General features: G+C 34.5%; 6 protein-coding genes and 1 pseudogene across 17 annotated transcripts in view; 4 read left to right on the forward strand and 3 right to left on the reverse strand.

Annotated features, from left to right (window-relative positions):
* Nucleotides 1-4,158, forward strand: part of LOC136039060 (peroxisomal multifunctional enzyme type 2-like) — a 55,772-nt gene extending 51,614 nt beyond the window's left edge. The window contains exon 13 of the mRNA XM_065722545.1: nucleotides 3,925-4,158. Coding sequence (XP_065578617.1) covers nucleotides 3,925-4,044 — 120 coding nt within the window. The 3' untranslated portion in view covers nucleotides 4,045-4,158. The remainder of the gene's footprint in view (nucleotides 1-3,924) is intronic.
* Nucleotides 4,159-8,296: 4,138 nt separating this feature from the next.
* On the reverse strand, nucleotides 8,297-9,003 carry LOC136039036 (HUWE1-associated protein modifying stress responses-like; the record flags this gene model as incomplete). Its single annotated transcript, XM_065722534.1, is given in 1 exon segment — nucleotides 8,297-9,003. A coding segment is annotated over 1 exon segment (680 nt), but the record flags the coding sequence as incomplete, so codon positions are not given.
* A 4,959-nt stretch (nucleotides 9,004-13,962) lies between these two features.
* On the reverse strand, nucleotides 13,963-32,641 carry LOC136039265 (mpv17-like protein). Of its 2 annotated transcripts, none has more exons than XM_065722841.1 (5): nucleotides 32,453-32,641; nucleotides 27,692-27,786; nucleotides 18,637-18,749; nucleotides 16,814-16,884; nucleotides 13,963-14,175 (listed from the first exon to the last, which is right to left on the reverse strand). In XM_065722841.1, the coding sequence occupies exons 1-5, from the start codon at nucleotides 32,564-32,566 to the stop codon at nucleotides 14,020-14,022; spliced, it is 549 nt and encodes a 182-aa protein (XP_065578913.1). In that variant the 5' UTR covers nucleotides 32,567-32,641; the 3' UTR covers nucleotides 13,963-14,019. The 2 variants fall into 2 exon arrangements, with proteins under 2 accessions (XP_065578913.1, XP_065578914.1); XM_065722842.1 differs by having other exon boundaries at nucleotides 32,558-32,635.
* LOC136039263 (single-minded homolog 1-like) lies at nucleotides 32,418-148,471 on the forward strand. 6 transcript variants are annotated; one of them, XM_065722836.1, is made up of 14 exons: nucleotides 32,418-32,518; nucleotides 37,753-38,006; nucleotides 57,142-57,343; nucleotides 86,039-86,235; nucleotides 110,116-110,201; nucleotides 110,676-110,765; nucleotides 116,587-116,704; nucleotides 123,247-123,332; nucleotides 127,358-127,554; nucleotides 132,194-132,300; nucleotides 137,744-137,891; nucleotides 139,845-140,055; nucleotides 142,881-143,051; nucleotides 148,045-148,471. In XM_065722836.1, the coding sequence occupies exons 4-14, from the start codon at nucleotides 86,061-86,063 to the stop codon at nucleotides 148,375-148,377; spliced, it is 1,722 nt and encodes a 573-aa protein (XP_065578908.1). In that variant the 5' UTR covers nucleotides 32,418-32,518; nucleotides 37,753-38,006; nucleotides 57,142-57,343; nucleotides 86,039-86,060; the 3' UTR covers nucleotides 148,378-148,471. The 6 variants fall into 6 exon arrangements, with proteins under 6 accessions (XP_065578908.1, XP_065578906.1, XP_065578907.1 ...); XM_065722834.1 differs by lacking the exon at nucleotides 32,418-32,518 and adding an exon at nucleotides 32,614-32,728; XM_065722835.1 differs by lacking the exons at nucleotides 32,418-32,518; nucleotides 57,142-57,343 and adding an exon at nucleotides 32,614-32,728.
* A 25,987-nt stretch (nucleotides 148,472-174,458) lies between these two features.
* Nucleotides 174,459-190,508, forward strand: LOC136039261 (diaminopimelate epimerase-like). 6 transcript variants are annotated; one of them, XM_065722829.1, is made up of 3 exons: nucleotides 174,489-174,543; nucleotides 181,453-181,594; nucleotides 187,402-190,508. In XM_065722829.1, the coding sequence occupies exon 3, from the start codon at nucleotides 188,269-188,271 to the stop codon at nucleotides 189,142-189,144; it is 876 nt and encodes a 291-aa protein (XP_065578901.1). In that variant the 5' UTR covers nucleotides 174,489-174,543; nucleotides 181,453-181,594; nucleotides 187,402-188,268; the 3' UTR covers nucleotides 189,145-190,508. The 6 variants fall into 6 exon arrangements, with proteins under 6 accessions (XP_065578899.1, XP_065578904.1, XP_065578901.1 ...); XM_065722831.1 differs by having other exon boundaries at nucleotides 174,528-174,543; nucleotides 181,511-181,594; XM_065722827.1 differs by lacking the exon at nucleotides 181,453-181,594 and having other exon boundaries at nucleotides 174,459-174,543.
* A 69,162-nt stretch (nucleotides 190,509-259,670) lies between these two features.
* On the forward strand, nucleotides 259,671-260,187 carry LOC136039037 (signal peptidase complex catalytic subunit SEC11C-like; annotated as a pseudogene).
* An 11,934-nt stretch (nucleotides 260,188-272,121) lies between these two features.
* On the reverse strand, nucleotides 272,122-273,846 carry LOC136039262 (diaminopimelate epimerase-like; the record flags this gene model as incomplete). Its single annotated transcript, XM_065722833.1, is given in 1 exon segment — nucleotides 272,122-273,846. A coding segment is annotated over 1 exon segment (371 nt), but the record flags the coding sequence as incomplete, so codon positions are not given.

Genomic DNA, 273,846 nt, shown 5'->3' on the forward strand with positions numbered 1-273,846 from the left:
TTAAGAGTTAAAGGGTTGCAGCTGTCTTTTACTCGGGGCATTTTGCCTTCCATGGGCGGTTGTTGCGTTTAATGTTTATCGTATGAGTTTTGTAAATAAAATAGTCAGTAATCAACCCTCGACAATTTAAATGAATTAATTTGGGTCTCCTAAGGTTATTACGAGGGAAATAAACCATGCTTGAGGTGTCAGTCTCATGTTCCACACGCCTTCACAATTATTAATTTAACCGTATAAACCATATATTACGAAGCCAGTTGGTGAAGTCTCGCTATAAAAATTACCAGAAATTCAAATACTAGCATTAATAATCAAATTAATTATTCATTTAACTAATTATAAATTATTAAATTAATATATTAACAATTAATAATACTAAAAGAGTTTCTGAATCACTTTTCGATGGTACTTCATTTTGGATCACTGTCATATCTTGTCTATCACCCAACCTAGCTAATTATTATGCTGCAGCTGAATTAAGTAATAACAAAAATCAATATTTTTTCAAACTAATCATAAAATGAATAAATAACCAGAATAATAATAACAAATAAAACAACGAACGTCACTTTAACAAAAAAAATTTCAAACGAAAGATTCATGTACCCCTCCTCCTCCATATACTCTACTCTCCTATACTTTCATTCTGCTTAGACTGTCCTGATATTAGCACATTTTTGGCTGCTTATCACTATGTTTTTTAAAAAATTATTCAGGATGTACTTAACTGACTTATCCACGGTAGCATTTGTAATACACGAAATGCATTAAAGAATAACACATCAACCAATTCAGTTTAGTAACCCGAACGGTTAGTAACACAAACAACCAATTTGCGAATTTGGCAGTTCTTTATGATATCCTGAGGTCTTCGAAGCCTGAAACCATGTGCAAAATGGCACGATATGTGGACAAGGCGGGAGAGGCTCAGTCGAGCCCGAGTGAATGAAAATAAGTATCGTTTTATGCTGTGTGTGTGTTCTGTGCAGTGTTGTATTGTTGTTCTGTGTAGTCTTTATATTCTTACCGGGTGCCAGGAAATCTATTTATCTATTTAGTTTTTTCTGGTATTAGTCAGTGTTTTTTGCGTTTTTTTTTGGCATTTTTCAATATTAGTCGAGGGGCTCTGCATTTCACTACTTGTATATTCTTTCTTCTTTACATATTCTAAAACTGAAAATTTAGCATTCCGTGTTTTTTGAAATTTTTTAGATTATTAAAAAGGAAAAACTAGCATGATTTGCAAAATTTGTGTAGTAATAAGTGGCTGATATTATTTTCTGAAATAAGTATAATTGCAGAATTTGAAAATATGCTAAGAAACGCTAAATACTTAATAGTGCTGGTAATTCTTTCGGAATTAATTTCATTTTCCACTTCTATAAATAACCCATACTTGTTAGAGAGAAATCCGAAACTTTTTTTTACAGCACAAGCATTTGATTGTTTAAAATACAGAAAGTTCAAAAGAATGCAGAAAAATAAATGCTAGATGGTGATGTGGATTTTTTTCGAAACTTAAGCCAGTTTCTGTTTGTTTGTGTTTTTTTTTTTTTTTTTTTTATCAGAACGCCAAGTTTTGTTTTGTGGATGGTGGTAGGTGATCATGGATGGCATCTATTTTGGAGCAACTTGATCAAAATTTTTAATTAATCATCCTAATTTTGTTGACGTAATTTTAATATTTCCTTTTTGAATACCCTTTACTTTAGCCTCTCGCTTTGGTCAGATCCGGTCAGATCGGATTGGTCTTGTCACGTTTAATGGTCTAGATTCTTCATTTATCCTCTAGACATTATAATTACTCTCTTTACTGTTTCTACTTACTCTAGGCATTATGAAACTACTTAAGACACCTTTTGTAAATAGACTAATTATACTTGGTATTTTATACTTAACTATGTTCCTTTTATAATGTCTTATGTGTCATATATATGAAAACTATACGTTCACTCTTTGGGGGGGGGGGTTAATTTATTCTCCCAAGCATCTTGAGTGTAAAACCTCTACTTCCTGTGTATCAATAGCCCAATACTAAAACATCCTTTATGAATAGACAGCAGGAGTGTAAAATTGAGTGTCTGTTTTTTAAGTGTTGATCTTACATAAGCCAAAATATATCATTTGTTGCTTTTTCTTCTTCTTTTGGTTGTCTCCGCTTAAAACTGTTTACTGACAAATTGCATATTCTCAAAGAATTGTTTCTTCAAATTCATTCAGTGAGAAACGGAACTGCAAAATTATGAGCAGTATAATCTCAGCATGTTGGATTATCAACTATTAATTCAATGAATCAAATTTATTAATTTTAAACTAATTTAATTAGTTAAAGTAACTAATTTTAATTAAATTTATTAATTTTAAACTAATTTAATTAATTAAAGCAACTAATTTTAATTAATTGCTTTAATTTATTAATTTCATAACTATTGATTTAGTAATGTATTCTTCATAATTATTTCAATCATTTTATTCAAATTATTTTATTTGTATTTTCCTCAATCTTATTTATTCAATTAATATTTTCTGTTGAAGTCAATTTTGTTTTACTAATTTAAACTAATAGACGACGTCTATCTCATCAATAGGTATAACTAAAGTTTTTCTATCGAAACTGATGTTTTCTCTTCAATTTTTTGGGAAAATTTGTTTTATGGGACGTAATATATTTTTCGCAGGCGCGTCTGACTAGAGAGATGTAAGGTAACGTTAAATTTAGTTTTTACGAGTGTACTTTACATGAATATACCTGATGTTATATTAAAGAACTTTAACTCCAATTTTTTGCAATACAATTATAGAAAATACGGTCAAAAATAGTTCAAAAATGAGCTATTTCCATTATATAAAAAAAAAAAAAAACTCTTAACAGAACTTTTAGCTGTCAAGTCAACTGTGGTAGTGAAATTATAGAAAATAAGATCAAAATACATTTTTCTGATTCAAACATATATCTTCAATCAGGGAAGCGTAGTTTTAGTAAAAAAAAAAAAAAGCTATTTCCATGAAAAAAAAAAACGCAAAAATAGCTCTTAAAAGAACTTTAGCTGTCAACTTCAATTTGTGCCACAAAATTATAGAAAATATGATGAATACACATTCCTCTGATTTAAACATAATTGTCTTCAATCACTGAATTGCAGTTTTAATTTAAAAAATAAGCCATTTCCATAAAGATATCGCAAAAATTACTCTTAAGAGAACTTTAAATTGTCAATTCCGATTTTTGCCACAAAATTATAGAAAACATGATAAAAACTCATTTCTCTAATTCCAACGTGTATCTGCAATCATAGAAGCCTAGTCCTAATTAAACCAGATGAGCTATTTCCATAAAAAAAAATCGAAAAAATAGTTCTTAATATAAATTTTTACTGTCAACTCTATTTTTGGTACAAATTTAAAGGAAATATAATAAAAACACATTTCTCTGATTCAATCTTCAATCTTCAATCTGATTCTGATCTTCATTCGTGGAAGCAGACTTTTAGTTAAAAAAATGGGTTAAAATTTTTTTAAAAATTTTAGTTAAAAAATTTAGTTTAGTTAAAAATTAGTTAAAAAAAGTAAAAAAAAAAATCGCGAAAACATATCTTAATAGAACTTTTAACTCTGAGCTAAAATTTTTTGAACAAAATTATAGAAAATGCGATAAAAACACATTTCTCTGATTCAAATGTATAATTTCAATCATTAAACAAAAAAATGAGCTTCTTCCGTTAAAAGGAAAAATCGCAAAAATAGATCTTTTAACTGTGAGAACTTCAACTGTGAACTCCGGTTTTTGGATACGAATTTGAAAATACAAGAAATACGTTCCTCTGATTCAAGTGTATACCATTCAATCAGGTAAGTGTAGTTTTGCTTCAAAGGGGTACTATTAAATTTAGGTTTAGGTCTCCCATAATGTTTTATTTTTTTCAGGCGACGGGAAAGTTGAACCCCCAGAAGGCATTTATGCAAGGAAAATTGAAAGTTCAAGGGAATATTATGTTGACGCAGAAGCTGCAAAGTCTCTTGAAAGCCGAAACTGCCAAATTATGAGCTATTTTGTTTTTTGGTTAAATTTTGGGATCTTGTTTGGGTAACTCTGTGGTTCTATTGTTATACGCCTGTTTGGTTATATACATATTATCGAAATAAATGTAAGAGGTTTCAGTGAAGGCATTAAAATTTGCGAGCAAGTAAGCAACCACTACGCAGTTAACAAGAGTGATGGAATAAGTATAGATTGTCAGAACTTAATTCCTGGTGACAGGTATTAATATGATAGATATTTGACAGTGGTCAAAAATGGCTCTGAAGCACGGGCGCTCCCAAAACGGATGAAAATCTACTAGATGTTTTCCAGAGAAATTGCCTACGGATTGTTCTGGGTACCCGGCTGACTGACCACATTTCAAACAGTAGGTTGTACGAAAAATGTGGTTCAATCCCGCTTTCTAGGGCTAAAATAAAAGAAAGGTTGAGATGGCTAGGCCACGTTCTACGGATGGAGGATGACAGATTGCCGAAGATTTTCCTTTTTGGCCAACCTAAAGAGAAAGCAGGTCGTCCTCGTCTGGAGTGGGAGGATGTCATAAATAAAGATTTAAAGGAAACGGAACTTCCTGGGAGGGTGTAAAGAAGGAGGCCTTGAATAGATTGGGTTGAAGGAGGAGCGTGCGTAGCTGTGTTGGCCTCAGGTGGCTTGGTGCTGCGGTGAGTTATTAGTAGTAGTAGTGGTAGTAATACCTGGTTTGGCCCCTATATCAAACGCTTCAAAGACATGAAAAGAAATTTTTGCCGATATCATGGAAGAAAAATTGGAAGGTGCTTGCAAAATCATAGGCTTTCTGTAGTCTATCTTACTGCATACGAATTGGAAGTTGACATAACTCCCAGCCAATATCTGGTCTGAAGACAATCACTGATTTTGTATAACTTCACCGGTGAATGTAAAAAAAACATAGTCGCTTAGTGTATGTCCGAAATATTTGTTAAATATCCTTATTTCTGACTTTCACTTAAGGATATCGACAATGACCATGCGCTAACGGTGAATGTTGAGCATTGCTTAGTCAATCCAATTTCCATACACGATGGGCTATTAGGACGGAAAATAACAAAAATCAAGGAAAGAGAGCAAAATACCAGTGGGCATTTCCTCACGGGCTCAGTTCATGGGCTCACGTTCCTCAGTCAAGAATTTTTCTACTTCTTAATTTCTTGAGCAGATGGCAGCACTCACAAATTGGGTTACGTTACTCAATGAGGAACAGTGACGTTCAAGTTTTTCTTGACGTTCCCAAACAAATCCACTAAAACCTTAGAAATAAATTATTATTTCAATTCAAGCTATTGTATATTTCAAGTTTTGCTGTAATAACATGAAAATTAATTAGTCAAGTATCCAGTGATTGGTGTAAAGAAGGGTCTTTTATATATACTTACATCAAGGCCGTATCCGGGGGGGGGGGATTAGGGGTTTGAACCCACCGACATGTTGGTCCTGACCCGTAAAAGCGTAACGAGTGTGAATATAAACAAATTTTTAATGCGTTTTTAAGGGTTTTGTCAAAGTAGATCAAAAATTTGTTTATATGCTTTTTTGTTACGTTTTTAAGACTCGGAATAAATATCGGGAGGAGGGTTCAAACCCTAACCTTCCTGGCTCTGGCCTTGGCTGCTGCTTAATTTGACTTGAACTAGCAGGAATCCCGCCAACATGAACCTTTCGTTAAGCGATTGAGAAGCATGTACCCTAACCTAGATACCAAAACTCGTTCTAAAGAAAAATAATCCCCCTATAATATGGAAATTGAAAATACAATATTAAAGTAGTGCGAAATACATCTATTTTGCTCTTCTTTCAGCATACGTGTTCTTCCTCCGTGGCCTCTTCTGATGTGAGCTTCATAAATTCTATTGAAAAATTTCTCGTTGGTAGCATAATACTGATTGTTTCTCCTAGTTTTAATGGTAAATCAACTTCTCTTCATCATTGATTTTTATAACGTCAAAACGTTTTAATCGTTCAAACGTTTAATCCAAAGGTGAGTTGCACTCAATTTTAGCAGAGACCGCTTCAGCAAGTATTTTAGAGAAAATGCTTTTCTGTAAGAAAACTCAGTTTTCTTAGTTTTCTCAAGGAAACTTTTCTTGAGAAAAAAAAAAACAATTGTCTTCTCGTTTACCCGCAATTAATGCATAACTTTTTTAAAAAGCAGATCACGACTTATTATAGTATCCATTCTGTATAAATTAGGGTATTGGAAAAAGACAACAAAATGTTGCTGTCACCATAAGACTGCAGAGCTGGCTGAATCCAAGCCGAGATAAGAATTTGGGTTTTTCCAATCTTATCTCTCAATTAGAGATAAGGATTGGGTTTTAAGGATTGGATTTTTTTTTTCTCTCTCATTTGGGCATCCGTAGAACTGTGTTTTAAGGATTAGGGTTTTTCCTCTCTTTTGGACATTCACTAGAAGATATCTACGATCGTCGATTAGACCAGTGAGGGTCCGAATGCACAAGAATGTAATGAAATATAGGACCTTTCACTGACGTATTTGGTGTTTGTTGACATTCATCGGTGAAAGTTGACATTCACCATTTATGGACATTCACGGTAACATATATGTATAGTACCGGTAGACAAGCGGGTAAGCCCCGGTTCCTGGCACGCTTTTATATATCGATTCTCATTGTCGCCTGTCTTCTAACCGGGGATGTTTTCCCTGTTACAATGTTCCGCTGAATGTTAATATTACTGACAATTGTTGCAGCACATAGCAACGTTTTCCTCAGTTCAGTACTTCTCATAACTAAAACAATAGGGCTCGTACCGGCTAACTGTAAATCAGCTTTCTGTTCAAATACCAATTTGTATGAAAGGGGGTCGGGTTTCACACAATTCTGAATCACCCCACACAAGTCCAAGAAGGAAATGTCATCAAGTACGTGACGAATTATGCTTAAATGCAAGGGGGCTTTCAGTTTTGCATCTTGAATAGAATTCGCAGGTGTGGCTGTGACTTTTTTTTGTCCTACACAACACGCCATTATGCTTGAAGGGGTTCAAATCAAGAATGTTTTTATTAAGACATATATATTTGATTTGCACAAATAAAACATATAAGATTCCAGCTTCTTTCTAGTTCTTCCTCATTTTTCCATTGAAATCACAGTATTACACACATAACAACAATAAAGTGATGCAGCATTCTACCAAACTGAATAGTTATACCTGAAGTCTCGAGTTTAACAGAAAGCAATATTGATAATTTGATATCAGACTATCCAATAGAAAACTTAAGTTTCTATATCATTTGGGTATATTTGAGTAACATTCATTAAATTTTAACTGTAAGATTGTACTTGTGACATTGATTCAAAATTGTAGCTCTTTCATTGCATTTCAGTATTTCCGTGGAGACCTTCCATCAAGTTTTTCCGGGCTTTTTGAAATTGTTCGAAATGTCAGTCCTTATGAAACTAGAAACAAGGATGATGTGCCTGTGCCATCCACCCCTGCAGTGCGCTCGGACTTTGGTCTGATAGCTGCTGTCGGACGTGCCTGGAATTCCATTCCTGTTGGGATTCGACGGTCCTGTACCATAGGCTCCTTCAAGAAACGGTTGAAGAATTTTTTAATTAAAAAAAAAATAAATTAAATTATAATATTGATCAGTTATTTATGTTGTTTAGTTATCAAGATTTAATTTATTTAATTAATTATTTAGATTGAATTTAATTATTTAGATTTGGGTGGTGTGAGTGTTGGATCCTCGATGTATATATATATATATATATATATATATATATATATATATATATATATATATATATATATATATATATATATATATATATATATATATATATATATATATATATATATATATATATATATATATTATTATTATTTTTTTTTGTAAGTAGGTGGTGCGGAGACCGGTTGTACTCGGGTGAGGATTGGTGAGTAGACTCTAAATATATTTTAAGTGTGAATGTATTTAATAGTTATTTATGTTTTGTTTTGTTGTTTTTTTTTTTCAAATAACGGGCCATTGAGCCCTTTGGGATATTTTTGTTTATTAATGGATGGATATTGATAATAAGAGGAACTTGAACTTGAAGCACATATCCGCATGGTTATACAACGTCAAATGCAAAAACCGATAAACCAAAAACTAAAATAGCTCATATTCAATAAAAACGTTGTCTTTTATGCGTAGGGCTGCAATCCATCGTATTATCACTTCTTGGAGATGTGCTACCACGACGTTTTCCATTTCGCTGAAATTCTTTTGCAATAAAAGACACCAGGTCAGAACTCATGGGCGGCTTTTTACGACGACCAGAAACGGGATACTCTGTAACAGTAGCCAAGCTTAAGGCTTCTTTAAAAGTTTGAAGATTTGTATCAGATGGAGAAGTCGACCCCGAAGCAGCGAAACTTTTAACACATAACCCTAGTGCTTCTCGGCTTTCAGTTGGACTATTTCTTGATGGATGTATCCTAGAGGATGAATAAGATGGGGGATAGGGTTTTCCTGCCAAAAAGCTGAACAGCTCATCCCGCTTGATATTGCGCCTCTTCCCTTTTGCCCATTGGGCTATTTCCTTGTTTCGTCGCTGATATCCCACTTCGATCCCTCTATCCTTTGATATTCGAATTGAGTCATTTGACACTTTATAAAGAGCTGTCACTGTTTCTGCAGCATTCTGAAAAGACATCCATAAGACTGCACCTTGGCAGCGATCTTTATATAATTGAGCTATAGCTATAGCAGATTCGTGGAATACGTTCCACAGCTCCTGAGAATTTCTTTCACTTTCAGTTTTGGACTCTTCCTCATAGTCTTCAGCTTCAATACACTCTACACACTGCCTTTCATAGGATGATAGCCCCCCTTGATCTCCTCCAATACGAAGTGAGGAAGAACATGGGAAAAAGTTATTTCGATTATTGTCATATATGTCGTCACTCATTACGAACACAAATTCTTGTTTTATTGTCTTTACAAAATTGGGGATAAATTTGAGGAATCGTCTTTATAAAGGAAAATGACGTCATGATATTTGCGCTGCTATGACGCTCATATGCCGAAAATGATGTAATGTTATCTCAGGTTCTATGGTGTTATACAACTTAAAAGGGCTATGATGTACGCAAAAGGAGGAGTTAAACTATGGATACCAAAATATACCTGACAATTATATCGTTAGTTTTCTGAACCGCGCGCGTAAGTCATTACGCGCCATATTAGTTACGCGTCATTGTAGTTGTGTCCCTGTGTACCAGTTTTTAACTACGTAAAACTTGCGAATATACAATATTCTTCGCTTACCCATTGTCTGTGCATATAAATAGAATGTCAGGTTTACCGACTCTTGAACATGCAACATATAATTGTCCATGGGAAGAACAATCCGTATTCAGATCTATACTGCATTTTTCTAATGATTGCCCTTGAGCTTTGTTGATGGTGATTGCTAATGGAACATACCCTGTGTCCCGGTCGTCATTTATATTCCCTGTGTCCGCTCGTCATTTGTGTCCCGGTGTCCCAGTCTGTAATTTCTCTTTGAGTTTCCCGGTCTTCATTTATATTCCCGGTGTCCCGGTCGTCATTTGTGTCCCGGTCTCCCGGTCTGTAATTTCTCTTTGAGTGTCCCGGTCTCATTTATATTCCCTGTGTCCTGTATATAGATATAGTTTCTTTTTTAGTTTTTTCTTTTCTTAGTTTTTTTCTTTTTTAGTTTTTCTTTTTTTTTAGTTTCTTCTTTTTATTAATTTGTTTTCTTTTTTAGTTTTTTCCTCTTTTTTTAGTTTTTTTCTTTTTTAGTTTTTTCTTTTCTTATTTTTTAGTTTTTCTTTTTTCTTTTCGATGAGTTTCAGCAATTCTTACCAACTGAGCGTTTTGCTTATGAAGAATAATATCTCGAGGTAAAAACTGATCACCGACCATAACAATTGCCACTTCGTCGATAGTTGGAGCATTGTATCTACGCACATGTTGGCCAGTAGGCGTTTTGTCAGCGGAAATAACAATTTTATGCGTATCAGTAGGCATCAAACCGATTGCTGTTTTGAACAGACACACTAAATTATTATTTTCGTGGAAAAGATGTTGCAATTGGGAAACAATAGTCCTTTCAACGCCGGGAGAAATTTCGCAACGTGCATTCAATTCAGAATTTCTTCACTGATGAAGTACAGTTGTAAAAATTTATGAATCTTGCCTGAGAATGGTAGAAGGGACCCTGCTCTATGATAAATTTGCCCTTTTACTTTGAAAGTAGGCATAAATTGATCTTGATTTTCGATTTGGGCACCAAACGACGTCATTTGGAAACATGAGTTTTTCTGATGTTTAACAAAAAACGCTTAGATTCTGACGTAGTTCCAGTAAGCAAAGTCTTCAATGGCTCTGGTGGTGCAGCCAGTTGAGGAAGTTTAACTTTTTCGGAGGCGCAGCACATTCCCATTGTCTCACTGTTAAAATTCAAGGCCTTGCAATAGGGACAAATTTTAATGAAAATTAACAATTAATTAACAAATTAATTAACAAAAATTAACAAATTAAAATTTAGTCCCGATTTGACCACATCTACTCAAGCTGTAATCATTTACTGGGCTGTACCTGAGTGCCAGGCGATAATTTTCAGGTTGCTCTTGTGATTCCTTGGCACGCTTTCTTTTGGTAATTTCTCTTTGAGACGCAATCCTGTTTTCACGCTGTTGTTGTGATTCCTCGGCACGCTTTCTTTTCTTACTTTCTCTATTAGCCGCAAGCCTTTTGGCATTAACTCTTTGAGCTGCTTCCTCGGCTGTTTCTTCTGCCATTGTAGGATTTATACTAAAATTTCTCTTTGAATTAACTCTTTGAGCAGCTTACTCGGCACGCTTTAAACTTAAATACGGCAAGTAAAGCAGAGTATGGCTGCCCTCCGATCACTTTAAAACATGCCCTGAAAGTTTTAGCTTAATGACCTCATTCGTCCCTAAGATATTGGTAAGAAGAACGACCAGCATATTCTTGGACGTTCCTCGAAGATAGTTTGAAAAGGGGTTTCTTTAAATAGGATTGACTCGAACCTCATATCCCCTGGAGTATTTCCATAAATTATGTAAATTTCCAAGAATTTACAAATAGATTTGAGATTAAGGAAATAAATTTGAAAGGCCTGTCTTTTTTTAAATTGTTTATCACTTGGAATCTAGTAAAGAAAAAATCAAGGGGTCAGACAGCAGAATCGCTCAGATATGAAACCATACCACAGAAAAGTAATTTTTCAAGGAATACGCATGCTATATCGTCTTCAGTCAAAAGATAAATGTGTTTTATCATCTTGAAAATAGATTTTTTTTTGAAAAATTACATTTTATTTTAATATCATGCGCTGCATTAATGATATGACGTCAATATAACATCATATATGTCAAAAGATCCGTTATATAATCTTGTAGGTGAAGATGCAATTTCTCGTCAAAACTATGTTTAATTTAAATATTACCTTAATTACCTAATTCGCAATTCAGAGCGATAAGGTCCAATGGATCTGTGTTTCTCTGTGAGTGATGAGGACTGACATCTGTTACTGATCTGGATCTTGCCAGCAGTATTTCCAGTTCCTGCATGACCACTCACTACCCAGTGACTTCTTGAAAGTTATAGGTGAGGCTGCTGACACTGTAGACTCGAAGAGGGAATTCCAGTCGTTGACAATTCTTTCGGAGAAGAAGTTTTGACGCATGTTCACATGGCATTTAGGAAGTTTCTTTGAATGGCCTCTTGTATGGGATTGGTAGGACATATTCAGGTTGAGGAGACTAGATGTGTCATTAGAGAGTTTATGGGTAAGCAGCATGTCACCTCGTCTGCGGCGGTACACCAGAGTGGGTAATTTGAGTTTTTTTTTAGTCTTTCATCGTAGGGAAGGTCTTTCAGCCCATTTATAACCTTGGTGGCATGCCCTCAAGTGTCGCCTTTATATTGGGGAGTGGCTATGCAGTTTCCAAATATTAGGTTGAATAACTTTCAAAAGGAACTAAATATAGTAATTTTCTTTTAAATGAGCCCTTAAACAGCTCTCTATGATAATCCAGTGCTCTGCTAGCAGTGAAGGTGAAAAGGAAACACATCAATGCTAACTATGCAAAAAAACAATTTTCCTACATAAGGTTTTCAGCAACGACGATTCCAATTGGCTATTTGTTACGACCCGACCCCAGTTTTTAGACCTTACGAAATAAAGGAAAAAAAACAACATAAAAATATAGCAATTAAAAAAGCAGGAAACTCATCAGGAAGGAAAATTGATTAAGAAATGGATTCAAGTCAGAAATAAAATCCCAAGATATTTGAAGCTCTGTTTTTTGTTTTAAAAAAGAAAACACTTTTGAAAGTACTCTATTTTGTTTATTTCTTTTCATTTTTGGTCTTGAAAAATAAAAAAACTTGTGTCGTATACATTAATAGAAGCTTTCAGAAGGCCTTAAGTTGCAAAATAAAAATTTTGCAGGGAATTAAAAAGAGATTAGTTTCGAATTTTCTGACTGATACTAATTTTCAGTTGTTTTTGCGACAATTTGATTTAGAAAAGTTCTATTTTTTTTAGAAAGAAGGAAAAAAGGAAAGAAAAGAGCTTTTAAGAAAAAAATACAAGCAATTTCCAGTTTTTTTTCATTCCATTCTAGTTACATTCTGAGTAGTAAAAGAATTTGTTTGGTCTATTTATTACAAAAATTAATATTATGCTTAAAAATGATAAAATATTACAAATATAACATGGTAGGTACACATCTTAAGTAGATATAATAGGTTGCTCACTAGCACAATTCTGGGTCTCTTGAGATTCTTTAACGCTTAGTAAGGTACTAGATTGCTCGTGATATATTTTGGTTGTATAATCTATTTTCATTTTTCTTTTTTTATAAGCGGCAATATAAAATAATTTTGAATACGAAGATGCAGTTTAAAAAAATAAAAAACAGTGTGTTTTATTTAAGTATTATATTTGGATAATTACAAAAATCACTAGATGTAGTAATTTTCTTTCAAATTAGCCCTTGAACACAGAATGTTCCAAATGTTCCAGTGCCCAGGTAGCAGGAGAGAGAGAAAAAAGGAAAAGTTCAGGGTGTAAGAATAGGTTTGTAAATCAATTTTAAGAGGACTAAGGTGCTAAGACTGGGAATACGCGAATGTAAAGAGGTGTTGAGTAAAGAGGGGACGAAGAAGATCTATCAATTGAACAGCTTCAAATACATAGGCAGCATTATTAGGAGATAATTAAGCCTGCGAATCAAGATAAGAAAATCGGAAGCTGCAGTGATGACAAAGGTCGAATATGGGTCTGAATGGTAGAATGGGTATAATGAAGCATGGTTACTATGAAATACATTTTATTAAATATTTTCCTAAAAAATCGCAAAAGTTCGTTTTGGATACCTGCCTGAACGACCACATTTCAAATTAAAAGCTAAATGAAAACTGTGGTTCAATCTGGCTTTTAATGACAGAAAAGTCAATATGGCTAGGACGGGTTCTGCCGATGAAGGGTGGCATATTTCCAAAGATTGTTCTCGTCGTCAAACACTCGGGTGGCCAAACAAAAATCCAGTTGTCCCCGAATGGGGTATGAGGGCATCGTAAGGAGAAGTTTAAGGGAAATTGGAACTTCTTGGAAGGTCGTAAAGAGAGAGGTTTTGAATAGGTTGGGACGGAGGAGTAGCGCGTGTAGCTACGTTGGACTCGAGTGGCTTCGTTTGCAGTGAGGTGTCAGTAGTAGCAATTGAGGTAAGAATCTCATTAGTTTTTGCTATTTATGCATTCCTTCCATTCTAAAAATTGGAAATATCCAGATTAAGGGCAATCTTTCTTGATTGATTTTTTTTCTTGTCTGCGGTTAAATCCATGTCATTCATCTCACTACTTACTCTAGCTCTTAATGTCAAAGATATCATTATACGATTAATACTTTTTAATCGAGGTAGATAGACTAGAGTAGATTACAAAAATTAATATTTTAATTATTCCTAAATTCTTCTATGTTTCTTCTTTTAAACCAGCACAGGACATTCGCCCAAACGAAGACGCAACAGCCAACAAACGCCACTCTATACTGCGGTGGCATTAAAAGGAAACTAACAGATTGGGCAGGCAGCCAAAACGAGCAGCTGACCTAGGAATAAAAGCAATATTTGATCAAGGACTATTACCACTCGAAGAGAAATACAGAGAAAAAGAGACAGACTATGGTAATGGTCCAATTAAGGTTCGAGTAGTTGTTCATATCCCTCATCAAAACTCAAAAGGATGAAATTAATACATACTCAACCTGTCCTATTCTGCACAAGACTTTTACTGTTACCTAAGCTTTAACACCCTTAAAAAATTTTATGGAGGAGATAAACCAGCAAAACTTTAAGGAATGAGGGCAAAAAAAACTTGTTTCCCAAAAAGTTCGCATGTTTCCTGAATTTAAATATATTTTCTATTTTTATACAGTATATTTAAGATACCATTTATGACTGAAAAGCGGCTATCACGAGCAGAAATGGGCCAAATTCGCACTTTAGAGTCAATAATCAAACAAGAACAAAAAAACAACAACAAAAACTATAAAAGGGTATTTTTTCCAAAGGAGGGGAAATATTCCTGGTTTGCAACCCCTCCTATCTTGAGATATCATATGTCGAGGCTATGCCTACCTTTATCATACCCAGCTTTAAGATTCAAAGCAAACGTTCAAGCATTGCTTTTTCCTAGACCTGAGAAATCTTCATCAGTTAATGGTAAGAAAGTTCATTTCAAGAATTAAAAGCTGTGTTTATAGTACAGTATAAATCTTCATGCCAAAAGCAGAAAAAAAAAATATCGTGGCCACTTCAGAAATACATAATTAAATTATATATATTACACATACACACGAATACATAATACAAGTCATCTATGCTTTACGAATAATTGTTTATTCTGTCTATTTAGTTTTGTACTCTTTAACCAATCTTAAGTCTATTTTATTTTTAACCTTCTTTTGACATTTTCGTTCTGTTTTTGTTTTCTTACCACGGTACTGAAGTCTGTTCTCGGCTTGCGATAGTAGCTTAAAAAAAATTGTCTTTTTCAATCTAGTCTAAGATGTCGTAAGATTTTCGTAATATTTTTGGCGAAAAGCTCAAACTTTCAATCTATTCATTTCTATTCATTTCATTCAATCTATTCATAAAATACTTTCAAATATTTTAGGAAAGAATTTATAGCGCACTTTGGAGAACAAAAAACTGCTAATCCTCTTGAGATCGAAATAAGATATGTGAACTCGGATCAATACCAATTGGTCGAAATAATTTATTTTGACAGGGTAGGTTTATACTTATTCGATAAAAATATAGCATAACGCCTTTTGAAGTGCTGCAACCAAAATTGTTTTTAGAAAAAGAAAAAATTTGGCCCACTTTTACAACGGTTGGTACTGTTCCCACAATGGAACAGTTTCTACCATGCTTGATACACTTCCGCCACGCTTAGAACTTTTCTGGAAACGCTTGGTGCGGCTTGTGCCACGCTTGGCACACTTCTGCAACGATTGGAACTGTTTCTGCCAAACTTACAACACTCCTGCCATACCTGACACAGTATCTGCCACACTCTGCAGACTTCAGCCAGAACTGTTTCCTGCTACATTTGGCACAGTTTCTGCCACACTTAGTACACTTCTACCATGCTTGGAGCTGTTTCCGTCACACTTGGCACAGTTTCTGCCACGTTTAGCATACTTCCATCCCGCTTGGCACGCGCCAACTGATTGCGTGATTTCTGAAGGTGCGTGTCCCCTCCAGCTTTTCACCATTTCAATGCAGGGTGTCGAGTTCTAGCCCGGTATCACATATAATGGGATCAATAAGTCTTATGATCATATTGGATAGACATAAACATTGGATCGGCAAAACCTGACGGACAAATAACGTTGAGGTACATTTTCAATCAGTATAAAAAGAAAAGGCATTACATAAATTAAGTTAAAATGACACTGGTAGAAAGAAAACATTGATAAATATCTATTACATATCAGGCTAATGAAACTTGATTGATTGTTTAAAATATTTCATTGCTAAATGCAAAAATTAACTTCAAATACGATTAAAGGATTAACAATTATCTTAATTTTATTTATACATAGTGTTATTTGTTACATTCAGTTTGACGTAAACTGAATCATGTTGTTTGACGTAAACTTTCAGTTTACGTCAAATACTTTATCGTTTTAAACTTTTTTAAAGTATCGTTTAAACTTTTTGACGTAAAACATTCAGTTTGACGTAAACTGAATCATTCAGTTTGACGTAAACTGTCCATTGGACGTTTTCTTGATGCAGATGCTCTGCTGTCGAGGCTATCCCTTCGGTTCAAAACACTAGAGTGGTTGTTGTGGAGAAGCACCGTTGTTGCCTAATGCACCAACCGACATTGGAAGACCCAAGTCTAAGCAAGTAAACACACTAAAAAATTCCTGAAATTTTGAGCAAATTTGATTTTTCAATATTATAATGAAAAAACTCTTTAAAATATAATATTTTCACTACAGCACGAATGATAATAAAGGTTATAGATAATGTTGGCCTATGGCTCGATTTAAGTTTGATAAACGAGCAGACATGACTTTGTCTGCTCGTTTATAGGTTTAATATCGCTCTTTACTATGTTTGAAAGCCTTCTTCTTGAAAAATATTTCAATTTTTTCAACAACATCTGCTTAAAAGAGATTAACCTTTAAATAGCTTACCATAGAAAATAAATCACCTTAGGAGATAACTTACCCTATATGTTTGGAAAAACTTCTCACGGCACTCTTCAAAAATGTCTGCCTTGCCTTCCATTATACTCATCACTAAAAAAAAAAAAAAAAAAAAAATATAAAAATCAGATTTCCCAATGAAAATAAAATTCTGCCATTAACAGAGACAGGGGGAAGGGGGGGGGGGGAGTGTATCAGCTAATACCATTTATGGACGATTTTTAACACGTTAAGCTATGTTTATTCCAAACGTCACACATTGAAATGAGAAGTATTAATTTTACTGCACCTGTCCGGGACAGGGGAACCGTTTCAGATAATCTGGGGGGAAGGGAGATAGAATTTTTCTTTTATATTGAAGAGAAATTCTTAAATTCTGGGTGGGCAATCTTGTGGTTTTCATTTTTTTTAACTAACAAGAATACCAAAAAAAGTGTCTTTTAAAATCTATGGGTGGAGGAGCGGCAAATGGTGCCCCTGTAGCCTAGGTAAATGGTGCAATCTGGTGCATCTAATGGTGCAATTCGTTGCAATCTAGGCAAATGGTGCCTCTGCTCAAGCCTAGTATATATATATATATATATATATATATATATATATATATATATATATATATATATATATATATATATATATATATATATATATATATATATATATATATATATATATATATATATACAAAAATTAGGTTTTTAGTTAAGGTTGTATCTCCCTTAACCAAAACACAGCGAGTCCAATGGCAAAGTTAAAGCTACATTTTTTTTTATCTGCTACACTTTCTGATATACAACCTCATAAAATCAGATAACCATCAGAACTTGTCATTAATCAGAAACAAGGAGGCATGAGCTAATTGTATATGTGATTGACTTTTAATATTTAAAAGTTTAAAAATTTAAAAGCTTTAAAAGTTTATTCCAATAAATTTTAATTAAAGGATGGACTACCCCTAATTTCAAAACAACTTTTCCGATGGCGAAATGGATTACTTCTGTCTGCTATACTTTCTGGGATACAAACAAGTATCTATGGTGGTAAAAACAGATTTAGCCCCTTTTCTACAGCCAAACCCTAGTTTTGATACAGTGTATTACAAAAACTAGTATCTACATTCAGCAGAAAAGGAAGTGGCTAAAGAAGGAATTAGAATTCAAGGTGCGAAATACTGGTTATCTAGGTCCAGCAGAAAACAAAACGGTAAATACGGAAGAAAATGGAGTTCGTAAAACATATTGACAAAGTTCTGTATCTTCGCTTATTTTTCCCGTTATTTTTTTTTTCTTTTAGAGAGAGAGAGAGAGACATTTATTAGAACAAATCAGGATAAACAACAAGAGACAACAAAATCCATACTAAATACTCCAAAAATTATAAACAGGGATTCTATGTTGGGGCAGGGGACATTCGATTACTGAATTGGGCAAAAATTCCGTCTTATGATTTGCAAATGGTGGTTTTTATCCCCTATTTTTTTGGATTCATCATCGAACTAGGAAAACTGCTATTTCAAGCTTCCTCACTCTGATTGGTCAATCATAAAGTCTATACTTGAAGGTTGAAAATTTTTCAACTCAACAAATTAATTACAGTATATATTACTGACATTATATATTACTGTCGTATGCTAATTTCATGTATAACGGGATTACGCTCCTTTCCAGTCGGAAGGGAGTTATGTCTCTTTGACTTATATTTCATGTCAGACGCTGCTCGGCGTTGAGACTAACGTCTGCCTAGAGTCGTTATGCTTTTATCTGCACGCTCATGAACGGTAAGTAAAGATCTATTCTTGCTAATAGTATTCAAAACTATAAAAACTTGTATTTCTACTTTTATACTAACTTGTATAGAATCCGCACAGATGAGGTGGAGCCAAAACAAACTGATCCATGAGAACCTTTCGAGCAACCGCAACTAAGCTCCTTCCAGGCCATCGAGAATCAAGGAATCTATACCTTAAAATAAAATGCGTCTAAAAAAGAATAAAACAAAAAACTTATACAGAGAAAAAAAAGAGCGGTTTAATTCCATTCGTTGATTGTTTTGGCATCAACCGTCCCATTAATAGCCAGTTGCATCATTTCTTAAGCGTATGCCAGATACCGAATCCATAAAGGCCAGTGTTTTTTGCATGTTGCTAATTTTACCACTTAATGTTAAGCAGGGGCGTGATTTGCTTTGGGACAGGAGAGTGCAACTCCCCCTACAGACCCCAGTTTGCCCTCCCTCAGCTGAAATTTAGTTTCTTCAAAAATTTTGTAAAAATTAAATGAAAAAACTAGTTTTTTTTTAAACTAAAAGTAAGGAGCGACATTAAAACTTAAACGAACAGAAATTATTCCGTATAAGAAATGGGTTGTCCCCTCCGCAATCCCTCGCTCTTTACGCTAATGTTTTTAATTGTTTTAAAAAGTAGATTTGTGGTAGAGAGTCAAACTTTAGCGTAAAGTAAATAATATAGGGGGTGTTTCCCCCTATTTTCCAAAATAAGGTAAATTTTCTCAGGCTCGTAACTCTTGATGACAAAGATTAAACTTGATGAAAATTATATATTTAAAATCAGCATGAAAATTCGATTCTTTTGATGTATCTTTTAGCATCAAAATTCCGTTTTTTAGAGTTTCGTTTACGATTAAGCCGGGTCGCTCCTTACTACAGTTCGTTACCATGAACTGTTTGACTAAGATAAGCCTGCGTGATTTAAGCATCCAGAGAAATGGGTCAGTTTTCTTTATTATGTCTTTGCCTTCATGGTACTATATGGCTCATTTTTCACTGTCATTTTAACTTAATTTCGAAAAATTTACGGCAAAATGCCGAAGGGATGATAATAATGAAACACTTGCTATTTCAATTATAGTGAAATGAGAATCCAGTGAAGTGCAATGGAGAATGAAGACAGAAAAAACAGAAAAAAATTAAAAAAAAAAACAGAAAAAAACATACAGAAAGAAACAAAAAAAAAAAAAATAAAGAGAAAAAAATAAAAAAATCATTTGTATATTGGTAAAACCCTTCGTAATCTCAAGAAGAGTGGAAACATATCTCGATACGTATTTTTTTCTGCTGCCAAATATTAGTAGACATGTTACATTCTAATCTATGGACATTTTGGAAATTTCGATGTCAATTTCCTTTTAATTGGAAAGTTTGAACTCTTGGCTAATTAAGCTTTCTTGTATTTAATAGAAAATAACTCGAGTATGAAACAAATATTGAAAATCAAGAAACAATATTTAAGTTTAAAGGCATGCATACTCACCCCGAGGAGGGAATATATGATAAACAACTCTATTGTTCAGTGTTCTTGAAAAAATGGAAAAATGACGGCCCGTTTTATGTGATTTTATCCCCTACTCAGCAAAAAGCTTCATACCCCTCCCCCCACAAAGGGTTACACGATAGGAACGCATTTTATTCTCTGTTTTCTTCTATTAGCTGAAGTACGCGTATCAAATATTATGTTTTTTATGTTAAAACAAAATTAGCATCATTTAAAAGTATGCTTACATGAGCGTTAATATTTGTCTCCTGTCAATATTCCTTTGTTTTACTTAATTTAATGCATGCCATATTTTGTAATAAATTTTAGATTACTTTCAATTGAAAAATCGCTTTTTTTTATTTAGGAACACGATTAATCAATTTTTTCACTGCTTAAAAAGTATTACTTCAGAAACCATAATTTTTGGAGACATGAATTCTTGTGAGTCTATTGCAGACTTGATGTACATTTTTATTTTTATTTTTATTTATTTTTTTTTTATCAAGCTTTACAACTTCTAATTGACATATCTCTTTCATTCATTAATATGTTTTCAACTAGTGCAAAAGATCAATTCTCGGCCAATTAAGCTTTCTTATAATTTCTACAGAAAAATAACCAGTATGAAGTAGATTCATAAATAAAATTTCAAACCACTACTAAGACTTGACAAAAGGAAAAATAACACCCAAGTTCAGAGACATGCGCACTCGCATCGAGATGTTAATATAGGCAAATCAAAAACGATTATATAAAAAGTATAGGACAAATTAAAAATCAATGCCAAAATAATTTAGATTGAAATAAACAAATAATAAATGATCTAATAATCAATCAATAAGAAACAAAACAAGTTAGTATGAAAATGAATTAGATTAAATGAATAGATTAATAGATAGAAACAAAAAAAGTCAATACGAAAATACGTTAGACTGTATTCAATAACCTAATACTAAAAATATAATATTAAACAACATATCATAAATAAATAACGGATACAATAAATTAATCTAGTAGAGCTTCAAAGAATGAAGAACTTGAAAGAACAGAGGCTCCAGTGAATTAACCTAAACTTAAAACAAACAGCAGAATTATCCTTAAATAAATGTGTAGTCGCCACCCCTTTTAAGGCTAGAGTCATGTATTTCCTTTACTGAACAGAAAATGTATTTAGAACAGCGTTTCTTTTATTACAGCATTGTGAATCAAATACACCTCAAATAACCTGAATTTATTTTTTCAGTATTAGTAAAAAGCACAGGTGGATCTAGAACAAAATCTTGGGGGAGGGGGGTCGGCAATGTGACAAGGGCACCAGCAATAGACCAAATTGATAAATTTATTTTAAAAAAGGGTAAAAAAAGAGAAAAAAACAAATAAGGGCACCAGAAAAATCTTGGGGGCAGAGTCCCCCAAGCTTCAGTAAGAGAGAAATGTTTCAGTTTTTTCAATAACAGTAGACCAATAGCTATTGCTGTCAAATTTTCTTGGAAAACTACTGGTGCTTTTGAATATTATTTTTTCCATGTGTGAAGGCATCGGACCTTTATGATCTAAGCGACGATTCAGTTTTATACGTCCGCTCATTACAATGATGATAATAATAACATCAGTATATTTTTAAGAACCAATTTACTTTTATCGGTTTAACATGCAACAAGTTTTTTCGACATTTTCATCGTTTTAAATCTATATATTCTCTTCAATTGTAGAAAAAATTAATTTGCCAAAATAGCTAACAGTTTAAGCTTATTATTCAGTTGTTACTGCAAATGGCACAACCCATTGAAGAGTTTGAAGGACAGAAATGCTACATGTATTTTCGGTAGTTAGATGACACAGACGAATGGTATATGGCACATATGAATGGGTATCAAATAGATAGATTGGACAGGTGAATGGGTTTCAAATAGATAGATGGCATAGGTGACGGAAATTGGACCAACAGAAAATTTGACCCGAATCTGAGAGTTCGGGATCGGAGTTGATCTTGGAAGCATGGAAGCGCAGATTCGAAGTTCGATTTTGGAAGCACAGAAGCCAAATGACAAAGGTGGTCCCTGTTCTTACTTTCAATTACTGTCTCATCAAATAGTGCGTCACAAGCCCGGGGGTGTACACAGGGGGGGGGGGGGGTGGTCTTGTTGCCCCCCTCCTGAAAAAAATTCCATATTTTCTTGACTTTTTTCGTTCATCAATATAATTTTGTAATAAAAATATTTTTTTTATATGCATTAGCTGGGGGGCAGAAGAAAAAGGTTAAAAAAAACACGTTCGTGGCAAACAGTGTGCAACCGATTAGTATAGATTGGCTAAATCATTATTTTCGGTACTCTATTGTTCATCCGCTTCTTTCTGCCCAAATTTTTTGCTCGCTTCGACCTTTTTTATAGAAAAACCTAATTTAAATTTTAATATCAACATAAGCTTCAGACAAACGCCGAGCGTCTTAGACGGTAACAAATCTGCCTTGCTATAGGGGTCATCTAATATCACAGTCATTTATAAAGGCCGTATCTGATATTATCACACTTAAGAGACAATTGCCAAAAAAATCTCTTGTTAAGCTATACTAATGGCGAGGATTCTTCAGACTTTGGTCTTCTTGACCTGCATTACCCTGCTGATCTTCTCTTTGACAAAAGTTTCTATTAAAATTAAAAAAAAAACTTATCATTCTAATTAAACGGCCCTTGTGATTCATGAGTCGTTCTTAAAGAATTGGGATAGAAAGTCAAACTTGAGCGTAAAGAGCGAGTTATTGAAGAGCAGCAATCCCCCTTATATACAGAATAATTTCTGTTATTTTGAGTTTTAATGTTGCTCCTTACTTTTTCTTGAAAAACTTTTTATATTTAAGGATGCATCATTTTTTAAATTTAGTTTGTTTTCAATTGCTTCACGGACAATTTGTTTCATTCCTGGGCTTTCATTTTAAAGACAAACATTTCATTTCTTGTTTTAAAGACAAACATGATGACAACGAAATCTTCTTGGTCTGGTTAAAATCTCCTCCTATAACAACAGCTGGGCTACTTTATGCTTCTTAGGTGATCAATATTCGTTTGGAGGTGGAAAGCCAAGTCACCCCGGTTTCTGGCACTTTCCGAGAAATGTACTGAAGCGACTATAATACAAAAAAATGAAGGGGAAGAGATTTTGGTTTGCAAATAGCCCAGATTACTTCATGAGCTGGATCAAATAATTCCAGTAATAATTTGCAGGGGATACCCTTCCGTATGTACAAGGCAACACCTCCACCTAGTCTATGTTCACCTCAATCAGCACGTGTGCTCAGGAAAACTTCGTAGCCTGACATATGACTTGATGACCTATCAAAATTCCACGTTTCTGTAACTGCGATAAATGGGATACTGTTTTGACGGACGATAACTTCAAATTCTCCATTTTGTTACATAATGACTGACAGTTTATAACGAGAAAATTTGGCACTCTGTTTTTCGAATTTAAAGTCATTGACCTTAATAGGTGGCGCTGATTACTACTAGACAAACATATCGGAGCTCTATTGAAAGGAATGGGAGATGGCATATTGGCATTTGTTGAGCAGTCTATCTCAAAAGGATACAATGGCGGGGTTCGATTATTGGAGCATGACTGGTTGTTATTAATGACACGGTAACTGAGATCATTCGCTGACCTCGTGTGCCGCCATGCTTGCGGCATCTTTTCCGCTTCTAACAGTTAGACAGGAGCTCCTGGGGCAGTGGTCTGTCATCTGGTGACCTTCCAAGCTATTTTAATGCTACAAGTTTTGCAAAAAATGATGGCGCCACAGCTACTCAGGTGAAAACAGTCCATTTAAGGCTCCTTTATCATATTTCAATGGCATGGCACACACATTGGACAAACTTAGGAGTGTTAATAATTTTATAATAAACAGCATCCTTTCGTTTGATTGTGAAACAGGCACAATTAAGCTAAACCTAGATGGTCTCTGGGACGCTGCAAAACGTCAACCAGTGCCATCTATCAGTGTTTGGTTACTTGTTTTTTTTTCTAGGGATGATTGTATCGACCAAGTGATCCTAGAATATCGAAGAGGGCTCATTCTAACGGAATTAGAAGTTCTAGTGCCTGTTTTTAGTGACAAAAAAAATTGAAGAGGCCCCCTTCCATACCATACCAATTTTCTCAAAATTGTCCGATCAAAATTTTGAGATAGACGTTTTCTTCAGCATAATGGAAAGGCCGAATAACTATGCCTTTGGAGACACCATGACCCCCCCCCCCATAGCCCCTGGGGAAAGGTCTCTTAAGTTACTAAGTTTGCCTATTTTTCTACCTATAGTATTTGTTATTGGCAATTATGCTTACATTTTTCGGGGGGGGGGGGAGATTTTCTAATGGTGGTATTTTCCATGGTGATAATTTTCATGGGATGGGAAGTTTCCGGGAAGGGAATTTTTCAAGGAAAATTTTACACTTGAGTTCCTATACGAAATTCGTCGTATGTCTTGCTTTCTCTTTGCCGACTCAATTTTACGCATTTTCAATTTTATGAAGATGGTAAGGGTTATTGTCCGGGGTAAATTTTCACCAGGATTGAATTGTCTAGAGCAGTGGTTCCCAACCAATTTTGGGCCATGCTCCACCCATGCATTTCTAAAACCCCGATGTCCCCCTCATGATATTTAGATTTTGTTACCCAAAATTTTACGCGTGTTCACCCGATGGAAGCTTAAAAGGCCATTAACCAGGTATTCTTTTTTGATTCGTCCTCGTTTTGAGGTGTTTTTATGCCAATGAAAATTTTTTTATACTCTCGAATTTTGAAGTTCAATAAAATAAATAAATTTATATTTTTATTAGGTTATAGCATTTTTTTAAACGTGCTCGTTATTTTGGATATGGAAATTCAGCGATCTTCGCTACAAGTGGTTTGCCCTCCCGAGTGTCCTGCTCGAAATTAGACTGTGGTGGTTTAGAATTCAGTGCAATAATCTTCAGTGGCTGATACTCGGATTCCGAAGTAGGATCATGTAATCTAGGATATCGACATAGATTCAATCTCTCATCAGCAAGTAAATCAAATATTTTGGATTAGAAATTTGGTTTTTCGCTTCCTGGTTTTATATATATTTGTGTTTTATATATATTCCTAGTTTATTTATATTTTTTAAAACCTTGATATTTAATACCTTTTTTGTTTCTCCTCCTCTCTCTTTCAGACAACCCGCAACCCCAACATTGTAAGCTCCTCTACCCGTCGAGCTCAGTGTTCTTGTTAGTTTGTATTACAACTCAAGTTTATTTATGTATAATAAAAAACTAATTTCATAGTATAAACTAGTCTCTTGAGTAGAAGAATTCTACTGCTTAAGATCAGGACAATATTAGGTTTCTGAAATAGTCTCATCGTGTCAATAGATATACGTAAAATTTTAAAATCAACAAGTTTAACAAACAATACGTATAACCTCTCAAAGCAAATGAATAAAATAACCTCGATAGCGCCGTTATCTAATGTGCGGTGGTACGGACGCCATCTTAAAAAACTGGAGAAGTATCTTCGAGGCCTAGAAACTTATTTTTTTTAAACAAAGATAAAATCCTTGTAAAGAAGATTTATAGCTAAAAATTGGGTAATTTTGAGACAACCCTAAGAAAGGTCTAAGAAAAAAAAGTTTGTAATAACAGTTTATAAAGAAAAAAGTCACAGTAAAATAAGAAAAGTAAACTTTGTGTACAAAACTAATTAGTTAAATGTACACCTCCGGTACGTAAAATTTAAAAAAAAAACAAAAAAAACAACCCATAACTGCATATGAAGGCCTTTTTCACCAAAAACTGGATTTCCATTTTTTTTTTTTTTTTTTTTTTTTTTTTTTTTTTTTTTTATCATGAATCAAATATTTTTAAACAAGTTAAACAAGAAAATAGTGGCATTTCAACTAGGGTTTTATAAAAGGAATCGGACCCACTTGGAACTGATACAATTTTCATATATGAGACATATAAAATTATTTGGACCACAAATCATTATATGAAATGGTTAGCAATTATCGAAAGCCTTTTAGGGTACAGCCGAAAGATTATAATATTAACAGATAAAATTTTATTTCTTAAAATGAAACACGGGAAGCGTCAGATGATTTGCCCCCTACCACGCATTGCCCTCCCGACCGAAGGCATTGAATCAGGAGATCGGTACCTGCACAACACAGACCGTTGGCTAGCACGTGATTTTTTTTAATGGGTAGGGTATTGTTCAGAGAGGAGGAGGGGGGGGTATCACGCGCCTGAAAGACCCATTTAAAGACCTAAATTACCTAACTCTCCATGGGCCTTCACACATATAAAGGTATGGGTATTTGTGCGGGCGGGGGAGAGATGTAGGAATTACTATCTCATCTCTTTTCATGTAGACCACTTGTTCCCAACCGATTTTGGGCCATGCCCCACCCAGGCAATTCTAAAACTCTGATTCCCTCTCCTGATATTTAAATTATTTGCCCAAAATTTTACGTGTATTCACCTGAAGGAAGATTAAAAGGAAATTAACTTGGTATCGTTTTTCGAGTTGTCCTCTATGTTTATTTTATGCAAATGAAAGTTTTTGTTATGCAACACCTTTCGTGTAATGCATGACGTCGTTGCAATAATATCATATACCTTTTTTGCTCTTTAAATGCATTTAAATGTAACGTCATCCGTATAAATTTTTTTTTTTCGAAATTAAGCATCTAAGTATAGTCACCTGAAGGGCGCACGTCCTGCCCATGACCCACAAAAATACTGCACTGCTCCACCAGTGGGGTCTGTGCCCCACGTTGGGAATTACGGCTCTAGAGTATTGCCAGTCGAAGGGTATTGGTCCTGCGTATGACTCAGCAAAATATTCCCATGCCCCACCGATGGGCGTGTGCCCCACGTTGGGAATTACGAGTCTAGAGAATATATCCGTGGGGAGGAGGGAATTTCCCGTCAAGGCGTAGCCAGATCTCCTGGTATTATTTAACAAACGATCAGAAATTAAACAAAAAACAAGTTTTTTCAACTGAAAGTAAGGAGCAACATTAAAGCTTAAAACGAAAAGATATTGTTACGTATCCCTCAACACCTCGCTCTTTACGCTGAAGTTCGAATTTATGTCCAAATTTTTTAAGAACGACTCCTGAAACAATATATTCGTTTGATTAGGGAGGAGGGGTCAACTCCTCCCGAACAGGGAGGAGTTGATAATAATTTCCGTTCATTTTAAGTTTTAATATTGCTCCCTACTTTCACTTGAAAAAAAACTAGTTTTTTTTTATTTAGTTTCTTTTCGGAGTGGGTTTATTTTGATTGGCTCCTGATTTTATTTTTTGTGTATTAAATTAATGAATATTATATCATAAAATCATCTAGCCGTGTATTAGATAGCATATAAATATCATAAGTGTATTTAATTACCATGTAGCCTAAATTTTCGAATAGATTATACAACCGTGTTATTTACTTGCTTCATAAATTCCTCATTATCTTCTCCTTTTTTGTATGATGGAAATGGCGTGTGGTCTTCGTCGTTATTTGCTATACAATATCTTGTAGAAATTATTTTATTTTACCGTAAAAGTTACGTTTTAGACCCCATATTTACCGGGCTATAAAGTTAAAAATTATGCTTACCATCTATATAGGATATGTGGGTTTACCCCCATGCCAATTACAGCAAATCTTCCTATGGCTGCAAAATCATATTTGCTCCATTCAGGGTCCTTAAACTTGAAAGAATAAAATCGGAATATTATAAAATCGGAATTATCGCAATATATAAAGAATATATTATATATATATATATATATATATATATATATATATATATATATATATATATATATATATATATATATATATATATATATATATATATATATATATATATATATATATATATATATATATATATATATATGTATATATATAAATATATATATATATATATATATATATATATATATATATATATATATATATATATATATATATATATATATATATATATATATATATATATATATATATATTTATATACTAGCTGTTGGGGTGGCGCTTTGCGCCACCCCAACACCTAGTTGGTGGGGGCACTTCGTGCCCCCCCCCGAAAATGATGTCATGTTATCTCAGGTTCTATGGTGTTATACAACTTAAAAGGGCTATGATGTACGCAAAAGGAGGAGTTAAATTATGGATACCAAAATATACCTGACAATTATATCGTTAATTTTCTGAACCGCGCGCGTAAGTCGTTACGCGCCATATTAGGTACGCGCCATTGTAGTTGTGTCCCTGTGTCCCACCTGTGAATATAGATAGATATACACATGTTTTTAACTACGTAAAACTTGCGAATATACAACATTCTTCGCTGTCCCATTGTCTGTGCATATAAATTGATTGTCAGGTTTACCGACTCTTGAACATGCAACATATAATTGTCAATGGGAAAAACAATCCGTATGCAGATCTATACTTCATGATTCTAATGATTGCCCCTGAGCTTTGTTGATGATGATTGCTAATCGAACATCCCATGTGTCCCGGTCGTCATTTATACGTTACCAACTCAGCTACTTCGGGCTTGAATACATTCGTTTTTGAATTGGTATATGATGAAACAATTTTTTTTGTTTTTAGTTTTTCTTTCTTTTTAGTTTTTTTTTGTAGTTTTTACCTTTTTTTAGTTTTTTTCTTCTTTTGTATTCAAGGTTCGATCCTGGAACCTCTCGGACCTACAACCTGAAGCATAACGCATTACCAAATCAGCTACATCGGCTTGAATACTCTGGTTTTCGAAATGGTATATGATGAAATAATTCAGACATCATATGCGGACTTATAATGGCGTCACTCGACAGACAGACAGACAGACAGCGCTTCGCGCCACCCCAACACCTAGTTGGTGGGGGCGCTTCGCACCCCCCAAGCCCCCCCGCGCGCGTAAGTCGTTATTTTTCTTTTTTAGTTTTTAGGTTTTTACCTTTTTTTTTAGCTTTTTTAGTTTTTTTTAGTTTTTTTTGTAGTTTTTACCTTTTTTTTAATTTTTTCTTCTTTTGTATTAATACTAAAGTCAAGGTTCGAACCTGGAACCTCTCGAACCTAGAACCTGGAACATAACGCGTTACCAACTCAGCTACATCGGCTTGAATACTTTCATTTTTGAATTGGTATATGATGAAATAATTCAGACGTCATATGCGGACAGACAGACAGACAGACAAACAACTTATATTTATATATATAGATATTTTCTTTTTCGAAGAGATTTCGTTTTTCTTCCATTGTGTCTCTTAAAGTTTGCTTCAACTGCTTTTCGCAATATGATTCTTCTTTTTTTGCATTTTAAATAACAGCGAGGGACTAATGGCTGAATTAAACGCAGATACTGCATAATCTATTGTATGGAATTAAATAAAAAAAAAAACAAGTTTTTTGAAATGAAAGTAAGGAGCGACATTAAAACTTAAAACGAACAGAAATTACTCCGTATAGGAAAGGGACTTTTTCTCCTCGACGCCCCGCTCTTTAAGCTAATTTTTTTTATTGTTTTAAAAAGTAGAGTTGCGAGAAAGAATCAAACTTTAGCGCAAGGAGCGGGGTGTCGAGGAGGAAAAGCCCCTTTCATATACGGAGTAATTTTTGTTCGTTTTAAGTTTTAATGTCGCTCCTTACTTTCATTTCAAAAAACTTGTTTTTTTTATTTAATTTCTGAAAGTTTTTGAATTAATGCATGTCTGATTTTGGCTCTCCGTACATAAATTATTAAAATGAAATTTGCATATTAATTGTTTTTTTGGCTAAATGGCTTTCTCTTAGTTTTGATCAGACGATTTTGAGAAATAAGGGGTGGGAAAGGAGGCCTAGTTGCCCTCCAATTTTTCGGTTACTTAAAAAGCCAACTAGAAGTTTTAATTTTTAACGAACGATTTTATTAGTAAAAAATATACGTAACTTAAGAATTAACTTACGTAACAAACTTTTATATTCTTATATTGTGGTTATATACATGAGGGGGTTGGTCCCCTCGTTAATACCTCGCTCTTCACACTAAATCTTGTTTTGTCCCAGTTCTTTAAGAATGGCCCCTGAATCAGAAAGGCCGTAGAATAAATAGTTGAAATTACTAAAAATAATTTAGCATAAAGAGCGAAGTATTCATCTCCTCCTAAATACCTCGCTCTTTATGCTAAAGTATTTTTAGAACCCCTCATATGCGTAATAATCTCTGTTCGTTTTAATTTTTAATGCTTCTCCTTACTTTCAATTGAAAAAACAATTTCATGTTTATATTTTCATTTTTTTAATAGTAATGCTAGAAAATCCTGCGCCCTTTTCATTGAATTTCTCTTCCCCCATGAAATATCCCTCCAAGGAAAGATCCCCCATAGAGCCCTCTCCCCTGAACCCCACACCCAAACCAAAAAAATCCCCCTGAAAACGTCGGTACACTTCCCAATAACCATTACTGTATGTAAACATTGGTCAAAGTTTGTAACTTGCAGCCCCTCCCCCAGGGACTGTGGGGGGAGGGGGTAAGTCATCCCCAAAGACATAGTTATTATGGTTTTCGACTATGCAGAACAAAATGGCTATCTCAAAATTTGGATTCGTTGACTTTGGGAAAAAATGAGCGTGGGAGGGGGCCTAGGTGCCCTCCAATTTTTTTGGTCACTTAAAAAGGGCACTAGAACTTTTCATTTCTGTTAGAATGAGCCCTCTTGAAACACTCTAGGACCAATTGCTCGATACGATGACCCCTGGGAAAAAAACAAAACAAACAAATAAACACGCACCCGTGATTTGTCTTCTGGCAAAAAATATGAAATTCCACATTTTTGTAGATTGGACCTTGAAATTTTTTCTATAAGGTTCTCTGATACGCTGAATGCGATGGTGTGATTTTTGTTAAGATCCTATGACTTTTAGGGGGTGTTCCCCCCTATTTTCCAAAATAAGGCAAATTTTCTCAGGGTCGTAACTTTTGATGACAATGACTAAATTTGATGAAACCTATATATTTAAAATCAACATAAGAATCCGATTCGTTTGATATATCTTTTAGCATCGACATAGTGTTTTTTAGAGTTTCGTTTACTATTGAGCCGGGTCGCTCCTTACTACAGTTCGTTACCACGAACTGTTTGATTCAGTATATATATATATATATATATATATATATATATATATATATATATATATATATATATATAAGTTGTGTCAATTTTCATACTTTTTTGCAGCTATATAAACACCAATGAGCTAAACATTGCGTTGTTACTTTATTGTTCGTGAATAACTGTTTAGGGAGGGCGGCAAAAAGAGTTTATTAGCGCAACTCAAAGTCAATGGTTAAAAACCCAGTGTGTGGAATTTGTTTAGATTTTTCTTCCACCGTCTTTAACTTAATAATTAGCAGAGTGTCGTACGGAGCTTGAGAGAGTGGGAATAAGCAGGGGCGAATCTTGTTGGGCATTTTATTGGGTAGAGGGAGGGGGGCAAAAGTAAAAGGGCATAGGATATATAATAATTTCCCCACCCCCCTAATGAAGCCCCTGGAAATAACCAGGGGTTGCCGAAGGAAAATGTCTTAAGTCAAAATAGCTTTTAGATCAGTATGAAATACGACTACACAAGGTTTCACAATTTGTACATTTCTTTATTCTTTGAGCTTCAGCCTGATTGCCAAGTTCTTTTAGATACTGAACTAACTTAAACAAAATAAGATCGATTTAATCCCCCTTTTCTTTCCAGAACCACATCTGGCTCTTGTAGATTTGGTCTCTGAACTTTCAGAACACAACACTCTAATCGTAAATCACTCAAATACACAGTCTTATCGAAAATGCTACCAAATCCCGAATTTTTGGCAGAATTTTCTACCAAAAATTGCCACGGTCTTAAAGATTATTTGAAAAGGAAAGTGGAAGCCCAGGTTAAGGCGGTACACTATTTTGATGTCAGAAAATTTGCCATTGAGACAATCTCTTAGCCATAAATCAGCCATCTCAGATTGGAAAACATTCAAAAGTGAGCGTTCAGATGAGCTAGAAGGAATTCCGATTTATTTCGTAGTATCTTCAATCTGTACAATTTGACGCAATATTCTTGCGTATTAAATACGGCCGTTTTAGCTTGAAAAACGCTATGTCCGTCTAGTCTTTGAGTTTTGGCATTTCTTTTACCGACAACGCCATTTAATAACATTTATGTCCATCATAGGGTTAAATATCAAAATAGAGCACATTTGTCTGTAAAAGTACCAGGAACGACCGGGTAACCATGTTTTGGACGCTATTTTGCGTTTCGAATTGTTTTACAAAATCTCACTTCGAAATCTAGTGTGGACGTAACATAATTAAATAAAAATTCTTAGATGTCAATAACGCTTACCACAAATATTTTTAATGTCTGCTGTGAAAATTCTGCACCAACATAAAAAGATCCATAGAACATAGCGTTAGTTATATTTCCATAGTTTCGGAAAGCGTTTCGCACCTTATTCATTGAGCACTTCTTAATTTTTTAGGAATTTCCTCCAAGAAAAATTGTTTCAATTATTAGATAGCGCTTTAGTCTGTACTCTAGTATTCGTAAATTTAAATTGCTAGGACATGGAAAATTAAACAAACAACGTGTTATAGGCTACTAGGCTACATATAGTGTTAGGTACTAAAAAAGGCTAAGTAGATACTAAAAGATTTCTTTCTTTTTATTTTCTGAGAGTATTGTTTGTCTGTACTAGGTTCAGGTTTTACACAGCTCTCAGTTGTGCCCAAAGACAGGTGGCCTAGAGACCTCAAGAAGTGAGAAATATGGGTCCTCAAACTTGGTTAAACTCAGTGCCAGATTCCTTTACTGAACTTAATATTGGTAACTTTCATTTTATTTTTTCATTGCCTCAGCTAGGTAGGCTAGAATTTGAAGAATCCAGTCACTAGCATCCTCAAAAGATGCTTCCACTGGACAGGGGCCACTTTAGGGTAAAATCTTGGGGGAGACCCAAGGTGACAAGGGCTCCAATGACCAAATTTTAGGGGGAATGTGAAAAAGGTACCCATACATGACCAAATTGACAAATATATTCTAAATAAATAGTACAAATAGAAGAAAAAAGCAAGGAATGAGGGCACCAGAAAACAGTAAAGAAGGCTACCACTGCCACCGATTTTATTTTTTATGCACTCTCCAAATATATTAGTCATTTCCTATAGAAAGTTTTGTTTTGAGCTAGTGAAGATACCCTTAAGGTAATGGCTTGTTCCTTTTTAGGAAATTGTTAAATTCTATTTTAGGAACATCTTGCTATTGTAGATGCTTGGCTAGTGGAGTCAGGTAATGCATTTTCAGGACTAAATCCAGGGTCTAAAATAGAAAAATTTTACCTTAAATTACCTTAAATCGCATTTGCCAGCGAGATAAGGTGGTAGATCCTCCTGTAGTTCTCGCTGGTGGTGAGTGATGTAATTATGTTGGCTTAGCTTCCCAGTCCAGCCTCCACTCGGCCCTCTCCCAGTCCCTGTCGACTCCAGCCTTGAAGGAGTGGGGTGTCTCAGCTTGGATGGTAGACTCGGATAGGCTATTCCAGAGGGGGACCACCCGAATGGAAAAGAAACCACGTCGTTCCCTTCTCCGACATCCAGGCAGGTGAAGCTTAAGACTGTGACCTCTTGAATTGTTAGCCAAAGAGGGGGTGAAGATCTGGTTCAGGTGACCGGATTTGAAAATTTTGCGTGCCATGATCACATCTCCTCTATATCTTCGATAGGTGAGGGTTGGAAGTCTCAAAGATCCTAGGCGATCCTGGTAAGGGACATTATTTAAGCCACGGACCAGTTTGGTTGCTCTCCTTTGGACACTTTCAAGGGCTCTTGTGTCCATTTTATTTTGGGGAAAGGCCAAAGTCAAGCCAAACTCAAGGTGGGGACGGACAAGGGATTTATAAAGTTTTATAACCACACATGACTTTTTAATTGATAACATAATTTTGCATGAATGAAAGTGAATAAGAGAAAATGAGCCCAAATTTTCTGAACATAGGAGATATAAAACCTACTCATATTTGGGACTACAAGAGTATAGAGTACTCTGAAAACCTTGAAAACTAGAAAGGGTTAGATCTTGCACTCTCACTTGAGTACCTTATAGAAAGCAAGTTCTACTGACCATATTGACATATTTACTGATATATTAATGGGTGGGGGGCTGTATTTATTGTTCCATCCAAATCTGTAGTCCAAAAATTCTAGCCTAATGGATACTTGACTGTATTTGATGTGGAAGTCATTGTGTTAACCAAGGCTGCAAACTTCATATTTCCATCCTTTAGCTCCTTTAACTAATATAATGCTCCTCTGACTCTATGAACACTATTATACCCCCTTAGAAGCTTTCACTTGTCTAAGTAATAGTAGGCTAATTGCTATTTTCATTAGTCTTAATAGTAAAATGTTACTTTGAAAAGAAATGTGCAGAGTTTCTTTTTTAAAAAAGCCAGAAATTGCTACAAATGGCAACAGTTTTATGCTCTGAGATCATTTTCAAGGGTTTTCTGGCTCTTCTGAAAATTGCTGCAAGTCTGTTTTGAAATAATGTTTTACTATTAAGACCAAGAAAAACAATAATTACCATGCCTGGATTAGCTACAATTGGTAGTTCTTTTTAGAAGAACTACCAACAATTTAGAATTGTTGATTACTAATTTCAGGTAAAATTTTAGTGACTAAGGATATTGCAAAAGCTGTCACTTAAAGTCCTCAAAATAAACTTGTAAAAGAAGCAATTTGTATTCTTCAAAAGAGCTTTAGATGATTCATTTTGTACAAACAAACACAAATTAGGAACAATTGGGAAATTTTTCCAAGACAGTGGAATTCAACTCAGTGGCTATTTTGGCCCTATGTCCAAGGGCTTTTTTCAGCACAACACCAGGATATATATATATATATATATATATATATATATATATATATATATATATATATATATATATATATATATATATATATATAAACTTACATTAAAATGTGAAAATTAAAACTTAAAGTATTTTTAAAAACTTTTTAAAAGAGTCCTAGCATCCATTGAAGGTAAAACCCCAGTTACTCACCTAACAGGGGCTTATCAAATACCTTGCAACTGTGGCAATTACCTCAAAATAAACTTGCAAAGGAGGCAACTTGTATATTTCAAAAAAAGCTTTAGATGATTCATTTGGTTGTGTGTTTATATTCTAAGCAATAAAAAAATTACTTCTTTTCCACTTTTATGTATCTAGTTTTGCCATTTTACTTCTTTCCCACTTTTTTGTATCTAGTTTTGCCATTTGTCCCTAATGTTTTGCTGTCAGGACTTCTACAAGGTCCATCATCCTACCTTAACATAAATCAAATGTAAGACATCAAAGGCAAATTAAGAAGAAAATCCATATATATATATATATATATATATATATATATATATATATATATATATATATATATATATGTATATATAAATTGCTTCTTTCCCACTTTTATGTATCTAGTTTTGCCATTTTACTTCTTTCCCACTTTATGTATCTAGTTTTTATTTTATGTAGTTTTGCCAATTTTGCCATTTGTATCTTAACAAACATAATAAACTATTGTGAAACATAACTTATTTATAAACATGTTTTGGGTCTATCATTTTTTGTTCTTTTTACTGACCTTGAATTTCAAATAAAGGACCAATCACATTTTAGTCTCTTTTTATTGGCTCAGAATTTGACATAACAGCAAAGAGTAAGTAATAGAAAAAACTCAAAACTTAGGCCACCTAGTTACAGTAACAACTATATACCATTTGATTCTCCATTCAACACTTTTCAAATATACCTAGTAGTTACTAGTCACTACCATGAATAGTAAATCCTATCCCCCTCATTTCTTGTAGAGGGCCAGCTGATCATTCTGAGTGTCTAATTTAGTTTGCTAGCTAGAAGATGAACATACCACTCAATACACCTTTTAACACTTTCTAAAAATACAAACAAATCCCAACAATTTCCATTATGAAAGGGAAGTTTTAACAAAATAGTAGGCACTCTGTATATATGATTATACTGAGTAGAGTTACAAACTCTTCTACAATCAAAGAAATATACCACGGTATTCATTTTGAGGCCTCATGCCTCAAAAAGTAAGGCCCCATACCTCATGTCTCAAAATTTCTATCTTGATCAATTTGCTAATTAAGAAATGAACACACAACCTAATGTGCCTTTTGATGTTCACTAATCACTACCCTTGCAAATTCCATTCAAAGACTCTTAAAATGAAACCTTTTTTCTCATTTTGAATCTAGTAGGAATAAGATAGAAACATACCACTTGGTTAAAAATCTAGCTCTGATTTTTAGCTTTTTTTTTTCAATATTAGTCACTCTGTATATATAATAGCCTAATCTTATATATCTTAGGTATACGAGAGCTTTTTTTCAAATGTAAGAAATTATTCTACAGACTTTAAAAATTACAAATCATGGTTAAGCAAAGGTATGAGGACAAAGCTCTTCTATTATGCCTCATTTGAGCCTTAGGTCTTTATCAGAGGATTTCATTTTTATAACAGAAAGATTGTATAAGCTTACCAGAAGTCAGTGTCTTATGGAAGGAGGAGTGATGGGGGCAGATGTTTTAAGGAATAGTTCTGTGGGCAACAATAAGGCTCTTAATGTTTCCCAGAAGTCTTATTCACCTAAATCAACTATTTTTCAAGGTAGCAAAAAGCTTCTCACCTGAAATTTGAAATTTTCAGGGCTGTGGAGTTGGAGTTGTAGTATTGCTGAATAGAGTTGGAGTTGGTGTCCTGAAATTGTCTAAAGTCAGTGTTGGTTATAACATATAACATCTAGTTAAATAAAGCAGGGCTGTGGAATTGGAATTTGAGTTAACTTTTGCTGAATAAAGTTACTGTTGGTATATTGAAAATGTCTGGAGTTGGTTATAACTTAAGAAATCTAGTTAAATAAAGCTTTAAAACAGGGCTGTGGAGTTGGAGTCTTAATAGATTTTTTGCTGAATTGTGGTTGAGTTGCTATACTGAAATGGTCTGGAGTTGGTTATAATTTATAAACTGGTTATAAATTGGATTGGTTAAAGTTAAATGAAACTTTAGACCAGGGCTGTGGTGGTGGAAATTTAGTAGATTTCTGCTGAATGGCGTCATAGTTGAGTTGGTGTATTGAAAATGTCTGGAGTCAGAGTTGGTTATAAGTTGTAACTGACTCCACAGCACTGGACATTTCACCCATTTTCTTTACATTCAACTTTTTTTATTCAATTTTGTTGTTTGAAAGCCATTTGTAGTTAAAATGGTTTCATAAAAAAAAGAATAACTAGCTTTTTGTTTACCTGACTTATGAAGATATTCCTTGCATTTGTTTTCAAAGTATATTCCTTGCATTTGTTTTCAAAGTATATTCCTTGCATTTGTTTTCGAAGTAAATTCCTTTTAAGACGGACTAGCTTGTGTAGTCAGACCTACTTTTGAGTAGTCAGACCTAATTGAGGATTGTTCAATATTGCTAAAGTTTACATTATTTATGGTCAGTATGGTTTTACCTTTATTTAAATAATTTTTCAGCTTATTTTTTCTACAAAAATATAGCAAAATAATAGTTTTTTTTCAATTTGTATGTTTTATTTTTCATTTTTTCTTGTTTTTTTACAGAATGAAACCATAAAAAGGAAACCTGGGGTGCACATGTGTGATAACAACAAGAAATTTGGTTGCACCTGCTTTGCACCATTTGCACCTGTTTTAAGTCTAATGGAAATTCCGAAAATTGTGTCATTCAAAATGACCAATCATAATTTGATGCTTGCCAGTACAGTTAGTCAAGATCTGATTGTCAATTTTGTGGAGTTGGGATCAATGAAAGCAGAAACGCTGATGAAGTGTATTCAAGATAAGATAAAAATAAGGTAAGATTTTGACAAGATAATGTAAAAATAAGGTAACATTTTACCAAGATAAGGTAAAAATAAGGTAAAATTTTACCAAGATAACGTAAAAATAAGATAAGATTTTAACAAGATGAGGTAAACATAAGGTAAGATTTTAACAAGATAAGGTAAAAATAAGGTAACATTTTACCAAGATAAGGTAAAAATAAGGTAACATTTTACCAAGATAAGGTAAAAATAAGGTAAGATTTTAACAAGATAAGGTAAAAATAAGGTAACATTTTACCAAGATAAGGTAAGATTTTACCAAGATAAGGCAAAAATAAGGTAACATTTTACCAAGATAAGGTAAAAATAAGGTAACATTTTACCAATATAAGGTAAAAAAAAAGGTAAAATTTTACCAAGATAAGGTAAAAATAAGGTAAGATTTTAACAAGATAAGGTAAAAATAAGGTAACATTTTACCAAGATAAGGTAAAAATAAGGTAAGATTTTAACAAGATAAGGTAAAAATAAGGTAACATTTTACCAAGATAAGGTAAAAATAAGGTAACATTTTACCAAGATAAGGTAAGATTTTACCAAGGTAAGGTAAACATAAGGTAAGATTTTACCAATATAAGGTAAAATCTAATAAAATAAGACATTTTCCCCAGATTTTAAAGCTGGAAAAAGCTTTGGACCTTCCAAACATATTAGGGTCTTTGTTTCTTTTTCAACCTCTGAACGACTATGAATGAAACCCAGGTGAATTTTAGAGAAATGGTTTTATTGCTGGAAGCAATGCACAGTTAAGGTTTCTACTCTACCTAATTTCTTTGATAATTTTTTTTTCGATTCACGGAAAAGTTGAAACTTACCTGGTGCTAAGTTGAGTATGTGGTGGTTGCTTGAAAATGCCCCATCTAAATGAGGGGCATTGTTAGTCAGCATACCTCATCTTCCATTTTGATTACGTAAAGAAAGACAAGTTTTTTCAATCGAAAGTAAAGTGCAATATTAGAACTTAAAACAAGCAGAAATTATTCCGTGTGTAAGGGGGCTGTCCCCTTTTTAACCGCTCGCTTGGTATGCTAAAAGCTTCTTATTCTAATTCAATGGTTGTTGCGTTTAAGTAGTTGTTCTTAAAAAAATCAGACAAAAAGTCAAACTTCATTATGAAGAGCAAGGATTGAGGAGGGGGTAATCCCCTTCATTTACAGAATAATTTCTGTTGGTTTGAAGTTTTAATATTGTTTTTTAGTTTCAGTAGAAAAGACTTGTTTTTTATTTAGTTTCTGATTGTTTTTCAAATTATGATCAAGACTAGCCAAGATGTGATCTGTGGTACCTACCCCTTAAACCCCCAATCTCTTGCTGATAAATTGTATAGATCAATAATTATCTTGTATAATTATATAAGTAAAAAATTATACTTATTAAAAATTAGAATAATAAAATAGAAATAAATGATAACAATAAAATAAATAATAAAGTAAACTAGCCAAAGAGTTGCTCAGTCAGCCACAATTTACCATACATTTTTTTTATATAAATAGAAATAAATGATAATAATAACATAAACAATCAAGTAAACTAGCCAAAGAGTTGCTCAGTCAGCCACAATTTACCAATTTTTTTTTATATATAAATAGAAATAAATGATAATAATAAAATAAATAATAAAGTAAACTAGCCAAAGAGTTGCTCAGTCAGCCGTAATTTAGCAATTTTTTTTTTATATAAGTAGAAATAAATGATAATAACAACATAAATAATAAAGTAAACTAGCCAAAGAGTTGCTCAGTCAGCCACAATTTACCACACCTTTTTTTTTATATAAATAGAAATAAATGATGATAATAACATAAATAGTAAAGTAAAGTAGCCAAAGAGTTGCTCAGTCAGCCACAATTTACCAAAAATTTTTTCATATAAATAGAAATAAATGATAATAATAAAATAAATAATAAAGTAAACTAGCCAAAGAGTTGCTCAGTCAGCCACAATTTACAAATTTTTTTTTTATATATAAATAGAAATAAATGATAATAATAAAATAAATAATAAGTAAAGCAGCCAAAGAGTTTCTCAGTCAGCCACAATTTACCACAAATTTTCTTATATAAATAGAAATAAATGATAACAATAATAAAGGAAACTAGCCAAAGAGTTGCTCAGTCAGCCACAATTTACCAAAAATTTTTTCATATAAAAAGAAATAAATGATAATAATAAAATAAATAATAAAGTAAACTAGCCAAAGAGTTACTCAGTCAGCCACAATTTAGCAATTTTTTTTTTTATATAAATAGAAATAAATTATAGTAATAAAATAAATAATAAGTAAAGTAGCCAAAGAGTTGCTCAGTCAGCCACAATTTACCACACATTTTCTTATATAAATAGAAATAAATGATAATAATAAAATAAATAATAAAGTAAACTAGCCAAAGAGTTGCTCAGTCAGCCACAATTTACCAATTTTTTTTTTTATATAAATAGAAATAAATGATAATAATAAAATAAATAACAAAGTAAAGTAGCCAAAGAGTTGCTCAGTCAGCCACAATTTACCACACATTTTCTTATATAAATAGAAATAAATGATAATAATAAAATAAATAATAAAGTAAATTAGCCAAGGAGTTACTCAGTCAGCTACAATTTACCACAAATTTTCTTTTTTGCCTCTTTTTCCTTTTTCTTTTTTTATTTTATTATATATATTTATATACATACATATATATATATATATATATATATACATATATATATATATATATATATATATATATATATATATATATATATATATTTATATATATTTATACATATATACATATACACATATATACATATATATATATATATATATATATATATATATATATATATATATATATATTAGAAAATTAGCGAGCTACTTCTATGGTCAAAAGTGATCAGAGAGCGACCAGCCCCTCCCCTTCTGCCTGTATTCCCTAAAGGTATCTGGTCAAAATTTTGAGATAAATGTTTTCTTCAAAACAGTCCAAAAGGCAAATAATTATGCCCCCGGGATAAAGGTTTTAACCCCCTCCCAGCCCCCGGGAAAAGGGATGTGAATTATGAAAGGTGCTTATTGTTACTTTGATACTTTGTTTACTTTGATACTTTCTTTATTTTTATACTTTATCACTTTGATGCTAGTTTTGATACTTTAATGGAACTTTGCTGTTGAAAAAAAGAAATAGTTTTGGAATGGAGAGTTTTGAAAAACTTGAAACTTTAGCAATCAAGAATAAAGAGAAATTATTAAAAAAAAACTTCCCAAAAAAGAATCTTCTCAAAGGAAAGTAGAGGCCTTATTAAACTTAAGAGCAGTAGAGATAAAAATCTACAATTTAAGCTCAAAAGGATCAGAAATAACTATTAAAGAATTAATGATACCTGAAACGAAATAAACAAATTTTAAATAAAATAAATAATAAAACGAAATAAACAAAAATTAAATACACAGTCAGAGCAAACAAACATACAACAGGTACCATATAAATGAATAAAGAAATCTTAAAATGAGTAAAACTGAAATTGAATATGCAAATTATTCTTAGAAAAACCAAAAATCACTGCAGACAAAGTCTTGGAAAGAACCAATAAAATTAAACTGAATATTTTATATATAACGATCCTAATTGCTAAAAACTCATCAACTGAAGATTTTATTTCACTACAATTATTTCACTTCATTTATATTCAATGTTGTAATAAGTACAAAAGCAATTATTTACAATATTATTTGTTTTGTCGTTAGTTAAGTGCCAATGACACAATAGGCATTATATAAATTAGTTTGCAGTTAAATTGATAAAATAGATGAATTAAATTGATAAATTTGCAACAAATTAACTAAAATAATTAATTAAATAAATAAATTAGTTAATTTAATTAGTTAAAAATTAAATAAAAATAACTATGCTTAAGAAGATGAATGAAATTCCAAGGTTACACTTTTGTCCTCCCCCCTCTCTCTCCATTCTATGAATATACAAAATTACTGATTATATTGGTAGTTCACCTTTTTTCTCAATTCCCGTCGCTACTAGCATTTCTATACAGCCCATATGTCAGAGCTTGGGCAGGTAAATTTACATGCCTCTTGTTTGTTTCGCTTTTTGTTGTAAAAAAAAAGAAATCATAAAAGTGTTTTTTGTAACTAAAAAAAGAAATGTTACTTGTTAATTATCCAGAACACACTCAAAAAATTTTGATATGTAAGATCTCAGAAAAAACTGGTTTAGCTGAATTCTGAGACAAGTAGCTTAGGCTCAGTGGAAAAACTTGTTGTAGGTATGTTTTAATTAAATATTTAATATATAGAGTTGGTATTTTGGCTAGATTAGGTTATGGTTGGTATTTAATAGAAAGTGTTATGGGCGGCCTGCTTTCCATAATTCTCTGTTGTAGTTTCCGTATTTTTGTTACTAAATTATTATTTTTTTATCATCTTTTGGTATATCTCACTAGGATTGACCTAACTTCACTTCTTGGGTGTGTTCTGTGTAATTAACAAGTACCAAAGCAATACTTATGCTTAAATAGAGGTAAAGAGCAATCGAGTGAAACTACCGAGTGTACAAGAGGTGGACTACCCTCCCCCCTTCTTTTTAGAGGATAAATCTTGGCACTGGTATTTCGCCCATCATTGTATAGCTTTTTTTACTTATTTATTTTTTTTAGTTATGATTTTATTTTTTAGTTATTAGTTAAAATTTTTTAGTTTTTTTTTCTGTAAAGAATTATACCTAATATTTAACCCTTATTTCAGAACTTGAACCATGAGGTCTGGATTAGGCTACTCATTCAGTTCATGACAAAACAATTTTTTATTTAAAAAATAATAAGTGATAAAAAAAATATGTCATTGGTAACTAGACATAACAAGAGCTAAGAGCTCATATGGCACTTGTGACGAGGCGAGAAGAGCTAAGAGCCAAGAGATCATATAGTATGAGTTCTAACAAAATTCTATGAATCAATAGATTGATTTAAAAAGGAAAATAAGAGGCTTAATGCCTGTCAGGATTTAAAATAAGAGCTCTGAGTCACGATGTCCTTCTAAATATAAAAATTCATTCAGATCCGATCACCCACTCGTAAGTTATAAATATCTAATTTTTTCTAATTTTTCCTCTCCCTTTAGCCCCAGATGGTCGAATCTGGGAAAACGACTTTATCAAGTCAAATTGTGCAGCTCCCTGACACGCCGACCAATTTTAATCGTCCTAGCACGTCCAGAAGCACCACACTCGCCAAATCACTGAACCCCTCCCCCCGACTCCCCCAAAGAGAGCGAATCCAGTACAATTCTGTCAATCACGTATCAAGGACATTTGTTTATTCTATCCACCAAGCTTCATCCCGATTCCTCCACTCCAAGTGTTTTTCCAAGATTTCCCCCTCCAACTCCCCACAATGTCAAAAGACCTTGTCGGGATTTGAAATAAGAGCTCTGAGACATGAATTCAATCTAAAAATCAAATTTCATTAAGATCCGATCATCTATTCGTAAGATAAAAATACCCCAATTTTCACGTTTTCCAAGAATTCCGGTTTCCCCCTCCAACTCCCCCCCCCAGTGTCACAGGATCTGGTAGGAATTTAAAATTAGAACTTTAAGGCACAGGATCCTTCTAAATGTCAAATTTCATTAAGATCTGGTCACCCTTTCGTAAGTTACAAATACCTCAATTTTCAAAATTACCCCCCCCCCCCAATTCCACCAAAGAGAGCAGATCCGGTCCGGTTATGTTAGTCACGTATCTTTGACAGGTTTCTATTCTTCCCATCCAGTTTTATCCTAATCTCACCGCTTTAAGTATTTTCTAAGATTTCCGGTCCCCCCAACTGCCCCCCCCAATTACGCTTGATCCGGTTGAGATTTAAAATAAGAGATCTGAGTTACGAGGTCCTTCTAAATATGAAGTTTCATGAAGATCCGATCACTCCTTCGTAAGTTAAAAATACGTCATTTTTTCTTATTTTTCAGAATTAGCCCCCCCCCCTCCAATAGAGCGGATCCGTTCCAATTATGTAAATCACGTATGTAAGACTTCTGCTCTTATTTTTCCCACCAAGTTTCATCCCGATCCCTCCAATCTAAGCGTTTTCCATGATTTTAGGTTCCCCACCCCAAACTTCCCCCAATGTCACCAGATCCGGTCAGGATTTAAAATAAGAGCTTTGAGACACGATGTCCTTCTAAATATCAAAATTCATTAGGATCCGATCACCCACTCGTAAGTTATAAATACCTAATTTTTTCTAATTTTCCTCTCCCTTTAGCCCCAGATGGTCGAATCTGGGAAAACGACTTTATCAAGTTAAATTGTGCAGCTCCCTGACACGCCTACCAATTTTAATCGTCCTAGCACGTCCAGAAGCACCAAACTCGCCAAATCACTGAACCCCTCCCCCCAACTCCCCCAAAGAGAGCGAATCCAGTACGATTCTGTCAATCACGTATCAAGGACTTTTGTTTATTCTATCCACCAAGCTTCATCCCGATACCTCCACTCCAAGTGTTTTTCCAAGATTTCCCCCTCCAACTCCCCCCAATGTCAAAAGATCTGGTTGGGATTTGAAATAAGAGCTCTGAGACATGAATTCCTTCTAAAAATCAAATTTTTAATCTATTCGTAAGATAAAAAAACCCTAATTTCCACGTTTTCCAAGAATTCCGGTTTCCCCCTCCAACTCCCCCCAATGTCACAGGATCTGGTAGGAATTTAAAATTAGAACTTTAAAGCACAAGATCCTTCTAAATATCAAATTTCATTAAGATCTTGTCACCCTTTCGTAAGTTACAAATACCTCAATTTTCAAAATTACCCCCCCCCCCCAATTCCACCAAAGAGAGCAGATCCGGTCCGGTTATGTCAGTCACGTATCTTTGACAGGTTTCTATTCTTCCCATCCAGTTTTATCCTGATCTCACCGCTTTAAGTATTTTCTAAGATTTCCGGTCCCCCAACTGCCCCCCCCCCCCCCCAATTACGCTTGATCCGGTTGAGATTTAAAATAAGAGATCTGAGTTACGAGGTCCTTCTAAAAATGAAGTTTCATGAAGATCCGATCACTCCTTCGTAAGTTAAAAATACGTCATTTTTTCTTATTTTTCAAAATTAGCCCCCCCCAATAGAGCGGATCCGTTCCAATTGTGTAAATCACGTATGTAAGACTTCTGCTCTTATTTTTCCCACCAAGTTTCATCCCGATCCCTCCAATCTAAGCGTTTTCCATGATTTTAGGTTCCCCACCCCAAACTTCCCCCAATGTGACCAGATCCGGTCAGGATTTAAAATAAGAGCTTTGAGACACGATATCCTTCTAAATATCAAATTTCATTGAGATCCGATCACCTGTTCGTAAGTTAAAAATACCTCATTTTTTTGTAATTTTTCAGAATTAACCCCTCCCCCAACTACCCAATGAGAGCGGATCCGTTCCGGTTATGTCAATCATGTATCTAGGACTTGTGCTTATTTTTCCCACCAAGTTTCATCCCGATCCCTCCACTCTAAGTGTTTTCCAAGTTTTAGGTTTCCCCCTCCCAACTCCCCCCCAATGTCACCAGATCCGGTCGGGTTTAAAATAAGAGCTCTGAGACACGATATCCTTCTAAATATCAAATTTCATTGAGACCCAATCACCCGTTCGTAAGTTAAAAATACCTCATTTTTTAATTTTTCAGAATTAAAAATAATTAAAAAAAAAATATTTTTTTTGATTTTTTCAGAATTACCCCCCCCCCCTCCCCAACCACCCCAAAGAGAGCAGATCCGTTCCGGTTATGTCAATCATGTATCTAGGACGTGTGCTTATTTTTCCCACCAAGTTTCATCTCGATCCCTCCACTCTAAGTGTTTTCCAAGATTTTAGGTTTCCCCCTCCCATATCCCCCCCCCAATGTCACCAGATCCGGTCGGGATTTAAAATAACAGCTCTGAGACACGATATCCTTCCAAACATCAAATTTCATTAAGATCTGATCAACAGTTCGTAAGTTAAAAATACTTCAATTTTTCTATTTTTTCCGAATTAACCGGCCCCCACTCCCCCCCGGATGGTCAAATTGGGAAAACGACTATTTCTAATTTAAGCTGGTCCCGTCCCTGATACGCCTGCCAAATTTCATCGTCCTAGCTTACCTGGAAGTGCCTAAAGTAGCAAAACCGGGACCGACAGACAGACCGACAGAATTGGCGATTGCTATATGTCACTTGGTTAATACCAAGTGCCATAAAAAGTAACTAAAGTCATAATAAACACATACGTATAAAGTATGTATGTATATAAACATACATACATACATACATATAAACATACAGAGTAAATAAATACAAATAAAGGGGAAACGAGTAAAAGTAATATTTTATATTACTATTACTACCCTATTATCCCCTTACCCCGCCCCCATTCTGTGAATATGTAAGATTGCCGTTAATAATGGTATTTCGCTCATTATTGCACAATAATTATCTTTTTTACTTGCACCGCTGTAATGAACTAAATATATTAAAAAACAAGTTTTTTCAACTGCAAGTAATGAGCACCATTAAAACTTAAAAAGAACAGAAATTATTACGTATATAAAGGGGGTTGCCCCTCCTCAACACCTCGCTCTTTACGCTAAAGTTTGAATTTCGTCCTAATATTTTAAGAATGACTCATGAAACACAAGGGCCGTTTAATTAGAACAATAAGACGCTTTTTTTTTTAAAGTACTATGAAAAATTTAGCGTAAAGAGCGGGGTATTGAGGAGGGGGCAACTCCCTTTATATATATAATAATTTCTGCTCGTTTTAAGTTTCAATGTTGCTCCTTACTTTCAGTTGAAAAAAAGTTTTTTTAATTTAATTTCTGATCGTTTCTTAAATAATGCCAGGAAATCTGGCCCTACCTCCATGGAGAAACCTCTTCCCTACGGAAATATCCTCTAGACAATTCAATCCCGGTGAAGATTTACCCCGGACAATTACTCTTAACCACTCCGCACGTAAAATCGAGGCAAAAAGAGAAAGCAAGACATATGAAAAGAATTTGCATAAGAATTCGGGCAAATTCCCCTAGTGTGTAATTTCACCTGACAATTTCACTCCCAGAAAACTTCCCTTCCCATGGAAAATACTCCCGTGGAAAAACCCCCAGAAGAAAATTCCCCCCCCTTCCACCCAAAAATGTATGCATACATCCCAATAAGAAATACTATGCGTAAACAATGGGCAAATTGTGTAACTTAAAGACCTCTCTCCCGGGGCTGTTGGGGGTCATGTTATACCAAAAGGCATAGTTATTGAGCCTTTCAACTATGATGAACAAATTGGCTATATCAAAATTTTGATTGGACGATTTTGCGAAAAAGGGGCGAGGAGGGGGCCTTGTTGCCCTACAATTTGTTTGATCACTTAAAAAGGGCATTAGAACTTTTAATTTCCTTTCGAATGAGCCCTCTCTCGATATTATAGGACCAGTGGGCCGATATGATGACCCCTGGGGAAAGCATACAAAAAAAGCAAAAAAAAACCAGCCGTGATCTTTCTTCTGGCAAAAAAGAAATGCAAAATTCCACATTTTTGCAGATAGAGGCTTGATTTTTCTACAACAGGGTTCTCGAATACGCTGAGTCTGATGGCGTGATTATCATTAAGATTTATTGACATTTAGGGGATGCTTTCCCCTTTTTTTGAAAATCAGGAAACATTTTCTCAAGCTCGTAAACTTTTATGGGTAAGTCTAAACTTAATGAAATTTACATATTTGAAATCAGCATATAAAGCATGTAGCTTACCTATTGGTATCAAAATTCCATTTTTTAAGGTTTTGCTTCCTACTGAAACGGGTTGCTCCTTTACCACGAAATAGTTCGATTACACCTCGAATTGAATTTCAATTCCAGAACTTGTACGTCGATTCCTAGATTACTCTTTTATTCTCACTGTTGTTTATTTAAAAAGAAAGGAAGTAAAAGAATACGTATTATCGGTAATATTACATAAATATATTTAATTCATTAAATAAATATACTAAATATATACTTAATATATTAATATCTTTTATTAAACAAATATATTTAACAGAAAAATGAAAGAACCAATTGCTATACTCCATTAAAGGCTAAGAGCAGACGAGTGAACTACGATGTACTATAAGGGGGAGGGGGCTGAAATTCATCTCCGCCATCTTTCTTTTTTTCCGTCATTATGTAAACTTAACGTGGATATTGATATTTTACCTTTATTCTTATATTCCTTGTTTATTATTTTTAATTTTTATATTGACTTATTCTTTTTCCTTAAATCCCTGATTTCTTTAGTCTTAACTGCAATTGTATCTTGTATACAACCCATATTTTAGAACTTGGGCAGGTAAATTTATATGTCTCTTTTAGTTTTCGCTCGAAAGATTAGGCTCAGTTTTTATTGGTCAAAGCTGAAACTCTTATGTCATTTGAAATGTTTCTCTTAATCCTCTAGAATGCAGTTTCAGCACACTCCAATCCTGGCCTAGGCTTTTAAAGTGGCAATTGCAATTTGTATTATTTGGAGCAATGAAAATAAGCGAGGGGTGCCCACTTCCCGCCACTTGGTGTACACCTCAGTACCGCCTGTGTCGCACAGTTCTGCCACGCTTGTCAGACTTATGCCACTCTTGGCATGTGCCACTTGACGTACAGGATTCCTGAAAGTGGTCGCTCCCTTGAAAATAAGTGCGGTACTTTTATTCCGACCACACTCTTTTTTCCCTCTGTAATACAACTAGTTTGTCTCTGTATTTATGTGTGCGCTTGGAGATCAGCTTCACGTGAGCAAGATAAAATACTATGCAGGTATATTTTAATATATATATATATATATATATATATATATATATATATATATATATATATATATATATATATATATATATATATATATATATATATATATATATATATATATATATATATATATATATCATGAAAAGAGAAATCACCAATGCAACAGCACAAACACAAAAAAAAACAAAAAAAAAAACGAGAGAGACAGAAGGAGAAAAGGAAGACTGTTTTCCTAAATTAGTGATTAATACAGACCAGCACTTGAATGAGGCCTTAACCCTACTCATCCATACAATCACATAGGTCAAACGGCATAACCACACACAATCAACCATAAAGAATAATCCATGGACAGGCAGTCATGTCGTCAATAAGTATAAGTCGTCATTTACCAAAAAAATAGAAAAAATAATATAGACAAATAATTCAGAGGCAACAACCCAACACAAGGGCTCATCAGGAGAATACACTGGCCTATATAGGGTTTCGCCACTTTAAATTCTCTACCCAGCACAGTGTTGTGGCTACCACAGAATATCCATGTCATCCCCGTGTCAGGTATCACCTCCAAAATACATGCCTATGAGAAAAAAAAAACAAAAAAACAGCAAATGTAAAACAACCAAGTAAAACCAAAACAAGCTTATCCTGTTAATATATCCTTCTTTTTAGCAACAATAGGTAAACTAAATATTATAAATTTTACCAAATCACAAATATTAACACATTGCAAAAAACCTGAATGAACTTATATATATATATATATATATATATATATATATATATATATATATATATATATATATATATATATATTATATATATATATATATATATATATATATATATATATATATATGTATATATATATATATATATATATATATATATATATATATATATATATATATATATATATATATATATATATATATATATATATATATATATATATATATATATATATATATATATATATATATATATATATATATATATATATATATATATATATATATATATATATATATATATATATATATATATATATATATATATATATATATATATATATATCGGATAGATGGAGGTGGTTAGGTATTTAATATAATGCGTTTTGGCCAGCCAGCTTTAACTAATTCTCTATTGTAATTTCTATAATTTTGTTATTAAAGTCTTATATTTTCATCATATTTTGGTATATTTTAATAGGATGAACCTAACGTCACTTCTTGAGTGTGGCTGGGATATCATACAAGTACTATAAGTGCATGGCCCTACTTTAAAATAGATGTTATTTGCTGTTATCAAGGCCAAGGAGGGGGATAGGGGGTTTTAACCCTCCCCCTCCGAAAGGTTTTTCCGGCTCGTAAAAACGTAACAAATATGCCTATAACCAAATTTTTGATGCGTTTTTAAGTCTTTTTTGTACCCCCCCCGAACAAAAATTCTTTTGTGAGACTCTTAGGAGAGACAGCACACTGATATAGGGATTCGTAGGTTGTTTTTTGCAGTTGTTTTCTTAATTCAGTTTATTGCGACAACGGTACTTGTGTATTATCCCGAACGCACTCAAGAAGTGAAGTTAAGTTAATCGTAATGAATTATCCCAAAATTCGATGAAATTGTAAGTTTTTGTAACAAAATTATGAAAACTATAAAAAAGAATTGTGGAAAGAAGGCTGCTCAGAACACATTATATGAAATATCTCACTACCTCTATATATTAGATATATAATTAAAATATATCTGCATCATAGTTTTCTCACTAATACTTAGCTAATTATGACCGATTGCAGACAGAACAAGAGCCAAGAGCTCATATGGCAATTGTGAAGAGGTCGGAAGAGCCAAGAGCTTCATTACCACCTCTTCACTCTAAGCGTTTTCCAAGATTTTTGGTTTTCCCCTCCTACTCCTCCCCAATGTCACCAAATCACAGCTCTGAGTTGATTTAAAAATAACAGCGATTTGATTTAAAAATAACTGAGTTGAGGGATTTAAAATAACAGCTCTGAGACACGAGGTCCTTCTAAATATAAAATTGTAAAAACACCTATATATTATATCTATATTTTCTAAAACACCTATATTTTTCTAATGTTTTCGAATTAACCGTTCTTCCAAGAGAGTGGATCCGGTCCGGTTATGCCAATAACGTATCTAGGACATGTGCCTATTCTTCCCATCAAGTTTCATCCCGATCTCTACTCTCTAAGCGTTTTCCAAGATCTCCGATTTCCTCCTCCAACTCCCCAATGTCACCGGATTCGGTCGGGATTTAAAATAAGAGCTCTGAGACATGAGCTCCTTCGACATATTAAATTTTATTAAGATCCAATCACCTGTTCGTAAGTTAAAAATACCTCATTTTTTTCTAATTTTCCGAATTACCGTATTAGGTCCCCCCAACTCCCCCAACGAGAGTGGATCCGGTCTGGTTATGTCAATCACGTATCTAGGACCTATACTTACTCTTCCCACCAAGTTTCATCCCGATCTCTCCACTCTAAGCGTTTTCCAAGATTTCCTGCCCCCCGAACTCCCCTGATGACACTGGATCCGGTCAGGATTTAAAACAAGAGGTCTTAGTTACGAGGTCCTTCTATATATCAAATTTCATTAAGATCATATCCCTCATTCGTAAGTTAAAAATACCTTTTTTTCTAATTTTCCCGAATCCCCCCCCCCCAACTCCGCCAAAGAGAGTGGATCCGTCCCAGTTACGTCAATCATGTATCTAGGACTTCTGATTATTTTTCCCACCAGGTTTCATCCCGATCTCTCCACTCTAAGCGTTTTCCGAGATTTCAGGCTCTCCCCTCTAACCCCCCTAATGTCACCGAGTCTTATCGGGACTTAAAATTAGTGCTCTGAGACACGATATCCTTCTAAATATCGAAGTTCGTTAAGATCCGATCACCCATCCGTAAGTTAAAAATACCTCATTTTTTCCGATTTTTCCGACTTAACTGTCCCCCCCCCCCAGATGGTCGGATCGGGGAAACAACTATTTCTAGTTTAATCTGGTCTCGTCCCTGATACGTCTACCAAATTCATCGTCCTAACTTATCTGAAAGTGCCCAAACTAGCAAAACCGGGACAGACAGACCGACAGAAATTGCGATCGCTATATGTCACTTGGTAAATACCAAATGCCATAAAACCGGTTTTGTCAGATTTAAATTAAAAAACAAGTTTTTTTTAACGGAAAGTAAGGAGCTACATTAAAACTTAAAACGAACTGTAATTACTTCGTATATGAAAGGGGCTGCTTCCTCATTAACGCCCCGCTCTTTACGCTGAAGTTTGACTCTTTCTCTTAACTCTACTTTTCAAAACAGTAAAGACTTTAGCGTAAAGAGCGGGGCGTTAATGAGGAACCAGCCCCTTTCATATACGAAGTAATTTCTGTTCGTTTTAAGTTTTAATGTCGCTCCTTACTTTCCGTCTTTTTTATTTATTTTCTGAACGTTTTTGAATAAAAGCATCTTTGGGTTTTGGCTCTGCGCAGATGAATAATTAAAACGAAATTTGCATATTTATTTTTTGGCTAAATGGCTTTCTCATAATTTTGATCGAATGATTTTGAGAAAAAAAGGAGCGGGGGAGGAGGCCTAGTTGCCCTCCGTTTTTTGGTTACTTAAAAAGGCAACTAGAACTTTAATTTTTTTACGAATGTTTTTATTAGTAAAAGATATACGTAACTTACAAAACAGCTTACGTAACGAACTTCTGTATTCTCATGTTTTAATTACGTATATGAAGGGGTTCACCCCCTCGTCAGTACCTCGCTCTTTACATTAAAGCTTAAATTGTGTCCCAATTTCTTAAGAATGACCCTGAATCACAAATGCCGTAGAATAAATAGTTGAAATTACTAAAAATACTTTAGCGTAAAGAGCGAGGTATTAGGAGGAGGTCAGCCTATCATATGCGTAATAATTTCTGTTCGTTTTAAGTTTTAATGCTTCTCCTTACTTTCAGTTGAAAAAGCTTTTTCATATTTATTTTTTCATTGTTTTTTTTTAAATAATGCTAGAAAATCCTGCGCTCCCTTCATGAAAATTTTCTTCCCCCATGTCAAATTCCTCCAAGGAAAGTCCCCCTAACATATCCCCTCTTATCAACCCCATCACAACCTAAAAATCCCCCTGAAAACGTCTGTAAACTTCCAAATAACTTACTATTTGTAAGCACCGGTCAAAGTTTGTAACTTGTGGCCCCTCCCACGGGACTGTGGGGGAGTAACTCGTCCCCAAAGACATAGTCATAAGGTTTTTTGACTACGCTGAATAAAATGGGTATCTCAGGATTTTGATTTGGTGACTTTGGGAAAATAATTAGCGTGGGAGGGGGCCTAGGTGCCCTCCAATTTTTTTGGTCACTTAAAATGGGCACTGGAACTTTTCATTTTCGTTAGAATGAGCCCTCTCGCAAGGCTCTAGGACCACTGGGTCGATACGATCACCCCTGGAAAAAAAAACAAAAAAAAAACAAATAAACACGCATCCGTGATCTGCCTTCTGGCAAAAAATACAAAATTCCACATTTTTGTAGATAGGAGCTTGAAACTTCTACAATAGGGTTCTCTGATACGCTGAATCTGGTGGTCTGATTTTTGTTAAGATTCAATGACTTTTAGGGGTTGTTTCCCGCTATTTTCTAAAATAAGGCAAATTTTCTCAGGCTCTTAACTTTTGATGGGTTAGACTAAACTTGATTAAACTTATATATTTAAAACCAGCATTAAAATGCGATTCTTTTGATGTAGCTATTGATATCTAAATTCCATTTTTTAGAGTTTTGGTTACTATTGAGCCGGGTCGCTCGTTACTACAGTTCGTTACCACGAATGCAGTTTGATCAAAAGGAGCAGACTTCATGAGTGTGTTTGGGATAATACACAAGTACCGCGACAGCTGAATTGTAATTTATAATCAATAAGTGCAAGATTTCAATTAGTATAAAATGTAGAATTTTCACCACTCATACTACTACTACTATCATCTCACTGGTCCATCAAGCCGTCTGAGGCCAGCTCAGCTACGTAGGCTCCTCCTCCATCTCAATCCATTCAAAGGCCCCCTTTTTACACTATCCCGATAAGTTTTAGTTTACATTAAATCCTTCCTCGCGACTTCTCCAAATCCGTTCAAGAACTGCGTACTTTTCGTTTGGCCCTAGATGATTGGCTGAAAAGGAGGATGCTTGGCTATATAAATAAAAATATAAATAAATGCAAGGCTATAATTTAGACAAATTAAAAGAGTAAAAAGTTGCTGATGTGTGACGAAGAATGGGTTTATTACAGGTTGATCTGTAGTTTTTGTTTGCTTTTTCAAATTCAATTTAATGCGACCGCCCAAAATCCAACTTACAATTGCAATTTTTAATTAGTACTATTTGAGTAAATTAATAAATGCAAGACTGCTATTATTATAAAATGCATATTTAGCAAATTAATGTAATTTGGATAAAATTCCATAGTTGCAGTCTGAAATTAGTAAGATGAAAAATAATCTTTTTTGTTAGAAAACCTTTCAGTTTCCTGAAAAAATTCTGATAAAATAAATTTTACCAAAAGATAACGTTTTGCATTTTTGGTGCCCGCATTCGGGGATATTTAATTTTTTTATGATCACAAAATGCACAAAAATGCAAATATTTTCCATCGTAAAAAAAGAAGAATGTGACGCTTTTCCAGGATTGTTTTACCAGTCCTGTCCTCGTGAAAAAAATATGTTCACGCCCATGCATTCTTTGTTGTTTCGAATACTTTTCTTTTCCAAATATGCCTTGTACTGCGCAAACCAGCATTGTCACTTTCTCGAATGCACCCTCGATTAAGGATAATTGAATTGTTAGTAATTTTTGTAATTTTGGGGGCACAATTTTCTATTGGGTAGGGGGACAACTGCTCCTTCCAGACCTCGGTTTGCCCCCTCCCAGCTTAAATTTAGTTTCTTGAAAAATGTTGTCAAAACTAACATAAGTCTGCATAATTCAAACTTCAACAGAAACGGATCAGTTTTCTTTAGTAGGCTATATATTTATTTTTGGAGTACTATAAAGTATATTATAATACTTTTATAGTACTATTTAGTTCTTTCATGGTACCAAACGGCTCATTTTTCAGTTTTTAATGTCATTTTCACTTGATTTGGGAAAATTGGCTCCAACTTTGCCCCCCCCCATGATTTTGACGAAATTACGCCACTGGAAGGGGTGCCAGTGCCTCACTAACTATATTTTTGAGTGGACATTTTCTAACTTCTTCTGAGAGGTCCTTCTGGTCGATTTGAAATGAAATATTTACCACCTAGATTCTTTTCCGTGGAATAATATGTTTGGGCTAAGTGTGAAATATGGACGCCTAGGGGCTCATAGCTATCCACTTATTTCAGAAATATTCTTTTCAGCATGGATTAGAAGACTATATTCATATGATTACCAACACATAGATGGAAGGGTGGGTAGTATCCTCCTGGAGCTATATATCTCCAATGGAACATCCTTCCCCTTCAATATTTAGACCTCAGGACAAGGGTGTATCCGGGATTTTTGTCGGAGTTATTTTTTCGGAGAGGGATTTTACAAAAACTTTAAAAAACGCATGAAAAATTTGTTTATATGCATTTTGTTGCGTTTTACGAGTCAGATATTTTTTTGGGGGGAGGGGGAGTCAAACTCGACACCCCCTCTGGATACAGCCTTGCCTTAGGACCTAATTTTTTTAAGTGCTGTACGTTCTCAGGGATGGTTTTCATTCTCAGGTTCGATTGGTGAAAGTGTGACTACAGTGCAAAGGTTGGGGGGCTGAGGAGGGACTTGCTTCATAGTTAGGATAACCTTATTACAATATTAAAAATGAACATATACTAAATTAAAGCAAGTTTTATTAGCGCCTTTAAAACTGTAAAAGAAGAGAAAATATCATATATATTAGGAGGACCGGCTAAAACCGCTCTTAGCGCCCCACTCTTTACATTAAATTTTCAACATATTTATATTGATACTAATTCTCAAGACACTAATTACTTCGTTTCTCAGGATACCAAGTGTCTATGCTAATCATTATATTAGAAGGAGGCAGTAGGTTGACGGTCCAGTTCCTAAAGGGCTTAAATTGCAGGAGTAAAAGTTGTATGTTTAATCCATCGTGTCTCAAACTTATATTTTAATTTTATGCTATTTTTCGGTGAGACTTGTTGAGTTTGGGAGCGGTAAATTTTAGAAGGAGGTGCACGCTGCAGGTATGTTCATGATGCAGTTACTAAAGGGCTTAAGTCACAAGTATAAGATATGTCTGAAGCATGTTTTTATCCATCAAATATCAGTTTTGACTTAACTTCCATTTTTTGAAATAATCCATCACTTTTTTCCAGAAAGGTAGAATGAGGGAGAAAGGAACTTTGTTAAGGGGCAGTATGTTCACAGTGCTGTTCCTAAAGGGGCTAAATCACAGGTCGGAAATTTGCTTGAAACTTGTTTTTATCTATAAAGTTTTGTATTTAACTAGATTTTTATGCTCTGAAATAATGTATCACTATTTTATAATTCCTTGGTCTTATCAGCAATGAAATTAAAATTTTTTTTTTTGTTCATTTGAAAGTAAGGAGCAACATTAAAACTTAGAAGAAACTGAAATTACTATGTATACGAGGGGGGGGTGTCCCCTCCTCAATACCTCGCTCTTCATGCTAAAGTTTTTTCTTACTTTTATAAAAAGCTTCTTATTGTTCTGATTAACCAACCCGTGTGAGTCAGGAGTTGTTCTTAAAGAATTGGGACAAAAAGTCAAACTTTAGCGTAAAGGGCGAGGTATCAATAATTCATAGACTGTTGACTGTCTATACGACATGCTAGCTAGATTATGTTGGGGAGAGTGTACAAACTGGGGGGTCGCCACCTGGTGTATACCTCGAAACGCCACGTGTGCCGTACTGTTCTGCCACGCTTGGTACAATTCCTAGAACGGTTGGCACACTCCCACCACGCTTGGACTGCACTACCTGATGTACTGGATTTCTGAGTGAGAGTGACTCCTTGGTACAGCTTCGAAGAAAAGAAGTCGTATTGAAAGCATGGGGGTACCCACTTTCTGAAATCATGTACAGCAAGGGGCGCGTGCCAAGCGTAGTTGAAACTGCGAAAAGTTACGGAACCATGTGGCACACATGGCGTACTAAAATATTCATCATGTGGCTGAAGCTTGGCACCCTCTTGATTAATTTACAATAAAATATAGTGAACATCCCAAGATTTTTGAAGGGTATACGTTTGAAGATCCACTCCATCCTTTATAGGTACAAGACTGCCGACTGTCATACACGTGTTTATACTTCCGGTTCCCCATCCGATTTTAACTGTACGGTATTGCTAAGTGTACATCTCGAAACGCCACGTGTGCTGCATTTTTCCAAAATCACATTTTTCCAGAAAGGTAGAGTGTGGGAGAAAAAGGGGCAGTATGTTCACAGTGCTGCTCCTAAAGGGGCTAAGTCACAGGTAAGAAATTTGTTTGAAACTGGTTTCTATCAATAAAGTTTTGTATTCAACTAAATTTTTATGCTGTGAAATAATGTATCACTGTTTTATAATTCCTGGGTCTTATCAGCAATTAAAAAAAAATTCAAATTTCACTCTTCATGCTAAAGTTTTGTATTACTTTTATAAAAAGCTTCTTATTGTTCTGATTAACCAACCCTTGTGTTTGAGGAGTTGTTCTTAAAGAATTGGGATAAAAAGCCAAACTTTGGCGTAAAGAGCAAGGGATCAATAGTCCATAGATTGCTGACTTTCTGTCCGACATGCTCGCAAGATTATATTGGGGAGAGTGTAGAAACCGAGAAGTCGCTTCCTGGTGTACATCTCGAAACGCCACATGTGCTGCACTATTCTGCCACTATTGGTAAAATTCCAAAAACGCACACTCCCACCACGCCTGGACTAAACTACTTGGTGTACATGATTTCTGAGTGAGAGTGACTCCTCGGTAAAGCTTCGAAAACAAAAGAAAATTGGTAAGTCGTACCTAAAATTGGAAAAGTTAGAAACGGAGAGTGCATTTATGGTGAAAGTGAAACTTGTCACCACTTCCTGTTTACTTGTCAGGTTTATTTCTTACAACGCTATGGAACTAGAACTCCATTCGGTAAAATTCTAGTTAATTGGCTTCTTGCTATCTCAGAAAGGGTTTAGGTTAGGAAAATGAAACTTTCAGGGATGAATCTACAGACTAAAGTATGTCCTGGGAAGGTATTTTGAAGCAACTACCTCCACTCCTTCTCCCTCTAGAGGGCCCTGACCTTTGATGACCTTTAAAAATATGTGTGTTATAAAAGTGAAACCTTGCAAAATAGATCTTCTGCTTAATTGAAGTACAACAAAATTGTTTTCAGCTTCATAACTTTGCTCAATTCTATTTTGTAAGGTTTTAAAGATATGCAAATACATTTCCTAATTTTGGAAAAAAAACATTGATATGGCTTAAAATTCTACTCAATAACAGGAATTGCATTTTCAGAACTAAAGGCGGAGAAAAAGCAACAGGTAACTGAAAATTAAGGTAAAATGTTGTTTTGTCAAAATTTCAATAGGTAGGCCTATAGACCTGTCATGTAGGCAAATTTCAGGGCCCTCTTGAGGGAGAAGGATTGGAGGTGTGTACTTACCTACCCGGGACATACTTTAGTCTGTTGATTCATCCCTGAAAGTTTCATTTTCCTAACCTAAACCATTTCTGAGATAGCAAGAAGTCAATTAACTAGAATTTTACCCTCCATTCTTTAGGAATTAATTTCCCATTTTGCCCTAGCTCAGTAATTTCTGATAAAGGATTAAGGAAATGTTTGAGAAAATTTTTTAATTCAACTAGAAGACTGGTTTGATGTTAGTATTTGATATTTATACCTGATTGTTGCCTTTGATTGCAGCATTTATTAGTTTCATTTATTCTAGTTTTTCTTTCTTTGTAGTGTTAGTTTATAGACATTTAGCAGTGAAATACTTGTAAAGGTTTAATCACTTAATAAAAATCATCATCATGGGAGTACCCACTTTCTGAAATCATGTACAGCAAGCGACACGTGCCAAGCGCAACTGAAACTGCGAAAAGTTGTGGAACTATGTGGCACATGTGGCGTACTAAAATATTCATCATGTGGCTGAGACTTTGCACCCCCTTAATCAATTTAGAATAAAATATAATGGACATTTCAATATTTTTGAAGGGTTTACGCTCGAAGACCCCCTCCGCCCTTTATAGGCAGGAGACTGCTGAGTGTCATACACGTGTTTGTACTTCCGGTTCCCCATCCGATTTCAACTATACGGGATTGGCAATTGAATATAACCTGGGATCAAATTCTACACTCTTTCAACAGCCCAATGCTGCGATAAATAATCCATGGATGTTGTAACTTCCCTAATGAATGAACAAAAAGTATTCAAGCAATTGACAAAAAACTTCAATATATTGGAGCAATAAATGCTGCATTTTGATTGGTCGACAAAGGAATTTTTTGCATCCCGAATTAAAAGCTCCTGTCTTGAATTCAACCAATCAGAAGAGAGGAATGGAGAAGGCGGGCCAATCCAAATGGTTCGTGACAACTTGGAAATCCTGGAGCTTTAAACAACTTGGTCCGTGTCTCGGAATTTTGGAAATCTCACGTCCAGTGTTCGTGTCAATTTGGTGGGACGATTGCAAAGAAGCGTTTCAAGAACTGCTTAATTAGCCCCGAGTTGGATTAGGTCTTTTTTTTATCGGTAAGTTTCTAAGACTTTGATAATACCCCTGCGGCAAATTTGCTTTGGCACGTCGCAAGTCCGTGTCATAGGTACAAATTAAGTCACATATAGGAACGTGATATTTTGGAAAGGGTCAAGATGGGAAAAAGTTTTTATGATTATTCTGCAAGTTTAAAGCATCGAATAATGTTCAGGAGCACGAATTTTCCCGCAACCAAGTACAATCAAGAAATTCCGTGTTTAGTTTTGAAAGAGGATGGAAGAAAGTGTTGCTGTGATGAAAGTGCTGAATGTGATGAAACTAAAGGCCGTAAGTCGAGTACTTTGGCCACCGTTTTCTTCAACATCCCGCATTTATACACATGGTTTATGTCTCAAAATTTGCTGCTTTCAAGACAGAGCGGGCGGATTGCGCATCAGGGTCTGGTATTTAGTGCTTTACTAAAAACAAATGATAAAAAAAGCTGTCAAGCATATCAATATATTTAAAAGAAGAGCCATATGCATTAATTAACAGAATGAAAAACAATTTGCTAGTTAATGAGCATGGCCACATGATTTCCCAGGCCCAGGGAACGATCATTTAAACTTTCATGGCCATCAGACGCCTAAGAACGAGCATGCCCCTCCTTTTAACAATAAATTCTGTCTGGAAACAATTGATATTTTTCAGCCCTGCCCCGTGGACGGCTGGGTTCATACCATCCCTGGAAGTATACTTATTGGATCTTTCGACTATTCTGAACAAAATCCTAGAAAAAAATTGAATATATCAAGGGGTTTTATGGGAATAAGTATAAAAAAAGAAACGAAGAAGGGGGGGGGGGTTACCCACCTAATCATATTCAGCATTTTAAAAAGAACACCAGAACTTGTAATTTCCAATCGAACCATACCCCTCCTAGTTTTTACAATCATTCCTTCAGCTATCAAATGTGATGAAAGTGCTAGTGTCGTTTCTAAGACTTTTAATCAGAAGTTAAAAGGATAAATAAAAAAATTCTAAATGAAAAGAATGAAAATTTTACCGGTACTTGTATGATTGTACAAGTAATGATTATACAATAATGTGCCTATTATTCTTCTAATATGTTTTTCTGACGCTCAATCCTAACCTAAGTACTATAAAAATATAATACTTACAAACAATTTTCAGATATAGGCTATACTTGCATATTAGGGGCGGGGGTAGGGTAAAGTATAGCAGGTCTGCATACCTAATGTGTTAGGTACAGTTATTCTGCATACTATGTAGTAAAATGCATACTAATGTGCAAATATATTGCCCAAATTATTTATTTTTCAACCATTCTGTCACTTCTCTTTATCTTGTCTCACGCTAAGCTGAAAGAAACTAACAACAAAATCAGCTCTTCAGTGCGTTGATGAATCAACAACTTGAGGGGTAGGGCGTAGGGAATACAAGTATCATTTTGCCTATTAATATGAAAAAAAGGCTTCTGTTAATAAGAATAACATGTTTCCTTTTATTATTATCCCCGTTATTAAATTGTTAAAAGAATGATTTTATCCATAACTCTATTGTAATAACTCGGGCGAAAATGGATTTTGTCTGGTCAAAAATGGAGCTACCCCTTTATGCGACGCGCCATGAGATGATAAAAATGTAGGAATATATTATTTAGAACTTTGTAGCGGACCATTAGGAGGGAGAGGGCGCTTGTACCTTTCGCAAGTGTACAAAATATTGTTGCTCCTCGACAGCGCCTCTTTTGCCTCATAAATGCCTCCGATTATTTTCAAAATCATTGCTTCTTTACTTCATCGATTGCCACGAAGTTAGAATGACCCTCCACCAGGAAGACTACGATCGTTTTTAGAACACTCCTGGGCCCGATCGCCCAGAAATTCCTTGAATTTCCAATTAATGGAAATTCAAATAACCGACGGGTCTCCTACCCAACACCATATCCAGGATTTTGTCCGGGAGGGGGGCAAAAAAGCTTTACAAAACACAACTAAAAATTGTCTTGGTAGTTTGTACGAGCTGGGGAAAGTTTTTAGGGTTAGGGGTGAGGGGTTAGCCCGAGTACCTTCCCCCTGGTTACGGCCCTGCTGCTGAACCGTCTTTGCCTTCTCAGATTGGGCTCAGGATCAATTTACAGCCTTGCGTATAGCTACGTGGATTTTAGAAGATGAAAAAAGTGATGCAACACGGACACCGTTACATGAAAAGCAGGGAATATTCGTAGCTTATGCTACTAATTAAGGTGCTTGTATATTATTCAGAACACACTCAATAAGTGAAGTTAGGTTCTTTCGGGAAACAAACTACTATGCGGAAATCCGGTTTCATAGCCAAAAAAGACAGAACTAAATTTGGTTTGTTACGCATAGTGATAGAAGATAGTGTCTGAAAATGGATTTGGAAATGAAGATTTGGGTTTGCCAAAGACCAAAAAAGAGGCAATTATATTTAACCTAACCACCTCTATATATAAAATATTCAATTAAAATGTACCTGCATCGTAGTTTGTTTCACGAAAGAACTTATCTTCACTTATTGAGTGTGTTCTGAATGATATACAAGTACCCTAATGGTACTTGTCTGTTAAACAAAACATACCCAAGAAGTGAAGTTAGGTTAATCCTAACGAAATATACCAAAACATGGTCATAATATAATGCTGTAGAAGTAAAATTATGGAAACTACGCCAAAGAATTATGGAAAGCAGGCCGCGCAGAATGAATTGTATTAAATACCTAACCCCTGACCACCTCTAGATATTAAATATTCAATAAAATATATATACATCGTAGTTTTCTCACTCAAAACAAGCAAATCATAACCAATTTCAGAGAAGCAAAAAGGTTTTGTCAAATCTTACACAGCGTAATTCTTGAGTGTGCTTTGTTTAACAGACAAGTATTGGAAAGCATTATTTGTGTTTCAATTAAAACACCCCAAAACATATTTTTTTTAAATCTAGGTGGGGAGGCAAAAAAGTTTCCCCTGCCCCAGAGGTGGTTTTGAATCTTAAGGGCATAAAGTTTTAAATGGTACTTACACGTTATAGCGACCATACCCGAGAAGTGAATTTTGGTTAGTCGAAATGTACCAAAATATAATGCAAATATAATACTTTCGTAACAAAATTATAGAAACTACAACAAAGAATTATGGAAAACAGGCCTCCAAGAACTCATTATTGAAATACCTAACCTAACCAATTCTATGCATTAAATATTTAATTAAAATGTGCCTGCATAGTAGTTTATCTCACTTCGACTATACTATCATCCCCGAATGCAGACAGAGAAACCGGTTTTAATCAGATCAAGAACAATAAATTGGTCGCTATAACACTTAAGTACATTTAGATAAATAATCTAACATTAATAATTATTTTTTAATTTTGATATTTTATTCTTATTAAAATCCCTACACACCAAGATTCAACAATATTTCGTTGTATTTTACACCAAACACATTCAATTTTGTTACACTTCATAATCCTTACCCTTTTCCATTCTGTTTCCACACTATCTATCACATTATAATCTTCCTTCTGCTTTTCTTTTCATTTCCAAGCGTAATAACACAAATACGATACTATGTACACTATTGTCCGCATATGCGCCACGTCATCTACTTTGAGATGGCTATCTCAGAATCTTAATTGGATTTTTTTTGGAGAATAATGTGCTCGGGAAGAGGGCTGCTTGCCCTCCAATCACTTTTGACTCTTACAAAGGGCACTAGAACTTCTAATTTTCAATTGAAAGAGATCCTATAAAGATTTATATGATATTGTTATCTATGATAACGCTGTGCTCCCCTTGATATTGCATATATGCCCGATGAAAACCTGCATGCATATAGTTTTTTCTCCGTTTTGTTCTAATTGCAACTCCCCCTAAAAGTTCCGAAAAGTTTCACTTGAACAACCTTAGCGTCATTAGTTATATCAATCGTAGTAATAGTATTGATAGTATAAACATAGTATCCTCTGGATAGTTCAAAATCCGCTACAGCTTACCCTGACAGATTCAACTTGATAATGTAAGCCGTTCCGGAGATGTTGCTGTCACCCTTTTGACAATGTACATGCTCATGATTTGTGTTGATTCAGTTAAACATTGAACTAAATATTCCTTGAAAGCTTCAGCTGAATATCCTTAGCCTGTATAGTAGAAATAGCTTTAGTAGAATTAGAAGCAGCATGCCCATAGCACCTTTGGTTTTCTTCAACAGCCTCCTCAACACACTGAAAGTTTCAAATTAATAATTAAACCATTCCTGAAGCATTGTTGATGAATCCTTTTGACAACCTGTATTTGCATAGTTTGATTGATTTAGTTCAGTACTGTTTCAACATTCCCCAGTTTTAGTAGCAGTATTAATAGTACAAGTAGTAATAGTAGTGGAAGAAGTAGTAATATTAGGATGCAAATGTTGTCTTTGGTTAGTTCAACATCGCTCCTAACAAGCCATCTAAGTTTCAACTTCACAAATAAACTGTTCCTAAGACATTGCTGTTATGCCTTTCAACAACCTGCACAGAGAAGGCCTGTTGTGATTCAGTTCAACATCCCTCCTCAGTACGCCCTTAAGTTTTCATCTTCATACCCTTACACATAGTTGTAATAGTAGTCACAATAGTAGTAATAGTAGTACTAGTAGCACTAGTTGTAGGAAAGTAGTAGTATAAACGGTAATAACGCTAGTACTAGTAGCAGCAGTAATATTTACATATTGAACAGTATAAACAGTTTTGCATTTTATATAATTTTTTAAGAAATTTTGAAGTAAGGCTATTTTTTATTATTTCAATTGAATCATTCTGCAACATCTTATAATAATCTTATAACTAATATCTTAGAGTAACAGCCACATACGTGTAAAATATAGTCTAAATTTGTTTTTACCTTTTCCTATTTTTTTCGATTTTTTCCATTTAACACCTATGGTTATATACTGACGGTGCTTATGTCATTATAATCATAATATAGGTTTCACTCTTTACGTCATTTATGGTTATATTATAACCTACTATAATGACGGTTATGTCGTCATTCATCATCTTGTGTACGAAACTGCAGTTTTCCGTTTAGAATTTATTTTATTTTAAATATTGCTTTTTGTTAATTGCAGAAGGCATTAGATGTAGTAATTTCCTTCAAATTGAGCCCTTAAACAGCCCTCTATGATGCTCCAGTGCCCAGCTAGCTGCGGAGAAAAAAAAAAATCGAAAAAAGAGGCCTCCGATGCAGAATTTCTTGGCTGCCACTTTCCTTCTTTTTCAAGCCAATCGATTTTCATTGTTGCTTAAGTCAAGAGACTGCAAGTTTACATTAAAGGGTTTTTGACCAAGGCGGTTTTAACGGTGTACTTAGAGTTTCAACACCATTTTTAGTGGGTTTTGGGGTAATTTTTTGTTACTATGGGAAGTCCAATTTGTAGGGGTGCAAACTGGTGCTTTTCTACTATGTTGTATCGATAGGAGGTTTTGTTATTCAGAGGTTATGTAATTACCCTATGTGTATGCCATATCTGCATGCAAGGAAGAGAGAATTTTACCCCGAGATTGGTCTTTAAGACCCATCGAAAAATGTAGACCAAAAGTGCACCAACTTCGTTAGACTCAAGGGAGCATCCAGCATTTTTGTTCTGGGGGTTACTTTTATAGGGGGGGGGCATGAAAAAATTAAAACGCATCAAAATTTTTTTATATGCATTTTTGTTTCGTTTTTACGAGTCGGGCGAAAATTGGGGAGACCCAGTAATTTCCTTTTTCCCTTAATATGGCCTTGGTTAGACCCCACCCCGGGTAAAATCTATTGTTTCTCCCTTCTATTGACCTCCTGTTTCGTGACTTTATAGAAATTGAAGAATGGGGTGCTCCGAACGAGATTAATTGGAACAACTCCCTATAAAATATAAAAACTAGAGTTGTATAATGCACGTTTAGAGGTAACACTGGTTGGACCTTTCGAGAAAATTGACCCATTCTTGCCCTGGAAAGATTTCCAGACGTCGTCCCCTCAAAAACAAATTTCTGTATGCCTATTGCCATGTATATCATACCAAGTTTACCTCGGCCCTCTCCTGGATTCCATGAACGTTGGGGGAGCCTAAAAGGTCTGGGAAAGACTATTACCTCCTCCTATTGACCTCTTGTTTCATAATTATGTCAATATATTCTGAACGCGCTATTAGAGAGGAATTGCAAAGATCAGGCAATTCCTTGCAATGACAAATTGAAAAACTGGCCAAGTCTAGGTTTTACGGCCACCAGTGCCATCTAAGTTGCCTTCTAATGATGTTAATACATTGTGAATGCGTCATTAGAAAGGAATTACCAAGATTAGGCAATTCCTTGCACTGCCAAATTGACAAACGGGCTAAATCGAGGGTTTACAGACACTAGTGCCATCAATAATATCTTCAAATGATGTCAATGTATCCTGAATGCGTTGTTTTAAGTTTTTAGTTAATGTAATTGTACGAAAGCAAGTTGTAATTTAGCCCATTAAGCAATTGGGGAAGAGAGTTAGTTATAAATAACGTTTTTGGTATTTTGCATATTTATCTCTAATTAATACGGACACCCAGGGATGCCCACTTTTAGAAATCTCTTATGCCCGATGGCGCGTTCTAAGCGAGGTGGAACTGTGTGGCCCTCGCTTCTTTTGGCTTCTTAGAAATTATTAGTCTATTTTATTTTTGCATTCTACATTTTTTTCTTCTCTTTTGTCTGTAGTAAGTAACTTTACTGTACTAAGTGACTCGTATGTCTTCACCCTTTTTACTAGCCTAGATGTTATACTAACTCTCAAATTTGAGATCTTCACTCTTTGATAATATTTTCTTGAAGCTAATAATTTCCCCAAAAAATTTCCATGTATTCTAACTACGTGCATTTTCTACCCGCGGTTCTGTCTTCTAGAGACACAAAACGGCTATCTTAAAATTTGATTAGATGACTTAAGGGGAGAAGGGACAAGGAAGGGAGCCTAGTTACTTTTCAATCTTCTTGGTCACTGAAAAAGCGCACTAGAACTTTTCATTTCCGTTCGAATGAGCTCTTTCATGATATTCTAGTACCATTTATTAGATAAAATTACCCTTAAAAAAACACGCATCCTTGATCTTAATTTCATTTTAACAATGCCGGGGATTAGTATAGTACCTTAGAATCCTGCTATGTAAATTTATTAAAGATATGTTTATGAATAACACGAGATCAGGTCTGGATCGAATAATTGCGGGGCCTGATTATGGCTCGTGATCTCCCTCCCATTGATGCCACTACGGCGCAGTCATCTGAAGATTGTTGATTTTGGCTTTAGCAATGCATAACTCATCCTTGAAAACAAATTGAACGGAAATCAAACATTATTTTAAAAGACTTAATTATCATATTTTGATTTGGGACAATAATTTGGTTATTTAATACTACTCTAAATGATCCTTGGATAAACACGGTCGTAAGACATGCACCGCGTCTGTAGATTTGACTTGAGGGTTAGAGTATATTCGATCCTCAGGACCCTGTAATTATAAAGACCAGAAATTTGTACTACTATGATCTCACCGAGGCATATTAACAAGTGCACATTTTAACTAAAATATATCTATGAAACTTCTTATCTGAATCGGCTACGTGCTTAATTTGATGTCCTTGCTTCTTCGGGCTGTACACATCATGTCGAACCTGGAAGCATACTTTTTGGGCCTTTCAGTAGTTTGGATTAAAATGAATATCTTGGAACAAGGAAACCTAATGGGGATACGGGGTTGCCTGGTGGTATTTAGGAAATTGAAACAGTAGTCCGCGGCCGTCTTAAAAGTCTCAACTCCTTAAAGAGCACAATAGCCAGACTTCATTTGTAAGGGCCAAATGTCTATGCCCATTATTTTTGAGTGTCTTTGGACCTTACAAACTTGGTGGCCGGACGACAAAAGCTGCTGACGAGCAGGGAGGTGATGTCAGTCTACATTTATGGCGGCTGAAGTGCGAATAAAGAGAAAAATATTTTACAGCAAATGCTATAGCTTATTTTTTACAAAGCAAAAGTACTTGATATTTAAATGTTTGATAACAAATTTAAATTTAAAGAAAATTTTAGAATATTAGAAAATTAGAAAATAACTAATTTCGACTTTCCACAGGCTGGTTGAATTGCACAGTGTAGTCAAATACATTACTTTTTTTCTTACCGTTTTGTTTTGTGTATTTCTGGGTCTTTGTTTAATTCGGCAGGTAAACTCCTCATTATATGATTTGTGTCGTAATTTTTTGTCAGTTCATTCCTACTATGATCACTTGCTGCTAATAAGAAAATCTGGGTGCATTCCAGGTTCAACAGAAAGTTCATAATATTTAATAAAAATTAAGATTTCCAGGTGAAATTTAACGATTGAATTCTAATTTAACTTCTGCATAATCGTCAATAAATTGGGAAAACTGGAGGCAATGACAAAGGAATCTGTCATGTTTTACTCATTACTCATTAAATTATGCATATTTTAGTAATTATCATAGTGTGTATGAAGGCGTTAATCAATAAACCATTCCTAATTTGCAGGTTTTTCGCAATAAACTGAAAGTAAATACCAATTGAATTGCAATTTCCACCGAGAACGCGCTCTTAACTTTTCTATTCTTTTCCCATTTTTGTCAAAAGGCACCTTTGCCCCCTTGAATTTTCCACCTGGAAAATTCAAACGCTCCTTCAATCAGGGATAATAAATATTATAACTCGACACCCTAGCACGACAAATTCCCTTGTCTTAATATTAATGTAAAAAAATGCAAGAAATAAAAAATGGCAAATGTTCCTTAATTATTAAATTATGTTTAAATAGTAATTATTAATTACTCATTAAATTATGCATATTTTAATAATTATTACAGTGCGTATGAAGGTGTTAATTAATAAACCGTTTTTCATTCACAGTTAGTCGTATTAAACTCAAAGTATCTACGAATTGAATTGCAATTTCCACCGGGAACGCACTTAACTTTTTATTAACTTCCTAGATTGTCAAAATGCACCTTATCTAAATTCTTACCCCCTTGAATTTTCCACCCAGTGAACTACATGGTCCATCAATCAGGGATAACAAATATTAAAACTTGACACCCTAGCATGACAATTCCCTTTCTTAGTATGAATGGAAAAACAGTGCAAGAAAAAAAAATAGTGGCAAATGCTCATTAATCATTAAGTTATGTTTAAATAGTAATTATTAATTACCCATTAAATTATGGATATTTTAATAATTGTTACAGTGCGTATGAAGGTGTTAATTAATAAATCGTTCCTAATTCGCAGTTAGTCGCAATAAACTCAAAGTAAATACGAATTGAATTGCAGTTTCCACTGGGAACGCACTTAACTTTTAATTAATTTCCTATTTTGTCAAAATGCACCTTATCTAAATTCTTACCCCCTTGAACTTTCCACTCAGTGAACTACACGGTCCAATCAGGGATAATAAATATTAAAACTTGACACCCTAGCACGACAAATTCCTTTTCTTAGTATGAATGGAAAAAAAAGCAAGAAAAAGTGGCGGAGACCTTGTGTCTCCGGCTTGACCCTTTTTCTTATATTGTGTGTGTTGTACGTAAGTTTAAATAAAAATCTTGAATCTTGAAATCTTGAAAAATAGTAATTATTAATTACCCATTAAATTATGCATATTTTAGTAATTGTTACAGTAGGTATGAAGGTGTTAATTAATAAATCGTTCCTAATTCGCCGTTAGTCGCAATAAACTCAAAGTAAATACGAATTGAATTTTAATTTCCACTGGGAACGCACTCTTAACTTTTTATTTATTTCTTATTTTTGTCAAAAGGCACATTATCCAAATTCTTACCCCCTTGCATTTCCCACACGGTGGACTACATGGTCCATCAAACAAATCTTGAAACTTGACACCTAAGCACGACAAATTCCCTTTTCTTAATTGAATGTAAAAATGCAAGAAATAAAAACAGCGGCAAATGCTCCTTAATTATTAAATTATGTTTAAATAGTAATAATCAATTACTTATTAAATTATGCATATTTTAATAATTTTTGCTGTGTGTATGAAGATATTAGTTAATAAATCGTTTTTCATTCACAGTTAGTCGTATTAAACTCAAAGTAAATACGAATTAAATTGCAATTTCCCCCGGAACGCATTTAACCTTTTATTAATTACCTATATTTGTCAAAATACACCTTATCCAAATTCTTACCCCCTTGTATTTCCCACCCGGTGTACAACACGGTCCATCAAACAGGGGGCAATAAATCTTCAAACTTGACACCCTAGCACGACAAATTCCCTTGTCTTAATATGAATGTAAAAATTCAAAAAAAGAAAAGAAACAATGGCAAATGCCTAGGTCTATACGAGCCAGGATTGTGTTATATTCTACTTGTTTGGGTGGATATCAATTACAAGATTAATAATTCCCAAGGTGTGGAGGGGAGTTATGGGCGATTAAAAAGTCGTTCGGAAAGTAGTAGAATGTATTTGATAGTTTTTCTTCTAATTGGTTGCAACTGTGTATAATCGTCATTCGTATGTGATTCACGTTATGAATATTTTTGTCGTTATGAGTCTAATATAACTGCTTGTGTTTTATTGGAATTTTTTCTTCGAAAAAAGATCATTAATGGGAACTAAAATGACACACCTGTTAGTTGTCGCCAAGCTTTTCATTCCATTCTCAGTTTTTTTCCACATAATTGTAAGTTCAGGCCAAGGCTGTATCCTAGGGGAAGAAGGGCTACGGGGTTTGAACCTCTTCCGAAATTTTGTCCGACTTGTAAAACGTAAAAACAATGCACACAAACAAATTTTGATACATTAAAAAAAATGAGTACACCACCCTCCTTCCACAACAGAAATCGATACTTATGTTTATGTATTATACCAAACACAGTCGAGAAGTTGCTGAATGCAAGATCCGAGAAAAACGGTTTCATAGCCACAAAGACAAATGACGGATGACAGAATACATGGGACTTTGGCTATATATTTGCCTTTTAGGGGGGGGGGGTAAGGTTAGGTTACTTTAACCACCCACCCACCCTCTTGTGCACATATTTAGCCCGGATTATATCATTATATAAACTAAAGTATTATATTTTCATCAAGTTTTGGTATATTTCATTATGATTAACGCTTTTTACGTGTCACCGGAATGTGCCACACGTGGCGCAAGGTTTACATGCGCGGCACAGAGGTAGGGGAACTATGCCATGGGCGATAAAACGAATGGAAGTCTAACCCCATTTTGTTGGGTTGAATGCACAGGTCCGCATAAGGCAGTAAATTTCTTTACTTTCAGTTAAAATTTAAAAAAAAAGACTTTTTTTTATTTAATTTCAAGAAGCCTAATTTTTTTTCTTAGAAACCTTATCAAACCGAAAAAGAAAGAAAGTTACGTCACTTCTTGAGTGTGTTTGGTATAATACATCAGTACCTAAAAATTGTGGATACAGTCTTGATTCAGACACGCCAACAGTAAGCCTGGAATCGTAAGGTTAAATAAAGAAAACTGGCCATTCTTTGGCTCAGCTTTTTATATCTGTTACTCAATGGAACCTATTTCTGTTTTGAAGAAGTCGAGGGAATGCCAACCTTCCGCCACCTGGTGTATATCTCAGAACCCTACTTGACAGAGTATCCGCCACGCTTGGTATACGTCCGCCACACCTGCAACGCGTCACTTGGTGTACGTGATTTCTAAAATCGGCACCCCTCAGAAGAAGCCATACCTTCTTCTGCGGTCTGGAGCCTGTGATGTTAATGGGGGGGGGAGTGTTTGTTACTGTAGATTTTGATAATATCTTTTTTGTAGTTTCATTGAAAGGTGGCTTTTTGGTATTTTTATTGAAAAAATTGAGGAAAAAAAACAGCAAAACTGCCTCCCCCACAGATATCGAAAAATGTGACCTTGCCCTCCTCCCTCCAAAATTTCTGTAAATTGCTATCACTTTTTGGTACTGTGGATTTTGGGATATAACAACCTGTTTATACCTCATTTTGGTCTAAAAATAATTGTATGTTTCGATTTTTTTATTTGTGTTACATCTCCTTTTGTCACGTTTAGAAATAGTAAGAATTTTGAACTTTCTACATCAAAATTGTGCGCATATCATCTTGAAGTCCAGGTTAAAACCTCCCTAGCTCAAACTTTCTAGCTCGTCAACAATATTCGAAAAATCCAAAACCTAATTACCTGGTTTCCTCCCCTGCTTTCAAATTTAAAATGAGTTCCATACCGCCTTTTGACATACTGCAGCTGAACCATAGCCCCAACCGTAACTTTCTTTCTTTTTCCGGTTTGATAAGGCTTCTAAGAAAAAAAAGTTAGGCTTCTTGAAATTAAATAAAAAAGTTTTTTTTTAAATTTTAACTGAATGTAAAGAAATTTACTGCCTTATGCGGACCTGTGTATTCAACCCAACAAAATGGGATCAGACTTCCATTCGTTTTATCGCCCATGGCATAGTTCCCCTACCTCTGTGCCGCGCATGTAAACCTTGCGCCACGTGTGGCACATTCCGGTGACACATAGAAAGCGTCACCAGGTCTATATGATTAATTTTTGAAGCTGACATCCCCCCCCCTCTGTTTGAGCTCTCTTTTTAGAAAGCTATTTCACGCTTATCTTTTTAGGCATGTGAATTCAGGTTCCAAAATACAGTTTTCACGCGATAATTTTGACAGGGCCTATGAATCCTCTCCAACCTTGTTGAATTTCAAAATATGCTGGCCAAGGCCGTATCCAGGGGTGATAGGGCGCTATTGCTTGTCTGACTCGTAAAAACGTAACACAAATGAATATAAACCAATTTTTTATGTTTTTTTAAGGTTTTTTTGCCACCCTGAAAACAATCCCTTTGTACCCCCTCCTGAAAAATCCCGGATAGCGTATAACGTGGCAACAATTTTGAATTCTAACAATCCTGAAAAAGATGTGGCTCAGGACTCATCGAAATTAGTTTGTGAACTGTATTATGAAGCATGGCTGTCCATACCTAAGGCAAGTTCAAATGCCATTTTCCTTATAACTTGGCAGAACCCATATGAAGTAAAATCAAACGCTTCGTCTGACTTCGAAAAGTCACAAAACACCAATTAAGATTGCATAAGTAAAGTCCTCATTCCCTTAAATAATTTCTTTCGTTTGTGCCTATTCTTTGCAGATATATCAACAAAAAAGGTTTCTCTAGATGGGAAATAGAGAGCAGAATTGGAACCTATAACCAAGAAAGTTTTCCGTTTCTTGGCCCATGGAATATATACCTATTAAATTAGCGCAAATAAACTGACCGTATACATTTTCCTATTTTTGTAGAATTCAAAAAACTAACGCTTTACTGAAAACGCAAAACCCTTACAAAAATGTGATTTTCCTGCTTTTCAAAATTGGTGGTGGCGAAACTAGCATGCAAGTTTTCTGACGATGGTGATTTCTTTGCATTACTATTAATTTCGATTTGACGTCATGTTTGAGGGGTTTTAGGTTATTTTGGAATTCTCAGAAACTTGCTTTCTGATTATAATTTAACATCCCGATTAATATGAATAAATACTGTAATCTTGTAATTAGTGCCAATTGGGATTTCTTCTGTGAAAACGCGATAAAAGTTCGTCATTAAGGGCCGACATTCACTTTTTGCAATCATGTGTGTGTCGCAACCATAGTTAACAATCAACTATGTGTTAGGATGGTCTTGGAAGAAAAAACATATCTTGAAATTTTTGCTATTGGGTTCTCTGATACGCCGAATGCGATGGTATGATTTTCGTTAAGATTCTATGACTTTTAGGGGGTGTTTCCCCTATTTTCCAAAATAGGGCAAATGTTCTCAGGTTCGTAACTTTTGATGACAAAGACTAAATTTGATGAAATTTATATATTTAAAATCAGGATCAAAATGCGATTCTTTTGATGTAACTATTGTTATAAAAATTCCGTTTTTTAGAGTTTCGGTTACTATTGAGCCGGGTCGCTCCTTACTACAGTTCGTTATCACGAACTGTTTGATTTAACGGAAATCAAACATTATTTTAAAAGATTTACTTATCATATTTTGATTTGGGACAATAATTTGGTCATTTAATACTACTCTAAATGATCCTTGGATAAACGCGGTCGTAAGACATGCACCGCGTAATATTGTAATCTTCTAATTAGTGCCAATTGGATTTTTTCTGTGAAAACGCGATAAAATTTCGTCATTAAGGGCCGAGGTTCGCTCTTTGCAATCATGTGTGTGTCGCAACCATAGTTAACAATCAACTATGTGTTAGGATGGTCTTGGAAGATATATATATATATATATATATATATATATATATATATATATATATATATATATATATCTAATATATATATAAATACCTTCTTCTAGGATTTAACCCCCCCCCCCCGAAGCTCAGAATCACTTGTATACTTCACATAGTTTGCCTGTTATTTACGTTTCTCAAAATTTATCCCCTCTTGAGCAAATCCTATCATCTGTGCCTGGTCGAACATGATCAGCCTGATTTTGTATGGCCTATGGGAATTATAATGCAAAAATTCTATCTGGTCAAATATCCAATGCCGCAGGAATTTTTTGGTTTGGAATAAAAAGTTCCCAGAAATTCCGAAAAATATCATTTTCCGATAGAGGGGACGGGTCCAAAGCTTCTGCTTACCCTCCTGCTGTGGAACCTTGTACCCCTTTCTCTAACTTTTGGGTTTGTAGGCAAGGGCGTATCCAGGATTTTTGTTCAGGGGGGGGGGTATTTTTTTACAATTTTGTTTTAAAGCACATCAAAAATTTGTTTATTTACATTTTGTTAAACTTTTACGAACCAAACAAAAATTCGGGGGTCAAACCCTGAACTTCACCCTGGATACTGCCTTGTCTGTAGGATTTTTCATTGGTCTCTGTACTTATAAAAACACGGCATAGTGAAGCTCTACTGTATATAAAATACACACTTTCAAAATATATAAAGTTTCAGCAGAGCAAAAAAAAAAGAATAATAATGATAAAGGAGAGAGAACCCCCAACCCAACTAATTTCAAAGTCTTTATCTCCACCTGTGTTTAACCTACTGTCATTATTTCCTGTCACAATCCACAAATTAGATCGATTAGCTTGTCACGCTCTGCCCGCTACTTTTGTCGGGGGTTGCAAGGGGTACAATGCTCAATTAGGCTTCACACCTACAGGTGCAAGCCATAAAATTAACCTCGTGTGGATTAAATGCATGCCGACATACCCCCCGAAAACATTTTGGTTGAAAGTATTGTACACCTTAAAAGTTGACTAAAAGCCTAGGGTTTAAAAGTATTTGTGTAATTTCAAAGTTTTCAAACATTTATGTGTTTGTCTATAAGAATAGGGCTTCCCGTAGGGGGTCTTCTGTCTGGGTGTGTGTGTTCTAAATGATAAATGGTGAAAGTTATTTGTGACCAGGAAATATTGATTGGATCATATTGGAGGGGGGGGGGGTGAGGCTTGGGCAGAGGTGGTTTTAGGGAGGTGATAGAAGGGGCACCTGCCCCGGGTGCACAAATTTTAGGGGCGCAAAATTTCAAATCAATAACCTAATATTTATTATTATTTTATAATTTTTGAAACTTTATTTTTATTAAAATATAGTGGAGGGCAAAGTTTGCAGTAACTATAAGCAAATTGAATCCGAATTTTTTATTATCCCCATATCCTCATCACCATTCCTTGAAATTTAAAGTAAGCCGAATCTAAGTAATTTTTGATATATTTAAATAAATGTTATTTTTTAAATAAAGGAACATTTTGTTAAAACCTGGCCTGAAAATTTTTGAGAGATGTGGGGAGGGCGCTACTCCAGATTTGGCCATGGGCACAAGAGAGACCAGAATTGACACAAGGGCTTCAGAAGTTTTATTTTCAGGCTTGGAGATGGTGGGGGGTTGACTGAAACCATTGTGTTTATCTTGGAGAAATTTTCTTTCCAGACTTGTGACATGGCATGTGTGCTCTAAACGATAAATAGCAAGAGTTACTCTTGCGCAGGAAATATTTATTGGTACTTCTTGTGTGTGTGCATGTGTGTATGTGTGGGAGGGTTCTGAAAACCTCGGAAATACAATTCTCAGCTCATAATTTCCTGCTTTTTTGGAGAGTGCCATCTTATCCTGAAAAACTAAAAACTATAATCCAAAGGATTTTTAGGGTATTTCAGTGGAATTTTTTGTCATTGTTAGTTCTGATTCTGACTCTGTTTTCAAGAAGCGTCTTGATTTTGTTTATAGATTTTATAAGAATTACATGTCAGACTTATTTGATTCTATGTACTTTCAGGGAGGGAGGCACAAGAACGGATGGATGATTTAATTTTAGTATGGCGGGAGGGGAGCTTGATTTATTTATAGATTTTATAAGAATCACACATCAAAAAAATTTGATTCTATGTACTTTCAGGGGAGGGAGGCACAAGAACGGAGGGATGATTTAATTTTAGTATGGTGGGGGGGGGGTAGCTTGATTTTTTTTATAGATTTTATAAGAATTACATATCAGACAAATTTGATTCTATGTACTTTCAGGGGAGGGAGGCACAAAAACGGATGGATGATTTAATTTTAGTATGGTGGGGGGGAGCTTGATTTTGTTTATAGATTTTATAAGAATTACACATCAGACAAATTTGATTCTATGTACTTTCAGGGGAGGGAGGCACAAGAATGGATGGATGATTTAATTTTAGTATGGTGGGGGGTAGCTTGATTTTGTTTATAGATTTTATAAGAATTACATATCAGACAAATTTGATTCTATGTACTTTCAGGGGAGGGAGGCACAAGAACGGATGGATGATTTAATTTTAGCATGGTGCGGGGGGGCTAGCTTAATTTTGTTTATAGATTTCATAAGAATTACATATCAGGCAAATTTGATTCTATGTACTTTCAGGGGAGGGAGGCACAAGAACGGATGGATGATTTAATTTTAGTATGGTGGGGGGGTAGCTAAAAAAATTCATATCTATTATGAAAGATGCCTAGGAAATCATTCGATAACTTTTCAAGTTCAGATCTTGAAGGGATTTTGGTCCCCTCCTGCCTCAGGGGCTGCTTACTTACAAAGATCTTGTACATTAAGTGGTGCGTAAACTAAGTTTACACTATTGTGCGGCTCATGTCGAGTTGCGAGATGCACACCAGGTGATGGAAAGTTGGTGCCCCCTTGCTTTTACCCTACGTATATGGGTTAGTTGTGCCAAATCCTAAAGAGATTTCTTCCTGGCGTTGCTGTTTTTCAAATGACTAAAGTTTGGTTCGTCTTAAAGGACGGAGAAAATGTTTGATTTGTTCAGAAAATCTTTCGCTTTTCAAAATCATATTTTCTAATATAGTTCAGTAATCCCAATAGTAAATATCATAGGTCCGTAGAATAAGAGGGGGGGAGGGTACAAGCGGATTCGGCGGCAAAATTTACACCTAAATATTTCCGACAAGACGTAAACTCAGAAAGAAGTAATAAATTTAGTTTTGTTATGCAATACTTTATTAAAATTCAACCTCCAAGAAATCTAGTACAACTAAAATTAACCTTTCACTTTAAAAATTATGAAAAATCAACATTAATTATGTTGAGAAATAATAGTTTTTGTTAAGTTGAAGATCGACTTTAGTTAAGATTATTTATTAGACAGGCATAATGCAATTTAGTCTATGTTTAGATTCTAGGTTTGTAATCTATTTATATTTTTTATATCTTTGGTTCGCTTTTATTTTGAATCTGTTTTTGTTTTGTTCTTCGCTTTACTTGGTTTTACATATGAATTTTCTTTAACTTAAGCCAGCATGTTTTTTTAGCTATTATTTCTTTCTGTTTACTCAGGACGCCTTGGTGTTTTGAGACCATATATATTGATGTATATATATATGATGTATATATATATATATATATATATATATATATATATATATATATATATATATATATATATATATATATATATATATATATATTCATAGAGATACTTCATATGGAAAGAAACGGATTACAAAACAAATATTTTCGTTTTTGCTTACAAAATTGAAAACAAAAATTTCAGTGAAACAAAATCCTGAATTGCTTATCTTTCAACTATTAATATCATTACATATCAAATATTCTGTTCAGGTTTATTAGTTGTTTCCAAGGACTTTTCAAGACATCTGTAGTTTTCAATAAAACACAAACGACGTAGTAGGCTTTAGACTTTCACAGTTAGTTAGGGAAGGGGGCATTAGCCAGGCTCTTGTTTGTAGGGATTTTGTTTGTTTTAAGTTTGGTTTTAGTATTAAATTTACGTTTTCTTCGTTTTAAGATGTATTTATTCATTTGTATTTGTATCTATTGTATGTTTGTTTACTATGATTGTTTATTTAAGCTCTGTTCGTTTTGGGTTTCATTTTTCTTTTAATAGTAATTTCTGGTTATTCAGAGTTGGATTTACTACAGGAGTTTATTTCTGCTGGTTTTAAGTTTATTATGTATTTTTATTTTTCTTTGAAAAACTTACTTTTCGTATTTTTTTTTAATTAGTAGCTAATAAACAGTAATAGCATGTGAATAGCTTTGAATTGGCCAAACATTCAAGTTCAAGTTCCATTTATTTCCATAAAATAACAGTAACAAAAACAATATCCCAAAGGGCGATATCCCAAAATCCATTATCTAATTTTTAAAAGTAGTTTTGTTCTGACACATTACAGGAATGGATCTAGGGAGTAGATTCTAAGGGCATGTGTCCTCTCCTTAGAAGGTCAAAATTCTGCATCAACAATTGGAGTGGGGGCTAAAAATAACAATGTGTTACCCAAGTTTTGTTTGATCCCTCACCCTCAATATTAATTCTATGTTCGCCCCTGCCCTGGTTTATTGCATAGCACCCCCACTTTTAAACACATGTCCATATTGTATTAACAAAACAATTTCAGCCTGGGATAAATCAAATTTACTGTTTTAAGTGAAAATTTTTTCAGTTAATACTTTATTTGTCCGAAAATTTCTTGATGTCTAAATTTAGTAATTCATTGGACGACAACTGGGAGGAGGGGGTACAGGACCGCATTAACCCAGCCACCTGTACTCCCCCCTCACCCTCTAAATTTGAAACATATATTTTTTGGCATATTCATTGAAAACTACCTTTTTTGTCATTTTCGTTTAAAAAAATGAAAAAAACAACAGTATATCCTATCTAGATTTTGATAATAAGGGGAGACGGAATTTAGCCCTCCCCCTTCATTTTTGTGAGCTGACTCAACTAAATAATTGCAATAAAAATTTAATCTTTAAATTAAATTTTTAAATAAAAAGTAGGTGGTTCATCTATTCTAAAAAAAACAATAATTGTAAAGGGAACTAATTTATATTCTGTAAATATTCCTATTATCTAGTTTCCATAAGTAGGCCTGTCATGAGCTATTACTTAATATCCCCTCCCTCTTAAATCACATCTCTGTTTACCATGCTATCATCAAATGGATTAAGAATCATATATCATATTTCTCATTAATTGAAAGGGCAGCACAAACAATGTAAGTGTCGCCTCCATATCGTGTTTCTTATCGTTGACTCTGCTTTTTTTTTCTTTAGGCGACAAATTTTGACGTTATTATGACTGCTTGCATACAAAGTTTGGTCAGACTGTTTTTTACTCTTTTTCATTTCGTCTCTCTACAGCGCTCAAAAAAAAAAAAAAAAAAAAAAAAAAAAAAAAAAAAAAAAAAAAAAAAAAAAAAAAAAAACTCTGACCGCGCAGATGTCATTTCTTGGAATCAACTTTTAATGATTTTACATTAAGGTTGCTCTGTCTAGAGAATTGTGTTTTTGATAAATCCCTGCAGCCAGTACCTTGAATGCAAATACTATTTCAGTTCTAACGTTTTATGCATTTTCTTTTATAAATTTGAAAAATCTATGCAATGCCGTATCCAGAATTTTTTCTGGAGGAGTTTTACAAAAGTATTTTTTTTTGGGGTGGGGGTACACAAAGAACTTCGAAAACGCATAATAATGTATTTATATTCATTTTTGTTACATTTCGACGAGTTGGACGGACATTTCAAGGGGGGGGGGGGGGTTCAAACCCCCTACCCCTTCCTCAATATGGCCTTGAATTTATGGCTTTTCGTCAATCAGTAACTGGGTCAAAATTTTGTAGCACCGTATGTTCAGGTGCAGATACTGAATCAAAGCTGGTGACGTGGGGACACTAATGAAACTTGGCTCCCTCATTGATATTGTATCAATTAAGGTTGTTCTGTCTAGAGAACTTTATGTTTGATAAATCCATGCAGCCAGTACCTTGAATGCAAATACTATTTCAGTTCACACATTTTATTCATTTTTTTTTTTTTTATAAAAATAATCTATGCAATGCCGTATCCAGGATTTTTTTTCTTCTGGAGGAGTTTTATAAAAGGATTTTTTCGGGGGACGGGCGGTACACAAAAAAACATAAAAAAACGCATAAAAATGTATCTATATTCATCTTTGTTACATTTTGACGAGTCGGACAGACATCTCGTGGGGGGAGGGTTCAAATTCCCTACCCCTCCCTGAATATGGCCTTGAATCTATGGCTTTCCGTCAATCAGTAACTGGGTCAACATTCTGTAGCACCGTATGTTCAGGTGCAGATACTGAACCAAAGCTGGTGATGGAGGGCACTCACGAAACTTGGCTTCCTCATTGATATTTTATCGTTTATCCGTCCCTTTTAGTGCAACTTATGATCTTTTGGGAGGCACGTGCCCCCAAAAACACCCTCTTGTTCCGCCCCAGTATGTTTTATGTGTTAAGTACATTGTCTATATGTTCAGGATTTGCTGATTTAAAACCAGACTTGTCTGACCATTAAAACGGCATAGAATAAAAGACCAATGCAGCTTGATCCCTACGTGAGCTGACTACATGCAATTCATTCAAAAGAAACTGGGAGACCGGTATGACCATATCCAGTGGGAGGGTTATCCGTTCTCACCCCCCATAATTTTTGTCGGACTCGTGCAAAAGTCACAAAAATACATGTAAACCAATGTTTACACACAAAAACCTTGTTAACCACTAATTCATTTTTTTTAAACTTCCTCTGAATGTTTTTTAAACCCCTCCCCCGAACAAAAATTATGGTATATGTTTTGCCCCTTTCACCCAAATTCTCAAGATTTTTATGTTTATCCTCAAAGTTTATACAAATTTTCTGCATATGATGATTTTAGAACCCACTCACCCAAATTTTGGGCCTCTTTCTGAAACAAATTTCTACTTAAAGAAAAGGGAACCAGTTGGGAGAAAAGGCAGACACATATTCAGAAACATTTTCGGGGTGCTTTTTGGAGGAGGGGGAAATTTCGTAGGAACTCGTGTTATGTAAACTTAATTTTGCACACATTACACGGGGTGTGGGCCTTGGCACTAAAACCCGCTTTATTTGTTCACCCTGATTGGTACCGCATATGCTGCGTATTTTTTTTTAATATCATATTTAGCTTACCAATATCACCACTTTTTTCAAGTAATCCCCTTAAGAATAGCCTTTAATAAATATTAATAAACATTACTTTAAAAAATAAAACAAAAAAAGATCGATCAATAAATGTTCCAAGTCCTCTGCACTTCCCATTGTTAGTATAGACTTGTGATAAGCTTAGAAAGTTGGAGCAAGTTCGTGCTCAAGTGCTTAGACTTAGGAAGCAAAACGCGGAACAAAAGAGAAACTCGCACAATAATTTCCCCTCTTAATCAAGATATACACAATTGTGGTAGCTCATTCTGCTATGTCAGAGATATAGTCTTTTACACGTTTTATTAGTGATTAAATAAGAAAACAAGCTTTTTCAACTGAAAGTAAGGAGCAGCATTAAAACTTAAAACGAACAAAATTATTGCGTAAATGAGGGGGGTTGCCCCCTTGTCAATACCTCGCTCTTTACGCTGAAGTTCGAATTTTGTCCCATTTCCTTAAGAATGACTCCTGAATCACAGAGGCCGTTTAATTAGAATATATGGCTCTTTTAAAAGTACTAAAAAAATTAGCGTAAAGAGCAAGGTATTGACGAGGGGGCTACCGCCTCGTATATATAATAATTTCTGTTAATTTTAAGTTTTAATGTTGCTTCTTACTTTCAGTTGAAAAAACTTGTTTTTTTAATTTAATTTCTGATCGTTTATAAATAATGCTGGGAAATCCGGCTGCCCTCCATGAAAAATTCACTTCTCTATGAAAAATTCCTCCATTGAAAGATCCTCCCACATAACCCCCTGACCCCCCCCCCCCCTCAAACACACACACACACAACCGGAAAAATACCCCTGAAATGTCTGTATACTTACCAATAACCAATACTATATGTAAACGATGGGCAAAGTTCATAATTTGCAGCCCTTCCCTTGGACTGGAGGGCGTTAAGTCATCCTCAAAGACTTAGTTATTACATTTCTTGACTATGCTGAACAAAATGCCTATCTTAAAATTTTGATCGGCTGACTTTGGGAAAAAATGAGCGCGAGAGGGGGGCTAGCTGCGCTCTAATATTTTTGGCCACTTAAAAAATTTGGCCACTTTTCCCCTGGGAAAAAAAAAATATTGACGCATCCATGATCTTTTATCTGGCAAAAAAAGAGCAAAATTCTACATTCTTGTACATAGGAGGTTGACACCTCTGCAGTAAGGTTCTCTTGTATGCTGAATCTGATAGAGTGATTTTCCATTAAGATCACTTGGTGTTTAAGGGGTGTTTCCCCCTTTGAGAAAAATTGGGCAAATTTTCTCAGGCTCGTAAGTTTTGATGGGTAGCATTAAATTTGAATTCTTTTGATGTATCTATTCTTATCAAGACTCTGTTTCTTAGTCTCGGTACCACTGAGCCGCATCGCTCCTTACGTACAGTTCGTTACCACGAACTGTGCGATATAATTGCAGTTTTCTTTGAAGGTGGGGGGGGGGTTAAGAATATTTCTAATAGAGAGCTAAAGCTGCTAAAAAGACATTTTTTAAATTACTAAAGTAGGCCTGATTTATTTTTTTGATGTATTTCGAAATTGTTTTCAAATTTACAAAAAAATGAAAAAAGCAAAGGCCTGATCTCGAAACCATTTTTTGCATCACGTAGAGTTTTTTGACTCCAGTCAAAATATTTTTTTCGAAAACGTGAAACACCGTTCTAGAATTGATCTAACTTATATCGGTGTTAGCAGGCACGTAAAAAGAATCTTTTCGAGAAGGGGGGAATAATAAAAGAAAAGATTTATTATTTGAATAAGAAATGCAGAGATATTTGAAAAAATCAGAATTCGGGCGGTCCGGCCTCAAGCCCCGCCTCCTCCCTGCATTTGTGTCTGGACGTAGACACTACGTAACAATATTTTCTTATGAGGTTTTAACTTTTAATGCTATTTTTCCTGAATTATTACATTTCAATCCCCCTCTTTCTGCCTCAATATTTTCAGGCGATTCTCTTCCCCTGCTTTCAAGGAATAATATTAGCATTCAAGAAGAATTAATATACCAAGGACAGAATATACTAAAGTAAATTTCCCCCTTTTACATTTAGACTCATCATCTTTAATTTGTTTTAATATTATTAGGGAGGGGGGCGACAGCTAAGGAGAGATGGCTGAAGCTGCCACTATTTTAAACCCTTCATAAGTGTCCTCTTCCCCCGTTATTAGTACATCTTTAATAATTCTTCGATCCTCCAGGTTCTCCCTCAATATTGTCAGGGGTTTCTCTCACTACTTAAATATGAGTTTCTCTCACTAGTAAATATTCAATAATTAACAACATTTTCTTATGAGCTTTTAACCTGTAATGCTAGTTTTGCTCAATATTTAGTCTGATTACTTTCTTTACGAAACCTAAAAATCTACTTTTATGATTATTCACTAAAATTGGCGCAAATAAAAATGTTACGAAAGTGGCCATCCAATCCTGCTGCAGCTGTTTTCTTAAAATGAATTTAAAACCGTTATTCTCAATGTGAGTTAAAAAATAACAAATTCATAAAATATATTGCAAAAGTTATTCGTTTATATATTCATTTATATAGTTTTATATTTCCTAAATATGCATTTCTTAAGGCGTCAATTTTGCGAAATTTTTGTACAAGTGTACCCACATAAAGGTTTATTGGGAGAAGAATTGACTGAGTTGGATTTGAAGTTAAAGATTGTTTGCAAAAGGACATAATAATGTTTCTGAATATTAATAAAATAAAATAAATAAAATATATAATTTTAAAATAGTACATATATAATAATATATACTAATATAATAAAATATAATAATAATAAATAAATAATAAATAAAATATAATAAAAATATAATGATAATATAATATAATAAAATATATATTTTTAAAATATATAAAATAAAATTTAAAATAAAATATTAATAAATAAAATGTTAAATAAAATAAAAACAAATATAAGTAGAAATTATTTAAAGTAAACCGAGGATATGTCAAACATAGAAATGTATTATAGCAGCGATAAATCACGTATTTTTAATTAGTCTTTTGGGATGCAATCTGTCCCTTGAACTGACTTCTCACGCCCTTTTTTTTACACCCGTGTATCGAGTTACCATCACTATTCGGAAAACAGACAGTGATGATTTGTTAAATGGGTGTACAACCCAAAACCCACCTACTGTCTTTAAAATAAGATTAATCGATCTATGAATTTCAGGAATTCTATTAGTTTATTGTCGTATTCACCCTTTGCAGAAAATTGCCGCGGTTATGTGCCCCCTCTATAATCTTTGCTTCTTATTGGCATAATCTGGATCAAGGCCATATCCAGGGGGTGTGTTACCGGGTTTGAATCCTCCTCCCATCTGATTTGCCTTTTCTGACTCTTTTTTTTTCTTTTCCGTTAAAGTGTAAAAAAATACATATAAACACATTTGTATGCGTTTTGTTAAGTAATTGTACCTCCCCCCTTCCTAACAAAAGACAAAAATCTATGATATGATCTTGTCTGGAATTCAATATTCTATTAAGATTACGCTTTATTTTCTGCGTAGAAAATAAAATAAAATTTAAGTTTTTCCGCAAAATAGATTAAACAATTACGTTTTTTTTTCATGGAGCGGAGCTTTGTTTCCTAGTACTTCTATTGAAACTCATTTTGTCTGAGAATCAGGGATATATCTTAAAGATATCTATAAAAAAATTCATTGTTTTTTGCCCTATAACGATCATTTACCATTTTACAATAATTTTGAAATTCGCACCAAAATTCTTAGAATATTCGAATAACCTCGCAAATTCTTGGTCATCTCTCCCCCCTCTCCTCTTTCGTCTATGTCTTTCTTGCTGTCATTGTAATTTTCAGTGTCAAATTGTAAATTTAACATGTGAAACGAGTCCCCAAAAAGTATTTTTTTGAATGCTTAGAACATTTTATTCTGATTCGATAGTCTTCTCAGGAAAGGTTTTAACTGCAAAAGGTATTCTGCACGGGTCCCTCCTTGCATATTGGACATTTTGCAATCTTAAGTCAAATGCCAGCATCTTTAAATGAAAATATAGCCTACTATCCAGCAAAGCTGTGTCCAGGAGGGAGGGGTAGGGGGTTGATCCTCCTCCTAAAAAATATTATGACTTGTAAAAACTTCACAAATTTTTGATGTGTTGTTTAAAGCTTTTATTGTTTAAAGCTTTTTATGTTTATTAAAGCTTTTATGGGCAAAAACCTTCCAAAATTGGATAAATGACACAAAAATTTTGTAATTGAAAATCATGCTGTTTAATGGCTAAATATAGTTTTCGTCATTCGACTCAATAGATCTTTTTGAAACGGCTTGAACACCTCCGCTAAAATTCGTGGGGAGCGAGCTTATTTCGTAAAATGTCAAAAAACCTGAGTTATGAATTTCTTAGAACTGTGGAACACACATAAATAGTGACACTTTCTGCGATTTGTGGAATCATTGCGATTTGTAGTTGTATTTGGATGAGGGTTGTTACCTTGGGGGTATTTGAGAGAAGGTGATTGTTTTTTTTTTTTATTATTATTTTAATTAGTGTAGGATGCCTCTAGGAACATTTATGTAGGTTTTTTTTTAAAATTTATTTCTAATTTTGGATGCCCTTGGGAATGTTTATGTAGTTAATCGCTACGCGTTAGCAAAAATTTAAATTTTTCCCTAGCGTAGTGGTTTATATTTCTAATATTTTTTATTTTTGTTAATTAAGTAAATAAAAGTCAAAGTCATTGTTTTCAATCTGGCATTTTGTTTGTTATTTCTCAAATTATTGTAATTATATATTTTATTTAGTTATTATTTAGTTTAATTATTTATTTATTTTATTTATTTTAATTAGTGTAGAATGTTTTTCCCTAGCGTGGTGATTTATATCTGTAGTAGTTTATATTTTTGTTAATTATGTAAATAAAAGTCAAAGTCATTGTTTTCCTTCTAGCTAACAAACTTCACACGAAGGAATGAGGGATAAGTCCAAGAATGCGGCAAGAACACGAAGAGAAAAAGAAAACTCGGAATTTTTGGAACTTGGAAAAATGCTGCCTCTCCCTCCTGCAATTACGTCACAGCTCGATAAAGCGTCAATTATTCGGTTGACAACTTCTTATTTGAAAATGAGACACGTGTTTCCGGATGGTAAGTTTTTCTCGTCCTTTAGCTAACCTCGGCCCTAGAATGGCATCATCTTGAGTTGGCATAATAGTAAATATTGAATTTTGCTTACGCGGTAATTTATCAGCAGACTAATCGGTGGTCGCTGAAACGAAAAAAACATTGTTTTTCATTTCTTTCACAAAACAACTTTAATTTCATTTATTTTATCCATTAATTATCCATAATCCATTTTCTATTCATTAATTTCATTTAATATCATTAATGAAATATAAATTATTTTATTTAATCTGTTTGTTTTATCATTTATTGTAAAAAGTAAAATGTCTGGTAAATTTTACAAATGAAAAATAAATCCTGAAATTTTGGCCTAAAACGCCATTTCCCGAAGTCGTGGCCTATCTAGATCGTTTTTTCACACATTATAGATAAACAATATATATATACACATATATATATATATATATATATATATATATATATATATATATATATATATATATATATATATATGTATGTATGTATATATATATATATATATATATATATATATATATATATATATGTATATATATATATATATATATATATATATATATATATATATATATATATATATATATATATATATATATATATATATATATATATATATATATATATATATATATATATATATATATATATATATATATATATATATATATATATATATATATATATATATATATATATATATATATATATATATACTAGCTGTTGGGGTGGCGCTTCGCGCCACCCCAACACCTAGTTGGTGGGGCGCTTCGCGCCCCCCCAAGCCCCCCCGCGCGCGTAAGTCGTTACGCGCCATATTAGTTACGCACCATTGTAGTTGTGTCTAAATGTTATTTTGTACATACGACAATAGATCACTCGTACTGTAACTTTGTTCACGATCCAATTCTACACATGTCGAAACAGCAGCGATACGGTTAGGTGAAGGCATTCCCAAATCCTGAAGAGGTTTGTTTGCCATACGTACGCACAAATCTTCTATAATAACTAAAGTGTCGTTATAAATTTCTGATGTAAAATCAAAAGTCATTTCTGACGTCTCTAACTGTTTTCGATGGAGTATATCTTCGGACATTTTTGACTTATATTTTTCCCATAACTCTGTAGGAGCTGATGGAGAGCAAGTGTACGAATTTGACTTGGGGTTGACGTTTCGCACGCGTCATTGATGCAGTTATCCCAGTGTTGGTCATTCTCCAATAAATTCAGAGCTTGGCATGCACTACGGTAAGTGTCATGTATAGTACCGTTTACAGTTCTCAAATACTCAAAGGATGTCGGACCGGGTACATTCACCAAAAGCAGGCGTAGAAAGAAGCATTCATGTTGATTGGGGTGAACGGTGTAGAGTCTTCCTATCGTGGTATCTTTGAAGATGGTAGGTTGGCCGTAAACCCACTGGTTATCTACTTCGATGGTGGTACCGTTGCCATTGTAGGTTTTTCAGTCATATTACAATTAGAAATTTCTCTTTCAACGGTCTTCTTACAATTAAAAATTTGTCTTTGAACGATATTCTTAAATACCTGTGTCCTGGTCGTCATTTATATTCCCTGTGTCCCGGTCGTCATTTGTGTCCCGGTATCCCAGTCTGTAATTTCTCTTTTTTCTTTTTTCAGTTTTCTTTTTCTTCTTTATTTTTCAGCTTCACTATGAAATACATATCGCCGAACCTTTGTTTTTTTAACTAAAATCTGGTAGTCATTGATGACCTTATCCAAGTCAAAATCCCAAACCCAATCATCATCGCTATCATTTTCAGTTTTAATATGTTTTGACTCTCGCTGTCCAGGTGGATCTTCATCTAACTGCGCGGTTTTGCGTTCTTTAGCCTCAAGCCTGTTTCCTTGCTGTTCTTTTGATTCCTCGGCACGCTTTCTTTTCTGACTTTCTCTATCAGCAGCAAGTTTTTTGGCATAGACTCTTTGAGCATCTTCATCAGTCATTGTAAACTTAAACATTAATAGAATTCTACGCGAACATATGTCTTATATAACTTGAATGACGTCACCTTCAAAGCAAAAATGATGGCAACTAATTTCATGACGTCAGCCGAAACATGACGTCACCTGATCCACGATCCACAGATCCACAGACAACTTATTTTTATATATAGATATATATATATATATATATATATATATATATATATATATATTATTGCTCACTCCATAAGATATTGCGCAAATTCCCCATGCCATTGATACTAGGCTATAATTTCCTTGGGGGGGGGGTCCCATTTCTCAAGGTCACCATCCAGGGCTGTTTGCAGTCACGGTTCTGGTGAGGTAAACTCGCAAAACTTCCACCCTGACGCCACTGTGAGGCCACATAAACAGCAGATTGTCCCCAAATGCGCTTGGAGGAGGTCGAAGGGAAAGATTTAAGGGAATTTTGAATTTCCTGGAAGGGTATAAAGACGGAGGTTTTGAATAGGTTAGGATGGAGGAGGAGCGTGCGTGGCTGAGCAGCTTGGTGCTGCAGTGAGTTTGTTAGGTACTAGTACTAGTCGCACTACTTTTTTTTGTCTGTCGGACACATCTTGTTGGTAACGTATATATAAAATTTTTCATGGTGTTCCTCCAAGTCTGTATCCAGGATTTTGTTGGGGGAGGAGTTTACAAAAAAAAACTTTTAAAAACGCATTCAAATTTATTTGTATGCATTTCTATTACGTTTTTATAAGTCAACATTTTTTTTTGCGAAGGGCAGAAAAACCTCTCCCACCCACCCCCCTGGAAACGGCCTTTCCTATGTCGTATTTTCTTCCTTATTCTACTCCTTGAGGTCCTTTGTCAATTTACTTAGGATTTTTGTTTGAGATTTTCGTATAAACAACCATATCAATTACTCCCATAAATATAGATGCCATTACACCTTCAATCCCTGTTCACTCTAATCCCACCCATACTCTTACCCTAATTTCTCTAATTCTTCTTGATTTATTGCTTTGTCGAATAACCATTTTCCAACCCTCTAACTTCGAACACAATAGGAGGGTGTGATCCGTATAATCCTTGTTAATGGATTGGGTCATATGGTTAACTCCAAGTAAATCTTGTCCTAAGAGACGCATGCCGAACATATATAAAGTCCTAATCGGAATTCCGGGCTTTTCCGGAAGGTTTTGATAAGCAATCGTGCGGGTAGTTTCATTTTTAAATTTGTAAGTTTTTAGGGGGGAAAGTATTCAAAGTTTATTAGAAACCTGACACCTTGCAGTTTATCTCTTCAGTATTGATTGCAATCATGGTTCAATCAGATATGTCAAAGGTCCAATTTTGTCGCACGAATTAAAAGATTTTAAAATTAGCACAAAAAAAGAGAGAAAAATATGTAATGATTGTGATTGTGGGCGAAAAAAAAGAGAAAATTAAATATTTATTTTGTTTATATAGTGATTGTACAGATTTTTTGATGTTTTAATTGTGTATTTAGAAGAAACCTCCTAGAAGACAAAAGGAGTCTATTATGGATTCCAGGCTCTGTTTTTCAAAAGAAACATAATTGAAAAGAGAATTATCGCTGATAAAAGGTGCTATCTCAAATGTGAATCGGTTTATTGTCTCAGATGGTACTACTTCGTATATTCAAATACGGCTGTTGATATTGATATCAGAGATATCACCTGGGGGAGGGTCTAAGAGCTCAGCCCACCTCAAATCGTAAAGCTTTGCCAAATTTCTGAACATTTCTCATTCAAATTATCAAAAAAAGTTTTATATTAGCTATCCCCAACCCCTAAAAAAATTATCTACGCACGTGCCTGGCTCAAGGGACTTGTAGTAGCATGCCCCAATTTTTCTGAATTTTCACTCTGTCCGTTTGTGATGAAGACGCATTCTGTTTTAAGAGAATGATTAAATAAAAAAACAAGTTTTTTCGACTGAAAGTAAGGAGCGACATTAAAACTTAAAACGAAAAGAAATCACTCCGTATATGAAAACGGTTGTTCCTTCCTCAACGCCCTGCTCTTTACGCTAAAGTTTAACTCTTTCTCAAAACTCTGCTTTTGAAAACAATAAAAAAACTCTTCTTTAGAAAAAACAATAAAACTGGTGACATATGGGGGAGTTATGGGGGAGGGTTAATTCTGAAAAAATAGAAAAAATGAGGTATTTTTAACTTATGAAGGAGTGATCAGGTCTTAATGAAATTTCATATTTAGAAGGACTTCGTATCTCAGATCTCTTACTTTAAATTCCGACCGGATACAGCGTCATTGGGGGGGGGGCGGAAATCTTGGAAAAAACTAAAAGCGGAGAGATTAGGATGAAACTTGGTGGGAGGAATACAAAACATGTCCAAGATACGTCACTGACATAACCTGACTGGATCCGCCCTCTTTGGTGGAGTTAGGGGGGGGGGGTAATTCGGAACAATTTGAAAAAATGAGGTATTTGTAACTTACGAATGGGTGATCAGATCTTGACGAAATTTGATATTTAGAAGGATCTTGTGCTTTTAGCTCTTATTTTAAATCTCTACCAGATCCGGTGACATTGGGGGGAGTAGGAGGGGGAAACCGAAATTCTTGGAAAACGTGAAAATTGAAGTATCTTTATCTTACGAATGGGTGACCGGATCTTAATGAAACTTGATATATGGAAGGATCTTATGTCAGATGCTCCATTTTCAATTCGAATCGAATCAGGGGACATAGGGGGTTAGAGGGGGCAGACAGAAATCTTGGAAAACGCTTAGAGTGGAGAGATCGGAATAAAACTTAATGGGAAAAACAAGCACAAGTTATAGATACGTGATTGACATAATTGGAACGGATCTGTTCACTTTGGAGGAGCTGGGGGGTGTTGATTTGGAAAAATTAAAAAAAATGAGGAATTTTAAACTTATGAACGGGTGACCGGATCTTAATGAGAAAATAAAAAAACAAGTTTTTTTAACTGAAAGTAAGGAGCGACATTAAAACTTAAAACGAACAGAAATTACTTCGTATATGAAAGGGGCTGCTTCCTCATCAACGCCCCGCTCTTTACGCTAAAGTTTGACTCTTTCTCTCAACTCTTCTTTTCAAAACAGTAAAAAACTTTAGCGTAAAGAGTGGGGCGTTGACGAGGAAGCAACCCCTTTCATATACGAAGTAATTTCTGTTCGTTTAAGTTTTAATGTCGCTCCTTATTTTCAGTTAAAAAAAACTTGTTTTTTATTATTTAATTTCTGAACGTTTTTGAATCAATGCATATTTTGATTTTGGCTCTCCGCAGAGGAATAATTAAAACGAAATTTGCATATTAATTTTGTTTTGGCTAAATGGCTTTCTCATAATTTGGATCGAATGATTTTGAGAAAAAAGAGCGGGGGAGGAAGCCTAATTGCCCTCCGATTTTTTGGTTAATTAAAAAGGCAACTAGAACTTTTAATTTTTTACGAATCTTTTTACTAGTAAAAGATATACGTAACTTATAAATTAGCTTATGTAAAGAACTTTTGTATTCTCATGTTTTTATTACATATATTAGGGGGTTCGCCCCCTCGTCAGTACCTCGCTCTTTACACTAAAGCTTAAATTTTATCCCACTTCATTAAGAATGACCCCTGAATCACAAAAGCCGTAGAATAAATAGTTGAAATTACTAAAAATACTTTAGCGTAAAGAGCGAGGTACTAGGAGGAGGTGAGCCCCTCATATGGGTAATAATTTCTGTTCGTTTTAAGTTTTAATGTTGCCCCTTACTTCCAGCTGAAAAAACTTTTTCATATTTATTTTTTCATTTTTTTTTTAAATAGGCCTAATGCTAGTAAATCCTGCGCTCCCTTCATGGAAATTTTCTTCCCCCATGACAAATTTCTAGATGGAAAGTTCCCCCAGCATACCCCCCTCTTCTCAACCCCTCCCCCCAACCAAAAAATCCTCCTGAAAACGCCTGTACACTTTCCAATAACCATTACTATATGTAAGCCCTGGTCAAAGTTTGTAACTTGTAGCCCCTCCCACGGGACTGTGGGGGAGTAAGTCGTCCCCAAAGACATAGTTATAAGGTTTTTCGACTACGCTGAATAAAATGGCTATCTCAGAATTTTGATCCGTTGATTTTGGGAAAATAATTAGCGTGGGAGGGGGCCTAAGTGCCCTCTAATTTTTCTGGTTACTTAAAAAGGGCACTAGAACTTTTCATTTCCGTTAGAATGAGCCATCTCGCAACATTCTAGAACAACTGGGTCGATACGATCACCCCTGGGAAAAAAACAAAAAATAAAAAAACTAATAAACACGCATCCGTGATCTGCCTTCTGGCAAAAAATATAAAATTCCACATTTTGTAGATAGGAGCTTGAAACTTCTACTAAACTTCTACGAAACTTCTCGCTCGTAACTTTTGATGGGTAGGACTAAACTTGATGAAACTTATATTCGACTAAACTTAGTCGCTCCTTACTACAGTTCGTTACCACTGATTTGATATTTAGAAGGAACTCGTGTCTCAGAGCTCTTATTTCAAATCCCAACCTGATCTGTTGACATTAGGGGAAGTTCGAGGGGGAAACCGGAAATCTTGGAAAACGCTTAGAGTAGAGAAATTGGGATGAAACTTGGTGGGTAGAATAAGCAAATGTCGTAGATACGTGATCGACGTAACCGTACTGGATCCACTCTCTTTGGGGGAGCTAGGGGGTGGGGTTCAGTGCTTTGGCGAGTTTGGTGCATTAAATTATTTAATTTGATAGTGATATATTTGTTAAATTAATAATTAAACTTGATAATAATGGAAAATTAATAGAGAAACTGAGATTTTAAATCCAAATAGTGGTATTTTAATGTAAAGGCTTATAAGTTAAAGTAGTTCTAAACCCTTTCTCAAGGAGAGCAGATTTCTGGTAGTTCAAAAAGTGTTATCGACAGGGTCGTATTCAGAGGGGGAGATTAGAGATTCTGGCCCCCCTCCCTCCCTTGTCTGTCTGACTCGTGGCAACGTAACAAAAATGAATATAAACCCATTTTTTATGTGTTTTTGTCCCCCCCCCGAAAATAAATCCTGGATAAGTTCCAGGATTATAACTTAAGGTTGTAACTTAAGGAACTTAAGTTACTTAAGGAATCGCATAAGGTTGTATGGCATTCTCTGTTAAACTTAAAGCACCTAGCACAGTGAAATGGAGGTGTTCATTGCTTAAATTGGTTTAAGTGGAAACTAACACAATCATGCATATCTTAGAAAATTAGGAAAAATCAGGAATTCAATTTTTAATGACAGAGACTTCCATACCACAATGTGCCACAAATGGTAGTGTATTGGCAGTGCAAGTGGCATATGGCAGTGCAGATGGCAATGCAAAAGAGAGTCGTGGTTGAGAGATCAGTAAAAAATAAACTAACAAAATTCCTTTGAACCTGTGTTTGTCTTTGGGAATATAAAACTTTTAACGTTTGATTTTTACGGTAAAAAAAAGAGGTAAATTTTTCGTTGTTCATATTATTGACTTACAAATAAAGTGAGCATACCACTCGATGCCTTTTTTAAGCTCTTTACGAATATAATAATCGGTTCTATTGCAAATTCAAATTTAAGTACTTTTGAGCTCTTAGAAAAGACCAAAATGTTTCTAGTTTTTGGGTATAAAAAAGGCTTAAAACATTGGTCTCGAACTTACTGTTTTATTATAAACCCATTTTTTTAAATGTCATATAATTTACAAGCACTGATTTCTACAATTAAGTTGGATAAATAAATTTTACAATATTATGCCGTTTTCTTCTTCCTTGACGCTGAATATTTTATCTATATTTTCGATAAAATATCGAAAATATGAAACCCGACAGAAGAACATATAGATAAATATTCCACGAAGTTCCAGTTCAAAGGTTAGGTTAGTTCTAAAAGGGCTTAAATTTGAATTTGCAATAGAAGCAATTATTATATTCGTAAAAGGCTTAAATAAAGGCATCCAGTGATATGTTTACTTTATTTGTAAGTCAATAATATGAAGAACGAAAAATTTACCAAAAAAGATTTGTCAAGCATTACAATTTAGTTTTGCTTTTCATTTTCACTTTTTATCTTGCCAGCTCTAGCAAGAATGTCGTATTGCCTTAGAAATTTTATAATTTTAAAACAACAACAACCAAAATATTAGAAAATCGCCGTTTTGGGTTTGAATAGTAATGTGATTAAAGTTTTTTTTTCTTTTATTAGGAGTTCAAAATTTCTCAGGTTAATTAGTCTTTCAGGGCTTTTCTACGGAAGCAAGGCCTGATTTTCTTAAAAGTTATTATTTTTTTTTTCTTTCAGCATGAATTTGTACGTGTATGTACAGATCTTTCAAAATATATAAAACCAAAAAATCAATAGAAATTACTAAGTAGAGCAGCATTCTTAAGTTGCCAATGGAAGAAAATAGAATACACTCTCAATCAAATATTCAAATATTCAATTTGTAAAAATGTAATAAAATGCACGTAATCAAATTTTTGGCCCATTTTTTAAAGTTATTTTTTTTAAAACCCCTCCCGAAAAAATTACTCCCACCCGAACAAAATTCTGAATATGCCCTTGCTCGAGATGTTAAAGCCTAAATTTTACTTCTTCCATTCGGTCTCTTAAAATGTTACTTTTAGAAAGAAAAAAACTTCAAGGAATATCGTTTAAGGGAAAACAATTGCCATCTTAAGAGACAAAAATGGCTTCAAATGGGACAAAAATGTTTTCGATGTTTATGTGAACCCTCCTAAAGTTTTTATTTCCTTGGTCCCCCTCCCTGCCCGAAAGAGTGCTAAGAGTGAATCTCCGATCTCTTAAAGTTTTTCTTTTCCCACCTATATATTCGTTTATTGGGTTTTACTTCCGCTGAGAAAATATTGTTTCCTTTCAGTGACGGTGGTATCAGTACCCGCATGTACTTGATAAATTAAAATTCATTTGGAAAAGAAGTTCCGAGGATTGTGGTAACATTTCTCAGAGGGGGTCTTTTTCGCACGCCTTTCAAACAGGAACATTTCCGATCGGTCTTAACTCCTAATAACCTGGAATGAATAATTGACCTCTGTGTGCTCCTATTGATATGCCAAGTGATAAAATAACAAATAAAAATTGTTGGAGATTCCAAAATGTTCAACCAGGGCCGTACCCAGGATTTTTTTTTTTTTGGGGGGGGGTACGAAAAAGCCTCAAAAATTTGTTCATTGTCATTTTGTCACGTTTTTAGGAGTCGGAAAAATATTTCCGGGGGGGGGGGATCAAACTCCCTACCCTCCCTAAAACGGTCTTGTATGAAAAAAATCTAATAAACTTCCAAAGGTCGTGGTAACCTTTCTCGGGGAGGGGGGCATTTTTGACTGCCTTTAAATAAAAAAAATTCTAATCATTCTTAACTTATAATATATTGGAGTGTGCTATTAACCTTAGAATTAAGGGGTTTCCCTATATATATATATATATAATATATATATATATATATATATATATATATATATATATATATATATATATATATATATATATATATATATATATATATATATATATATATATATATATATATATATATATATATATATATATATATATATATATTCAGGCACGTACGCAGGAATTTTTTCGGGGGGGGGGGTGCTAAAACCTTCGAAACAGCAGATATAAAGTAGCACTTTTATTTTATTTAGTAATGCAAAAAGCAGGTATATCGGAAAATGCAGATTAACTTTAATCTGTAGTATTATAGCGGACGGGGGGGGGGGGGGAAGAAGACTGAAGCCTCAAAAGTATGTTTTAGGCTCATGTTATGTTCATAGCGATTTAGAACCAGTGATTAATCTATTATATCCCACTGAAAGGGAAATTTTAGGGTTAACAGTGCAATATGGATTCTGTGGGGGGTAGTTCTTTTATTGCAAAAACGTAGATTTTAATGAAAAATGATAGTTTCCAAAATTGATCCATTAAAAGCTGTACTTTATCCTGAAAGAGGGGGGGGGGATAAACGCCCTAATATCAAGGATAACTCTATTTTGCTGTGGTTAGCAAACTCTTTACAAAAAAAATAACAGCACAATTGCTAATTACTTCAAAGAGGATAAAAAGTTAGACAGAAAATGGGTTAATAATTGGGCAGTGACTTGACCGGATAATGGCATGCTGTAAAATCCCCCAAAAAAGGCTTCACACATGTATCTAGATTCTTAATAAATATCCTACTTTTGCCAGAAATCCCAAGAAACCATGGGGAAATTAAACATTTCACAAAGTTTCGGGGGGGGGGGGGGTGGGCCCGTAGCCCCCCCCCCCTGCGTACGTACCAGATATATAATATATATATATATATATATATATATATATATATATATATATATATATATATATATATATATATATATACATACATATATTTAGTATAATAAATATAATAAGAGACAGGACTGTCACGTATGGGGATATTGGAGAACCCCCCCCCCCCCCGATGTTTTTGGTCAATTGGTATAAAAAGGAGTCGATAAAATCGCGGGGCTTCAGGCCACGAATATTCCGACGCCTATAAAATACTCTGTTCGGTTCAATAGAGACCATTAGAATACTGACATGTCATCTACAGAAAGTTCGAACTTGGTTGGTAAACGCAGCAGTTTTCCGACCCCCGCCGTGATTTTACGGATGGTGCCACAATTTTCCACTTGGTTAAATAAACAGCATTAAAATAATGACATGATATGTACCGAAATCTGAATCTCGGTTGGTAAATGCAGCGGTTTTACCGACTCGTTCAGTGATGCTACGTATTGTATTTGAAACGGACATTATGCTAATTATTGACAAAAACAGTTGGTAAAAATGACCAGCCAGTCGGTAAAATGCTACCCCCTCTTGCTACCCCCCTCTGAAACATTTTGGCTAGTAACGGACACTGATAAGAGATATCTATAGGAAATATCAATTAATACAAAACCTGCCACTTTAGTCACACTTGTCAGTAAAAGAAAACTTAGTCTCCGTAAAGATGATCGTAAACAGTCCGTTACCATATCACTAAAAGATTTCACCTTCAAAATTCCAAGTTTCTGTTGGAAAGCTTGAGGCAAACTTTTTAAATTCGAGACTAAGCTTGACTTTATTTTTTAGTATATTTTTATTTTTGAGGCTATTTTGCCTCTTCACACTTCTCTTGTTGCATTTTATATGTATTGAAGTTTTAAATACATAGTTATTATTATTACATGTATCGAATAAAAAGTAGTTGAACAAACCGATTATTATCGTAAGTAATATCCTATAGATTGAAATACCCCCCTCAGTACCTGGCGACTGCTGCGATATCTTTATGAACTATCACACGCTCATTATTACCAGCGGGAGATCTTAAAAACAGGCTTCGTTTTTATAATTCCCGTGGTCATCACGTGTCACTCATTTGTAACCGGGTCTTTATGTTCCCCTTCCAACAAGTGGATCATAATAATATCTATGTACTTACATTGACAAAGGGCTTGATCTGAATTTCAGGTCTTTGTCGCTAATAGCGAAACGTTGGCCCTAAATAAACTATTCGCACGCGCTTTTCTAATGGGGAAATCATTGGTAAACAACTTGAAGTGCTTTTTAGAATGAAAAAGTTGTTTTTAGAAATGGTATTTGAGATTTGAATTTCTTTGGTTGAATTATTGATTTAATTTATCTCACACGTATGGGAATTGTAATTTTGCAACGGGAAAACTAGAATAAATGGGCATTTGGTTTAAAAAGAAAAGAAAGAGTTTAGAAAAGAAAGATTTAAAAAGTTGTTTTTAGAAATAGTATTTGAGATTTGAATTTCTTTGGTTGAATTATTGATTTAATTCATCTCTTAGGTATGGGAATTGTAATTTTGCAACGGGAAAACTAGAATAAATAGGCATTTGGTTTAAAAAGAAAAGAAAAAGCTTAGAAAAGAAAGATTTAATAAGTTGTTTTTAGAAATGGTATTTGAGATTTGAATTTCTTTTTTGAATTATCTATTTAATTTATCTGTTACTTATGGGAATTGTAATTTTGCAACGAGACACATGAAATAAATATGCATTGGGTTTCAAAAGAAAATAAAAAAAGCTAATTCAAGCAATGGGCTTTAGAGACGAATAATTTTAGAGACGACAGCGCAAATTACAAAAATTGTAAATCTGGGTTGGAGACAATAATCTGAAGATAGCACGGTTGTGATAATTAAAAGTTCGGCATATACGGGAAATTTATTTACATGGGATTAATTCGATGATTCCCGATATTTTGCAAAATAATAACCCAACCACAATATTTCAAGTGGGAGTGTATATAGATAAATCCTTAATAAGAAGAAAAAGTTTGTATGATCTATTTATTCTGACGTTAGATTAGGCATTTTTGTGTTGTATTCTGTTTCTGTGCGTGCTTGTAATTTGTACTGTTGTTTAATTTCCTTGCTTGTTTGTTATTTATTTATATTTTTGTGTGACCCTTGGGCTTTTGAAATGCACTTATCTATCTATCTATATATACCATTCTTGTAACTTCTCAGGAGAGCCAAAAAAACGAAAAAAAGTTTCTCGGCTGTGGTCGCTCTGAAGTTTGAGGCTAATAAAAGGACCATATTCTAATAAAGAGACAATATTTCAAAACAACTTTTTATGTTCTTTTCAGTGGTATAAATTAATTTTAAGTATTCTGAGCTAATTCAAAATTATTCATTTTTGTGGCATATGTTTCCTTTCTGTTGACCAAAAAAGGAGACAAATGCCAGGTCCCCATGCTGTAGCTTTTTAAGGATATTATGTACTGTCATTCTGAATTGCAACAAGACCGGATAAAAAAAGAGACCTATTCCACTTAGAGGCTGATGTCTCTTTTTATCTTCGCAACGGTACAAGATAAGACAATTCTGACTGCACCATTCGATTCCTCGTGCTTAGTTAACTCATTGCAACATTCATAACTCATTTTTAACCGAAATGGCATATGTCGTGCTTTTAATTATCACGGCCGAGCGATTTTCTTTCAAATGAACCCTTCAACAGCTCTCTATGATGTTCCACTGCTCTGGTAGTGGTTAAAAAAAAGAAGGAAAAGGAGGGCGCATCAGTGCCACCTATGTAAATTCCTTGTTGTTCAAGGTGGAAGACTGTAAGTTTGTTCTGCGGGACTTCCGGTAATGGCCATTCCTTTGGAGTAATTTTTGTTTCGATCCGACGCCATTTTCGAGGGGTTTTAGGCTATTTGTTGAACTTTCCGTAAATTCGTCTTTAAGCTAACATTTTGCTATTAAGACTAATCGAAATAATAGTTTGCATTCCTGAATCGGCTACACATGGCAGCGTGTTCTCACTAGATAGTTTTTTACAAGTTTTTAATTTGGTTGGTCACTATGGGCCGTGATTCGTTCTTTATTAATTTTCTCCTACTTGGGCAAGTAGAACTATTTTTTACAAGCTAAAATAAATTGGATTTATTCACCTGTTCAACTTTCGACCTTATTCTTAAACACATTTAATCGGAAAGTAAGCAACAAAATGCTTAAGAGATATTAGAAATAATCAGAACGGAGGTATCTGTGATTTTTCACTTTTTACATGAGACCAAAAAAGTTGATTTTGAGTTTGTGAAGAAACCGATACAAAAAAAAACATGTGTAAATGAAGCATTACTACAATATAGAATAAAAAAAAAGAAGTGTCTTTAGAATACTTAAAATAGAAGACTCCCACCTGTTGCCAACAAGTCCTTAAGGTTTTTTTTTTTAGCAGGTCCTGCTAAAATGTTGTGTATGTATTTGTCAAATTTTTATCTTCGCAACGGTACAAGATATATATATATATATATATATATATATATATATATATATATATATATATATATATATATATATATATATATATATTATATATATATATATATATATATATATATATATATATATATATATTTATATATATATATATATATATATATGTATATATATATATATATAATATAATTATATATATATATATATATATATATATATATATATATATATATATATATATATATATATATATATATATTATATATATATATATATATATATATATATATATATATATATATATATATATATATATATATATATATATATATATATATATATATATACATATATATATATATATATATATATATATATATATATATATATATATATATATATATATATAAAGATATATAGCAGTTGAAAATTTATTTAGATACTATAAAATATATATCACATAGGTATCTGGCATTCTTTAGGTATCTACATAGGTACATACTACATATCTACATACATATCTGGCATTCTATAGGTATCTACATAGGTATACTTTTTCAAATGTAGTTTTTCATTCTGATTTTAAATCCAAAAATGTTTTTACTCTATCACATCAGGTTTCCAAGATATCTTAAAAAAAAATCTCTTTTGCTTGATAGAGAGATGTTTAAGGGCTTATTTGCACACTAATTTTTATATCTGTATTTTTTTTCTAATGCGGTTTTTCCTGCATATTACGTGTCTGAATACCGTTGCACTCTATCAAGATATCATTTTTTTTAATCTCCTTTCATATTTTTTATTAAATATATTAAAAGGAAATTACTATAAAATGTTTATTTGCACACTATTTTTTATATCTCTTTTTTTTCTAGTGCAGTTTTTCCTGCTTATTATATGTCTGAAAACCGTTTCACTCTATCAAGATACCTTTTTTAATCTCCTTTAATTAAATATAATAAAAGGAAATTATTATAAAAGGTTTATTTGCACACTATTTGTTATATCTTCTTTTTTCTAGTGCAGTTTTCCCTGCTTATTACATGTCTGAAAACCGTTTCAATCTATCAAGATATCTTTTTTTAATCCCCTTTCACATTTTTAATTCAATATATTAAAAGGAAATTGCTATCTTCAGATTGTTGCCCTCTGTCTACCCTGTCCCTTGTGTCTCCAGATCTTTGGATTTTTCTATTTTGTGCTATAATCTGTCATTATCGCTACAGCTCCTTGCTTTATTTATTTTGCTTCTTATTAAACCAAACGGCTATTTATTTCAGATATTCTGGTGCGAAGTACAATTCCAACACGAAAGAGATCATTTAAATCAATAATTCAACTATTAAATATGATTAATTAAGTAATCGTATTTTTAATTAAATATTTTTTAATTAAGATATATATATATATACTAGCTGTTGGGGTGGCGCTTCGCGCCACCCCAACACCTAGTTGGTGGGGCGCTTCGCGCCCCCCCAAGCCCCCCCGCGCGCGTAAGTCGTTACGCGCCATATTAGTTATGCGCCATTGTAGTTGTGTCCCTGTGTCCCACCTGTGAATATAGATAGATTTATATATGTGTTTCAAACTACGCAAAAATTGCGAATAAACAACATTCTTGGCTTTCCCATTGTCTGTGCATATGCAAAGCCGTATGTACTAATAATGACGTCATATACAAACGCTCTTTTTACAAACAAACAAACATGCATCCACATAACTCGTTTTTATATAGATAGATACAATACAAATTAACTGCGTAAAACTTGCGAATAAACAACATTCTTCGCTGTCCAATTGTCGCTGCATATAAATACATTGTCAGGTTTACCGACCCTCGAACATGCAACGTACAATTGTCCATGGGAAAAACAATCAGGATTAAGATCTATACCACATTTTTCTAATGATTGACCTTCATTTTTCTAATGATTGACCTTGAGCTTTGTTAATGGTGATTGCAAATGCTAATCGAATTGGGAATTGCAATCTTTTAAATTGAAAAGGCAGATCCGTTGGAATCTTGGGAATGCGAGGAATAAGAACAGCCTCACCCTCAAAAGGCCCTGTCAAGATTGTGGCCTCTATTAGGTTTTCCATTGTTTTTTTTACGGCAGGTCGAGTGCCATAGCAAAGCTTTGGTGGGTTTATATTTCTTAAAAGTATTATTGGTAGGCCTATTTTTAGTTGTAGCACGTGTGGTGGAAACCCTGAGAATAATATCTCGAGGTAAAAACTGATCACCGACCATAACGATGGCCACTTCGTCGATAGTTGGAGCATTGTATCTACGCACATGTTGGCCAGGAGGCGTTTTGTCAGCGGAAATAACAATTTTATGCGTATAAGTAGGCATCAAATCGATGGCTGTTTTGAACAGACGCACTAAATTATTATTTTCGTGGAAAAGATGTTGTAATTGGGAAACGATTGTCCTTTCAATGTTGGGAGAAATTTCGCAACGTGCATTCAATTCAGAATTTCTATCACTGATGAAGTACAATTGTAAAAATTTATGATTCTCGCCTGAGAATGGTAGAAGAGACCCTGCTCTATGATAAATTTGCCCTTTTACTTTGAAAGTAGACATAAATTGATCTGGATTTTCAATTTGGGCTCCAAACGACGTCATTTGGAAACATGAGTTGTATTTTCTGATTCATTTATATTCCTTATGTCCCGGTGTCCCGGTCGTCATTTATATCCCCCTGTTTTATATCCCGCTTATTTTCAGTTTTTTCCTTTTTTAGTTTTTTTTTTTACTTTTTTAGTTCTTTTAGTTTTTACGTTTTTTAGTTTTTTTTAGTTTTTTAGATGAATTTTTTTTTTAGTTTTTTACCTTTTTTTCTTTTTAGTTTTTTATTGGTTTTTACCTTTTTTAGCTTTTTATCTTTTTTATTTTTTTTATTATTAATTTTATTAGTATTCTTTTTCTCTTCTATTTTTCATTTTTCCTTTTTTTTAGTTTTTTTTTAGTTTTTAGTTTTTTAAGTTTTTTCCTTTTTTTAGTTTCTTTATTTTTTTTAGTTTTTCGGCTTTTTTATTTTTTTATTAGTTTTTAGTTTTTTTTGTATTTTTTGCCTTTTTTTAGTTTTTTCAGTTTTTTTTTTAGTTTTTAGTTTTTTACCTTTTTTAGCCTAACCAGGATTTGAACCTGGGACCTTCATTCTCCGTTCTGACACCCTCTCTCACCGAGTGACTACTCCAGCATGTTCATTTTGGTGTTTTAAATGGTATATTATTACAAATTAATGTGTTTTACAATATACTAAGCATCGTCATAACAAAAATGACCGCAACTAATTTCATGACGTCAGCCGAAACATGACGTCACCTGATCCACAGACAGACAGACAACTTATTTTTATATATATAGATATATATATATATATATATATATATATATATATATATATATATATATATATATATATATATATATATATATATATATAAATTAAATGTGTTGAGAATATAGTTTAATTCCCTTCAATTGGATTCCATTTGATGAAACATCATAGATGCCATTAATGTCAAACGTCTCAAATCAGTACCTTCAGTGAAACAGACTAGCGGTCTGCATATTTTTAATCAGTATGTCTCAGTTTTCTTAAACAAGTGTTGGATTCGATGATATCGGCCGAAACTTTTTTTTTTAACCGTAAAAATTTTGTATTTTTATATATAAATTAGGTAGGACACTAGCCTAAAGACCCCCCCCCCCCCCACCCCTTCATATAGGATTGTGTTTGGCTTGAGACTATGTTCGGTAGAACACGTCAATTTGGCTCAGAATTTGTAATAAAGTTATTGGCACCTTGCCGACACTGCTGTCGGTAAACATTTGTGTCTTTTGCAGGTTTACTATCTGGCTGAATAACTGGTAAATTCCAGAATCAATTAATTTATGTTGCTATGAAACATAGGAAATTGATGAGACTTTCAAGAAACAACATGAATACTAAAGATTTAAAAGTGCAAGGTTTCAAAAAAAGGAAAAACATATTGGTATTTTTTTTCAAAAAAAGAGTTTACCAGAAGATATTGGTTCTTTGAAGAATATTGTCGCGCTGTAAGAAACTTAAAAAAAGGAAATTGACAAAATTACCGTGGCTCAATATGCCCTTCACTTAGGCTGTATCGAGGGGGGATGAGGGACTCGACACCCCCCCCACCCGAAGCTTTTTTTGACTCAGAAAAATGTAATAAAAAATGCACAAAAACATTTCTTAATGGAAAATAACTTCCGAGCAAAAATATTGATGCGGCCTTGCCCTTGACCCTGCATTTTCCACTGGTCTTTGAATAAATAATGGCTTAAATGAGAATAGATTACAATCTGGCACGTACGCAGGGGAGGGGGGCCTTCGGGCCCAGCCCCCCCCCCCCCCCCGAAATTTTGTGAAATATTTAATTTCCCCATGGTTTCTTGGGATTTCTGGCAAAAGTAGGACATTTATTAAGAATCTAGATACATGTGTGAAGCCTTTTTTGCGATTTTACAGCGTGCAATTATCTGGTCAAGTCACTTTCCAACTATTAACCCATTTTCTGTCTAACTTTTTACCCTCTTTGAAGTAATTAGCGATTGTACTGTTATTTATTTTTGTAAAGAGAGTCTGCTTTCCACAGCAAAATAGAATTATCCTCGTTATTAGGGCGTTTATCCCCCCCCCCTTTTCAGGATAAAGTACATCTTTTAATGGACCAATTTTGGAAACTACCATTTTTCATTAAAATCGACGTTTTCGCAATAGAAGAACTTCCCCCCACAGCACCCATATTGCACTATTAGCTCTAAAATTTCCCTTTCAGTTAATCACTGGTTCTATATCGCTATGAACATTAAGCTAAGCCTAAAACGTACTTTTGAGGCTTCAGTCTCCTTCCCCCATCTGCTACAATACAACAGATTAAAGTTAATCTATATTTTCCGATGTACGTGCTTTTTGCATTTATTTAGTTACTTAATAAAAAAAAGTGCTACTTTATATCTGCCGTTTCGAAGGTTTTACTCTCTGACGAACGGTAAGCTATGATGGACTACGATAAAATCCAGCCAAGTCCGTATCCAGCGGAAGGTTAGGTGGTTCGACCCCCCCCCCAAATGTTTGCCTGACTCGTAAAAAGTAACAAAAAGGATATAAATAAATTTTGTATGAGTTTCTGAATATTTTTTTGTGTGTGTGTGTAACCCCTCACTCTTTTGAAAAAAATCCCTGTGTAAAGCTTCTCCTGTTTAAAGAAAAAAATTCCTGGATACGGCTCTGAACCCAGCGAACTAAAAAAAAAAAAATGAAAAAGATGTTGTATATAGTATGAAGGGACTCCTTTTAAGTTCTACCCTAAGAATGACGGATGGATGATAAATTTATCTATCAACAAGTGAAATTACATCATTTTTATACAATCTTAAAAAGGGCTTATGCCATATTATGCTAAATTATTTAGCAGAGAGATCTTGAGAAAGTGTGTAATGTCGCTAATAAGCCCAAAGGTTGTATCTGACACTTTTAAATTTTAGGAATGATTACCAAACACAGTGTTTGGTAATAATTACTGGGAATAATTGCCAAATAATTACCGTGATTACCGAAAATAATTTCCAAAAACTGTGAAACATTGCTGTTATGCCTAAAGGTCACATATGACATTTTTAAATTTTGGGAATAATTACCAAACCTGTTTTTGATAATAATTCCTGGGATTAATTACCATAATTACCAGGAATAATTACCAAAAACCGGTAATGCCGTTGTTATGCCTAAAAGTCAAATCAGACACTTCCAAACTCCGGGAATGATTTCTAGAAACCTTTTTATGAGCTCCATAGAAAGGGAGAATCTACAGGGCAATGTATGCTCAGTCATGCTTCGATCCTCTGGATCTAAATTATCTTGTTGATTTTCCTTTCGAGAACAGCTTTTCAATTGGAAGGTATTTGGAAATTTGGTATTTGGTATTTTGGAATTACCAATTACCAAATGGTATTTGGAAATTTGTGAAAGTTTCAGGTACGAGCTTTTGCCGTAATATATGTATATATATATATGTATATATATATATATATATATATATATATATATATATATATATATATATATATATATATATATATATATATATATCTATATATATAAAAATAAGTTGTCTGTGTGTGGATCTGTGGATGGATCAGGTGACGTCATGTTTGTCCGCATATGACGTCTGAATTATTTCACACTAATACAAAATAAGAAAAAAAACTAAAAAAGGTAAAAACTACAATAAAAACTAAAAAGAAAAAAAAAACTAAAAAAGCTAAAAAACTAAAAAAACTAAAAAAAGGTAAAAAACTAAAAACTAAAAAAAACTGAAAAAACTAAAAAAAGGGAAAAACTACAAAAAAAACTAAAAACTAATAAAAAAACTAAAAAATCTAAAAAACTAAAAAAACTAAAAAAACTAAAAAAAGGTAAAAAACTAAAAAAAAACTAAAAACTAAAAAAGAAAAAAAACTAAAAAAAGGAAAAGACTGAAAAATAAAAGAGAAAAAGAAAACTAAAAAAATATGAATGACGACCAGGATATAAGTAAAAAAACTAAAAAAACTAAAAAAAAGGTAAAAACTACAAAAAAACTAAAAAGAAAAAAAAATAAAACTAATAAAAAAACTAAAAAATCTAAAAATCTAAATAAACTAAAAAAGAAAAAAAATAAAAAAGGAAAAAAATAAAGGAGAAAAACAAAACTAAAAAACGAATGTATATACAGACCGGGACACCGGGATACAAATGACGACCGGGACACAGGGAATATAAATGACGACCGGGACACAGGGACACAACTACAACGGGGACGCCGGGGGGCACAGGGGGATATAAATGACGACCGAGACACCGGGACACATGGAATATAAATGACGCCCGGGACACTCAAAGAGAAATCACAGGCTGGGACACCGGGACACAAATGACGACCGGGACACAGGGACAAAACTACAAAGGGGATGCCGGGGGGCACAAGGGGATATATAAATGACGATGGCGACACAGGGAATGGTAGATTAGCAATCACCATCAACAAAGCTCAAGGGCAATCATTAGAATCATGAGGTATAGATCTGAATACGGATTGTTTTCCCATGGACCATTATATGTTGCATTGTCAAGAGTCGGTAAACAATCTATTTATATGCACAGACAATGGGACAGCAAAGAATGTTGTATATTCGCAAGTTTTACGTAGTTAAAAACATATATATATATATATATATCTATATTCACAGGTGGGACATAGGGACACAACTACAATGGCGCGTAACTAATATGGCGCGTAACGACTTACGCGCGCGGGGGGGCTTGGGGGGGGGGGCGCGAAGCGCCCCCACCAACTAGGTGTTGGGGTGGCGCGAAGCGCCACCCCAACAGCTAGTATATATATATATATATATTAGATATAGCGTATCAAACAGTTCGTGGTAACGAACTGTAGTAAGGAGCGACCCGGCTCAATAGTAAGCGAAACTCTAAAAAACAGAATTTCGATGCTAAAAGGTATATCAAAAGAATCGGATTTTTATGCTGATTTTAAATATATACGTTTCATCAAATTTAGTCTTTGTCATCAAAAGTTACGAGCCTGAGAAAATTTGCCTTATTTTGGAAAATAGGGGGTAACACCCCCTAAAAGTCATAGAATCTTAACGAAAATCACACCATCGCATTCAGCGTATCAGAGAACCCTATAGAAAAAATTTCAAAGTCTAATCTACAAAAATGTGGAATTTCATATTTTTTGCCAGAAGACAAGTCACGGATGCGAGTTTATTTGTTTGTTTGTTTGTTTTTTTTTCCCCCAGGGGTCATCGTATCGACCAAGTGGTCCTAGAGTGTTGCAAGAGGGCTCATTCTAACGGAAATGAAAAGTTCTAGTGCCCTTTTTAAGTGACCAAAAAATTGGAGGGCACCTAGGCCCCCTCCCACGCTCATTTTTCCCAAAGTCAACGGATAAAAATTCTGAGGTAGCCATTGTGTTCCACATAGTCGAAAACCATGATAACTATGTCTTTGGGGATGACTTACCCCCCAAAGTCCCTGGGGGAGGGGCTGCAAGTTACAAACTTTGACCAATGTTTACATACAGTAATGGTTACTGGGAAGTGTACCGACGTTATCAGGGGAATTTTTAAGTAGCCGAAAAATTGGAGGGCACCTAGACTTCCTTCCCCACCCTTTATTTCTCAAAATCGTCTGATCAAAACTAAGAGAAAGCCATTTAGCCAAAAGAGGAATTAATATACAAATTTCATTTTAATAATTTATGTACGGAGAGCCAAAATCAGACATGCATTAATTCAAAAGCTTTCAGAAATTAAATAAAAAAACAAGTTTTTTGAAATGAAAGTAAGGAGCGACATTAAAACGAACAGAAATTATCCGTACATGAAAGGGGCTTTTCCTCCTCGACACCCCGCTCCTTGCGCTAAAGTTTGATTCTTTCTCGCAACTCTACTTTTTAAAGTAATAAAAAACCTTAGCGTAAAGAGCGGGGTGTCGAGGAGGAAAATCCCCTTTCATATACGGAGTAATTTCTCTTCGTTTTAATGTCGCTCCTTACTTTCATTTCAAAAAACTTGTTTTTTTATTTAATTTTAGATATATTACCAGGGGACCGAGCTTCGCTTGGGAAAAGGAAAGTTTTTTTTTAAATCTTTTTTTTTATTTTTGTTTTTATTTATTTTTTTTTATCTCTTTTGGAAAACAACTTTAATTTCGTTTCATTTTATTTGCTATAGAAAGTAGAAGTATTAGGGTATTGAACAGGCTTCTGTGAGGTCATTCATCTGAAAAGGTTTGTCCAAAATTAAGGTTCTATACGAATTTTCCAAAGCTTTGACCTATATAGATCATTTTTTTTTCGCACAGGAAAAGAACAATTATCATCCTGCGAACAATCTTATTGAAAAAAATAATTGTATGTTAATATAATATATTAAAAAATATTAAAAGTAAAATAATAATTTATAATATTTAAAAATTATTTAAAATTATTTAAAAATAAAATAAATAAATAAAATAATATATTAAAAATATTAATATAATATATATAATTATAATAATTGTATATTAACTCGTCCCCTGTTATACAAATGATTATTGGAAATTTTTGCCACAATTCATATTGTTTAATGGGAAGTAATACTTCACATCTATCAAAGGGGAACATATTTCTCTAAAAGCTCGAAATCAATTAATTTGCCTACAAACAAATTGTGTTTCAAAACTCCTATTCATGCTCAAGGTTTTCAACCATAAAGGAGAGTTTTTCTGCCCTAGGAATGGTTTATGGACGGATAATAGATAGACATAACTATTAACAAACGAACTAACATATTTTTATACAATCCTAATTAGGGGGGTCAATACCAGATTTGTCTCTCACTCAATTGGACTATCTCTCTTGCCTTTTTCTACAATTAGCGATGACTTGATGCCCATAGCTATTCGATTTAATCTCGGGCAGCAGAGGATTTATGTAAAATGTTATTGGAGCTGGGAGTAGGAAACGAATTTTCCAAAGTCTTGACCTATCTAGATCGTTCTTTAAACGGAAAACATTGTACTATGCCACAAAAAATTATATTGCCATTTTCAAGAAAAAAATTCCGATTGTGCTATTATTGCTCGTTGAATATACTAAGAATATAATATATGAATATATTATTCATGAACATATTATATGAATATATTAATATATGAATATATTAAGGTGCAGTATTGTTACTTATTCTCTGAGCATTTTTTCAAGTGAATCTTCAATTCTCAGATGTAACCCTGACTCAATGAGATGTTTGGTTCATTTTAAGGGCTGAAGGGTAAACAGAAGGAGCAAAACTACCATATTTTGTAATGGTATCGGATTCTTTTCTTTTCTATAGAAATTGGTATTATTTAGGAATAAAATATATTTTATTTAATGTTAAAATACAAAATATTTTACTTGTATATCTGACTGTTTATCAGTGAAAGTAGATTTTTCTACGAAGACTTTCCTTAGAAGTAAAAATGGTTCATCTAGAGTACGGAATAATTCGTTGTGTATTTAATTGCTCTTAAACTATTTCAGGCCTTGGAGATGCTTGGGGTGCAGCACCTCCTATGCACAATCCAAGAGAAATGTGCATCCGAGAATTGGGATCACATCTGCTTCAGGTAGGTTTTCAACTGACATTTGATATTAAATTTGAATTGAAATAAATAAAGCAGAATGTTTGCATACATTTTGAGTGACAGGTACAATTCAACATATTGGTCCATTCCAGCCAAAAAAACAAAAAAAAAACAAAAACAAAACATGCAATTATTGTAATTTCTTATAAAGTTTTTGAATGATTTTCAATTGTTCTCATTGGAAGCGCAAAGAGGGTCTCATTCCCTACAACTTCATAGGACGAATTTCTTCCTATATGTTACATGTCCTGATTATATGGTGTGATGGTCTTATATTTTTTTTCGATGTGTTTTATCTTTTTGGCCACATTATTTTATCCACATATTTTTTGGCCATATCTTCTTGGCCACATATTTAAAGGTCAGATGTTTAACTAAAATTTCTCTTGACAATGTGTTTCTGGCCACATTTTTTGGCCGATGTTTACATACTAAATTTTTTTTTTATTCTTCTAGACGTTAGATGGCTTTATATTTGTTGTGGCACCAGATGGAAAGATTATGTACATATCAGAAACAGCCTCTGTTCATCTTGGTTTATCCCAGGTAATCTGTCCATTTTTTTTTTTTTTGATGACACCCTGAGAAATAGAAAGCCTCCTTCGTGCATTACTACTACTAACAACTCACTCCAGCACCAAGCCACTTGAGGCCAAAACAGCTGTGCACACTCCCCCTTCACCCCAGTCTATTCAAAGCTTTAATCTATACCTCCTCCCATAGACTTCTAATTTCTTTTAAATCCTTCATAATGACTTCTTCCCACCCCATTGGGGGCGAATGGGGTGTTTGTTTTGGGATGCTTTTCGTTTGACCCTAGGTGGATGGTCAAAAAGTACAATCTTTTTCATATGTAATCTTTATTCGCCTATATATTTGAGCTAGTTTGCAAGACTTGTGAGAATACAAGCGAATTGATAATTATGTGCTAAGAAAAAGCTCTCCGCGATTATGACCTTGATTGAAACTCCATCCCCCTTCTTTTTCTCATTTTTTTTTAATTTTTTAAGCACATCAATGTATTCTTTTTTATTAGATACTCTCTAAGTACACTTTACAAAACTTGAAGTAATTACTAACGGCTTTAGCCAATTATGGAGGGCTACTTATCAGCTGTTAAATAAAGGTGTAGGCATTTTTTTGTTCTGATTGACTTTCAAAGGTTTAGAGAGGAGGGGTGCTCTGAACCTGTCAAATATCTCCAAAAAACCGTTATTGGTATATTTTGTTGTAATTTTCCTTCTTTTTTTTGCTGTGATGTACACCCCTCCCCAACCTCGTCATATATTCCTGGGAATTCCTGTATACATATTTCTTATGTATATGTTACATCTACAGTATGCTTATGCTACATCATCAAGGCTCAGTAAATAATGCTTAAAAACTTTCTTTCTCAGATTATGTTATATTATTCATTACTATAATATAATATTGTATTGTTATAAATTATGTATGTCATATTTAATACAATTCGATTTTTAATATAGTTTAATTTAATATGTTAAACATTATATTTTATCTTATATGAACTAAAGATCTAGAGCCTAGATCTTTCGGGCTTAAGAACACACCGCGTCGATGTGCTCTAGAATTGACCTATATTCTTAAACTCCTTCCTTCCCTAATTTCTCTTGTTGCATTTTTGGGTCTTTTTCTGTCCAATCTTCGGCCTACTTTCCCTGATTAGCTGACAGTATTCGCCACCGATACTAATCAGTTCCTTAAAAAGATATATCAATAATTTTCATTATATATCCCTTGGCATAGAAAGTTTCCTTCTTTCTAATTTTCATTTGTGCCTTTTAACTGATCATCTTCGGTTTTTTATTGCTCAAAATTAGCATATTTTTGTTTGTCTATTATCAGGTGCTAAGAAAGGTAAATAGAGATTTTTTTCGAATTATCATTTTTTCATTCTTTCTTGTTTGAATTTTCCTTCTTTTTGTTGTTATTCTATACCCTGCAATACATTTCTGGGAATTCCTGTGTACTTGTTTTTTCATCACGTGCAATTTTAACCCCCTTTCTTACATTTCCCCTTGTTATATTTTTGTTTCAATCATTTCAGTCTTTCTATTATTTCCTTTGACATATAACTCCCCTCTTTCAATTCTCCATGCATGCCTTTAATTGTCTAATCTTCAATCTGTTTTGCATTACACAAAATTAGCATCTTTTTTGTTGCATTAATAAGGCGCTAAAAAGACAAACAAGAAAACTAAATATTTTTAAAGTTTCTTTCTTTCGCTCCTTTTTCTTCGATTTTCCACCCTTTTCCCTTATTATTTATTTCTGGGAGTTACTACTTTTTTTCTTCACGTGCACTTTACGCCCGTTCTTTACCAATATCCTCTGGTAACATTTTGTTTCAATTATTACATTTATTATCTTGTTTCTCTTGACATAGAACGCTCCCCCTTTCTATTCTTCATTTGTGACTTTTAACTGTCTAATCTTCAAACTGTTTTGTATCCTTCAAAATTAGCACGTATTTTAGTCGCCATTAATCAAACACAAAGTAAGATAGATGGAAAACTTCGTGTTTTCGAATTTTTTTTGCTCCTTTTTTCCTTCTTGTTTGCCATCCTCTACCTTTATCCCTTACGACGCATTTTTGGGAATTCCTGCGTTTGCATTTTTCCATCACATATAATTTTAACTCCCCTTCCTTACCTATCTCCCCTTGTTACATTTTGTTTCAATTATTTTAATTGTTCTCTTATTTCCCTTGACATATAACTCCACCGCCTTGTTATTTTTCACGTGTGCCTTTTCATTGTTTAGTCTTCAAAATGTTTCGTTATACTGAAAATTAACATTTTTTTATTGCCAAGAAAAACACAAAAAAGAAAAAATAATATTTTTGAATTTCTCTTTTTTGCTCCTTGTTTTCTTTTTTTTTGGTGTCCCCTACCTTTCCCCCACCGATGTATTTTTGGAAATTCTTACCTACGTATTTGTCCTTCATGTGTAACTTTAAAGCCCTTTTGTACCTATTTCCCCTTGTTACATTTCCGTTTAAATCATTACAATTTTCATTTATTTTCTCTTATTCAAATTAGCTTTTTTTATTTTTTATTTTTTTTTGTCGCCATTAATCAGGCGCTAAGAGAGATAAACAAGAAAACTCAATATTTTCCAGATTTATCACCCTTGAAACAACTGGATTTTAGAAGCTTGAATTAACCGGCCATAAATCAGAGTTAACTAAAATTTTTATGGAACGAATTTGCTAGTTTGCAATCCATTTTAAGATCCGGAAATCCGACCCTTAAATTTAGTGGGTTTCATGTGCCACTGAATTGAACAGTTTACTATGCCTCTAATCTCACGGTTAATTTATATGTTTAGAGTGCCAAGGCACGTTTGGACTTTTTAATAATTCATGCGCTTTTTGAATTTTCCAGCTTCCTGCTTAAGCCTAGAGATTTGCTTGTCAACCATATTGATTCAACATGGATCCATGTTTCTATATAATTAAATATAATCCGACAAAGATATGGGGCATGGACGAAGCAGGAGCGTTATTTCCTATGGGCCAGGGGGTCAAATGTTCCCTTCAGACCCCAGTTTGACCTCCCTGACCCCATTTTGCCCCCCAGTTGAAATTTAGTTTCTTCAGAAATCTTGTCAAAACTAAGATGAGCCTGCATAATTCGCCGCATTCAGTCAGCATCCAGAAACTTTCTGCTTTCTTCAGCTTATCTTTGCTTTTATGGTAACATTTATGGCAATATGGTAACATTCATGGCAACTTTTAAGGTAACATGGTACTATATGGCTCATTTTTTCAGTTTTCAATGTCATTTTCACTTGATTCGTCAAAATTGGCTCTAACTTTGCCCCTTCCCCCAACCAGGGTTTTTACAAACTTATACCACTGAACGAAGGGGACTGTCTTCCCTCTCCCCTGAAGTCTTTAAGTGACATTCACACTAAGTGCATAATTTTCTGTGCTAACGGTAAAATAAATGAAATCATTATAACCAATGTCTAAAATCATCACAATAATCATGAGCAAACTATCGAAAATTTAAGAATTTGGAATTTGAATAAAAATTTAATGTCCAACTCAGCGTGAAAGACTTTCTAAAAATTGCTTTAACTTATTTTATGGTACTATGTTGACTTTTTCATAATGTTCCGTAAGATGAAGTAACGTAATGCAAGAAGCTTAAGTTATGCTTGTGCAGTGGTGGATCTGGCTTCTCTTGCGCCCGGGAAAAAATCTTGAATAGCGCCCCTATCTCCTAAATATTTTCAGGTCAAATTTTAACAAAAATTTAGTTAAAAACAAAAATTTTCATCTATTTAAATCTTCTTGCTATAGCCTCTGCAAAATTTTAACTATCTCGTTCAAATTGATTGCTTCTAATTCTTTGCGTTATATGCTCGTTAAAGCTAAATTTTTTATTGGCTCCTGGCCCATAGTCGACCTAAGGTTCGTTGATATTTGTTCGTTGGTACGTTGAAGGTAAATTTACTAACGACCGGTCACTGGTCATCGACATTGCAATCGCTAATAATATTTGACATCCACCTCTGACATTTGCATGACCCCTTTAACTCCGTTTTGCATAATTAATTCTAATTAAATTTGTTCTACTTGCTTTTATTTTCAAGGAATGACGATGAGGAGATATGGGGAGAGTGAAATTTCAGATTCAATTTGCTTATACTCACTACCAACACTGCGCCCTCAACTTTATTTTAGTAGAAATTAACTTCCAAAATTGTTATAATCGTTGGATCGTTTATTGAAATTTTGCACCCCTATAATTTCTACTCCCGAGACAAATTCCCCCTCTGCCTCCCCTCAAACCTCAGTGATAGTGTGACAGGCTTTACGGCCAAGTGTGAAAGAAGTAGCACGATTTCCTTCATAATTTTGTGTCTTATATTTTTATATTTTTTGAAAGTATCCCTACCCCCCTCCAAACTGATGCCTCTTTCGACACGAAATCTGAGATATATCCCTGACATTTTCTTTAAGAAGATTTTGCCTTAAAATTTGACGTGACGTCAATTTGCTTGCTGTGACGTCAGTTGGGGAGGGAGAGGCTATGTCTTCCCATAGATTTCAATAATGGTAGATGGTAATAAGCATACCTAAGCTATGGATGTCAGGTGATTGATTTTCTTCAAACGATAGTTTTGACAGGACTTGTGCCTGAATTTGAACCTGAGGATGACAGGCACAGTGACGTCAATTTGCTTGCAGTGACGTCAATTGGGGAGGGAGAGGCTATGTCTTCCCATAGATTTTTGCCCCTCCCTTCCCAGATAAGAATGGTAGATGGTAATAAGCATACCTAAGCTATGGATGTCAGGTGATTGATTTTCTTCAAACGATAGTTTTGACAGGACTTGTGCCTGAATTTGAACTTGATGACGACAGGCACAGGTTTAAAGGTTAATTACAGGTTAATTATAGCTTAAAGAAAATGAGTCACCTGACATCCATAGCTTAGGTAAGCTTGTTACCATTTATGTTACCATTACCATGGTAAAATACCAATGGTATTATATTAACATTACCATTTATTACCATTGTTATGTATAAGAGTCAGGTTGGCTTCAGAGAATATACTCCCTTCTTAGATTTTGAAAAATAAGCTTTTTGGACATTTTAACTAATAATCTCCTTTTTTAAAATCTAAAGAATTTTTAAAAACCTAATTACCATATTACCATATAATGTCATAATGATATAATTAATGATATAACATAATGATAAAATATAATTACCATAATGGTATACAATACTATAATGGTATTATATTACCATTACCATTTATTACCATTTTTATGTATAAGAGTCAGGTTGGCCTCAGAGAATATACTCCCTTCTTAGGTTTTGAAAAATAACCTTTTCGGACATTTTAATTAATAATTCCCTTTTTTAGCATGTTCGCTGAAAATATTGGAGAAACAACAAGCTTGCCCCACCCCTCTAGATATTGAATAACACATTTTGCCCTTCCCCCTCTGCATTTTCGTGAATTGACGGCATTTTATGCCTAGACTACAGGAAAGTCATATTTTTACATTTGTTTAAAGAAAAAAAAAATTCCTTTTCAAAAATATGTTCTGACATTTTGTTGAGGGGGCACTAGTTCTTCGCCAAATTGAAATCCCAGAGATTTTTATTTGATTTTGTTTCAAACTGTGGGGTTTAAAGTCTAATCCCCTTGAGTTTAGCATACTCCATACGTAGGCTCAATCTGTTTTGCCCATATCAACATACGTATTTTCGAAACGTCTATTATATCTTCTTTTCTCCCTTTCTAAAAAAACTCATAAAATATATATATAGATTAAAAAAAAACAAAAGATTTTGCAAAAATACTCGATTTATATTTTCTAGGTTGAGCTGACGGGCAACTCTATCTATGAATATATTCACCCCGACGACCATGAAGAAATGGCGACTGTGCTGAATCATATCCCAAATTTCCCCGTGAGACATGCGCAAATAGGATTGGGTAATATGTCAGTTCTTATTAATCAAAGTTTGTGTTTACTCCTCAAAATTTAGGGTTGACGTTTTGCAGAACAGTTTTTATTGCCTATTTTTTTGTACGATTTGATTTCATCCTGTAATGGTTTTGAGTTTAAAGATTGGGCAATGCACTAACTTTTTTTTTCATTAAATTTTATGTCCACTTCAGTAAAAACTATAAAGTTTTAGAGAAGAAATATCAATTTCAAGAAAAAGAAAGGAGAAAGAGAGAGCCTCGTAGTCCACTTTCCTAATTTTACGGGAGAGTGAAATGAAAAAGGCACAATAAAAAAAATCTTTTACATAAATCAGAATTTAAGAAACTTGAAACTTTAAAGACTGATTCCTGGTTAAATTTGCAATCGGAATTCGCTCGAAATGTCAAAATTACCGAATTGTTTGTTACTTAGACAATAAGTGACTTACACCCTTTTTTACGCCCTTCTGGAACGATTTGTAAATGGGCCAGAAATGAAGATCAGCTGATTTTGAATTGACCAATCAATAAATCTCTTCGAGCTCTGTCAAACCATGTCCTTAACTCATTTTTGGAAAAAAAAGTGGACTTGGGATTACACAATCCCTGCCCATAGGCTGTGCTACCTTTTGGAGAAGAAGTGCAATGACAAATGAGGACGATGAGGAATGACGCAATGACAATTCTGCGTCTGAGGAATGACGCACAGGGTTCCAATATTGTCACACAATTCTGGCTTTCTATTGGCCATCTATTCTGGCTTTGGGACCTCTTCCCATTCCCAATTTGATGAACCAGTTAACTTTTTGGAGAAGAAGTGCAATGACAAGTGAGGGCGACGCGGAATGACGGAATGACGAGGAATGAGGAATGGCGCAATGACAATTCTGCGTCTCCTTCTTAAGTATCAAATGCATTCTGCTTGCTTCTTTCCTCAATTAACAGAGTCTGGAACTCCCTTTTTCGTTAAATTTGACAGGGTTCCAATATTGTCACAAAATTCTGGCTTCCTATTGGCCATCTATTCTGCCTTTAGGACCATCCTCCCATTCCCAGTTTGATGAACCAGTTACTGACTCGGAGTTCGCAGTAGTCTACATTTACCATATTTAGGGCCAGCCCGGTTTCCTGAATAGGATTAAAGCTTTCCTCATGCGGCTCACGTGCTCCTTAAAAGGGTATAAAAAATAAAAACATCATCAAGGTAAAATTTTGCGTACGGTAATGACTCCAAGATAGTTTCAAGACAGTCGGCTGACATCCCTTTTAAGCCAAAGTGAATGTATTTGGAGGGATTGAGCTGAAAGCAGTCTTTGGTCTATTTGCAAGATATATTTCTACCTACCGTACCCCGTTTTAAATCTAGCATCGAAATAAATTTGCTAAGCCTACCAGATACACTATTTCATCAGTTATTAGTATTGGGTAAGTGTCCGTCACGGAAGTGGAATTAAGCCACCTGTAGCTCGCGCAGAACCGAATGAATCCGTGTTTTTCTGGAGCCAGGACGAGCGACACCGCACATTCCTAGCTGGATGGTTCTATTATGATATTCATACTTCCTTGGTGTTTTGCAAAAATAGCCCAAGTCCATTTTCCCTAAATTTACAGAAGAGTAAAATGAAAATGAAAACCAATAACGACAAAATTATTTAAATGTCTTTTTTCTTAAAATTCTTAAATTACTTTCTTCTTAAAATTCTTTCTTCTTAAATTTCTTTCTTTATCTTATCTTCTTAATAAATCGATTTTAATTTATTACTGCATTTGTAACATAAGACTTTTTTCTAAACAGAAATCGTCGTATAAATCTATCTATGAATATTTTCACCCTGACAACCACGAAGACATGGCAACAGTGCTGAATTCTGCGCTAAATCTCATTGTAAGGCTGCTCTAGTGGGATTAGTTAATATATTAACTGTTTTTCTCAATAAAATTTATGTGTATCTCTTTAAAAAATATGTCGATGTTTTACAATCAAAATTTTATAATTAATTTTTTTTTAATTTAAGATTTGACTTTTGGAATTAAAAAAATGCTGACATAATATTGTCGCAATGCTAATTGGAAAAAAATTAAGCCAGTTGCAGAAATTATTTGAAATACCTGTTTCTGCCCAAGACTCATTTCCATTTTGCTTATAAGGTAGTTTTTTTTTTATGTTAATCATTTGTACGTTTAATACTTTTATACACGGATCAAATAAAAAATATCTATTAAATTCTCTGCCAAACGATGCTACAATAGCGCTGTATAAACAATTACCATGTTGTGGTTTATACCATTATACCATATAAACAATTACAATGTTACCATGTCAACTCATATGATTTTTTATTTCATGTAAACAAAAATTTCCCGTGTGATAGCAGCAACATAGGCGTACAGAGAGGGATAGTTATAACACTAGACTCCAACCATGCCTTCCAATTTGCAAATTATTTATGTAAGATAATTTTGCAGTGGAGAAAAATAATTTTTGGTGTTTAATGGAGCATAATAATTTCGCCTATTCAATAATAACCACAATTGATTAATATAAACTCTTTGAACGCATGTTGAACGCATTGATTGCATGTTTTTAGCGTCCTCTATTTTACTAAAACTTATTAATTAAATAGATGGCACAGGTGGTAAACCGTTAAAACTGCAAACCAATGCCACAATAGCGCTGTATAAACAATTACCATGGTGTCTGTTAGGATAAAGAACCTCCAGAGCCGTTGCTTGGGCATAGGACGTCGTATCAAAGATTCAATTGCTTTGCCTATTTCACAGGGACAAGTATATCTCCTAACCTTGTGGAAGCGGAAATTGACCCTGGGGCTAGGAATTCCCAAGCAGAGGATTAATCTACTATACTACCACAGGTTTATTGTCTATGAGGCTTTGAACTATTCTTAATATTTACTGAAGTTTGTATTATGTTCTTAAATAATAAATACGTTTTTATTGTCGTAAGCATCTTGTCATACGCGTATTTATCATAAGCATAATAAAACATTATTTATTAGCTAGCATATTGTGCTAGCACACAGCTAGCACGAGACGTCACACGGCAATAAAATATAACACACAGTAAATTGAAAAAAAAATATATGAATGAGCTATCAAAACTTTAGACAGCTTTTTTAAGAAGTACACCATCGTAATGCTTCACAGAGTGCTTCACAAAGGCCGATTGATATCGTTTTAATGCGGTTCGGGGTGCAGGACAAGGAAATTTGGTGTGACAAAATGAAGATGGCTCTACGTGTTTTTGGCCGAACGTTTTAGAGATCTTGAAAATCTGGTAAGATTTTGCGATGGGCATCGGTAAAGATAATAAAACTAAAGATAAAATGAAGATTGTTATGTTTGTACTATTTGTACTTATTTTTGTCTTTATTCTTTGTGCAACGCTTCTACTTGGCAACAACGATGGTAAAGAAGAATCAGATGAGTCAGGGATTCTAGCTGACATTTTAATACCGACAATACTATTAATAATATTGGTGTCAATTGGAACTGGTGCTGCTCTTCTCCGACTAGTTAAAAAAATTAACACACTTCAGAGCCATATTGAACTCTCCTTGGAAGAAGTTAAAGTTCTGAGCAACGAAAAAGCTTCAATTAAAAAGAGGGAAATTTCACTTCAGGAAAAATTGTGTGGAGATGCGGTAACTTACTTAGCCTGCTGTAGTTTACTTAAAAGAAAACTAGAGGTATTAACGGCTGAAAGGAATTTGGTCACGAGAGAAAAGGCAATCTGTGACCACCTTCAGTCACAGAGGCAATCATTATTCAGAATATCTGACGAGCAAAGTAAAATGATTGAAATTTTGGAGCAAAGCTTGTGTGCTCAAAAGCAAGAGAGTGACGCTTTCCAAAAGCAATTGACTGATTACAAAATTAGATATGGACGGTTGAAGTCGAACTAGCAAACGCTTTGGAAAAAGTAGCTCAACTTGAATCTGCTGAGACCGAGTGCTCACGACTTAATAAAAAATGCTATCTTCATGTCACAGCCCAATATTTCGAAAATGAGAATTGAAAGTAGAATCTAGCCCTAATGATGAAAAGTTGAAAAACCTGTCCCTTAAAGCCCCATTAAATAAACTCCAGTTGACCAGAGGTTCTCTGCCTACAGGTCAAATAGACGCTCTGCTTCGTGCAGAGAAAATTGGAACAGAAATAAATATTACAAAAGAAGAGTGTAATGCTCTGAAAGAGTGTGAAAAACTGACAATGACAATGAACCAAATTCAAGAGTGCTACCTAGCTACAGAGGAAAATAGACAGAGAGAACAGAGAGAAAAAGAGAGAACAGAGAGAGACAGAGAGAACAGAGAGAAAAAGAGAGAACAGAGAGAATCAGACGACTGAAGTTGCGAAATCAGTAATTGCACAGGGAGTGTGCTGATTTAAGAAAAAATTTGAATGAGATGGCTTCCCAAATGAGAGACACGCTAACTACAACGTCCCTGACTTTGTACTTAGTTTTACCTATTTCCACTTGCTGCCGTACTTTGGCCCCTGCGTTTAAAATACCTCACTGTGACGACCAAGGAACTCCAAATTCCACGAGTGCCTTGTCGCTTCAGGGTCACCCGGCATGCCAGCAGGCAGAAGTGTCACCCAGCAGCAGGCAAAAATATCATTTTACACTGAAATAGTTTTAGTGTTTATACAACGAAAGGAATGCATGAAGGAGGGGAAGGGCTGTTCGGTGCTTTGGCTCCTCTATTTAATTTACCTTACTGTGACGACCGAGGAACTCTGAGTTCCATGAGAACCTTCTCGCCTCAGAGTCACCCAGCAGGCCAGCAGGCAGAAGCATCACCCAACAGCAGGCAAAAACATCATTTTACACTGAAGTAGCTTTAGTGTTTATACCATGAAAGAAATGCATGAAAGAGGGGAAGGGCTGTTCGGTGCTTTGGCTCCTCTATTTAATTTACCTTACTGTGACGACCGAGGAACTCGAGTTCCATGAGAACCTTCTCGCCTCAGAGTCACCCAGCAGGCCAGCAGGCAGAAGCATCACCCAACATCAGGCAAAAACATCATTTTACACTGAAGTAGCTTTAGTACTTATACAATGAAAGAAATGCATGAAAGAGGGGAAGGGCTGTACTTATTCTCCACGAATCCAACTTGAGACAATTCTGAGAATGTTTATTTCTACTATATATAATCATTAACTTCCAGTATAGCTGTTGGTGACTGTACTAATTGGAAAAGTAGAAGTTTCAAAGAAAATTCAATATGCCAAAAATTAATCTGCAATTGTATAGCAACAAGCATTAATTTCATATTATTTGTATCAGTAAACAAATAAATAGGTTTAAAGCTGAATTTTTCTTTGTTTTATAATCGATTGTTGTTTTTTTTTAAAGAAATATATTCAGTCTACATAAAGTGGAAACATGTGACTAAAGCTCCTAGCCAGTGACTTCATCGTGTCTTAATCTTTGATGACAATTTCAACTTCATCCCTATTTAATATCTGATAGAGACTCGCAGATGTATTAACCTCTTCTTGATTGCTTTCATCACTCCCGTAATTGCTCATTATTCGGCTTGTTTTGCTTTTCGATAGCCCGGGTCACTTGAATGTCTTTGCTTTTCTCTGTCCTTTGTTGCTTTAGGATTTATTCTCTGAAAATTTGGGTCGCAAGAATACTTAGCCATCCTTATGTGTGCTCGAGTACGGTTCCATTCAACGGCCTTTCTATCTCTTTCAAAACAACTTGTCTTATATTCAAGAATCAGGGGCGAATCTTCAGCATTTTTATTGGGGGCGGTAAGAGGGGTCCATATCCGGATAGTCAATGGACATGGGCTATATAATATTTTTTCCAAGTTATTTGGGGGTGGGCAACTGCCCTCCTTCCCCCCCTCAACGACGCCTTTGTCTGGAATATTATATTTATTTTCGCTTTAGTGCTGTTACCTTGCTGTAGATGTTCCAGTTGGTTGGTTCTGATACTTTTTTTGTTTAGCTTGCTGTCATGACATGTTTCCAATTTATATTTTACGCTCCCTCTCTCTTATCTCCGTTAACATATTGAAGACGTGCCTGTAGTGAGATATGAAAAAAACATTAGGTAGCTTTTATTTTGGTATCAAGCTTATAGCATTGCTTTTTAGTCAAACAGAAGTATGACAAAAAGGAAAAAATATATAGTTAAGAAAATAACTGAGATAACGAGGATAATATCAGCAAGTGAACAGAAAGGAAGCGAAAAAGAAAAAAAATAAGGTATTTCAGCAAGGCTCTCCCAATAGGTTTCTTCAAACCTGATAAGAGTTCACTTAAAAAGGAAAGTTGTTCTTCTTTTCTTTGAGCACTGCAAACTGCTTGGTGGTGATCCTTTCAGAAATATCTGCTTCTGTCTTTTCGTCTCTTTTCTGTCCAAGTGGCTGATATAGCCTTCGTTTTCTTGGTTATTTTGTAAATTTTTTATTTGTCGAACCTGGTAACCAATGTGGTCTGACGATGTGTTTAAACAGGAGTACCAAGGTCAAAACTAATAATTATCAACTTTGAATTTTTTTTTCAGATATAGAAATTGAACGGGCTTTTTTTCTTCGCATGAAGTGTGTTCTGGCCAAAAGAAATGCGGGACTGACCACTGGTGGTTATAAGGTAAGCTTCTATGTTGAATTCTATTGATTATAAGGTAAGCGGATATTGTTATGAAAAATGGTTTTGTAAGATTATTATGAGGTAAGCTGTTGACGGCAGTAAGGTTTCGATGGTGAGTTTTATTGTCTGCAAGATATGGAAATAGTGGCTACAGGATTGTTATAAGGTAAGCGATTAGGGGCTTTAAGGTTTTAATGCTGAACTTTATCCTTATGCCTTAATATCATTATTCGAGTGGCATTTCAACCAAAAGTAATATAATCGTATAAATAAAAAGAATTAAATACCGTAGTCCCATTAGACAAGGAAGTTCTTTTTATGGTATAGTGTCCGATGGTCAAACAAATATTTTAGTTTTTTGTTTGGACGCTATGGGTTCATTGTTTTGAAATTGATTTGATATGCCATGTTTTCTGGGGGAGGATGGCTTTATCAGGCAAAAGAATTTGGAGAAGCACTCTGAATTTTTAACCGTTGGAATTTCAATTTATATTTTCCGATTATTGTCATCTTTTCTTCGTAATTTGATTGTCCTAGATAATTCACAATGAATGAATGAATTTTTGTATGTTTGAGAGTTCAGAGTTGAAAATAGGCTTGTTAATTAACATTATGAATACTAAGTTGCTTATTATGTTGCTTTGAAAGGCTTTCTAAAAGATCTACAGTCGAGCTGGCTCAACCTAAGATAGGTTTGTCAAATAACTCTGGACTCTTAGCGACTGAAGTTAATATATGAAATCAAGAAAGGAAATAAATGAAAAGAGAAAGATCAAATAGGTGAAAAACCGAGGATTTTGTCAACCAGTAGCAAAATATGGAAGAAGATCCGCCAAGTTTGAAGACCTCCACCAAATCGTCCTCAGTGCTTTAAAAAAAAAAAAAAAAAAAAAAAAAAAAAAACTAAGCTTCTGGAGTGAACTCTGCAAGAGAAGAAAAATAGTATCTTTTAGTTTGTTTTTTTTTTTAGTTTTTTTTTTTTTTTTTTTTTTTTTCATAGCACTGAGGACGACGTGGTAGAGGTCCCATTCCAAATATTTGCCTGATTTTTTTCATTTTTAATATTTTGCTACTCCTCGTTTTTTCACCTATTTGATTTTTTTTCTTTTCATTGTGTTGCGAGAGCAACACTTTGGTTTTGTCGTGTTTTTTTTTTTTGTTCCTAGCACCCCGATTTCAGCTTATTCCTAGAAAGTGGTAAGGGTCTAACCTCTGCGGTTTTTACGGAAAATGTGGACCTTAGGCCGGATTGATGAATATGACTTTACATTTTGGAAAGCTTCGTAGAACTCTTGCCTGGGGCCAAAAAGGATGGTTTTTGCTTGTCCTTGAGCCAGAGCCTATAGTGTGTGAAGTGAAGAGGAGTTGTATAGCCTATGTCAGAGAGGACTATCTGAAGTTATGCAGCCAAGCTTTCGTTTCATCAAACCATGTTTCTGCTTTCGAGTGGAAAGCTCCGTTTTAGCAGGCAAGCAGGCAGGCACCAGTTTCAAATTGAAGATGGACTAAAATCTATAAGTGTTAAATATATGCGACAGTTACCCTGCCCCACAGTCAATATATCTTCTTTGAGTGATAAATAGAAAAATTTAGAGAAGCAAAAAAGCGGCATTTTCCCACGGGTCCGAAAGTGCTGCCATCTATTGTTTCTACCCATTTCTGTTCGTGATTTCAGCTGAGTTTATCATTCGGTTTTTCGCACTTGGGATTGCGGTAGAGAAAATGTATCAGATGTGCCTCTTAAACTTTAAAAGTTCTCTCATTGCTAAAGAAATTAGAGTTTATCCTTTGCTCCTTTCTAAGTGATGACGTTAGAAAGTTGGCCTACGGCAAAAAAGTCAACTTTTGAACTAAGACAGATAGATTTTTTTTTTCGACGGCAGTCGATAGCTTTTGATGAGCTGATCAAAGTATATGTCATCCATTTTTTTGTACAAAAATTCCTTCATGAGATATACCAGTTTGAAAGTTTAAAGGGGTTGACAACTTCAGTAGTAAGATACACACTGAAACCAAAAACAGGCCGATACCAATTGTGAGACATATAGGGGAGTTGTAAGCAACAGTCGGCTGTTAGCTCATAATCATCCTCGGCAATGAGGGGTTCGCAACTCTCACTAGTTGGTGTACCTATTTTTTGTTTCCGTTGTATTTGATGGTAAGACCAATTCGGTTCCAGTGGTAAGACATGTAGGGGACTTGTAATTAATAATCGGCTGTAAGGCTACAATCATCTTTAGCAATGAGGAGTTTGCAACTTTTGCGAGTTGGTGTACCTAGTATGTATTTTAGCATCCTTACAGATTAACAACTTCAGCGTTTAGTCGCAGCGAGGAAACAAAACCAAAGTGTTGCTCTCGCAACACTTTACTCGGCGAAGCCGAGCAAAGGTTGCCACAACACCTCACGTTGCCCATGAAACGTAGATCTAGTTTATTATTTCCTTTCTTGATTTCATACGTCATGCATAGCCAGTATGGTCCCAGAACGCATTAATTGGAGTTAATATATGCACTCATTTTGTTTTCATCTGTTCTTCATGACTTAAGTGTCTTAGATGAATTTTTGTGTGTTTGAGTGTTTAGTGTGGAAATATATGGGTTTGAAAATACACTTTTAGAAAACAAAGTCGCTTCTATCTCTTTCAAAGGCATTTTAGAAGATCTAAAGCTGAACTTGCTTGGTGTTGTATGTCTGAGAGTGGAGAGAGATATATGATATAGTCCATGGGAGTGTAAATGTATGTGCCACCCCTTAACAAATATTAGTAATTCGCCTAGATCTAACCGGGCTAGGGGGATAACTAAAACCGGGCTTGGAAAACATAACTCACTTTTATTGTCCAAAGTGTTAGACCAACACAAACTTGAACCTTGAATTCTTGGCTAACTAATTTGAACTTTGACTTACGTGAACTCGGACTTCGACTTTTTTTTGAAATTTTTCTCACGTGGGCTAACTATAAAAAAGTAAAAATAGAAAAAGCAAATTCGCCTCTCTCGTGGGTCACTGGGGACGCCAAGCAATAAGAAGAAGCATTTTCCAACGATCATTTAAAACACAAACTGAGAGAAAGTAAGAAAGTAAAAATCCAGAAAGTAAAATCAATAAAAAATATTTTGTCAGCTATTATAATGACTCATATAGAATTATTGAAGCTATAAAGCTCAAAACTCTAACTCAGTGTTTTTGACCACTTTGATTCTAATGGAACATTTTTATGTTGACCCACTGCTATTTTTGAGGAGTTTTAAGATCTTTTTCAAAAATTCTCGAAGATTTGTTTTCACGATACACTTTTACTGTCAAAATAAACACCTATAATAGTTATAGTTCCTGAATCATAGTTCTTGAATCATTAGTAAGAATTTTTCTCACTAAAGTTTGCTATCACAATGTTTTTTTTTTCTATATTTTTTTTTACTGTCAAAATAAAGTATCTATATATATATATATATATATATATATATATATATATATATATATATATATATATATATATATATATATATATATATATATATATATATATATATAAACAAAATAAAATACAGTAGTTATGATGCCTGAATCGTCTTTCAATAGAAAATTATTTTCACTTTTTTTTTTACAATAACAACATTTTTTTTACTATCAAAATAAACAAATATAATAGTTATAATTCCTGAATCATCTTTCAATAGGAATTTTTTTTCACTTTTTTACTATCACAATTTTGTTTATTGTAAAATTTTTATTGTTATTTTTTACAATAACAACATTTTTTTTCTACAACTATCACAATTTTTTTTTGTAAAATTTTTATTGTAAAATCAACCCATATAATAGTTATAGTTCCTGAATCATCTTTAAATAGAAATTTTTTCTCACTTGACAATGTTTTTGTAGAATGTGTTATTTATAATTTTATTTGAAATGGGCTGCAATTTGCTCTTTTTTAACCATTGTAAGGGTTCTATCTTTTCAAACTGTGCGTAGAAGAACTATTGTAACTATTTTCAAATATGAATTCTTAATTCATGAAGGTTATACACTGTTCTGGCTATGTAAAGCTAAGAGGCATTCAAACAGACAACCCAATGGACTCTACAATGCAACAAGTCGGTATGGTTGCTGTTGGTCACTCACTACCTCCTTCTGCAATTACGGAAGTAAAACTTCACCAAAATATGTTCATGTTCCGTGCGTCTTTAGACATGAAATTGATCTTCCTTGATGCTAGGTAAGAGATTGGTCTGTTTTTTGATTTTAGCTAGTAGAAATCAAATCCCTCATTGTGTCTGTTTATTCTTGGTGAAGTTAGACTTCACAATAATATGTTCTTGTTCCTTGCGTCCTTAGACGTGATGCTGATCTTCTTTGATGCTTGGTAAGAAACGTCTTATTGGTAAGAAACGTCTAAGAAACGTAAGGTAAGAGGCTTGTTTTTTTGGTTGAACAAGTAACAATCAAATTGTGTGTGTGTGTGTATTCTTGGTGAAGTAAAGCTTCACCAAAATATGTTCATGTTCCGTGCGTCTTTAGACATGCGTCTTTTAGCTAGTAGAAATCAAATCCCTCATTGTGTCTGTTTATTCTTGGTGAAGTTAGACTTCACAATAATATGTTCTTGTTCCTTGCGTCCTTAGACGTGATGCTGATCTTCTTTGATGCTTGGTAAGAAACGTCTTATTGGTAAGAAACGTCTAAGAAACGTAAGGTAAGAGGCTTGTTTTTTTGGTTGAACAGTAACAATCAAATCCCTTATTGTGTGTGTGTGTGTGTATTCTTGGTGAAGTAAAGCTTCCCCAAAATATGTTTGTGTTCTGTGCGTGTTTAGACATGAAACTGATCGTTCTTGATGCTAGGTAAAAAGTTGGCTTTATTTTCTTATTTATTTTTTAATAGTATAAATCAAATCTCTTATCGTGCGTGTGTGTGCTCTTGGTGAAGTAAGACCTGGCATCATTGGACATGAAACTGATTTTCGCTGCCCTTTTTTTAATTTTTTTTATTTTTTTTTTTTTTGGTTTGAGCAAGTATAAATTAAATCCTTCATTTCCGTTTGTATGTGTATTCTTAATGATGTAAGAATTCACCATAATATGTTCTTGTTCCTTGCCAATTTGGACTTGAAGCTGATCTTCCTTTATGCTAGGTAAAGGGTTGCACATATTCGCTATTCTCATATTTAAGTATTGCAAGTATTTGCTGCGTCTGCCTCGGTGGTATCGGAAACATACAGTCGTCTCTAAATTTAACATCGTTGATGCGCCCTCGCGACTGAACATTTATCTAAATATATATGTCTTAAAACTCGGCAAATGATCGGTGTTTTTGACCCTCTTTTGGCCATTTTTTGAATGGAGGTAATTTATTTATGTTGTATGTTGTTATGCTGCTATGTTATTTATGTTGTTATGTTTTTTGTCTTGTTTTTTCGTTTTTTGTGTGTTTACTCCACAGTTTAATGTACTTTGTGGGTTATAAATAAATTATTATTATTATTATTATTATATTTGGAAAAAAAATTATTAGCTATCGCTGCTAATCCATGCTCGCTTTGAGATTACTCACTAATGTTTATTCACATATGCATTGTTCTCACCTAATCTATGGAGGAATTAAATAAAAAAAACTGATTTTTTTAGCTTAAAGTAAGGAGCGACATTAAAACTTAAAACGAACAGAAATTACTCCGTATATGAAATGGGTTGTCCCCTCTGCAATCCCTCGCTCTTTACGCTAAAGCTTTTAATTGTTTTAAAAAGTAGAATTGTGGCAAAGAGTCAAACTTTAGCGTAAAGAGCGAGGGATTGCAGAGGAGACAACCCATTTCATATACGGAGTAATTTCTGTTCGTTTTAAGTTTTAATGTCGCTCCTTACTTTCAGCTAAAAAAATCAGTTTTTTTTATTTAATTTCTGAACGTTTTTGAATTAATGCATGTTTGGTTTTGGCTCTCTGCACATAAATTATTAAAATGAAATTTGTATATTAATTCTTTTTTGGCTAAATGGCTTTCTCTTAGTTTTGATCAGACGATTTTGAGAAATAAGGGGTGGAGAAGGAGGCCTAGTTGCCCTCCAATTTTTTGGTTACTTAAAAAGGCTACTAGAACTTTTAATTTTTAACGAACGTTTTTATTAGTAAAAAATATACGTAACTTAAGAATTAACTTACGTAACAAACTTTCATAACCTTATATTTTTATTATGTATACGAGGGGGTTTGTACCCTCGTTAATACCTCGCTCTTTACACTAAATCTTAACTTTTCTCCCAATTCTTTAAGAATGACCCCTGAATCAGAAAGGCCGTAGAATAAATAGTTGAAATTACTAAAAATACTTTAGCATAAAGAGCAAGGTATTTATCTCCTCCTAAATACCTCGCTCTTTATGCTAAAGTATTTTTAGAACCCCTCATATGCGTAATAATCTCTGTTCGTTTTAAGTTTCATTGCTACTTCTTCCTTTCATTTGAAAAAAAGTTTTCATGTTTATTTTTCATTGTTTTCTTATAGTAATGCTAGAGAATCCTGCGCCCTTTTCATTGAATTTTTCATCCCCCATGACAGATTTCTCCAAGGAAAGATCCTCCAACTTAGCCCCCTCTCCTCAGCCCCACCCCTAAACAAAATAAAATCCCCCTGAAAACGTCTGTACACTTCCCAATAACCATTACTATATGTAAACACTGGTCAAAGTTTGTAACTTGCAGCCCCTCCCCCAGGGAATTGTGGGGGAGTAAGACATCCCCAAAGACATAGTTATTATGGTTTTCGACTATGCTGAACAAAATGGCTATCTCAAAATTTTGATCCGTTGACTTTGAGAAAAAATGAGCGTGGGAGGGGGCCTAGATGCCCTCCAATTTTTTTGGTCACTTAAAAAGGGCACTAGAACTTTTCATTTCCGTTAGAATGAGCCCTTTTGCGACATTCTAGGACCACTTGGTCGATACGATGACCCCTGGGAAAAAAAACAACAACAAAAAACAAATAAACACGCACCCGTGATTTGTCTTCTGGCAAAAAATACAAAATTCCACATTTTTGTAGATAGGAGCTTGAAACTTCTACAGTAGGGTTCTCTGATACGCTGAATCTGATGGTGTCATTTTCGTAAAGATCCTACGACTTTTAGGGGATGTTTCCCCCTATTTTCCTAAATAAGGCAAATTTTCTCAGGCTCGTAACTTTTTATGGGTAGGACTAAACTTGATGAAACTTATATATTTGAAATTAGCATTAAAATGCGATTCTTTTGATGTAGCTATTGATATCAAAATTCAATTTTTTAGAGTTTTGGTTACTATTGAGCCGGGTCGCTCCTTACTACAGTTCGTTACCACGAACTGTTTGAAAGACATAGAAATATATATACATGAACACGAGTTTTATCAGTACAATGGATATGTTTTTTTTTTTTTTTTATGACAAAACTTAAATAATGATTTCGTCCATGTTCAGAGTTTTATTAGTATGTCTACGCTCCTGAAATTGTGCATATTTTGAAAATTAAATTATTTTTAAATTGAAAATTAAATATTTTGAAAATTGTTGCATATTTTGAAAATTTGAAATTGTGAAAATTAAATCGCGATTTTGTTCATGTTCAGAGTTTTATTAGTATGTCTACGCTCCTGAAATTGTGCATATTTGCTGTTCTATTTTCGCTATATATTTACTCATTAACGTCTATTCGTATATTCGCTATTCTTATCTAATCCATGAAGGAAAAGGCGTGGAAATATGTATACAAAGAAAAAATCTGAATATGAGGCTAATCAACTAAATGAAAAATAGATAATAATTTTTTTTATGATGAAAATTAAATCACGATTTTGTTCATGTTCAGAGTTTTATTAGTACGTCTATGCTGCAGGAATTGCGTATATTTGCTTTTCTATTTTCGCTATATATTTTCATTAACGTATATTCGCATCTTCCCTATTCTTATCTAATCCATGAAGGAAAAGAGGCGGAAATATGTGCACAAAGAATTAATGTGTATATGAGGCTAATCAACTAAATGAAAAATAGATAATAATTTTTTTTTATTAGCACAAATGCAGAAATTGCGCAAATTTGTTGTTCTGTGTTCGCTATAAATTTACTCGTTAACATTTATTCGTATATTCGCTATTCTTATCTAATCCGTGGAGGAAAAGGCGCGGAAATATATATACAAAGGAAAAATGGGATGTCAGAACGCGAGGATAATCAACGAAAAGAAGAATAAATATTTTTTTATGATGAAATTTCAATCATGAATTCGCCCAGGTTCTGAGTTTTCTCAGTACGTCCATGCTGCAGAAATTGCACATATTTGGTATTCTATTTTCGCTATAAAATTACTCGTTAGCGTTTATTTTAATGTTATCCATTCTTATCTAATCTATGAAGGAAAGGCATTGAAATGTAAATAACAAAGAAGAAACTTGTTTCTTCACAACGAGGCTTCTTAACGAGAATTACTCGTTAGCGTTTATTTGCATGTTCGCTATTCTTATCTAATCTGTGAAGAAAAGGTGTTGAAATATAAGTAACAAAGAAGAAACGCGTTTCTTCACGACGAGGCTTCAACACTTACAAGTTACGAGGCTTCAACATGAAAAATAAATAATTTCCGTTATGACGAAATTTAAATCACGAATTCGCCCAGATTCCGAGTTTTCTCAGTACGTCCATGCTGCAGAAATTTTACATATTTGGTACTCTATTTTTGCTACAATATTACTCGTTAATGTTTATTTGTATCTTTGCTATTCTCCAGTAACTGAAAAATAGGTAATGAAATTCAAGCTATCAAGAAACTTAAATAATGGGTTAAAGCGTACTAAAACGACTAATTGAAATAATTAGAATGTCTATTACAGAGTATCAGTTTTAACTGGCTACGAACCGCAGGACTTAATCGAAAGAACGTTGTATCAGTACGTCCACGCTGCAGACATTGCGCATATTCGCTATTCTCATCATATATGTAAGTATTTGTTCGTAAGTATTTGTTGTAAGAATTGCTCGTTATAATGGCTTAAAGAAAAAGACTATATGGCTTCCAATACAGGAAAAAAAAAGCTGAGAAGAACAAGTTTATTTCAGAATAAAAAGTGTAATTTTTAAATATTCGCTATTCTCATCATATATGTAAGTATTTGTCGTCTTTAGTTTTATTTAATTAATGTTAAGTTAATAAAAGGAAGGCACAAAAGAAGTAATTTGGCAATATTAGCGCTCATGCCGCATTTGGTCAAAGAGTAATAATTTAATATATTTTAAAATTACTCGTTAACATTTATTTGCATGTTCGCTATTCTTATCTAATCTATGAAGAAAAGGCGTTAAAATATAAATATAAATAAATAATTCAATAAAAATATTGAAATATAAATAGTTTAGGACAGTTAGAGTGCTTAGTGTTTAGTGTTTAGAGTGTATAGGATAACACTTTTATCCTGATAGGTTTCGTTATTCGAGAAACTTCGAATGAGTTATTTTCATTCATTTATAAGTCTGCTATGCTGTTAGGCTGTTAGTCTGCTATGCATCAAGTTTTGATATCAGAAAAAGTTTCGGTGCTTAACCCCATTTTTTCTATTTTATTTTTTCTTCTGTTTTTATTTCTTATTTAATTCGATTTATGCTGTCTGTATTGCGACCGGATAGGAGGTTAACTAATTAAATGTTTTCGTTTAATTAAAAAATCGAATTTATCCTCTGAAATTCTATCCTCCATGATTTTACTAACTTATCAGTTCTAATTTCATCAATTAGCTTAATAGTAATTAAATATCTTAATACTATCATTATTAATCAAATGTCATCTTAATTAAATTACCACAAGATTTAATTGATAGGACACTGCGTTCGTGCATACATGATACTGACATATATCGTGCATACACGATACTGATATATCTCACTATATATCACGATACGATACTGATATATCTTTAATTTTAATCGGACAATAGTGAGCGATTAAAAGGAAAGCACGAAAAAATAAAAGGGTAATTGTAGCTTTCAAGCTACTGGACGGATTCTTTTTTTTGTACAAATACATTTCTTATTATCCAACAGTTCGTGGTAACTAACTGTACTAACGAGCGACCCGGCTCAATAGTAACCGAGACTCTAAAAAACGGAGTTTTGATACCAATAGTTAGATTTAAAGGATCACATTTTAATGCTGATTTTAAATATATAAGTTTGATCAAGTTTAGTCTTACCCATCAAAAGTTACGAGCCTGAGAAAATTTGTCTTATTTTAGAAAATACAGGGAAACACCCTCTGAAAGTCATAGAATATTAACGGGTTGACCCCTCCTCAACGCCTCCCTCTTTACGCTAAAGTTCTTTATTGTTTTAAAAAGTACAGTTGTGAGAAAGAGTCAAACTTTAGCGTAAAGAGTGAGGTGTTGAGGAGGGGTCAACCTCTTTTATATACGGAATAATTTCCGTTCGTTTTACGTCTTAATGTCGCTCCTTACTTGCAGTTAAAAAAACTTGTTTTTTTATTTAATTAGAATCAGGAACGCAATTATCTTTATTTACTGAACACTGGATGTTATTATTAACCAAATTAGGAGTTAACACCCTCCCCTCCCCTCGCTCCTGAAAAAATCGCTAATTGTCCTTCAAAAATCTGCTTTTTCACACCTGAACAATTTTTAGTGATCTTGGGGCATTTTTCTCTATAATTATGTATGTATTTTTGTTCTTATAAAATCTTGATGGCTCCAAGATGAATTAATCGGTTGGCTCTCATCAATATATAACCTCCGTTCGAATCTAGCTTTATCTGTCGATGAAATACAAGTCAAACGTGCAAACAAAACAATTTCGTGGGGGTTGTTATAAAAAGATTTTTTCGGGGGAGGAGGATACAAAAACAACTTTAAAAACGCATCAAAAATTGGTCTATTTTCATTTTTGTTTAGTTTTTACGAGTTGGATAAACATTTCGGGAGGAGGATGTTCAAACCCCCTAACCCCTTTCCTTGGATACGGCCTTAATATGAAGATGCAGTTTTTGCGAAAAATTGCACTTTCTATATATATTATATTTTGTTGCATACAACAAGCACGTATAACTTTCAAATGAGCTCTCCAACATCTTTCTATGATGCTTCAGCGCCCCTCTATTAGCGATAAAAACAAGAAGAATAAAGAAAGGAAACACTTCACTGCTTTCCAAATGAAAGTTTTGCTTTTCTTGTTCCTCAAGTTGGGCGACTGTAATTCTTTTAAGTGCGTTATGGTAATTCTACTTTCGGCTATGTAATTGTTCTTTCGGCCATGGTAATTCCCCTTTCGGCTAATGGGCTATGTAATTCTCCTTTCGGCTATGTAATTATCCTTTCGGTTATGGTAAAAGGGCTATGATGTTGTGTTAGTTTCGACCCAACACATTTTTTTTTGAGTTTCAGGCTGTTTTTTCAAATTCCGGTAGTTTCTTTTTCGCAATAAACCTTTACCATTAGAATTAATCGAAATAATAGTTTCCATTCCTAAATCAGCTTCACATGATAGGTTTTTTTCTCGGTCAAATTCTCGCTCACTTGCCGGTTGTTTTCAAAACGAGCTTTTGATTTTTTGTTGTTGTTGCTACTGTTGCTGCTGTTGCTAGAATTCGTTTCGTACAACGTTACTGAGGTCACCGCAACCATCATATTCGATTTTTCGTTTCTGTTGACAACTTAGTCGATAGAGAAAAAAATTATGATAAAGAAGAGATCATATGATTTCGACTATTTTATTAAAATTAAATATATTAGCTATCTCCAAGATCTGTCTCTCATGTTAATAAAATATTGCCTCTCATCAACATATAACCTTTGTTCGATTCTAGTTTTGTCGGCAGTTCGATTAGTGGTGAAAGATTGTGGTGTTCGATTCGTTATTTCCGGCGATAGAGAACAAAAGTGTACATATTGCTACCTGAGAGTGAAAATATCTTACTAATGGAAAACTGATTCGGAGAAAAGCGAGATTAAGGATTTGAATACTTTTTTCGAACGTTGCATAGAATTCTCTGAAGTCCAGTCAATTAATTTGTATCAATTTAATTTTTTCTTGGCCATTAAGGCTTATGTTCGCCTTGTATTTGTATTTTATCTTTTGGTATTTTATTTTTGGCAGTCCTGTGGTTTTAATTGTTCAACGTCTATATTCGGATTTATCCATCTAATAAATTACATCCTTAAAACTTGCTTTAAATTCTTTTGTAAATTGAAAAGAAGGTCGAAAATTGGCAGAAAATTGACTGAAAACCGTCGAAGAAATGAATTTTTCCTCTCTTCTAAAAGAATATTTTTTTTTTCTTTTTCGTTTCTATTCCTTTTCTTTTCTTTTCTTTTTTCATTTTCCGCTCCTTTATCGTATTGTTTTTATTTGTATGTGTACTTGGGTTGTAAGCCCAAGCAAGTTTTGCTTCGGGTCATTTGCTTGTTTTGTTTTGTTTATTTATATTAAGTTTTGAACAATCTCAAAGTAAAACTCAGAGTAATATCATAATTTTGTCTCGACGAGTGGGCAGATTTGAAACTAATGATTAAAATGATTTAAGTATGGTGTCCTTTGGGTGAAAATTGAACCTGTGGGCTAGTGGCAAAATCGTGCATTTCTGAGGGAAGTTAAGCCAATGATCGTGAACTAGGCCGTATCCAGGGGGGGGGGGTTGAATACCTCCCGAAAAAATATTTCCCCCTTGAAAAATCCTGGATATGCCCTTGATCGTGAAAACAAATAAGCAGGGTAAAAAAATTTTGCATACAGTTTGATTTCGCTGTCAGCACAAAGACTGACGTGTCGATTAGATAAAACTGAGTTTTCTTTAAGTGACAGAGGGTTGCATAGAAGTCCTGCATAGTCATTTCGAAAGATTACTATAAACTATACTAAAATATTATAAATATTATGATTATATATTATACTAGACAACATTTAATTATGCTACATAATATATAAACTATGCTAAATATCATAAAAAAATAGTAAACTAAATGGCAGAAGCTCTGTAAAATTTTGGCTTCTTACAGAATAGGATAATGTCGTGATGTTTAAGCACTGTGAATGAGTCAGACGTTCTACTGTCGACAAAATATGAATCAAACACATTATTCTTTCTTCTGTTAAGTGGCTACATGCATCAGCACATGTATTAAGAATTTTCAATTATTTAAGAATTAACAACGCTTCGTGACTACTAAGGTCCCTGCGTCGGCGCTGCAGTGCATTCCTGCAGCGTGATTTGATCTCTGGGTCCCGTATTACCAAGCTAAGGTCGAATCCACTGCGCCAAACATAACAATGGGATAAATTTCAAATAGACGAAAGTTAAAAAATTTCTTAAATTTCAAATAGTACAAAAATCTCAAATTTCAATTAATACAATTTCAAAAAAATATATGGCGTTATGTACTTGTAGAAAGAAAATTCTAGGTAGCGTTGGGGTAGAAATGGATAGACAAGTTCGCATACTGCCTAAGCTGCTTGATAGTCGCACCCGTTGAGAAAAAAAAAAATCTTTGAAAAATCCTGTTTTCATAGGTTTTAATGTCACATTCATACAGTATAATAATATAGCAATATTCTGCAGTATAACAGTATAGTGATAACAATAGTAATAATTTATTTTCTAACGCGTATTTCTGCTTGTTTGGGAGTATTCTAGCTAAATTTTATCTACCAGCTAAATATAAAAAGGGCCAGAAAATATTCCAAGACTGCTCAGAGAAGTCAGTTGTTATAGTTTATACATTCTCCCGTCTCTCTACACTAGAATTAATGTCAACATTTGGTACAATTTTCTTTTTGGAAAATAATAACTTTTTGTTGTTTTCATAAAAAACTCGAAAAAAATACCGCCAATACCCCCCCCCCCCCTATATTCTGAAACAAGCTATATTTTTTTTTATAGCTGGTACTCTACGACCGGTAAGAAACAGCGGTTCATTGTTTCCATATTCCTTCCCTCTCTTCTTGAAGTTAATGCCTCCCCATAGATTTTAATGAATATCTTTTTGTTATATATTTAACAAAAATTAAAAACTACCCCCCCCCCCGTGATTATAAAAAATTCCTTTTTTAATTTCTAGCTGGCATTCTATGGCCTCTTAGAGAAGACAATTGTCGTAGTTTCCGTCATCCCTCCTCTGTGTTTAAGAGGACACACAATTAATGCCTTCTAGATTTCGAAAAATATATCTTTATGTTGTATTTTCCTTAAAAAAGAATCGAAAAGAGAAATAAAATTGTCCCTCTCTCCTCCCAAAATTTTTAGAAGTGCCTTTGTTTATTTTCTAGAAGATATTCTAAGTCCACTTAGAGAAGATGGTTGTCATAGTTTCCAGCATCCCTTTCCCCGTGTGCTGGAATTATTGTCATCATTTAGGATACTTCTTCTAAGTGAATATTTCTTTCAGTATTGTACAAAGGACAAGTTACAACGAAGTATTACCGATTTCTAACTCGTGGTGGAGGTTACGTTTGGATTCAGAGCTATGCAACTATCGTCCACAATAGTCGCTCCTCGCGTCCACATTGTATAGTATCAGTTAACTACGTCTTAAGGTAAATAGCCGTATACCAGTTATTATTAAAAGCAACCCCCCTAGGCAGATGCGAAGGAATTTATTTTGGGAGAGCATTTTTGACGAAGGTTTAAAGCTTTTCAGGTATTGTCCATAGTGGTTGTTCCTCTCTAACATATTTAGAATAAAAGAACATTTCTCTACTCATTTTTGAATTCAATTGTGGAATACGCCCTCTTCTTTTGAGACATATCTTTTATGCTAAACAAATGCTTTCAACGACAATAATCAATAATTGAAAGTTCTTTCGATTTCAAGTGGGGTTGAATGTGCTGAAAGATTAGGAACACACTAGAAGACTATCAAAATTAATCATGCAGTTGAGGGTAGTTAATTCCTCATTCAAATATTGTTGGGAATACTCCAGGAACATCTTATGTTTTGGAGATTCCTTCTCTTTCGGCTTCCCAGAAATTTGAGCCTCGTATTTGATTCTTTTTGTTAAATTCGACATTTCCCAATCTTCATTTTCTTTTTCACATCTGATTTCTAATGCTTTCCTTTTCCAGTGAGGTTGAACGTGGTCTAAAACACATTGCTTTTTCTGTTACCCTTCCAGCTAAATCTTTTTCTCTGGTAGAAAGTGCTTTATAGCGTATCCTTATTTCCTATAATAAAATCTCACCAAAAAGATCTAAATTTTGCTGTATAATAGCCAAGTTATAAAAAAAAGAAACAATTCTTTTTTATGTGCTTTGTACTTTAGTGCAGCTATATAGCCCCAGCGCGGTAATATTTTATAGCCCCAGTTCAAACTAATCCTAAATAGTAGAAAACAAGTGGAAAAGACTTACTGCATTGAGTTAGATTTTTCAGTAAATACTCTAATAATAAATTCGCTCTCTTCATCTCGGTCAAATGTAGATGGCACTAGCCGGTAAGTTCCAGGTGGCAGTTTGAATCTGGCACAAACTTCTCTCAAATCTCGCCAAATCTCGTCAGTATAGCCGTCGAGGTTTCTGTAAACTTTACCATAGTTTTTGCTCTCTAACAACTCTGTTTCCTTCTGTTTTCCAGCCTTTAATTCGGAATAAAGACCTTCTTTAGTTAAGGAGATGTTATTTTAAGGATACTAAATTTTTATTATATTTATCAAGGTAGTATAGAAGCCGAAAGATTATTTCTCGTTTTGGACTTGCCGACCCGCTAGTGCTACTTGAAAACATCGCTAAATATCTGAGGGCTGATACTCAGAAAAAGATGAGTGCTAGCAATCCTCTCGGTAATTTGTTCCCTGATACAGTGACGTATAGTGATGATATAGGGATGTTTATGTTGTGCTTTTTGTATTCCTTACATACTATGTATTTTTTTTTTATTTTTTTTTTTACTCCGCACTCACTTTTTAATATTGCGGGTTATACTTACTTAAAAGGAGATTTCCTAAGGCATCTAACTTCTAATCTTCTTTAGGAGATTAGAAGTTAATATTTTTATTTTATTGACTCGAACGTTGCTAAACGGTCAAGTCACGTGGTTATTCGTTCGGGTAACGTATTTTCAAACGAACACGGTTAATATTTTACTTGAGCGTTGTTAAACGGTCGAGTAACGTGGTTACTCGTTCGAGTAGCGTAGTGTTAAACGAACATGATTATATTTTACTTGAACATTGTTAAACGAACGTGGTTAATATTTTACTCGAACGTTGTTAAACAGCCGAGTAACATCGTTACTCGTTCGAGTAACGTAGTGTTAAACGAACCTAATTAATATTTTACTCGAACGTTGTTGGGAATCCTTCAGGTCTATCATATGTTTAGGATCTATCATATGTTAGGAAACATATGAACATATGTTTCATCATATGTTCGCTCTATCTCGGTTGTGTAAAAATGTGAGTCTCAAAGTCGGTTCTTTCTGTTAAATTTGACATTTTTTAGTCTTTTTTTTCATTCTTGCAGTCTTATTTCTAATGCTTTTCTTTTTTCAGTGAGGTTGAATGTGCAGAAATCGAGATGTCCGTTGAGCAGACTATTCCTATGAATTCTGAAAGAGATATTTCTGTAGCTACACCTAGTCCCCCTTGTTCAAATCAGACTTCAGTATCTGCAACTAGTCTCAAGCAACGGATATGCAAAATTGGTCGAGCGAATAGAAAGTTGGCAGTTGCTCCCTACCCAACGGGGTCAAGTCCTACCCAGGTCAGTACGAAGCAAGTTCAAGTTCAGTAAGTTTAGTAATAACAAAAGAAAGAGGACATATTAGTATTACTCTTGCAAATAAGTGACTTTCTGTAAGTCAATGGACTGTAAGTTTCCTGTACAAGGTTTTCGGCTATGGCGATTCTAATGGTGTAGTTTTTGTTGCGATCGCACGTTATTTTTGAGGGGTTTCTGGGTATTTTTCGACATTCCCATAAATTGGTTTTGAAAATAACATTTTGCTCTCAGGACTATTTGGAGATAATAGATACCATTCCTGAATCAGCTGCAAATGATAATTTTTCTCACTAGCCAAACGTTTTTTAAATTTTTGGTGACTATGGGTCATTGTTCGTTCTTTCCTGCAAATATATATTTATTTATTTAATTTTTCACCCACACGATACATAAAGTAAATATGGTGGAGTAAGAATAAATATAAAAAAAAAACACAAAGAGAAAAATAAATACACACACAAAATTAACGAAAAAAATGGATAAGACGGTGGTGAGGGGATAGGCGCACAGAAGCTGTGCTGGAGAGTTTTCTGTTAAGAATCTCCAACATTAAAGTTATATCAGGAACTGAAAATTTTCTAACAAGAGTCCGGTTTTTTGTCCAAGGTGGAAGATACAGAACAAATTTGCAAAATTTGAAATAATTTATCCGAATTCTTTTAAATTACCATTATTAACAAGGGGGAAAAGACCTGAAGCATAAAAGACATAATGATCATAGAAAGTAGAATAAAGTTTGGCCAGCGCCCGTCTATTATACTTCCCTCTGTTTGCAAAAATCTTTGCATAGCCAATCTGAATATTTTTACTTATATCACAAACAGTACGCTGACGTAAGCTCGAAAGATTGTTAGTAATAGAGATACCAAGCCAACGAATACAATCAACAAGAGGGATAGTGAAGTTATTACAGTGAAAGGGAGTAGCAGTAGTACAGTTATAGGGAAGAAACTCACATTTATCTATATTAAGTGAGAGGTATATATCAGAGAAAGCATCAGAAACTATAGAGACCATTTAGGAAACACCTTTTTGGAGCGGCTAATTAGAAGAAAGTTGTCAACATATGCAAGATAAGAAATTTCCGAAAGACCAGAAAGGTATTTACCTGAAATCTTAGCTAGCATACCAGAAATACAAAAATTAAAAGCGTAGGGGTCAGAACAAACCGCCCTGCCTAACTCCTCTTCGTACCCTTATAATAGTGTCTGGTGCAGATCTTAATTGAAGAAAAGAATTTGAATACCAAAACCTAAGAAGCATTATAACAGAGGGATTGACCCAATAATTATAAAGAGAAAAAAGAACCTGTCTATGGACCACACTATCAAACGCTTTTGAAAGATCTAAAGCACAAATATAAAGACGATTTCCCTTGGAAGAATCACCAGCCAGTAAAGAAGACAGAATCTTATGCGCATGCTGACAACCCACCCCATACTGAAAACCAAATTGGTTTTCACCCTCAATAATATTTTTAGTAAAAAAAGGTAGAAGGATATACTCAAAATCTTGCTAATATTACAAGAGACAGTAATAGGTCGATAGCAGCAACAATCAGTCGGTGACTTACCCTTTTTAAAATTGACGAAACAGTGCCACATAGAAAGCTCTCAGTTACGTATGAAGTACATAGACTCATTTGAAAAAGAAGCTGAAAATGAGACATAAAGGGGGGGAGGAGGGTGCAGTCAATCAGCATATGCATCTTAGAAACACCATCCTTATCTATTGAATCAGATTTTAAACTTTTCACAGCGTCAATTACGGAAGAAAAAGATATGGGCACTATATGGCGTTACGAAAGCGTTGTACTAAAGAGGGGGGTAAGAAGGCGAGTATATACAGAATGCACTGAATAGTTAATCACCGAAAAAATCGAAGAATAATGTTTATACCAAGCTGAAGGTGGAAGGCATGTCAGAGTTTCATCATTTAACTTGTCAGAATTGATCACTTTTTGCCAATCTTTCCTACTCACCGTATGCGTGGCACAGGTACCGATCTCCTAATTCTCTGCCTTTGGCCGGGAGTGTAATGCGGGGTTGGGAGGGGGGGGGGCAAATAATCTTAAACTTCCCGTGTCCCCCCCCCCCGATTTCTCCAAGTACCCATTTAGAGCTGGTCAACTCGGGCTAAGCTTACAGGGTCAAGCCGCTGTCCCCCGTTCAAAATCAAATACTCAACAACACCAGGAATCGAACCCCTGTTCTAACGAATACAGATTTTCAAATGTAGCCTGCCAATCACGTGGCGGGTACGGTTTCTTGCTGTTTCCTGATTACATTTTTTTCTTATTCATTATATGTATTATGTATCGTTTTTTTTCTAAAATAAAAAAATGAACCTGGAGATGACAAATGGGTCTATGGCTGGTCAAAGGAAATGAAGAGAGCAAAAATCCAACGCATAATGAAACGAAAGGAAATGAAGGAAACGGAAACGAAGGACAAAGAAAGGAAAAAGGAGAAAAAGAAAAAGGAAATGAATAGAGCAAAAATCCAATGTAGATTGAAACGAAAGGAAACGAAGAAAACGGAAACGAAGCAAAAAGGAGAAAGAAAACGAAAGTAAAAAGGGAACTAAGAGAGCAAAATCCAACGCGGAATAAAACGAAAGGAAACGAAGGAAATGGAAACGAAGGAAAAAGAAAAGAAAAAGGAGAAATAAAACGAAAGGAAAAAGGGAAGCGAAGAGAGTATATTTCGTCTGCATAGAACAAGCCGAAATATTTGTTTGATTTTTGTTCTTGTTTTTTTTTTCTGTTCACCGTTAGTTTTTTCATCTGTTATATCAAATTTTTTCAGCCTTCTACGTCTTTACCTCATTATGGCTATGAAGCGACAGCTGATTGTAGTCACTACCCCTTTATTGGGAGTGATCAAGGTTATCCAGGGCATTCTGCTTTTGCTGATGAAATCCAAACCGAACAGCCTTACCATCCTTCTTATCAAGACGCTATGGCCTGTTATCAAATGGTACGTGATTTTGTTATCGTGACGCTACTGTTATCGTATGACTTTATCGTGAATGTTATCGTGACAGTAAACTTAGTAAAGTTAAACTAAATCTTAGCTTAAAAAGTAATTAGTAAATTGAAATACAGTATAAACGTGATTTAGGCATGGCAGGAAAGGCGGTTTTAGATTCTCCGTGTATATTATATATTTTTCTTTTTCTATTTAGGATTTTTCATTTTTTTACGCTTTTACTAAGCGTTTTTTTTTTTGCAGAAATGCAGTATAATGATTTCTGCTGCTTCAGAAAAGCATTTTTTTTTTCGAAGAAGACTTACTTACTGAAGTCTGAAAAACAGCCTTAAAGACAATTTAAATAAACACTCACATAATCAAACAAAGAATGGCACTGACCTTCCGACAAATTTTGCACAAGTGACTAGTGCAAGTCACCAAACTTAAACTTAGTAAACTAAACTGGTAAATTCAGTAAAGTTAAACTAAACCTTAACTTAAAAAGTAACTAGTAAATTGAAATACAGTACAAACGTGATTTAGGCATGGCAGGAAAGGCGGTTTTAGATTCTCCGTATATATTATATATTTTTCTTTTTCTATTTAGACTTTTCATTTTTTTTACGCTTTTAGTAAATGTTGTTTTTTTTCGCAGAAATACAGTAAAATGATTTCTGATACTTCGGAAAAGCAGTTTTTTTTTTTTTTTTTTTTTTTTTTTTTTTTTTTTTTTTTTTTTTTTACAAGAATTACTTACTAAAGTCAGAAAAACGGCCTTAAAAAATGTAAATAAAGACTCACATAATCAAAGAAAGAAGGGCACTGACCTTCCGAATTTTGTACAAGTGACTAGTGCAAGTCACCAAGTTTAAACTTAATAGACTTAAACTGGTAAACTCAGTAAAGTTAAGCTAGACCTAAACTTCAAAAGTGACTAGTAAATTGATATACAATACAAAACTTGATTTAGGCCTGACAGGAAAGGTGGTTTTAGATTCCCCATGAATATTACATATTCGTCTTTTTCTGTTTAGAATTTTCATTTTTTTTACGCTATTTCTAAATGTTGTTTTTTTTTCGCAGAAATGCAGTATAATATTTCCTGCTGCTTTGGAAAAGCAGTTTTTTTCTCTGAAATTTTATTGTGTTGCGAGAGCAACACTTTAGTTTTGTCCCGTCTTTTTTTTTCTATGCCGCCGATGTCGGCTTATTCCTGGAAACTGGTAAGGGTCTAACCTGTGCGGTTTTTACGGAAAGTGTGGACCTCAGGCTGGATTGATGAATATGGCATTACATTTTGGAAAGCTCTGCAGAACTCTTGCCTGGGGCCAAAAAGGATGGTTTTTGCTTGTCCACGAGCCAGAGCCTATGGTGTGCGAAGTGAAGTGGAGTTATGTAGCCTATGTCAGAGAGGAGTATCTGAAGTTGTGCAGCCAGGTTTTCATTTCATCAAACCATGTTTCTGCTTTCGAGTGGAAAGCTCCGTTCTAGCAGGCAGGCACCACTTTCAAATTGAAGGTGGACTAAAATCTATGTGCTAAATATATGAGGCAGTTATCCGGCCCCACAGCCAAAATATCTTCTTTGGGTGATAAATAGAAAAATTTGTAGAAGCAAAAAAAGCGGCATTTTCCCACGGGTCCGAAAGTGCTGCCGTGATTTTGGCTCGGTTTATCATTTGTTTTTTCGGACTTAAACTTTTAAAGTTCTATCATTGCTAAAGAAATTGGAGCTTATCCTTTGCTTCTTTCTAAGTGGTGACGTTAGAAAGTTGGCCTACGGCAAAAAAAAAAAAAAAAAATCAACTTTTGAACTAAGACTGATAGAATTTTTTTTTCGACGGCAATCAATAGCTCTTGATGAGCTGATCAAAGTATACGTCATCCATTTTTTGGTACAAAAATTCCTTCATGAGATATACTAGTTTGAAAGTTTTAAGGGGTTGGCAACTTCAGTAGTAGGGTACACACTGAAACCAAAAATAAGCCGATACCAATTGTGAGACATGTAGGGGACTTGTAAGGAAAGGTCGGCTATTAGCTCATAATCATCTTCGGCAGTGAGGGGTTTGCAAATTTTGCTATTTGGTGTACCTATTATTTGTTTCCAGTGTATTTGATGGTAAGACCGAGTTGGTTCCAGTGGTAAGACATGTAGGGGACTTGTAAGTAATAATCGTCTATTAGGCTACAATCATCTTTAGTGAAGAGGGGTTTGTAACTTTTGCTAGTTGGTGTAGCCTACCCATACCCACTGTAACCTAGAATTAAGTGTTTACGCAACGTGTACAAACGATAACGTAAAACAACGAGGCAGTTTCGTAATAATTAATAGAGTGTCATCTATGGTATTTTGATCCCGAAAAGTTACGGATAGCTTTATAATACCAACTAGATTATATAAGATATTGTTCCAAGTTTTCATCCGTCACGATGTCTACGATTGAAAAGGATAAAGGTCAACTGGCTGCAAAGTCAATTTAGTCCCTTCTTTCGATACTATTTTGTTGTTGTTTTTTCAACGCTGAGGAATAGCCTTTGATCATGTGATTACTGATCGATAGCGAAGAAACAAAACCAAGTGTTACTCTCGCAACACTAGCCGGCGAAGCCGTACAAAGGTCGCCGCAACACTTCACGTTGCTCAGGCAACGTAGGTTTATTTTCTTCTGAAATTCAGCTGAAATTTTATTTCTTTTGCTGCCTTTACTTCTGTTAACTTCCATTGGTTGCGTATTGAATACCTCATATGATAGAAAAAAACCATAAATTACAACATACAACTCGTTTCAAAAATGTAAAATTGCTAAATAAACTACATTAAACTTAAAATTTTGGTAAATGCCCTACCTCAGAAAACTAAAAAAGATAGAAAGAAAAAGTAATATTTTACAATTCATGAATTTTTGATAATTTTTTATGTAAATAAAGCTGTTTCTAAATTTTTGCCACTCCTTCCCTCCCCCTGTAAAAATCCTATCTTTTGATGGTCATATTTATGCTATGAAAAAGAAATTCTACTTATTTCGTTTCATATTTCATTCTTTTAGCTTTCTGTTTTCTTTTGTTCCTGTTTCCTTTTGGTCAAGTACCTTTTTGAAGTATTGACGCTTCCAATATTTCTGCCAGATATTGCTACTGCTTTTATCAAGGATTTCTGTTTTTCAAGTTTTTAATTTTATCTGTTAATCTGCTAATTGTTTTTCTCCTAATCAATTTCCTATTTTCATCTTTAGCTTTCTATTTCCTTTGCTTTCTATTTAATCCTCGTCAGATTGCCTTTTAATACTATTTATGATTTTGGCATCCGTGATTTGCACTTGTTGATAATGTGATGGATGATGTTCTCAGATATCCATGTCACTGAATGGTGTTTTGGGATCTCTGGTACTTTATTACGGTTTTGTTGGAAATGTCATGATGAAAGGGCTTCATTGTAGATGGCGTTGCTTTTTTTTTTTTTTTTTTTTTTTTTTTTTTTTTTTTTTTTTTTTTTGAGACAGAAAATTTCAAAAAAGATCAAAGTATAGTTTATTAAGGTTCTGATTTTAGTTATAGGTCTTGGTTAATTTGGATCTAACCTGACAGGGAGATTTTATACTTCATTTCTGGATCATGAAATAATTAAGGCTAATTAAAAAAGAGTTAAACAGCTCTACCAGTTGTGTCCTTTTGCCTAAAGTAGTCCTTCTACCTTCGTACCAACGTAAAGCAAAAGAAATAGAATAGAATTTGCGCTTTAGGTTTTTAAAATTAACTTTATGATGGAGTTGCAAGGCTTTATATGCTGTTGGTTGTTTTTGTTTTTGAATAGTCCATTATTTTTGCTAGGGGCGATCGTATCGTGCCAGTGGTCTTAGATGATCAGAAGAGGGCTCATTTGAACCAAAATTAAAAGTTATAGTGCTCTTTTTAAGCGACTGAAAATATTGAAGTGTAACTAGCCCCCTCACCTCACCTTTCCCCCCCAAAGACATCCGATTAATATTTTGAAATAGCCATTTGGTCCAGAATAGTTAAAACTTCCAATAATTATCTTCTGGAGATTGATTACATGGCCCCCCACAGCACTGTTATTGGAAAATATACGGAAATTTTTCGAGGGGAATATTCTGCAGTGGGGTTTTCCACGAGGAAGATTCTTCACGTGGCGGAAATTTTTCACGGAGGGGGGGGGGGGGGAGATTTCATGGCATGATTCGAAAAAAGAAGAAATTGAATAAAAAAAAAAAAATTCCAACTGAAAGTAAGGAGCACCATTAGACCCAACATAAATTATTTCGTATGAGGGGAGCTGCCTTCTCCTCTATCCATAACTCTGTACGCTAACGTGTGACTTTTTTCTAATTCTTCAAGAAGACTATTAAAACACAAGGGCCATTGATCGGAATAAGAAGCTTGCTTAAAGCACTAAACAACTTTAGCATAGCAAACAAGGGGTAGAGAGGGGGCAACCTTCCTAATTTACGGAATAATTTGTTTAATTTGAATTTCTAATGTTGCCTTGCTCTTACCCGAAAATTTATTTTTCAAATTTTCTCAGAGACAGATTTAGATCAGAGCATTATTTAGAGAAAATTGTCAAATTAAAAAAATAGTAATTTTAACTTAAGTTTAGTTTAAAAGTGTTCTTCCTGAAAAGTAGGATTTTTTTTGTACTGAAAGTCTTTTTCCAGACAATAAATTATTTTAAGCTAGTTAAATAAAAACCACACAATTATGATTGAATTGTTTTTTTTTTTTGTCAAAAGAGGATATGCTATCTTTAACTCGATGCAAAGCAAAAAAAAAGTTACATTCATATATTGTGTTCTAGTAATAATAATAAAAAAAAATTATGTGATAGCTACCGCGCCGATAAAAATAGTGGGAAAAGGTAAGATGTACGAAAAGGTAAGAAATACCGGGAAAAGGTATCAAGTGGATGCTGTCAACTTATTTTTTTTATTTTTTTTAACAACCTTTGCGTTAATGTAAATTAATTGATCAATCTCTTGCAGGCTGTACAACCAAGTCCTGATCACCCACACCACACCCCAAGTCATCATCATTATCATCAAACTTCAACATTTGAACCAGTTTCTCCTGTAGATTCACCTAGTCACTCCCGGATTCGTTACTATCAAGATCCAGCTTCTGAATACAAATCCTATCATATACCGACCCCTCTTGAGTACGATCTACACCAGATCAACGCACCCTATTATGATCCAACCGTGATTCCTATAGCTGAGAAATCTGAACAGTTGGTACAAGTACCTGTTGCTGGGTATACATCTGTAATTGTAGATGCTCAGCATTACCAGGGCCTGGCCCATAGTCTCGTTCACTAGATATTTTTTTTTTTAAGTTTCAGACCAAAGGGTTTATCTGTGAAAGTTTGTTTTATCTATAGAATTGAAATAAAAATATCATTGATTTTTTTTATTAATTAATTCATATTTTATTTATTGACTATTTTTTTTGAAAACGGAGGTAACAACTTCTTACCACTTGGATACTACCACTAATAATTTCCTGTTGCACCAAGCCGCTTGAGACCACAGCTGTGCATGCTCCTTCATCCCAACTATTCAAAGCCTCCCTGTTTACTCCCTCCCAAGAAGTTCCTATTTCGTGCAAATAACATTTCAAATAGGGATAAATCATTTCATTAGACAGTAAAAAACAATGATACAAATTCTAGATATTTTGGTCACACATAGAGCCATCGTCATTAGTAGATGAAAATTTATCTGCTGATGACGGTCGCTGTGTATGTGATCGAAATATCCAGAATTCTAATCTTTGTTTTTCACTGTCTAATAAAAAGGTTTTTCCCTACATTGAACCGTTATTTGTATGTCATGGAAAGGCAGTGGGGTGTTAGAAAATACCTTAGTTCCTCTTTTCCTTCAATCTTTTCAACGACATCCTCCCACCCCATTCGGGGATGACCTGCTTTTCTTTTGGTCCTAGACGGATGACCACTAATTAGGATGACTCTAATTAGTTCTAATTAGTGTGCAAGTGAGCCCTTAAACATCTCTATGATGTTTCCTCCTGCGAAATCCAACATAAGAGGATTAAAAACACATGTTTACGTTGACATAACAAAAATGTGGCATGATAAAGTAAAATAGTTTTTGGATTTGTAATTAGCATAAAAAATTGCGTTACGAAACTAAACTTCATACTAGATATATATGGCTTATTATTGTGTGCAATCTAAAAGCAACAATCATCAGCCTACTACCATTGCTGATTTAGGATTTAGGACGAGGGTCAGTGCTGTTACTCTGTAAGCTCAAGGAGAGTCGACAGAGCTTCAACAATGTACCTTGAGAAATCCGGGGAAAAATTGAAAAGCGTCGAATGATCCCCTTCCCTCACTTTAACCGGGCATAGCGCTTCTCTCGACGACGCATAGCTCTCCCGATACCTTTCAGAATATATGTACGTTTCAGAATATATGTACGCACTACGTGAGTCATTTGTCTGAATGCGGTTTTTTGTTTTGTTTTAAATGCGAGAGTAAAGAAAAATAGACCACCAAATTAAAAAGGGATTTTACCAAATGACTATTAATTCTTACCGATTGTTTTGAAGACTGTATTAATTATTTGTGTAGAATTGCGTCGCTTGATACTGCCATTTTCACAAACTGATCACTGGCTATGATTTAGTATTTGTTAACAAACAACTTTGTACCAAACAGTCCCATAGAGGGTTAAAGAAAAAGGACGTCTCGGATTGAAGTTTTATTCATAAAAAAGTGCCTAAAAGCTCTGGATACTTATTGGAAAGTTGCCAAAGTCGAGTTGTAATCAGACATAAAAGTCTGGAGCTTTTTCAGCTCATCGGCATAAAAAATCTGGAGCTTTTTCAGCACATCGGGATAAGAAGTCTGCAGCTTTTCCAGAACATCGGGATAAAAAATTTGGAGTTTTTTCAGTATATCGGGATAAAAAGTCTAGAGCTTTTATCGCACATCAGGGATAAAAAGTCTAGAGCTTTTTCAGCACATCAGGATAAAAATATGGAGCTTTTTCAGTAAATTGGGATAAAAAGTCTGGAGCTTTTTTAGCACATCGGGATAAAAAGTCTGGAGCTTTTTCAGCACATCGGGATAAGAAGTCTGCAGCTTTTCCAGAACATCGGGATAAAAAATTTGGAGTTTTTTCAGTATATCGGGATAAAAAGTCTAGAGCTTTTATCGCACGTCAGGGATAAAAAGTCTGGAGCTTTTTCAGCACATCAGGATAAAAATATGGAGCTTTTTCAGTAGATTGGGATAAAAAGTCTGGAGCTTTTTTAGCACATCGGGATAAAAAGTCTGGAGCTTTTTCAGTACATTGGTATAAAAAGTCTGGAGCTTTTTCAGCACATCGGGATAAAAAGTCTGGAGCTTTTTCAGCATATCGGGATAAAAATTCTGGAGCTTTTTTCAGCATATCAGGATAAATTTCGGACTGAAAATTCACAATTAACCCTGCACTGGGCTGCCAAATTGACACATTTTGTGTCAAAATGACACAATTTGATGTTGCATGACACAATGACACATTCAGTCAAAATTATGACACAATCGACGAAAATGACACATGTATATATCTATATATATAAAAATAAGTTGTCTGTGTGTGTGTGTGGGTCTGTCTGTCGGGTGACGTCATTATAAGGATTGAGCTGTATGTCGTCATGAAGTTAGTTGTCTTCATGTTTGTTATGACGATGCTTAGTATATGACGTCATTATAAGTATTTAAGAAAATTGTTCAAAGACAAATTTTAAATTGTAAGAAGATCGTTGAAAGAGAAATTTTAATTGTAAAATGACTGAAGAACCTACAATGGCAACAGCCGAGGAAGCTGCTCAAAGAGTCTATGCCAAAAGACATGCGGCTGATAGAGAAATAAAGAAAAGAAAGCGTGCCGAGGAATCACAAGAACAGCATGAAAACAGGCTTGCGGCTAAAGAACGCAAAACCGCGCAGTTAGATGAAAATCCACCTGGACAGCGAGAGTCAAAACATATCAAAACTGAAAATGATAGCGATGATGATTGGGTCTGGGATTTTGACTTGGATAAGGTCATCAATGTCTACCAGATTTTAGTTAAAAAAACAAAGGTTCGGCGATATGTATTCCATAGTGACGCTGAAAAATAAAGAAGAAAAAGAAAACTGAAAAAAAGAAAAAGGTAAAAAACTAAAAATAAAATAAAAAGAAAAACACTCAAAGAGAAACTACAGACCGGGACACAAATGACGACCGGGACAGAGGGAATATAAATGACGACCGGGACACTCAAAGAGAAATTACAGACTGGGATACCGGGACACAAATGACGACCGGGACACAGGGAATATAAATGACGACCAGGACACAACTACAACGGGGACGCCGGGGGCACAGGGGGATATATAAATGACGACAGGGAGACAGGGAAAGTTCGATTAGCAATCCCCATCAACAAAGCTCAAGGGCAATCGTTAGAAAAATGCGGTATAGATCTGAATACGGATTGTTTTCCCATGGACAATTATTATGTTGTATGTTCAAGAGTTGGTAAACCTGACAATATATTTATATGGACAGACAATGTGACAGCAAAGAATGTTGTACATTCGCAAGTTTTACGTAGTTAAAAATATATATATATGTATATATATATATATATATATATATATATATATATATATATATATATATATATATATATATATATATACTAGCTGTTGGGGTGGCGCTTCGCGCCACCCCAACACCTAGTTGGTGGGGGCGCTTCGCGCCCCCCCAAGCCCCCCCGCGCGCGTAAGTCGTTACGCGCCATTGTAGTTGTGTCCCTATGTCCCACCTGTGAATATAGATATATATATATATATATATATATATATATATATATATATATATATATATATATATATATATATATATATATATATATATATATATATATATATATATATATATATATATATATATATATATATATATATATATATACGTTTTTAACTACGTAAAACTTGCGAATATACAACATTCTTTGCTGTCCCATCGTCTGTGCATATAAATAGATTGTCAGGTTTACCGACTCTTGAACATGCAACGCATAATGGTCCATGGGAAAACAATCCGTATTCAGATCTATACCTCATGATTCTATTGATTGCCCTTGAGCTTTGTTGATGGTGATTGCTAATCGACCATTTCCTTTGTTGCCGTTGTCATTTATATATCCCCCTGTGCCCCCCGGCGTCCCCGTTGTAGTTGTGTCCCTGTGTCCGGGTCGTCATTTATATTCCCTGTGTCCCCGTCGTCATTTGTGTCCCGGTGTCCCAGTCTGTGATTTCTATTTGAGTGTTCCGGGCGTCATTTATATTCGTCAGGATATTGTAGGGCATCGTAGCATCGATGAGTTTAAGCAATTCTTGTCAACTGATTGTTTCGCCTATAAAGAATATTATCTCGAGGTAAGAACTGATCACCGACCACAACGATTGCCACTTTGTTGATAGTTGCGTATCAGGAGGCATCAATTCGATTGCTGTTTTTAAGCAGAAGCACTAAATTATTATTTTTGTGGAAAAGATGATATATATAAATATATATATATATATATTTTCTTTTTAGTTTTTTTTGTAGTTTTTACCTTTTTTAGTTTTTTTCTTCTTTTGTATTAATGCTAAAGCCAAGGTTCAAACCTGGAGCCTCTCGGACCTAGAACCTGAAACATAACGCTTTACCAACTCAGCTACTTCGGCGTGAATACATTCGTTTTGAGCAGCTTCCTCGGGTGTTGCCATTGTTGTCCTGGTCGTCATTTATATTGCCTGTGTCCCGGTCGTCATTTGTGTCCCGGTATCCCAGTCTGTAATTTCTCCTTGAGTGTCCCGGTCGTTATTTATATTCCCTCTGTCCCGGTCGTCATTTGTGTCCCGGTCTGTAATTTCTCTTTGAGTGTTTTTTCTTTTTAGTATTTTTTAGTTTTTTACATTTTTTCTTTTTTCAGTTTTCTTTTTCTTCTTTATTTTTCAGCTTCACTATGAAATACATATCGCCGAACCTTTGTTTTTTTAACTAAAATCTGGTAGGCATTGATGACCTTATCCATGTCAAGATCCCAAACCCAATCATCATCGCTATCATTTTCAGTTTTGATATGTTTTGACTCTCGCTGTCCAGGTGGATCTTCATCTAACTGCGCGGTTTTGCGTTCTTTAGCCTCAAGCCTGTTTCCTTGGTGTTCTTTTGATTCCTCGGCACGCTTTCTTTTCTGACTTTCTCTATCAGCAGCAAGTTTTTTGGCATAGACTCTTTGAGCATCTTCATCGGCTTTTGCCATTGTAAGTTCATCAGTCATTTTAAACTTAAACATTAATAGATTTCTACGTGAACATATATGTCTTAAATATCTTTAATGACGTCACCGTCATAGCAAAAATGACGACAACTAACTTCATGACGCCAGTCGACACAGAAACATGACGTCACCTGATCCACAGACAGACAACTTATTTTTATATATATAGATAGATATAATTCTAAAATTGTCAAGTAATTTTCTATTTTGAAATAAAAACTAAAAATTATTGCTCAGACAACATAAATATTTTTGATATTTACATAATAGCTTTAGTGGTTCTGGACTGAAAACTAAATATGCTAATCAAATTGGGAATTGCAATCTTTTAGGTTGAAAAGGCAGATCCATTGGAATCATGAGAATGCGTGGAATAAGAAAAGCCTCACCCTCAAAAGGCCCTGTCAAGATTGTTGCCTCTATTACGTTATAACAGACATAACACGTCATTTGTGTCCCGGTGTCCCGGTCTGTAGTTTCGTTAGTCGACAAACATGACGTCAGACGACAAACAACTTCATGACGACATACAGCTCAATCCTTATAATGACGTCAGTCGACAAACATGACGTCAGTCGACACACAAACATGATGTCAGTCGACAGACAGACAAACAACTTATTTATATATATATAGATATATACAGGGACACAACTACAATGGCGCGTAACGACTTACGCGCGCGGGGGGGTTTGGGGGGTTCGCGAAGCGCCCCACCAACTAGGTGTTGGGGTGGCGCGAGACGCCACCCCAACAGCTAGTTTTTCAATAAAAAATGACACAATCGACCAAAATGACACATTAAAAAAAGTGACGCATTTTTCAAAAAAATGACATATTTTTGTCATCCTAGTCTCGATTTTTAAATGGTAATAAAAGAAAATTACAATTTCAATTTTATACCTCCAGAAAAGCTACGAATTAGTGGAAGGGAATAGCGCTGCCTAACGGTGGCAGTAGTACACAAACAGTGCGGAATACAGGACAGATGCCATCACCATATTTAAAATTTAAACCAAGCGAAGAAAACAGCCATATGCGGAAATTTCAAATCAAAATGAACGCTGAATATCTGAAATTAATTGGCCTCTTGATTGAGTATTTGATGTAACCAACTGGTACGTACTAAATAGTAAAACGTACACAGCATGCAGTTTACGAAAGCTGTATGCATAAGCAGCAACTCCCATTTTTAGGAGTACAGGAGGGGTACCCAACCTCGGACAAGATTACAAATTTCGAGAGATGTCTTTCCTTCAGAATAATCAATCTGGCTTTAAAAGGCACCAACAAATATGACAAAAATACTAGATTGAAGCTGGTTAAATGGCTTACGTATTGAGTAAATAAAAAGCTTAGCCAATAAAGCCGATTATGTATAGAGCTGATTACGATTACGACGTCATACGAAAAGTCTATTTTAAATTTACTGTCCGAATTGATTGTCCCTAACACTTTTATAAATGTAAACTTGCCTCGTTGGTCGCCCAGACACAAATTCATAGTGTATAACATCAATTTAATCGAATGTTTCTATTTCTTTCATGACGTCACAAAAAAGTCATGATCCCAAGATAATAGGGTAAGGTTAAGTTTACTCCTTTTGGAACTGACTCGGAAAAGATTATATATTGAAAAATCTAAATAAAGATTTGACAATTAAATATGATACCACTTGTAGCAAAAAAATATGACACATTTTGTGTCACATTATGGAATCTGAGATGACACAAAAAGCACATTTTCGGAAAAACTATGACACACTCCTAAAAAAAAAATGGCAGCCCTGACCCTGTATCCGGAGACAGCATTCTCCGTGAAATAAGCTTTCGGACATGCTCGTGATTACTTCAATTGGCTTAGTAAAAACTTTTTTAGCCCTATACGTCTTTAAGAATATGAAAACTAGGCAACTGAAGATTTGATGAAAAAGATAACCAAATATAATTATGCATTTCTAATTCTTAGTGGGTGTCAAGTTTGATAAAAAAGGAAACTTGTGTGGCAAATTAGCAAAACATAAGCAACAATTGATGTGTATCATGGAGCTCAAGAGAGTGTAACAATCTTCATCGCTTCAGGAGAAGACAAACATTGTCAGTAATATGATGTAAACCGGCTAAAAAAAGTGATTGAAAAAGTAAAATTATAAGAGAATACAACCTTAACATCTAGTTACTAGATAGGAATAGAAAAGGAATACATGTATCATTGAATAGCTAAAAGTCTAAGCTATATATTAACATATTAATCCCTAAAACTATTCAAGAATAAACATTACAAATGAATGGTTACTTTTATCAGGCTTTAGTGTGAAAACAACTCTGGGAATTTACAAGTGACAACAATCTGGGTATTTTATACCTACCAATAGAAAAAGCATCAAAATTCTGATTTAAGATAGAAAAGACCCAGAGGGTAAAAATTGCTGTAATTTTCATGTCATTGATATTTTATGGGTAAAAGTTAGTCAAGAAAATTATTGTTTTGGAATTCTCTTATTCTACTTTCATTCTTTTCTGCATGAAATATGCCCCTTGAGATGTTTTTCATTGGATAGTTTTTATAGTGACTGCAACTTAGTAAAGAGCCAACCGTGCGTATTTTATAACCGAAATATGAATATCTATTTTTAGCAAGACTGTTTCAATGTTGCAAATTCTTTTAGAACCTTTTTTATAAGAACCATTTTTTGCAACACAAATTTTTAAAAAGAATTTTTGACGGTAACAATTATAAGGCATGAAAAAAGTATTGAACAGCAAACCCAATCATCTGCTCATTTTTTGGCTAATGCATTAATGCCATGATTCTTAGCATATACCAGTGCTTTTACCACCTTGAAGAGTAGTAAAGTAATATTAATGAAACTCACAGGCATGGATTCAGAGCCTTATTTTATGAAACTACTATTTGTTCTTCTGAGCTTTGTTAGCGTTGATACTTCTTTTGTTCTTAATTGTCTGTATTGGGACAAATAAAAATACGATGTTCAAAACACGGATCTTCTTATGTAAAGCTGAAATTACATTTTTTGGTTGTTTAGGGAAGAGGCAGCATCGCTTTTACTTTTGCAGTTTTCATTTGTTCAAAACATTTATATTTTTCGAGGATTTGGTATTTGATCCAAACCTCAGAATATTTCGTTCACTTGGCTGTACTGCTCTTTTTATATAAAAAAAAGTTAGCCTGGAAATCAATAGTTTCAATAAGGAACAGAAATTGTATGCACGTGGGGCCAAAAATTATTTTTCTTTATTTTTCACTGTTTCTACAGACTATACGTTATTCATTATTATTGGTGCTTTTTGCTTATATTTTTCTGGTTGTATACGCTAGATGAGCGAATCTTGTGGTGTTTCTACAGACTATATAATTTTTATTATTATTGGTGCTTTTTGCTTAATTTTTTCTGGTTGTATACGCTAGGTGAGTGAACCTTGTGCTATAAATGTTATTAAGACACTAATAATTGAATCTTTCTGTCTTCGGCTTTAAGGGTTAAACTAATGGACTCTGAAATTTATTGAAAAAATTTTCTTAATAGACAACATGCAGAAAAATTTAAGATATGACGATAACTTACAAAAAAGGAATTGCATCATCTGAAATCATGACTATATAGCCGAAACATGTAATAAAAATCAATTCAGTAATTCTATTCCAGCCAACGACAGAAACAATACAAAAGGAACAGAAATGAAAATATAACTAAAAACAAGCAAATTATACTAAAAATGCCCTATCCAGAATCACAAGGTTCTTATATAGTTTTATGTGGATCGGCAATGAAAGGCGGAAACAGGGGCAAATAATCCCTTTACAGGGTTATTATCTGATATCAATGGTTGTTAATGCAACAAAAAGAAAGTAAATAGGCTATCATGTTAAAAGAAGCAAACGAAAATCAGCACACATTTCTGTAGTACTAACTCAACGTGGCATTTTGTGCATTATACCCTAACACGTAGGATGTAATCATACATCTCTTTCATTAGATTTCTTGCAAGCCAGAAATAATTTGACAACAAAATGAGATAACCTAAAAATGCTGTTGCAGTAAAAAAAAAAGAAGAAAGTTCTTGATCATTACTGAGCAATAAAAAAACTGTTTTAGCAGTGAATTTCTTTTGAGGTACACACACCTCCAAGAATGAGGAATGTGACTTTTGTCAACCAGCTCTTCATTAGAGATGAACTGCAGGCAAAGGAATTGTTTCACAAGTGTCAGGCTATTTCCGCGTAATCTACCAAATGGAATCAATAGCATCCCAAAAAAGTGAAAAGGTGAAATTTGTCACAAAATATTCGATACAAAACGCATTCTTTTTGTTCAAGCTCTGTCCAAAGTTCCTTGTCCTGTTCAGCCACGTTAATTCTGTTCTATAGTAATTTGTACTTTTTAACTGGCTACAATTTACTGATATCGTACACACATAGTACTGTTTGATTTGCCAATCCTTATCCACAGGGTTGACAGTGTAGAAAGAGCTGTTTGATAGCACCAAGAGTCTTCTTCAGTTGACTCATTCCATGGCTAGGGACGGGACCCTATTTGAGCAGATACTACAGCTAAGGAGGCTTTGTTTCATTGCATTACCAAACTTGGTGTTTTATCTCCGTTGAGGATGTTACCAGCCATATATGAAACTGACTGAAATCTTAGACGATCTAAGTAATGTTCTTGGCGGGAGATACAGTAAGTTAACATTTCAGCGTAAAAAAAGGGCTTCTGCTAGAGAAGCAGGACTTATCAGCTTAAGATTGATCAATATCTTGTGTTTCATACCTTTTCATACCACTTGAAACCACTTACATAGGTGTCTTGTTTGAATGGTATCAACCTTTTTGACAGTATCTTAATCATCTGCCTCGTCTCAGGAAGACACAGTTTAATGTATATTATTGTTTTGTTACAGGTTCCAGCTTTTTCTGGCTACTGCTTACTAGTTTTAGACAAACTACTCCTAGGAGTTATCCAAAAATAAATAACGCCTCAGCCTATGTGACCAAGACTTTGGCGTCAAATGTGCTATTTGAGGGCATGATTAATCTGAGACCTGTGTCCGTCCTTACCACGTCAACATTGTGGTTGTTCATCTCAACAATGAAGGATGGCGCACATCTTGTATTATCTTTGAGCATGATTTTGGTTCAATTTCATCTGATTTTCATACCTGTCCTACAGACTATAGAGGAGAGATGTTTCAGCACACACTTAAAGCAGGTTGAGATCATCGTTAATGAGAGCTAACAGCAGGTCAAAGAAATAAGTAAAAATTTTCTTTCTATTTTTGTGAAGGAACTTAGGGACATAAGCTACAAGGTGCTTCTGAAGCAAAGAATTTTTGAAAAAAGCATAGTTTTACAATCTACTATAAAAGACTAATCATCATGGAGTATAAACGAAAAAAAGACACCAAAATAAAACAATACAATTCATATCAGACCTTAATATGTATTAAACTCAAAGTTAGAGACTGAACCCAAACACAGCAATTCATGTGGATAATTTCACAGTCGTATCTGAAATATAAAAATTCTGTTTAATTTTTCTGTTCTTGTAGTGGTAAAAATGGATAATAATATCAAATTGCAAAATATACTGAAATTTAGAGCACTCACATATCCACTTTAAGAGAAATTGGGATCAAACCAGAAAAACTTACAGTAAAAAACAATTTCTAATAAAGTTTTTCGGTTATTTAGTTTAGTTCCCTACTAACAACGATTTTGTCGTACCGTATCTAGAGCTCAATCTTGGTACTATAAACTTTACGTAAGGAAGTACCCTTAAGTTATTCGTAGTCGTGATCAACAGCCATCTGGTGGAACCAAAGGAAATAGATACAATTGCTTATAACTAAGTGGTAATCTAAAAGAGACCTGATCGGGTAAAAGAGCTTGCATTTTTTAGCATTCAGAGTAACTGAAATAACAATGGGAAGAAAAAAATTAACAGATCGACTGCATTCTGCCCTTTGAATTCAGTCGGCTATAGTTGAACTTCAAAAAATTCCAAGTATTTACCCATAATATTACCATATTACCATATTCTCACCATTTTATCATTGGAATCCTATTGAATTGCTGTTGTTCATGTCACTGAATAAAGTAAGCAAATAGTCACTTAGGGATTTGAGAAGTTCCACTCAAGAGTCTTCAGATTTTTAACAAGGGTGGTTGGAAAAGACATGATTTAAGTTTTTCTGACAGTTTTTGGGACAAGTATGACAGTTTTAAAACGTTTTGCCACACTAACGAAGAGGCAAACTTTCAATGTCTGGACAATGTCAGAACTCAAATCTTACCAATTTAGGTGTTTTTACACAACGCTGTTTTTTATACTTTTTCTTTTCAGATTACCAGGCTCATTTCTATTGATCCCCTTATTCAGTTTATTCTTAACCTATCCTAAAAAATAGGTGAAAAGAGGTTTCATACATGATTTTAGCCACTGCAAAATTATTTCTGGGTTTTGTATTTTCTGGCATGTTCAAATGCTTTATTTTGCAAGATGCATGTTATCAAATTTTTTCTCTTAAAACTTTTTACTATTTAACATTTTTAGTTCTTAACTGATTTATTCTCATTAACTTCCGTGGACAATTTTTACCAAGTGAGACCAAATCTCACTTGGTATCTAAGTAGAAAACGATGGAGTTTTTTTTTCGTAGTAAGGACTCGTAAAAGAGGGTCAGTGTAATAAAATCAAACATTAGATCAACATTTGTGGATGTCAATTATTGAGGTGAGGTTAAATTAATTATTTGGAAGTAGTATATTAATTGCCTATTTTGCACCACCTAGATCACCCTATCAATTTACATCATTTTCAGTCCATTTTAAATCATTTTGACATCAAATATTGAACATTTTAACATTTTCAATCCCTACATTAAAGTGGAAAAAGTCCGTGAAAATCAAATTTGGTCTCATTTTTATCCTTTTCACAATGTTAATATTTCTAATAACAATTTCTAATAAAGTTTTTCGGCTATACGTATTCCTACTAACAACGATTTTGTCTTACCATATCTAGAGCTCAATCTTGGTACTATAAACTTTACACAAAGAATTACCCTTAAATTATTCGTAGTCGTGATCAACAACCATCTGGTGGAACCAAAGGAAATAGATACAATTTCTTATAACTAAGTGGTAATCTAAAAGAGACCTGAACGGGTAAAAGAGCATTTATCAGCATTCAGAGTAAGTCAAATAACAAAGAGAAGAAAAAAAATTAACAGATTGACTTCACTCTGGCCATGGAGTAGGCTATAGTTGAACTTCATAAAATTCCAAGTATTTACCCATAATATTACCATATTGCCATATTCTCACCGTTTTATCATTAGAATCAATTGAAATTGTTCATATTTGATATAAAAATTTTCAATATTTTTATGATTTTCCATCCTAAGATTTAAGATCAAAACAGGTTTGTGAAATGAGATTTGGATGAATTTGTGAAATAAGAGTTTAATTATATTCCATTTTTACTCTACTACTTATAAAATGTAATAATTTAGTAGTATATAATATTTCGTGGATAGTTCGATATCAATATCTAAATAATTGTTATTATCTGTCCCTCTTCTTTTTATAACCTTTAAAATCATACCTTTGTCTAATTTTTTTAAATTTCTTTTCAAGATCAGCTGTTAGAATCAAAACAATTAGGTGTTAATAGATCAACCATTTCACCTTTAAAATCAGTAATGATAGTGATTTTTTTTTTTTTCATATTTATTTGTAACACATTTCATTGCTTTGATCGTGTATTCCATTCCAATGTCTAAACCTTCTTTCCTCTTAGTTCGATTATATTTGTTTTCTATTTCCATTTTGCTCAAAAATTTCTTCATTTATTATTAAGAAATTCTATTAAAAATTTCCAAATCGAAAATAATTTGTATATTAACATCCCATTAGTATATAACTCTAAACAAGGTGTAACTGGTGAAAGTTCTTGACCTGGTTCTGGATTCAAGCATAGTAGCCGGAAAACTTTTTAGTGGTTCTGTATGTCAACTAAACAAGTTTTTTTTAAAATGAAAGTAAGGAGCGACATTTAAACTTAAAATGATCAGAAACTATCCCGTATATAAAAAGTGCTGTCCCTTCTTCAACGTTCCACTCTTTACGCTAAAGTTTTTGATTGTTCTAAAAAATAGAACCTTAACAAAGAGCCAAAATTTAGTGTAAAGAGCCAGGCTTTGAGGAGGGGACAGCCCCTTTCATTTGCGGAATAATTTCTGTTCGTTTTGAGTTATAATGTTCACTCCCTACCTTCAGTAAGAAAAACTTTTTTTTTATTTAATTTATGGACGTTTTTGAATTAATGCAGGTTTTGATTTGGCTTATCGTACGTCAAAAATTAAAACTAAATTTGCATATTAATTTTTGCTTCTTTTTGGCTTAATGGTTTTCCAAAAGTTTTGATCGGACCTATTTGAGAAAAAAGAGGTGGAAAAGGGGGACTAGCTGCCCTCCAATTTTTTGGTCACTTAAAAAGGCCACTAGAACTTTCAATTTTGTTTAAGAACGTTTTTATTAATAATAAATTTACGTAACTTACCTACAAAGTTACACAACTAAAGTGTTCAAATAGCACACATGTAATCCCTATAACGTTTGAGCTTTCGCATAAAACTGGTGAACTCATTATTGGTGGTTCTTACGATAAAGATACCACTATCCCGGTTTACGATAAAGAAAGGCCGTCCTGGCTGAGTGGCTGGCACGCTGGCGTGGGAATTCGGTGTCCAAGGGGCACGGGTTCAGTTGTGACCAGTTTTTTAGTTTGGGACAGGGTCAGTGGCGTGACTCTGTAAGCTCAGCCAGAGTCGACCCAGCTCTAAATGGGTACCAAGAGAAATCTGGGGAAGGCAAGCAGGAAGGGTATTGAAAGCACAGGATGATTGGCCCCCAACCCCCCATTGCACTTCCTGGCTGAAGGGCCACGAAACAGAGATCAGCACCGCCGGTTTGGACCTTAATGGTCTAGTGCCGTCTTACTTACTTATTTACTTACTTACGATAAAGAACTCTAGAAAGTTATTCAATAAAATCTTTCGTTCTATAAATGGATCCTATAACTTGAATAAATTATTAATAAGTATAGTGAAAAGTAGAGAAATACAAAGAAACATTGTTCAAGGACGTTCCCTAGAGCAAGGTGGATTTCGTGACTATGCTGAAAAGTTGGGTGCTCCAATATTTGAAGAAGGATAAAAGTAAAAATATGACTACCGATATATTACACAAAAATGATACTAATTTAAGAAAACAATTCCAAAGAATGGATCAGTCTTTAAGAAACACTGAAATCTTCTAAGCAATCTATCAAGCTCGTTCAAGTCAATCTGTTTTACCTCTGAATAAACCGAATTTCATTGCTAATGTCGATTCTAGGATATATGTAGAAATTTTGAGAGAAATCAATAAAACAATGATCCTGAGGAATTCTGATTTGAAATGCCTAGTTTTTATTTAGACAATTATCAATATTTAAAGGAGGTAATAGATAAATCAGGAACACTTAATCAAAGATTTGGAGGAAAGATGAAAGGTGTGACATCTAGTGAATTAGAAAAAAGTCCCAGTTCGTAAAAATCTACAAAAGAAGGTTAAAAGGTATTAAAAATAACTCTGATGTTATACAACCTCAGCGAGGAACTAGTATTTACATGAATGCAAATTATATTATTGAAAATTTATATAGTTTGCTAGGTGGCAGAGTTTCTGGAAATACCTATGATGGAGTGAGAATTTAAGCTATTGACGTGATGCATTCAAAAATAAAATTATTAAGAAAAATGACCATAATATTATTTCCAACAACTATCTCAGAATTTGAATTTATGAAGAAAAATATTTTTCTAATAAATGGTTTTGATTATTATAAGTGGTAACAAAACTGAAATCGAATAGTCGTATACAAGTAATCCAATCATGTTAGATTGAAACTCTGGCTATGAAATAGCTTTAACTCAATGTACACTATGGTATTCATGGTATAACATTAGTGATGAATTTAAAAACAATACGTTTGAATACAGGGAAAAAAAAATAAGAATAAACGGGTTAACGGTTATTCCCAATGGGCTGTATAATGAAGAGGGTTTAAGTTATTTTTTAACTTGTTATTTCAATTCATCCCTGGATCGATGCCCAATCAGCATATCATCCAATTTAGCAACAATAAACTCTATTATTATTTTGGAAGAGAATTATAACTTTTGGTTTAAAAGTGAATTTTGTTTTATTTTACGATTTGAAAATTGAACTTAACTAAGTAGTAAATATAATGAAGGTACTAATGTTCTTAATATTACAAGACATGCTGATAAAATACATTTTCACATCTCATTAGTGGATAGTTCAAATGTGACTAGGAATACAACGTCTGATGTGATATGGAGTTGTGCTCCGAAAACAGAACCTAGAACGCTTCTCTGCTATATTCCTATAGAACGGTAATATCTTCCAATCAATTGAAACAAACATATCAACGCGCTAAAAATGACTATAACTGATCAATTAGATAGATTAATCGATTGGAATGGAGATAATATTGAATATGTTTTGGACAAAAAAGTTTAATGAAATTATTTAATAAAATGTATTTATAATAAATGCTGATCAATAAGAAATAATTATTGTATATAAGACAGTATAGTAGCGGGATTGGTAGTTTTTTTTTTTAAATATCGCCAATTCTAAATTATTCAAGGCGTCGATAAAAATATAAAAGATGAAGCTCGTTCCATGTATAACACTATGATTAAACTTCGACTGGAATTATTTAAAAATAGAGCGATTGAATATGGAATAGATTGGATAGATTATAATCAAAGAGAATTAAATGGTGTGAGATCTATACAACATATTGTTTGAAACAATAAGAGATATTTCAATAAAAATCCTGGTGAACAGAGGAACGGCTTATTGCATGCAATAATTTTAGGGAAGGGCCTTAAACTACATCCCTGGTGATTCTCTTGTTAACACACTCATTGACAATCGGAGATCAGCCTCCAGTGTTTTAAACTCTTTTAAAGTTTATTTAATAGTTTTTTCCGTGTGTAAATGGTAATGATTCAAGTTGTTACTCCTTATTGGTAAATATTTGAAATGATTCTATATGATTCTACAACCGAGATGATTCTACAACTAAATATGAATCTACAAAAATTAGAAAAAAAACAATGTGATTGTGTCTTAATAATTAAATTATAATCTCGTTTTAAAAGGAGTTGAATCTTGGATTTTTCCAAGTGATAGCTACTTTTATGAAAAAGTGAAAATAACACGATTAGATGGAACAAATTTACGAACTAAGGATGAAGCTACCTCAACAAATAATGGATTTAATTTGTTCAGAAATGCTGAATATATTATATATTGACAATGTATTGAAAATATTCATTAAGTAGGCATAACGACTACTATTGAAAATCTATTAAAATTTCCAGATGGCGATAGTCGAAGCGCAGCTGCTAATATGTTTTGGTACAAAGGTAAAACCCAATCTGTTGGTTCCTTTAAGACAGAAAACGAGTTTGAAAGCACTTTCACATCTGTTTCAGTAGGTGGTGGAACCATTGCAACAAAACGAAATAACCCTTTTGATAGCGGTTTATTTAAAAGATAGAATAAAACAAAATAAAGTCACGCGGTTAGTATGTATTTTCCATTTTCAAGATTATTTGGATTTTTTCAAGATATTAATAGTGTTTTTAAAGGCGTTATATATTAAATTATATAAAAAAGAAACAACTTTTCCAATAAAATTATAAAACCTTGAGCTCAAAATTTTAAAGTAGATATAATGCATTTATCATGGATGTTACCAGTGTTACATTCCCGTTTACTCATAGTGACTCAATTAGAAGCTGGATTAACGAAGAAGGCGGAAAAGCTTAAAGCTGGATTAGGAAAGGCCAGCTCATTTGAATTAAGCGGGAAGCGTATAATACATATAAAAGTGAGAATAAAAATATAAAGAATTAACATGGAGGGTAGTTGGTAAACGCTATAATACAACTAAAATTGATTTTGTGTTACATAAATCAGAAAAAGAAAACTGTTATGCGCAAAACAATATGGTATTGGATCATATGAACATTTATAGAATTGAAGTGAGATTAAATGGATATAAATATCTAAGAGGAGATTTTAAATGGAATTTCAGTGATGCTAATGAAGGTTATTCTAACGCTTATCAGCAATTTTTACAGATAGGATATACAAATAAAAATGCTTATGTCGTATCAGGTTGAACAATTGTAAGTTACAATGATTTATAAAAGGTATATCCTTTATTTATTTTGATGTTTCGAAGCATTAATCGAATATTCATGGAAGTAGATCAACTGCTGATATAAAAGTTTAACTTTTGTTAGATCAAGTACCTGCTAATCCATATAACATTTACTGCATTATATTTTTAGAAAGAAAATCAATCATGAAAGTCATTGATGATAAATTATATGTTAATGTATAAATTATTTTCGATTTGGAAATTTGTTTATAAGATTATAAATAAGTGGAGAAACATTTAAGCAAAATGAAAAAATACAAACCCATTTAAAATACGAACCATCTTTTCCTATAATGCTAAGGCACACCATCTAACCAAATAGTGCGTCATTACGCAAATTGGTTCTGACTTGTGCTTGGATTTTTACCCAGAATTCTTTCACCGAATGAAAGATTCTTGGGAAGAAAGCCAAAGGCTATTAAAGAAATAAAATTATTTCTGATTTGGAATGTTTGTTCAATACAATCAGCAACTAATAAATGGAAAAACTTTTAAGCGAAATTGAAATGGAAAATAAATATAATCGAACTGTTTGGAAAGAAGATTTAGACATTGGAATAGAATATACTATTAAAGGAATGAAATGTGTTACAGCTAAATATGGAAAGAAAATTGTTATCATTATTGATTTCAAAGGTGAAATGGTTAATCTATTTGCAACTAAGTATTTTGATTCCAAAGCAGCTGATCTTGTGAAGATATGAAAAAATTAGATAAAGGTATGATTCTAAAGGTTATTTAAATAAAAAATAAATATAACATCAATTATTTAGATATTGATGTTCCAACTATCCACTAGATAATAAATCATATTAAATTATCACCTTTTATCAGTAATACAGGAAAAATAGAATATAAATAAATCTTTATTTCACAAATTCATCAAATTCTTATATCACAAGGCCTGTTTTGATCTGAAAGCTCAGGACGGGAAATCGTAATAATGTCGGAAATCCTTATTTGAAATGTTCTGGACTCATTTAAAAATTAGGTAATTGATGTGGTGATCTAGGTGAAGTCTAGAACCCGTGTTAACATTGTGAAAAGTATAAAAATGAGACCAAATTTGATTTTCAACGACCTGTTTTCATTCTGAATGTAGGGATGGAAAATGTTCAAAATGTGGAATAGTTGATGTTGAAATGATTTAAGATGAACTGAAAAGGATGCAAATTGAATGGATATGACACGTTAGGCAGAAAACCCTATTTTCTATGCTACTTATCTACTTTAGTACAATTTCTATGTACACATCATGCGATGTCCATAAATGTGAACAGGCCATACGAAGAAAATTAGAGGAAAACTATGCTCGGTCGAATTATAAGACCTTTGAAAATGACACAATAATGAAGCTTGTTCGTATTGCAACAAGTTCTCTTTGTATTATAAATTTTGAGATTTTTTTTTTCCTTCAGATAATTGTCATACCCATGGGCACTATATTGTCTTCTTATCTGGAAATTCTTTAACATAATTCATAAAACAATCTGCTATGAATAGTTTCCACTTAAAACACTCTCTCTGGTTTTGCTTCGTTGATGATTATTCTTTCTGTTTGGGAACGTGGACAGAACTCTTTAAAAGAATTTTTGCACATTTGAACTCTTTTGATTCGAATCTTCAATTCACAATAGAGGTGAAAGGTTAAATACTCCTTGCCTTGAATTTTCTATACATAAAAAGCCGACCCATTATGATTGGTATCTACATTTTTCGTCGAATCACCCTCCTGTTGTCAAAGAATGGTAATAATCACTTTAGTCGACAGAGTTCTACAAATCTGTTTACGTAATCATGTAAAATCTCAATCAAATTATGTTAAAGATGTTCTATTCTGCAATGGCTACCCAATTAGCCTTACTGAAAATATTTATCGATTAAAATACGTAAAACAGGAATATAAGGAGCCTCCCATTGATTCAGCTACTTCAGCATTTGAGAATAAAACTTTCAACACATTACCATACATCTCCATACTCAGCGACAAACTTGAAAGAATTTGAAAAAAACATAGTCGCTCTATTTTTTTCAAAACTGAACAAAAAGTTGAACAGTTTATAAATAGGGGAAGGATAAAACTCACCCTATACTGGGTAGTTGTTTCTACAGTTTCATGTTCATGGGGAAAATTTTACATTGGTAGGACCCAGCAACAACTGGGGGAACAATTACATGAAAACAAAATTCCAGTAGACAAGTCCCTGATATTTGAGAATAAAAAAATACAACTTTGACTTGCTTTGGCCTTCCATATCCTTGAAAATCCTGAAAATTTGGTTCCTTTTGAGGAGGCAACTTTAATATAGACTGTAAATGGCCTACTAAAATCTTTTAAAGAGGCTATTGAGGTAAAAAAAATACATAAACAGAAAGATGGCTATAAATAGAGACACAGGGGATATATCCTTAAGTCCAATTTATAACAAATTAATATCTAAGACTCAATCAATATTTTCGCCCAGTCTAATTTAAGACAGACTGTCCGTATATCTAATCAAAACCAAAGTTACATATAGGCAAAGCCTATTACGAGGCAAAGAATACTTATTCAATCCAATTGGTAAATTTTCTTTCATTTATTTCTGGATGTTTTCATTGATTCCGTATCTATTCTCCTCTTATTATACTCACTTCGTTTTTTCTTTTTTTTTATGAGTTCTTAGGACGACTTGACGGAGGTCCTTGTCGAAATATCTGGTTGTTCTTCGTCGTCATATTTTGCCAATGGCTGACTATATCCTCTTTTTTCACCTTTTTTATTTTATCTTTCGTTTATTATATCCTTTCCTTCCTCGGTCTCATGCGTCATGTATAATCATTGTGGCCTTAGAATGAATGTATTTACGTCAAGCTTATGGGGAGCAATAAACCAATATCCCTATAGATGTTTTTAATTGTATTGAAAACCATGCAAATCTTGAAACATGACAAAACATGTTTTGACAAAACATGTCAAAACATGACAATAAACAACAAAGAGAGATAAAACTCTACAAAAAAAAACCTCAAACGAGATTTCAGCCAGTAGAGAGGAAAGAATAAAATAACGCTGATATTTCGCCTGTATCCAAACTAGGCGTCCTCAACGCAAGATAAAAAGAAAAAACACTAAACTAAAAACAAATAAAACCACCACCAATATTAATGAATACAATTGTCGCTACTGATCCACGTAAGGAAAAGAAGCTATTAGAGTTACTTCAATGAGAACATCAAAGCAACTGAGGAAAAATTATGAAAATTGAAACTTGGTTAACTCTTCTGTTGCGAAATAATCCTCTTGTAAGCTAATATTGAAGCAACTTTTTTTGGTCTAATAGGTAATCTTGTCCCCTGGTGATTGTGTAAAATTTTAATTCCCTTATTGACTATTGGTTCATTTTTCAAAAGACAATCATAAATTGGGTCAATATTTAGATTCCCTGTGTCTCTATTTATTGAAAGATAAGCAAATATATGTTTTTTAATTTCTATAGCCTCCCTCGCCACTACACTCGCCCACTGAGAAAAACCTCTATCATTAGAAATAGCTGTAGCCTCATCAAATTGTATAAAATGTTCGGGATGAAAGAATGTATGTTCAGCCAAAAGCGGAACAAAAGTTTCAGGAGGTTTTCTTAATTGTAGGGTTTTTTCTATTGAGTTGCAATGCTCAATAAATCTTTCAGTAAATTGTTGGTGAGTTCTACCAATATAAGACTTACCACAAAAACAAGGAATTTTATACACCCCACTAACTAAATCTCCCCGGGTTAAATCCTTCCCAGAATTAAGAAAACTACCTAATGGTCTCACTGATTGGAAACAAGTATCAATGTTATGTTTACCTAAAATTCGTTTAAGCAAATGTGGAAATTTATCTCTCTTTGTTGTTCGTGCAAATTTTATAAACTTCCAAACAAATCGAATTCTTCCTGCTTCTTTACGTTTCAACCTGCACTTAGGCACACAATCTGAAGGCCTGTTTATTCAGAGAATAGATACGTCCTTAGTAATAAAATATTTAATTTCAAATCTTTACTATATCAGACTTTATGTATTTACATATCTCACAAAGGTCTTTCCGACACGTTTTCCATTTGGCAAAAACTCACTTAACGGAAAAATTTTCAGAATTGGAATTTAAACAACAAGGAAGGAAAACGGGTTTTCCTTCCTAGATTTTCTTCTGGCCCTTCTTTGGAAAATCTATCTTGCAAGGTTTTCACATTCAAGGACCTAAGCATTCTATCAAAAGGACCTACATTTGCAATGGCTCAAGCACACGTAAATATATAAGAAATTATTACGAGTGTGGAGTCTAGAATTATCAGCTCTCATGGTGAGGCTGAAAATCCAGACCTAATTTGGGGAGAAATCGTAAAGGGTATTCTTGATTATAGCCATCAATATCTCTTTCAACTCAATGAAAGGAAGAAAATAAACCCTCCGAAACTTGAAAAGAGATAAAAATTCAGTAATTCAAAGAGCGGACACAGGAAACAGTTGTAATTATGGATTCTGCAGATTATCAAAATAAAAAATACCCCTTTAATGGATAAACATACTTACAAAGAAATAAAAATGATCCCCCAGATAAACCAACCCAGCAGTTGAGAAAAAAATTAGAAAATTTGGAAGACAATAGACTAATTACCCCTCAAATGTACAGAAAATTCTACCCAAAAGGTTTTCCAGTCCCAAAATTTTATGTTTTACCTAAAATCGATAAGAAAGACACTCCGTTACATCATATCATTGCATGCTATAGTTCTCCAGCTACAAATGTTGAAAAGTTCTTATCCACCATTTTTAAGCCTATTTTAACCATACAGAAATCTTATACAAAAAATTCCATAGATCTTGTTGACAAGTTAAAAAATCAAAGTATAGCAGAAAAAACTATCTTATCTAGTTTTGATGCAGTTTCCATGTACATTTCATGCGATGACCATAAATGTAAATAGGCCTTACAAAGAGAATTGAAAAAGAAAGTTCCGCTTGGTTAGATTATAAAATCTTGGAAATTGACACAATAATAATGCTTGTTTATCTTTGCAGCAACCTCTCTCTGTATTATAAAGTCCGAAAAAAATTTATCCTTCAGAGTATGGGCCATACCATGAGCACTGTTTTGTCTCCTTATTTGGTAAATTTTTACATGGATTTCATAGAACAATCTGCTTTGAAGAGTTTCCACTTAAAACGCTCTCTCTGGTTTCGCTTCGTTGATCATCTTATTTCTGTATGGGAACATGGACAGGACTCTAAAAGATTTTTTGGCACAATGGAATTCTTCTGGTTCGAATCTTCAATTCACAATAGAACTGGAATATTCAGGAAAGGTCCCTATTTAATTATAAAAAAAAACTCCTAGCCTAAAATTTTATATATATATATATATAGAAAGCCGATATATCACGGTCCGTACCTACATTTCTCGTCAAATCACCCTCCTTCTGTGAAAGGCAGGTTAATAATCTTTTTAGTTGACAGAGTTCTAAAAATCTGTTCACGTAATCATGTAAAATCAGAATTAAAATATGTTAAAGATATTCGCAATGGCTATCCACTAACCTTATTGAAAATATCATAGATAGACGATTAAAAAGGGAAAACAAAAAATAGGGAGCCCTTTCCCCTTGATTCTGTTACTCAGGCAACTGAGAACAAAAATTCAACATATTACCATACATCTCAAAATTCAGCGACAAACTTTGAAGAATTTAAGAGAAAAGCATAATTTCCGTTTCTTTCAAAAAGGAACAATAAGTTGCAAATTTTTTCAACTTGGGAAAAGATCTGACCTTACAATGGGTAGTGAAGTTTGCATAGTCCCGTGTTCATGTGGGAAATTTTACATTGGTAGGACCCGTCAACAACTGGGGGAACGATTGCATGAACACAAATTTCAATATATAAGTCGCTGAGATTTGAAAATAAAAACGACAACTTTGATTCCGTCTTGGCCCTCCATATCTTCAAAAATCCTGAGCGTTTTTTTCTTTTTTAGGAGACAAATTTAATATCTACTGTAAATGGGCTACCGCAATCTTCTAAAGATGCAATTAAAATAAAAAAAAATATACATAAATAAAAATTCGGCTATAAATGGAGACACAGGAGATATTACATTAAGCCCAGTTTACAACAATTTAATATCAAATGAATTAATCAATATTTTCGCCCAGTCTAATTAAAGACAACCTGTTCCGCATATCTATTGAAAATCGAAGTTGCAGAAAGGCAAAGTCTATTACGAGGCAAAGAATGCTTGTTCAATATAATTGGTGGATTTTCTTTCATTTTTCTCTGGCTGGTTTTTTTGATTCAGTATCTATTCTCGTCTTGTTAGATTCACTTCGAAAGGTCAGTTTTTTTTTTCTTATGAGCACTGATGACGACTTGACGGTGGTCCTTGTCAAAATTTCTGATTGTTCTTCGTATTCATATTTTGCCACTGGCTGAATAAATCTTGTTTTCTCACGTATTTGATTTTATTCTTCATTTATTACATCCTTTCTTGGTTTCATGCGTCATGTATAGCCAGTACGGTCCTAGAATGTGATTATGAAAAATAATTAATTTCTAAAAAAGTAAAATATCTGATTCTTTCCATGGGAAATCCTCCAAGTAAAGTTCCTCCCATGTAAAATACCACTCCTCCATGTAAAGTACCTCCCGAAATATCCCCCTTGATTATTTCATCTTCGCTGAAAATCCTCTAAAAACTTCGGTCAATGTTCCTATTACCTAAATAATTGTTTAGCGTCATGAAACTGTTCTTAATAGATGACTTTTGACTTTTGACTTTTTGACATTTTGACTTTTGAAACATCTTTCCTCTCTTGCAGAACTACCGCAACCTCACCGTTATTGAGTTATTATGTATTTGCGCATTAGGGGGGGGGGGGGGGGTAAAGTATTGCATATATTAAATACAGCAATGGCTAGTTTACGTATTTAATATATGCTAAGCTTTACCCCCCCCTAATGTGCAAATATATAGCCCAAATTTATTTCTAAACTATTACAGATTCGCGATTTCAAATATCCGATCAACGAAAATGGAAATGATTGCAATTCTATATGTGTAAATACAAGAATATTTGGGCCGGAATAACTCCATAACGGTGAGTTTGCGGTAGTTTTGCAAGAGAGAAAAGATGTTCCAAATCAAAATACATCTATTAGCTATAGTTTCATGACCCTAAATAATTGTTCAGGTAATAGGAACATTGACCAAAACTTCTTACTGACGATTACACTAATTCGTTTTAAGTGTTAAAGTTGCTTCTTACTTCCAGTTGAAAAAAGCTTTTATTTAAATATGTTATAACTGTTTTAATTTAATTACTGATCTTTTTAAAAATGATGGGAAATACGGCTTCCCTCAATGGAAAATTCTTCTCCATACGCAAAATGTCTCCAAGTAAAGTTTTTTCCACGTAAAATTCCCCGGAAATTTTCTCCAAAAATTTTCCATCCTCGCCTATAATACTCCGAAAATGTTTTTGCAGATGCTTCCAACTGATAAATTCTCCCTAGCATACTTTTATTTGAAAAAGAGACTTTAACCTCTGGTTATTATTCAAGTCACGCTGAAAATCACCTCCTCCCTCCGTGAAAATTTTTCCCTGGAAACCCTCAATCCCAAGTGGAAAGTTGCTCTCGCGGAAAATTACCCCGTGGAGAATTTTACCCACAGAATTCTTCCATGGAGAATTTTTCTCGAGGAAAATTACACCCCCACCCCAGAAAAATCCTTCATACAATTCCAATCTCGCTGAAAATTTCCCTGGAACGTACCCATATATAAAATTGAGTCGGCAAAGACAAATTATGACAACTATAAAGAGTTTCGTATAGGGATTCGGGCAAGTTCCCTGTGAAATTTTGGCATGTTACCGTGTAAAATCCCCCATAGTAGAAAATGTCTCCCCACCCCAAAAAAGTCTGTATACTTCCCAGTAACATACTACAGTAAACCATGATCAAATTTTGTAACTTACAGCCCTCTCCCCGGGGGCTCTGGGCATAATTTTACCCACAAAGGCATAGTTATTAATCATTTCAACTATCCTGAACATACTCTGGATATGCTGATCTGATGGTGTGATTTTTGTTAAGACCGCGACACGTTTTAGGGTGATTCCCCATTTCTCAAAAATTGGAGAAACTTCTTTCAGGTTCGTAGCTTTGAATGGGTAAAGGTTAACGACATACGGTCAAGCTGAGGCTTGAGCAAAACCTACAATGTCAGAAATCCCCGTTATTTACCATAATTTATTTATAGAATTATTCGCGAAGGTGAAAATCTATATTAAGTAGAAAGGGAAAGAATTATTTTTCATGGAGCCACACTAATTTTTATCTGTCATTGTAAGGAAAACCCTAAGAGTAGTATTACTTCTCATAGTACAAAAACAAATATATCATGTTTGTGTGTTTTAGTTTTTTGTTGGAATTTAAGGGAGGAAAACTATCTTAACACAACACAACCCTGCTCCAACTAAAAATATTTAATAACTTTTGTATTTTCTATTTTTTTTTAACTGACGTCATAAGAAAATCCCCTATCTTGGTTTTTAAGTGTATTTGCGAAATTGGTTTTAAACTGTGACTCTAGTCGCATTTTAGTGGTACAAAAATCTTTATATTTGCGAAGAAACTTTTACTGCCTTTGAATTTTTCCTTATCAATTAAATTTCAAAAATCACATAAAACTAAACAAACATTAGATAAATTCTTGATAAAAAAATTGAATATTGCATGTAAGCCACAGGACAGCATTTGTATATGCTATATGTTCTAGAGTGACAGGGAAAACAGTAATTGTGATTTTGTAAGTGTATTTTCACTTTTACGGTGGTGACACACGTCTGACCCTCGATAGAAAGAAACAAAAGACGAAAAAATAAATTTTTTTTTAGACTTATAGGTTCTCACTATCTAGCTCCTCCTCACACGCAAACTCGGAGCGCAAAGAGGAAAATATTTTTCAATTAGTTGCAATTTTTAAATAAAAATGAGTGAAAATAAATGACCTAACTATAAAAAACATAGGAGCGACCCGGCTCAATAGTAAACGAAACTCTAAAAAAAGAAATTTTGATACTAAAAGATACATTAAACGAATCGGATTTTTAAGTCGATTTTAAATATATAAGTTTCATCGAATTTAGTCATGCTCATCAAAAGGTACGAACCTGCGAAAATTTTCCTTATTTTTGAAAGTAGGGGGGAACACCCCCTAAAAGTCATAGAATCTTAACGAAAATCACACCATCGCATTCAACGTATCAGAGAACCATGTTGTACAAGTTTCAAGCTCTTATCTACAAAAAGGCGGAACTTCGTAATTTTTGCCAGAAGACTGATCACGGGTGCGTGTTTATTAGTTTTTTTTTTTGTTTTTTTTTCCAGGGGTCATCGTATCGACCAAGTGGTCATAGAATGTCGCAAGAGGGCTCATTCTGACGTAAATGAAAAGTTCTAGAGCCCTTTTTAAGTGAACAAAGGAGGGCACCTAGGCCCCCTCCCACGCTAATTTTTTCTCAAAGTCGACGGATCAAAATTTTGAGATACCTATTTTGTTCAGCATAGTCGAAAAACATAACAATTATGTCTTTGGGAATGACTTACTCCCTCAGAGTCCCCAAGGAGGGGCTGCAAGTTACAAACTTTGACAGTGTTTACATACAGTAATGGTTATTGGGAAGTGTACAGACGTTTTCAGGGGGATTTTTTTGGTTTGGGGGGGGTTGAGGGGAGGGAGCTATGTGGGAGGATCTTTCCATGGGGGAACATGTTTCAGGGGAAGAGAAATTCAATGAAGGGGGGGCAGGATTTTCTAGCATTATTATAAAAAATGAAAAAATAAATATGTAAAAAATTTTCAACTGAAAGTAAGGAGCAGCATTAAAACTTAAAACGAACAGATATCATTACTCATATGATGGGTTCTTCTCCTCCTAGATACCTCGCTCCCTACGCTAAAGTATTTTTAGCAATTTCAACTATTCTACGGCCTTTCTGATTCTTGGGTCATTCTTAAAGAATTGGGACAAAATTTAAGCTTTAGTGTAAAGAGCGAGGTATTAACGAGGGAACAAACCCCCTCATATACATAACAAAAACATACGAATATAAAAGTTTGTTACTCAAGTTAATTCTTAAGTTACGTATATTTTTTACTAATAAAAACGTTTGTTAAAAATTAAAAAGTTCTAGTTGCCTTTTTAAGTAACTGAAAAATTAGAGGGCAACTAGGCCTCCTCCCCCACCCCTTTGTTTCAGAATCGTCTGATCAGAACTAAGAGAAAGCAATTTAGCCAAAAAAAAAGTATAAAATTTTATTTAAATAATTTATATGCGGAGAGCAAAAATCAGACATGCATTAATTCAAAAACGTTCAGAAATAAAATAAAAAAAACTACTTTTTTTTAACTGAAAGTAAGGAGCGACATTAAAACTTAAAACGAACAGAATTATTCCGTGTGTGAAAGGGGCTGTTCCCTTATCAACACCTCGCTCTTTACGCTAAACATTTTTACTGCTTAACAAAGTAGAATTGAGGAAAAGAGTCAAACTTTAGCGTAAAGAGCGGGGCATTGAGAAGGGAACAGCCCGGGAGGACACGGAGTAATTTCTGTTCGTTTTAAGTTTTAATGTCGCTCCTTACTTTCAGTTAAAAAAACTAGTTTTTTCATTTAATAATGAATAAAGTCTAAGATAATTTCGAATACATCAGTGCCTTTCTATGACGATAAATAAAAGTTTAAAAAGGGTTACAATCCTTTTTATAGACAGTGATAAATTTCCCAAAAAATACTAGATATCTTGGTCACTTATGCTGCAACTGTTATCAGTAGTAATACTAGTATAAACACCCAGAACCTTTTCACGATTGAAAAATGTTAGAAAGAGTAGAACCCGACCGGTTGATCATATCTCAATCAGTAAGCTGTACAAAAATAGAGTTCCATCCTGCTTTCCCCTGCTATAATGAGAGAAAGGATAAGATAGCCAGGATACGTTTTGTGGATGAAGGATGGCAAATTGTCAAAGATTGCCCTTGTCCGCCAACTGTCTTAAATCAAACGTAAAGCAGGTCGTCTCCGAATGGGGTGGGATGATGTAAGGAATTTTTTTTTTAAAGAAACAGAGCCTTCTTGTTAGGGTGTAAAGAGAGATGCTTTGAGTAAGTTTGGGATGCACAAGGAGCTGCGGATGAAGGATGGTAGATTACCAAAGATTGTCTTTGTTCACCAACCGTCTTGAACCAAACAAAGAGCAGGTCGTCCCTAAATGAGGTGGGAGTATGTTATAAGGAAAATCTTAAGTGAAATAGGAACTTTTTGATAGGGTGTTAAGAGGGAGACTTTGAAAAGATTAGGATGGACGAGGAGCGTTCGTACCTATGTTTTTTGGGAAATTTATCACTGTCCATTAAAAACATTTTATCCGTACTTGAACTTTTATTTGTCGATACAGTCTTACTAATAAGACTACGACTAATGGTGAGACCTAGAGCAGACATATATTGAATAAGTTAATCAAGTCAAAATTAAAATAGGCAGAGGAGAAAGGGAGGGGGGATGTTTTACTAATCTTTCTTATGAGCACTTTGAAAAAAGACCTCTTGTCTACAACACTCATCCGTACGTGTGTGACATTTCACAGGAAACCTGTGAAGGTGGCATCACTGTTTATAATACAGGCTGCAAAGACCGGGAGCAATGAAATTTGTGAACCTTTTCATTTGTGAAAAGCGGGGTTGTCTTAGAGTAGTTCTGAAATAATAAAACAAAAATTTTGCTAGTGTTAGATTTGTTTCTTTTGTCGAAATTCTAGGTTATATTGACTTTCCGCTTATGCTTTCTTCTTTAAATATTTATGGAAACACACGTTAATTCTCGAATCAGCAAAATGTTGAAAAAACCGAAAAAACAAGAGCTAAGAGCTCATATGGCACTTGTGACGAGGCGAGAAGAGCTAAGAGCCAAGAGATCATATGGTATGAGCTTTAACAAAATTCTATGAATCAATAGATTGATTTAAAAAGGAAAATAAGAGGCTTAATGCCGGTCAAGATTTAAAATAAGAGCTCTGAGTCACAAAGTCCTTCTAAATATCAAAATTCATTAAGATCCGATCACCCACTCGTAAGTTATAAAAACCTAATTTTTTCTAATTTTTCCTCTCCCTTTTGCTCCCCAGATGGTCGAATCTGGGAAAACGACTTTATCAAGTCAAATTGTGCAGCTCCCTGACACGCCTACCAATTTTCATCGCCCTAGCACGTCCAGAAGCACCGAACTCGCTAAATCACTGAACCCCTCCCCCAAACTCCCCCAAAGAGAGCGAATCCAGTACGATTCTGTCAATCACGTATCAAGGACATATGTTTATTCTACCCACCAAGCTTCATCCCGATTCCTCCACTCCAAGTGTTTTTCCAAGATTTCCCCCTCCAACTCCCCCCAACGTCAAAAGATCTGGTCGGGATTTGAAATAAGAGCTCTGAGACATGAATTCCTTCTAAAAATCAAATTTCATTACGATCCAATCATCTATTCGTAAGATATAAACACCCCAATTTTCATGTTTTCCAAGAATTCCGGTTTCCCGCTCCAACTCCCCCGAATGTCACAGGATCTGGTCGGAATTTGAAATTAGAACTTTAAAGCACAAGATTCTTCTAAATATCAAATTTCATTAAGATCTGGTCACCCTTCGTAAGTTACAAATACCTCAATTTTCAAAATTTTTCTAGCCCCCCCCCATTTCACCAAAGAGAGCAGATCCGGTCCAGTTATGTCAGTCACGTATCTTAGACAGGTTTCTATTCTTCCCATCCAGTTTCATCCTGATCTCACCGCTTTAAATATTTTCTAAGATTTCCGGTCCCCCCAACTGCCCCCCCCCAATTACGCTTGATCCGGTTGAGATTTAAAACAAGATATCTGAGTTACGAGGTCCTTCTAAATATGAAGTTCATGAAGATCCGATCACTCCTTCGTAAGTTAAAAATACGTCATTTTTTCTTATTTTTCAGAATTACCGCCCCCCCCCGCAATTGAGCGGATCCGTTCCAATTATGTAAATCACGTATGCAAGACTTCTGCTTATTTTTCCAACCAAGTTTCATCCCAATCCCTCCAATCTAAGCGTTTTCCATCATTTTAGGTTTCCCCATCCCAAACTTCCCCCAATGTCACCAGATCCGTTAGGATTTAAAATAAGAGCTTTGAGACACGATATCCTTCTAAATATCAAATTTCATGGAGATCCAATCACCCGTTCGTAAGTTAAAAATACCTCATTTTTTCTAATTTTTCAGAATTAACCCCCCCCCCCCCAACTACCCCAAAGAGAGCGGATCCGTTCCGTTTATGTCAATCATCCATCTAGGACGTGTGTTTATTTTTCCCACCATGTTTCATCTCGATCCCTCCACTCTAAGTGTTTTCCAAGTTTTAGGTTTCCCCCTCCCAACTCCCCGCCCCCGCCACCAGATCCGGTCGGGATTTAAAATAAGAGCTCTAAGACACGATATCCTTCTAAACGTCAAATTTAATTGAGATCCGATCACCCGTTCGTAAGTTGAAAATACCTCATTTTTTTCTAATTTTTAAGAATTATTCCCCCCCCCGAACTACCCCAAAGAGAGCGAATCAGTTCCGATTATGTCAATCATGTATCTGGGACTTGCGCTTATTTTTCCCATCAAGTTTCATCCCGATCCCTCCACTCTAAGTGTTTTCTAAGATTTTAGGCCCCCCCCAACTCCCCCCAATGTCATCAGATCCGGTCGGGATTTAAAATAAGAGCTCTGAGACACAATATCATTTCAAACATCAAATTTCATTAAGATCCAATCACCCGCTCATAAGTTAAAAATACTTCATTTTTCTATTTTTTTGCGAATTAACCGGCCCCCTACTCCCGGCCCCCAGATGGTCAAATCGAGAAAACGACTATTTCTAATTTAATCTGGTCCGGTCCCTGATACGCTTGCCAAATTTCATCGTCCTAGCTTACCTGGAAGTGCCTAAAGTAGCAAAATCGGGACCGACAGACAGACCGGCAGACCGACAGACAGACAGACCGACAGAATTGGCGATTGCTATACGTCACTTGGTTAATACCAAGTGCCATAAAAACGAGAAATCTTTCTAATGACGATTATGCATGTCGTTCCCTATGCTACTCAAAACAAACTACTATTGCTACTACTACTACCAACTCACCGCAGTACAGAGCCGGCAGAGGCCAACACAGCTCTGCATTTCATTCGGTTAAATAAAGAACGTGAAAATACTGATGTGATGTATACTTAAATCTCAATCACGGTCGGTAAATGCAGTAGTTTTACTGACTCGTGAAGTGATTTTACGGATGGTGCCACATTTTTTTTCATTCGGCTAAATAAAGAACATACAAATACTGACAGGATATCTACTGAAATCTCAACTTAGGTCGGTAAATACAGCTGTTTTACCGGTAACACTTTGGTAAATACTCCTGTTGTAAATACTTCTGTTGTGAATTTACGGAAATGATCAATATTATACCCATTTATTCCTTATATTTTCATTTGTAAAATTATCTGACTTTACGGACGGTTCCAAGTTTTTACGTTCGATTAAATAATATTCGGTTTAATAAAGGAGATGAAAACCATGAAATGAAGTGTCTCGATCTTGGTCGGTAAACTTAGAGTTTGTGCCAACTCCTGCAGTTATTTCACGGACAGCACCCGATTTTCTATTCAATTAAATAAAAAGCACAAAAAAATTACACGACATCTATGACATTTATCAAAATCTCAATTTTGGTCGATAAACAGGAGCGTAGCTCCTGCTTCTTTGTTGGGAGGCAAAAAGGGTGCACATTCAGAGAGTCAAGGGGTGGGGCTTACAGGCTATAATAATTTTTCTCAAAATTACTGAGGGGGACAACTACAACCCTTACCCCCCCCCCCAAAAAAAAGACACCACTGGCGATAAATTCGACGATTTTAAACACTCACACCCAGCTTTGTGCAAGCAAAAAAATATACTGATGGTGTCACAAATTTCTCTTTGGTTAAATAAAAAAAAATTAAAAATTAAAATACTGACATGGTATCTTCCGATATTCTGATCTCAGTGGGTAAATACAGTGGTATATCTGACTTGAAATAATGGTTGAAAACCTCATTCAGTACCAACTAGTACTACTTACTCGCAAGGTGGCAAGGTTGCAGTCACGCTTTATAACAGGTTTGGTGGTTGCTAGATTATGAGCTGTGGACAATTAAAAGATCAATGCCCAGCCGTGGGACCTACATATCGTTTTTATATTTCGCAAACAGCTAGAGCTGGATGAATGATCTCAAGTGCAAAAGAATAGATTGATAAAAGGGATATATCGAGTTTAAGATTGAGTCGAGGAAAAAATAAAGCCTTGGGGTGCATGAAAATACTAGGATTTTTCTTGTAAATAGTTCAATACCATTTTTAACAAAAATCGTTTTTTACTTTTTGAAAACCGTTTTTGACAAAAATGGATTTCAGCTGCCGATCAAGCTGTCACAAGAGCAGCCAAAGGAATCTGTTTGTTAATACCGAAAAACTTATAAAAGTCTTAGGTGTAAGCAAAGAGGTGCATATGTATAAAGACCAAAGAGGTGCTTATCAGTGTTCATTTGACAATCTAACTGTAAATACCTTGTGACAAATCAGAGTACAGTCTATCCTGAATGCAGGTTAAGAACGTTCGATAATTCAACCAATTGTGGAGGGTGCAATTTTCTTTTCATGCAGGAGGTGTCTTAGAATTGATGCTACTAACTGGAATGAAAATGGTTTGATTCAAAGTGTTCCTCTGTGGATAATTTTAGTATGCAGGTAAATCGTTTAAAGTCACCTTTTTCACTTTTCTATCACATCCCCGATGCAAAAATTCAAGAGTCAAGATACTCAGTATTCTCAAGGAGATTAATGCCGAATATCTGCTGACCCTCCTTTCCCATAGAATGATTTTAACTTCCTCCAACCTCCATCATGAAGAAGCGTTTGCTTCTCAGGCAGTATCATGTCAAAATGAGAGCAGCGTTTCAGTTTTCGTTGACCCCCTCCCACTCTTAGCAACTTCAACACTAAATCTAACCCCAACTCGTGAGATATGTCAGTTCAAACGGAATTTTTCCCAATTCCAACTACATAGGATGGAACATGTCGAATTGACATTTTTCCAAAAGGTCTTGGCCCCTTTGTTAAAAACTATGAATGTCAGATCAAATAACCCATGGTCAAATTTGAAAATCTGAAACCAAAAAAATTTTTGGAATAAAAAAAAGTTTATATGAATCCTTGCTCATATACAGGAGCGTAATTTTCTAAGAGGTAGGGGGGGAAAATTCCCGTCCTAGACTTCTCCTTTTCCTATCCCCCCAGACCCATGTTTGACCCTCTCTCTCATCTGAAAAGTAGTTTCTTCAAATATTTTGTCAAAACCATGATAAGCCTACATAACTCTAGCATCCACATAAACAGATTTATTTTCTTTATTATATATTTACCTTTATGGCACTATATGGCTTATTTTCCGGTTTTCACTGTGATTTTTAACTGATTTGTGACAATTGGCTCCTATTAAGCCCTCCTCCCTTCAGGATTTTGAAGAAATACACCACTGCTCATATATCTGAATTTTTTTTTCTAATCTGTTGCCCACACCGTCGATCCTAGAAATTCCAAACCAATTGAGTACTCTAAATGTGTCAGAAAATTCAGGATTCTCCAGGGGGGATCCTAATATTCCAGGGGTAGATATAGAGCAAAATTGGGAAGCTCAATTTGACAAACGTGTTAATAAGCAAAATCGTGTGGGGGTGGGCAATTATACAAGGGCACTAATAATTGACCAAATTATAAAAAAAAAATAAGGGCGCCAGAACATAACCTGGGAGGAGAGCGGGGTCCTAATGGATCCCACGAATGGTATATCCTTCTTCTCGTTCGACTAAGTAAGAAGGATCCAAATCATTTTGACGTTAACTCAGCATTAATTACTAATTTATCAGCAATTATTCCTACCAGAAAATGATCCTGTTCCGTTCTCTCAAGAAGATTATCAAAATCAAATCAGTTTCTGGTCAGGTTGGTGAAAAGGTTACCGACCAGTTCTGGTAAAACCTTAGTGTTGACGAAATATTAGTTATTTATTAATCAAAGGACTCACAATAAAACACATTGTCGGGAACAGCGAGAAGATGTTGAGCCCTGATCTTCCCAAAACCTGACCTTTTCGGCATTTCATTAAGAGAGTGTAAAAATTTCGAACTGGTAATAGAGAATTTTACCTTAAGATGGATTCAATTTGCTTTTCTGTTAAAGATAAGCAATGATTAAAATACCAACTACTAGGGGAAATACCTCTCTAGATGTCATTTTGACTAATATGAATAATTTTACCGTTTCCCCTCAGCTTTACCCCCATTGGATGGGAGTTATCATCTTTTCTTACTCTTATCCTCCTCTTCAAATTTTAAGCATTCTTTCTCAATTACATATGGATCTTACCATTTTTTTTTTGAATGTGAACTCTCTTTATTAACTACTAAATTACAAAAACTATAAATACACACAACCGCCCTGGGGAAGGCCCCAGATATTGTGCCAATATCTTACTTCTTGGCCTTCATTCCCATTCATCTTACTTCTACATTCTCGGAACTATATGAATGATTGCTTGAAGATTGGCTAGAGGAAAAATTCCTACCTCTTACTAACCTCAGGCCTCCCTGTCCCTAACGAAATGGTCTAAGTTACTCTCCTAGGTCACCCTCTTTTTAGTTATGATTAATAGCTTCACTAAGGACTTGCCTGACGGTTGGAAATTTGTCAATGACCTAACATTTGTTGAAACTTGCTTTAGAAATTTAACAAGCAGTGCTACAAACATCCTCAACGAAATTAGAGATGATACCTCGGACTGGGACATAAGAGTGAGCACCTCTAAGTCCATGATAATGTCAATTTGTTTCTTTAAATCTATTACCAGTTTTCACACCCTATTACTCCTGAAATTTCTGTAACCTCCTTTAAATTACTTGGCGTAACAATTTCTACTAATTTAGAGTGGGATATTCATGTTAGAGATATTATCTATTAAGCTAATTCGCCTATTATAAATAGCTTTAGCAACGCACTTCCCATTTTTAAATGGTTTATACTTAATTTTTCCGCCCATATTTAGAATATACTTGTCCAGATTGGCACCAAGGTATCTCCCGTGAAGAGTCCGAAAAAAAAATTGAATATATCCAACAAAAGCGTCTTACAAATAATCAAACAGTTCGTGGTAACGAACTGTAGTAAGAAGTGACCCGGCTCAATAGTAACCAAAATTCTAAAAAATGGAATTTTCATACCAATAGCTACATCAAAAGAATCTCATTTTAATGCTGATTTTAAATATATAAGTTTCATCAAGTTTAGTTGTGCTCATCAAAAGTTACGAGCCTGAGAAAATTTGCTTATTTTAGAAAATAGGGGAAAACACCCCCTAAAATTCATAGAATCTTAACGAAAAGCACACCATCAGATTCAACGTATGAGAGAACCCTATTGTAGAAGTTTCAAGCTCCTGTATACAAAAATGTGGAATGTTTTGCCAGAAGGCAGATCACGGATGCGTGTTTATTGGTTTGTTTTTGTTTTTTCCCCAAGGTGATCGTATCGACCCAGTGGTCCTAGAATGTTGCGAGAGGTCTCATTCTAATGAAATTAAAAGTTCTAGTGCCCTTTTTAAGTGACTGAAAAAATTGGGGGGTACCTAGGCCCCCTCCCAAGCTAATTTTTTTTCCCAAAGTCACCGGATCAAAATTCTGAGATAGCCATTTTATTCAGCGTAGTCGATAAACCTTATAGCTATATCTTTGGGGACGACTTACTCCCCCACAGTCTACAAGTTACAAACTTTGACCAGTGATTACATATAGTAATGGTTATGGGGAAGTGTACAGACGTTTTCAGGGGGATATCTTAGTTTGGGGGAGGGGTTGAGAAGAGGGGGATATGTTGTGGGAGCTTTCCATCGAGGAATGTGTCATTGGGGAAGAAAATTTCCATGAAGGGAACGCTTTTTTACTGTTAAAGTAGAGTTGAGAGAAAGAGTCAAACTTTAGCGTAAAGAGCAGGGCGTTGATGAGGAAGCAGCCCCTTTCAAATACGAAGCAATTTCTGTCGTTTTAAGTTTTAATGTCGCTCCTTACTTTCAGTTAAAAAAACTTTTTTTTTATTTTTATTTAATTTAAAAAAGGCAAGGCGTCATATCTTTGCTTCTACAAAGAGAAAGGTTGGAAACCCTTTAGCAAAGGAGAATTACGCTTTGGCTCTGTTTGGCTTATAATACAATAACGAATCCGTCGCAAGGGAATTATTCCCCCCCCCCAACCGTCACTCTTCAATTTTTACGGCGACTTTAAGCTGTTTTGAGGCAATTCCCATTTTTGTCCCCCATTCGCTGCTTTACCAATAAATATAAAAAGCTTTTACCTCCCTCATTATTGAAAAAATCTCTCATTAGTTTCTCCTTTTTTAATTGAATAGTTGCTCTGCCTCGGTTTTTGTATTTATCCGCTTCTTTTTATCCCTTTCTCTTCTGATAAATGTCTTTGTAAGTTCTGAATATGTATTTTCTCTTTTGTAATTTTTGTTTTCTATATTTATTCGCTTTTTTTGACCCCCTTCCTTTTTTAATGTCCCTTTTAATTTATTTTGAAATGTATTTACCTTAATTGTTTTGAAAGTTTAGTTTTATTAGTTTCTTTTATTTTTAACTTTTAATTGGCATTTTACAGATAAATTATTGACTTGAAAATAAGTGTTTTGCTGCTGTTTTGGCATTCTTTTTCAATTTTCCTTTTCTTTTTCCGACTCAGTAGTCCAAATTCGGTCCTTTAGAGCTTGTAATAGTGATTTTTTTAATCTTGTGATTGCAAACACGAATCTCAGGGGGAGATGCGCCATCTTATATACCTTCTCCCAATGAAGATCAGAAAGAGAGGCAAATCCGGGCATTAAAAACAGCAGTGGCAAAAAGTCAGTTCAATAGCCAAAGAGAAGTTACAACTTAAACAATATCCTAGGCATCTACCTCCTTGTTACTAAAGGTAATTAGTAATTCTTGATAAATAAAAATCGTTCTCTGCGAAAAAAAACAAAAAACTCTACGGTATCTTCAGAGCCCTAGGAACAGCCTACACGATGCTATCCATAATAACAACTACACGATTATTACACGGTTACTTATTATACACGGTTGATACACGACAATGCACAGTTATTATTATTATTATTTTTTTTTTTAGTAAGGTGAAAATTTATTTATAGTCTTGAGAAGATTCGAGTGTTGTCCACCATAATTCTTTTAACGTTTGCTTGTTTTGAGTTTGATTAGATTATCAATTGTAATTTCTGTTAGATTTGGGTTCTTTATTTGTTAAAGTCAATAAGTAAAGAAAAAATAAAATGTAGCTTTTTCGGTAAAGAGCAAATTATGTTCTGGTCTTGAGGGGATGACGGGATTGTCAGTTTTGCTCATTTTAATTCTTGGTGGTTTAGAGTTTTCTTCATTTATCTATTCTAATTCTGTTCGTTCTGGGTTTAATTCATATATTTATGGTGATTTGTGGTAGTTTTACGCTTGGAAAATTATTTGAATTTATTTTTACTCATTTTTGGCTTAACGATGCTGTTTGCCGTTTATTTATTTCAGTTTAATTTTTATTGCCATAGTCTTTTTCACATATAAAATATTTTACATCTTTTTATTTTTTTCTAATAAACTCTATAGTTTTTACTTTAAAGATTAATTGACTTTATTTCTCCTCATTTTTGTTTTAATGAGGCTCTTTATTTTTCTTTAAAAAACTTACGTTTCCAGTTAACAAATACTATATGTAAGTAATTAAATTAAGAAAAGTTTTTTAATTGAAAGTAAAGAACAATATAAAACCTTAAAGCAAACTGAAATTATTACATTCATCAATGTCTTTGTCTTGTCTCTTGCTAAGCTAGAAGAAACTAACGAAGTAACCGGTGAGCGGCTTGAATGAGTGAATGGCGCATACAAAAGAACTAAATTTCTTCCCCTTGCAGAAAAAAAACCGCGGGGGTATTGTCCGCGGGGAGTATATTCCACGGGAGGTATTTTCCGCAGGGGTATTTTCTGGGGTATTTTCCAGGGGGCATTTTCCGTGGGGAGGCATTTTCCGCAGGGGGGCAGTTTCTGGGGGTTTATTTTCCGGGGAAGTATTTTCGGCAGTGGTTTTTTTCCAAGGGGTATTTCCGCGGTTTTGTTTTGCGGTTGGGTGTTTCCCTGGGTTAATACCAGCCACGGAGAAGGTAAACAAAGGGGCTATTCTTCTTTAGGCTATACGATTCTTCGGGCTGAACTATGCTCTCAAGTTTTCTATCTCAAAACAGAGAAAAGTCGGTGAAAACGACCAGCCAACTGGAAAAATCCCTCACTCTCTCTAAAAAACTTTGGCTAGTGACTCCCGCCTTGATTTAAAACCTCCTTAGTTCATCTTTTAATACTTTTGGCACTTTATTTTACATTTTTCTTATTTTAAATGACGTATCATTCAAATAATTCTTATACAAGCACCTCCTCTGCTATGTCTTACAAATCTTTTTTATTTCAGTAGATCCGTTCCTATGTAGATGTTTTTGCCAACGGAAGAAGATGGAAAAGAAGAAGGGCTAACGGGAATAAAGATATAAAAGAAAAAAGCCTTTCTGGGACGACTAATAATCTCCAATATACTACTTGCGTCGTAAAATCTAGACTCATGTGCACTTGGCCTGGCTTTATTATTTAAGTGTCTTAAAACCCCTTTTGGAACGTGTCCTTACCTTAGACCTTAGTTCCTCCTGTGCCGCCAGAGGCACCCAGGGCATCCAAAAAGAGCCGCCAGTCGTCCCTCATATGTGCTGCTGCCCAGACGTCTTCCCACTGGGGTTGGACTATCGCATTGATGTGTTTTAGGTCCCGCTGGTACGTACGACGAAGTGTATTCTTCGGCTTCCCTCTTCTTCGGGTTCCCTCTGGTTGCCACTCCAGTACAGTTCTGGGGAGTCTATCTCCCGCCATACAGAACGTGTCCGTATCTTCCAAAACTTTCGTTGTTTTTTTTTTCGACCCTCTTCGCAGCGAATTATGTACTTGGTGAAATAAAGTAGTAGTAAAGGTATTTGCTATCTAAATTTGATTCATAACTACTTGCTGAGTAATCTATTTGGAATTGTCGAATTTGTTAGAGTAAGTGTATCCATATTTTCAGTTAAGATTTTGGCCTGTTAAAAGTGTTTTAGTTAATACTAACTGAATAATAGAATAGGCCAAAGATTGAATATAAATGTTCTTGAATCATTTTTTTTTTTTTAGCAAATTTGTATGTAAATTTCTCTTAATATTTTCTTTTGGACAGTTTTTGTGCTTTCTAGTTTCATCAGGATTTAAATTTTTCATTCGTGAGATTTTGTGGTCTAAATCTTGAAAAATCCCGGTAATGTCTATTATTTTCAGTAAAATGCAAGCACTGGGAAATCATTTTATTATACTTGAAAAAAAGAATTTACCCTTATGTGTGAACATAGCTGGACTTAGTACAAATATGTGCAACAAGCATTTCGGAGCAGGGGCAGAAGGTCTTTTGATTATTGATGTCAATGAACAAAATTATCCAACCATGGATATGTATAATCCAGATGGCAGAAAATCAGCTTGTGGTAACGGTTTAGCGTGTGCAGCCTATTACATTTATCACTGTAAGCTAATCCAAAATAAAGAATTTGATATTGAGTCTGAAAATGGTTTATCCCATGTTTCAATTGAAACAGAAAGTGATAATACCATTATGTCTGTAGATATAAACTTAGGTCACCCTCATTTCGAGAAAGAGAAAATTCCCTATATCCCTTCGAATCCTAATAAACCTCCCCCTTATTTATATGAATCCGTAGAAATAGAAAATATTAGTTTCGACTTTGCTGTGACGTCCATTGGGAACCCCCATCTTGTTGTTTTTGTTTCTAAAAATCAGAAACAACCTTTAGATATACTGATAAAAAAGTTTGGGGAAAGTCTATCTAAGCTTTCCTGTTTTCCCGAACAAAGCAACGTGGAAATGATTCAGGTGGTAAATAATCAGGAAATAAATGTAAGAGTCTGGGAAAGAGGTGTTGGTGTAACGTTAGCTTGTGGAACAGGAGCAGCTGCTGCCACAGTTGTTTCAACATTAAGAGGTTATATTAAGGATTACGCTCAAATAAATTATAGCAAAGGATATGTTATTTCTAAGTACAAAATGGATGAAGGTGTTGTCATGACATACGCTGCTAAAAACATTAAAATTATTTATAAAGGAGAATATTTTTTGAACTAGTCATAAAATAAAATGAAGCAAAGAAGCTTGTTTTATCATCTTTAATAAGAAAAGAAAAAAAAAACAACCATGAGTAAATTCAAACCAAAAGCTTATATTTTTATTTAAACAAACTTCTCCCTCAAATTAAAATGATTACTACTACTACTACTAATACTACTACCTACAATTCAGCGCAGAACCTAGCCAGATGAGGCCAACGGAGCTTCCCTTTAAGTTCCCATTTCCTTTAAATCTTTCTTTAGGACATCATCCTTCCCCCGAACCGTGGACAGCCTGCTTTTTGTTTAGCCCAAGATGGTTGGCCGAAAAGGATAATCTTTGGGGATGTATCAATCTTCATCTGCAGAATGTGCCCTAGCCTTTCTGTCATTATAACACTAGAAAGCGGGATGTAATTATAATGAAGAGTGAAAAATGGCTTTTTGAATTTAAAAGTATCATATTTGTTAATTTCAACTACTTTCTTTGGCAAAGGAACAGCAGTACTTACATGTGGTCTTAAATTATAAATATTGTTGATATATTTTATTTTATTTTAATGTTTAAGCACTTTTATTAGTAAAAGTGCAACCCTCCTAAGCCTTAGAAATATTTGAAACTAACTTGTAAAGATGGTTATGTCTTCAAAAAGAAAGGAAATAAATAAAGTTCATTGTGGTATAACTGGTAAATTAAGTTCTTAAATTCGACATAAAACAAGCTTAAATGGCTCGATTGTCAATTGCTTTGTATTTAAAACGATATTTTATTTTGAAGAGTGTGGTAAGATGTATTGAAACATCAACAAAAAATTAAATAAAATCAACTGAATAGTATAGTGGGCCTTAGAGAATTAATAAAAGTAAACTGATATTTAATATATAATGATATAATGATATCAATTCCAGAAAATATAAGAATGTATAGACTGTCAATATTGCAATTATAAAATGAGACCAGTTTTTAAATGTATTTTGTTCCAATTTAAGCACTATGATCTTTAGAAGCTTTAATAGACATCATCCTCAGCCCTGTTAGGGATAATTTCTTTTTTTTTAATGAAACTTAATGATTAATTTCAATTCATATCTGTTTCAGGATTCATATAATTTATTTACAGTAATTTTTGAGCAGCAATTCTTAAAAAAAGTTTTACAAATAGTGGTTTGGGTGGAAAAAAGAGGGATGTTATTTTTCCTATGAATTGACAATCTACACCATTGCTGGTATTCTACAGGGCTTAAGCAATTATTAACTCCATTTTTTAGATTCCTTTGAGTATACGATTTTCATAGCCTATTATTTCAATAGAAAAATTCTTGTATATTGCATTATGTTATATTTTGTTGTTTTTTTGCTTAAATAAATGTATGTCAAATTTATTTATAAGGTTTGGCTATGAAATGGGCCAGCTGAACTCTTGCTGATTGAATGTCTTTTTTGTGCGTGTTTTGTAGTACTAGTCTATTTGTTTGTCTTATGTGTTATCTTGAGGCTACTTTGATCCTTAGTCAAGGTAAAAAAAAGTAGCAGCGATTCTACAGTGAAAGAAAATATAAGACTTGAAAGAACAACAATGAATTTAAAAAACGAAACCGTACTAAAGCTAGAGGAAGACGGTCGTGTTTCTAATCGGGCTACCCAACATAATCTGGAAGGGGAATCCCCTTAAAAAACTTCTGTCTCTTCCTCTTTTCAAGTGATGTCAATTTTATGTTCATTATTCCAAAATAAAACACAATTTTAGTGACACAAATAAGCGTCATGGTTGCAGTGGTAGCTACAACCTAGTAAAGAGCGAACCACAGCCAATAGTAGCCAAAAGTTAAAAAATACGTTTAGAAAAGTCTATCTAGTGAGACAAAAATTCACCTAGCACTGATTTAGGAAGGACAACTATTATTTTGGTTCCTCCTAAAAGTAAAAGTTTGTTGCAAAAAGAAAATTATGGTGATTTGAAAAAAAGCTTGAAACCCCTTTGAAATGACGTCAGATCAGAATGAAAGTGTACCATTGGAATCAGCATGGTTGAAAACGTTTTTGAGGGAAATTACAGACTCCTCCTTGAACAACAAGGAAGACATGTACGCTGTATCGTTATCGGAAGCATCGATATCACGTGTATCGGTATAGGCATATTGTTATAATAATTTTATTTTTGCCCGTTCATATAAAAAAATTTGTTCTACTTTGGTGCTTGCTTGCTGAGAAACAAAATTCTACCAACTCCGTCGTCGGTACGTTGACCCTTAGACCGATACTTTAGTAACTAGTTATCAGGTGATCAATATTTTCTTGTAGAGTAGTTAGGCTGCTGATTAACATTAGCAGGTCGTAAGCATACGAAAGCCGGCTGAGGTCACATGGATTAATGCAGAATCTTCCAGCTACGGTTTTGTTATTCCGGATGTAAAGGTATTAAACAGGATGGGGCTTAATACAGATCCTTGATGAAGATCTCGAACAAGTCTAATGAGTCTGTTCAGGTGATCCCCTGTCAGTCTAACCATAGCGAAACTGCCTGAGTACCAAAAAGATAAGAATGCTACGACATGAGCATTCACACCATACTCAGGTAATTTCAGGAACACCTGAGACTGCAAAACTGAATCGAATGCACTTGAGATGTCAACACTGCACATAAAGAGTGAGGATGCCATTCTATGGACTTTGTCAATAGCTTTCTTTAAAAGCCTATATACGAACATGCAACCCAGGTTTTGGCCAAATCTGAATTGACGATAATCCAATCTACACTTCCACAAAATTTCCGGAAGGAGAAGCAGCTTGAGGACCTTACTGAGAACACTTGAAACGGTAATTGGTTTTTTTTCCTGTGTACTGATTTTTGGTTTTTCTTTTTCTTGGGAAAGTTTCGACAGAACACCAGCACAAAATGAGCTGGGGACCACACCGCAATCGACACACATCTGGAACAGAAGAGTAATATGTTCAAACAAGAGGTCAGTGTCATGTCTTAGGTTATCCGGACAAATACCATCAAGACCAGGTGCCTTTCCGCGTTTTGATTTACAAACTGTTTTATCTACAGCCGATTTAGATACCACAAATGTATTTTGGACTATTAACAAGGTTTTGAGTTTTTGTTTAAGCGTTTATCACAAACTCATTCAAGCTTGGGGTCTTCGGAACCAAACACTGTAGAGTAAAACCTTAACCACTCCTCTTCTGAAATATCAGATGAGCACGTTTTACCACTGGTTTGAGATCTCTTGAAGAACTTCCACATCACTTACGGGTTCCTTAAGGCTTGCGCTGAAAACTTATGAGCTTCTTCGCTTTTCAGTTTTCCCGTTAGATTTAGATAGTCCTTCTTTGTGCTCCAAAATCGTTGGAAGATCACTTCAGATATGGGCTTATCGGATTTCTTCCAGATACTGTACCACAACTTAGTACGTTCTTTTTGCTTGCTTGGCCAGGGGAGACTTGTCCCAACCTGGTTTTGGAGAACCAGAAGGGACATTATGACAAGGGACAGCTAACGTTTCTGCGGTTTTTATGGCATGGCAAATTTCTTCTTTTCTCAGGATTCCGTCACAAGTATGTTGATACAACACCGTGTTAATTGTTTCCCACTAAGTTTTGATACAGTATGTTTTTGGTTGCACGGTTGGCAGTAGATTGAAATAGGACACGAAAAGATAGACCTAAATGGTCACTACAGGTATGGTCAGAGTCAACTCTTATATTTTTCATGAATGGAAAGATTATTGCCACATAGTCAAAATTACTCGTATAGCCACTATTGTGTATACATGTAAACTGTTGATCTTTGTCACAAAAGGATATCCCGTCTTCAATTTACCAGGTAAGCAGGGGTTACAGTGGAAGTTTCCACAAAACAAAATGCACCTGCTGCTGATTCTACACTAGAGTCTGCTTAAACGGCTACAGGCTTCGGCATAACATTTTTCAGAATGATCGTTATTCACGTTTGTTGGAAGATATACAGTGATGAGGGAAAAGCTAGTTGACCCACCAAATTCCAGAGAAGCGTAAAAGTCACACGACTCGTAAAGCTTACAGGGAAGGTGGTCGTCAACTATATTAGCAGTGCTGCTGCTAGGTCTTCCACGCGTAAATTGGTTTTTTGCTTCATGTATGAAAACTGATTTGCTCAGAAAGTACTGGAACAGAGCGAAATTGTCATTGGTAAGTAGATGCTCTTGGACACAAGTTATATTATAACCGTAGTAAATTCCATTAAGGTAGCCTATCTTCATAATGTTGTGTCTGTATGTCTTCCGGTAAAAGACCTTTAATTTGTTCATTTTCGGGGTTAACACTCTTTGTTCATGGCTTTTTTAACAGCTCAGGGTATAGCTTGGGTGATCGTTCTTTCCGTCGGGAAAGAACGATCACCGAACGAACGGACAGATCAGGGTATAGCTTGGGTGATCGTTCTTTCCGTCGGGACAGAGGGCACGCTTAACATTGTTCGATTGACAGGGTGTTACCTTTGTCAATTCATGGGGCCCTGGACAACAATGGCAGCAGGGTATATTGCTGCAGTCTCGAGCCAGATGCTCGAAAGACTGGCACCTGAAGCACCTTTTCGGGATTTCTTTGAATGTCGTTACTTTGAGATGATTGTATTCAACATAGATACCTTGCCGAATAGCCCTATCACGTGATGATGCATCTGCAAAACAAGTCAAACTGTCTGCGAACTGCCATATCTTTTAGCCTCTGTGACCTGGGGGTTACCTACTATTATCTCTTCTGGGGTAGTACCTGGCAGAACGAAGTTTGCAACACCCATCGTCGATACAATCACCCTTGGAAAAACATTAAAACACGCAAATGTGATATTTCTTCTGGCAAAAAATAAAAATTCCACATTATTTCAGACAGGAGCTTGTCCATAGAGCATAGATTTTGTGACGCTAAGGTTCACACCTCACATAGGGCGAATTTTTTTTGTTAACTATAAATGGATGATGCTGGTTTTTTTAAGTAAGGTTTCATTGTAAAATTTTTGCCTCCTAGCAATAATCAGTTAATATAGTGTTTACTATCCGTTCTTTACTTTAACTACGTGTAACTTATATTTCATATGACTCTAACAGAACAATTGAAAGCATCCCACTTTTCATGCGGAAAACCATGGTTCTATTCCCCTTCAGTGCGAAATATTAATTTATTGAATTTAAAGCTTATGTCTTAAGATTGAAATAATACAGGATCCATTTCCTTTGGGCTTGTTTTCACTCTGTGCTATCATCCGGTTCTTTTGATGTATCTGCTGATACTAAAATCCCATTTCTTAGAGTTTCGGTTACTATTGAGCCGTGTCACCTCTTACTTACAGTTTGTTACTGAGAACTGTATATATCTCAAAATGATTGTATCATTTTGAAACTCGACGTTTTTTTAGAGCTGCGGCTTTCTCATCCTGGTTATATATGTTTCTGGCGCTCAATTTGTGGACGTCCAATCATCAAGCCTATACGTAAATTTGAATTTCTTTTAAAAATAAAAAGGTTTTTAATTTAATTAAATTTAAGTTTTTAATTTAAAAAAGGTACTAGAACTTTTAATCTCTCGTGATATTTAGGACTACTGGGTGGTTACGATCACCCTTGGAAAAAAAAAATACAAAAAACACTCATTCTTGATCTTTCTTCTGGCAAAAAATAAAAAAATTCTAAATTATTGCAGACAGGAGCTTGTAACGAAAACTCTAAGAAACGGAATTTTAATATCAACAAATACATCAAAAGAATCAAATGTTAATGCTGATTTTAAATGCATGAATTTAATCAAGTTTAGTTTTACCCATCAACAATTATGAGGCTGAGAAAATCTGCCTTATTTTCAAAAAAAGGAAAAACACACACTAAGAGTCGTAGAATCTTAATTAAAGTCACAACATCAGATTCCGTGTATCAGAGAACCTTACTGCCAGAAGAAAGATCACGGATGCGTGTTTAATTGTTTTTGTTCCTCATAGAAGATTATATAAAACTAGTGAACCTAGAATGTTGCAAGAGGGCTTATTTGAAGGGCATTGGGCTTAGTTTTTTTCTAATTAAAATAAAACTTTTGAAAAATCACTTTTTAATGACTCATTTTAAAGGAATCTAGTGCATTGTGCTATTAAAAACAAAATAGTTTTTAAAATAGGATCATTTTTGTACAAAAAAAGAATTTGTCATTTTTTTATTGAATTTGTCATTTCTATAGCATTTTTGGTTTGTAAAGATAAACGACGGCACATACTAGCTAAAAGTTAATCAAACAGTTCGTGGTAACGAACTGTAATCAAGAGACGACCCGGCTCAATGGTAACCAAAACTCTAAAAAACGGTATTTTGATAACAAAAACATCAAAAGAATTGAATTTTTATGCTGATTTTAAGTATGTAAGTTTTATTTTCCCCTTCAATATATTACTTTAGTCTTCTCCATCAAAAGTTAAGAGCCTGAAGAAAATTTGTCTCAACTTCTAATAAAAGGAGAAGACATCCCCCAAATTCATGGAATTCTAATGCAAATTGCACCATCAAATCCAGCGCATTAGTAAACCTTACTGTAGAGATTTCAAGAATAATTAATCACATCTTCGATCAGAAATGTGAAAAGATTGTACAGAATAAATTGAACAAAAAGAATTTACTCAAATAAGAGGAATATTTGTCATTGAGCAGTCGTTTCCCCCTGAGAAGCTTAGAAAAACCTTTTTTTTCATATTTCCGTCGAATTAAAATTAAAATAAAAATGTTCTTTCCTGAATTTCAAAATGTATTCTATATCTTCATTAAAAAAAAGAGAAAACTCAGTAGCCTTCTTCGGTTTTCACTGAACAAAATCGAAAAAAAATTGACGTCACAGTCAAACTGAAGTCATTATTAAAGGGATTCTGGTCCTTTATTAAATAAAAAAAAATCTTTATCGCCACCTTCATGGAAATTCTCTTCCATCATAAATAATTCCTCCATGGAAAGATCCTCGCACGTAGCCCCCTCTTCCGAGCCCCCTCCCCCAAAGTGAAGAAGTTCCCCTGAAAATGTCTGTATACTTTAGCTTTTAATTTTCATAATAATGAGCCCTCTTAAGACATGCTAAGGCCACTGGGTTGATACGATCACCACTGCTAAGTAAAAAAAAAAAAAAAAAAAAAAAAAAAAAAACAGATGAACACGCATCCGTGATCTCTCTTCTGGCAAAATATACAAAATTTCACACTTTTGCAGATAAGAGCTTGAAACCTCTACAATAGGGTTCTCTGATATGCTGAATCTGATGGTGTGATTTGTGTCAAGATTTCATGAATTTTAGGACATATTTCTCCCTTTTTTCTAAAATTGGACAAATTTTCTCGGGCTCTTAACCTTTGATGGGTACGACTAAACTTATAGAAACTTATATATTTAAAATCAGCATAAAAATCTAGTTCTTTTGATGTAATTATTGGTATCAAAATTTTGTTTTATTTGTTTCGGTTACGATTGAGCCGGGTTGCTCTTTACTACAGTTCGTTACCACGAATTGTTGAAAGTTTCTGCAAATTTGCTCATATTATTGCTTTGCAATATTGAGAGCACTCGAAATAATAATAAAATCGGTTAGAAATGGCTATTTTTTTTTCGTTAAAGATTTTTAGTTAGAAATATGTTAAAAATGTTGCTTGCTGTGAGCCATTTTGCCTTTTAGGGCTCAAAATTTAATTTCTTCAAAAAGAAATTGCGAAAGAAGATAGAAAAGGTCATCTTGTTACGTATTCACTTTCATCCTATATAAAACATATACATGAGCCTTGAAAATTTTACAGATTAAAGTAAATTATTAAAGTTATAAAAGAAATATTTTTAAAATACCTTGTGATGACATAATGGGTTAAGCTGAGTATTTCTGTTAAAGGGTGGCAGGTTCAATCCAGCGCGTCGCAAGGAATAATCTAAATGTAGACTAAGAGTCAAAATTTTTAACATACTCCTACCAAAAACTCTTTCCTCGAAGCAATAAACAATTTCTGCTTAGCTTCAAACTTTTAATCTATATATATATAAATACGATGTAAATATTTTTGTATGTTTGACGACTGACGTCATTATAAGGATCGATCATTATGACGTCATGTATTTTTTTGTATGTTTGTATATGACGTCATTATAAGTTGACATCATTATAAGTACATAAGCCATAGTATATGACGTCATTATAAGTATTTAAGGCTTGCCATTCAAAGAGAATATTTAGTATAAATCCTACAATGGCAGAAGAAACAGCCGAGGAATCAAATCGTGCAAGAAATTTTAGTATAAATCCTACAATGGCAGAAGAAACAGCCAAGGAAGTGCCTCAAAGAGATAATGACAAAAGGCTTGTGGCTAAAAGAAAAAGTAAGAAAAGAAAGCTTGCCGATGAATCACAAAAACAATGTGAAAACAGGCTTGCAGCTGAAAGAGAAATTATCAAAATAAAATCGTGCCGAGGAATCACAAGAGCAACGTGAAAACAGGCTTGCGGCTCTAAGAGAAATTACCAAAAGAAAGCATGCCGAGGAATCACAAGAGCAGCGTGAAAAAGGGCTTGCGGCTCAAAGAGAAATTACCGGAAAAAAAAAATCAAAAAAGGATAAGCACTAGCAAGTGAGGTGATACACAAGCATTATATAAACACGAGCAAATACTGCAGTTATAACGTACTCTACAAAATATTATAGCACCATAAGCCTTTTGAGCCTTTTCAGCGAAACTTCCGATCAAGCCTTCACGGGTTGTCTGCACATTATGGCCAATAGGGAGCCTAAAATAAGTCATTGATTTGGAAGAAGAAAACACCTCATTACTGAACTTCCCCTCGTAGGAAACATCGGGGTCAAAAACAAGTAGAACGCTTTTACTAGCATTAAATGATAGGCCAATTTTAGCATAATAAACATTTAAGATGTAAAAATTTTCCTCAATTGGAGGCACAGAGTGGTATAAGCTTAAAATATCATCAGCATATTTTTTTTTTTTTTTAATGAGAGTTTACTCGAAAAAAATTAAAACCCAAAATGTGTCACCACATTTCAGCTTTTTCTCAGTATTATTCACGATGTAGAAGGAAGTATACTCCAGGACCGACAAGGAGTATATACTTAAATTTTGAATATTCGTTCATAACTATATTAAACATTCCAACAAAAGGAAGAAAACCCTTTGCCCGGCCAACGACGTCACCTTTTTGTAGTCAAACTTGCCCAGGAACATAAAGACCTCTGTCGTCGACGTTGTTATTATCACCTTTAGTCAGAAACTTCGCCGTCCCGTTTTCTCTTTCATGGACTTTTATAACCCTATGCACAATAGGAATGTCATGTCCTTCAATTTTCAACGATTTTGCCAACCCTGACTTGCTCTTCTTGATTTGTTAAGAACAGTAAATATCCCAGTCCTTTCAAAATTATTATAGCAAACGTAATTTCCATTCAAAAACTTAATATTTGATAGTATACCTGTCTTTTGTTCAATTTCTTCAAATCTTTATACATTTGCTTTATATCCATGTTTCAAAATTTTCTTCTTTATTTTATGATGTTTTTCAGGTTAAACAACTTTTCCTAAATCAAATAATACTCTTTATGATTTTCAACACTCTTTTGTACGTCAGGCCTTTTCTTTTCTTTATTAAGGTTTTTGAATTGCTTCAATTCCTTGTCGAAATATATTCAAATATTTTTGTGATTACCAGTTTTTTACTCTTTAAACAATTTAATATGTTAAACAAACAATGTTTCCACATAAGTTTGAAAAATTTATGCAATTACCTGTGCCGTGTAGAAAAGCCATGCTGTAGTCAAGGAAGGTCTGTCTTTTTCGAGATTTCAAATTTTTGGAAAATCCGTAACAAACTGCATTTATTTGGGAATTGAATGAACACTTATGTTAATTTTGCAGTTTGAATTGCAATTGCTGTTCGATTAAACAAAAACCACAGTAGATTTTAAAAAAACAGAAGTGAAGAAGTACAGTACATTAACAGAGGTACGAACAGTATAGATTAACAGATTACACACAGTAATGATTAACAGAGGTACTATATATATATATATATATATGATATATATATATATATATATATATATATATATATATATATATATATATATATATATATGTATATATATATGTATATATATATATATATATATGTATATATATATATATATATATATATATATATATATATATATATATATATATATATATATATATTTAATAATAAAGTTGCGCATTCCTATCAAAGGGTGGCAGGTTCGATTCTGCATGTCACAAGGAAGAATCTAAACCTTGCAAACATATATTTTCAGTATATCCAACCTAGACGTTTGCGAGCGGATGTTTTCTGCCAGTTTTAGTCTATGGATCAAATTTTTTTAACATATTCCTAGCAAAAACTGTTTAGCGAGAAAAAAGCAATTTATAACCGATTTTCTTATTATTTCTAGTGCTCTCAATATTGCAAAGGTATTAATGGAAGTCAATTTGCAGAATTTTTCAAACAGTTCATGGTAACGAACTGTAGTAAGGAGTGACCTGGCTCAATAGTAACCGAAAAAAAAAGAAATAGAACTTTAGAATTAAAAATAAGACATTTTAGCGCTTTTTGACCAAAGGTGTGACCAAGAGAAAGAGATTTATAGCTTCAACTGTTTTCTTTCCCGAAGTTTCTTTTTCGAAGAAAAAGCTGAGAATTTTGAAACTTACTGTTTAGAATCGCAATAAAAAATATTCCTTTCACTCGACTTCAGCTAGAAAATAATTCCTTGCGACACGCAGGATTGAACCTGCCATCCTTTGACTAGAATGCGCTATTTTATTCACTACGTCATCTTAAGGTATTATGGATAATATTTCCCTTATAAATTTATTAATTTACTTTAATCTGTAAAATGTTAATGACTTATGTACATGTTTTAACTAGGATTAAAATGAATATGTAATATGACGCCTTTTTTTTAATTTTCTTTCGTAATTTTATAGTTCTTCTGGAGGAAATTAAATTTTGAGCCTCAAAAGGGGAAGAACCAAGTGAATATTCCTTAAATAATTATTTTTTGTTTGTTTTATGTCCTTATATTACTCTTTACTATCACAAGAGACAAAAGATAGAGATTGGGGCAGCTAAATAAGTGCCATGTATGTGCCATGTAAGTCCAATATGTCGTATGGTTGAATCTTTACTAGGTTTTAAGTTTCTCTGTAGTCAAGTTATCAATGAAGCTTACAAAATTCCCACTCATAATTAATTAATCCCTTATGTAATACTATTGGCTAGAGTGTGCTCTTTAATATAAACTTTATTGATTTGATATTTGAGTTTATTCTATCCACAAAGAAAAAACCAACCTGTTGTCATTGTGGAATTCCATGCCACTGGGCCCCAGCACTCGGCACGTGGAAGGCTTATATATATGGATTCTCATTGCCCCTTGTGTTCTAACCGCAGACAATTTGCTGTCTTTTCATATTGCAGTTTTTTTTTAAAGATATTTGATTAAAGCAAGTACAATTTCTAGCAATGATATCTACTAAGCTTTAAAGTTTTGGTTTTATTTTTTAAGCTTGTTACATTCTCGTAATCCCTTGTTTTTCAATTTTATTTTATATATATATATTTTTTTTATTTTTTTTATTTATTTTTTGTTTTTTAGTTATATTTAGTTTTTTTTTCTTTTTAGTTTTTTAGTTGTTTACCTTTTTAGTTTTTTTTAGTTTGTTTTTTCTTCTTTCTCTTTAGTTTTCTTTTTCTTCTTTATTTTTTTCTTTTTTTTTGTAAATAGCGTAACGGACAGAGAGACAGTACATTTTTATTTATATACACGCATCATAACACGGATTCACCTTCATCCTAGTTAAAATATGTACACAAGCAATTAAAATTTTACTGATAAAAGTAAATTAATAAACTTATAAAAGAAATAGTGTCTACTAGCTGGGTTCTGGCGGCTTCGCTACCAGGCCCCAGCACGGCACGCGGCAGACTTCTATATATGGATTCTTATTGTCCCTTGTGTTCTATTGTAATGTACTCAGACTTGCATCTTTTGATAGGCAACTTCAAATTGAATTGATTTTACATATTTTGAATCGCTACATAATTCAAACTCTTATTTATACAACTATATAATAAGAAAAAACAATTAGGATTGTATTGTTTTTTTTTTCTTCTAGAAAATGGATTAAAATCTAATTAAAGCACAACTTAAAATCCCAAAATTGTCGAGATTGTACAATAACCACAACACAATTGAATAATGTTACCAAAACTCCTATTTTAGAGTTTAGATGGCTGGAAAAACAACTAGATAGAAATAATTGTTTTTGGAATTGACACCTCTGGTGCAGTAATAGTGTTTGTGACACTGGAAGAGATTCGACGATAACAGTAGTCACAGTTAAATCAGCAATGAAATTGGCGGGTATCACTAGATTAGACACAATTTCAGAATATAATATTTGGTAAGAGGATAGTTTACATAAATCGTTCCTTCATTTTCTTCATTTCCAGCTACTGGCAATGGACAAGTAGTATCTTGGATAGCCACAGGACTGGGTTCTTCTAGTTAATTCTTTAGACCTAGTTGTTTTTCAAATTACTTTTCTGTTACAATTGAGTCCTTTGTTACAGAGTCTGGCTGTGATGTATCGACCAATTTTGTATCGAGTAGACAGACTGTGAGCAGTAAGTTCAAAGTTCTCGACCCATATTCTACTAAAGTAGTAATACTTTTTACCTTTTTCCTCCATTGGTACAATTTCTCATAATGATTAAGGACTAGTTCATCATAATGATTAGCGATTCTTTTGATTTCCGACTAATACTCAAGTAGATATTTGACTAGAGAGTTCTGTTCTGCTGCTACCTCTTTTTCTAGGGATTCACCTCGTGCAGTCCTCTACCTGTAGCTTTTCTAGCTATAACCTTGCTTGAAAGAGCATAAGAATAGAGGATCTTCCATTATGAATAATTGCTTTTGCAATAGTGGATTTCAAGGTCATGATTATTCTGAAGGTACGTTAAATAACTTGCAATAGACTTCAGTCTCCCCCACCCTAATCCGTTTCCTTCAAGTTGTATTCCAAGCAGCGCTAGTCAGGGGGGAGTTAAAACGCCTCCTCCGAAGATCCTTATTTTACCACTACCTCCTTTTCTGGGGATTCATCTCCTAGAGACCTCTGGTTGTAATTTTTCGTCAGACCAGGTGATTTGCAGCTCTAAAATCAGAAGACAGCCACCCCTCCGTCGTATCAGTCATTTGCCCCGGCATCTGTAGTGTTTTTTTTTTTTTCGAATATCCTAAGTTATCAATGGTTGTTTTGTCTAGCCCTTAATTTTTCATCTAAGACTCATTCAGAACAGTGAGCTGTAAATAGTTTTCCTAGGCATTCATTTTCAAATACAAAAAGTTTATTTTATATTTTTCCTTAATTCTTAACTGAAATTGTTAATGTACTCGTGTAGATTGATGCTTTAAATAATTTGTCAATTCAAATTAAACAAGTGAATTAAAATCTAGTGAAGAAGTGAAGAACCTTAGTTAAGAACCTCAATTCACATTCCCCTTTGAAAGTTCAAACAACATAATTTTCTATCCCCTTTAAGGGCCAGTTTAGTGTTTGCATCGTAAGTGGTTTAATGTAGTAAGAAAAGAATATGGCAACCTTATAAGAGCGGGAACTAACGTAAGTGAAAAAACAACAATAATTCCATCTAGAATTTTGTAACTTCGTTCAACCCAGAACTGCTACATAATTGATTTTTTTAGAGTTTTAAAATGCTGGGAAGGATAAAGAAAGCAGAATTCTGTCCCCAGTACTCCTACCATCATCATATCAACTAGCCTGCTTAACCTACCAGGCTTTTCCCAAGGTGACCTAAGTCAACTTTGTATCGAAAGAATTCTGGCATTAAACATTTCTTGAAAATAAAAATATACTGATGAATTACAACGTGCAAAGAAACTTTAGCTTCAATCCTATTGACATTTCCTATTCCCACCGATAAATTGCTGAATATGCAACTTTTATTCACTATGTCTATTAAAACAATAATAGCTTAAAAGCAGCTTCCTCATAAGTGTATAGTTATACAATTTACTTTCTAATTTTCTTTTAGTCAATTCGAATTCAAGTGCTCTATTTTTCTGGTTTAAAAACGGACCACGGTGAAATGTTATTTCAAAATTAACTCTAAGTTCTGTGTTTTCCACTATATTCCAAGTATGTTTTCCACTAGCTCGAATTCTATAGGCCAAACATCCCAGGATTATGCAGAGTTTCTAATTTTATTCCACAGGCAATATGGGTTTTAACTTCTTAAAGTGAGTTCCTCCTGCTACTGGAACTTAGGTGCTGTATATTAAAGCAAACGCCAACTCTCTTGTTGATCCTTCCTTCCACTTTCGATCCTCTTTTATTGAATATGATTGTCCTTGTTTTGGCAGTGTCCAAAAAATTGTTTTACGCCTCTCTAGTGACTCCAAAATGAAGTAATCGGAAGACAACATATGATAACCCTCTTACAAAAGTATCCCTCAGCCGTTGCTAAGGTTCCTTGACGTAGTGTGTATGTCAGTGATATATATATATATATATATATATATATATATATATATATATATATATATATACACACACACACACATATATATATATATATATATATATATATATATATATATATATATATATATATATATATATACATATATATATATATATATATATATATATATATATATATATATATATATATATATATATATCCCCTATGGGATAGGGACTTAGTTTAATAATAGATGTAAAGTTGTCAACCTTAAGAAGCCAGCGGCAGTCTCTTATTCCTCAAATAATACCACTCCCTTGAGTTACAATCTTCTTTATCTCCATAGCTCTCCTATGAGCTATTATGAAATACATTTTTTTCCTTTATCAACCACATTCAGTATTTGATCCAGCTTTTTTTTTTATCTAACTGGTTAAGAATGCAAAAAAAGGATAAAGATCCTCCAGAGCCATTGCTGGCGCATAGGGCGTCCAATCGACGTTTCAGTTGCTGGGTGTTTCCTTGCTGTGGTGGGGATCGAACCCTGGCCCTGTATTGCCGAGCAGGGCACCAATCCACTGTGCCACAACAGGTTAAAGAATGCTAACCCCACTCTTATTTATATTGATATCTTTTTGATTAATCCCTTCACGACCTCAATTTTTGGCTAAGAGAGTTCTAATAGGATTGAATCGGGAGATGTCTCTACTTATGGGACCGACTAGATTTGGTGCAAGTATCATAGTTATTGCCCTTTTCTTATTTATTTAGTTTAATAAATTCATTGGTTTATTTCCTTATAATTCTACTGCTACTAGACATTTAACGGTCACTTTAAGACTTGCAGTTCCTCTCTGGACCTCTTTCATCATGTATACTTGAGCTGAGGAAACTACAAATGCTTTAGCCCAGCTTGTACCTTTAGGAACACCGGCACCTCTGATGCCTTTCATAGTGGTGATTGAAATCATTAGAAATATGATTCGACCTATTACGCTCTCTGTCCGAATTGCGGCCAATATGATTGCCGGCCATCTCCTGTTAAATCTTTTAGGGGCTCAAGGTACCATAGAAAATGTTTACATTACTACAATTGTAGTCTTTTCACAGATTGTCTTATTGATATTAGAATTCTCTGTGGCTATTATTCAATCTTATACTTTTATTACCCTAATAACTCTCTACGCAAGTGAATAATGAATCAATTAAATCACCCCTATCATTTAGTTAAAGTTATACCTTGGCCCCTAGCTACAGGTATAGGAGCTTTTGCAATAACGTCGGAACTTGTAAAATGATTTCATTCTCTTGATAGAATGCTGTTCTTTACAGGATTGCTAATAATCATATTTGTCTCGTATCAATGATGACGGGATGTCTCACGAGAAGCTATTTTTCAAGAAATACATTCAACAAAGGTTGGATTTGGATTACAATTAAATAAAAAAAACAAGTTTTTTCAACTGAAAGTAAGGAGTTACATCAAAACTTAAAACGCACAGAAATTACTTCGTATATGAAAGAGGGTGCTTCCTCATCAACGCCCCGCTCTTTACGCTAAAGTTTGACTCTTTCTCTCAATTCTTTTTTTTTAAACAGTAAAAAACTTTAGCGTAAAGAGCGGGGCGTTGATGAGGAAGCACCCTCTTTCATATACGAAGTAATTTCTGTGCGTTTTAAGTTTTGATGTAACTCCTTACTTTCAGTTGAAAAAACTTGTTTTTTTTAATTTAATTTCTGAACGTTTTTGAATCAATGCATGTTTTGATTTTGGCTCTCCGTAGAGGAATAATCAAAACGAAATTTGCATATTTTTTTTTTGGCTCAATGGCTTTCTCATAATTTTGATCGAATGATTTTGAGAAAAAAAGAGCGGGGGACGAAGCCTAGTTGCCCCCCGATTTTTTGGTTAATTAAAAAGGCAACTAGAACTTTTAATTTTTTACGAATCTTTTTATTGGTAAAAGATTTACGTAACTTATAAATAAGCTTACGTATAGAACTTTTTTATTCTCATGTTTTTATTACATATATGAGGGGATTCGCCCCATCGTCAGTACCTCGCTCTTTACACTAAAGCTTAAATTTTATCCCAATTCATTAAGAATGACCCCTGAATCACAAAAGCCGCAGAATAAATAGTTGAAATTACTGAAAATACTTTAGCGTAAAGAGCGAGGTATTAGGAGGAGGTGAGCCCCTTATATAGGTAATAATTTCTGTTTGTTTTAAGTTTTAGTGCTGTTCCTTACTTCCAGCTGAAAAAGCTTTTTCACTTTTATTTTTTAATTGTTTTTTTTAAATAATGCTAGTAAATCCTGCTCTCCCTTCATGGAAATTTTCTTCTCCCATTACAAATTCTCGAAGGAAAGTTCCCCCAGCATATCGCCCTCTTCTCAACCCCTCCCCCAAACCAAAAAAATCCTCCTGAAAACGCCTGTATACTTCCCAATAACCATTACTATATGTAAGCACAGGTCAAAGTTTGTAACCTGTTGCCCCTCCCACGGGGACTGTGGGGGAGTAAGTCGTCCCCAAAGACATAGTTATAAGGTTTTTCGACTACGCTGAATAAAATGGCTATCTCAGAATTTTGATCCGATGACTTTGGGAAAATAATTAGCGTGGGAGGGGGCCTAGATGCCCTCCAATTTTTTTGGTCACTTAAAAAGGGCACTAGAGCTTTTCATTTCCGTTAGAATAAGCCCTCTTGCAACATTCTAGGACAACTGGGTCGATACGATCACCCCTGGGAAAAAAAAAAACAAAACAAAAAAACAAATAAACACGCATCCGTGATCTGCCTTCTGGCAAAAAACGCAAAATTCCACATTTTTGTAGATAGGAGCTTGAAACTTCTACATTAGGGTTCTCTGATATGCTGAATGTGATGGTGTGATTTTTGTTAAGATTCTATGACTTTTAGGGGGAGTTTCCCCCTATTTTCTAAAATAACGCAAATTTTCTCAGGCTCGTAACTTTTGATGGGTAAGACTAAACTTGGTGAATTTTATATATTTAAAACCAACATTAAAATGCGATTCTTTTGATGTAGCTATTGGTATAAAAATTCCATTTTTTAGAGTTTTGGTTACTATTGAGCCGGGTCGCTCCTTACTACAGTTCGTTACCACGAACTGTTTGATTAAATAAAAAAAAACTAAAAAATTTTTTTTAGCTGAAAGTAAGGAGCGACATTAAAACTTAAAACGAACAGAAATTACTCCGTATATGAAATGGGTTGTCCCCTCCGCAATCCCTCGCTCTTTACGCTAAAGCTTTTAATTGTTTTAAAAGGTAGAATTGTGGCAAAGAGTCAAACTTTAGCGTAAAGAGCGAGGGATTGCGGAGGGGACAACCCATTTCATATACGGAGTAATTTCTGTTCGTTTTAAGTTTTAATGTCGCTCCTTACTTTCAGCTAAAAAAAATTAGTTTTTTTTATTTAATTTCTGAACGTTTTTGAATTAATGCATGTTTGGTTTTGGCTCTCCGCACATAAATTATTAAAATAAAATTTGTATTTTAATCCTTTTTTTGGCTAACTGGCTTTATCTTAGTTTTGATCAGACGATTTTGAAAAATAAGGGGTGGGGAAGGAGTCCTAGTTGCCCTCCAATTTTTTTTGTTACTTAAAAAGGCAACTAGAACTTTTAATTTTTAACGAACGTTTATTAGTAAAAAATATACGTAACTTAAGAATTAACTTACGTAGCAAACTTTCATAATCCTATATTTTTATTATGTATACGAGGGGGTTTGTACCCTCGTTAATACCTCGCTATTTAAACTAAATCCTAAGTTTTGTCCCAATTCTTTAAGAATGACCCCTGAATCAGAAAGGCCGTAGAATAAATAGTTGAAATTACTAAAAATACTTTAGCGTAAAGAGCAAGGTATTGTGGAGGAGACGAACCCCATTATATACGTAATATTTTATGTTCGTTGTAAGTTTTAATGCTACTCATTGCTTTAGCATAAAGAGCGAGGTATTTATCTCCTCCGAAATACCTCGCTCTTTATGCTAAAGTATTCTTAGAACCCCTCATATGCGTAATAATCTCTGTTCGTTTTAAGTTTCAATGTTACTCCTTCCTTTCATTTGAAAAAACGTTTTCATGTTTATTTTTCATTGTTTTCTTATAGTAATGCTAGAAAATCCTGCCCCCTTTTCATTGAATTTTTCTTCCCCTATGACAGATTCCTCCAAGGAAAGATCCTCCAACATAACCCCCTCGCCTCAGCCCCCCCCCAAACAAAATAAAATCCCCCCTGAAAACGTCTGTACACTTCCCAATAACCATTACTATATGTAAACACTGGTCGAAGTTTGTAACTTGCAGCCCCTCCCCCAGGGATTGTGGGGGAGTAAGTCATCCCCAAAGACATAGTTATTATGGTTTTCGACTATGCTGAACAAAATGGCTATCTCAAATTTTGATCCGTTGACTTTGGGAAAAAATGAGCGTGGGAGGGGGCCTAGATGCCCTCCAATTTTCTTGGCCACTTAAAAAGGGCACTAGAACTTTTCTTTTCCGTTAGAATGAGCCCTCTTGCGACATTCTAGGACCACTTGGTCGATACGATGACCCCTGGGAATAAGGAAAAACAAACAAATAAAACACGCACCCGTGATTTGTCTTCTGGCAAAAAATACAAAATTCCACATTTTAGTAGATAGGAGCTTGAAACTTCTACAGTAGGGTTTTCTGATACGCTGAATCTGATGGTGTCATTTTCAATAAGATTCTACGACTTTTAGGGGGTGTTTCCCCCTATTTCTTAAATACTGCAAATTTTCTCAGGCTCATAACTTTTGATGGGTAAGACTAAACTAGATGAAACTTATATATTTAAAATCAGCATTAAAATGCAATTCTTTTGACGTAGCTATTGATAAAAATATTACGCTAAAGCTTTTAATTGTTTTAAAAAGTAGAATTGTGGCAAAGAGTCAAACTTTAGCGTAAAGAGCGAGGGATTGCGGAGGGGACAACTCGTTTCATATACGTAGTAATTTCTGTTCGTTTTAAGTTTAAATGTCGCTCCTTACTTTCAGCTAAAAAAAATTAGTTTTTTGTTATTTAATTTCTGAACGTTTTTGAATTAATACATGTTTGGTTTTGGCTCTCCGCACATAAATTATTAAAATGAAATTTGTATATTAATTATTTTTTTGGCTAAATGGCTTTCTCTTAGTTTTGATCAGACGATTTTGAGAAATAAGGGGTGGAGAAGGAGGCCTAGTTGCCCTCCAATTTTTCGGTTACTTAAAAAGGCAACTAGGACTTTTAATTTTTAACGAACGTTTTTATTAGTAAAAAATATACGTAACTTAAGAATTAACTTACGTAACAAACTTTCATAACCTTATATTTTTATTATGTATACGAGGGGGTTTGTACCCTCGTTAATACCTCGCTCTTTACACAAAATCGTAAGTTCTGTCCCAATTCTTTAAGAATGACCCCTGAATCAGAAAGGCCATAGAATAAATAGTTGAAATTACTAAAAATACTTTAGCATAAAGAGCGAGGTATTTATCTCCTCCTAAATACATCGCTCTTTATGCTAAAGTATTTTTAGAACCCCTCATATGCGTAATAATCTCTGTTCGTTTTAAGTTTCAATGCTACTTCTTCCTTTCATTTGAAAAAACGTTTTCATGTTTAATTTTCATTGTTTTCTTATAGTAATGCTAGAGAATCCTGCGCCCTTGTCATTGAATTTTTCTTCCCCCATGACAGATTCCTCGAAGGAAAGATCCTCCAGTATAGCCCCCTCTCCTCAGCCCCACCCCCAAACAAAATAAAATCCCCCTGAAACGTCTGTACACTTCCCAATAAGCATTACTATATGTAAACACTGGTCAAAGTTTGTAACTTGCAGCCCCTCCCCCAGGGATTGTGGGGGAGTAGGTCACCCCCAAAGACATAGTTATTATGGTTTTTGACTATGCGGAACAAAATGGCAATCTCAAAATTCTGATCCGTTGACTTTGGGAAAAAAATGAGCGTGGGAGGGGGCCTAGATGCCCTCCAATTTTTTTGGTCACTTAAAAAGGGCACTAGAACTTTTCATTTCCGTTAGAATGAGCTCTCTTGCGACATTCTAGGACCACTTGGTCGATACGATGACCCCTGGGGAAAAGAAAAAGAAAAAAAAAACAAATAAACACGCACCCGTGATTTGTCTTCTGGCAAAAAATACAAAATTCCACATTTTTGTAGATAGGAGCTTGGAACTTCTACAGTAGGGTTCTCTGATACGCTGAATCTGATGGTGTCATTTTCGTTAAAATCCTACGACTTTTAGGGGGTGTTTCCTCCTATTTTCCTAAATAAGGCGAATTTTCTCAGGCTCGTAACTTTTGATGAGTAAGACAAAACTTGATGAAATTTATATATTTAAAATCAGCATTAAAATGCGATTCTTTAAATCAGCTATTGATATCAAAATCCAATTTTTTAGAGTTTTGGTTACTATTGAGCCGGGTCGCTCCTTACTACAGTTCGTTACCACGAACTGTTTGACGAGGAATAATTTTGGTTTATCATTTCTGAAGTTTTCTTTTTTGTCTCTTTCTCTTTGGCATTTTTTCACAGAAGCCTATCGCCAAATATTGAAGTGGGGGCCTTGTCCGTTTCAAGATTTAATCCGTTCCAAATACCCCTACTTAATACAAGTATCTTGTATTAAGTTAGTTCTTGCTTCAGGGGTTTAAGTTTAGTTCTTGCTTCAGGGGTTACAGTAACTTGAGCCCACTATGCCTGTATAGAAAACAATTTTGATTAGTGTTTACAGGGGCTCCCGATTACTGTGTTGTTGGGGGTATAATTCTCGTTTCTCCAAGGGCTGGAATATATAGAGGCCTCTTTCACTATTGCAGATAGAAGCTGTGGATCTACATTCTTTTTAGCGACAGGTTTTCATGGTTTACATGTGCCTATTGGCACTATTTTTCTCATAATTTGTATTTTGCGTCATGCCAAGTGCTACTTCTCCCCCCCCAACATCATTTCGGGCTTGAGGCTGCAGCTTGATACTGACACTTTGTTGACGTAGTATGATTGTTTCTTTATCTTTCTATTTACTGGTGAGGAGAATAAAATCTTTCTAGTATAAATATTATACTTGACTTCCAGTCGAGGGATCCTATTAGGGAAATTTAATTATTTTAGTTTGATTGAGAATTTTTATACTTGTTTTTATTATGCTTAATCTGGGGGTGTTTATTAATAAGAAAGTGTATCTAGATCATGAGAAAAGTTCTCCATTTGAATGTGGATTCGATCCTTTAAACTCCTCTCGCGCCCCCTTTTCTATTCGGTTTTTTGTTATTACTCTAATTTTTCTTATTTTTGATGTAGAAATTACCCTGCTCCTACCTATAGTGTTTTTGAATATCTCCTACCCAAGAACCTACTTGGTTATCTTCTTTTCTTTTATCCTTGTTGCAGAAGTATTTTATGAGTGAAAGGAGGGTGCCTTCAGATGAATTGAATAATTGTTAGCTTTATTGGAGGTTAGTTTATTTAGGAGAATAGTTTCATCAGAACATTAGGTTTGCATCCTAACCGAGGGGATACCCCTTCTCTCAGAGTGAGAATTGATGTTATCAAATCCAGTTTCGACCTGAACTTAGGCCTCATGGAACCCACTCTTTAACAGAAGCTAATTAATAGCGCTTCATTGTTAATGAAGAGGAAGGGATAACCCCTGTTAAGAGGCAGAAAGAAGGATGGGAGCTGCTAACTCTTCAACCGGGTAGTTAAATTCTACTCACTGCCTATTTATGTAGTATATTTAAGACAATGCATTTTCAATACATAGATAGACAAATGTCTCTTAAATATTTCCAGGAATAATCCACCGCAACATCTTCAGTATTGTGCTCTTATTAAGCTACAGAAATATATAAATAGTGTGAACAATAAAGAAGATAGAATGAGCACCTTATATGGGGAGGAAGTTAAAAACGAAAATAGAGATGAGCCCCATGAGCTGTTTTGGTAGATCAGAAAGGGTCCTGCTTCTTCTACCCAACCGCAGTCACCCTCGTAGTAAAGGAGTTCACCCGTAGCTAAGGGTTGTCCGCCCTGTAATGCATGGTAAAAATAATATTCTAATTAGATAGTGTCTTAGATCTAAGCTGAGTCATTTGATAAAGTAAGGTAGAACGACCCTTATTCTGACAAAGGAGAGGAGGAGGATCTTCTTGAATGCACCTAAGATGATTCTTGCATCCCCCAGAAAGCACCAACAAAAAATTATCCTCCTATAACAGCCCCCCAGTAAAGGACAAAAAAAGGGGGGGTTAGATAATCACCTTCTTCGTCCTTATACTGACAGCTTAGATTATAGTTATAGGAACATAAGCATATTATTGCGATTCAGGAAGAATAAGTTCTTGTTAAAAGACGTGAGACTAATATGAGTACGCTGGGAATCAATGAGCCCAGGTCCTCTGAAGATTCAATAATTAAATCTTTCGAAAAAAAAAACGATAAAAACGGGAATCCCATCAGTCTTAAAGAACAAACTAAGATAATATAACTAGTATAAGGAATTATTTTAGACACCCCTCCTATTGGACGTATATCTTGTATACCTAAAGAGTGGATTACGACCCCTGAGCATATAAAAAGAAGGGCCTTAAAGAGCGCATGAGCAAAGAGATGAAAGTAAAAAAATAGTGTAAGCCCCAAACCTAAAGAAAATATCATTACTCCTAACTGGCTCAATGTGGACAATGCAATTACTCGTTTTAAATCATTTTCTCCAAAAGCGGCTAACCCTGAAAAAAAGGAAGTTAGAGCCCCCATGGTAACAAGTAGGGGACACCCTCTCTCTTCAAATGAAGGACACAAACAAATCATCAAATAGATTCCGGCCGTTACCAGTGTAGAAGAGTGAACTAAAGATGAGGCGGGAGTGGGGGCTGCTATAGCTGCCGGTAACCACGCGGAAAAAGGTAGCTGAGTTCTTTTAGTGAAAGAAAATAGAATAAAAAGGAGCATAATTGATAGAGAGAAATATCTTAAAAATATATCTCAACTCCTAGAGTAAAATATTAGCCCCAATGACCATAAAATTAGTACATCACCCACCCGGTTTCTTAAAATAGTGATTATTCCTCTAGAAGAAGAAGTGAAATTCTTATAGAATATGATAATAAATATGAGGTGATCCCTAATCATCTCAACCGAGCATTAATCTTAATCCGTCTTAAGATATGATTAACAAAACCATAGATGACAGACAAATCATAATGAGGGGTGGTAGGTTTACTCCCAAGTGTCTTAAGGAAACTCTCTGATCTGAATTTGAAAACGAATTTTCAGGTTTTCATTTAACAAAACCGAAAAAAAAGTTGAAGTCACAGTCAAACTGACGTCATGATTGAAGGGATTCTGGCTTTTTAAAATTTCTATATATTTGTTTCCATTATAGCTCTGCAATATTGAGAGCACTTGAAATAATCATAAAATCAGATAAAAATGGTTAATTTTTCTCACTACACAGTTTTGTTAGGAATATGTTTTAAAAATTTTGTTGCTATGAACTGTTTTGCCTCTTGGGGCTCAAAATTTAATTTCCTCCAAAACAAATCATTAAATTACGATACAAGATAAAAAAAAGGGCCCCATATTACGTATTCAGTATCATCCTAGTTAAAACATATACATAAGCTATTAAAATTTTACTGATTAATGTAAATTAATAAAGTTATAAAAGAAATATTACAGATCATCGTGTGCGATTACGCAGTGGATAAAGCTCTGCATCCCAATCAATGGGTAATAGGTTCAATCCTCTGTGTTGCAAGAAATGATCTGTTCATAAATTTCAAAAAAAATATTTTAGATTTGTTATAAATGGCGATTTTCGCTCTCTAAAAGTTTTTGCTAGGAGCACGTTTTAAAATTTTGGTTGCTATGAACTGTTTAGCCTTTTGGGGTTCAAATTTTAATTTCCTCCAAAACAGATTATTAAATTACGATAGGCGATAAAAAAAAGGGCATCAAGTTACGTATTCTTTTTCATCCTAGTTAAAATTTGTACATAAGTCATTATAGTTCTACTGAGTAAAGTAAATTAATAAAGTTGTAAAAGAAACATCAGTATTAAAGTAATGATTAAAATAAAATATTATCATTTGCTACGGGCAATCTTAATTTAACCTCTACATAAAATATTTATGTTACTATGGGATAGAGTTAGTTCTTTATTATAATTCAAGTCAAAAATTCAACCCCCGAAACTTCTTTCCCAATAAAAATTTTCCAAGTGAAAAATTTATTCCAAGAATATCCCCCCCCCCTCCATAAAAAGGTAAGGATATGGCATTAGACTTTACAGTCTGTACCGGTGGTGCTGATCTCCGTTTCTTCGCCCTTCAGCCAGGAAGTGCAATGGGGGGTTGGGGGCAAGCCATCCTTCCAGCTATCCCCCCTCCATGAATAATATTAGTATATTTCCAAGACAAGAAAACTCAATTTAAACAGTAAACAAATTTCATAGCTTTCGGACCTTCCTCCGGGGCTCTGGGTGAGGGGAGACCAGATGGGGGGTTCTTTTGTTCCCAAAAACGTAGTTATTTGATCTTTGAACAAAATTGAACAAAATGGCTATCTCAAAATTTTGATTAGACGACTTGGTACAAAAATATGTATCAGATGGGGCCTACTTAGCCCCCAATCTATTTGATCACTTAAACAGAGCTCTATAACTTGTAATTTCCGCTCAAATGAACCTTCTCCCAATCTTCTACGACGATTGCTTCGATACAATTGCCTCTGGGAGGAGCAAAGGGAGCCGTGTCGCCTCTTTTGTAAGTTCTTCACCACGAACTGTCTCAAAATCTTTGATCTTTCTTCTGGCATAAAATACAATTCAAAATTTTAAAGAAAGCAGCTTGAAAACTTTACAGTTAGGCTGTAAGGTTTTACAGCCCATTTGATGCAACTTTCAATATGATTCCTTGGGCTTACGGAGACGTTTACCCCTTTTTCAAAAATCAAGGAAATTTTTCAAGGGTTGTAACTTTTGATTAGAGACTTTGAACCTAATAAATGTTATAAGTGGGGAATAAGGATTAAAACCCGATTCATTTGAAGTATCTATAGTCATCAAAATTGGGCCAAAATAATTCAACACTATTTTTATTTTTTCACTATAAATTCTCTACTGTGCTTCCAAGATTTTCCCATGTTCTGATGTATTTCCTTTAATTTCCTCGTAATTAGTTTTTACTCCTTGATTACCCCTCCCCCTTTGCAGGTGCCTTTGTGGCAATTTATGGCTTTAGACAAACGTTTACTGTTAATGCCTGAAGTTTTAAAAATACTAAGAACCAGAAATTCCTAATGTCTCTCTCAAGGCTGGGAGAGAAATGGGGTCAAAGGTTCTCTCCCTTGATACTGCTTTGAACACATTTTTTTGATTCCAAAACCCTTTTTCAGAGTACTGCTGATCAAGAGGGCATACAAGAAAAATGCCAAAATCAGATAATGGCCATACGTCAATTTTCCAACCTATTTCTCTAAAATTTCGCCAGTGTAAATGCACACTACTTTCGATTGGACGACTTAAAAGACGACTTAAAAGCCATCTTATTTTTTATACCCACCCAACTGAAGGAAACTACTTGGTTAAAAAGGATATATTTTACCAGAATTTAGGAAAATGAGTGAGAGTAGTTTGATTTTCAACAAATTCCTTAACACGTTATATCACTGGGAAATACTGGTGGTGAACCATGATAAACTTCATTTTTCTGAATAAAGTTAACAGAATCCTTCGACTGCTATCAGAAAAATGCAAAACGATTGTACAGAATCAATTGACTTGATAAGATTATACTCAAATAAAACGTATAATTGCCAGTAAACATGTCTTTTCCCAGCAGAAAAACTTAGAAATCTTTTTATTTTTCATTTTTCCATAGGTCGGGGTACTGGTCGCTAGTCTTGAATGATGAATCTGCATACTTAACGACATTCAATGCCATCTTTGGCTGATAGCGTTTTAAACGGATGCTTTTTGGCATCATATCTACCCAGGATGAATTCTAAAGAAGAATGGAAGAGGCTCATGACGGATTAGACGGGTTTGCTGTCATAATTGATGACCTCCTGGTTTTCGATTCAACCCTTGAGGAAGGCAATAAGCAATTAGTAGCTGTACTTGAGAGAGCCAAAGGAAATGTATCAAGTTCAACAAAGCGAAATGCAGCTTTTGTGCGAAAAGTGTGACATTTTTCGGCCATATCATTAGTGAACAAGGAATGAAGCCAGATCCTGACAAACTCAAAGCTATCAACACCATGCCTACACCATCAAACTTAAAAGAATTTGCCACTCTGTTGGGTATTTTAAACTATCTTGCAAAATACATCCCAAACTTATCAACACAGAATAAAACCCTGCGTGACCTCAGTAAAGACACCGAGTTCAAGTGGTCCAAGGAGCATAAAGAAGCCTTTAGAAAACATCAAACACTGAACAGTCACAAACTTGGCATACTTCGACCATTTACTCAAGTCTATCGACCTTACCGTGGACGCATCGTCACACGATCTAGAAGTATACATCTCGTCAAATGGTAACGTCGTCGCATATGCATCATGTTCCCTTAGCAAAGCTGAACAGAAATACTCACAGCTTGAGAAGGAGTTGTACGCAATAGTCTTTGGTTGCAAGTACTTCCACCATTTCATATATGGCAGGCATGTAAAGATAACCACGGACCATCGCCCACTTGAAACCATCCTACGAAATCCACTTCAAAAAGCATCTGCCAGAGTTCAATCAATGATTCTTCATATTCAATCCTATGACCCAGAGTTCAGTTACAGACCAGGGACAAAAATTGAAGTCGCAGACAATTTATCAAGGCTGCACCTACCTGAAATTGACGAGAAGATCCATAGAGAAATCAAGTTGTATCTCCACCAAATTGCATGTGTACTTCCTATTAGCTATACAAGGCTCGAGGAAATACGACTTCATACCAAGGAAGATGAGCACCTGATTCATCTCAGAGAAGCCATACAAGGCAGATGACACAACACCAGAAAGCAATGTGCCATGGATCTCCTTGCACCCCTTACATACCTTCAACACCAGCTGTCATACATGAATGGCATTATTTTTATATGCGAAAGGATCGTTATCCCAAGGAAGATGTAACCCCAAATCCACAAGCAACTCCACGTCTCACAAGCAACTCCACTTAGGCATGGAAAAGACAAAACAACGCGCCAGGATGCTTGTCTACTGGCCAAAGATGAATGATGATATCGAAGTGCCAATCACAAACTTTCCCGCTTGCCAGAAACATAGCCGTAACAACCAAAAAGAGCCACTCATGCACTCCCAGATTCCATTAGTACCACGGCAGCAAGTAGCCTCAGACATATTTGATTGGAACGAAGCGAAATATCTCATAACAGTCGATTACCATAGCCGCTTCTTTGAAGTCAATCTGTTGAAAAACTTGACATCCAAAGAAGTCACAGCAAACTAAAGCAAATTTTGCTCGACATGGTATCCCCCACTTGATCATCTCAGACAACAGAACGCAATACTTATATACAGAGTTTGAACGGCTTGTCGAAAAATGGGGCAAAAGGCACGAGACATCCAGTCCCTTCTATCCACAGTCCAATGGAAAGGTAGAAAAGGCTGTCCACACTTACTAGGACGTCTTCACCAAGGCAAGTGAAGGCGCAGATGACCCTATTTGGGTCTACTGGAATGCAGGAATACGCCCGTCGACAGCTACGCCGCCTTTGCACAACTGCTAATGAGCTGCCAACTATGTCCCACCCTACCCTGCAGAGAAAAGCACTTGCGAAAGCAGGTGGTTCCAACTAAAAAAAATACCTATTAAAGCGGGAAGAGGCCAGGTCACGACAGAAACAATGCTTTGATAAACATGCCAAGTTTAGGCCTACGCTCCACTCGGGGGAAAAATTGACCTAACAGAAACAAACTGATGGTCAATGGAGCACCACCAGCGTCTTAGCACCAGCAGCAGGCCCTAGATTGTTCCATGTCGAAACCGAAGCTGAAAGAATTCTACAGAGGAATAGGAAACACTTAACAAATGCACTGTCATTGACACCAGGACAGAACAGACATAGTCCAGTAAAATGCTTTGGAAGCGACGCAGTTACTTCTACTGTGATCACCCCAGCGTTGGACTTAACTTGTGCAGAAGAAACACCGTTTAACGCATCATCAGATATTCCCTCATTTGATTGAACAGCCGTGTTCTGTAGTACCAGTAGACCAAGCCCACCCAAGAACGGAGTACCAGTGGATGTACCAGTAACTAAATCGAGGCATAGGAGGCAGGTTAAGCCATCAATCAAACTGAACTTATGAACTTACCAAAAAAAAAAATCTCAAAAGAAGAGAAGTAAAGTTGAAGTATGTAAATAGCGCATATAATACCTGGTGAGAAGTGAGCCAAGCGCCTTCTCTCGAGCGTGTGTTAAATAACTGCCATAAGAGGAGTTCTCAAGTTTTGTTTTGTGTCCGTACAAAGTGAAGAAAAGCGAGCCTAGTACCTTTTCTTGTAGACGTTAGTAACAGTACTAACAGCTGGGTGTCCACTGCCAGTAAGTGATAAGTATCTTCTTCTAGGGAAGAAGGAGGATTTAATACCATGCATGTTAAGTGATTATATGCCTTCTTGCTTTGCTTGTGCTTATTTAATGTTAACTGCTTGCTGCTGCTATATAATGCCTTTTGTTTCAGTGATTATCGAGGCATTAGCCTGGTCTCTGTATGTAGACAATTACTTAGTAATATGATAATACTCAGACTGAAAGATGCTGTAGACAAAGTTATAAGAGAAGGACAGTGTGGTTTCAGAAGGGATAAAGGATGCGTCGAACGAATTTTCATTGTTAGATTAATAATTGATCAGTAACCCAGTTATTAAGTACATTTACTCTTCAGTTTTATTTACTCATCCAGTTATTTACTCGTCAGTTTCATAGATTACGAGCAAGCGATCGATTCTGTTGATAAAAGAGCTTCAGTAAAGGTCTTATTATTGTATGGTCTAACAGACAAATACATTAAAGTGAGTAGTGCTTTCTGCGAGAATAACACTACTACGGTTAATATATGAAAGGGAGTTAGCTACTGGATTCACATTAGATCAGGAGTTAAGCATAGTTATGTTCTATCCCCCTTTACATGGATCATTTTGATGAACTTTGTCGTAAGGAACACAGAAAAGGCAATGGGAAAACACGTAATACAGCGGGAAGGGGAAAATTACCAGGACAAAGATTGTGCTGATGATTTAAGCATCCTAGATGAAAGTGTGAGCAATATGACTGAACTTTTAAGAGGTTTTGCGGGTTCACGATGCTAAAATAGGTCTGAAAATTAATTTCAAGAAGACTAGTCTCTAAGGCTAGGCATAAGTAAAGATAAAAAGGTGACGTCGGGTAATGGTAAGATTCATCAAGCGGACAGCTTTACTTACCTTAGTAGTATTATTAATAAAGACGTTGAGAGCACTGAATATGTCAAAAGTAGAACAGCCAAGGCACAAGGTATTTCTTCACACTTAAAAAAAATTGGAAGAATAGGAAGATAAGTCTGCAAGCCAAGATTAGAATATCGGAAGTTTTAATGATGACAGTGGTAAAATATGGTTCTGAAGTATGAGCGCTTAGAAAACGGATTAAGATTTGCTAGATACTTTCCAGAGAAATTGCATCCAGACGGCCTAGAATGCCCGTGTGACTGACTTAGTTTCAAACAAGAGGCTCTACGAAACGTTTGGTTCGATCCCAATTTCTAGAAATATAATGAGAGAAAAGCTTAGATGGCTAGAGCATGTTATATGGATGAGGAAACAGGGATTGCCAAAGATTGTTCTTTTTTGTTAACCGTCTCCGAATAAATGAAAAGCAGATAGTCAGAAGTTAGGGTGGGAGGATATCATAAAGAAAGAAGGGAAACAAAAGGAAAACTAAAGGGAAACAGGAACTTCTTGGGATGTTGAAAAGGAGAAGGCTTGGTGCTGCGGTGAATTATTATTAGTAGTAGTAGTAGCATTGTTCAGAACATAAATGTGTCATTTATCAACATCAATTACTGTAAAATAAGCAACTTGTCACTATAAAATTGATTATTGCGATCGTAAATGATCGTTATTGGATTTGCATAATTTTTGGAATAAAATATCTTTAAAAAGTGTTTGTTACATTTACACTATTTTTAACGAGGAATCTGGAAGGTTGAGTCGACCCCAGAAGTTTTCAACTATTTTATAATGACTATCTAAAATTTTAATCAGAATCAATTGGAGAAAATAGAGCTGGGGTGAGGGTTAGTTGCCCTTCGATCAGTTTTGACTCTTACAAAAGGCACTAGAACTTCCTATTTCCGATCGAATTAGTCCTTCCGAATTCTACATGACCACTCTTTCCAAATGAAATGTCCTTAGAAAAATGAATAAATAAACCATAAAACATTTAAGCCTTATGGTCTTTGATATAGGGAACATTATCGCGTTGCCTATGATTTCTAGTTCATAACCAAGACCATTACTTGGCAAATCCATAGCGTTCTGAAATGAAATTTTGATTCTTGGAATATGTTTGTACAGTCGATGTTCACATTTGCTTAACGCACATTGCATCATCAGTATGTCACTTAATCAAATTTAGCCTTTTGACAACGTTGGGATTCTTAAGAAAACTGAGACCAACAGTCCTGATTAATTGCCTCAAAATTACCAGTACGATCAAACCTCGTTTTTCTCTAGCCCTATTAGAATTCCATTTTTACGCACTCAAGACTTTCTTGCGCAATCTTAGCCATTTTGTAATGTAAGTTACATTTTATAACTTTTGACGACCTTCCTGTCACCTAATTTGTTGCCTCTGTTTCGAGGAATTTTCATTTAAGGTATAAATTTTATGTTTGATGTTAACATAAAGACGGGAGGAAAATTTTTCACCAATTTTATGAAGTAACATTGGTCCTCAAACAGTATATAGTAACGTTTATCACTACACGTAGAATCAACCTTGAACGCAATATTAAAGTTTAGAATTAATTAATTAACTCTAAAAAGACCTGAATATTAATTTGCCTATAAGAAATTGTGAGTCTTTTTGAATGAACACTTCAAAATGTATTGTTTTCCAGAAAGCCTCATCCATGGCTTTAATTTACTGACTTTTATTTATCAGCAAATTGTGATTTGAAAAAGACACGACGCATTGAATACGTTCTTATGATCTGAAGATAAAATTGAGACGGCCATTGGACCCAGCAGCATCTTTTGTGAATTAGAATTTATTTTTTTATTAAAACCCTATTTGAAATTTCTCAATTTTAGACAAGGTTCTTATGATCTGAGAATAAAATTAGATGACCAGTGGTCTCATCAGGTTTTTTTTAAGTCATTTTAAGACTTTCCTGGGCTCTTGGGCTATTAAAACCCTTGATGTTTCGCGATGTTTAGACGGCGTTCTTACGATCTGAAAATAAGAGTGAGACAACCAGTAAGCTCAGCAGCATCTTTTACCCAATTGAAAAACTTTCTTGGGCTATTAAAACCCCAGTGAAAGTTTTGCGATGTTTAGACGACGTTCTTATGATCCGAGGATAAAAGTGAGTCGACCAGTGGGCTCAGCAGGATTTTTACCCATTTTAAGACTTTCTGGTTTTATTAAAACCTCCCTTGACTTTCCAATTTTTAGACGACGTTCTAATAATCTCAGGATAAAAGTGAAACAACCAGTGGTCTCAGCAGTATTTTTTACCTATTTTAAGACTATTTTGGGCTATTAAAACCTCATTTAAAGTTTTCCGATGTTTAGAAGATGTTTGTATTATACAAAAATCAAAGTGAAACTTCCATTGGGCTTAGGAGCATTTTTATACTCATTTTAAGACATTCTGTACTATTAAAATCCCATTTGAAGTTTTACGATGTTTAGACCAAGTTCTAATGATCTGAGGAAAAAATTAAGACGACCAGTGGGCTCAACAGTATTTTTTTACCGTTTTATGACTTTCTTGTGATATTAAAACCCGAATTGGAGTTTCACGATGCTAAAACAAAGTTCTTATGATTTAAAGATGAAAGTAAGACGACCAGTGGGCTCAGTAGTATTTTTACCGATTTCAAGACTTGTTTATAATTTTAAACCCCACTTGAAGTTTTGCGATGCTTAGATGACGTTCTTATGATCTGAGAATAAATGTGAGATGAATAGTGGGCTCAGCAGAATTTTTTACACATTTTAAGACTTTTTGTGGGTTATCAAAACCCCGCTTGAAGTTCCGTGTTGTTTAGACTTTTCCTCTGTTTTAAGACTTTCCTGGGCTATTAAAACCCCACGATTACGAAAATTGAAGTGGGTTTTAATAGTTTAAGGAAGTTTTAAAATGGGTAAAAAAAACTGCTGAGCCTACTGGTCATCTCACTTTAATCATTAGATACTAAGAACACTTTCTTAACAATGCAAAACTTAAAGCGGGACTAAATTGGACTTTCTTAGGTTATTAAAACAGCGCTTTAAGTTTTGCTATGTTAAGACAATATTCTTAGTGTCTAATGATTAAAGTGACGTAGGAGAGGTTCATAGGATCTAAGAATGAAAGTGAGACGACTAATGGGCTCAGCAGTATTTTTCACCCGTGTTAAGACATTCTTGAACTATTAAAACTCCACCTGAAGTTTCGAGATGTTAAGAAAAATTTGTTGGTACTATTAAACACCACTTGAAGTTTGGTGAGACGATCAGACGACACAAGAAGACACGAGACGAGGAGACGATAGTGAGACGACCAGTGGGCTCAGCAGTTATTTTACTCATTGAAAGAATATCTTGGGCTATTAAAACACCGCTTAATGTTTTGTGATGTTTAGACGACGCTCTAATGATCTGAGGATAAAAATGAGACGACCAGTGGGATCAGCATCAATTTTTACCTTTTTTAAAACCTTCCTTGGCTACTAAAACCCCATTTAAAGCTTTACAATTTTTAGACAATGATATTATGATCCCAGGATAAAAGTGAGATGACCAGTGGGCTCAAAAGTATAATTCACCCGTTTTAAGATTTTTTTTTGAGCTATTAAAAATCCACTTGAAATTTTGTGATATTTATATGACGTTTTTATTATATAAAGATTAAACTAAGACAACCGGTTTACTCAGCAGCATTTTTACCAATTTTAAAACTTGTTTGTACTATTAATTCACAATTAAAATATTTGCAGTGTTTAGACGAATCTGAGGATAAAACTGAGACAATTAGAGGCCTTGGCTGTATTTTTTTATCCATTTTAAGACTTTATTGGGCTATTAGAACCTCACTTGAATTTTTGCTGTATTTAGACCCATTTTTCCCATTTTAAGACTTGTTTGTACATTTAAAACCCCACTTGAGCAGCTGATCTTGAAAAGAAATTTCAGAAAAATTAATAAAGATGTGATTTTAAAGATTAACTGAAAGAAAAAATAAAGCTAAAATAAAGTATTTAGATATTTATGTCGAACTATCCACCACATATTTAATTATAACATTTAAAAATAATAAAATAATGGAAAAAAATATATTTATAGAAAAAATATAATTAAACTCTTATTTCCCAGGACCTATTTTGATCTTAAATCTCAGGAAGGGGAATTGTAAAATTATTAAGAATTTGGTAATTTATGTCAAATACATTCCTTTCGAAGCGTGGGATTGAACTTGCAACCCTTCGATCAGGATGCGCAGCCTTATCCACCACGTCATCGCAAGGTGCTATACACAATATTTGTTTTGTAATCTTATTAATTTTCTTTAATCAGTAAAGGCTTATTTTCTTTAATGGCTTATATACATATCTTTAACCAGGATGAAGGTGAATACGTATTATGATGCCTTTTTTGTCTTCTTTCGTATTTTAATAATTTCTTCTGGAGGAAATTTAATTTTGAGCTCCAAAAGTCAAATTAGTTCATAGTAAACCAAAATTTTAAAAAATTATTCCTAACAAAAAGAGTTCAGCCATAAAGAAAAGCCATTTATAACGAATTTCATTATTATTTCGAGTACTCTCAATTGTGCAAAGCTATAATGGAAACAAATTTGTAGTCATTCTAAAGAACCAGAATCCCCTCAATAGTCACGTCTGTTTGACTGTAACGTCAATTTTGTTTTTTCATTTTGTTCAATGAAAACCCAAAAATAATACCGGGTTTTTCCCTTTTCAATCTAGATATGAAGTACATTTTTAAATTCAAGAAACAAAAGAATTCAAAAGAACATTTTTTTTTTGTTTATTTTTTCAATGGAAACATGAAAAAAAGATGCCTTCTAAGCTTCTCTGGGCGAAATGACTGCTCTGTGGCACATATGCCTCTCATTTGGGTAAATCTTATCTATTCAATTTAATCTGTACAATCTTTTCGTATTTTCTGATCAAACACGTGAATAATTATTTTGCCTCAAAATTACAGGCTTCCCTTTATAAGAATTGAGGCACAAATTGCTTCAACAGTTGAAGGATTTTGTTGACTTTATTTAAAAAAACTAAAACTTGGTACATTTCACCACCAGTATTTCCCAGTGATTTAACTTATTAAAGAATTTGTTGAGCAAACGGGCTAAGCAACATTTTTTTGCCATTTAAAAATTTGTTTCTACTATTAAATCCCTACCTGAAGTTTCGCAATGTTTAGACGACGTTCTTATTATCCTGCCATTCGTCGATTACGATGTGCAGCTTTTTCCTGTACGTTATCGCAAGGAATTATAGACAATATTTCTTTTACAACTTTATTAATTTACTTTAATAAGTAAGTTTTAATGGCTCATGTAAATATTTTAATTCGGATGAAAGTTAATACGTAACATGATGCCTTTTTTTTATCATCTTGTTCAATGAAAACCGGAAAATTCATTTTGAAATTCTGATCAAAGAAGTTGCTTGCAAAACGCAGGATCAAAGCTGCCATTCGTCGATTACGATGTGCAGCTTTTTCAAGTACGTTATCGCAAGGAATTATAGACAATATTTCTTTTACAGCTTTATTAATTTACTTTAATAAGTAAGTTTTAATGGCTCATGTAAATATTTTAATTCGGATGAAAGTGAATACGTAATATGATGCCTTTTTTATCATTAAAGAAACGAGCCACTTCCGAGGAAACACAGAGATTTTTCTTGAATCCATCAACTTCGCTTTTCACGCCAGTAACTTCAGCATCAACACGATTAACTCCTGTGTTTAAATTTGTATGCCCAAATTCCAATGTTGAACTACGGCATTCCAAAGTTATTAATCTACCATCAACTAACTCCAAAACATTCTTATTATCTTGTAAAATGTCTAACATCTGAGTGAAATTATCAGCCTAAGATTTTAAAGATAACTCATTATTAGCTTTCGAAAAACACTAAATTTAAACCACTTGATGCATCCGAAATATCAAACAACGAGCGGTTTGATGGGCTATCATCACTTAATGCATTTTTATTTCTTTTCTGCTTTTGGTCAATGTTCCTATTAGCTGAACAATTGTTTAGGGTCATAAAACTATTGTTAATGACCCTAATTGTTAGGGTCATAAATACTTTTTATAACGGTGAGGTTTTCGGTAGTTTTGCGAGAGAGAAAAGATGTTCAAAAGTCAAAATGCATCTATTAACAATAGTTTCATGACCCTAAACAATTGTTCAGGTAATAGAAACATTGACCTTGCTTCTTTCTTTTGCGATTATTATCCATGCCAGTTCCTATATTCAATGCATTAGTCCCCAGTTAAGGGCACAGCTAACACCGCTATTTAGCAAAAAGATAAATCCAGGAACTCAGAAACTAGAGGCCAAGAAAACCAAGTATAATCGCGTCAGAAACTATAGGCCAAAACAACCAAGTTTGATCACATCAAAAGCATATCCGTAATAGTAACTCTTAATTAAGGGACACAAACAAGCTATTGATCATTTTCTATTTCCCTTCTTCATTCAGTTCTTTTTCCCTACCTCACCTTTCCATGCAAATGATGAAACATAGGGAAGTTACTAATCTTGAACACTATAATTCATTTCATCACACTTTACGTAGGTACCCGTATTATGCTATTACTAGTTCAAAGTCAAATTCATGTAGTATTACCAGTCAAACTAGTTCAATTCATAGCAAAATATCTAATAAATTATTATCCTCTGACACTAAATGATTTTTATGAGGGGGCTATTTAAACCCTTTCTTACAAAGAATGCCTTGTAGATACTCCGAATTGACGACCAAATTTATAATGAACTATGTCCAATCAAGATATACTAATCCGGTTATGCAAATACTACTTAAGTACAATTTTCCACTACTTGTACTAATACTTAAGTAAAAACTCTAGGGTGTACTTATTACTTGATACTTAAGTAAGATTATGAAATACTTATTACTTAAGATACTGTTAACGTACTTGTTTTTCAAATACTTTACCTTTGATACGAAAATTTTGTGTATGAGTGCCTTGGCACTGTACAAGAAAACATCACCTTTAGATTTAGAGTAAACTCAGATATATCTCCAAGCCTTATTTTTGGATGTGAAATAAGGTATTTGTTTTTGACGAAAAAAAATTATAGTATGATTAAAACTTGGTTTAATTTTGTTTAAAAGTTATATAATAGAAAAATTGAAATTATTTCACAGTTCACTGGTCAACAGTGAGCTAAAATCCCTTGTTTTGTGCTAAATGTTGCTTACTATAGTCCATTTGGGCTTATATTTCTGATATTAGTGTCTAAGTTTTGTCCTCTTGTCAACTGGACCAGAGTTCTACCATTTCATCACCTTCAGGACCATATTATTGGTAAGACTACTGAAGCTACGAATCTTTGCCCATCTAATTGTTGTCTGCAATAAACAAGTCTAGGGAATTCTAGTTGGATCCAATGCAGTGGTATTTTGTCAAATTCACTCCAGCAAATTCAGGTGTTCAGACGAGTCTGACTTCAGATTTGTCACTCCATTCATAAGTTATAGCCCCTACTAAATTAAAGGAAAACTCAACTTTCTTAAAACTTGAAACCCTCTCCCCTTCGCCCTGTTCGAGCTAAGGTTTGTGATACCAGAACTTGATATGAGCCCTGATCTTAGGCATCTTTGATCTAGTAGTGTTGCAACAGCAACACTTTGGTTTTATCCCTTTTTTTGTCTTTTTTCCCTATGCCACCGATGTCAGCTTATTCCTGGAAACTGATAAGGGTCTAACCTGTGCGGTTTTTACGGAAACTGTGGACCTTAGGCCAGATTGATGAATATGGCATTACATTTTGGAACGCTCCGCAGAACTCTTGCCAGGGGTCAAAAAGGATGGTTTTCGCTTGTCCACGAGCCAGAGCCTATGGTGTGCGAAGCGAAGTGGAGTTATGTAGCATATATCAGAAAGGAGTATCTGAAGTTGTGCAGCCAAGTTTTCTTTTCATCAAACGATGTTTCTGCTTTCGAGTGGAAAGCTCTGTTCTAGCAGACAAGCAGGCAGGCTTCAATTTCAAATTGAAGATGGACTAAAATCTATAAGTGTTAAATATATGCGGCAGTTACCAGGCCCCACAGCCAATATATCTTCTTTGAGTGATAAATAGAAAAATTTACAGAAGCAAAAAAGCGGCATTTTCCCACGGGTCCGAAAGTGCTGCCGTGATTTTCGCTGGGTTTATCATTTGTAGTTTCGGACTTGGGATTGAGGTAGAGAAATGTTATCAGATATACCTCTTAAACTTTAAAAGTTCTGTCATTGCTAAGGAAATTGGAGCTTATTCTTTGCTCCTTTCTAAGTGGTGACGTTAGAAAGTTGGCCTACGGCAAAAAAAAAAATCAACTTTTGAACTAAGACAGATATAATTTTTTTTTTGACGGCAATCTATAGCTCTTGATGAGCTGACCAAAGTATATATCATTTATTATTTGATACAAAAATTACTTCATGAGATATACTAGTTCGAAAGTTTCAAGGGGTTGACAACTTTAGTAGTAGGGTACACACTGAAACCAAAAATAAGCCGATACCAATTGTGAGGCATTTAGGGGACTTGTAAGGAAAGGTCAGCTGTTAGCTCAAAATCATGTTCGGCAGTGAGGGGCTTGCAAATTTTGCTACTTTGTGTACCTATTATTTGTTTCCAGTGTATTTGATGATAAGACAGAGTTGGTTCCAATGGTAAGACATGTAGGGGACTTGTAAGTAATAATCGTCTGTTAGGCTACAGTCATCTGTAGTAAAGAGGGGTTAGTAACTTTTGCTAGTTGGTGTAGCCTACCCATACCCACTGTAATCAATTTTGTAGAGTTTAAAAACAAATGAAGCTGAACATGTTTCACCACCTGTATTTCCAAGTGATTTAACGTGTTAAGGAATTTGTTGAGGCAATATGGACATCAAACAATTTTCACTCATTTTCCTAGATTCCGGTAAAACCTATCCTTTCGTACCAAGTGGTGTCGTTCAGTTAGGTGGGTAAAAAAGAAAAAGTCTTTTAAGTCACCCAATTAAAAGTAGTTTGTATTCACATCGGCGAAATTCTGGAAGAATTGGTTGGAAAATTGACGTATGGCTATTATCTGATTTCGACTTTTTTGTATTGTCTCTTTTTCAGCAACACTTCGAAATAGGGTTTAGGAAACAGAGAAATGAGGTTAAGGCAGTGTCCAATAAGGAGGAAGTTTGACCCCATTTCCCTCCCGGCCTTAAAAGAGACGTTAGGATTTTCTGGTGCTTGGTATTTTTAAAGCTTTAGGCATTACCAGAAAACAGAGTTGTTTAGAGTCATTAATAGCCAAAAGGATGCCCACGAGGGGGGGAGGTGGATAATCAGAGAGTAAAAACTAATTATGGGGAAAAAAGGAAAGACAACAGAACATGGAAAAACAATGGAAGTATAATAGTAAATTTTTAAATAGTGTAATTAAAAAATTGGGCCAAAATCTATTTTGGCCCAATTTTGAATCATATTGAAAATTGCATCAAATAGGCTCTAGAACTTTGCAACCCAACTGCTAATTTTTTAAGCTACTTTCTATCAAAATGTGAATTTTTTTATTTTATGGCAGAAGAAAAATCGAGGATCTTAAAACAGTTCGTGGTAACGAACTCGCAAACGAGATGACCCGGCACCCTTTGCTCCTCCCAGAGGCGATTCTACCGAATCAATAGTCATAGAAGATTGGGAGAAGGTTAACTTGAGTGAACATTAAAAGTTTTAGAGCTCTTTTGAAGTGACTAAAGAAATTGGAGGCCAACTAGACCCCCTCTCACACCCATTTTTTCCCAAAGTCGTCTAATCAAAATTTTGAGATAGCCATATTGTTCAGTATTGTTGAAAGGTCCAATAACTATATCTTTTGGAATGAAAAATTGAAAGGACCCCTCCCCTCCGTCTACCCTCGCCGAGACCCCCGGAGAAGGGTCCAAAGCTTATGAAATTTGTCCATTTTTTAAATCGAGTGTTTGTTTCTGGGAAGTATGCCAATATTATTAGCTGAAACCTGGTAAAAAACTAACCACAGTAAATGGTAATTAAAAATTAAGATAATATAAAGTATAATAAAGATGAGTTTAGACAATATTTTGAAAAGTTACATTTAAGTAAGATGCAGCATCAAAGTTAGAAGACAGCCTCCACCCTTACTCAATTGCAACAGAAAAGTAATTCGAAAAAGAACCAGATCTAAGGATTGAACTGAAAAGGCCATATCAGTCATGAATACACCTTAGATATACAATATAGTTAAGAAAACTCGATTTAGTTTTGGGACAAAGTGAGCGGTAGCGATCCTAGCGGCTGGAGACAGGAAACTGGCAGTCTGAATCTAAAAGCCGTAGCAATTTGCAGCTTCGATACCAATATTGGGTTCCCGCTTATGGTCTTGTAGTACGATCTACGAATGCACTAAGTTCAGAGCTCTGTACCAAAAGCTTCTCGTGGGCAAGATAGGAGTTTTCAAAACTGTATTGTATATCTAAGCCACAGCATAGATTTTCAATATAGTTATGAAAACTCCTATATTGCCCATGAGAATCTTTTGTTACAGAGTTCAGAACTTAGTGCCTCCTTGAAGTCCCCGCTCTGACGCGTAGATCGTACTACAACACCATAACGGAACGCAATTTTGTTTTGTATTAGTATCTAAGCTGCGAATTGCTCCGACTTTTAGATTCAGTCTGCCAATTTCCTGTCTCCAGCCGCTAGCATCGCTACCGTGCACTGTATCCCAAAAATAAATCTAGATTTCATAACTGTATTGTACATCTAAGCTGTGATCTAAGCTGTGGTCTTGAAATAGCTTTTGTTCCGTGAATAACTCTGCATTCTGAACGAAAAAATAAACTTGTTGTGGATTATTAACAAAACTATTTGGATAGTTTTTATGAACTTATTTTGCAATCACTCGACAAATGAAGATCGCTTGTGAAACCTGTCTGACTAGTTTTTAGCAGGATCCATTGAACAAAATAAAAAATTCTTTCCTTAATTTCAAAATGTCTTAATTTCAACTCGGCATTCTGAACGAAAAAATAAACTTTTTCTGGATTATTAACAAAACTGTTTGAATAGTTTTTATTAACTTATTTTGCAATCACTCGACAAATGAAGATCGCTTATGAGACCTGTCTGACTAGTTTTTAGCAAGATCCATTGAACAAAATAAAAACGTTCTTTCTTAAAAGCAAAATTGACATTAAAGTCAAACTGACGTCATTATTGAGGGGATTCTGGCTCTTTAAAATTTCTACAAATTTATTCCCATTATAGCTTTGCAATATGGAGAGCACTTGAAATAATAATAAAAATCGGTTATAAATGGCTATTTTTTCTCGCTAAACAATTTTTGCTAGGAATAATTTTTAAAATTTTGGTTGCTATGAACTATTTTTCCTTTTGGGGTTCAAAATTTAATTTTCACCAGAAGCAATCGTTAAATTACGAAAGAAACTAAAAAAAGGAATTTAATTTCATCCTTGTTAAAATATGTACATAGGCCATTAACATTTTACTGATTAAACTAAATTAATAATAGTTATAAAAGAAACATTACCCTTAATACCTTGCGATGACGTTGTGGATAAAGCTACATGGTGGTAGGTTCAATCCCGTGTGTCGTAGGGAACATCTCTGATCAGAATTTGAAAATAAATTTTTAGGTTTTCATTAAACGAAACCGAAAAAAAATGAAGACACAGTAAATCTGACGTCAATATTGAGGGAATTCTGGCTCTTGAAAATTTCTACGATTTTATTTCTATTATTGCTTTGCAATATTGAGAGCACTTGAAACATTAATAAAATCGGATATAAATGGTTATTTATTCTCGCTAAACAGTTTTTGTTAGGTATATGTTTTAAAATTTTGGTTGCTATGAACCTTTTTACCTTTTGGGGTTCAAAATTTAATTTTCTCCAAAAGAAATAATTAAATTGTAAAAAAAGATAAAAAAAAAAGGGCACCATGTAGCGCATTCAATTTCATCCTAGTTAAAACATTTGCCCCAAAAGCCATTAAAATTTTACTGATTAAAGTAAATAAATTCCTGATGAATAGGTGGCAGTTTTAATCCTGTGTTTAATTAGGAATGATCTGTTCTAATTTACATTTCAAAGTAAATTTTTGGGTTTTCATTGAACAAAACCGAAAAAACAAAATAGAAGTCAAGGTCAAACTGAGATAATTATTGTGGGGATTTTTGGTTCATTAAAATTTCTACAACTTTGTTTCCATTATAGATTTGCAATATTAAGAGCACTTGAAATAAAAACCGAATTGGATATAAATGTCTATTTTTTCTCGCTAAAAAGTTTTTTTTAGGAATATGTTTTAAAATTTTGGTTGCTATGAACTGTTTAGTCTTTTGGGGCTTAAAATTGTATTTCCTCCAGAAGAAACCATTAAATTACGAACGAAGATAAAACAAGGGGCTTCAGGTTACGTATTCAGTTTGATACTAAAGAAAATATGTTCATGAGCGATTAAAATTCTACTGATTAAAGTAAATTAATAAAATTATGAAAGAAATATTACCTATTACACCTTGCCATGACATTGTGGATAAAGCTACACATCGTAATTGCAGGTTGGTAGCTTAAATCCCATGTGTCGTAGGGCACCTATCTGATCGAAATTTAAAAATATATTTTTAAGGTTTTCATTGAACCGAAAAAAATTTAAGTCACAGTCAAACTGAAGTTATTATTGAGGAAATTCTGGTTCTTAAAAATTTCTTTAAATTTGTTTCTATTATAGCTTTAATGCATTGAGAGCTTGACTTACTTGACTTAATGGTCCCGCCGAAACGCTTCTGGCGTCGAGAGTGATGCTACATGGCGCATCCACTCAGACCAGTCTCTTGAAAGGATGTGGACATCCTCCTTAATATTTGCCATGGCTAAGAAGGCACCTGCCGTGTCCTTCCATCTGATTGGGGGATCATCTCATGGGCGTTTTCCACCATACAGCACGGGATCAAAGTCCAAAATTACTCGTGTTGGAGTGTCAGGGGGGGGGTTGTCGAAGGAGATATCCGTACCAATCTAGTGTTCGCTGGGCGAATTAGACTGAGAAGGGTGTTTAAGATGTTTCGTGTCAGTGTAGTCCTTCAATGAGGCGAAGATGTTTTGTTTGGGTTATATTTACGGTGCTAAGCACAGACTGAGTGGCTTGCCAGGTTTTGGCTCCATAAAGAAGCACACATCCCACCGAGGTGTTGTATATGCTTAACTTGGTCCTACGGCTTATAGAAGTTTTCCTCCATAGGGCACTTAGTCCTTACACCACTACTGAGGCTTTGGTGATTCGGTACATTAGATCTTTGAGAGTTTCTCTGTCCTTTGAGACGACAGAGCCAAGTATTGTAAAATCCTCAACAATCTCAGCTGGTTTGTCACCGACCATTGACACTGGCGGGGGACGCAGTGAGCTATGGGGCTCAACAAACATCACTTATGTCGTCTGCCAATTAATCAGCAGCCCTTTCTTTTAGGCTTCATAAGCAAGGATTTCTAGGGCTTCTGTGAGCTTTGACGGTAAATTGGGGACAAGTGCATGGTAATCGGCATACTTAGCGTCTGAAAGTTTTCTTTCGCTTTACTGCAACACAATCTAGAGGCGGCTTATAGTCCGAGTCATAATGTTGTCGATGACCCAATTAAAGAGCTCTGGAGAAGCAGCACAGTCCTGATGGACTCCAGTATTGATCTCATAATGGAATATTGAGAGCACTTGAAATATGAATAAAATTGGTGAAATATGAATAAAATTAGGAATATGTTTAAAAATTCTGTTTCCGATGAACTATTTTGCCTTTTGGGGCTCAAAATTTAATTTCGTCCAAAAGAAATTAATAAATTACGAAAGAAGATTAAAAAAAAGGGCACCATGTTACGTATTCAATTTTATCCTAGTTAAAACATGTACATAAGCCATTAGAATTTTACTGATTAAAGTAAATTAATAAAATTATAAAAGAATAATCTATGCATATAAAAAATAAGTTGTCTGTGTGTTATGTCTGTTACACTTTGTCTGTTACGCCAGATTATATATTCTATATATATAAAAAATAAGTTGTATGTATTTTTGTGTTGAGGGTTTGCATATGATGTCTTAAAAATAAAGAAGAAAAAGAAAACTGAAACTTAAAATGTAAAAACTGGGAATCGCATAAATATTTCAAAATATTTTGACAATAGATTAAAGTAATTCGAAAACCTTAAAATAGATACTTAAATTATTGAGGTTTATTACAAATTGTTGAGCTTTAGCATGCTTGGCACGTGAAGAATTTTTCAACTGTCAATTTTAGAATGAATATTGACAAATGGAAAAACATTGAAAAAGATAGAATGATACCAAAATTCAAAACCAGGCTTGCGGTTCAAAGAGAAAGGGCCAGATTAGGAATGTGCAATTTACGTCAACGAAGGCGTGTCGAGGAACTACCAGAGCAACGCGAAACCAGACTTGCTGCTGAAAGAGAAAGTAAAAAAAAGAAGGGGTGTCGAGGAATCACAAGAGCAACGTGAAAACAGGCTTGCGGCTTCAAGAAATAAAGCCAAAAAACAAAAACTACAAAAAAGAAAAAACTAAAAAAGGAAAAAAATTAAAAGAAAACTAAAAAAGAAAACAAATCAATAAAAAGAATAAACTAAATAAAAAAGAAAAAATAAAAAAGGAAAAAACTAAAAGAAAAAACTAAAAATGAAAAAAAAAATAAAAAAGAAACTATTTTATATATAAAATATTTATATAAAAATAAGTTGTATATATGCATGTTTGTCTGTTTGTGGGTTTGCTTGTGACGTAATTATAAGTATATAAGGCTTTGTAAATGACGTTATTATAAGATGACACTACAGACCGGGACACAAATGACGACCGTGACACAGGTAAGTGTCACGGTCGTCGGTCGTCTGTGTCGGTCGTCATTTGTGTCCCGGTCTGTAATTTATCTTTGAGTGTTTTTTCTTTTTAGTTTTTTTAGTTTTTTACATTTTTTCAGTTTTTTTCTTCTTCTTTATTTTTCAGCGTCACTATGAAGTACATATCGCCGAATCTTTGTTTTTTAACTTAAATCTGGTAGGCATTGATGACCTTATCCAAGTCAAAATCCCAAACCCAATCATCATCGCTATCATTTTCAGTTTTGATATGTTTTGACTCTCGCTTTCCAGGTGGATTTTCATCTAACTGCGCGTTTTAGCGTTCTTTAGCCGCAAGCCTGTTTTCTTGCTGTTCTTGTGATTCCTCGGCACGCTTTCTTTTCTTACTTTCTCTATCAGCTGCAAGCCTGTTTTCTTGCTGTTCTTGTGATTCCTCGGCACGCTTTCTTTTCTTACTTTCTCTATCAGCAGCAAGTTTTTTGGCATAGACTCCTTGAGCAGCTTCCTCGGCTGTTGCCATTGTAGGTTCTTCCGTCATTTTACAATTAAACATTTTTCCGTGAACGCATGTCTTAAATATCTTTAATGACGCCACCGTCATAGCAAAAATGACGACAACTAACTTCATGACGTCAGTCGACACAGAAACATGACGTCACCTGACAGACAGACACACAGACAGACAACTTATTTTTATATATATAGATATATATCCATTTTGTAAATGACGTTATTATAAGATGACACTACAAACCGGGACACCAATGACGACCGCGACACAGGGAATATAAATGACGACCGGGACACCAATGACGACCGCGACACAGGGAATATAAATGACGACCGGGACACTCAAAGAGAAATTACAGACAGGGACACCGGGACACAAATGACAACCGGGACAGAGGGAATATAAATGACCAGCGGGACAGTCAAAGAGAAATTACAGACTGGGATACCGGGAAACAAATTACGACCGGGACACAGGGACACATCTACAACGGGGTTGCCGGGGGCACAGGGGGACATATAAATGACGATGGGGACACAGGGAAGGTTCGATTAGCAATAATCATCAACAAAGCTCAAGGGCAATCGTTAGAAAAATGCGGTATAGATCTAACTACGGATTGTTTTTCCATGGACAATTATATGTTGCATGTTCAAGAGTCGGTAAACCTGACATTCTATTTATATGAACAGACAATGGGACAGCGAAGAATGTTGTATATTCGCAAGTTTCACGTAGTTAAAACTTATATATATATCTATATATATAAAAATAAGTTGTCTGTCTGTCTGTGGATCAGGTGACGTCATGTTTCTGTGTTGACTGACGTCTTGAAATTAGTTGTCGTCATTTTTGCTTTGACGGTGACGTCATTAACGGTATTTAAGACATTTGTTCATGGAAAAATGTTTAATTGTAAAATGACTGAAGAACCTACAATGGCAACAGCCGAGGAAGCTGCTCAAAGAGTTTATGCCAAAAAACTTGCTGCTGATAGAGAAAGTAAGAAAAGAAAGCGTTCCGAGGAATCACAAGAACAGCAAGAAAACAGGCTTGCGGCTAAAGAACGCAAAACCGCGCAGTTAGATGAAAATCCACCTGGACAGCGAGAGTCAAAACATATCAAAACTGAAAATGATAGCGATGATGATTGGGTTTGGGATTTTGACTTGGATAAGGTCATCAATGCCTACCAGATTTAAGTTAAAAAAACAAAGGTTCGTCGATATGTACTTCATAGTGACGCTGAAAAATAAAGAAGAAAAAGAAAACTGAAAAAAGAAAAAAGGTAAAAAACTAAAAAAAAACTAAAAAGAAAAAACACTCAAAGAGAAATTACAAACCGGGACACAAATGACGACCGAGACAGAGGGAATATAAGTGACGACCGGGAACCTCAAAGAGAAATTACAGACCGGGACACCCGGACAAAAATGACGACCGGGACACAGGGAATATAAATGACGACCGGGACACAGGGACACAACTAAAACGGGGACGCCGGGGGCACAGGCGGGATATATAAATGACGACCGGGACACAGGGATTGTTCGAATAGAAATTACAGACCGGGACACCGGGACACAAATGACGACCGGGACACCGGGACACAGGGAATATAAATGACGACCGGGACACAGGGACACATCATTAGAATAATGAGGTATAGATCTGAATACGGATTGTTTTTCCCATGGACAATTATATGTTGCATGTTCAAGAGTCAGTAAACCTGACAATCTATTTATATGCACAGACAATGGGACAGCGAAGAATGTTGTATATTCGCATGTTTTACGTAGTTAAAAACATATATTTATATCTATCTCTATTCACAGGTGGGACACAGGGACACAACTACAATGGCGCGTAAGTAATATGGCGCGTAACGACTTACGCGCGCAGGGGGGCTTGGGGGGCGCGAAGCGCAAAACCAACTAGGTGTTGGGGTGGCGCGAATATACAACATATGCATGTACAATAAATTCCTTAAAGTGTTAAATCACTTGAAAATAATGGTTTTGAAATATACTAAGCTAAATTTGAAAAAAAAAAATAATGTCACCAAAATCGTTCGAATGTTGAAGCGATTTGAGCCTAAATTTTTAAATTAAAAACGCCTGGAATTTTGAGGCTATACAATTAATCTCCTTTTTGATCAGAAAAATGTGAAAATATTGTACAAAATCAATTGAACAGATAAGATTATAGTCAAACGATAGGCATATTTGCCATTAATCAGTCGTTTTCCCCAGAAAAGCTAGAAAAATATTTTTGTTTATGTTTTCATAGAACAGAATAAAAATAAAAACGTTCATTCTTGAATTTAAAAAATAAACGTCATATCTACAAATAAAAAAAAAATCAGTAGCATTTTTGTGTTTTCTTTGAATAAAACCAAAAATTTGACGTCACAGTCCAACTGAAGTCATTATTGAAAGGATTGGGATTCTTTGAAATTTATCCAGCTTTCATTCCATTATAGCTATGCTATATTCAGAGCGCTTGAAATAATAATAAATCGGTTATGAATTTTTATTTTTTCCCGCTGAACACTTTCTGTTTGGAATATATTTTAAAATTTTGGTTGGGTATGAACTGTTTTGCACTTTTGAGGCTCAAAATTTAATTTCCTCAAGAAGAATTTATTAAATTACGAAAGAAGATACAAAAAAGGGCATTAAATTATATATTCAATTTCATCCTAGTTACAATATGTGCATAAGCCATTAAAATTTTATTGATTAAAGTAAATTAATAAAATTTTAAAGAAGAATTATCGATATTACCTTGTAGTGACGTAGTATATAAAGTTGCAAATCCTAATCAAAGCCAGGTAGGTACAAACCTGCGTTTCACAATAACCCTCTCTAATATGAATTTCAAATTGAAATTTTTGGTTTTCATTGAACGAAACCGAAAGAAACAAATTGAAGTCACAGTCAAACTAAGGTCATTATTAAAGAGATTCGGGTTCTTTAAATCTCTAGAAATATGTTTCAATTATAGCTTTGCAATATTGAGAGTATTTCAAATAATAATAAAATCAGTTTTAAATGACTATTTTTTCTCGTTAAGCAGTTTTTGTTTGGAATTTGTTTTAAAATTTCGGTTGCCATAAACTATTTTGTCTTTTGAGGCTCAAAATTTAATATCGTTTAGAAGAAATTTTTAAATTCCGAAAGAAAATGAAATAAGGGCATCATGTTGCGTATTCATTTTCATCCTGGTTAAAATATGTAAATAATCCATTCAAGTTTTACTGACTAAAGCAAGTCTGTAAAAACTGACTTTACTGACTAAAGTTTTTTGACTAACTAAAGTTTTACTGACTAAAGTAAGTCATACAAGAAATATTAACCATAATACCAGCAAATGCTGATCAAAGTGTTTCAGGTTCAATCCCACTTGTCTCAAGGAACAGCTCTGTTTAATGATTGTTTCAAAATTCTTACGTATTCATTGAACAAAACCGAAAAAAAACAAAATTAAAGTCTCAGTCACACCGAAGTCATTATTTAGGGGATTCTTCGTTCTTTAAATTTTTACAAATTTGTCTCCTTTCTTGCTTTGCAATATTGAGAACACACGAAATAATAATAAAATCGGTTGTAAATGGCTATTTGCTCTCGCTAAAAATATGTTGTGAGGAATATGTTTTAAAATTTTGGTTGCTATGAACTGTTTAACCTTTTGGGGCTCAAAATTAAATTTCCTCCAGATGGAGTTACTAAATTACGAAAGAAGATAAAAAAGGGCCCCAGTTTACGTATTCATTTTCATCCTAGTTAAAATATGTACACAAGCCATTAAAATTTTACTGATTAAAGTAAATTATTAGATAAAAAAAATATTGTCTCTAATACCTTGCGATGAGATAATGGATAAGGTTGCGCATCCTAATCTAAGGGTTGCAAAATTAATCCTGCGTGTCGTAAGGAACCAAGTGAAGATAAAGTAAGTACTGATGTTTGTTTGTTTTATGTGCTGAAATTACTTTTAACTATCACAAGAGACAAAACCACAGAAAAAAAAGACAGCTAACTAAGACCAATAAGTGCCATTGTTTGTTCTTTACTAGGTTTCAGCTATCTCTGCAGTCATGTTACCAATGAAACTTACATAATTTCCGTTTATAACTAATTAATCAATCCTTTATGTAATACTATTGGCTAAAGTTTGTTCTTTTACATAAGCTTCATTAATCAAATATTTTTAATTTATTCTATACAGAAAGAAAAAACGAATCTGCTGTCGACGAGGAATATCATTTACATAAAGTATTATAATACTCCAGGTTGCAGCGGAAGCTTGCAACCCGGAGTAAAATATGATCACGACCTATAGTAAAAAACGAAATAGCGCATAACTGTGGTTCGATTCCCCATCAGGGAAAACTTTTAATGCATTAATTTAAAGTATATCTTTTAAATTTAAAATTTAAAAAGCCAAAGTTTTTGGTTACTATTGAACCGTAACACCTTTTATTTATAGTATGTTAGCAAGGTCTTTCTGATCCTGTATCGTCTTAAAACTCTAAATTTCTTTAGAGCTGCAGCTTTTCTCATCAAGATTTTATGTGTTTTTGGCACTCAATTTGAGAACGTCTATTCATCAAGCTTGAATACAAAAATGCACTTTAAATTTTTTCTAAATTAATTAAATCTCGTTTCATAATAAAAAAGGCTCTAGAACGTTTAGTTTTCATTAGAATGAGTCCTCCAGCGATATTCTAGGACCGACAGGGTCGAAACGATTACCCCTTAAATAAATAGACGCATCCATGATCTGTCTTTTGGCAAAAAATACACCCCAGGAGATCCAGGGAAGTTAAAAATTCAGATGGATAATTAACCGCTTCATTTGGTTCCAGAACTGTGTCGACTGACTTGTAAAGGACTGCCTGGTCTCAAATCCTGGTCAAAATAATATTGTTGATTTGGTGGACGTCTTTATTCTTGGCTGCGGAAATACTCTTTCAACCAATTCATTTTTGGACGTCATTAAATTACAGAATTCAGCAGGCGGTTGTAATTGAGTTGTAGTAATTGAGTGCAGTTGTATACGTCCTGAAATTGAGTGTACTGGGAGCTTTCCATTTCCAATTGCCAGCAATTGATCTGAAAATGTTTGACCAGAGTCATCGTTTTGCAATCGAACACGCATATTTGTAGTTAATTTTAATGTCTTTACGTGTGCCCATAAATTAGAATTTTTCAGGCAAGCATTCATTCCGTCTGCAAGGGTTGATCTAGGTATTATAGGTAATGTTTGCCTGAAATCTCCCGCAAGCAATATTAATATGCTGCCAAAGGGTTTCAAACTCTCTCTCAAATCTCGCACTGATTGACCCAGAGCCTCGAGCAATTTTTGTGTGCCATTTTGCACTCGTCCCAAATAATACATTTGCATTGCTGCAATACTTTACCCATCCCAGAAGATATGGAAATATTGCACGTGGGATTGTCTGTAGAATGCAAATTCATAGGCAATTTCGAAGTGGAATTAGCAGTTCTTCCACCAGGCGGCAACGTTGCGGCTGTTCCGGACGACACAATTGCCAACGCTATGTCTTTTATTTATCGAATTGATGCCAGAATCAATTTTATCACAAACGTTTTACCAGTACCTCTTGGCGCATCCAAAAAGAAGATTTCTCCAACGTTGTTATCGACACAATGCATTATCTTATCATAAATATCCTTTTGCTCAGACGTTAACTTAGAAATATTATTTTGTATATACGACAAAAGATCACTCGTGTTGTAACTTTGTTCACGATCCAATTCTACAAATGTCGAAACAGCAGCGTTACGATTAGGTGAAGGCATTCTCAAATCCTGAAGAGGTTTGTTTGCCATACATAAGCACAAATCTTCAATAATAACTAAAGTGTAGTTATAAATTTCTGATGTAAAGTCAAAAGTCATATCTGAAGTCTCTAACCGTTTTCCATGGAGTATATCCTCGGCCATTTTCAATTTATATTTTTACCATAACTCTGTAGGAGCTAAAGGAGCGCAAGTTGTTAGTATGATTCCAAACAATGCACGAATTTGACTTGGAGTTGACGTTTCGCACGCGTCATTAATGTAGTTATCCCAGTGTTGGTCATTCTCCAATAAATTAAGAGCTTGGCAAGCACTACGGTATGGGTCATGTATAGTACCGTTTACAGTTCTCAAATGCAAAAAGGACGTTGGATCGGGTACCTTCACAAAAAGCAGGCGGAGAAAGAAGCATTCATGTTGATGGAATCATGGATGAATGATGTTGAGTATTCCTATCATGGTACCTTTGTGGGATGTTAGGTTAGCCGTCGACTGACTTACCCTGTTTTCGACGTTCAAATGATTTATTTTTAGAATTCCACGTGTATTACGAAGACACTTCAGTATTCAGCAGTTTTATTGCAAAAGAATCATTTTTACACAACGAAAAGAAAGCAGTTGACGTTGTATCCGGTGGATTCAGGGCTCTTTGTTGCATGTTGGATTCCAAAAAATAAACACGTTGACCATTCTCTAGATGTACCACTAAGTGAACAACAGCTGGACTTCACTCATATATTGGAAATGAAAGAATTCGCCAAACAACTTCATTATTGCTTATGTATCTTCCAGCCTAAAACTGTACGATTTCATCAATATCACTGATTTCAGACTGCAAGACTAAAACTGCCATGTCGCTGCCTTTGGTGACCCACTTTTATCCTAAGATCATAAGACCGCCATCTAAACTTCATAAAACGTCACTTTTTCAAATAGCTATTTGCTGATGTATAAGTCAGTAAGTTGAAGCTTTGGGTGAAGCCTGAAATTTGCTCTCTTAGAAAGGGAGGCAACAAATTTGGTGACAAGAATGTCTTCAAGAAGTTGTATAACATTGATTACCTTAAGAAAGGGTTTGAATAGCGCAACAAAGTCTTGAACGGGCAAAAATGAGCTTCCAATCACACTGGCAAAAAATTAGGCTCGGATGATCTTCTTCATCTTAGCATTACATCAGCGGCCATAAACCAGGATTTCAGACCTTAGTTTTCTTAAAAATTGCAACGTTGTCCTTGGTAATTGGTAATTTGACACTTCTTGTTGGTAATTGGTAATTTGGCACTGTCCTGGTAATTGGTAATTTGATTGTCATTGGTAATTTGACACTCTGGCAATGTAACAAGTGTAAAAAAAAAAAAAAAACTTCGACTAAACAAACTGATTCCAAGAAATGGAATTCCATTTAAAAATGTCGTGGGCATGCCAAAAATATCAAGTAACAAATACTTTTCACACTGCACAAGAAACAAATTGATAGAATGAATCAGTACTTTTATTTCAATCAAACTGATTTTCCCTTTTCCATGTTTCAAGTTGACTTTCCATAAATAAACGGGATATTACAAAAAGTTACCTTAGACACTTTTTTGTATCAATCACTATAAACAAATAGAGGAATTTCAAATTACTAATAACTTCTTTATAGCTCGAGCATATTTTGCAGTACATTTACATTCGGCGGTGCATGGCACATTTTATTTTATTTTTAACATTTGCACTTCTGAACACAACCTTTTTACAGTTGTACTTGGTCAGCTTCTCGCAAGCCGAAAACTTTTCTGATAAATCATACCTGTTTGGAACCCATTTTTCACTTTTGTATCGTTTCCATCCAATTCAGAAAGACCAAATTGATGTAGACCTCGTCTAAATGACTGCTTTTAGATTAAGGTTGGGAATATAGCGCGTCGGATATGATGAAGGGCTGCTGCTCTCATTCGAGAATGTGATCGGCCAATTTCCCTTGGCTAAAAAGGATTTTTTAAGCCTCATTGATATCAGCATTTCAATTCGTTATGCCTTGTAGAAGAATGACAAAGTTTTTGAGCTAAACAACAACGTTCTAGTCAATGTCTTTGCCACGATCAGTTGTACAAGTCATCGAAAATGAGATCTCAGGATGGATACGACATAGGTTCCCACCTGTAGCACGGCCAACGTTCGCAAATGCAGCAGTAATGCCACAAATAATGAATATATGAAAAGCTGGTAGTGCTTATACATTTGGAATTCTCTAGCTTTGCACCGGTACAGTGTGTAGAGATAAATTTGAAAATGGGTTCCATATCTGATTGATTTACAAGAGATGTCATCTGTCTGCAATGAGCTGACCAAATGAAATTTTCTGCCATGCACTGGCAGATACAATTGTAGCAGGGTTGTTAATTTAAATATTCAAAAACAATTGTTTCTTGTCAAGATTAAATCAGAATGATGATTTGTTTTCAAGTGATTTGAAGAACCTCTTTTTTTTAATAACAATAAATGACACAAATTACCCAAGATATCGCTTTGCAGGATCCCTGTTTATACATGAAAAGTCAATTTGAAACATCAAAAAGTTAAAATTAGTTTATTGAAACAAAAAATACGAATTCATGCATCCAATAGATCTCTTGTGGAGTGTGACAAGTATTCGTTAAACAACGTTTTCAGTATTTTCAAATCGTTCTGAAATGGAATTTTAATCTTTAGAATTAGTTTGTACTGTCGATGTCCAGCTCCCTATTTTAAAAAATTTAACTCCCTTTACTCGGTAAATCCATAGCGTTCTGAAATGAAATTTTGATTCTTGGAATGAGTTTGTATAGTCGATATCCACTTTTACTTAACACATATTACATCATCAGTACGTCACATAATCAAATTTAGCCTTTTGACAACGTTGGGATTTTAAAGAAAACTGAGACCTGACTAATTGCCTCCAATATGTTGTTAAAATTACCAGTACGATCATACCTCGTTTTTCTCTAGCCCTATTAGAATTCCATTTTTACTCACTCAAGACTTTCTTGCGTAATCTAAGCCATTTTGTAATGTAAGTTACATTTTATAACTTTTGACGACCTTCCTGTCACCTACTTTATTGCCTCTGTTTCAAGGAATTTTTATTTAAGGTATAAATTTTATGTTTGACGTTAACATAAAGACGGGAGGAAAATTTGTCACCAATTCTATAACGTAACATTGGTCCTCAGACAGTATATAGTAATGTTTATCACTACACATAAAATCAACCTTGAACGCAATATTAAAGTTTAGAATTAATTAATTAGCTCTTAAAAGACCTGAATACTGATTTGCCTATAAGAAATTATTTGCCTATAAGAATGAACACTTTAAAAGGTGTCGTTTTTCAGAAAGCCTCATCCATGGCTTTAATTTACTGACTTTCATTTATCAGCAAATTATGATTTGAAAAAGGACACGACGTATTGAATACGTTCTTATGATCTGAAGTTAAAATTGAGACGACCAGTGAACCCAGCAGCATTTTTTGTGAATTTTAAATTTTTTTGGGCTATTAAAACCCCATTTGAAATTTGTCAATTTTAGACAACGTTCTTGTGATTTGAGAATAAAATTAGATGACCAGTGGTCTCATCAGCTTTTTTTTAGTCATTTTAAGACTTTCCTGGGCTCTTGGGCTATTAAAACCCCTTGATGTTCCGCGATGTCTAGACGACGTTTTTATGATCTGAAAATAAGAGTGAGACGACCAGTAAGCTCAGCAGCATTTTTTTTACCCAATTGAAAAACTTTCTTGGGCTATCAAAACCCCACGCAAAGTTTTGCGATGTTTAGACGACGTTCTTATGATCCGAGGATAAAAGTGAGACGACTAGTGGGCTCAGCAGGATTTTTACCCATTTTAAGACTTTCTTGTTTTATTAAAACCTCACTTGACTTTTTCAATTTTAGACGACGTTCTAATGATGTCAGGATAAAAATAAAACGACCGGTGGTCTCAACAGTATTTTGTTTACCTATTTTAAGACGTTTTTGGGTTATTAAAACCTCATTTAAGTTTTTCAAATGTTTAGAAGATGTTTGTATTATACAAAAATCAAAGTGAAACTTCTATTGTGCTCAGTAGCATTTTTATACCCATTTTAAGACATTTTGTACTATTAAAATCCCACTTGAGGTTTTGTGATGTTTAGACCTAGTTCTATTGATCTGAGGGAAAAATTAAGACGACCAGTGGGCTCAGCAGTATTTTTTTACCGTTTTAAGACTTTCTTGTAATTTTAAACCCCACTTGAAGTTTTGCGATGCTTAGATGACGTTCTTATAATCTGAGAATAAATGTGAGATGATTAGTGGACTCAGCAGAATTTTTTACACATTTTAATACTTTTTGTTAGTTATCAAAACCCTACTTGAAGTTCCGTGACGTTTAGACAATGTTTTTTTTTGGATAAAAGTGGGATGACCAGTGGGATCAAGACTTTCCTGGGCTATTAAAACCTCACAATTACGAAAATTCAAGTGGGTTTTGATAGTTCAAGGAAGTTTCAAAATGGGCAAAAAAACTGCTGAGCCTACTGGTCATCTCACTTTAATCATTAGATACTAGAAAACTGTCTTAGCAATGCAAAACTTCAAGTGGGGTTAAAGCGAACTTTCTTGGGTTATTAAAACCGCGCTTTAAGTTTTGCTATGTTAAGACAATCTTCTTAGTGTCTAATGATCAAAGTGGGAGAGGTTCGTATGATCTAATAATGAAAGTGAGACGACTAATGGGCTCAGCAGGATTTTTCACACGTGTTAAGATATTCTTGAACTATTAAAACTCCACCTGAAGTTTCGCGATGTTAATAAAAATTTGTTGGTACTATTAAGGACCACTTTAAGTTTGGTGAGACGACCAGACGATACGAGACGACGAGATGACAGTGAGACAACCAGTGGACTCAGCAGCTATTTTACTTATTGTAAACGACATTCTAATGACCTGAGGATAAAAATGAGACTACTAGTGGGATCAGCATCAATTTTTACCCTTTTTAAAACTTTCCATGGGTATTAAAACCCCACTTAAAGCTTTACAATTTTTAGACAATGATCTTATGATCCGAAGATAAAAGTGAGACTACCAATGGGCTCAAAAGTATTCTTCACCCGTTTTAAGACTTTTTTGGAGCTATTAAAAATCCACTTGAAATTTTGTGATATATATATGACGTTTTTATTATATAAATATGAAACTGAGACAACCGGTGGGCTCAGCAGTATCTTTTACCCATTTTAAAACTTGTTTTTACTATTAATTTTACAATTAAAATATTTGCAGTGTTTAGACGAGGATACAATAGAGACAATCAGAGGCCTTGGCTGTATTTTTATTCATTTTAAGACTTAATTGGGCTATTAGAACCTCACTTGAATTTTTGCGGTATTTAGGCCCATTTTTTCCATTTTAAGACTTGTTTGTACTATTAAAACCCCACTTGAGCAGCTGATCTTGAAAAGAAATTTCAAAAAATTGATAAAGGTATGAATTTAAGGATTACTGAAAGAAAAAATAAAGCTAAAATAAAGTATTTAGATATTTATGTCGAAATATCCACCACATATTTAATTATTACATTTAAAAACAATAAAACAATGGAAAAACACACAATATAATTATAGAAAAACAAAATATTATAAAACTCTTTTTTCCCAGGACCTATTTTGATCTTAAATCTCAGGAAAGGGAATTGTAAAATTATTACGAATTTTGGTAATTTATGTCCAATACATTCCTTTCGAAGCGTGGGATTGAACTTACAACCCTTCGATCAGGATGCGCAGCTTTATCCACCACCTCATCGCAAGGTGTTATGCGCAATATTTGTTTTGTAGTCTTATTAATTCACTTTAAACAGTAAAGCTTTAATGGCTTATATGCATATTTTAACCAGGATGAAGGCGAATACGTATTATGATGCCTTTTTTATCTTCTTTCGTAATTTAATAATTTCTTCTGGAGAAAATTTAATTTTGAGCTCCAAAAGTCAAATTAGTTCATAATAAACCAAAATTTTTAAAATTATTCTCAAAAAAACAGTGTAGTAAAAAGAATGGCCATTTATAACGAATTTCATTATTATTTCAAGTGCTCTCAATTGTGCAAACCTATATAATGGAAACAAATTTGTAGACATTCTAAAGAACCAGAATCCCCTCAATAGTCACGTCTGTTTGACTGTAATATCAATTTTGTTTTTTCATTTTGTTCAATGAAAACACAAAAATGATACCGAGTTTTATCATTTTTAATCTTGATATGAAGTACATTTTTAAATTCAAGAAACAAAAGGATTCAAAAGAACATTTTTATTTTTATTTTTTCAATGGAAACATGAAAATAAGATGTTTTCTAAGCTTCTCTAGGCAAAACGACTGCTCTGTCGCATATATGCATTTGAGACATTTGTGTCAAATCTTATCTATTCAATTGAATGTGTACAATCTTTTGTATTTTCTAATCGAACACGTGATTAATTATTTTGCCGCAAAATTACAGGCTTCCCTTTATAAGAATTGAGGTACAAATTGCTTCAACAGTCGAACGATTCTATTGACTCTATTTAAAAAAAAATAAAACTTGGTACATTTCATCACCAGTATTTCTCAGTGATTTAATTTGTTAAAAAATTTGTTGAGCAAACGGGCTCAGTAACATTTTTTTGCAATTTTTAAATTTGTTTGTACTATTAGTGCCCTACCTGAAGTTTCGCTATGTTTAGATGACGTTCTTATTATCTGAGGAGAAATGTGAGAGGACAAGTGGGCTCACCATAATTTATAACCCATTGTAACACTTTTTTTTGCTACAAGGACCCCACTTGAAGTTTCATGATGTTCAGACGAAGTTCTTATGATCTGAGGATTAAAGTGAGACGACCTTTCCAGCAGCATTTTTTACCCATTTTAAAAGTTTATTGGGCTATTAAAATCTCATTGAAGTTTCTCGATGTTTTGACCACGTTCGTATTATCTGAGTTTAAAATTGAGACGACCAATGAGCCCAGAAGAATTTTTTTGCTCGTTTTAAGACATTTCGATCTATTAAGACCCCAGTTAAAGTTTTGCGATGTTTAGACGACCTTCGTATGAACTGACGATAAGAGTGATAGAACCAGTAGTCCCAGCCTAAAAGCTAAAAGTGTTTAAGACTTTCATTGGCTAATAACACCCCATTTGAAGTTTTAAAATGTTTAGACTAAGTCTTTATGATTTGAAGATAAAGGTGAGACGACCAGTGCCCAGAGACCAGACCAGGGCCCAGTAGTATTTTTTTCCATTTTTTACCATTTAATCCAGCTATTGAAACCTCACTTAAAACTTTAGAATGGTTAGACAACGTTTTTACGATCTAAGGATAAAAGTTAAACAATAAGCTGGCTCAGCCAATAAAATTAAAATACATTTAAAAAAATAGATGAAGGTATGATTTAAAGGTTATTGAAAGAAAAAATAAAGATAATAAAGATAAAATAAATCATTTAGATATTAAATACTAAATTATTTGATTTTATTGGTAGTATCGCAAAAATGGAGTATAATTAAACTCTTTTTTCCCGAGACATGTTTTGATTTTCAAGCTCAGGATGGAAAATTGTGAAAATGTCAGAAAATTTTGACCTTACTTTATCTTCACCTGAAAATGGCATCAAATCGACCTTAAAATTTTATTGCCCAACTGTAAAGTTTTCAAGCTTCTCTTTTTAAAAATGTTAAATTCTGTACGTTATGCCAGAAGAACAATCAAGGATCTTGAAACAGTTCGTGATAACGAACTTACAAAAGAGGCGACCCAGTTCCCTTTCCTCTTCCCAGAGGCGATTGTATCGAACCAATAGTCGTAAAAGATTGGGAGAAAGTTCATTTGAGCGGAAGTTAAAAGTTTTAGAGCTCTTTTTATGTGAACAAAGAAATTGGAGGCTAGCTAGGCCCCTCTCATGCCCATTTTTTCCTGAAGTCGTTTAATCAAAATTTTGAGAGAGCCATTTTGTTCAGTTTTGTTGTAAGGTCCAATAATTGTGTCTTTGGGAATGCAAAGCCTCCCTCCCCCTGTCTCCCCGCACCAAGATCCCCGGAGGGTGGTCCAAAAGTCATGGAATGTTTCCATTTTTTTAGTTGAGTGTTTCTTTATGGGAAGTATACCAAAATAATTCAGGGAGGGGGAGGATTTTCTAAGAATGAATTTTTACTTGGAAAATTTTGCATTGCGATAGAAGCTTCGGGGGATGAACTTTTCACTTGGATTATATTATTTGGTAAAGAATGAACTCTACGCCATTATAATTAATATAATTTTGAAAAGGGGGAATTATTGTCGAAATCTACGTGATAGCATAAGCAAGATACAAGTTATAATAAGGCTCCACAAAGATTTAAACTAAGATTGCAGGATTTAATTTAATATCTTAAGTGATATTATAAGTGATTTTATTCACTCAAATTTCTTAAGTGATTTTAAACCATTACACCATGAAGCGCTCCTTTGGAAAAGAATTCAAACAATTGATGATAGAAATATAGGATACAACTTATCCCCGAGGCCAAAGATTTATAATAAAGAACGAAATAATTCGTATTATATTAAAGAATTATTAATATAATTATATTAATTGCCAATAGTAATTTGAGCATTTATATAAATAACTCCATGCTTGATGATATAATTTACACGCCAATTTTTTTTTGTAGGGCGTATATTGGTAGCACTATTTCAGTTTGATGATTTGGCAGAAATAACAGCCAAACATACCCCCTTTTCGGTATCACTGCTGAAAATGAAAATTATACAGGAAATACAAGAAAATGAAATATAGAACATAAGTTTTGGATTTTATCTTTTTAAATTATTTAAAGTATCGATATAGCCCATTGTTTCAACGAATTTAGCTGAATATATAATGAATCGATGAAGTTCATTATAATTGGGGACTAAGTAAGTCTCAAGGGATATAGCTGAAACCTGGTAAACAACTAACCACGGTACATAGTAATCAAAACTTGAGATAATACAAAAGTATAATAAAAATAAGTTAAGACAATCTTTACGAAGCAAAATTAAAACTATAAGACAGCCCCCATCCTTACTCACTTGTAACAGAAAAGCAAATCGAAAAGGAACCAGGTCTAAAGATTGATATAGAAGAGTTATATCCTGTGCCTATTCAATATAGTACGTTTTCATTGCTAGTAACAGAAAATGAATAAAAAGAAGGATGATTAATGGGGCCAAAGTATCTTCTTGCCAAGTATTATACTCTTAAATCTTATACAAACTAGTGATGCCTGTCAATCCCTTTGCTGATTTAACTGTGCATACTGATGTCGTTGAATCTCTTCTGGTGTCTCAAACATTTAGTGCCCCTCCAAAGGTATTAATTCCAACAACAAAAAGTGCTAACACTAAGAAAAAAAAATTATAGAGGTAGAGAAAGAATCCAATATCCCAGAAAACTTCCCACCTGACAAAGAGACCAGAGGGTCACATATTTTAGTTAACGCTCAAGTTAAGTATTGCCAGGAAATAAAAAGAATCACTAACCATTATGATAAACCAATACATTAATTATGTATTATTAATTATGTATCTATGGGATTAATTAATTATGAGTGGGAATTTTGTAAGCTTCATTGGTAACTTGACTACAGAGAAACTTAAAACCTAGTAAAGATTCAACCATACGACATATTGGACTTACATGGCACATACATGGCACTTAGTTAGGTGCCTGAATCTCTATCGTTTGTCTCTTGTGATAGTAAAGAGTAATATAAGGACACAAAACAAACAAAAAATGATTATTTAAGGAATATTCACTTGGTTCTTCCCCTTTTGAGGCTCAAAATTTAATTTCCTCCAGAAGAACTATAAAATTACGAAAGAAAATTAAAAAAAAAGGCGTCATATTACGTATTCATTTTAATCCTAGTTAAAACATGTACATAAGTCATTAACATTTTACAGATTAAAGTAAATTAATAAATTTATAAGGGAAATATTATCCATAATACCTTAAGATGACGTAGTGAATAAAAGTGCGCATTCTAGTCAAAGGATGGCAGATTCAATCCTGCGTGTCACAAGGAATTATTTTCTAGCTGAAGTCGAGTGAAAGGAATATTTTTTATTGCGATTCTAAACAGTAAGTTTCAAAATTCTCAGCTTTTTCTTCGGAAAAGAAACTTCGGGAAAGAAAACAGTTGAAGCTATAAAGCTCTTTCTCTTGGTCACAGCTTTGGTCAAAAAGCGCTAAAATTTCATATTTTTAATTATAAAGTTCTATTTACTTTTAATAGGTCACTCCTTACTTTTACTACAGTTCGTTACCATGAACTGTTTGAAAAATTCTGCAAATTGACTTCTGTTAATACCTTTGCAATATTGAGAGCACTAGAAATAATAATAAAATCGGTTATAAATTGCTTTTTTCTCGCTAAACAGTTTTTGCTAGGAATATGTTAAAAATATTTGACATTTGACTACAACTGGCAGAAAACATCCGCTCGCAAACGTCTAGGTTGGATATACTGAAAATATATGTTTGCAAGGTTTAGATTGTTCCTTGTGACATGCAGAATTGAACCTGGCACCCTTTGACAGGAATGCGCAACTTTATTATTATTATTATTATATATATATATATATATATATATATATATACTAGTTGTTGGGGTGGCGCTTCGCGCCACCCCAACACCTAGTTGGTGGGGCGCTTCGCGCCCCCCAAGCCCCCCCGCGCGGGTAAGTCGTTACGCGCCATATTAGTTACGCGCCATTGTAGTTGTGTCCCTGTGTCCAACCTGTGAATATAGATAGATTTATATATGTGTTTCAAACTACGTAAAAATTGCGAATATGCAACATTCTTGGCTTTCCCACTACTGGGAGCTTTCCGTTTCCAATTGCCAGCAATTGATCTGAAAGTGTTTGACCAGAGTCATCGTTTTGCAATCGGACACGCATATTTGTAGTTAATTTTAATATTTTTACGTGTGCCCATAAATTAGAATTTTTCAGGCAAGCATTCATTTCGTCTGCAGGAGTTAAACTACGTAAAAATTGCGAATATACAACATTTTTGACATTCCCATTGTCTGTGCATACGCAAAGCCGTATGTACTAATAATGACGTCATATGCAAACGCTCTTTTTACAAACAAACAAACATGCATACACACAACTCGTTTTTATATAGATAGATAGATAGATAGATACAATACAAATTAACTGCGTAAAACTTGCGAATATACAACATTCTTCGCTGTCCAATTGTCGCTGCATATAAATAGATTGTCAGGTTTACCGACCCTCGAACATGCAACGTACAATTGTCCATGGGAAAAACAATCAGTATTAAGATCTATACCACATTTTTCTAATGATTGACCTTGAGCTTTGTTAATGGTGATTGCAAATACTAATCGAATTGGGAATTGCAATCTTTTAAATTGAAAAGGCAGATCCGTTGGAATCATGGGAATGCAATGAATAAGAACAGCCTCAACCTCAAAAGGCCCTGTCAAGATTGTGGCCTCTATTAGGTTTTCCATTGTTTTTTTTTACTGCAAGTCGCGTGCCATTGCAAAGCTTTGATGGGTTGATATTTCTTAAAAGTATTATTGGTACGCCTATTTTTAGTTGTAGCACGTGTGGTGGAAACCCTGAAAGACCTTTGGAATTTAAAAATTCAGATGGATAATTAACCGCTTCATTTGGTTCCAAAACTGTGTCGACTGACTTGTAAAGGACTGCCTGGTCTCGAATCTTGGTCAAAACAATATTGTTGATTTCGTGGACGTCTATATTTTTGGGTGCGAGAATCGGTCTTTCACTTAGCCATTTATTATTTTTATAATTTTTTAAAATATTCGGAAATACTTTTTCAATCAATTCATTTTTGGACGTCACTAAATTACAGAAATCAGCAGGTAGTTGTATACGTCCTGAAATTGAGTCTACTGGGAGCTTCCCGTTTCCAATTGCCAGCAATTGATCTGAAAATGTTTGACCAGAGTCATCGTTTTGCAATCGGACACGCATATTTGTAGTTAATTTTAATATTTTTACGTGTGCCCATAAATTACAATTTTTCAGGCAAGCATTCATTTCGTCTGCAGGAGTTGATCTAGGTATTATAGGTAATGTTTGCCTGAAATCTCCCGCAAGCAATATTAATGTGCTGCCAAAGGGTATCGACTTCCCTCTCAAATCTTTCAAGCATTGATCCAGAGCCTCGAGCGATTTTTTGTCTGCCATTGTGCACTCATCCCAAATAATAAGTTTGCATTGCTGCAATACTTTACCCATCCCAGATGATTTGTAAATATTGCACGTGGGAGTTTCTGTAGAATGCAAATTCAGAGACAATTTCAAAGCGGAATGAGCAGTTCTTCCACCAGGCAGCAATGTTGCGGCTATTCCGGACGACGCAATTGCCAACGCTATATCATTTTTTGATCGAATTGATGCCAGAATCAGTTTTATCACAAACGTTTTACCAGTACCTCCTGGCGCGTCCAAAAAGAAAATTTCTCCAACGTTGTTATCGACACAATGCATTATCGTATCATAAATGTCTTTTTGTTCCGACGTTAACTTGGAAATGTTATTTTGTACATACGACAATAGATCACTCGTACTGTAACTTTGTTCACGATCCAATTCTTCACATGTCGAAACAGCAGCGATACGGTTAGGTGAAGGCATTCCCAAATCCTGAAGAGGTTTGTTTGCCATACGTACGCACAAATCTTCTATAATAACTAAACTGTAGTTATAAATTTCTGATGTAAAATCAAAAGTCATATCTGACGTCTCTAACTGTTTTCGATGGAGTATATCTTCGGACACTTTTGACTTATATTTTTCCCATAACTCTGTAGGAGCTGATGGAGAGCAAGTTGTTAAAATGATGCCAAACAATGCACGAATTTGACTTGGGGTTGACGTTTCGCACGCGTCATTGATGCAGTTATCCCAGTGTTGGTGATTCTCCAATAAATTCAGAGCTTGGCATGCAGTACGGTAAGTGTCATGTATAGTACCGTTTACAGTTCTCAAATACTCAAAGGATGTCGGACCGGGTACATTCACCAAAAGCAGGCGTAGAAAGAAGCATTCATGTTGATTGGGGTGAACGGTGTAGAGTCTTCCTATCGTGGTATCTTTGGAGATGGTAGGTTGGCCGTCGACTGACTGGCTTCACTATGAAATACATATCGCCGAACCTTTGTTTTTTTAACTAAAATCTGGTAGGCATTGATGACCTTATCCAAGTCAAAATCCCAAGCCCAATCATCATCGCTATCATTTTCAGTTTTGATATGTTTTGACTCTCGCTGTCCAGGTGGATCTTCATGTAACTGCGCGGTTTTGCGTTCTTTAGCCTCAAGCCTGTTTCCTTGCTGTTCTTTTGATTCCTCGGCACGCTTTCTTTTCTGACTTTCTCTATCAGCAGCAAGTTTTTTGGCATAGACTCTTTGAGCATCTTCATCGGCTTTTGACATTGTAAGTTCATCAGTCATTTTAAACTTAAACATTAATAGTTTTCTACGTGAACATATATGTCTTAAATATCTTTAATGACGTCACTGTCATAGCAAAAATGACGTCAATAAAATGATGCCAAACAATGCACGAATTTGACTTGGGGTTGACGTTTCGCACGCGTCATTGATGCAGTTATCCCAGTGTTGGTCATTCTCCAATAAATTCAGAGCTTGGCATGCACTACGGTAAGTGTCATGTATAGTACCGTTTACAGTTCTCAAATACTCAAAGGATGTCGGACCGGGTACATTCACCAAAAGCAGGCGTAGCAAGAAGCATTCATGTTGATTGGGGTGAACGGTGTAGAGAAGAAGCATTCATGTTGATTGAGGTGAACGGTGTAGAGTCTTCCTATCGTGGTATCTTTGAAGATGGCAGGTTGGCCGTCGACTGACTGGCTTCACTATGAAATACATATCGCCGAACCTTTGTTTTTTTAACTAAAATCTGGTAGGCATTGATGACCCTATCCAAGTCAAAATCCAAAACCCAATCATCATCGCTATCATTTTCAGTTTTGATATGTTTTGACTCTCGCTGTCCAGGTGGATCTTCATCTAACTGCGCAGTTTTGCGTTCTTTAGCCTCAAGCCTGTTTCCTTGCTGTTCTTTTGATTCCTCGGCACGCTTTCTTTTCTGACTTTCTCTATCAGCAGCAAGTTTTTTGGCTTAGACTCTTTGAGCATCTTCATCGGCTTTGCCATTGTAAGTTCATCAGTCATTTTAAACTTAAACATTAATAGATTTCTACGTGAACATATATGTCTTAAATATCTTTAATGACGTCACCGTCATAGCAAAAATGACGACAACTAACTTCATGACGTCAGTCGACACAGAAACATGACGTCACCTGACAGACAGACACACAGACAGACAACTTATTTTTATATATAGATATATGTATATATATATATATATATATATATATATATATATATATATATATATATATATATATATATATATATATATATATATATATATATATATATATATATATGTATATATTTTATTATATATAAATATATAACTTTGTTAAATTTTCCTTCCCCTCAATACTTCCTCAGATGTTCAATTTAATATCTTCAGCCTTGGTAGTACTCGGAAATAATAACAAAATCGGTTAAAAATTGCTTTTTTCTCGCTAAACAGTTTTTGCTAGGAATATGTTAAAAAAATTTGATCCATAGACTACAACTGGCAGAAAACTTCCCCTAATTATCTAGAATTTATACCAGTGCATTCGGCCGTTGCTGCTAGCGACTGAATGCCTAGAGCATATTTTCAAGTTTTCCGTCTCTTCCAATCGAATCTGAGCCTATCTCGTAACTTTCGTCTTCTAGGTAATATATTAATACATTTGATATAGAGAACTGGGTATTGATATGAAAATTTTGTAACATCTAATCTATGTCTACTCTATCAAAACTATGTCATCTACATTTAAATTTGCATAACCAAACATTAGGCTAACGTTTCGATAGGTCTTCCTGGGGTGCTAGGATTTTTTTTTATACATGCGGGGGGTTCCCACTTTACTAGAGTCTTTGAAAAGCTTTTTAGACATCTAAATTTGCAAAAACATATGTCATCTACATTTTTATTTGAACAAGTAAACAATACCATCCTCTAAACTATAATATACGCCTTAGGCTATGAGCCAAGCTGGTAACTCGCATTAAGTTTGGCTGGGAAATGACTCTTCCTTCTAATGCATACACTTTTTGACCAGGTTTCAGGAAATCCTTTCCCCTCGACAAAGTTTTTCCGATAAAAGAATATTAGCTCTGACTCAATCCTTATAGAAAATTGTGTTTACAAAGAACTTCAATGCCCTCCTTCCTCCCTTTTCTGACAGCTGACCGTACATATCTTTTACTTATATTTTCAAGCTTCAGTTTTATACCTTACCCCCTTACTCCCCAAATTATGAGGCCTAGTGCCTCAAACAGTATGTTCCATGCGTAACTTTCCTAACTTTGTATTCACATTCAACTATTTTCGAACTTTTAGAGACGTCTCAGTCTTTTCATGTTATTCAAATAGAACAGAAGATACTAAATTTGAATCGCTATTATTTGAATTGGTTTTTTGTACCATCAGAGAAATTTGACTTATGTCATTTGTACCATCAAGAGGTGTTTAACTAGCGTCTTTTATTGTGAACTAAAAAAAACAAGTTTTTTTTAAATGAAAGTAAGGAGTGACATTGAAACTTTAAACGAACAGAAATTACTCCGTATATGAAGGGGGCTTTTCCTTCTCAACGCACTGCTCTTTACGCAAAAGTTTTTACTATTTCAAAAGTTACAGTTAAGAGAAAGAGTCAAACCTTAGCGTAAAGAGCGGGGCGTTGCGGAGGAAAAGCCCCTTCCGTATACGGAGTAATTTCTGTTCGTTTTAAGTTTTAATGTCACTCCTTACTTTCATTTCAAAAAACTTGTTTTTTTTTGTTGTCTAATTTTCGAGCTAGAGCTATCATCTGAGGTGTCTAATAAAATATTCACACCTTCTCGTTTCGGATTTGAAGGAGGAATTGTCCCCTCCGCAATCCCTCGCTCCTTACGCTAAAGTTTTTAATTGTTTTAAAACGTTGAACGGTGGCAAAGACTCAAAGTCTAACGTAAAGAGCGAGGGATTGCGGAGGCCCCCTCCCACGCTCATTTTTTCCCAAAGTCGTCGTATAAAAATTCTGAGATAGCCATTTTATTCAGCATAGTCATAAAAACTTATAACCATGTCTTTGGGGACGACTCACTCCCCCACAGTCCCCGTGGAAGGGGCTGCAAGTTCCAAACTTTGACCGGTGTGTTCATATAGTAATGGTTTTTGGGAACGTGTACAGATGTTTTCAGTGAGATTTTTTGGTTGGGAGGAGGGGTTGGGAAGAGGAGTTATGTGGAGGAAACTCTTAATGGAGGAATATGTCATGGGGGAGAATATTTCCATGAAGGGGGTGCAGCATTTTCCAGCATTATTAAAAAAATAATAAAAAAAAAATATGAAAAAGTTTTTTCAACTGAAAGTAAGGAGTAGCATTAAAACTTAAAACGAACAAAAAACAATACGCATAAAAGGGGTCCACCTCATTCTAATACCTCACTCTTTACGCCAAAGTATTTTTAGTAATTTCAACTATTTATTCTACGGCCTTTGTGAATCAGGGGAAAAAAATATAAGATTTAGTGTAAAAAGCGAGGTATTGACGAGTGGGCGAACCCTCCCATATACGTAATAAAAACAAACGAATATAGAAGTTGGTTACGTAAGCTAATTCGTAAGTTATGAATATCTTTTACTAATGAAAACGTTCGTAAAAAATTAAAAGTTCTAGTTTCCTTTTTAAGTACCCAAAAATTGGAGGGTAAATGGGCCTCCTCCCCCTTCTTTTTTCAAAACCATTCGATCCAAACTATGGGAAAGCCATTTAGCCAAATAAATAAATATGCGAATTCCGCTTTAACTATTCATCTGCGGAAAGCCGAAATCAAAACATGGATTAACTAAAAAACGTTCAGAAATCAAATAAAACAAGAGGTAAGAGCTCATATGGCACTTGTGACGAGGCGACTTTAAAAAAAAAAAAATAAATAAAATTGAAAAACAAGGGATTACGAGAATGCAACAAGCTTAAAAAATAAAACCAAAACTTTAAAGCTTAGTAGATATCATTGTTAGAAATTTTACTTGCTTTAATCAAATATCTTTAAAAAAAAACTGCAATATGAAAAGACAGCAAATTGTCTGCGGTTGAACACAAGGGGCAATGAGAATCTATATATATAAGCCTGCGACGTGCCGAGTGCTGGGGCCCAGTGGTATGGAATTCCACAATGACAACAGGTTGGTTTTTTCTTTGTGAATAGAATAAACTCAAATATCTAATCAATAAAGTTTATATTAAAGAGCACACTCTAGCCAATAGTATTACATAAGGGATTAATTAATTATGAGTGGGAATTTTGTAAGCTTCATTGGTAACTTGACTACAGAGAAACTTAAAACCTAGCAAAGATTCAACCATACGACATATTAGACTTACATGGCACATACATGGCACTTAGTTAGCTGCCTCAATCTCTAACGTTTGTCTCTTGTGGTAGTAAAGAGTAATATAAAGACATAAAACAAACAAAAAATGATTATTTAAGGAATATTCACTTGGTTCTTCCCCTTTTGAGGCTCAAAATTTAATTTCCTCCAGAAGAACTATAAAATTACGAAAGAAAATTTAAAAAAAGGCGTCATATTACGTATTCATTTTAATCCTAGTTAAAACATGTAAATAAGTCATTAACATTTTACAGATTAAAGTAAATTAATAAATTTTTAAGGGAAATATTATCCATAATACCTTAAGATGACGTAGTGAATAAAAGTGCGCATTCCAGTCAAAGGATGGCAGGTTCAATCCTGCGTGTCGCAAGGAATTATTTTCTAGCTGAAGTCGAGTGAAAGGAATATTTTTTATTGCGATTCTAAACAGTAAGTTTCGAAATTCTCAGCTTTTTCTTCGGAAAAGAAACTTCGGGAAAGAAAACAGTTGAAGCTATAAAGCTCTTTCTCTTGGTCACAGCTTTGGTCAAAAAGCGCTAAAATGTCTTATTTTTAATTCTAAAGTTCTATTTCTTTTTTTTCGGTTACTATTGAGCCAGGTCACTCCTTAATACAGTTCGTTGCCATGAACTGTTTGAAAAATTCTGCAAATTGACTTCCATTAATACCTTTGCAATATTGAGAGCACTGGAAATAATAACAAAATCGGTTATAAATTGATTTTTTCTAGCTAAACAGTTTTTGCTAGGAATATGTTAAAAAAATTCGATCCATAGACTACAACTAGCAGAAAACATCCGCTCACAAACGTCTAGGTTGGATATACTGAAAATATATGTTTGCAAGGTTTAGATTGTTCCTTGTGACATGCAGAATTGAACCTGCCACCCTTTGATAGGAATGCGCAACTTTATTATTATATATATATATATATATATATATATATATATATATATATATATATATATATATATATATATATATATATATATATATATATATATATATATATATATATATATATATATATATACTATTTGTACCTCTGTTAATCATTACTGTATGTACTCTGTTAATCTATACTGTTTTTACCTCTGTTAATGTACTGTACTTCTTCACTTCTGTTTTTTTTTTTTTTTTTTTAATCTACTGTGGTTTTTGTTTAAGCGATCAACAATTGCAATTCAAACTGCGAAATTAACATAAGTGTTCGTTCAATTCCCAAATAAATGCAGTTTGTTACGGATTTTCCAAAAATTTGAAATCTCGAAAAAGACAGACCTACCTTGACTACAGCATGGCTTTTCTACACGGAACAGGTAATTGCATAAATTTGTCAAACTTATGTGGAAACATTGCTTGTTTAACATATTAAATTGTTTAAAGAGTAAAAACTGGTAATTGCAAAAACATTTGAATATATTTCGACAAGGAATTGAAGCAATTCAAAAACCTTAATAAGAAAAACAAAAGGCCTGACGTAAAAAAGAGTGTTGAAAATCATAAAGAGAATTATTTGATTTAGGAAAAGTTGTTTAACTTGAAAAACATCATAAAAGGAAGAAGAAAATTTTGAAACATGGATATACAGAAAATGTATGAAGATTTGAAGAAATTGAACAAACGACAGGTATACTATCAAATATTAAGTTTTTGAATGGAAGTTACGTTTGCTATAATAATTTTAAAAGGACTGATGGTAGTGACTGGCAGTGAAGGCCCAGTTGCTGTAGTTTTAAGTGGAAGCATGGAGCCAGCATTTCATCGGGGAGATTTACTGTTTTTAATGAATCAAGAAGAGCAAGTCAGGGTTGGCGAAATCGTTAAAAATTGAAGGACGTGAAATTCCTATTGTGCATAGGGTTATAAAAGTCCATGAAAGAGAAAACGGGACGGCGAAGTTTCTGACTAAAGGTGATAATAACAACGTCGACGACAGAGGTCTTTATGCTCCTGGGCAAGTTTGGCTACAAAGAGGTGACGTCGTTGGCCGGGTAAAGGGTTTTCTTCCTTTTGTTGGAATTTTTAGTGTAGTTATGAACGAATATCTAAAACCTAAATATATTGTCCTTGCCGGTCCTGGAGTATACTTCCTTCTGCATCGTGAATAATACTGAGGAAAAGCTGAAATGTGGTGACACATTTTGTGTTTTAATTTTTCTCGAGTAAACTCTCATTAAAAAAAAAAATATGCTGATGATATTTTAAGATTAAGCCACTCTGTGCCTCCAATTGAGGAAAATTTTTACATCTTAAATGTTTATTATGCTAAAATTGGCCTATCATTTAATGCTAGTAAAAGCGTTCTACTTGTTTTTGACCCCGATGTTTCCTACGAGGGGAAGTTCAGTGATGAGGTGTTTTTTTCTTCCAAATCAATGACTCATTTTGGGCTCTCTATTGGCCATAATATGCAGACAACCCGTGGAGGCTTGATCGGAAGTTTCGCTGAAAAGGCTCAAAAGGCTTATGGTGCTATAATATTTTGTAGAGTACGTTATAACTGCAGTATTTGCTCGTGTTTATATAATGCTTGTGTATCACCTCACTTACTAGTGCTTTCGCCTTTTTGGATTATTTTTTTCCGGTAATTTCTCTTTGAGCCGCAAGCCTTTTTTCACGTTGCTCTTGTGATTCCTCGGCATGCTTTCTTTTGGTAATTTCTCTTAGAGCCGCAAGCCTGTTTTCACGTTGCTCTTGTGATTCCTCGGCACGATTTTATTTTGATAATTTCTCTTTCAGCTGCAAGCCTGTTTTCACATTGTTTTTGTGATTCATCGGCAAGCTTTCTTTTCTTACTTTTTCTTTTAGCCACAAGCCTTTTGTCATTATCTCTTTGAGGCACTTCCTTGGCTGTTTCTTCTGCCATTGTAGGATTTATACTAAAATTTCTTGCACGATTTGATTCCTCGGCTGTTTCTTCTGCCATTGTAGGATTTATACTAAATATTCTCTTTGAATGGCAAGCCTTAAATACTTATAATGATGTCATATACAATGCCTTATGTACTTATAATGATGTCAACTTATAATGACGTCATATACAAACATACAAAAAAATACATGACGTCATAATGATTGATCCTTATAATGACGTCAGTCGTCAAACATACAAAAATATTTACAACGTATTTATATATATATATATAGATTAAAAGTTTGAAGCTAAGCAGAAATTGTTTATTGCTTCGAGGAAAGAGTTTTTGGTAGGAGTATGTTAAAAATTTTGACTCTTAGTCTACATTTAGATTATTCCTTGCGACGCGCTGGATTGAACCTGCCACCCTTTAACAGAAATACTCAGCTTAACCCAGTTTCAATTCAGAGTTCAAAGTGTCAACATCTAAATTGGATATTGCATGGACATTATTAATCCAGTAAGTTTTTTGCGAAGAAAATCAAAATTTTGCAATAGGGATTATAGTGACGCATAAGTATGAATCAGTAGTGCTCTTTGACCAGTTTGACTGGTTTTTCCCAGTAAAGGATAATGGATAACAGAGAGTATGTGCATTGCCCGGTAATGAACTTTTTGCAAAACAACTGGGAAGAAGGTATTGAAGAAGCTACTATTATTCAACACGCAATAGACTTTTTTGAATGCGGTGTTATTACTGATGCGAAAAGCGAATTTTGGGCGAAGGTTGCGCCAAATGATAATTGCCCCCGGCGCATCGGTGCGAAAGCTTCTGCGAACAATGTGAAAGATATTCTTGATTTTATTAAGAAACTGGATTCTGAGGAGGTATCAACTCCGATTTATATGATTAAGTCTCCAACCGAGGTCCCGGTTTTGCCCGCAGTTGCGTATTCTAGGCTGTCAACAAAGGTGAATCGCGTGGAACAACTACTCAAGGTTGTTGCCACCAAGCTGGATGCTTATGAACTGAATTACCCGCAACTGCCGAAACCTGCAATTCCCGACTCGCATGCTACTATTGTTGTGTCGAACCTTCCATCTACCCTTTCGGACCCAATAAAACGAAAAGATCTGATAGATCAGATTGATGGACACGAATCAATCACTAGCATTCGCCCTGTTCGTGACAAACTGTTTATCAATATAGATAAGTCAGTTGCTGAAGATTTCCGCTTATCGGTGACTAGTGCGTTTACTGGCTCTTCTGCGAAAGTTCTAACCAAGAAGTTTTACGGACTCCTGAAGGGAATCCCGCCTGATTTTGAACTGTCCCACCTGATATCGTGCCCTGGTGTTTCTGGTGCCTCTAGGCTAGGGAAATCGCTTGCAGTAAAACTTGAATTATCTGATGCAACATCAAGAGTCGAAGCATTTAGATATGGTCTCATAGTTGGATACGAAATCCTAAGTGTTTATGAGTTCAAAGCGATTCCCCGGTGCTGTAACAATTGCCGATCCCCTGACCATCTCCAGTCGTCTTGTCCCAGTGTTACACCAAAATGTGCGCGATGTGCCGGTCCTCATGTTTCAGATAGAGACTCGCCTTGCAATTTGTCACCTAAGTGCGCAAACTGTGGAGGTGATCATGTTTCGTTTAGCCTCACTTGCCCTAAATTGAAAGCAATTGTCAGTCGCAAGTTACCGAAAACAAACTAATGTCTGAATCAGTATCACTCGTGTCCTTCAATATTAATGGGACAAAAAACAAGGACCTGACCATTGATGAACTGTACAGTAAGTTTGACATTGTATGCTTTCAGGAACATCTTTTGACCGCAACGAGTGTTAGTTTCCTGCGCCGCAGTTCCGCCCACTTTGTTTTCACAACAAATGCTAAATCTACTTTTGGAAGGCCTTCAGGGGGTTTAGCATGTATTATAAAACAAAAGCTCAGCTTTCTGTCCCCGTCATGCTATTTCTCTGATGAACATTTACTTGCTATAAGACTTGGTAAAACCGTATTGATAAACACTTACCTGCCTCACGATGGGAAGAACATGACATCGCTTAATAAATTCTCCAAAGCATGCTCTAGTTTGAAAACTCTCCTTCAAAGTATAAGCAAAAATGGGTACGAATTTGTTATTATTGGAGATATGAACACTGATGTAAAACGTGTTTCTGCTCGTACTGGGAACCTTCTTGATTGTCTCCCTGATTACAGAATAATTGCGAAGGATCTACCCTTCTCGTATGTGCATAATTCTAGCAGCTTATCGAATATTGATCACGTGATTTGTTCCCCGTTCATTACATCTTCAACAGTGCATGTCCACGAAGATGAGCAAGATATTGATCACCTTCCTTTATCGCTATGCTTTTCGATTAGAAATGATAGTACTGACCAAGCTTGTGCTCCTGCCTCTAAATGGTTTGTGCGGAGTAATTGGAAAAATGTTAATATGCCATTATATATTTCAACCCTGGCCATTCTCCTTGGTTCTTTACGTGTACCTTTTCATCTACTCCAGCTGAGTGTTAGTCCTACTAAAAGTAATTACGATCTGAATCATTATTACAACCAAATCGTGTGGTGTTTAAAACGCGCTGAGGAGGTTGCTGTCCCTCAAGAGCGAGTGAGGAAAAGTACAAGGAAACCAATCTGGTCGTGTGACCCTGAGCTGAAAAGTGTGAAAAATAAAGCCAAATTGTGGCTGCGTATATGGGTTGCTAACGGTCGACCATTAGCTGGGAATGTGTTTGAAATAAAACAAAAAACTAAGCGTGAGTTTAAGAAATGTCTGCGATCGAGCCGTTACAAAGGGTTAGAATATCCTACCAATAAGAAAGAATGGGAAAAAGTGATTAATTCAGCTAATTTAAATAACTCGGCAAATCCTAATTGCCCCATTACGCCTTCTGTATGGTCTGACCACTATTCAGTTATATTTTCCAAATTGAATTATGCAGTGCACGCGCTTTATTCGAAACTGCTTGATTCGGTTCTCCCGCCTTCCCTGACTCAGGCACAAGTTATTCCGGTTTCAGTTGACGCTGTAATTGCATCTGTTAAGAAATTGGAATCAAGTTCTCTTGATATTGACGGTATCAGTGCTTGTCATCTAAAAATAAATTTCCCGTCTTTGTTTTTCCATTTACAGTTGTTTTTCCAAATGTGCCTTTGTTGTTCCCTCGTTCCTGACAGCTTTTTGTGTGGAACTGTCACTTCTGTACTTAAACGAGGTAAGACTCCTTTGGATTGTTCTTCTTACAGGCCTATCACGGTTGCTTGTAATTTTAGTAAAATCCTTGAACACATCCTACTTCCTTTCATAAGTATGAATGCTAATTTCGGGGAGAATCAGTTTGGTTTTCGGTCTGGCATCGGGTGCCAGCACGCTCACCGTGCTCTTGCTTTCCTTCTTAAAGATGCTTCGGCTAAAGGGTATGGTCTTCATATTTGTGCTCTTGATCTTTCTAAGGCTTTTGATAGTGTTGTACATAGTCAGGCTCTTTACTCTCTTTATAGTCACGGTATTAACCTTTCTGTTATTTTTCTTCTAAAGTTTTGGTATAGTAATTCTTATCTTCGAATTAAAACTAATGGTGCCCTTTCATCTTCTAATGTTCTTGTTCGTCGGGGCGTACGGCAGGGTGGAGTGTTATCTCCTAGTATTTTCAAATTTTGTATCTCTGGTATTCTTGAGAATATTTCTTCTATGTGTTTTGTTGGTTTGAGTGATATTTCTTACCTTGCTTATGCTGATGACATTCTTCTAATTAGCCGGTCTAAACTCAGTCTATCGCAGATGGTTCATAAAGTTTCTTCTTCTTTTACTAAAATCGGTCTTTCGCTTAATGTTGATAAATGTGAGTATCTTTCTTTCAATGTTCCCTCTTCTCCTAGGCCTCTAATTTTTCAAAATTTTTCTATCCCTCATGTAGATTCGATCCGGTGGTTGGGTATTACACTTACAAAAAATCTTAAAACTCTTCGGGAGCGTGCTGTCTGGGATGCTAGAGTGAAAATCCAGATTGGTTACTCTAAAATTGTAGCCAATCGAGGGAAATACAATCGTATTGCCCTTGGTAAGCTTTATTCTACTTTTTCCGATCATTCTGTTCTTTACCTTTCTGGGCTTTACCCTATATTTAAGAAAAAAGACATTAGCGATATTCGATCCTCTTATTTCCGTTTCTGTAAATTTCTTCTCTATCTTCCTCTGTGGTATAAGAATCGAAAGATAATCAATAAGTTCCATCTTCCGAACATTACTGAGAAGCTGACTGATCTACACAAAAAGCTCTCAGAAACCGCGTATCGGCGTTTGTCGCCTCACCATGGTCTGATCCGTTTGTATGATTAATGTCTATTGTTGACTCTCGTTTTTTTGTTATTTGTTTTTTTATTTGTTATTTGTTTTCCGTTTTTCTTCAAGTTTTTACTCCACTATTTATCTTTTTGATGTAAGTGGGTTAGAAATAAATATTATTATATTATTATTATGTCATCACAAGGTATTTTGAAAATATTTCTTTTATAACTTTAATAATTTACTTTAATCTGTAAAATTTTCATGGCTTATGTATATGTTTTATCTAGGATAAAAGTGAATACGTAACAAGATGACCTTTTCTATCTTCTTTCGCAATTTCTTTTTGAAGAAATTAAATTTTGAGCCCTAAAAGGCAAAATGGTTCACAGCAAGCAACATTTTTAACATATTTCTAACTAAAAATCTTTAACGAAAAAAAATAGCCATTTCTAACCGATTTTATTATTATTTCGAGTGCTCTCAATATTGCAAAGCTATAATATAAGCAAATTTGCAGAAACTTTCAACAATTCGTGGTAACGAACTGTAGTAAAGAGCAACCCGGCTCAATCGTAACCGGAACAAATAAAACAAAATTTTGATACCAATAATTACATCAAAAGAACTAGATTTTTATGCTGATTTTAAATATATAAGTTTCATTAAGTTTAGTCGTACCGATCAAAGGTTAAGAGCCCGAGATAATTTGTCTAATTTTAGAAAATAGGGAGAAACATGTCCTAAAAATTCATGAAATCTTAACACAAATCACACCATCAGATTCAGCATATCAGAGAACCCCATTGTAGAGGTTTCAAGCTCTTATCTGCAAAAGTGTGGAATTTTGTATATTTTGCAAGAAGAGAGATCACGGATGCGTGTTCATCTGTTTTATTTTTTTTGTTTTTACTTACCAGTGGTGATCGTATCGACCCAGTGGCTTTAGCATGTCTTAAGAGGGCTCATTATTATGAAAATTAAAAGCTGAAGTATACGGACATTTTCAGGGGAACTTCTTCACTTTGGGGGAGGGGGGCTCGGGAGAGGGGGCTACGTGTGAGGATCTTTCCATGGAGGAATTATTTATGATGGAAGAGAATTTCCATGAAGGTGGCGATAAAGATTTTTTTATTTAATAAAGGACCAGAATCCCTTTAATAATGACTTCAGTTTGATTGTGACGTCAATTTTTTTCGATTTTGTTCAATGAAAACCGAAGAAGGCTACTGAGTTTTCTCCTTTTTTTAATGAAGATATAGAATACATTTTGAAATTCAGGAAAGAACGTTTTTATTTTAATTTTAATTCGACGGAAATATGAAAAAAAAAGGTTTTTCTAAGCTTCTCAGGGGGAAACGACTGCTCAATGACAAATATTCCTCTTATTTGAGTAAATTCTTTTTGTTCAATTGATTCTGTACAATCTTTTCACATTTCTGATCGAAGATGTGATTAATTATTCTCGAAATCTCTACAGTAAGGTTTACTAATGCGCTGGATTTGATGGTGCAATTTGCATTAGAATTCCATGAATTTGGGGGATGTCTTCTCCTTTTATTAGAAGTTGAGACAAATTTTCTTCAGGCTCTTAACTTTTGATGGAGAAGACTAAAGTAATATATTGAAGGGGAAAATAAAACTTACATACTTAAAATCAGCATAAAAATTCAATTCTTTTGATGTTTTTGTTATCAAAATACCGTTTTTTAGAGTTTTGGTTACCATTGAGCCGGGTCGTCTCTTGATTACAGTTCGTTACCACGAACTGTTTGATTAACTTTTAGCTAGTATGTGCCGTCGTTTATCTTTACAAACCAAAAATGCTATAGAAATGACAAATTCTATAAAAAAAAGTTTTTTTGTACAAAAATGATCCTATTTTAAAAACTATTTTGTTTTTAATCGCACAATGCACTAGGTTCCTTGAAAATGAGTCATTAAAAAGTGATTTTTCAAAAGTTTTATTTGAATTAGAAAAAAACTAAGCCCAATGCCCTTCCTCTTGCAACATTCTAGGTTCACTGGATTTATATGATCTTCTATGAGGAACAAAAACAATTAAACACGCATCCGTGATCTTTCTTTTGGCAGTAAGGTTCTCTGATACACGGAATCTGATGTTGTGACTTTAATTAAGATCCTACGACTCTTAGTGTGTGTTTTTCCTTTTTTTGAAAATAAGGCAGATTTTCTCAGCCTCATAATTTTTGATGGGTAAAACTAAACTTGATTAAATTCATGCATTTAAAATCAGCATAAACATTTGATTCTTTTGATGTATCTGTTGATATTAAAATTCCGTTTCTTAGAGTTTTGGTTACAAGCTCCTGTCTGCAATAATTTAGAATTTTTTATTTTTTGCCAGAAGAAAGATCAAGAATGAGTGTTTTTTGTGTTTTTTTTTCCAAGGGTGATGGTAACCACCCAGTAGTCCTAAATATCACGAGAGATTAAAAGTTCTAGTGCCTTTTTTAAATTAAAAACTTAAATTTAATTAAATTAAAAACCTTTTTATTTAAAAAAAAAATGCAATTTTACGTATAGGCTTGATGATTAGACGTCCACAAATTGAGTGCCAGAAACATATATAACCAGGATGAGAAAGCCACAGCTCTAAAAACACGTCGAGTTTCAAAATGATACAATCATTTTGAGATATATACAGTTCTCAGTAACAAACTGTAAGTAAGAGGCGACAGGGCTCAATAGTAACCGAAACTCTAAGAAATGGGATTTTAGTATCAGCAGATAAATCAAAAGAACCGGATGATAGCACAGAGTGAACTCAAGCCCAAAGGAAATGGAGCCTGTATTATTTCAATCTTAAGACATAAGCTTTAAAGTCAATAAATTAATATTTCGCACTGAAGGGGAATAGAACCATGGTTTTCCGCATGAAAAGTGGGATGCTTTCAATTGTTCCGTTAGAGTCATATGAAATATAAGTTACACGTAGTTAAAGTAAAGAACGGATAGTAAACATTATATTAACTGATTATTGCTAGGAGGCAAAAATTTTACAATGAAACCTTACTTAAAAAAACCAGCATCATCCATTTATAGTTAACAAAAAAAATTCGCCCTATGTGAGGTGTGAACCTTAGCGTCACAAAATCTATGCTCTATGGACAAGCTCCTGTCTGAAATAATGTGGAATTTTTATTTTTTGCCAGAAGAAATATCACATTTGCGTGTTTTAATGTTTTTTCCAAGGGTGATTGTATCGACGATGGGTGTTGCAAAATTTCTTCTGCCAGGTACTACCCCAGAAGCGATAATAGCAGGTAACCCCCAGGTCACAGAGGCTAAAAGATATGGCAGTTCGCAGACAGTTCGACTTGTTTTGCAGATGCATCATCACGTGATAGGGCTATTCGGCAAGGTATCTATGTTGAATACAATCATCTCAAAGTAACGACATTCAAAGAAATCCCGAAAAGGTGCTTCAGTTGCCAGTCTTTCGAGCATCTGGCTCGAGACTGCAGCAATATACCCTGCTGCCATTGTTGTCCAGGGCCCCATGAATTGACAAAGGTAACACCCTGTCAATCGAACAATGTTAAGCGTGCCCTCTGTCCCGACGGAAAGAACGATCACCCAAGCTATACCCTGATCTGTCCAGCTGTTAAAAAAGCCATGAACAAAGAGTGTTAACCCCGAAAATGAACAAATTAAAGGTCTTTTACCGGAAGACATACAGACACAACATTATGAAGATAGGCTACCTTAATGGAATTTACTACGGTTATAATATAACTTGTGTCCAAGAGCATCTACTTACCAATGACAATTTCGCTCTGTTCCAGTACTTTCTGAGCAAATCAGTTTTCATACATGAAGCAAAAAACCAATTTACGCGTGGAAGACCTAGCAGCAGCACTGCTAATATAGTTGACGACCACCTTCCCTGTAAGCTTTACGAGTCGTGTGACTTTTACGCTTCTCTGGAATTTGGTGGGTCAACTAGCTTTTCCCTCATCACTGTATATCTTCCAACAAACGTGAATAACGATCATTCTGAAAAATGTTATGCCGAAGCCTGTAGCCGTTTAAGCAGACTCTAGTGTAGAATCAGCAGCAGGTGCATTTTGTTTTGTGGAAACTTCCACTGTAACCCCTGCTTACCTGGTAAATTGAAGACGGGATATCCTTTTGTGACAAAGATCAACAGTTTACATGTATACACAATAGTGGCTATACGAGTAATTTTGACTATGTGGCAATAATCTTTCCATTCATGAAAAATATAAGAGTTTACACCAACCATAGTGACCATTTAGGTCTATCTTTTGGTGTCCTCTTTCAATCTACTGCCAACCGTGCAACCAAAAACATACTTTATCAAAACTGAGTGGGAAACAATTAACACGGTGTTGTATCAACATACTTGTGAAGGAATCCTGAGAAAAGAAGAAATTTGCCATGCCATAAACACCGCAGAAACGTTAGCTGGCCCTTGTCATAATGTCCCTTCTGGTTCTCCAAAACCAGGTTGAGACAAGTCTCCCCTGGCCAAGCAAGCAAAAAGAACGTACTAAGTTGTGGTACAGCATCTGGAAGAAATCCGATAATCCCATATCTGAAGTGATCTTCCAACGATTTTGGAGCACAAAGAAGGACTATCTAAATCTAACGGGAAAACTGAAAAGCGAAGAAGCTCATAAGTTTTTAGCGCAAGCCTTAAGGAACCCGTAAGTGATGTAGAAGTTCATCAAGAGATCTCAAACCAGTGGTAAAACGTGCTCATCTGATATTTCAGAAGTGGTTAAGGTTTTACTCTACAGTGTTTGGTTCCGAAGACCCCAAGCTTGAATGAGTTTGTGATAAACGCTTAAACAAAAACTCAAAACCTTGTTAATAGTCCAAAATACATTTGTGGTATCTAAATCGGCTGTAGATAAAACAGTCTGTAAATTAAAACGCGGAAAGGCACCTGGTCTTGATGGTATTTGTCCGGATAACCTAAGACATGACACTGACCTCTTGTTTGAACATATTACTCTTCTATTCCAGATGTGTGTCGATTGCGGTGTGGTCCCCAGCTCATTTTGTGCTGGTGTTCTGTCAAAACTTTCCCAAGAAAAATAAAAACCAAAAATCAGTACACGGGAAAAAAAACCAATTACCGTTTCAAGTGTTCTCAGTAAGGTCCTCAAGCTGCTTCTCCTTCCGGAAATTTTGTGGAAGTGTAGATTGGATTATCGTCAATTCAGATTTGGCCAAAACCTGGGTTGCATGTTTGTATACAGGCTTTTAAAGAAAGCTATTGACAAAGTCCACAGAATGGCATCCTCCCTCTTTATGTGCAGCGTAGACATCTCAAGTGCATTCGATTCAGTTTTGCAGTCTCAGGTGTTCCTGAAATTACCCAAGTATGGTGTGAATGCTCATGTCGTAGCATTCTTATCTTTTTGGTACTCAGGCAGTTTTTCTATGGTTAGACTGACAGGGGATCACCTGAACAGACTCATTAGACTTGTTCGAGATCCTTCATCAAGGATCTGTATTAAACCCCATCCTGTTTAAAACCTTTACATCCGGAATAACAAAACCGTAGCTGGAGGATTCTGCATGAATCCATGTGACCTCAGCCGGCTTTCGTATGCTTACGACCTGCTGATGTTAATCAGCAGCCTAACTACTCTACAAGAAAATATTGACCACCTGATAACTAGTTACTAAAGTATCGGTCTAAGGGTCAACGTACCGACGACGGAGTTGGTAGAATTTTGTTTCTCAGCAAGCAAGCACCAAAGTAGAACAATTTTTTTGTATGAACGGGCAAAAATAAAATTATTATAACAATACGCCTATACCGATACACGTGATATCGATGCTTCCGATAACGATACAGCGTACATGTCTTTCTCCAAGGACTATGGAGGGTCGTATCATCACCAAAACTATAGATATTGGACTTTTGAACTATGTTGAACAAAATGGCTATCTTAAAATATTTATTCGGAGACTTTTGGGGGAGGAGCTTTAAGGGAGTCGGGGATACTTACCTTCCAATCTTTTTGGTCACTAAAAAGGGAACTATCAAATTTAAAATCCCTTCGATTGATCTATTAAATATCGTTCTATGATGTTTTGGTCACCCCCTAGCTTTGCTAAAAAAAGAAACAGAAACGGGAGACAGATCATTGCTACCCATACAAAAAGTGATTTTCCTTGTTGTTCAAGGAGGGAATCTGCAATTTCCCTCAAAAACGTTTTCAACCATGCTGATTCCAATGGTACACTTTCATTCTGATCTGACGTCATTTCAAAGGGGTTTCAAGCTTTTTCTTCAAATCACCATAATTTTCTTTTTGCAACAAACTTTTACTTTTAGGAGGAACCAAAATAATAGTTGTCCTTCCTAAATCAGTGCTAGGTGAATTTTTGTCTCACTAGATAGACTTTTCTAAACGCATTTTTTAACTTTTGGCTACTATTGGCTGTGGTTCGCTCTTTACTAGGTTGCAGCTACCACTGCAACCATGACGCTTATTTATGTCACTAAAATTGTGTTTTATTTTGGAATAATGAACATAAAATTGACATCACTTGAAAAGAGGAAGAGATAAAAGTTTTTTAAGGGGATTCCCCTTCCAGATTGTGTTGGGTAGCCCGATTAGAAACACGACCGTCTTCCTCTAGCTTTAGTACGGTTTCGTTTTTTAAATTCATTGTTGTTCTTTCAAGTCTTATGTTTTCTTTCACTGTAGAATCGCTGCTACTTTTTTTCACCTTGACTAAGGATCAAAGTAGCCTCAAGATAACACATAAAACAAACAAATAGACTAGTACTACAAAACACGCACAAAAAAGACATTCAATCAGCAAGAGTTCAGCTGGCCCAGCTCATAGCCAAACCTTATAAATAAATTTGACATACATTTATTTAAGCAAAAAAACAACAAAATATAACATAATGCAATATACAAGAATTTTTCTATTGAAATAATAGGCTATGAAAATCGTATACTCAAAGGAATCTAAAAAATGGAGTTAATAATTGCTTAAGCCCTGTAGAATACCAGCAATGGTGTAGATTGTCAATTCATAGGAAAAATAACATCCCTCTTTTTTCCACCCACCCCACTATTTGTAAAACTTTTTTTAAGAATTGCTGCTAAAAAATTACTGTAAATAAATTACATGAATCCTGAAACTGATATGAATTGAAATTAATCATTAAGTTTCACTAAAAAAAAAAGAAATTATCCCTAACAGGGCTGAGGATGATGTCTATTAAAGCTTCTAAAGATCATAGTGCTTTAATTGGAACAAAATACATTTAAAAACTGATCTCATTTTATAATTGCAATATTGACAGTCTATACATTTTTATATTTTCTGGAATTGATATCATTCTATCATTATATATTAAATATCAGTTTACTTTTATTAATTCTCTAAGGCCCACTATACTATTCAGTTGATTTTATTTAATTTTTTGTTGATGTTTCAATACATCTTACCACACTCTTCAAAATAAAATATCGTTTTAAATACAAAGCAATTGACAATCGAGCCATTTAAGCCTGTTTTATGTCGAATTTAAGAACTTAATTTACCAGTTATACCACAATGAACTTTATTTATTTCTTTTCTTTTTGAAGACATAACCATCTTTACAAGTTAGTTTCAAATATTCCTAAGGCTTAGGAGGGTTGCACTTTTAGTAATAAAAGTGCTTATATATTAAAATAAAATAAAATATATCAATAATATTTATAATTTAAGACCACCTGTAAGTACTGCTGTTCCTTTGCCAAAGAAAGTAGTTGAAATTAACAAATATTATACTTTTAAATTAAAAAAGCCATTTTTCATTATAATTACATCCCGCTTTCTAGTGTTATAATGACAGAAAGGCTAGTGCACATTCTGCAGATGAAGATTGATACATCCCCAAAGATTATCCTTTTCGGCCAACCATCTTGGGCTAAACAAAAAGCAGGCTGTCCACGGTTCGAGGGAAGGATGATGTCCTAAAGAAAGATTTAAAGGAAACGGGAACTTCAAGGGAAGCTCCGTTGGCCTCATCTGGCTAGGTTCTGCGGTGAATTGTAGGTAGTAGTATTAGTAGTAGTAGTAGTAATCATTTTAATTTGAGGGAGAAGTTTGTTTAAATAAAAATATAAGCTTTTGGTTTGAATTTACTCATGGCTGTTTTTTCTTTTCTTATTAAAGATGATAAAACAACCTTCTTCGCTTAATTTTATTTTATGACTAGTTCAAAAAATATTCTCCTTTATAAATAATTTTAATGTTTTTAGCAGCGTATGTCATGACAACACCTTCATCCATTTTGTACTTAGAAATAACATATCCTTTGCTATAATTTATTTGAGCGTAATCCTTAATATAACCTCTTAATGTTGAAACAACTGTAGCAGCAGCTGCTCCTGTTCCACAAGCTAACGTTACACCAACACCTCTTTCCCAGACTCTTACATTGATTTCCTGATTATTTACCACCTGAATCATTTCCACGTTGCTTTGTTCGGGAAAACAGGAAAGCTTAGATAGACTTTCCCCAAACTTTTTTATCAGTATATCTAAAGGTTGTTTCTGATTTTTAGAAACAAAAACAACAAGAT

The sequence above is a fragment of the Artemia franciscana genome, chromosome 19 (genome assembly GCF_032884065.1).
Source record: "Artemia franciscana chromosome 19, ASM3288406v1, whole genome shotgun sequence".
NCBI lineage: Eukaryota > Metazoa > Arthropoda > Branchiopoda > Anostraca > Artemiidae > Artemia > Artemia franciscana.

Bases quoted from the DNA above. Each gene is read 5' to 3' on its own strand.
- LOC136039265 (XM_065722841.1), bottom strand. From the start codon at position 32,566: ATGAATAAGGTGCGAAACGCTTTCCGAAACTATGGAAATATAACTAAC. The intron at 27,787-32,452 runs GTAAGCGTTATT...TATTCTTTCAAG, and splicing joins AGACATTAAAAATATTTGTG to TTTAAGGACCCTGAATGGAG. The intron at 16,885-18,636 runs GTTAGTATAAAA...TTTTTTTTTTAG, and splicing joins TCTGTGCGGATTCTATACAA to TGATGAGTATAATGGAAGGC.
- LOC136039263 (XM_065722836.1), top strand. From the start codon at position 86,061: ATGAGGGATAAGTCCAAGAATGCGGCAAGAACACGAAGAGAAAAAGAA. The intron at 116,705-123,246 runs GTAATATGTCAG...TTTTTTTTTCAG, and splicing joins ACATGCGCAAATAGGATTGG to ATATAGAAATTGAACGGGCT. The intron at 137,892-139,844 runs GTAAATAGCCGT...TTCTTTTTTCAG, and splicing joins TCAGTTAACTACGTCTTAAG to TGAGGTTGAATGTGCAGAAA.
- LOC136039261 (XM_065722827.1), top strand. From the start codon at position 188,269: ATGTCTATTATTTTCAGTAAAATGCAAGCACTGGGAAATCATTTTATT.